At 54.9% G+C, this 285,693-nt stretch overlaps 1 protein-coding gene across 1 annotated transcript; it reads right to left on the bottom strand.

Moving 5' to 3' along the window:
• Window positions 1-34,794: 34,794 nt before the first annotated feature.
• LOC142089018 (ankyrin repeat and fibronectin type-III domain-containing protein 1-like) lies at window positions 34,795-237,369 on the bottom strand. The gene is made up of 23 exons (XM_075164898.1): window positions 237,185-237,369; window positions 216,750-216,943; window positions 209,722-209,939; window positions 110,870-110,910; window positions 76,229-76,357; window positions 51,310-51,511; window positions 50,784-50,991; window positions 50,278-50,472; window positions 49,900-50,013; window positions 49,163-49,260; window positions 47,616-47,706; window positions 45,360-45,467; window positions 45,007-45,106; window positions 44,258-44,390; window positions 42,924-43,043; window positions 42,317-42,532; window positions 41,798-41,964; window positions 41,323-41,473; window positions 40,426-40,594; window positions 40,011-40,177; window positions 39,233-39,443; window positions 38,250-38,917; window positions 34,795-36,236 (listed from the first exon to the last, which is right to left on the bottom strand). Exons 1-23 carry the CDS (start codon window positions 237,367-237,369, stop codon window positions 35,949-35,951), a joined length of 4,173 nt encoding a protein of 1,390 aa, XP_075020999.1. The 3' UTR covers window positions 34,795-35,948.
• Window positions 237,370-285,693: the final 48,324 nt, after the last annotated feature.

A 285,693-nucleotide genomic window follows, 5' to 3' on the forward strand; every position in this document is an offset into this window, starting at 1 on the left:
ATTGACCTTCTGTGCCAAAGGACGTTCCTCATTATTCAAGTCAACTTGAATTATCCAAGCCAACTTACAGTCGTGCTTCTCAGTGCCTTCAGACGTCCACAGTCCTTGTCCCATCACCTCCTGGTCACCACCAGAGCTCCTGCTGTGTTCTTGCACTCTTGACTCCTGCACAAAGCCAGAAGCAATAATCGCACAAATAAGAGACAACATAAACCTGACTCTTGCACCTGTGCCAGCAGGCGTGTAGCACTGACTGGGACCTGGCTGGAGACTGGGCATGCTGGAGCCTCGCTGGAGCCAGGCTTTGTGGACATGCTGAATCATGCTAAAATCAAGCGTCTTATCCTGTAGCTCATCACCTTGTCTATCACATTTTGTAACTCTTCAGCTTGGCTGGAAGGATTTGGACACTGGTTATCCAAGCAGTACTTTTCGCATGTTGGCATGCCCCCTTTTCTCACAAGAGATTAAAATTAGATATACTAGGTAGCAATGTTAAAAAGGAGCGTCTACATCCATGTTAATCAGTCCCTGAGGGTCCCCGTTGCTGTACTCTTCAAGGCAGCCCCACTCCAGGGCAACACGGCAGGAGATGCTCCAGGTTTCCCCCGCTACAGCTCTGCTCAGCTCTGGCGCAGGCTCCAGCACGCCCGCAGCCCTTCCGCTTCTCTTCCCGTCATCCTGCTTTGCTCCATGACCTCACTCCGATGTCATACACCCACCGACTCCTTGCCCCAAGCTTCATGCCTCCGAGCTGCCCGAGGAACCCCAGTGCCCACGAATCCCTTGAGGTCGCTCTCCTTGGCCCTGTACGGGTCTCCCCGATCCTCTCCCCGCTGCAGCAGGCTGGCGAGGAGCATCACCCAGCCCAGCCCCTCCATCCCGCTGGGCACGGGCATCCTGCTCTCTTAAACTCCCCGTGCTTTCCACCAAGGTCAGCCCTGGCTGCGTGCCTCCGAAGACTCCTCCAGCTAAAAGGACACCAGTCATGGGAGTCCCAGCATTTCGCTGACTAATTTCCACTGGAATCAGGAAGCTGAGGTTACAGGGAGAAGTTATGAATGAAACGAGCCGGCCCTGGGTTCCATGCAGACCAAAGGCATTACTATCCTACGCGATGTGTAATTAAATTGTGGACCTCATCGCCACAGGATGCCGCGCAGGCCAAAAATACACACGGCTTTGAAATGAGATTAGACAAATTCACAGAGGGCAGACTCCATGGTGGCTATTACATGGGACGGCACGCATACCGCTCCTGGCTCAGGAAGTCGCTAAAGCATCAATTGCTAGAAAATGGAAGGGTATCGCAAGGGCAGATCGCCTGCCTCTATCTGCCTGCAATTTGTCATCGTCACTGGCTGGGATAGAGCTACCTCAGCTGACCCGGGACCCGCTGCAGCCCGCTCTGCTGCTCTCTGCAGCTGCATTCACAGATGCCTTGTGCCAAGGATGGCACCCTGCAGAGCGCTGGGAGTTTTGGGGACACCGGCACCCTGCCCCATCCCAGCCATGGGGCATCCTGCATCACCTCGTCCTCCGAGCAGCCTCTCCCAAACCAACGCTCTGAAACCAGGGCTCGAAACCCTCCTCATTGCACACCACCGCCCAGAGATGCTGCTGCTGTAAGGTTGCTGGCCCTCTGAGCCAGGACCCATTCACAAGCCCCTGAACCCTTTGGGCTTGTCCTTTCCTTGCACACTGAAGACCTCCTGGGATGGATGAGCACTAAGCCAAATCCCTGGCTTGCCCTCCCTGCCTGCCCAGCCAGCAGTGGTACTGCTGAGCGTCTGCTCTTCCCGACTCCCAGCAATAAAATCTCCAGCTCTGCAGGCATCTTGCCAGCAGCTCCGAGGTGCTCCTGGTGCAGAACCGATGCCTGCTGCTCTGTCAGTGCCCGGGCTGAGACCATTGCCCAGCTTGGCAGGCTCTCAGGGCAGCCGATCCAGCTGTGCCATGGAGCTAACGGCAGGGCTGCGACCATGGCAGCGGGCAGCCCACCTCGCACCGCACCGTGTGCCCCGGGTCGCCCATCTCCATCCCCGCAGGCCTCAGTCCCTACACACCCCAGGACTTTCTCCAGGCTCTCCCATCCCTCTTCTTCCCCGGCGCTCTGTCCCGTTTCCTATACCCCAGAGGTTTTTCACATCCACTGGACCACGGTGGGCTCAGTTTCAGCAGTGTCTCTGCGCCCTGGGTTCCTTTGGCTGGAGTCTCCGCTCTTGACCCCTTTTACTCTGCATCTCTACAGCATCCCCTGGCAAGGAGTCCAGAATTTAGTTCCACGCTGTGTCAGACAGTAATGCCTTGTCAGCGTATCCATCGCTCCACAGTCTGGGGCTTCTCTGATGCCTCCATCTCTCCTGCTTATCTAGTTGCCCTCTCTAGTCTGGTACTTGTTATTCTGCCTGTGGTCTGGTTTAGGATGCTGGGCAGGGAGCGTGGGAGCAGGCGGTGTGCGGACTGAACTTTGCTGCTTGTGATTACAGGGGACTGGTGCTCGTGGCTCAAACCAGCTTGCCCAGCTGCCACCCTGCTTCTGGGTTGGCCACGGTGCCGTGCGCGTGGGCAGGCTGGTGCACGGGATGGGGCAGAGCCTCCTCGCTGGGGTGTTTCCTTCGCCCTCCCTTGCATGAGCGTAAGGGTCTGCATCCCCTATGGAAGGAGAAGGAATAAAATTCTGGTAAAGACTGACTTTGGGGCTTGTTTTTGTTTTTTGATAGATCATCAGGAAAAAAGATGAGAAATGAATAAGACACTGTCTTAAGGAATAAGGCCCAAAGCTTGGAGGAGCTGATGAAGGAACTGTGGGGAGAATACCGTTTCTTTATATAAAATCCAGGAGAGGGACCATGCACACGCAGAACCCTGGTTTGTGTGCATCGTTTTTGAGACACAAAGTGTTCTCACGTTAAACAGAGGGCAGTTAGAGAAGTGTGGTTTGAGAGTATTGGTGAAAACATCCTGTACTGAAGAAACTGTGCTAGAAGACGCGAGCAATTGGATGGCCTGGATGTGCTTCCACTGCTCGCAGGCTTGTCCGCTGCTGCTGTCCCTAGGACACTGCCTGAAAACAGTCAGCCTGACCTCAGGGAGGCCTCCAGCCACTGTGTAAAGGTGTTTAAAGCAGGCAGGGTGTAAGTGGAGTAAGCAGAGGAGCAGCACTGGCCACATGCAAGGGACCGGGGGCTGGTCCTCACTCTGCAAACCTGGCTTGCGCAGAGCAGGTAGGTAGCAAATCCGTGGGGGCTGAGCTGAACACAGCTTAGCACGCTGGCCGGCACCTCCCCACCCTAGCCTGATATCACAGGCAGCACCGGCAGCCTGAGCTTTGGAAAGCTGAAATAAAGCGGGAGCACAGCTGCTGGAGCAGTCGTTGCCCATGAACATGAGCGATGTCAGAAGCCGCATGGCCATTCCTGGGAATAGTTTTCCCTGCTCTTCTCTTTTGGGCAAGGCTTGCACATGTTATTTTGAGGGGGGAGAGGTAAGTCTCCGGCACCAAAGGGCCAGGAGAGCAGTGCCAAAGCCGAAATAAGACAGCAGATGCCGAGATGGGAGCGGGGCCATGCACACACGATGCCCGTGGTGCAGGAGCGTCTCAGGCTCTGGATGTTGGTGGGTGTCGTGGTTTAACCTGGCAAAACCAGGACAGTGGGACACGTGAGGACCCCAAGTGCAGCCTCGGTCGAGTTACCAGAGCAGATGGAGATCAGGAAAAGTGGCTAACGCGTGTTTTGCTGCTCTTTTTCCCTTCCACCCTTCAGTTGCTCACTTCTGTTTTTTTTTTTTCCTTTTCAAAGGAATGACTTTTAATTTACTTCTTAAAAAAAAAAATTTTCTGTCCTCTCAGCTGCTCCACAAGCCAATGCACTTTCTGGGACTCTGCTCACCCTCTCCTGCCTCATCTCCATCCTGCCTTTCCCCATTACATGCTTGCCCCTCGTCCTCGCTCCCGTCCCTCCTCCCACCGCCTGCATCCTTCCAGCCCTGGTCCAGCTGCCCTGCCCCGCTCTGGGGCCGCGGGCTCTGCACACCCACCCCTGCCCCCTTCCCAGGCCCGGAGGTACAAATGATTAGATTTTCAGCCCAATTAAGGCAGGCTGTCTCCTGGCTGGGACAGAAAAGGTTGGCTCTGGAAGGTGGGAAACAAGCTTTGACAGGTCCTGGCGTCCCCAGCGCCCTCCGATGGCTCTGCCTGCTGGGCTCCTTTGTGCTGCTCCAGGAGCAGGGCCAGGGCTCAGCTGGGGGTGCGTGAGGGTCTCCTCTTGCCCCTCCTCTTCCCCAGCCCAGCAAAAAGAATAGCTAATTAAGAGGTCTAAACGCAGGCAAAACTAATTCCCTATTCAGAGCTCTGACGGGCAGTGGGGAGGGAGGGGGAAGGCGGCAGGCGGTGAGCTGGAGAGCGTGGCATCATCTTCTGCATGGAGCCGAGGACCTGGGGGAGCGGGTTAACCCTCTCCTCCCTGCCCTCCGGGGCAGGTTAGCCGGGTGAGACACATCACCCCGTGTGCCCCACGCACCAGGGCAAGGCCCTGGGGTCCCCCTGCAGCAGTGATGCTCAGCAACTCCTGCTGCAGCTCCCGCTCAGCAGCACTGTCCCGACCCAGGGCCGGCTCCATCTCGGCCAGGCTCTGCGAGGAGAAGCTTCTGCCACAGGTTTTCCATCCCTGTTGTCCTCCCCTACCATACACGGATAGCATCAAAAGGCCTTACTTGTACCCAGCAGCACCATGTCATCCCTGTGAGCCCCTGGACAGGGACGTCTTGTCCCAGTGCCGTGCCTGTGAGCCCACTGCTGCCTGTTCCCGGTCTGAGCCTTGAGCCATGAGCAGCCTCTCGAGGCAGCTGGGGATGGCCCCGAAGAGCTCAGCTTCCCACTTGTGCCTGGATCCTACAGCCCAGGGTCCAGCCCCATGTGATGCTGCGATACTGTGGAGGGAGCACGGCTGCCCGTCCCGTCCAGCCCTGCCCCTGCCCCGGGGAGGCTCCTGCTCGCCCTGCCCAGCACAGGAGGCCCCGAGCAGGACACGCTGCCTTTCCCTGTTTTCTGCAGCATGACCTGAGCCTGGCACAAGCACTCTTACCTGGGTCCAGGTGGTCAAGCTTTAGGGAAGTGGAAGTGAAGGGCTGAGGCTGCTGGAGGGTGAGGCTGCGCTGGAAGCGGAGCCAGGCACCTTGGCTAGCCCAAGGAGATGCTGCTGGGATGTAATTTGCTTTGCTTTAAATAAGAGGAACCTCATCTACCCAGATGATATTGAGGTGCACAGAGGTGTAGCACTCCTCAGTACCTGTGCAGGGACTTACATGAGTGTCACTGCAGGCAGGATATGGCCCTTAATTTTCTACATGCACAGATCAACCTGTCTCTGCAAAGCCAGCGCCCGGGCAGCCCACGAGCCATGACCCGTGCACAGCCCGTGCGTGCTCTGCAGCCAGCATCAGGCAAAGCTTGGGGTCTGCCCCTGAGTCCCCACGCAGAGGCACAGGGCACGGGGAAGAGCAGGATTTCCCACACTGCCTAAAAAAGTCTTCCAGAAAAGCCTGTCCCCTTGGTTTGTGCACTCAGTGGGATCTGAGCTTCCTGGAGACTGAGGTCCTCACTGGACTAAGAGTGTCCCCAGATAGGTGAGAGAGGAGATGGCAGATAGCCTGTGGGTCACAGCTACTTCTGCCTGCAGTGACATCTCTCTTCCCTCCCTCCAACTCCTGCTGGACACGCCTGGGTTCACATCCGAGTGAGGATATCCCTGTTCCAGGTACCCCTGCCCTTGGCCACTCGTCATCCTGCTCCAGAGGCTGGGTGCTCACCCAGTATGGACCAGCAAATCTTTGCTCTCTCCAGTACAGCACCAATTCACACCAAGGATCTGGTTCTCTAGTCCTAAAATCCAGCTGCTTTTCTAAAAGCCCAGTCTCCTCTGCCGTGCGCGGCACACTCAGGCAGCCTTTTTTTCTCAGCAAGAATTTAAGCAGGGCACCCCAAGGCCATCATCCCGTGCGTGGTGCATGTTGCAGCAGGGTGATGCCTCTCCTGCAGCAGGACTGCGTGCTGCCCGCCGAGCCTCTCCTTCCCAGGTAGTGCCTGAAGCCAGAGAGCGCAGACAGTGTCCTCCGTGCCCCCACTGATGCAGGACACTGATGCCATCTGCACTGGCATTGAGTCCCGCGGGCGATGGCAGGTGACGAACGTGCAGCCCCAGCCCATCCCCTCCTCCAGAGGTTATCTATAAAGGGATGAGTGAATTCAATGATAATTAGCCTCCCGGCATGAATTGCTGCCCTGTTGGGAGTGATGATCGGTGCCAAAGAGCGATCCAAAATCTTTTGGCTGCCAGAGAGCTGGGAACATTGAGGCCAAACTGTGGTTAGGAGGAGACTGGAGTCTCCAGAGCTTCCCAGCCCACTGGCGGCTGACCGGCCTCTCCCGGTCCTGCGTGGGAGCAGCCATGCTTCATTCCCCCTGTCCGGGTCTCCAGAGGAGCTGGAAGCAGCCAAGGGCTGGTGCAGGAGGGGCAAAGGGTGTCCTGGAGCCTTGTCCCCAGCGCATCTCACCACCCGAAGGGTACCCGAAGGTGGAAGCAGGACTCCGAGCAGCAGACCAGGCTGTTCCCATCCAAGCCTTTCAAGCTTCCTTGTGCTTCCCTGCACACGCTGGTGGGCACCAAACCATCGTCTTCAGAGGCTGCTGCAGGCCACAGGCTCCGAGTGCCTATTCCTGCCCAGCTTTGCTCTGCTCTAGGAAGGGTTTCTCCCATGTGTTTCCAGTAGGTTCCTGGGATTCTCTATTAAAAGAAAGCTCAACGTGCTCTTGCCCTGCCTTTAAGTGAAGCATGGATTGCAGTTTTGCCTGGCTTTTCTGAAGGACGCCCTCATTTAGTGAGTGTGGAGCAATCAGGTCTCGTAGTACTCTCAATCACAGTTTCTTGTACTATGAGTTGTATTCACCGGCACCACCCAAGATAATGTCCACGCTGGGCCACGTGCCCCACATACTCACAGGCAACAAGAGGGCCTGCTGTAAATCTCCTTCAGCCTAAAGAGACAAGACAGATAGAGGGTGGGAGGAGAAACCCAGCTCTCTATTTTTGATTAAAATGGAATTATTTTCTTTAAAAGAAACTGGGGGAAAAGCATCAAGAAAAATCTGGAGAATTTCCATGAGGTTTTACGACGTCATGGCTTTCAAAGAGATTCCACAGAAAATATTAGCAGCCAAGTGCCTTCATACTGACGGCGAGCTGGGGGAGATGGCCCTGGGTGATGTTAGGTCTTGAAATGTTTGGGTGACTTGACCTGAAGCAGGAAGGAATTCAGAAAAGAAGCAGAAATGCCATCCAACATCTCCAGCCCAGCTTTCCCCAGGCCAGCCGGGGCGTCCAGCCGGCCAAGGGGAGCTGGGTACCCCCATCCCTGGCTGAAGGGTGCATCCACCGAAGGGGAGCACACAAGCCGGGGCAGTGGGAAGGGATGCTCTGGGCCCCTCAACAGAAACAGCCCTCTTCCTGCTCGGGCTCCGTGGTGTGGCCATTTCCTTGGTCTGGGCCCCAATTAAAAGAGCCAAATGGAAAGGACCGGAGAGAAAGAGTGAAAGAAACAACATTTCCTGCCTGAGGAGATTAACTCTCCAAATTACATGTGAACAGAGGGGGAGGCGAGAGGGGAAAAGGAAACCCAGCTTCCACCCCAATAAAAGCCAGTTCATTTAATAAAGGAGGAGCGAGGAGGGGGAAGGTGGCTGAAAGAAAATGAGGCTGGGGGGTGTGGAATTAGCCTTGTCAAACAAGGGGCTTTGCTGTCCCAGAACTACTTCTTTATTGTTCCAATTTTTCATGCTTACTTAGCTCTCAATGCTGCACAAGACAACAGCTCATTATCGGGGGGGGGACGGGACGGACACGGCTGCGGCAGTGCTGAGAAGTGGAAGGGAAATAAAATTTTTAAAAAAGGAGTCCTTTCCCTGGGGCTTCGGCCTCTCCCCCCTGCGTGGAGCTGCAGACGTCGTGGCTGGGAGGAGCGGGGCATTGCCGAGCCGGGAAAAGGGTTTTCCACCAGCAGTGGGACAAAAGCAGCTGACCCTGAAATGCCATCTTATGGCCTGAGGAGGGGGAAGGGGGGCGACCGAGGGTGACATGGAGGGCTCCCCCATTTCCTTGATGCTCCCGAAGCCTGTCCCAGCGGCTGCCGAGGCAAGAGGTGCTGAAGCGGCGCCAGGGCAGCCGGGAGCGCGGGGACAAAGCCCCCTCTGCCCTGTGGCGAGGCTGCCATGTCCTTACGGATCAGGCAGCCAAGGCACATCTGTGGCATCATTGTCTACTAAACAACATCTGCTCTGACTCTGGAAAGCGACTTCCAGCCTCCTCCCGGGGCTCCTTGTTTGTTTTCTCCCCAGGATTTTCCTGATCAGATTGGCTTGGCTTACAAAGCCAAACTCACACCAGAAAGGGTATCAGGATGTTTGTGGGTAGGAAGGTTACGCTCCATATTAGTGATGCTGCCTTATAAAGCCCTGTTTGCACAGGCTCATAACTCTCCGAAAAATGCTCCCTTTTAGGATCAGACGGCGGGGACAGCTCTAAGAGCTAGCGCCATGAAGGCGATGCTTTCCACCAAGTTACGTCCCAGCCATACCCTTTGCACCGACCCACAAGGTCAGCACTAGGGGAGAGGGCAAGCTGGAGGACACACAGGGGGCTGAGGGATGGAGGAGCACCGGCGGGGGGAGAAGAGCAGCTACGGCCAGGCTGGACAGTTTTCTGTGGTCCTTGGTGGAGACCCAGGAAACGAGTGCAGACTGACCTTCCAGATAACTACCATTTGGAGATCTCAGCCACCAGCCAAGAGGTGGCAGCCATTGAGGACACAGTTAGGGACACTCCTGGATGACGATGAGCAGCGACAGCTCCAGTCAGGACTTTCCTGACACCTGCAATGGATGGAGGGGTCATTTTATGTTTTTAAATGTGTTCAGCTGCCTACTAACTATCCATAGCTTAATCAATCATGGGATGACCAAATACTCCTACACTGAAGATGTTCATGAGCACTGAGACCCAGCAGTTGCTGTTGTCCCCAGTAAAATCTGTGGAAGGCTTCCATAAATGAAGACGTTGGGCTTGGACACGACTTGTATCCGCATTCGCACGCTACAGGTTGGGTCACCATTTCTCAGTGGAAGATGGTTAACCCTTCAAAACAAAAGTCTCTGCAAAAACTCATGGATGTTCTCCAAGAATGAAATCAAAATGTTCCCCCATTCTCCCCAGTCTGCTCAAGTTTTCCAGTTACTGGATGCAGTTCCCACTTGGGAAGCTGCAAGTCCAGTGAGGTCTGTTCTGGAGGCAGGAGGAGTGAGGGTACCTCAGAACACCCTTAAACTTCAGGGGTTTTCCCGTTTACCAGGCGCAGTCCATTCAGGTGCAGGGTGCCACCAGGGAAAGAAAAGTGGCAGAAGCAGTACATCGCTTTTGGTGCCCAGGAAACCTTTGTAGCCCAAGAAGCTCCTGATGGACTGACTCCAAATCCACCCTGGCTATGGCAGAGGGTGCACCCGAGCCATGGACACCACCAGGTCCCTTTGCTCTGCGCCAAGGGCTGACCCTGGCTGCCTGGTTCAGAGTGAGCCCTGCTCTCATAGTACTGCGATATGAATCCTGGAAACTGCTCAACTATTCAGAAATAGCTCCTTTTCTCCAAAAATTCGAGGCATGCCTCACTTGGAGAGCTGCATTCCGTCCCTCCCACCATGGCAGTGACAGCGTGCGGCAACCTCATACTTGGGAAAGCCCACCTGATTTTCAAGCTCTGCGGGGAGACTGCAGCGGGTGGGTTATGGCCCCTGTGTCACTGCTCTTTCAAAAGTGTCCCAGGTCTTTTTATGTTCAAGAATACTATCCCAGCACCCTCCCAAACCGCTGCAGCTGCAAAACCTTCTTCTAAGGCAGCAGATGGAGAGTAAACTGGTCAATTAATGTCACCGTGCCATGTACAGGGGTACCTGGCTTGCTCTTTGCATTGATCCCAGCAGCAGATTTTTTGGCTTGTGACAGCAAACATGAGCAGAGCAGCTCTGGGCAGGGTAACAGCCCACAGGTAGGCAGCAAACAGTTCAGTTCAGCTGTGGAGCTTTACTGGCAGAGACTGCTCCTCTCACCCGCCTGCAGTGGGCCATGCACAGGTTGCACGAGCAGGCGCAGCAGCGATGGGGCAGGCAGGGGCTCTCGCAGGCAGAGCCAGAGCCCTGGCACCCAACACAAGACAAGGGTGTTTGCGGGCAGGTCCTCCCAGCCTGTCCCGCCTTCCCAGCCTTCGGAGGTCTCCCAGTCCCCTAACTGGAGGGCTGCAGCCGGGCTGATGCTCAGCTGCTCCCAGCGGCAGGTGCTCAGTGGGAGCAAAACGCAGCGCCATGGATGGATGCTTGGTTCGAGGCAGGACAGACAGACAGACAGACAGGCTACATCAAAAGCCTAAAAGCAGGCTGAGACCCAGCATCACTGCTCAAAACCTTGCAGGTAACCCCAACCTCTGCGTGGAAAACCGCTCCTCCGTGAGTTTTCCCATCCCCACTCAGGTGTGCTGAGCCCGGGGTGAGCTCCAGAGATGTGCTGCCACTTCCACCTGGGGCACAGCTTGGGTTTGTGCCTATCTGCCCCGGGGACTGGCACCTCCTTTTCCTCCCCCCTCTCGCCCCTCTGCACTCTCCTCCCTCAGCTTTGCCTTCAAACAGTAAGGAACAAATTCCAGGGATTTTGCCTGGGGGCCCACGGAGTGGGGATGCGAGCTGGTCTCCATCTGACTGCGACCAAGTCTCTCCCCCTCACTGGAAATTGAAAGCAGAAGCCGTGGAGCGGTGACAAAAATCTGCATTACGTTATGGCAACTGGATTTTTTTTTTTTTTTGAAGATTTTATAATACATCGTTTTGAAACTCTGCCAGTGATCATCATCAAAGTGAGAGGAGCGCCTTAGAAAGAACAATGGTGGCGGAGGGTGGGGGTGAGCAGGGTGGCTGGGTATTGATGTGTAATCCTTTTTAAAGCCAGTTCTAGAGACAGCATGAGATATGTATTTTTTTTTTTCCTGAAGCGCAGATACAATTTAGTATGGTAACGGCAGCCAGTAATACAGAGCTCTAGATAGAGGCGCTGGATTGCATTAGGGCTGCGCCGCAGTTAACCCCCCCCTCGCTGCCTGCCGCCTGCCCCCGCAGCTCCAGTCCCGGGAGGGCAGGGCGCGGGGCAGGGGGAGGAACGGGAAACGCAGAAGGGTCCAAAACAGAAGCTCAGGAGAGACCAGATGGAGAGGAGAGGAGGGGAGGAGAGGAGCGCGCTGCTGCAGGCAGGGCCAGGGCTCCGGATCCTGCTGGGAATCACAACCCGGAGACATCATCACCTCCAAGGGCAGCAGCTCGGGTGCTGCCAGCGCGGTCTCCTGGGCTCTGCCAGTGCCACGGGCCGCCCGTTTCCTCCTCCATCAAAGCCCAGCCAAGCTGGGGGAAGACTCCCACAGCCCCCAGTGCCTTGACATCAGCTCCTTGGCCCGTGCGCCTCCCTCTCTACCCAAGCAGTCATTTTTACTGCCCCTATTTCCCTCACTACAAGGGTTCCTCCTTCAAGCCAAGCAAAACACGGGGCCTTTCCCAATCCCTGTCCCGCTAACGTCCTCCCACTGCACAGAGAGAGGAATGACAGATCCCAGCACGTCCCAGGGGCAGCGAATGCTGCGAAACCCTGCTGGCATGGGAGGCCAGGGCGTCAGGATCCTGGGGGGCTGAGGTGCTCCCTGGACCCTGGCTCTGTCTTAGGTTCTGTTGGATTGAAAAAAAAGAAAAAAAAATTCCTTCAAATCAGCCATTCACTGTAATTTTGTCACAGCAACCGTGTCAGAAGCACCAACGGCTCTCGACAAACTCATGAGGATAAAGATATTTTGGCATCTTTGCAGCATCAGTAGCCATGCCAGTTGCCCGGGTGTGGTGGCACATCATGGGAGCTCTGGCTGGCCAGGTGGGAAGAGCCCATGGTCCCGTGGTATCATTTTGCATCACCTGCTGCAGCTCTGGAGTCCAGAGACCTACAGAGCACTGGCCCTGCTCATGCTGGCTGAGGCAAGCTCCTCCGGGCCTGCTAGGCTCGCGTCTGCCCTGCTCCACATTGGATCTTCAGAGTCTGTTGCTTGCTGCTGCTATGGGAAATCAGGCTGGCAGCTTTCCTACACACCTTTACCAGCAGAGTCCAACCCTAAGCTGTCTCGCTCAGGCTTCCTCTCACGTTCCTATCGCTGAAGCACGGCTTCCCACACCTTCATAACCACGTTTCCTTCTGGGATGGACATCTAACATTTCGTACCACAGTGCTTCCTTCCTCCAAGCGACTCATGAAAAGTCCCTGTTCTCAGTGAGCCCAAGGCCGAGCTCGGTTGTGCGGCATGCATGGGGACTGCTTGGCTGAGTCCCATGCACTCGTATCCGGGAGCAGACCTCATCCCACGCATGTCAGGACGGAGCAGAGCCAGGGGGAGGCAGGCAGGAGGGCAGCAGCAGACCCCAGGGCAATGGTTCAAAGCTTCTGAGCCTCTCCTGCCATGCCTTCAGAAGATGACAGCACACCTGGTCTCGCTGCTGGTCCATGCCTCAGCTGAAGTGTGCAGCATGCAAGTTGAGGCCACGAGCGTAAAACAATGTTCTCACACCCCACTCTTTTGAATGCTAGGCTGGACATGAGATGTTCATCTAAGCATGCTCTGGCTATATATCATGCACTTTATGCCTGGATCACCTTCTTCTCCGCTCTGCATGTGCAGCAGCCTCTCCAGTGCCACGTTCAGGCAGTGACTCTCTTTTTCTTGCCAGATGCAGATGACATTCCATAGCAGCAGTTGCTCAATTCCTTCACACCATGGAGAATTGCACTGCCCATCAGAAACCGTAAATCTTCCAGGTAAACTACAGCCCACCTTGTTAGAAGTGACTGATTGCATCAGCTCAGAGCTTCCCAGCTTAGGAGATAGCTTGCTAGCTAGCGATGTGCTGATAATTAAGTCCAGTCCCTTCCAAGAAGAGCTTCCCCTACCCATTAATCCCAACAGCAAATAATGTAGATTGACTTTGTCTTGGTCTGTAAATGCAGGACTGGCCATGACAGCTCTATCCCAAGAGCTCTCTGCTCTCCAGCATGGATGGGTCCCCACTGCACCCCAGGGGCTGGCTGGGTGAGGAGAAGGTGCAAAATGCCTCGGTGAGACGCAAGCTCAGCTGGGGGTCTGGCCACCCCCTCACAAGCTGGTGGGTGTGGGGACAGCCCCAGCTCGCCATGTGGGTGTGAAGTGCGAGTGCATTGTGGTGGTCCAGGAAGGCAGCCCCGGGGTGCAATGAGGAAGATCAGAGAGCCCCCAAACTGAGTCCCACTCTCCATGGGGCAGCCTGGGCTGGCTGGGGCAGCATGCATGGACGGGGAGAGACTGGCTGGAGGAGCAGTTCAGCTGCTGCCACCCTGCCCTGCTCCCTCTGCGCAAGTAGCGCTGAGCACCACTGCGCCGTGGAGGCAGAAGAGGCAAGCGACGGGCATTTTTGTGCTCATCTGCCAGGCCGGTATGTCCCAGGCAGTGCGACACGCTCGTGTTGGACTGCCAAGTCAGATCTAGATGAAAACCCTCCCTGCATGTTGGCCCCGTCCCGGAGCTGAGCTGCACAGGCTGTCACGATTGGAGACCTTGCTCTAGCTCTCCAGACCGCCCTCCCTTGGATCATGCAAGAGACTCTTTCCCTCCTAGAACCTCCCAGTGACACCAGTTCTGGGCATCATCTGCAGACCTGAAGAGTGATGCCAGCCCAGTCCCATTTGTCTTCCTCATGTTCTTCCTCCTGCCAGGCAGGGTTGCCCTGTGCCTCCAAGAGGTGGTGAGTGGCAGACTCTGAGGCCTTCCCAGCACTGCGCAAGATGCAGATGTCCAGCCTCTGCCTGGGAGAGCCGTGTCACTGCTCAGCGCAGGCATCTCACCACTGTTCCCACCGTCACACGTCAGGCAGAGCACGGCACTCTGGCTATAGGGCTGTAGGACACAGGGGAGTACAGGGGATGTGGGCACTTGGCCAGAGCTCACCTCTCCTGCCCCCGGCCCTTCTCCCTGCACGGCTCTGGAGGTAAACCGCTTCAGCAAGGGGGGGCAAACCCACACTGCTCCAAGCCACTGCAAAATGGGGCCGCTTTATGAAGCCCTCCTGGGCAGGCTGCCCACATGGCAAGACTTGCTAGATCTCCTGTTGGGATGACGTGGAAAAATTTCCAGATGACAGTGAAGAGCTTCCTACTTCTGGTGTGAGCCTGAAGAGTCCTGACATGCCTTGCACCCACCTGCTTTCAGCAGCTGCCAGTCCTTGGCGTGAGTTTCTGAGAGAGACCACGAGTGGAAGAGTGAAGTGATCTCCTCAGCTCAGGCCTTTATGCTCACAGGAGATGGCCTCAATCATTACCATTAAGCCCGTCGTTATGTTGAGAGCATCACATGTTTATGGCTAGTATCAAGGGCATCTTTGACTTGCAGACTGTCAGGGCCCAGACCCCATCTTCCTGCCCGCAGATTGGATGCTGTGGCAAGTCAGTGGCGCTCTTGGTGGGGGAAATGGGGAAGGGTACCCGCAGTGGCAGCAGCTCTTTAAGGATGGTCCCAGGTAACCGTGGCAGGAACAGGAATCCCTTTGCATTTGAGATTTCAAACCACTGTCTTTTCCTCTCCACCTTTCCATCTGCCCCCTCACGTGCACCCGTCCTATCGACAGTATACTGGGCACTTCCCCCAGACCTGACCCTGACCCACCTGCCCTGTTCCTTGCTCTGGGTGGACGGGGACATTGTCCTGCCAACACTGCTAGGGCCAAGCCCCCTGACCCCGCTACGCGTGGATGCCACCTTCTGGGGGATGCTCCCCTCCGCAGCGGAGCCCCAAAGCTAGCAGGGCCTCGGTGGGCCCAAGGGGGGCATTCAGCTCTGCCAGTCTGCCCTGTCAGTGGGGACCCTTCACCACCCGGCATCGCCTGGAGGCAGACAGCACAAGTCACTTGTGCCTGGCTCCAGCCTAAGTGACAAATGTCCTCCCCGAGACACCTTCCCACGTTGTATCAGACAGGGTGGGCACAGGGGTGTCTCCTGCTATAGGGCCAGGGATGCGCTGTGCAGAGCCCTGAGGTCCAGCACGGGGGGACCCCTGGTTTCCCTGCTGGTGTTGTCCCTCTCGCTGGGGTGGTGGCCCTGGAGATGGAGCACAGAAGAAGAGGCAAAGGGCTGTGACGGTGGAGTGGGGTCCCTGCCTGCTCAGCTGCTGCTGGCAGATAGAGCCCACCTGCCTGCCTCTGTTCCGCGTGTTTGATCTTTGCAGGGAGCCTGCTGCTAGCCGCACTGACGTGGCAGCCTGGACCCGGGTGGGAGCCCACAGGGGCACCGGGAAGCCCAGCTCCATCACCTCCTCACCCACTTTGCCCAAAACCGGGCTCCCACTGGGCGCCCTGCCCTCTGGAGGAGGATGGACCCTGCCCCAGCACGTCCCTAGGGGAAGCCAGGCACTGCACTGGGGTGTTGGCTTCTCTCCTTTCAACCAGGAGATGATGGGGCAGACTGGCCATCCCGGCCAGCTTGCCAGTGAGAGCTGTCTGTGGTGGGCAGCCAAGGCAAGGACCAGGCATCGAAACGCCGCCTTTTCTCTTTCGTGATGGCTTGCAGCCCACCCTTGGCTGTGGCCAAGGTGCATGCACCATGTCTGCATGCTCTCCTCCTGCTCGTGGGGCAGGCAGCTGCTTGCTCCTCCCTTCCAGCCAGCTTCTGAAAGAGAAAGTCCTCTTCTCCCCGCAATCCCACCCCTCCATCTGCCTCTCTGAAGGTGGAAGGCAAGGGGAACCCCCCCATCAGCTAATTTGGGGGATTTCCTCCATGGCAGGCAGGAAAGGGGTCCAGGCTGTGTGGGGAACCGCCCTTCACTGACCCTTCCACTTCTGTTACGCACAGGAAAGTTTGGGGGTCCCTGGCCACTGCCTAAGGTGGGCCACAGGTCCCCTGCCCCTATAAAGCTAAAAAAAGATCAGCTACAAAATTTTGGCCCTTGCAGAAGGAAACGGGTTCCTCAGCCTTACTCCATCCCCTGCCCAGATGGAGTCTTCCTCCTCCATCATCCAGCCTCGGGTCACCTTCTCTCTCCCAAGCTGGTCTGCTTTCTGTGGGATCCAAGCAGGACTGCCACCTCCTCCCTGCCACCCTCGGAAAACTTGGAGGCTCCCGCATCCCTGTCCCCATGTGCCTGGGGTGGCTCCCAGCCCCGACCCAGCAGCTCCCAGCAAGCAGGAGGCTGTGGGCTGCCTCCCGCCCTCCTTCTCCTCGGATGCAGAGATGGAGGGTGCTGAGGAGGAGCTGAGCACACACACACTTGCAGGCACTTGCACACCTCCGAAAGGAGCAGGCTCTCTTTAATGAAAAGCAACAGATGGGTGTAGCTGGCAAGTGCAGGCTTCCAGGGCAGGGGCGTTTAATGATGTCTTTAAACATTGTGAGCGTGTCTGTCTCTCACTCGTGTCCCTTCTGCTGTGCAGTGGGGACGCCTCTCCCCAGGCCGGTGCCTTGGAAAGAGCCCTCTCACCAGTGGGGCAGGTCAGGGAGATGAAAGCATGCCTGCGAGCCCCAGCTCCCACCTCCTAGGAGACGGACATCGCCTCCCAGCCCGGGGACAATGGCGGGGTCTGGTCCCCCCGCGTCGTCTCTAGGTGATGTCACATCGATCAGAGCAGCCGTACCGAGGGGAGGGGAACAAACACGCACGCACACAAAGGAGCTCGCTTTGAAGTCCCGCGAAGGAGCGTGCCTGCTGCCTCTGGGCTGCCCATACCTCCCAGCACTCGGGCTGCGGGTGTGTGTGAACGGGGCCGGGGCGGCACGGCACGGAGGGGTGGGTGGATGCCCGCAGCGGCTGAACTGGAGGGTTGGAGCCCATGAGCATCCGCTGCGCTCCTGGGATGTGAAGGGGATGGAGGTTTCCTACACCTGCCGCAGCCCGGTTTGCACATGAGCCCTCCCCCAGCTCATGTGCAGCCTTCCCGGGGGCTGCAAAAGCAAACTGGCCTTTCTGTGGCCAGAGGCATGTTCACGGACCCCCCGTTAACCACACGGGCCATAGCGGGTTTCAAAGAGTTGCTCCAGGTTTGCAGCCGGAGGTGCTAGCAGCGGTGATAGGGATTTGCTCGGACACCCAAACCACAGCTCCGATTACAGGAGGTAATTAAACACATTTGGTTTCCTTGCATTTCTTTCCTGATGGACCAGTTTTCTCCACAACTGGGAGGCCTGGGAGATTTTCCAGCGAAAACAGAAACCCTTGCCACATCGCATGACTCCAGGAGCTGGGGCTTCGATGGGAAAACACCGGCATGAGTGCCACGCTTGCTGGCAACACTGCTGCCCTAACTGAGCCTGACGTGCGACCAGCCTTCAGCTCCTTGTAAAGCAGAAAAGATACAGGCTTATTTAAATGCTACGGACTATATCTACCAGCAACTGGATTTGCCATCAGATTTTCTCCTTTGCTGCGCACAGCAATGGTTCCCATCCACAAAAGAAGGAGCATGAAGCACCCATCACCCTGTACCACGTCCATCTTTCTCTCGCTTCAGCCAACGTTCTTGCACTGGTGGCATTACTGGAGTTACCAGGCTCCTTCCAGCCCGCTACCGCAAGAAGTAAAACACATACAACCCCCATGGGACAGCCTGGGCCAAACCTCTCAGTGCTACAAACAAGTAAGATGAGCTGTGTTGCACAGGAAAGCTGGGCAGAAGAGTGGCGAGAAGGCACTCGTGTGTGCAAGATGAGCGCACGGAGCGGGAACAGCAACCGCTGGACTGGAAGAGCTCCCATCCTCGCACTTCAAGCGCGTGCATACTTCAGCACAAGCTGCAGCATCGCAAGCTGCATCCCCAGCCCAGTCCAGCCCTGGTGGGACTTCAGAGTTCATCTTGGAGGCTGTGCTTACTCCTCAGAGAATAACTCCCAGACTGGTATAATTTTCACTCATTTTACACACCCGCTAAATGCCAAATCGGTGCCAGCCACCCTGGTTTCCCACCTCCGCCCAGAGCATAACTTCTGGCCCCAGTCACATCACAGCTGAATGAAGCAAAAGAAACTGTTGGCTACAACTTTTAAAAGTGACTAATTGTTTTCAGCATCTTCCTTTTAATTAAAAAATTAGGGATCAAACCAAAAACACCCAAGAAGAATTCAATTTTTAGAAAGAGCAGCGCACTTGTCATCTGGAAAAATCAGACGGCAGGCAGCTAAAAATAGAGATCTCCTGAACTTCTGAAAACTGTGCCCACTCGCGCTGGTTTTCTTCCGCTCTAGCCGCACACGAAACCATCAAAACCTTTTCCTCTGCTCCTCTGTTTGGGCACCAGTTTAATCAAACAGCTCGGGGAACAGCATGCATCTGCAGCTGCCGGGGGGGCCAGCAGACAAACCCTGCTGACAAGTAGGCTCTCTGTAAACCATGGCTGCAAAGTTTGTTTACAGTGTTAAATGTCCATGAAAGTGGTGGCGATATTTAAAAATAAGGATGTTTTTTCATGTTCTGAATGGAAGCCTGGGCCTGGCCTGTGTTGTTGCAGAGAGGCAACACGACGCTGCAGTGGGCTGCTGAGGCAAGGAGGACGGATGCTCGTGCCAGGACCCTCTCCCGGCTGCCTCCGTACCCCCTGTGCCGAGCCAGCACCAGACCCACCGCGACCTGCCAGCGTCCCTGCTCTTCCAAGCCACCCTGGACAAAGAGACACCCCTCGGTACCAGCCGGGCTCTGCCTTGGGAGTACAGGTTTGCTGGTGCCTGCCGCCTGCGTGCGCAGCAGGCAGGGCATGCCCGCACTGCGATGCTTGCCGGTGGAGACATGAGTGTGCAACGCCCAGGTGTGGCTCTTGCCCTTTGGGCTCACAGTGTTTGCAGATGTACCCAAGTGCCACCAGGCACAGCGTATTTTTAAATGGTGTCTTCCAGAGCATCTCCGCCTTTAAAAGAACCACCGTGGAAGCTTGACCTGGAAATCTTCAGAGCCAACCGTACGGACAGTCCCATTTTGGGTCTGCTGCCTTGGACTTGGAGGAGACAAGGCATCCAAATACAAGAAACCAACCAACCAAAGGAAAACACCATCACCACAGTGCATGTCTCTGGCTTGGGGGATGGGAGGGAAAAGAAAAGAAATAAAAAATTAACCGAACTTCTAAGCAAAAGTTCTAGAGCATCTTAAAACGAAGGAGGTAAAAGCTTCAAGTATCATGTCCTTCTCCTGTCAGAGCCTCTTTGCTCCCAGCAGATCTCCTCTCCCTTAACAACGCAGTGCATTATTGCCCCTATACGCTAGCAAACATGCCCGCTGACCAACCCATGGAAAACGGTTGGGCTTTCATTTTCCATGGAATGGGTACATTTCTTTGGCATCTTGGATGTCAAGCATTCCTGAGGCAACACGGTGAAAACACTCTCGGCTCGCAAGCGAGGGATGTTTCGGGACTGCAGTAAACACCAGTGCTACTCCCTTTTGGGGACTTCTCCTCCCCTCTCCGTAACCCAGACTGCGCCACAAAGGAGCAGATGCCGGCGCTGCTGCAATTTATTTTAATTCCAACCCCCCATCTTTTTCTTTCCCTTTTTTTTTTTTTTTTTTGATTTTGCGTGTGTCTGGGTAAATTTAGTTCCCATAAAAGTGAAGGACTGTCAACACCAGCTTTGGAGCCAACCATACTGCCGGCAGCTGTTGTGCGGGCTGTGCACACAAAGCCCCCGCGTGCACCTCGGTCTGTCCCCCCCATCCCCCACGCAGCCCTCCGGCAGGTCCAGCTCCCGACCCCCTCAGCTCTGCCCCACGGCCCAGACCCCCAGCTCAGCCCAAATCACACAGCCCCCCGCCCCTGCTCCTCCCAGCCCTCCCGATCCCCTCAGCCTGGCCTGATCCTTCCTGATCCCCATCCATCCCCATACCCGTGCTGCTCCTCCCAAGCTCCCCGTCCTCTCCCATTTCCCACACCCTCCCAAGACGGGGGCAGCCGGGCAGAGGTACCATCCCTTCAGCCAAGGGGCTGCCCCAAGGGCAGCTGGATCCTGAGGAGGCACAGGACAGGGTCCTGCCGAGGGACCTCTCCTTCAATGGAGAATGCCAGTAAGGTAGCCCTCCTTGGATGGAGGATCCCCTGAGATAATTCTCCTTGGATGGAGGATCCCAGTAAGGTAGCTCCCCTTGCATGGGGATCTCGCACATGGCCCAAGCGGGATGGCCATGCTGGAGGGTCCTGCAGCACTCCCCACTCCCAGCCTCTCTGTCCTGTTCCTTCCCTGTGCTGCTCAGCATCCCTTGCCTCCCCTCAGGCATCAGCAGCCCCTCGGGAGGGTTTCACCCCACCGGGGTCTGTGCCAGCATGGGGTCCCTGTCCGCAACCTCCTGCAGGCAGGGGCCCAAGGAGCTCTGCAGGCAGCAGCCCTCTGCCAACTGTGCTTCCACCAGCAAAATCCAAGTATAATCCAAAGTATATTTGGGGCCTTTCCTGGAGTTTCTTGTGAAATGGTGCCCGGAGGACATGTGGGAGGAGCACGTCCCCTGAAAGCGGGGCCAGCCCCCTTCTTGCACACGGGTTCTCACCACCATGCACCTTGGGGCACAGGGGAGGGGGCAATGCTCGGGCCAGGGTGAGCAAACAGAGCTTATGCTCACCAAGCAGCACCACCTCCAGAGTCCCGTGGAAACAAACCACTCATCATTCGGGTGCTGAGGGACCCCCATCCCTACCGTAGGCAGTCCAAGGGGGACTGAAGGGCTGAGAGCCCCTCTCCATTTCCCAAAAGCCCTAAGATCACAAGGGGATCCCCTCTTCCTCCCCTAAATCACAAGACAGGTCTCAAAGCCTCGAGGAGCGCTTGTTTTTCATGGCTGCTCTTTAAACGGAGGAGTTTGAACGTGACGCTTTGATTTGTGTTTTGAGGCACCTTCGCTGGTGCCTCCCCGCTCCTTCCTGTGCAGGAGAGCTCTCAGCACAGCGCTGCTGGCCATTGCCCACACATCCCTCTGCATCCCTCTTCCCCTGGCCACCGGAACAGCCAAGTACCCCCAGCTGCCTCTCGGCCTTGCTTACCCATGGCGTCGCGTCCGCTCCTACCTCCTGCGCAGCTTCTGGGTGACTCTCCCTGCCTGGGGCCAGGTCCTGCAGAAGATCCAGCACAGGTCTGGACCACTGGGCTTCCCAGTGCTTGAAGCATTTTTCTCTGAGGCAAGGGGAAGGCAACTCCTTGTTGGTGGCTCTTCTCCAGGTGGTGGATTTAACCTCTATCAGAGAGTTGAAATTGCTTGGGGCATGGCCAGAGGAACTCCACGTCCTGCTAGGAACTTGCTCATGGCGAGAAACACAACCCTTGCTGGCAGACTTGCACCAGCAAGCACTGAGAGGCTCTCCAAAGCATCCAAACCATCTCTGCACCCCACTCCGCTTCTGAGGCTCCTAAACACCTCCAACAGGAGACCCCAAAGCCTCCAGCGGGTCTGCTGAGCTGGGTGAGGACACGTGAGGAGCCCTCGTGCAGGAGCAGGTAATGCTCAGCCTGTCCCTGGCACTGCTAGGAGGTATGTCCTGCCAGCGCACTGCAGTCCCACGAGGACGCGGTCTGCTGGCAAGCCCATCCAGCCCCTCTGAGCTGCTAGCGGGCTGTCCCTGCCAAGGACGCATCCTGCTCCTGATCCGCTGGGAAGCCAACTGCGCACACAGCCGGGCTGAGCTCCTTCACCCTCTCCTGCTCTGCTGCGCGACTGGAGCCTTCTCTGTCCAGCATCTCCGGCAACCCGCACGGCCCTCCTGAAGGCTCGCCATGACTTCGCCTGTGCCTCCAGCCTCCTCCGTCCCTCTCCCCAGGGAACAAGGGGCAATCCGTGAGCCGCAGGGCCAGGAAGGGCAGCCTGGGAGTGCAGTGAGGTGGGGCGTTTGCCAGGGGCCAGCACAACTTCACCTTGTATGGAGGAGACGGTTGGGAAGCGGTTAACACTTTGGTACTGGATTGATTTCTCCTGGAAGGAAGGAAGTGTCCTCACGCAGAAAAAATGCAGAAATAACAGGGTTGGGGTTTTTTTTGTTTTTTAAAAATAGCTATTCTTTTTTTCCAGCCATCTGTGCCATTTGCAGCTGATGGGAGGGGGGACGGTGCTGGATGGGGGGAATCATTTGGGTTTGGGACCGATATTGCATTTACAGTGTACAAAACAAGAGAGGACATCTGTCCCCAGTGGAGTATTACGCACAGATCTAGGATTTTAGTATTGCGCTCACGTCCAGTGCTATCATTACAGATGCACAGAGAGATGGTCATGCACAACCCTGCGCTCCCTCTTTCTTGCCACCTTCCTCGTCTGCAATCCGCCATGGCTCCCTTTGCCCATGGGCTGCTCTTGTTATTCCCAGATCTTTGAGTGCTTTCCAACCACAACGGTCTCCTTCTAGCCTTCCCCCATCCCTTCTCCTGCACACTGATGCTGCTGGGGAGCAGCAGCTAAGCAGCAGTCAGGAGTATGCCGCTGCCTGGGCCAAAGGCTCGTCCTTCACACCTCCGTGAAGCCAGCCATGGAGAACACCTCCCTTTGCGGACAGGGGGTCTCCACACCTCTTTCAGGAGCAGCCCTCAGAGTCTGCAGACTCATTCTTCATGCACATAAGATGCCGTTGCACGCAGCACCATCCCAAGCACTAGTTGTGTGTGCGGCACTAACCTGTGCTCACTACGGATGCCCTCCAAAAACACTCTAACCCCTCTTTAGCAAGCCCTGTCACTGGCTATGCTCCCTGTTAGCAGCAACAGGGTATTTCTGTCATCAGCCAGGCATAAAACCTGCCAGGCTTGTCTGCAGAAGAGGGTCTGCGTGCCCTTGCGAGCCCTGCCACGTGCCTGGAGCTCGCTGGGCAGGCTCTGACTGCGGGCAGCGCGTCTTTGCCAAACGCTTTTCAACAAAACCTTCAGTCTGAAGTTGGCTTTCACTTTTGGCGTGTCCCTCCCCTGCCTTTCCTGGTTATTTCCAATGGTGTGATCACCCATGCAGTATTTTCAATCCCGCCAAAAGAGCTCATGTAAGTAGTTAGTTAATATTCAAATGAAGCAAGATGCTGCTCTGTTGGCTCGAGTGAGACAGGACCCAATTGGGTGCAAAGTGTGCAAAGTGTGAGGGCTTGAATGAAGAAGGGACCTGCGGAATGTGGCTCTGCTGGAGAAGACCTAGTCCCCTGCTCCTGCCTTTGACTTTGGAAGGCAGAGGTTGGAGAGGAGAGGGGCAGGTGACAGATGAACCATAGGAAGGAAAAGAGGCAGTCGAGGGAGCAGAGCAGCCCATGTTAATTATATTATCTATACATAAACGTGAAGGTTTGCATGTGCCAAGTGGAGGTTTGCATGCCCTCCAAAGCAGGCAAAGGGGAGCAGATGTGGTCAGGAGGAGAGGCAGTGAGGACTGCCAGTGGTTGGAAGAACCTGCTCCTACAGCAGGGAAGTGAGCATGTGCCCCATGGTTCGTTACAAGCCGTTCAGTCAATTAAGCTTACTTGCCTTAGGACTTTGGAGGAGAGAAGCACCAGACTGGTGGCTACGTCCCGTGATTTACAATACATCTGATAGTTCTAGCCCATTAATAAAACATGCAGTTGGCCATGAAAGGCACATCTGCCTATTTTAAAGACTATAATAATGGATAAAGCTCTGACACATGGATTTCTGTAAGAAAACTAGCACTGTAAATAGCATTCCAAAATGATGTATTCCATCAAATTCAATGGGACAGTTATTGTATGCTAATTAAATACTACTGAACTATTCAACGGTTGGATGGTGAATAGAGACCCGATTTTAGAAAGCCACACAGTCCCTCAGAACACCCACAGACTCCCAAGGCTTTTACCGCTGTCCCGAGCCTGCAATCAGCTCTCATAACAGGCTGTGGACAGGCAGAGCACAGGCTATTCACAGGTCAAGTGACCTGGCCATCAGGAGCTCTAGGAACACGAGCATGGCTGCAATCCACTGTCTGGGTGGTTAAATGATCTCAAATGAGGATTATGCATCCCACCTCCTGGAAATCAGGCCATCCAGAGCATAACTTGTGCTGCAGTTACTCTTTTTCTCTTGGGAGAAGAGTTCCACGCACTCCTCACCGATGCCTCTTCCCCCTTCCTGGGATGACCTCCTGACTGTGCTGCTTTCCAAGACTTTCTTCGCTTTAATTCACCTGGGCCAACCTTCCTTTGTCTGTTGGAAGTACGTGTTGGGCCCTCCAACCAGTGCAGACCCATCTCCGTGCAGGGTACAAACAAGCAAACGCACGAAAAAGGGCCAACTGCAAAGACAAGTACGGTATTTGCAATGGGAGGAGAAGTGTGCTAAAAAAGACAGGTCTTGCCCCAGCGATAAACTGACCTGCTCGGGGCTTAAGATGTTCACTGGCAGGGATGGAGAGCCCCGGGGGAGCTCCCAGGAGCGGTGCCGTGCTCCATAATCCCATGGGAAACCCTTCTCCAAGCTCCTGTGCTGTTGGCAGATCAGCTCTCAGCCAACTCCAGCCTGCAGGGCTTCCTCCTCCTCGGCCCTTTTCACAAACAGCCAGACCGAAAGCTAATGAAGTGGAGACAGACAGACAGAGAGATTTCCAAATCTTCACTGGTGCCTGCTATTATAACCTAATACGTGGGATCTCGTTCCACCCAGCACCTTGGTCTGGGAGCTTTTGCACGATCTAGCCCAGGACTGCCAAGCCCTCTGTATAAGAGCAGTGTATTGATAAAGCCTGCGGACACTTTCAAGTCTGCTAAAAAGATGTTTCGAGGTGACAGATCTTAAGCAACACACAGAGCTGAGCACTGCTCTGCTCTCCACACCCTTCCCTGCTGCCAGGGGAAAGCAGCCACTATCAGTGATAGCTGGATCCAATTTATTAGGCGCTTCGAGGAGACATTCATCAGGCAAGGAGATAAATAATCTTCAGATGGAACAATTAAATTTAATTGCCTGAAGATTATTTGTCTCCTTCCCTGATGATTGTCTCTGCTGAGCGCCTTATAAATTGGATCCAGCTATCAGCAATATTAACTGCGTTTCCCCTCAAGACTGGCCCAGCTGCCCAGACCAAAACACTGGGCTCAGAATAAACTTTCACTGTTACGCATTGAAACCGAGGTTCCCTCAATGCTCGTGGGTGTCTTTTTTCTTGCAGATAGACAGGTCCACGGTCTAGGTGGCTGGGTTTTCTGGTCCCCAGTGGGAGCATCTCAAGCTCAGCAGTGCCGCTCCTGCTCCGCCGGCTCTGCGGCAGTGATGTCCTGCTTGGCAAAGGCTTGAGGAGGGACGAGGTGAGCCCTGAGATGGACCATGCAAAGCTTCAGTGAGCTGGATTTTGTTGCAGCTGGAGAAACGAGGAACCAAGGCGGTGGGGTCCATAGCATGCTACGGAGCAGGGATGGCATACGCGGGAGCGTGCTCGTGCTGGCCGTGAGAGAAATGGTGACGGAGCCACATCTCAGACTGAAGAGACCTTCAGCATGTGTGTGGGCTCGCTAATGCCTGTCCCAGTCAGTCTGCCAGCTCGACGGCCAGCAAACCGCGGGAGCGCAGCTTTTCCACGTAGAGGCAGAGAGAGGGTAGCCACCATATTCATGTTACTCCAGGCCAGGACCAAAGCTGGAACCTCTTCAACAACCCAGGAGCCATCAACTCCCTCCTCTGAATATGTCTGAAGTCTGGAAAATATCTTAAATATGGGAGAGGAAAGGGAGGGGTTTGATCCTCAGCTGGTGTAAATCAACGGAGCTCCATTGACGTTGTTGGACGATTACTGAGACTTATGTCCTCTGACCCCAAAAATTTCTAGGGAGGGAGGTAATGACTGCAGAGCATTCCAGTGTTGCAAGAGATCTTCTTCCAGCCTGGCTGCGGGGAGGCTGTAACTCCAGGGGCTGGGAAGTGCAGGGATAAGTGTCTGGGTGAAGGAAAGGGAGAAAATGCCCCAAGATTCCTGGCTCTGAGTTCCAGTTGGAAGGCACGCTGGAAACCAGAGAGGCTGGGCTGCAGGGACCATATACCACGGTCCTCCTGCACCTTTCTGAGCGTGGAGCATGGACGGCTCTGGATACGAGCACCATGATGTCCTGCTCTCAGCCCACCTCTGGGCAGCGGTGGAGTCTAACGGGTCTGCCAAGCAGGACTGAGTCCAAGTCCACCGGTGCCCACCCTGCACACTGTGCACCATGGGAGCAATCAGCTCACCCCACATCATCCACCCTGCCTGCTTTGGGAGATCTTTGGCTTGTTGGCGATCGCCAAGAGGCATGGGCAACGCAACCCTCCGCTCAAACGCTGCTGATCCTCCGACAGACGAGCTGCGTCCAGACGTCCCCGAGCGAAAGGCAGCGTTTGGTGGTGCGGGCCGGGTGCCAGCGCTGTGTGCTCTTTCCTGCGAGCAGCACAGAAAAGACCCTGGAATCAACATGTTTACTGACAGACTCCTGCTCTGTTGGCCTGGTTTTCTAAGGAAATGAAGCTTGTGCAATCACATTGTCTGGGGGTGTCTGTTCCTAATAACTTCTCAGTCCACCAGCCAATTCCAATCCAATCTGACGGAGGGGGAGAGGTCTCAAAATATTGCGTCCTCCCAAGTCTCCCGGCAGTACGCGGGGTGGCTTGCTGGGGTGCAGGTAACTTGGACCAGGCAAGGAACGGAAGCATCTTCTACACAAAGTCACGGAGAAGAGCAGCAAGGTCACAGTTGGCTGCCAGTAGGTAACCCACAGCCCCGTTGGGAAGAGGACCTCGCCAGCAGTGGCCAGAGCTGGATGTGCACCATCAGCTAGGAGAAACATGCGTGTCCGGAAGGATGCGAGCTCCAGCTACGCAGGGCCTGGCGCTGCCTGCAGTTAGCGCACGTCTGGGCAGAGGAGGACGGAGTCTGCAGCAAGCCATGGCTGCCAGAACGTGTGGAGCTGAGCGCTGAAAAGCCTCCAGCTCCCCGAAGCGCCGGGGCTGAGGGATCCTCGGCTGGAAGGCGTGGGCTCCCAGCGGGCAGAAGTCTCCCTTCCGCTGGGGACGGGCGCTTCCAGGAGCGGAGCCGCGCCATGGGCGCCTCGCCAAGCAGAGCGGGACCCGCGGCCGCCCCGCGTCGCGTCTCGTCTTGCTTCCGTCTGGACAGGATCTGGACAGCAGTGCCTTGTTTCTCCTCTCGTTGACGCTGGTTTAATTTGCTGAAGGCGTTCGATGGTGCACATGGTCTCTTTAGCTCAGCCCTGCCAGTAATATGAGCTTAACAGAGCCGGAGAGGACTTTTTTTTTAAGCGCCTATACAAACATGATTTGTTTTGTAATAACTCTTCTTCTGTTCTGTTTTGAAGGGGATGATGGCTCTGGGATCTGAGGGGCTGGGAGACAGCTCAGAGCTGCTCAAATTCCTCTCCACGTGCTATCAATTAACGTCTTCATTAAACACCCAGATCAAAGCCGCTTCTAGCCGGAGCATGACGGCGCAACAGAGCTCGGCTTCGCGAAGTCACCCCCAATTGGTGACAAATGAAAAAGGGCTTAGTTTGTCCTGTACCAGCCACACATGGAAATGGGAGATAACTGCCGATGGAGGCAGCGAGTGTCCTTCCTCAGCTCCCTGTCGCAACCTGGACCAGAAAACAAGACCCAAGCCATGGCGAGTGATGAGGGATCTACTGCACGCATGCTTGCTGGGAGAGGCACTCCCTGTGGTGGTGGATCACCACCCCTTGCCCAGCAACCTACTTCCAGGCCAAATCTCTGGTCCCACCGGTGCCAAGGGCAACTCTCCAGTTGACTTCATTGAGACCTGACCTTGAGTTAACCTAGCAAAGCAGGAGGGCTGGCAAAGTCATCTGCAAGGAAACACCACCACAAAATTGTGCAGATGGGTGTTTCCAAGAGACTCCCCAACACATCTTTTACCTCTATTTTACTTAACCTGTGGGCATCCAGGAACCCCAACCCCTGGCAGCGTCCCAGCTGCCCGTCTGCACCGCTGTGCACATCCTTGTGCGATCAGGCCTAACCAGCAAGGGGCCACAGCCTTCTGCTCGCATGGCTCCATCTCTGCTTGCCATGGCAGCACATGCCACCAGCTGACCCTGAGGCAGTCAATCTCGCATCCTAGACTTTGTACAAATATTTGTGCATCAGCATGGTGCAAAAAGGTACGTTTCCACTTACAGCCAAAACAACAAAACCTGGGATTTAAATCCCTGTGGCAGCTTGGGCGCACTGTTAATCCATGCTCAGTGCTCAGCCTAGAGCGGAGCGACTGCAGACCATATCACAGGGTCTTCCTGTTGCAGAGCCCTTCATTAGACACCAAGAAAGCTGAACCCCCCCCGGAGACCTTGCAGCACTGGGCCCCATCGTGCAGGCAGGCCGTCCGCCTCTCTCCTCCCACCCTCCTTCCCGGTCCGAGCGTGCTGGGTACCATCACCGCACCATGGTTTCTCACTCAGTGCTTGCAATGGGCAGGATGGCAGGACCAGGCAGTCCCTGTGAGAGGATGCAACCGGGCATGGCTGGTGGTGTGATCCACGCTCACGTTTTACCGACACTGACCACAGGGTGCAACAGTGGGACCCTGGTGTATTCTTCCTCCCTTGCTTCTATGCCAAAGATACGTGGTATTTGCGGCTGCTCTACCAAATGCCACCCAAGGGAAGTTTTCTTTAAAGATATATGGATCTATAATTAGTTGGTCATTTCCCACATCCTTTAAGATAAATTTAGTAGAATTTAGCACCTGGTTTCAGCTTACTGGTATCATTACAAGGTTAACTATGGGCAGAGTGAAAATCCAGCATGCACAAAAGTGTCGCCCTCATCTAAGCCGTGCTGTGGTATGAAAGTCTCCACCCCATGACCTGCTGAGCTTTGCATCGATGAAGGGCACTGTGTGGGACCGGGCTGGGTTTGTTCTTAATGTAGATCAATTAACTGAGTGTGTTGCTCATGAAGGAGCAGGAACAGCAGCGCTGGGGTCAGGAATAGCACAAAACTTAGGGAGATAACATCTCCCAGTACGTTCCCCCACCACAACACTCACCCGTGAACCACAGCACACGCTGCTAATCCTTTCTGGGACACTTTGTACCTCTCTGCCCCCTTCTCCAGGCAGCATGGTTAGGAGTCAGTGGGATGGATTTCCAGAACCTCGCTGGAAGCACTTAGTGATTTAATTTCCAGGTTTGAGGCATTGTTGGAAACTAGCTGTCTTAATGAAAAACGCTGGGAATCAGGTCAACTGATACCATCATGGTGATGGGCCCTGTACAACTGCTAGCACCAGCAGTGACATTTGTCTGCCCAGAGTGCTCTGTTGTGGTTTGGATGTGGCCGGCACCACACGGAGCTTTGGGGGAAGAGAGGAATGTGGCTGGCTCAGGAGCAGCGCTTGCAGCTATTTCTGCCACAGCAAACTGCACCTCGGCGGCGGAGCTGCTGTGACCTCCTGCAGGCTGGGCAGCCAGCTCCAGCCTGGGATTTCCTGGGGGCTGAGTCAGGTGAAAGTGGGTACCTGGCCGCTACCCCCAGCAAGGAGCTGCAGGACGTGCACAATGCCGCTCTGCTCTTAGCCAGCGGCTATAGCTCCTGCTGCCCACCACCCCTCCTTAAGCAGTGGCACGGCAAGTCTAGGAATGGGGTCCAGAAGCTCAAAAACAGTCAAAGAAGAGCAAAATCATACTCTTGTTGCTATCTTAATTTATAGATCAGATTAAATTACTTCAGGACAACCACGTTTGCATCTCCAAAGGTTCTTTGAAGTCTGAGTCGGCAAAGGGCATGCTCAGCTTTAAGCATGTGGTTTACAGTCTATTGGATTAAGCTGGAGCTTGAGGGAATAACTATACAAAAAACACATAATCTGTAGGGTTTTTCTTTTTTCTTCCCACCAAAAAATGCCATTTTAGCCGTAATATAAATGTTCATAATAGACTGTTGGTTTCAACAAATGGTATCTTCCAAAATTCTTGAGTTAGAACAAACTTGAGATATTCACTGGCCTGTTTCCGTGTTTTGGTTTTTCAAGTGAAAATTAGTTTGGTTAAGAAAAAAGTTAGTGGTTTTTTTCTTTTTTAAAGTGGAAAATATAATAAAATAAAGCACTATTGCTTCCTCATGAGTTTTTACTTTTGTATTTTCAGTTCCTGTTTTCACGGTGTTGTATTTTTCAGGTCACTTTGGGAACAGAACACTTTCCTGCGTCCTGGGAATTTTCATGGGGTGGAAAGAGCTGTTTTCTGCCTGGTCTATAGGTGGGTCTGGAGAACCTCAAGCCAAAAAATCCTAGACACACCAAAGTCAGCCGGAGCTTTCTGATGGTGCTAACGTTACCAGGACTCACAATCCAAGTGTCTTTGTGGTTGGGAAATTGCAATCTCGGTCTAAAATCTGCATTGTCCAGCCCGGTTCCACATGGGAAGTGGCTTTGCCCACAGGTACAGAGTACACCAGTGTGTGGTTTCTTGGCGAAACCTGGGCTGTCTGAGTAAAGGCTGCTTGACAGCGAGCCTCAGGCCAAGAGTGTTTTGCTCAGCGGCTGCTTGGCGAAGCTGCCTCCTCAGTGGGCATCTGTGCTGGGGAAGGAAATTGTGGGCACTCAGCAACCCCTTGATTCACCCAGCATAAATCTGATCACAGCACATTTCAATTATATGGCAACTCTATTTATAAGCTACATGGGTAAACAGTCCATGTAACTGCACAGTAATTGCACAGAGCTCCTACAGATGATAGAGCAATAATTAACTTAGTAATTGCATGTGCCGGAACAGCCCTGGAACTTCCACTGTGTTTTGGATGGCTGGCATGGCTCTTGCCATTTCTCACCTCCTGTTTGAGGGAAGAAAGGCTTCCACTGAATTCAACAGATCAGGCTTAAGAGTGCTTCTCCTCGGTGGACATTGCAACTGCTCTATAGAAAGGGTAGCTCTTCAGCTTTCCCCCGTAACCAGAACTAAGGAAAGAAATTCCAAAGCAGGAACACAAAAAAGAAGTGTCCCATGGAAAAAAAAAAAGGGGTGGGGTAGAAGAAAAAGGCAAAAAAGAAAAAAAGCCAACCAAAAACCCCCACGTCTCACCCCTCACAAAGCTGGATTCGTGTCTGATAAACTGAGAAACTCCCTTTGGGTGGGAGAAAAGAAATGCAGGTGCTTTAGAACTGATGCCAACAAGCTCCTGGTTTTGGGGAGGAAATTCAGAGTGTCACAATTCAGGTTTGTTTCTATGAATCCATAAAATGTGAGCAAAATACCACGCAGGGATGGCTCTTCTGGTGATGTAAATTAATACATTCCCATTAACCGTCATGGAAGTAAGCCAGTTTTCTCCTGCTGAGCTTCTGGACCTGGGTCTACCTCCGAGCAGAGGGAGCAGAAGACCTGGTTGCTGGACTGGACAAGCCGATGTTTGGCTTTGACTGTCGCTAACAGCAAAAACTAATACCCTGATCCGCATTTAAATGCTGTTAGTGATGGAAGTGATGTTCACAAAGAAATGAAAAAACCCTCACAAAGTACAAATTGTTCTGCACCGTCATCTTTTGGTGCTCCACGGTGCATGGAAGAGGAGGCCACAGGTCCAAGCCAGGGAGACCAGCCCCTGCCTCCCAGGCAAGGTTGGAAATGCATCCCTATGTGATGCCCGCTGCTGCCCTCAGACCCTGCATGCTGCCAGCTGGAAGGGAAACCCCAGAGCCATTTGGTTTGCTGTGGGCTTAAGGTCAGCAGGAGACGAGCAGTGTTGGCATAGCGAGCTTGCCTGTTGAGCTCACGTTGGTGGACAACGGGCTGCTCTCTATTTCTCCCAAACCTTTGCTTCTGCCCCACCTCCCAGATAAGCATTGCTCATATCTGCCCTCACCCTGATGAGATTTTTAAGGATGCCCCATCCACCACGACGCGGGGTTGTCCGGGGTGGGTAGGTGTAGAGCACCCAAGGAGGGATGGTGTGTGCGTGCGGGGCATCTGGGTGGCACGCCAGTGCGGCGGGGGTTAGTGCGCACCGGGGGTGCTCGCCTGGGCTCAGATGGGTGTATGGCATGCGGGGGGGTGCATGCGTGTACGGGCACAGTGCTGTTTGGGCCTGGATATCGGCAGTGCCTGTGGCTGGCAGTACTGCAGGGACGGTGATGTCTGTGCCCGGTGACGCAGGTCTGCATAGGCAGAGTCCCCTCCCGGGCGCCTCCTGGACTCCTGAGCCTGCTTTGCTCATTAAAATACTGGGGAAAAGGGATTGTTACAAGCAAATGATGCCTCTTCCAGCTCCACCTCCATCGCTTCCCCATGCCAGCAGACAGCAGGGCTGAGCCAGGTGCTCTGGGGATCTTCCTCCATCACCTGTGCCGTGGTGCACACGCCGGAGCGAGTGCCAGGCTGGTCCCCACTGAGAAAGCCCCCTTCACCAAACCTCTGTCACCGTGGCAGTTAGTGCAGAGCGCGAGGAGACCTGCCAGGGCAAACCCTGGTAATCCTCGTGCTGCTGGCTCCTCCTCGCCTGACAGCAACACCTCGTCACGCCGTGCCAGCTGCCTGGAGAGTGATGCTGAAGCTGGTGGGAGGTTGTCAGCCCTGTACCAGCCTTGCTCGGGCCACTTGCTGCCAGGTGCATGGCTTTGGGTTGAGGAAAGAAGGGAACAGAGAGCAACTGAGGCACAGGGGGGTGAAGAAGTGACAGAGCAAAGCTTGAGCCACCTAACCCAGAGCCTCGATGCCCCTTAGGGCCTTGAGCCACTAAGCCCCAATCTTAACTGTAACATCACCCTGCCTAAGAGCGCATGTGACATAGCCTTCAAATATTAAAAACCAACCTTCATGTAACCACCTCATGGCTCCAGGCTGGTTCAAGCAGCCACATCGGCTCCCCGCAGCCCTTAGCACTGAGATTATAGCCTTAGAGACTGCCACGTTCAGAGCCTACATGGTTTCTGCTCCTACCCCTTGGCCATGGGGAAGGGCAGGAGAGCGTCTGAAGGCTTCAAGACCTGTTTCAAAGAAAACATTGCAATGTGCCCATGAAGCCACCCAGGGAGAGGAGGAGAATGTCAAAAGAAGCAACCACCTTGCAAGTGCCATTCTTCAAGAAACATGCAGCAAAGCCTGCCCCAGAAACATCTCTTCTTCACCCAGGCCCTCTTTGCTCTGCTTTTCATGGTAGTCCCACCTTATCATGCATCATTTACCAGCGCAGGGCAGAGGTGTCTGTAAAGTCCATCTCACAGGGTTGAAGATGCGTTTGGGGGAGGAGTGAAGCTTCCCTCAGGACATCACACGTCCCAGTGCCCCTGGGTAGGGGCGTTTCCTACATGACCGCTGTGCAACTCCCACCCTTCCCACTCTGACTGCATCCAACTCTGCTTCTACCCAGGCCCCTGCTCTTTCCCTCTTCCTCCTCCAGTCAAGGGGAGGAGCTCCCATGAAACCATGTACTGCTTTTGTTCCCTGCAGCCAAATGATACATCCTGCTACGCGGCCAGAGAAACTCCTGCAGAAAAGCACTGCACGGCCAGCGAGCTCCTGCCATGGGCAGAGGCTCTGCACTGAGAACGTGGGTAACCAGATCCCAGCAGGGTCTAGCTGCAGAGCCTGCCCCATGTCCACTCTGGCCAAAGAGTCAGTGCCTGGCTTTGGGTCATGGCTCCACCTCTCTGGATGGAGCAGGGCTTCTAGGAAGGGAGAACAATTGCTTAAGAAAAGGGGAGGCCTTTTTCCCCTCTGGGGTCAAATAAAAGGGCAGCAAGAGTTGCACGGATCCGTGCTCAGGAGCATCAGGAACACAGATGTAGCTTTCTGTACGTAGCCCTGCTCTAATACTGAATTCATTCTGTGACTTCCAGAAAGCCACTTAATAGTTTTCCACCAGTTGTGCCTCTCCTCTGCCCCAGGCTCTGAGCATCAGTAGGTGACGCATGTGAACAAGCTCTTGCTAGGGAAGGGCTACCCTGCAGCTCCTGCCTCCTCAGGATGTCGATGCCCGTGGATGCCCAACAAGGACAAACTCCATGGGAACCTCTACACTCACCAACCTGCTTCTTCCTTGACCTGCGAAAGCGCGATTGGTTTTAACCTGAGGAAGGAGCCGAGCGAAGGGGAAAGGAGATGGGAGAAGTGCCTTTTTAAATGTTCCTTTGCCGCTCGCCTCCACGTCCCATGGCGGTGTCTGCGCTGACGTCAATGCGGTGCTGTTGATTTGCACCAGCTGAGGGGCTGGCACACGATCCTCCCCTTCAGAGTGGCTTTGACGTGGGGCGGCGAAGGGCTCGTGCTGGGATATATTCCTGCCCGCACCGCACAGCGTGCCGCTGGCTCTCTGCAGCAAGGCACAACGAACCTCCGAGGAGCGACGGCAGCCGGCAGGCAGACCCCGCGCGGCTGCCCGCAGAGCCCCTGCCTTCATCCCGGCACCCAGGGACGGGGCTCTGCTGCCCAATCCGAACCCCTCCATGCAGAGAGAAGGGGAGCGAGGCGGCTGCTAAAGGGCCATCAGCAACACGAGCCTCACCTTGCGAAGGACCGCCAGCCTCGCACCTTGCTTGCTGCCGCTCGCTTGGAAGTGTTTGCGCCAGCTGCAATACAGCTGTGAGCTCTCGCTGCTTTCCACGCTCTTCTCCTGGTGTTCTTCCCTCGGTGGAGGCTGCAGGACTGGATTAATGCATTTAACTGCAGATGCTCGGGCCCTACAACCATTGGGTTTCCAACACCACGTGGAGGTGACTGCCTTTGCATGCCAAAGTTTATTTTACTGCCTTACAGAGCTATGAAGCACAGAAAAACATTTTTAACTTGCACTTCGCTCCCACACATGCGATTTGCATGTTAATGTAAACCTCCACTGGGTGGAAAGCATCCCATTAAATGCTCCTGGGAAAGATGAACCCAGCCCTTGAAATCAGGGCTAATTTGGGGGATGAAGGAACACTACACATCAAGCCGCAAGAAGGAAGAGAGTGATACGCAGTCAGCAGCAGTCATCTTTACTATGGACCACAGGAGATCAGAAAAATAACCTTGTTAACAAGAGACCTAGTGGCTAACAAAATGTCATGCTATAGGACGTACAAGAGAGGCCAAGCACAATCACCAGAACAAAACGGCAACCGAGGAGGAAAGGAAATCCCGGGGTGGTGTGCAGGGTGCTGCAGTAGATGCCCTATAGCAAACCTCCGGTGGTGGCACCAACACAGCTGTGTGCGCGCGCGGGGCTGGCGGCGTGGATTCCTTTTGCCTTTAAAACAAGCCAAAGGGTCTTCACCTCTTACACAACTCCAGTGTCTCTAGCACAATTATTATTAATTTTTTTCAGGAAAAAAATAATAATATCATTTTGTTCCAAGAACTATGTGCAAGAATTGTTTCTCCAGGTACAGTGAAAGGAGGGCAGATAGGAAAACACCCTTCTCAGTGCTGTCGTTGTGACTCGTGCCCTCTCCTCATTGACACCACAACCCTGCCCAGCAATCCTATGTGGCTTTGCCTTCAGTGAATCCCAAACAAGGCTTTTCAGAAAAAGAAAGAAAAAAAAAGGTATTGCTGCTTCTTGTAATATTTTTCCTCTCTCTCCCCTCCTTTCCCCTTAAAAATGTTTACTTTCAAAAATTCCATTCCTGCAGATTCCTCCCGAGCTCTGAGGTCTCCGCACTCCACCCTCCTGTTCTGCAGTCAGAAAAACTGAGTCTCGATGTCTCTTTGGTTAAAAAAAAAAAAAAAAAAAACAAAAAACACAAACAAATAACACACAGCCCAGTATGATCCCATTCCACCGCGCGGACGCCTGATGAGAGGGTGTCTGTGGAAGAAGGAAGCATCAGAGACGAGCTGTCTGCTCTCTGGAAGCTGAGGTCCCCGCGCTGCCCGGCCAGCTCTCCTCCTCTCATACGGTGGTCGCTGGCCCATACTGGAGCACCAGAGGGGACGTCTCCTTGATCCGGACGAAGAACCGCCCTTCGGGCCGGGTAGTTTGGAGGGACAGAGGCAAGAAGTCATCGGGAAGCCACTGCTCGCTCTCATCGGAGGTGAACACCAGTCCGAAGTGTTCCAGCTGCTCCTCGCCGTAGCAGAAGGCGGCCGAGCCGCCCAGCACGCCGCGGGAGACGTCGTTCATCTCGAGCACCACCAGCTTCACCACCTCCCCGGCGGACGTCTGGCTGGTGACGTGCAGCTGCGGAAAGAGAAAGGTGGGAGAGATGGACGGTAAGGGGGAGGAACGAGGAGGAACCAGGGACCAGAGGCAGCACATGGCGTGTCCTACAGCGGTGATCATTAGGGTGGAGGAACAGCCGCCCCAAAGGTGCCCGGTGAGCAAGCAGCAGCAGCCCGGCACAGAGCCTGGGCACACCATGGCTGGGGACATGGAGGCGTGCCGGGGCCCCAACTCATGCACCGCTTTCTTGCCTCCACTGCACTCTCCGAGTCCTTACAGCTCAACGCTTGCATGTGTCACCTCCGGCTCGCCCGCTCCGCTCAGGCTGCCCCACCATCCCATTACCTGTGGCCCGACAGGGCTCAGCCCCAGCCCTGCTCCTGGCACCACCGAGGCATCTGTGTAAAGTCCCTCTCGGGAGCAGGATCCAGACCATCAGAGCAGCTGAACCACAACAGCTCTGCCAAACCAGCAGTGCTGAGCTGAAGCCTCTTTGGGAAGCGGTGCTAAATTTCGTCTCATTCACAAGCTCGGGGTTCTCCCACCAACAGCTACCCTCGCTCTCCCTCTCTGCTTTCTTGGGGACTGCCCTCTGAATCCCAAATATGGCTGAGAAAACGAGCTCATCTGGGCTCTGGCTGCTAACGACTGTCGGAGCCTGCTACTTGACTTCAAAGGCCCTAAAGTGGGACATCCATCCTCGCCCGGGCAAGGCGACGGTTTCCTTTGGCACATCCGTAAGGGCTTGCGGAGCGCCGTGAGCAGTGCCCCGGCAGGGTGGTCCGAGCCCTTGGCCCACGTGAACCCTGCCAGCTCTGAACAATCATCGCAGGGCTCAGCTGATTTACGCCAGCCGAGGAGCCTTTCCTTTGAACTCGGCTTTCTTCGAGAAGAGCATCGTAAAACGCTTTCAAGCAGGCGTGTCCAGAGCTTTGCAACTTCAAAAGCCACGTGGGCAGCCCGCCAGGAACCCGAGGGCTGCGCTTCAGTTGCATAGAAATCTATGGTAATTTCTCAAATGGAAAATAAATACTGAGAGTCAGATTCCCCTCTGCTTCTAACGTCCCCGCTGGGTGCGGAGAAACCGGCTATCAAAACTCCCCAGCAATAAAACCCATCAGCCTGTCGGCTCTGTCCTTCCTCTGCCATTTTATGGGCAGGCTGTGCGGCTCCGTCCGCCTCCGCTCTGGGCACCGGGGATGTTGGACGGGAAATTTCAACAGGGGAAGAAGCTTCGTGGCTGGGAGCAAAGGAGGTGGCAGAGCCGGATGGGGACCTGCCCCAGACGTGGGCCCTGGGGGTCCTCCTCCATGGGGGATCCCACCCGGAGCAGGTGAGGGTGATCAGAGCTGGGGGGTCAGCTCTCAGCAGCAAAGCCCTCGTGGAGAGGAACCAGGTCGCCCAGCGGCTCTGGTGGACCCCAATGCCTGCAGCAAGGAGGCAGCTTTGCCTGCTCGCCTTCACGGGCTGCAGTCAAGGGGCTCCTGCTCCCCCTTCCCCAAAGGCACGCCGGGCTGGAGGGAGGGGAGCAGAGGCCCGGGGAGGAGAGGCTGTGGGAGGGCTGGGGACAGGGCAGGGGGGTGACGGCTGGATTTCAACCAGGGGGCTGATGTGTTTGAACGCCAGGATGTGGTGAGGGAAACCCATCAATGTGACCTTTGCTCACTCCCTGCTCACCCTAGCTGGCACTGACCCACTGTCAGCCGCTGAACCACGGACTGAGAGCTGAACCACAGCTCCACTGCCTTGTCCCCCCAAAATACCCTACCCGTGGCCCTGACTCGCCCCCTCTGCAGCAGCGGCTATCACTCCCGCAGAGCCACGCGTCCCGTCCCGTGCTGCTGGGAGCCTCATCACTACTGCAGGGACAAAGGGATGTGGGGCAGGAGTGCTGCCAGTCTCCAGGGGACCTCAGCCCCGGACAGTGGAGGATGGAGAGGGCAGTGCCAGGTGAGGGGCATGTGAGCCCTCCCCATCCTTTCCATCCAGGCACGGCAGAGTCGCAACACTGCCCTTTGCAGGCTCCGGTACCTTGACACTGGTCTCTTTGGAGAGTCCGGTTTCGTACTGAGGGCAGACCCGCAAGGTGACAAAGCCCGGCTTCTTTCCTCGGTCGGCCAAGCACCCGGGCTGCTCCGGCTGCTCCTGGAAGCTCTGAGTCCACTCGGCTGAGCGCGTCCGGAAGACGGGCTCAGAGCCCTGCCCGCCCCGGCCGCACTCGGGGCTGGGCGTTGAGCCAGTCCCCAGCCTGAGCTGGCCGCAGTGGCCCGCGGTCCTGCTCTCCGTCGGGGAGCTGTCGACGGAGCCAGGGCAGGACTTCCTGGCCGCCTGGCAGAGCGGTTTGGGGAAGTCCAGGCTGCTGGTTCGAACGCAGTACGCCTGCCGCTTCTCCGTGATGCGCAGCAGCTCGATCTGTCGGCTGGGCAGGACAAAGTCACTGTCATAGAGCTCGGGGGGCGGCCGGGGCTCCTCCGGCGGTGGTGGCGGTGGCGGTGGGGTCTTGAGGTCGTGGGTCTGCAGGACGTCTGGGGCGCTGTCCCGGAGGGTGCGGGCGACTCTCCTGCTGCAGCACTCGGGCCCCGAGGAGGAGTACACCAGGTCGAGCTCCTTCGGGCTCTGCGCTCTGCTGGAGTCGTAGTCACTGTCGGTGGCCAGGAACACCTCCGAGGAGCCCTCCTCGTCCGACAACCCATGCGAGTCTGCGAGGGGCATAAGAGAAGCAAAGAGGGTCTCAGCCTTGCTATCGGCAACCCCGGCTGAGGGTTTGCACCAGATGGTGTCCAAGGAAGCCCCCGAGCGTTTACCCCCTTGCCATACATCTGTGCTGCGCTCTCCAAAGCACAGGCAGAGCAGGTCCTGCCCCAACCAAGACTGACTGCCCTGCCTGTACTCCTGATGCCGGCCCTGCCTGCACCTCCAAGGTGCAGCCAGCCAGAGCAGCCCTCCTATTCCCCCCGAGCACGGGCAGCCCCCTGAGCCCAGCAGGCAGGAGCTTTACAAAGCTGGGTCCTTACCGGAGTTGAGCTTACGGCTGGTCTCTGGCGAGGGCGCCGGGGAGGGAAGGTAGTCGAGGTGGGACGAGGTGGATTGGGTTTTCTCCTTCATCGCACCGCTGGCCTCGCTGAGGAAGCCACTGAGAGACACCCCGCAGGAGGGCTGCTTGTACCGGGCGTGTTGCAGGGCATCCATAATCCAGCGCATCTCACGCCAGATCTCCTCCATTTGCTGCCAAAATAGGAAACGAAGGACTCCTTTCAAAAAGCAAACAGCAGCAACAAAAAACCCACAGCGAAACACAGGCTCTCCCCACACACCTTTCCCAAGAGGTGAAAGCTTTGGGGGGGATCCCCGAGTCAGGAAATCCCAAGACAGTGCTCTTGGGTGGGAAGATGCTTCTTTGACCACCAGCAACTGCCTGTTGAGCAGGACCTGCCTGATGCAGGCAGGGGTGCTGGGAAAGGGGGTAGCATGGGGTGCTCTTTCGCACATCCATCCCAAAATGTACTTCCAGGACCTTTTCTAGCAAGGTGGGGACCTGCAGAGCAGGAGCCTCCAGCTCTCTAGTCTGGATTTTTTACATGATCATTGCAGTTAGAAGTTGCTAGACGAAGCCCTGCCTGCTGCTGCCCATCTGCCATCTCCGAGAAACCCCATGGGGTCACAGCCGGGAACACCAGTGAACAGCCCCGGTGGGGATGCTCCTGCAGCTCGTCCAGGGCACGACCGCCGTGGCCACATCCCATGGGCACCGTTGAGCTTGGCTCCCTTCCAGTGCGCTCCTGCTCTGTGTACCTGAATGTAGTCCTGAACCTGCTGGTGCCTCTGCTTCGCGGTGGAGAGCTCGGCATCAGAGAAGGCCTCCCTGAGGCTCTGCTGAGAGAGGAGCGACTCCAGCTCCAGGAGGGCGGACACCTGGCAGTACTGGGTGATGAACTCCCGGTCGTACGTGAAGAAGTGGACTGGGAAGGGAATGAAAAATATCAGGACCCTTGCTACGGATGCCCTACGGGCTCCTCCACACTCACCCAACGCAGGGAGGAGGCAACACTCTAGACCACCTGGAAAGCCCTCAGCATCCCCCTCCATCCTTCCTCTCCTGGGGGAGGTAAGGGAGCTCCGGCCCACCTCAGTGCCCATCCCAGCTCTCAAGAGGTTTCAGAGGACGAGGAGACCAGCAAGGTTGGGTTTTGGCATTCTCTCTCCTCACCTAGTTCGAAGATCTGCAGCGGCAGTGTGAGGAAGCCAGAGCGAGGGGTGTAGGGGTTGTTCTGGCCCGGAGCAGTGCAGACGTCGTCTGATGGAGGCAGCAGCAGCAGGAAGGAGACCTGGCCCCCAAAGTCCAGCACCTCTTGGCTGTACAGACGGAAATCTTTGGCCTGCAAGAAGACACTGCAGGTAACAGCTGCAAACATCACCTGGTGAGGCCTCCACTGAGTCCTCATCCGCAGAGGAGTCTTCAGGGACCACCCGCAGCCAGGGGACACCGCTGTTTCAGCACACAGCCAGAGGCTCCTTGCTTCTGGCATAATCTGCGCACCCCTCTTTCTCTCTTACTTCTCCTAAAAGTCTCTAAACTACTGGTCAAAGTCATTACAACAGGGTCTCAGAGAAGATGTGCCACCAGCCATGGTCTCAGCCCTGCTCAGAGAGGTGCCCTCACACTGCCCAGCCAGAAGCACATGCCTGGCACTGGGGCTGGTGGACACCTTCCCAGCACGGTGGAGGAGGGATTTCTCCCCGTGCAGTCTGGCCCAGGAGGCTGCAGCTCCATCCCATGGCTGGCCAGTGACCATCCTGCTTTGGATGGTGCTGGTCTCGTGCTGCAGGGGCTAAGCCCAGGACAAAACCACATGGCAGCCAATAACGCAAACCCAGAGTCACCGACCTTGCTTTGGAGGTACATGTGAGGGTAAGACAAACGGCTCCTGTGGACACTGTCCCTGGGCAGGCTTGTTGTCCACCACTTGCCTTCTCTTTGCACAGGACTAAAATCTGATCCATGCTTCAGAGGGACCCGGGGCTGCGGTACCGCCTGCTGCGGTGACCAGCACAGTGCTGCACGACCCCTTCTCCCCCCTCCCCAGATCTTGGCACCTGCCTGTACCTCTTGCAATGGGATGTTGACCAGGGTCATCAGCTCCTTGATGGCCACTTGGAGCTCCTGAAACAAGTGGTTCTGGGAGGTCTCAGCCTCTGGCTCCACGGGAATGGGCTCCTCCACACTGGCCATCTTCTGCAGCCATTCCCACTCCTCCCTGGAGAAGGGAGAGACAGACACGTGCAGGAGGGAGCAGCTCAGGGTGGACCTGAACGCGCAATCGCTATGAGAGCTGTGTGCGGCTGGGCTGTTCCTTCCCAGACGGTGCAGCACCCCAAGGGATGCGGGAGGTGTGGAGGTAGAGGGGGACCTTGGTTTGCTCCAGCTCCAGGCAGCCCTGCATGGCAGGCAGTGGGGCTGAGAGGGAATATGACACTGCTGCCGGGAGCCCGAGAGCAGAAGCAGGAGGTGATGGGTGCTCTTAGGCTGGATAGGACAGAGGAGCCTCGCTGCCCCGGGTGAGCTACTCTGCAAGCCCCACCTGGAGATGTTGGGGTTGGAGCGAATCTTGACGTGGCACAGGATGTTGGGGAGTCGCTCCGGCACCAGCACTCGGATCTGATCCACGGCGCTGCAGAGCTTCAAGTAGCCCAGGTAGAGGCCCGGGGAGAGGGCATGGCTGCTCTGCTGGTGGTAAGCCAGCTTGTCCTGAGGAGAAAGACACTGCTGGATTGAGCAAGTCCTCGCAGCAGGACTCTCTCCTGCCCTCATGCCGGCTGCCACAGCACAGCCAGCCCAGCCAGCCGAAGGGAAGCAGCAGTGCAGGTACAATGCGGTGCTGCCAGGATGAATCCGGCACCAGCCTGATGCCTCCCCTCGAAGCAACAGGGTTTTTGCAGGCTGGCTGGGCTCTGCTCCCCCTCTGCCTGCAGCCAGGACCAAACCCTTGGTAGCCTGGGCTCTGTCATGGCTTTTCCAGCCCGAGGGGGAGCAGGGAGCGCTGGTGGTCCTGCAAAGGAGCCCGCTGCAATCCCCTGCCGCGACGGCACCAGCACAGCACCTGGACAGAGATCAGCAGCGTGTCCAGAGCGGTGGGCTCCTCCGGGGAGGACACGGACTTGCGGCTGGTCTGCAGCTTGCAGATGGGAACCCAGCGGACGCTCTCAAAGGTCTGGTTGGTCTTCACTTCCTTCAGGGTGACGATGAGGATGTTGCCCTGTTTGTCTTTGACAGGCTCGAAGAAGACCTGCCCCAGGTCCTGGATGCCCAGCAGCCCCTGTGCGATGGCATGGGAGGGCAGGAGAAAGCAGCAGGTCAGGGGACATCCTTGAGGCACAGCGCTCTGTGGGTCTGGGCAGCCGGGATGTGACTGGGTGTCTCCCCTCTGCCTGCTGGAAACCAGCCTGCCCAGCAAAGCACCCACTGACAGCCCCCAGTCCCTCTGCACGAGATTTGCATGAAGCCTGACACCCCATCACCCCATGACCGGGGTCCTGCCAGGGAGGGCAAGGCACGGGCACCCGGTCCTGCTGCTGACTGAGCCGTGGGCAGAACTGGCAGAGCCTGGGGTTTTCCTGGCTGTGGCACAGGCGCGTGCTGCTCCCAAGGGAGCCCGGCCCACAGTGCCCCCAAAAAATGCTTGCTCCCCTGCCCAGGCCCACCCTCACCTGCATTTGCGAGATGGCCAGCAGCATCTTGAAGCGTGTCTGCAGGATGCAGGAACAGGACGACTGGGAGACGGTGACACACTGCCGCAGCCACAGGATCTCGTCCCACATGCACGACACCTGCAGCACACCAAAGGGCCGTCAACAGCAGCCGCCGCTGCCTGCAGCTGGTTCACACAAAGGTGTTTTGGGGAAATCCATTTGCCTTTCTGTTTGAGCTGGGTTAGGAATGTGCACCTGCACGTACCACCTCTCAGCAGGAGTGCCATTTCCTATGCCACAAGCACCCTGAGATGCCTCCAGAGCCTGTACCCAAGGGAGGCACCATGCTGTGTCCACTCAGGTATCTGTCTTTATCTAGGACTGAGACCTTCTAAAGTTTGAGTAGAAGATAGCCAAGAGAAGGAGGGAGAAGATAACCTTCCCCCTCAGTAGATAAGGACCATCCAGCAAAAGATGTTGGCCCTGAGCTGCCCACCTGCCCTTTCACTAAGCCCACTGACAGCGGAGGACCAGGCTGCAGCACCCTGCACGTCCTGCTCCGTACAACAGAGGCAGAGCTGCCGCGGCAGGATGCTGTGGTGAAGCAGTTAAACAGCTGAGAAGCCGCTGGCATCCCCGTGGAGAGGCAGCGCCCACCCGTCATGGCACGCAGCCTGCCCAGCGTGGCATTGGTCCATCACCCACCCATCGCGGCACGCAGCCTGCCCGGCGTGGTGCTGGTCCATCGTCCACCTTTGGGCTTCCAGGGCCCGGGGTGGAAATGCCGTTCCCTGGTGGTTTCTCGGTCCATGCCGAAGCCCGGCGAGCGGCGAGCCTGCGCTGCCAAGCCCCAGCGCCCAGGGCAGAGGGGGAGCTGCGAGCTGAAGGCAGCGGTGGTGCACGATGCCCGCATGGCTCATGGCGGCACTCCTGGGCTGCAACCGGCTCTTGGCATCGCTCTGCCCCGTGGAGTGCAGGAGGGCAGAGGCGCAGCAGAGGTTCCAGAAGCAACGACGGGAAGCCCAGGAGACACCAGATATTGTGTCGTCTGGTGCGAGAAGCTGAAGTACCTCGTGCTCACTTTGTGCACATGGGGTGTCCCCTGACGCTGCTCCCAGCCCCGGATCAGACCCAGCCTGCCCTGGCGAGAGCCCCGCAGCGCCCCACGCACGATGGGCACCGCTGCCTGTGCCGGCAGCACCGGGGAAGGTGCTGCAATGAAGGCGCTCTGCAGATCGTGGTGGCCATCATCTCAGCAGCATCTGGGGTGATGGCCAGGCAGACAGAAATGTGTCAGAGGACACACTGCTGCCATGCCCCAGCACACAGCACAGGGTCCCTGGGCCACCCACCTTGGTGAACCAGAGAAAATCCTGCATGAGCAGGCAGGAGTAGGTGTCATCAATCTCCACCACGGGGATCTGGTCTTCATGGGTCACCAGGATGTTGTCGTCCTTGTAGAAGATGGCTGTCAGGTAGAGGCCCCTGCATGGGAGGGAAAACAGACTTCAGTGTCACCCCCGGCTGCCAGCTTCATTTCCCAAAGGGTCTCTCTCCCAAGGGCAGAGGAGATGCCCTGCCCGAGGTCTCAGCTCCTCTCCAACAGCCCATGGCAGAAGAGGCACACGGCCAGTACAGGAGCAGGAACAGGAACCCAGCGCTGCCAGCAAGGCGAGCCTGGCCAATGCCACAGCTGATGCCATGGCCAATGCCCCGGCCAGCACAAGGGAGGGCGATGAGGCCAGGCCTGTGCAGGAGACGCACTGGGGTGCCTGGAGGCCAAGCGTGAAGCTGGGTGGTGGGAGGGTGGTGCAGTCTAGGGGAGGGTGGGGTGTTGGGTGATGCTCGGAGATGGTGCAGGGATCTGGGTATGGGCACAGCTTGGCCAGTCCAAATGGAAACACCAAGGAGAAACGTTTGATTTCTGGGCAATGGGACTCGTCTCCACTGACACCACCAGCTCGCTCCAGGCAAGGACCCACCTCTGAGCACCCCCAGGCCCTGGCTTGTGCACGCAGCTCCCGGCCATGCCCAGGACAGGCAGCCCTATCTCCCTGCCAGGAGACGGGCTCTCCACCACCCCCGCACGTCAGCCTCTCACCGCTTCAGTGTCTTGAGAAACTTGCTGCTGGGGTGGAAGAGGTGCTTGAGGCTCTTGGAGACTGAATGCTTCCTGCTCTGGGGCTGGTTCTTGCAGGGCTCTGGGGAGCAGAGAGCAGAGGATGCTGCAGCAGGAGATGAAGGACTGCGCCAGCAGACTGTGGCACGGCATGCCAACCCAGTGGGAAGGCTCTGTCAAGACCTCCACTGCCTGAGCTGTCTCCCTGCTATGCTCATCCACGGGACAGACCTACTCCTGGTGCCACCCCAGCCCCCCAGACCATGTCACAACCCTGGGGGGCCTGGCTGGATCCCTCACCCCAGCCTCCCCGCAGCACTGTGCCATACACTCACCATGGCAAACGCAGTGCTGGTGGACGGTCTTCACCTGGCCCAGAAGATGGTCCAGAGCTTCAGCTTGTCCCCTTCGCCGTGGAGCCCGGCCGTCATACTCCCGCCAGTCTGCGGGGGACAGACCAGCATCACCCCCAGCACCTACCCCTCAGCCTGGGAGAAAGAGGGCTTCCCGTCCCCTCCTCCCCATGGCAAGTCACCTCCTGGCACCCCACCTCTGTGTCCCACAGGCACGGCATGGCACAGCATGGCACGGCAGCAGTCATGGGTGCTGGGCACCTCTGGGTGGGCTGGGCTTTGGGAGATCCCCGGTTTTGCACCCCTCTTCCCAGGAGCACCCTGGCTCTGCACAGCACCCCATGGCCACCCGCCACCCCGCAGCACGGCAGGGACACGGCAGAGGGAAAGAACAAGGTCCCGTCTGTTGCTGCCGCACTTCACCAGCCTTAAAAAATAAAATTCTTTCCAGTGTCTTCCTCCAGGTCTTCCCCGGAGCTGCAGCTTTCTCCGGGCGAGTGCCGAGAGCTGGGCTCACCTCGGCAAACACATAAATAAGCTCTCCTGCCAGCTCCACCCGTTGCGAGACGGCAGCAGGACCAGGAGTGGGGCCGGGGACCCGCCGGCGCTTCTACGTTAGCTTTACATTAATTGCTTTAAACACCCCCTGTGTCCTGCCTGCTGCTGTTTTCCATGGAAAGTTCAGCTCTGTTAACTTTGGCTGGGGCTCGCCACTATTTTTAGGAGCTTTAAAAACACCCAGGGAGGTGCCTGACTATATTCTGCTGGGCCAGGGAGGGATCTTTACTGAAGGGAGAAATATTAATGGAGATAAAAATAAATAAAACCCACTCAAGTCTGATTCACTTCAGCCGTACTCTGTATCGGTGCCGCATGGGTCTCGGTCACAGGGAATATGACCCGTGTGGGATGGCAAAGGGGCTTTAAAGTGGGTGCAAACATGAGCAACAGCTGCTGCCAGGACAGGGTAAAGCCAGGGCAATGCAGTGCATGGGTAGGCTCGCTCCATGCATTCATACACATGCAAATGTATTTTTCCATTTTTCCATACTGGTACTACAGCGATTGTGTATCTGCAGCTAGAGCTACGCATGGTGCCTGCACATCTCTGGCCCCATCGCTGTTCATGTGCCGTCAGACCCGCATCTTGACCCGTACGCGGTGCATTCACTGCTCACATGCAGCAGCGTGCCTGGTCCCTCGCTGCCTGCAAGCGTGGTGGCAGGGGCCGCGTGCCCACCGCCCTGCTGCCTGCTCCTTGGGACGGGCTCCGCCTCCCCAGGTGCGCGTGGGGCCGCTCCTTACACGTCCAACGGCGCTGATCCCGTGGGACCACCATGCAGCGGAGACCCGTCTCAGGACCGGTGGCGAGGGGCAGAGGCCACCTTGGAGCCTGCTCAGCCCTGAGCTTCACCCTTTGGGGCTGCTCCTTCCAGTTCAGTCCTCCTGGCCTGTATCCCCCAGCACCCTGGGGTGCCTCGTGTGAAATTGGGTGGCTCTTCCCCCCACTTGCCCCAGCGTGGGGAGGCAAGTGCTGGCATGAGCTCATCTCCGGTGGGGCTCATGACCCCCATCCCAGTTTGGTGCCAGGGAACGCAGGTCCCTGGGGCTGGGCTGGATGGGTGAGAGCATGCGGTGGCAGAGGGAGGGCTCCAGGCCCACTGCCACCCAGGACCAGGACGGCTCCGAGCCCTGAGGGGCATCTCCAGAGGCTGAGCTGGGGCATCCCACCACGTCTCCCCGCAGCCCTCAGTTTTGCACAAGCTTGGCCGCTTTGGGGCAGATGTCACTGAGGCGGTGAGGACCGACCCCTCCCAAGGCTGCCCTGCGCTAAAGTACAAACCTCTGCTAAAAACCCCAGAGCTTCTTCCTTCCTATGGAAGAGATGGCTGCACTGCTTCCTTTTAACTGAGAAAGCAAAACGTCCTCTCTCCTACCTTCCTCCTTAGGATGAGCTGATCCAGGTGGCCTAAAATGGCTCAGCCTTTACCAGGCAGCCAGGAGAATTTCAGGTTGAAAAATTAATATTTGGCAAAGCTCCTATCGGCGGGAGGCGGCACCCTGGACCCCCGGGCACAGCCTCCCTGCTTGGCCCGAGCAAACGCTGCCTCTGCTCCTGGGTCCACTCTACCCCATCCCAGCAGTCGAGGGACCCCCGATAGCACAGGGAGCTGCTGCCTGCCCCCATCCATCCCGCAGCCGGTGCCGGCTCCCATGGGCGTTCCCAGTGGTACTTACTGGAAGGGATGGCGAAAGGGGGCACGGAGGCTTGCGGGGGACCCCAGCCCTTCATGTTGTAGGCGGACACCTGGACATAGTAAGCTGTGCCCTGCGAGGAGGGAAGCCACACTCAGCACTCCGGCACCTCTCCCGGCTTCGTGTGTGAGGGAAGGAGGATCCCCCCCATAGCCCAGTACACCAGTACACCACAAGGAGTACTAAACTGGGAACCCGCACCCTGGGTCACCGGCTCTGACCTCCCGCAGCTGTTCAAAGCTGCTCTTATCAGACACCAGATAAGGCTGGGTGGCTGGTTTTGGGGGATGGCAGAGGAAAGATGGGACACTGCGAATGCCCCTTGTCAGGAGATGCTCCGGCCCCAAAGACATGGGGCTTCCACAGCCTGGAGGGTCAGGGTACTGCCTCCCCACTGGGACATGCAAGGATCCGGCCCCTGGAGAGAGGGAGCTGGCCCAACGCTGTTGAGGGCTTGTGGCATGGCGACAGTGATTAAAGGCCTCTGATTAAAGCTCAGTCAAGCTGCCAGATGTTGCAAGGCCTCCAGGCAGTCATGAAGGCAGACAGGAGCCTGCGAGGCAGCTCTGAAAGCATGATTGATGGGCTCGGGCCAGCTCCTTGCAGCGGCGCTGCTCCGGGCTCTGCTCGAGCCCCGTCCTGCCGCGCACCAGGGCAGCTCTCCTGCCCCGACAGCGGCTCCAGGGCTCCGGCACCGCTGCCTTGGCTAAGCCCCTCTACTGCATCAAGGGCTTCCCCTGCTCCTCGAGCTGGTGGTCCCTGCCTGCCTGCCCCGGAGCTTCGGCGCTGCACCTCCCTGGAAAGGGCAACCCATCCATCCCAGCATCTCCCTGTGTTCCCGTCCCAAGCTCCATCCCGCCGTGGTCCCATCCCGCCGTGGTCCCATCCCGCCATGGTCCCCATCCCGCCCCGTCTCCCCCCGCCAGTGTGCCAGGGACAGGACGGCGGCCCCCGGGGAGGGGACAGCTGACAGGCAGCGTGGCCCCTGTGATTCTCAGGGAGATAAAACAGCAGGAAGCCCCAGCCCCAACCAGCCCGTGACCTTGCCGAGCTCCTGGAGATGGAGACAGGGCTGGTCCCCCTTCTCCAATGAGCGACGGGGCTGGTGCGGGGGGTCAATCTGTGCAGGTGGCAGAGGAACGAGCCACTGATTTATTGCCCAGGAGGAGCACGGGTGGGGACGGGAGCGGGGTGGGGAACAGAGGATAAATCAAGTGCTCGGTGAATGGACCCATTCTGCCTCTCACTCGAGAGTCCCCAGGCACCCTGTGCAGGGGGCTTCCCCATTGCCAGGACGGCCACGGCCGTGCAGGGACAGACAGATGCCTCTCCTGGGCCCACACTCTTAGGGCTGTGCTGAACACCACCGCAGCACAATCCTATTCCTCCTGCTCGAAATGATGCCCCATCCCCTCCCCACATCGGCTGCAGGGAACGACCCCACCGGCTGCACCGCGGCCAGCGGCTTTTCCCGGCCATGGGCTCTCCCCCCACAGCCCGGACCCCCATGGGGCACCTCGAGAGCTCACCGACACCAGCCCCCGGATGGTGAAGTGCAGGTTCTTCAGCTTGTCGATCACGGCCTCCCCCAGCGGCGGCGAGAAGGTGGGGGAGCAGCTCCACTCCACTGAAAGGAGAAAGACCTCAAGGTGCCGCGTGGCCCCGGAGCAGGGACGGGCTCCCAGGGCTGTCTGCAGCGTATCGGGGCCAGCGGCTGCAGAGGGACCACGGGCAGCACGGGAGCTGGAGGCAGCTGAGGGAAGACAGGGGAGAGGGGGAGCCGCAGCGGGGGGGACGGCACGGGGAGCTGCAGTCCTCCTCACCAAGCCACATCAGACGGGGTCAGCACCCTCAAGCAAATGGTCGGGAGTTGGGGATGGGGGAAATTCTCCCAGAAGCCAAAAAATATCTGGTTTAAGTGGGTGAGGGGTGCAGGAGCGGCAGGACAGCAAAGCCGCCCCGGGGGGTGCAGGATGAGGGGGCAGTAAACAAGTGGCACCCCAAGTTTTGCCTTGGTGCAGGACAGTGGTTTGGTCCAGCTCACACCGTTTGGGTGGTGGCCAGGCTGTCCAGCAGCGTGCAGCCCTGGCTCCGCCTGCGCTCGAGCACAAAGGTGGCTTGACAGGGGCTTGGCAGCACTGCCCACGCCCCTGGCATGCTGGCGTGGTATGAAGGGGTGAGCACCTCAGCACGTCCCGCTGGCACACTCAAGGCACCTGCCATGGCTGCATGTCCCCTCCACTGCTGTGGGGACCCCGGTCCTTACCTTTGTACTTGGTGACAACAGCCGAATTGACGCTCAGGGGCTCCCAGAAGGTCACCTGCACCGAGGAGCTGCTGGCCACGGAGAGATGGACGTTGGTGGGAGCGTCCGGGACTCCTGGGGACAGAGAGCGCAGGGACCACTACAGCGAGGACAGTCACTCCGAACCCCTCAGTGTCCCTCCTGAGCCTCCCCCTCACGGACACCCAGGGCCATGTTCCCGGCACGCTCAGCCCCGTGCACCCATACAGCGAGCCCTAGCTATAGGATGTGGGGATCCTCTGACGGGTGCTGATGCACCTGGACCACGCACAGCCCTGCTCCTTCCCCCAGCGCAGGGGCTGCCCCCCAGACCCCCCAAGCCCTCCTGCGGGCACTCACGGGCATGCTCGAACCCCGCCTTCATGCGCTTGTAAAGCCGGTATCGCCACTCCCAGGCCTTGAGCTGCTTCTCCTTCTCGGAGCAGTCGGCGTTGGGTGCCTCGTTCACCACCTGCGCCGTCAGCTCGTTGACGCGCTGCTCCGCTTCCCGCACCAGTGTGGAGAGGTGCAGTGAGCGGCTCTCCAGGCTCACGACTGTGGGGTGGATGGGCATGGCCATGGGTCCCGGGAGGGGAGCCAGGAAGGGGGAAGAGAAGGTGGTTAGGGCAAGCCTAGGCTCTGCTGGCACCAAGTCCCCACCCTGAGACCCCATCCTCCCCTCTCTGTCCTGCTCCTGGGCTCCACCTGAGTGCATGGCTCCACTTGAGCCTCTGCTACAGCCTGCACCAGTTTCCCAGAGCCCAGTGACTGCCTCCCCACCCGGACTCTGCTTCCCTGGATGCCCCACCCCATGAGGTTGGAGACCCAGGTGATGGGCACGGCATGGCTCCCCCACACCAACTCACAGTGTGGGCTCTCCTTTGCTCCCGCCTGCAGCAGGGCCCTGGCGATGGGAGCATTGTTGGTCATGATGGCGATGTCCAGGGGCAGTAGCCCCTCGCTGTTGGGAGTGTTGAGGTCCAGCTCCTCGGGGCTGTACTGCTTCAGCAGCTCCTGGACCCTGTCTAGGTCCTGCAGCTCCACGGCCTCGAAGAGGGCAGCATTGCTCTGGAACTGGGTGGAAGGAGAAATGCAGGTCGGCTGAGCATGGGGCACCCTCCTCCACCCCACCAAACACCCTAGCCCATCACCAGCACCCAAACAGGGTGGGCTGCCCTGGTCCCAGGGGCTTGGGAGCATCAGCTCTTTGCAGACACAACCAGATGATGCTGAGCAAACACCCGGACTGAGCTCCAGCTGAACTTGCTCCAGGGCAGCTTCACTTAACGCACTCTTGAGCTTCCACCCAGGTGACAGCATCACCCATACACGGACCCTCCATCCCCGTCTTCCTGGCCACAGCAGCGCTGGATGGAGCCAGCGGCCACTGACCAGGTAGGACTTGCGGAGCTTCTCCTTCTCGCCCCGTCCCGCCAGGCTGCCCTCGTCGAAGGACGTGTAGTTGACGCGGAATTTCCCCGACAGGTTTCGGTAGAGCCTCTTGGCCGCGTTCGGCGAGGAAGGGCCCGGCGGCTTCCTGGCCTGTGCCAGCTGCAGGTCCCGCATCTGCTGCGTCATCTTAGGGGAGGATGACCTGGGAAAGGACAAGGACGTGTGGGGACGTGCCAGAAAGGCAGAGGCACATCGGCAGCGTCAGGACCGAGGCACAACCCAGGAGAGTCAGAGCAGTGCCAGGGCAGCACCGCTGTGACCGGCTGCAAGGCGGGTGCCGGTGCCAGCAATGCCCTCATCCATCTGTTACCAGGTGAGGCCAGTCCGTTCCTCCTCCCCATCACTGCCGCTGGCCCTGCGGGGGTCCCGAGGGGCTTGTATGAACCCTGCGGGGGAGACATTTCCTTTCAGACCCAAGGGCCAGCCTGGCCTCACACTGCCCTTGAGCTGGGATGCCCCAAGCCACCTCAGGCTGCTCAGCTCTGCAACCGGTCCCCATCCATCACACCAGGGAAATCTCTCCTTACTCCAGTCTCCACCATCCAGCTCCTACAGAGATGGGTTGCCCCATCTGGGGCTGCCCAGACCCTCTCGGCAGTGGGGGCTGCAGGGACCAACAGCCCCCCAGCCCCGTGCTGGGTGAGTGCTGCCCACCCCGCAGTTGGCTTGGGACGGCCTCACGCATCCCCTCCACATCCATCCTTCTAGCAGGAACCCGTCTCCTGCGTTTATTGCCGTCTCTCAGCCTCTCTGGTACGTGACTTTCCTCAGGGTCTTTATTCCAGCAAAGGACACCCTCTGAAAGCGAAGCCAGAGCAGGGAATGGACAAAAGGCCATTTCTAATGGCACCGAGACAACGCCAGGTCCCGATGGGGACCAGTGACCCTCAGTCTCCTGCTCACCAGCAGACCCAGGCTCCACAGCTGCTCCTCACCTTCTCCATCCACATTGATTAAGCTACAAAATCTTTTCTCCATTCTGACTTTGATTTCTACTTTAAATAGCCATGATAAATATGTACATGTCACTAGGAAAGCTGGCATCTTTTCCTGGTTTCCCCGAGGGGAAGCTGCCCCTCTCCTTGCAGCCGTGACCCTCATGTCCTCATCCCCACCAGGCAAAGTCCCCGACTTCAGTGCGAGTGTGGCCTTGCTGCTGCGTGGGGCTTTGGCCCATGAGTCATCCCTGACAGCACCGAGGGTTTTCACTGGCGTCAAACATCTGATCCCCTTTTGCCGTAGCCCGTGGCACAGTTCCCAGACAAGGAGCATCAGGTCTAAAGAGCATTTAGCACAACTACGCTTACCACAGTTTCTCTCAGTTTTGACCTCATACCCCTGTGCATAAGGTCAGATATTTAGGGGCAAGGTCTTCCCCATATCACTTTATTGGTTAAATATCAAGCAAGGGGTAAGCGTGATAAAAAGCATGACAGTTGTCTAGAAGGTCATGCCAAAATGCTACCGCGAAGCTGTGCCTGTGATGATGATGTTTATAAAGCCATCATCAGGAGGCAGGATATTAATAACAACCTCGCTACGTGCTCTTCATCATCCTGATTTCAGATTAGGCACAGTGGGCTGCAGAAGTCCTTTAATGATTTTACCTTTTATTACTGTGATATTTAAAAGCGGAAAATGATGGGGAGGTTGGCTCCTGCCAATCACTCATCTCACTCGCTTCAGCCTACAGATTTAGAGGTCTCGAGTGTGGCCCAAGCCGCAGTGTTGAGTTGGTGCCCTGGATTCCTCCAGGGATGGGCGTTATCTGAAAGTAGGGTTTTACAGACCGGACAGACACAGTGAACACCAACCATGTGAGCTTCAGGTGGCAAGACACCCCTAAGCAATCATGCAGAGGTTGGTGAGATCTGTGCAGCAGGGTCCTGCTGGTTCTGGTGGGGAGGAAAGGGAGCAGCTCTCCACCAGGAAGGCATCACCACATGGGGAGAGACCTCCACAACACATGGAAATGCTGGAGACCCAGCCCTGGGCTCACTGGGACCCACTCGGCTCTGGACGCAGAGTCCTCAGCTTACAGCCATGCCAGCCTGAGCACATCGTGTTTGATCATGGACACGGAGCAGCTCTTGGCATGGCCAGTGCTGAAGACTCCTCATGCCAAGGGGCTCCGCACACGGCACGTACAAGTCTCTACAGATGGCAAATACAAGACTCCAGATATCAAAGAAGCAGAAAAGCATCAAGCTGTCGCTGGTAGACAGAAATTAAGAGAGAAAAGCCACACCGGCCTGTGCAGGCAGGGCACTCTGATGGGAAGAGGCAACCAGGATGGCAGGTCCTGACCCACGGACCAAGCCCAAGAAGCAAAGTGCTATCTGACATATTTAGGAAAGAGAAATAACCGACTCGAGAGACTCTCCAGCAAAACCTTGCCTTTTCTTTCATGTGTAAGAGCTCCCTGCTGCCCAAGTCCTCCTCTCTCCACCTCCAGCTGCTGCTCAGAGGTGAAGACAGCTCTTTTAGCAGGCTCGTTGATGAACTGCCCAATTCCTCTGCGGTTCCTCTTCATCCAAGGAGGCAATAATGCTCTCCCACATCAGGAAAGGAAGGGAGACTGTGAAAGTACCTCTCTGAAAGCTGGGTTAGACCCTGTTGTAACAGATCCCTGCTCCATCCATACCTGCAGAATCAAGGTTTAAAAAAGGAGTGATGCTTTGGAGCAAAAGCACTTTTTTCTGACAATTAAAATATATGGCAAATGACCCACTACAGGCAGACTGCACAATTTGGAGGAAGTTCTCTCAGAGATGGTAGAAACAGAGGCGACACAGAGAAATTTCTCACTATTTTCCCTCAACTGATTTGCTTTTAATGAGAAGTAAAGAGACGGAAATTATTCAGAGCTCAGGAGTGAACATCTATCTATATTAAACCGGCTGCCCCAAAGATAAAAGAGTTTCCTGCCCTGTGGTTATGAGTCATCTGGACTCAGTGAAATAGTCTTGATTTATCTAGAGCTAAACTTTGCGGTGGAGCAACTGATAGCTGAAAACAACACCCACAGATGTCGTGCCCTCAAGGTACGACCAGCCAACACCAGCTCGCCCCGATGGCAAAGCCCCATCCTGCGGGGAGGTGGTGGGAGGAGGTCCCACCTCCTCTGCCTTTATAGTCTCAGCGCAGCCGAACTAAATTTATCTCAACCACAATCAGTTCTTGTTGCTAATTATTTACCTACCTACTGCAAACACCGCAGCAGGGGACGGGTGCTTTGCCTGCCCCAGCACTTCAGTTTTCTGGCCGTGGGATGTATTTGCAACCGTCAGGGAGGTGGTGTGGACATCAGGTCTGCAAGGCCATAAATCCATGTACCAGCAAACTCCGTGGAAAAGGCTGAGGTTCTGCTAAAGGACGCATTGGGGCTGGCCAGACCCATCTCATAAAACCGAAGTAATGAGGATTTTTTTTTTAAAGCACATGAGGATGGATGTGCATAAGACAACTTCATTTTAGCCCTCCTGCAACGAACACAAGCAAATCCACTGGGTAGTTCATAACGTTGTGGTTTCTGCATATTCTGGGTTTTAATGTTTCCAATGCTGCAGATCTTGGCCTAGTAAACAGTGTTAATAATTGTTGTAATTATATGATTTTAAGTGCATTTTGTTTAAGGGCGTAGCCTCTCCAAGCCTCCAGCGGAGAACCAGTCCATGTCAGACAGGGCTGCTCTGTCCCGCCAGCGCAGCCCAGATCCCGGGCTGGCTGGAAGGAGCCCTGCCCGCCCCGAGCTCAGCGGGACCCAGCCGTCCTTCCCTGAGCACCCACGGTGATCGCCCGTGCTGGGCACCCGCTGCAACGGATGTGCAAACCCCAGGGGGACTTTGTCCTCCCTGCCGCCACATGCTCCCACCTCGGGTGGCTGGAGGTACCTGGACAGGCAGGCAGTGACCGTCCTGCCTGGAGGTCACAAGACGTGGCTGCTGGCGACCACAGTGGCCATCCAGCGGGAGCCTGGGCTGTGAAAAGGCTCATGGGCAAGTGACGCTGCCGCTGGTGGCAATGGCCTTCCAGCCAAAAACCGAGGCTGCCCGGTCCGCGCCCCCCCCCCACGCTGGCCATGGAAGGGATTAGCTCATGGGTGCCTGCCTGTGCTGGCAGCGAGAGGGCAGACTCCAGCCCGCGGCGGCAGACATGAGCTCAGCACCACGCTCCCATCCTCAGGGTCGGTGTGGGTGGCTGTCACTTCGGGAAGCTGCTCCCTGCCGTCTGCAGCCTGATGCAGCAGAGAGAGAAGCCGTGGGGCTCCGTGCATGAGAAAAAGGGAGCCCTAAGGACGGAGGATGAAAGGTGTTAGTGCTTTGAAAGGATGAGAAGGCTTGGGGCATGGAGGAGGAGAAGGACTGGGTCCTTGCAGAGCTCGTTGTAGCCTCGTGGCGCTGTGGATGTCAGTGGTACGTTAGCACAAGCTGCCAGAGATGCTTTTCTGAACCGCGGTCCAATTCAGTCCATAGGGTTATCCAATGAATCATAGAATCATAGAATCATTAAGGTTGGAAAAGACCTCTAAGATCATCAAGTCCAACCATCAACCCAACACCCCCATGCCCACTAAACCATGTCCCTAAGCACCTCATCTACACGTCTTTTAAATACCTCCAGGCAAAGGACAGGAGAAACCTAAAAACCAGTTATCAGGGAGAGCCAATCCAACCCAGCCAACCTCACCCCAAACTGGGAGCTTGCATCAAGAGATCAGCTGCCAAGATCAACATACAGGCTGTTTCCAAAGAAATCTGAGCGTGAGGGGTCTTTCCTTGTCGGAGCACGCTCAGCCCGACCCCACAACCAGGACCACGCTCACCCTTGGCGCACGCAGGAAATCACACGTTGTGGCCCCAAACACTCAGACACCAAATACTCCACAGCAGAATCCACGTGAGCTCCTAACACACAAAGGAGCTCCTCTCAGCTCATGGGGACACAAACCAGAAGTGCAGTGTCCAGCGTGAAGAGGAGCTGCTGATGCACTCGCATTTTCCACTCTTTCTGCCTGAGTATAAGCAATTTTTCAGGACTGGGGAAATAGCGGATCCAAAACGGAGCACGAGTAGGGGAGCCCTTCCAAAAGAGTGGGATTTCATAACCCATCAAAAGGCACACTCAAAACTAGGACGAAACACTGTGCTTAGCATCCCTGCAAGGCAGCAGGACTCACGGGAGCAGCCTGCGCACCAGCTACCCATCCTGAGGTGTGCAGACCTCAAAGGTATTTAAATATTGTGCGGTGACCTGGCCATGCAAAGATGGAGCAAAACACTCCTTACCGGTGGAAACATCTGCGTGCCTGGAAAATGCACTTGCTTATTGAAACCTGGGTCCAGGGAAAGGCACCAAACCAGATCCAGGGCTTTGTTTGTTTGTTTCCTACAGATTTTCTCTTTTTTCCCCACTTGGCAAAGCCACTGGGTTTTGTTTTGAATGGAGCCGAAACGAGCATGCCTCTTTTGTTTAGCAATAACAACTTATATAGACCCTGCTCCTGCCAGTACATTTTTGTTTGAGCTCCAGAAGCCCAACGCTATTAGCCCCATGCTCAGAGGAGCTCAGCGTGGTGCAAGGCCAGGAGCTGCTGCACAGCACCCGGGTCGGTGCAGGGTGTCCCCGAGCATCAGGCAGTGGTTTGGCAATGCTGGTATCGCTGCACGTTTCTCGGCCGTCTCCATACCAGGCACGCCATGGTGCACGTAGGTGCTTCTTGAGGAGCTCACGACACAAGGCAGCCGAGAGTGGATCCCATGGCCACGCAGCCCACCGCATCACGGCACGGCATTGGATTTAAAAGCCGACTCCCAGCAGCTCAGTACCCAAATAAGCTGGAGGAGAAGAGATCTGCACCCTGGGCGAGATCTGCAACATCCCACCAGCGTTCAGCGCCCTGCACCTCTGCAGGGGAAGAAGTGGAGGATTCCCCCGTGGGAGCAAGAGGGGGTCAGCGTCATGCCTCGCCCTCCAGACTGTTCCCCAAATCAGGAGGCTTTTGCATCTCTTGGGGGACGCTCACACTGGGAGTGCAGCAGCTACAGCGTGTGGTGGGGACCCCCTGGGACCAGCCCTCACTCGGCTGCCGGAGGGGCCATGGCAGCGGGGAAGCATGTGGGCTGGACGTGTGATGTCCCACATCGTGTGGCCGGTTGGCGAGTCAGCGGTGTCCTCCCAAGGCTTGGCCATGTCCCCTGGTGCAGCACAGCAGGGAAGAGCCTGCCCGCATGGCTCGCCCCCACCGTACCTCCCTCCTAAATCACAGGCTCCGAATCTGGGAGAGACGGAGACTTCAGGACTCCAAGAGAGGTTTGGAGCCAACCAAGTAGATCACTTGCTGACAGTCTGCGGAGGCCTCCCATAAAACACCCCGTTTCTGCAGGCCCAGCAGTACACTCGGGGGAGGAAGGGAGCAGAGACGCTCGAGCAAGTTCTGCTGAACACAATAATGTTGCTGCTTCTTTATTTTCTTTTTTTTTTTTTTTTAATTAAGCATCCCGATCACTGTTTTTAAGTGAGCCCAGAAGGAGCCTGTGGCTCAACCCCCATTAAAATACGACCAAAATCAGACTTTCAGCTCCTTGGTCCCCTGTGACAGTCTGCCATCATGGCCGGGACTGCTGTTGCGCACACGCCATAGTCACAGAACGGCACCGTCCTGGCTGTGCCCACACGCCCGTGTCCCTCCTGGGCAGCTCCTGCCCTGCCTGCACACACACCTCACGCAGCTTTGCCAGGACAGCGGGACGCTTCTCCTCAGGGACCGTGCTAAGGGACGGTGCGCAATGGCTGGCTCTCTAGCCAAGGCGGACAGTGCTGACAGTACCATCGGCCCATGAGCACCGGCCCTGAGCTGCTCTGAGGGGGGCACCGGCTGGCACAGCCTGGCTCCGGGCACCCCGAGTCATCCCTTGAGGGAGGGGAAACATCAAACCCCAGAGGCTCGCATGGGCTCCATCCGCGGACCCGGGTCAGGAAGGAGATGCTGGAGGGCAGAAGCAACATCCGTGCCAGGCTCCTGGCTCCGCACCCCAGCCCAGCTCCACTGGTTTCACTGTTTTCACGAGGATTTACCTCAACAGAGCTCCTGGCCCGCCCTGCCCGCAGGCTCGCACCTAGAACATCTGCTTTTGCGCTACCAAATTTCCGTAGGGATTGAGGTAAGCGGGTATGTGCGTTACAGACCAAGGGTGCCCCTGCCTGGAGAGGGGTTCAGCAGCCACTGCTTGGGGTGCAGCATCCCCCCTGTCACCAGCACCACTTGTCCCCGGGGCACCTCCCAGTGCCAAAAGCCCCCCATGCCTCCCCACCAGCACAGGCACTGGGGTCGGCAGATCTGCCATCGGGAGCTGTGCTCAGCCCTGGGCTCCCACCTCCCAGCCTGGGTAACCCCTCCTCGCTGCGCTCCCCACAATGCCAGCCTTTAATTGCTGCTTGACATTAAGTATCTGAGCAAGGAAGTCTTGGGTAAATGTTCTTGCTATGGGAACACACAGTGCTGAGTCTCTTTAATTACATTGTTTTTGTTTGGCTTTTTTTATTAGTTGTGCTGTGGCTTCCCCTCCCTGACAGGCCAGTGAAGCGCACGCTAAATATGGCCGGGTTTAAAGTCCGCCGTGAAACCCGAACCGCGGCACCAGACTGGCTGGACTCGGTGCAAGCCAGGGTTACGCGGGACATGCATTCCAGCTGCCGCGGTCCTGCTCCAGCCCCGCGCCCCCCCGTCCTGCTCAGACACCCGCCATCGAAGCAGCTCAGAGCACAACCACCACGCTCCAAAACACCTATGCATCTTCCTCTTCCTCACCCCACTAAATTCTGCTGGGAACACAGCCTAACCCTTTACTCCACGGACCCCAAGCTGCCCCGTCTCCATCGTACCCATCACTTCCACACTGGTCCCGTCCCACCCCGTCTCCATCACACCCATCACTTCCACACCGGTCCCCATCCCAAAGCGCCCTGCCCCACACCTGCTCAGCCCACCTCCGGGCTGCCCCTCGGGGCCGAAGAGCCCTCTTCCCACTGGCCACGCCGCTTTCATCTTCGTCTGCCCCCCTTGTTATTTTAAAGGCATTCCAGAGGATGCTGTCAGGCTTGGATGTGGTTTGGTTGGGTTGTTTGTTTTCGTACTGGAGGTTTTATGATCGCATTGGGAACGAGCCCTAATTGAGCTGCAATTCGAATTGCAGTCCGTGGGTATTTGTTTCATTTTTGGAAGGGCTTAAACAGCAGCGCAGCTTAGGCTGGAGAACGCATTTGGTTTTAACTGGAACCTGATGGAGACAGGACTGAGCAGGACGGGCTGCCCCGAGCCGTGACCAAAGCTCATGGGGAAGCCCTGCGCGGCCGCCCCGGCGCCACGTACCCACGGCAGCAATAGGCAGCGCCGGGTGCGACCACAGCCCTGTGACCACCTGAAAACCCTGCCGCTGCCGGGCAGGAGGCAGACGGAGCCAGTCCTCCAGTGCCAAGAGCCAAGCACGCAGCCCTGGGGCCTGGCTCGTTGGGGCTTGCAGCCGCCCTGCAAACCTCTGCCCCCTACAAACCTCTGCCCCCTGCAGACCCCTGCCCCTGCAAATCCCTGCCCCCTGCAGACCCCTGCCCCTGCAGACCCCTGCACCCTGCAGACCCCTGCGCCCTGCAGACCCCTGCGCCCTGCAAACCCCTGCGCCCTGCAGACCCCTGCGCCCTGCAAACCCCTGGCCCCTGCAAATATCTGCACTGCAGGATCTGTGACCTTGTGCTTGCCCAGCACCCCAGAGAGGGAGCTCAGCACCACTGCCCAGGCCACTCAGCCCCAGGGGCTGGCTGGGTGCTCCTTGCTTGAGTCGGGAGCTGCCTCCAGAGCTGAGCTGCTCGCAGGGACCGGGCAGCAGAAGTGGACAGGACCTAAAGGTCAGCGCCCAAACTGCCCTTCACAGGATCTACGTCGGTGTCAACTTCTGCTGACCGTGCCCCATGCCGACTGCCAGAACTAGCAGTTCAGTCCCAGCACCCAAAATGTGCCCGATGCTTCTGGCACATGCAATCAGCTGGACCTTTGCAGGTAGGGACGGGAGGACAGACAGATTTCTAAAGCACAGAGGGACTGGCCGAGCACCTGCTCTGCATTGCGATGGCGCTTCCTCCAGTCCTTCCAGGACCTCTCAAGCCCGGATGCTGGAGCAGGTCAACAGTGCTCTGGAAGACACCCCCGACCTGCTGGCACCATCCCGGCTAAATCAGACTTCCGCATATTAAAAGCGGATGAGCAGTGGGGACTCACTGCCCCTCTTTCAGGGAGAAATCCTATCCCAGCTTGGCCTGCCAGGAACGAGCACCGCTCTGTGCCACAGATGCATGTGTGCAAACTCTTCTCGGGGGTATCGAATGCAGAAGCTGAGTCATACGACGCCTGGTCTCAAAGATTACTGAAGGTACAAGGAGGGGAACAAAATATCTCTATGGGGTCGCAGGGCCCCAACTTGGACCCAACCGGAGCAGAAGGTGGATGCTCAGTGTGGGGACGCTTGGCTGTGCGGCCGGGGCCTGGCTGCCATGCTGGGAGGAGTGAGAAGGGATGTAAGACCACACTCATCCAAGCTTGGTCCTGTCCCCTCGCTGGGGCCCTGACACCCACTTCTTGGAAGGGAGCGGGGCAGGCTGCTGGAGAAGCTGCTGTGGCAACCCCAGCCTGCGCAGAGCCAGCGGCTGTGTCCACGAGCCGTCCCGATGGGAGAAGGTGCCATGGGGGCTGGGATGGGATTGCCCCAGCTCCTTGGAGGGCTGCAGCCATGTATTGCACCCCAGTGAAATGCCCGGGACCCCCCGGGAGCCAGGAGGAAGCACTAACTTATCTTCCCCCATGATGGCTCAAGCGTGGGCGGGAGGAATGCCCTGCATTTCAGCATGGCCTCACACCAGGGCAACATCCTGCACTGCCTCCTCCTCACCCTGCTGAGACCCACTGGGGCTCTCCCCACTGAGACCGGCTCCTCCGCACCGCCGTGCCCCGATCCTGGGACAGTGGGGCTCTGCAACCCCCGGGCACCCAGGCCCCCCGTTACGGTTCAAACGTTGCCTCAACTCCTTGCTCTGCTGGAAACAGGGCTGCCGGGAGCCGCATCCCCGCTGCCTGGCCCTGGGGCTGCAGCTCGCCCCGGCACGGGGGCACAGCCACATGCTGTGGGGGCTGAGACCTACAGACTCATCACAGCAGTGAGAGGCAATCAATTTGAACCCAGACCTGCAGGGATGACAAGCAAATCCTTTACCCTCCTGCGCCACCTGGTGCCACCAGGAAGAATACACTAGTGAGATCCGGCTTTCATGGGAAACCACCTCTTCTCCAAAACCATGAAATTGTAGAAAATTGGCCCAAGAAGGACTTCTGGAGGTCATCTGAGCTCACTCCCCCATACCTGTGGCTGGTCTCCATCCCCAGCCAGCTACAGGCCACCTGCACTTCTCAGCCCCCAAGGGACCTCCCCAGCCCTTCACTGGGATGTCCCTTCTGGTGGAAACCCACCTCCAGTCCATCATCCTACCCAAGCCATCCAGCTAGACGGGGACCAAGCTGCTCAAGCATGCCGAAGCTGCACGATGGAAACCAGCACTGCTGGCTGAAGACTTCCAGAGCTGCACCCAAAGGGGTTATAAAAGGCAGGCCACAGACATTGATCTCGGCGGGGAGGAGGAGACGACGGCCAAGACACAATGGAAGAACAGACAAACGCACACACCCGGCTCCAGAGCTGCTGCCCAGCTGGTAAATGTTACTGGAGTCAGAAAACCCCTTTCCCGCTGGAAGACAACCAGCAGGACCCAGCCGGCAGCACTGGGCACGCTGGCCGCTACCCACAGGGTGTCCCTGGCACCGCTACCAAGAACAGCCACCCCCCCGTTGGGGATCTCCTTGGACTGCCGGTGGCACGTCCCAGGCCGGCTTCCCGTTCGGCACAGCTTCACGCCAGGATTTGCTCCCGGCTCGCTCCACGACCAGCTCCCTGCGCAGCACCCACTGAGGTCTTCTCCTCTGACAGGAGGGACCAGCCCCACCACGTAGCCCTGCTGCCAGTGTCATGCCAGCACCACCCAGCGCAATGCCAGAGGAGCTCGTTCACTGCCACCCAACTACAAAAGCACTCACGTATGCCAGAGACGACCTTCCCTCCATGCATCTCCAGTGGAGTCAGGGGCCAAAGGCTGCAGTCTGAGAGGAAAAGCCAACTTTTTTTGCCATTTTGCTACAAAACATCCCACAAGGGCTCGAGCGCTCTTGTAATGACACTAGCTGGGGAGACCTCATCACCAGCCAGGCCTCCTTCCAGCCGAGGTTTGCCTGCTGCCTCCATCAGACCAGAGCTTTCCCACCTCATGTGTCACTTTATTCTCCCTCTAGCTGCAGAAAACTTTGAGATACCATCAGGTGGAGAAGCTCACGCTGAGGATAATGGAGCCTATGGAGGAATTGTCAGAGCCCCCAGGACACCAAGAAGAAAAGATTTCCACCCTAATATAAAAGGACAACGTTAAAAAATCATAGTAATCACCAGGTCAAACCTCCAACCATCAGGACATGCTCATCCATCCACACATCAATGTGACCAGTGCTGCTAAGCGAACCCATGGGAGAGGCAGGGGTGCAAATGCCCTTTCCCGAGGTCTTGCAGGACATGGCAGCAGTGGGAAACGCTCTCTCCTCTCATTGAGTGTTGCCTCAGCTTCTCCTAGTCTAGAGACAAGACACTGCCCAAGCTGACCTGAGCTCTGTTCCTTGCTCTACCACTGAGGGCGAGAGACACGTGATGCCCGCAGCCAGTGCCTCAGCTTCCATGCACGGGAAATGGAGATAAAGACAATGTTGCCTTTTGCAAAGTGCTTTGAGACTTGCTAATGAGGAGCACCAAACAACCGCTCGGGCTCCTTGCAGTCACCGCTCCTGACCTGAACTCGCATGGGCAAGGGGGTGCCTCTAGAGATGGGAATGGGAGGTGCTCGGTGTGGCTGGAGAGCAGTGGGTGCAGTGGCCAGAGTCTCTTTACAGAAGATGGAGACTTCAGCAGCTAGCCTCTGAAGAGCTCTTCCAAGCATGCACAACCATGCTTTCCAGAGGCTAACAATTTGACCAAATCTGTGTTGATTTCCACCAGGAATGCACCAACCCTGCCAAATTTCAAGTCTCTTTTCCAAAGCATGGAGGCACCAGAAATCCTCAAACAAAAAGACGGGAGAAAAAAAAAAAAAATTTGGCAAAGCTACCATTTTTCCCCAACCTTCTGCTGAAACTTGGAAAAAAAAAAAGGAGAAAGTTCAGCCTGAGGCAGAGCAAGCACGGAAAAATTCAGCCCAAACAGTTAAAGTCTGGCAAAGGTATAAGCAAACAAACTTCTGCTGGGAAGCGTTATACAGCCTTAACAACAGGCGTCTGCTGGCTCCGTCTACAATCGACGTGTCGGGCAAGAGGTGCCCTCCTCGCTCCTCTACGGCAGCAAACGAGGATGACTTCACTGCAACACAGAAGAGCCAGAGTGGCAGGGGCCAATGGCCGCAGGTGGCCCTGGAGATGGGAGGTGGCAGCACGGGGTGAGAGGAGACCACTCCGACCCCAGCACCTCAGAGATGTCTCAAAGCGCTTGGGAGATCCCTGTTCACATGGTTACACCAAGCAGGAGCTTTGAGCCAGACCTAAACCGCTTGGGCTCCTCCATCACCAAGAGACTGGGAAACATCTCACAGAACTGGTGGCCTCAACACACAGTGGGTGCTGCTCCCCCTCGCCATCCCCTGAACAGTGAGGGGCAGTGGAGACACCCTCACGCCCCTGAGACACCCTGCTCATCCCACCATGCTCCTCATGCTGCTTCTCCTGGATGTGTGCTGCAAGACAGCTTCCTTGGGACCAAGACACTCAGGGTCCTGGAAAGCCCCTCCAGGTGCCCACTGCATCCTGGCACGTGCTGGCACGGGATGCCACAGCTTGTCCCTCATGTTGACACGGGCTGGCTCAGGCTGCAATCACACCTTCCAATTTACTGTGCCAACAAGCCCTCAGCTCAGGGGGTTTCTCTTCCTCCGTTACCCCCGATTTTTCTGGTTACAGACCAAATGATGTGGTACGAACACAGATGTGGAAGCTAGCAAGCGCGATCTCCAGGTAAAACGTGGGAGCAGGACAAGGCAGGGGGATTTAACTCTTACCTCTGTCACAGACCACCTGGGTGACCTTGAGCAGGTCACTAAAGCCTTGGTGCTGCCATGGGGTGCCTACCATTGCCCCTAAGACCAGGGAGAGCAGCAGTTATAGCAGCACGGTCCCAGTGTAGCCCAGGGACAGCTCTATTCGTCTGCTGGCGTTTCTACCTGGGGTGAAGAGCAGCTGCTCAGGCAGCAGATACCTCCTCCATGGCACAGCAGGAAGATGAGGTGAGGATGCCGGTGCACGAGGAAGGCAGCTTTGGGTCCCCATGCAATACAGCATCCTGTTCCTGACCTGCCTGCGCTGTCAGGAAAGAAAACGGCCAAAGAAACTTCACAAGTTCACGTGAAGTTCACCCAAGTGGAGCTCTGCTCCATGAGCAAAACTTCTTTTCTGCTTGCCATGAGCCTTCCAGAGCTCGTGACTGGGGCAGAGCAGGGCCAGGAGAGCGCTGGGAGGATGGGACCTTTTAGCAGCATCAGCCGTCCACTTGCACAGAAAGCAGGCAAGTGCTCCACCGGCTTATCCACCTCCTCGCTCAAGGAGCTCCAAGAACATGCTCACAGCTGAGGTTCCCTCAGAAGACAACCCCTTGGACAGCCAGCAAGACAGCGGGCGTAGATAGGGAAAGCAGGCGCATTAGCTGAATGTCACGCCGGCTTATCTGTGTCCAGAAACAGACTCCTTGCTTCCCAGGATTTGGCCCTCTGCTTCGCAGGGTTTCAGTGCGCAGGGAAACCTGACACAGCTCCTAACCGCAAGCACCCGCCTGGCGCGGGGCACGGCAGGACTTGGCTCCAAGCTGCCCCCAAAGCGCGGCAGCGCTGGCGGCCCGGCTTGCAGCAGGGAGGATGGAGGGGGAGGTGGGCTGACTGCCCGCAAGGGGCACGGGGCAGTGACAAGGCGCCCCGGCAGCGCCTTGGCACGTTAGACCTCAGATGACCTGCTTCCTCACCAACAAACCCATGCCTTCACCCAGCTTCACTTCCTGACAAGGACCAGAGGCAGAGCAGTCCCTCCCAGCACCAGCAACCCAGCCAAGCCTCACCGGGCTGTCTCTGCCCTCAAGGCTGTTCCCTGGCACAAGGTAGCAGGGACTGACCCACCGATGAGTCTCTCCTTCAAGGCTTGCATCTTCTGATGGGGGCCAGGCTTGCAGAAAGGCTGAAGGCTCCATCACACAGCAGGAGCACCCTCTGGCTCCAGAGCCTGGCGCACAGTGACATTTAAAGTCAAAAGACTTTGTTTTAAGATTATACCTGCCCAGATCTCCCCAGACCTAGAAAGTCATCCGCCCACCTCCACTCTTGCCACTGCCTCCTCTTCCTCCTCCTTGCAATCCTAAACTTACAAAGCCTAACAGTAAGCTCGACCTGCCAGCTCCAAGCTCGGAGCCAGCCTACATCTTGTCCCTGGGGCTGGGGGAACGGGTTTGCCAGAAGAAGACCCCAGTTACCAAGTGTCCTAATGCAACAGCCAGCTCCTTCATCAGTAGATCTCAAAGTGCCTGAGAAAAGAGGTCAGCATTGCTGTGCTCCTTTTGAAGAGTGAGAAACTGAGGCATGAAGAGGGGCAGATCTTGCCCTCAGTTGCTCAGCAGTCCAGGGGAAGCCAGGCCCCCTATGCCCCAGGCCAGCACTTCGTTCCTGGCCCCCAGCCCAGGGCACTCTCCTCCGTGATGGGTGAAGTTCAGAAACTTCGATGAATTAGTTTGGGTTGGGAACTTCTTTCCTCATCTGGGTCACTTCTTCCCTGGCCACCTTAGTGCTTAAATGTGGAGCCTGCAGGTGGAGAGGAGAAACAAGACTGCGGGAAGAGCTGAGTAACCACGCCGCCAGATCTACCTGCAGTCCCTGCCATCTCAGAGGCTGCAACAACCACACACTCAGAAACCTGTAGGGTTTGCATGGAGAACATCAACTCAGCAAGCCATGGCATCCTGCCAAAGGTGATGATGGCTCCCCTTGGGGCAGTGGGCCAGAGTCAATCCTGATAACGCCAAGAAGAGATGGTTCCTGGAGCTCTGCTCAGCTCAGCAGCTGCTCTGGTGGCCATGCTTAACAGATGCCACCACGTAACGTCATATGTTCATTTTTCAAAGCTCAGAAACAACAGTTTTTCACAGCAGACCACCAGTATGGAGCCTGCCCTGACTTCAGGCAGGAGAGATCTACCTCCCAGCTACTAACTGGTGAGCCCTTACAGGCCCTGTTGGGACACTTCTTGGATGGAAACCAGACTGTTGGAACAGACCTGGAGGGGGCTCAGGTGAACCTTTGCACTATGGGCAGAGTGAAGACCAAGTGCAGTTTCTCATGATGACCCTGGCACTGCTGCCGGATGTCCAGTTCCACTTTGGACAAAGTAAAGCATGAACCTCCTCCACGCTGCCCAACAGCTCTTTGTGGCAGATCTTCATCCCCGTCCCACCCTCCCTGTTACCAGTGCAAATAAAGGCAACAGAGGCAAAGTGGGACGGGGAGAGGAACGCCCCTGGGGGTGAGCTACTGCAGGATGCACTGGGGTAGATGAATGAGTATTTCAATGTTGGGGAGAACAGGAGGAAATCTGGAAGTGAGGAGCAGAGGGGAACATAACTGCTTCTCCCTGACCTCCACCGGACATGAGGCTCAGCAGACGCGGAGTTCACTTGGGCTCATAAACCTCCTCTGAAAAGCAAGCAAGCCAACAGAAGAAAGTTGGGTAAGAGGGATGGGTGTGAAGCAAAGCGATGGGGAAGCGTGAGTGTGCAGGTAGCAGGAAAGACTCAAGCAAAGGTGGAGAGAGATCCCAACACACCTGAGGCCCTGGTCCTCGGTGTCCTAAGTGTCTGGGCTGACTCCTACCTCCAGTTTGGCTTCCCCGCTGACTGCTGCCCATCCTGCCAGCATCGAAGCCAGTAGGTCCAATATTGACCTGGCATCGAGAGACACTCTCCAGGAAGATAAACAGTAGGTTCCTGAAGCTCTGGCAGGCAGAAGTGTCTCAGCCAGTAGGAAACTATCTAAGAGCAGAGAAAACCTGCACAACAGGGACTACTGCTGTTTTAGGGACAAGGGAGGATTAAAAGTACTCGAATACCTTCAAAGTGCCAGCTGTCAGGACTACCTGGAAACGTTGATGCTCCTGTGCTTCTCGACCCCAGTGTCCCTGGCAGCATCAGCAGCAAGACCAGCGATCCCATCTGCTCCGCGGGCAAAGCTGTCCCCAGGGCTGGGGGAAGCGCCGCCTGGCAGCCCGGGGGCTGGGGCAGACTGCCTGCCCTGCTGGGGCTGCTCCAGACTCACGACTCTCTGCACTGCCCTTCCCCGGGTGCAAATCAGTTCACGGAGAAGCCGGGTTCAAAGCCGGCAGGTCTGAAGACCCGACCACTAGTAGGAAACCAGAACTATTATCAATATACGCACTAAAAGAAATACATTGAGATATTTTTTCTGTGCTGGCTAAGACTGGGAGAGCTAAGACTCTCCAAATCCAGCGCACTGGCACTATGGGAATACCAGCTGGTGTGGAGGATCCATGGAGCCATCAGGAAGGGTTTGACTCACACTATGATTCAGACATCCATGAGGTTTCCCCTTCACACCAAGGATTGTGGCATCTCTGCACTTTCCCCTCAGCATAACCATGGGGCTTGGGCTGCCTGCGGTAGAAATCCAGGCAACTGGCACCTTCTGGGCATGGACACATCCATGGAGAAGAACCAGTAGAGATCCTGCAGGATGAAGAGCATCTTCCACGCTCCTCAGCAGGGACCAAGGCATCCATCCTGCTTTGCAGATCCAAGCCATGGGAAATGGCAGAGAGATGATGAGAATACAACAAAACAAATCAGGCAAATGGGGACTTGGCAGTGTTAGGTTAATGGTTGGACTCGATGATCTTAAGGGTCTTTTCCAACCTAAATTATTCTATGATTCTATGATTCTAAATGGGCTATTTAAGAGAAATCAAAGTGCGCTGAGGATAATGGATATGCTACACTGAGAAATAATCTTAGTGTGGCTTGGAGGTACCAGCTGCCAGCAGAGGGAAGCGGCCAGAACAGCACATCAACACAATATTTTAAATGTCTTTTAAATAAATGATATTTGCTTCCTGTGCTCTCAGTGAGGAAGGGATCTGGCTGAGGGCTCCGGTCCCAGACAGGGAGAACCTGGAAATCAGTCTTCTCTGAACATTTTCTTTCCGCCACTTTCCCAGAGGGCTCAATTTTTCCTGCTGAAGTGACATGAAAACAAATGCAGACGGGACCGCTGGACCTGCTGGAGCCAGCGCCTATGGCACCAGGTCACAATGCTGCACACAGAGAGGATCCGGCCCTTGGTCTTCTCCCAACCTCTCCAGCCTCATCGTAATCACAAGCCGAGCTGCCTCTCCCCATGCGAGGAGGAAACCCAGGCTGATGGAGGCTTGCGGCATCAGGAGCGGAGGCACAAGTCTTGCACAGACCCTACAGATTTGGACGGCCCTGAACTCCCCCTGTGCTGCCCTCCTTTCCCACTCACACCCCCTGGCCGGGGTGCTCCCAGCTCCCTGCCAGCAGCACGGGGCAGCAGAAGTGGAGCTGCATGGACCGCGACTCCTCCGCCCCGCGACTCCTCAGCCCCCTCCGGGCTAAGGATCGGCTGCAGCAGGAGCGTCGGTATCACCGTGAACAGCAGTTACCGTTGCGCCTCCATCTGTTTGCAGATGACTCATAGGTAATGAGGATAAAAGGTGATTTTCCGCAAATAAATCATTCCTTTCAAATGCTTTCCTAAAGGTGAACCCAACTTTCAGGGAGATATTTTGAGGTCTCGCTCCTCCCCATCCCCATCAGTGAGTCCCGCACAGTCACTGGTGAATCGTTGTCCCACCAGCTCCTGGGGGGGGCAAACTCCTGCTCCCTCCATACACCCAGAGGCACTGACCGTGGCATCCTCAGGGTGCCGGGGATAAAGCCCAGCTCTTGAACCACAGGCCTAGTTCAACCCCGAAAGCTCTGGGGCTCCCTAACCGGTGTCCACCTGGGCCACGGAGGTGTGTGCTGGGAGGGCGGGGGATGGCGGCACCGGCAGCAGGCAGCCGAGCCCCCCCTCCTGCCCTGGTACAGGGGCGGCTCTGCAGACAGGGCCGTCCTTGTTCGCTGGGGCTGCAGCTCCTCTCGACCGCATTTATCGCCCGTACACCAACTTTCTAGCAGCCTGCTGATGGCAACGTCAATCTGCCACGCTGGGGGGAAGCTCAGGCTGCCCGGAGCCCCTGGGCAAGGGGCCCTGCTGCGGGCGGGCTCCCCGGGCAGCCGGGACGCCCCGGCAGACCACAGCGCGGTGTGGACGTCCAGCTCCCATACAGCTAATTCAATAAGTCACAGATACCATGACTTCATAAGGCAGGGAGGCTCCACAGCTATTAGGGGAATTGGGAGCGGGGGGAGGAGGAGCTGAAATGGAGAAGGGATGGAGACGGGGAGGGTGGAGAGGGGGAAGCTAAGACAAGCAGCAGAACAAAACATCCCATAAATCATGAGGAGCTGCTGAAATACCAGAACAAATGACCCCATAGCTTGGCCATTGTTCCCGAGCGAGGGCTTAAAGCGCTCCCAGTCGAGACAAAGCGCCTCGCGTTTCGTTTCAACGCCATGCCGGCCCATCCAGGACCTGCGCTTGGCACAACTGAGCCGGGGACGGCTGTGTTTCACCCTGGATCGATGGCCAGGACCGGTGGGATGGGGGGGGCGAAGCTTTCGGCAAGGTTGGCTGCCCCACACCACAGCCGGTGCAGACCTGGTGCCCACATCTCAGCCTGCCCAGAGCATCTCTTGGCTCCCAGATGCCCACACACCTCCCAGGCTCTGGCACTCCTCCCCTTCCACTGAAAGGTTCAGGGCCTGGTTTTCCCTCTTATTTTCCCTCGCTCAGGCTAAGAGCTTCCTCGGCTGGGAAAAGAAGCGGCTCCAAGCCTCCTCTTGGACGTGTGGTGTAAATCAGGAGTAGGGCTGTGAAACCCGGAGGAGCTCTGAGCCCTCTTTACAGTGCTGTACCTCCCCGTCTCCCAAAAAGTTGCTGACAATTCACTTTGTGCTGGCTCCCCCTGGCAAACAGACGACTGTCAAGCAAAGGGTCTTGGGGAAAGTCCTGTACGACCACAGACCACCGCGATGGAAACGGCGCAAGGCTCTCGTTGAGGTTTGCAGTAGCAGCTCCCCAGAGCGCCCGTTTGGGAACAGTCAGACGGATCAGCCGGCAGCGCAGCACCTCCCACGGGCTCTGCAGCCCCCCGGGACCACAGCACTTGGGTGCCAGAAGGCGAGGAGCGTGCTGATGGGGACAGGTCATCCGCGCTGCTTGCCCACATCAGCTGACAGCAGCTGTGGAAGGAGGCTGAACAGTGCCAGGCACCTCCATGGCACGGATTTCATACCCCAGCACAGCAATTTAGGGAGAATTTCCACACCACACGAGACCACTTAAACCCAAAGGGGAAATATTATTGCATTATAAAATTTTAAATAACTTTCATGAAAACACTTCCATTAAAAACCTTTTGCTTTATAACGAAACTTGAAACACGGGGCAGAGTACGGCAGCAGTCGCCTGTGCTGCCTTGCCAGTCCGATGGGGCCAGCGCGGTTCCTGTGCCCGGCGGCTGCAGCTCCTGCCCTCCCAGCATTGCGGTCCCATCACAGAGGGATGCCCGCTGCCCGTTACACTCAGCCCCGGTGCTGGGACATCGTGGGAAAACCACTCCGCACCTTCCCATCTGGGCGGGCACGGACTGCGCTCGGAGCTGCTGGGCAGGCAGGTCGCTGCGCATCCCCCTCTTCGGCAGAGGGGAAGCGAGGAGCTGAGATTCAGCAACGTGCCAGGGGTCAGGCAGCAAAACAAGACGCAGGCAGGACTGAGCCCGAGCCGGCTGGCTGCCTCCAACCACCAGACGACGTGCTCCTGCCAGTGATGCTTTAACAGCTCGTGGTGGGCAGCCAAGGAGCAGAACCGAGATAAGGGGATGGGGGAAGCGAGGAATGTGCTGCATTTTTCCTGAGCCACCATGGGAATAGGCTATTCTGACCACCGATCGCAGGGAGGCTGTCCGACATGAAAAACTCGAGGAGTCCAAACAGAAAAGGCAGCAAGTAGAAGTAAACAATCAAGAAGAAGAAAACAGAGAGGAAAATCAGGGTGGACGACAAGAGGTGAGTATGGGAAAAGGGGCATGGGGGAGGAAGACAAGCAGAGGAACAAGTGGAAGAAGGAAAACCAGACCGAGAGGTAGGAAAGGAAAAGGAAGAGACAAATGGATGCCAGGAGGACAAACCTGCCGGGGCTGGAACTCCTGATGAGCACCAGAGCTGGAAGGATGCGAGAGTGGGACAGAGGCTCCCAGGCTCCGCACACGCAAGAGTAAACCAGCAGACTGCAGCCCTTTTATTGGATTAAGACTCACTTAAGAGGAAAGATAAATGTGGATCATTTCTCAGGTGACAGGCACAAGAGGAGAGGAGGCTCTCTTTGCCTGGATTCACCCTAAGGGGGGAGAAAAGGGATTGCTGGCGTTTTGGGGTTGCTGTAGGGACAGCGGGAGGTCTCCACGAGAGCTGCCAGCTTTCGACTTCTTCACTCCAACAGCAGAAGGTGGTGAGCTTCAAATAAAAGAGTGCTTTTGTCTCGTGTGCCTTTGTGCTATTTAGGCTTTGGAGCTAGATTAGTATCACAGACCAGCAGAAAGCAGAGCTGTAATAAACTGGACCCAAAATCCTTCCTTGCCTCAATTGCCAGTTTTTGCCTCATTTGGAGCTCAAGCTGCCTTGGTGCCCTGCGAGCCACCGTGCACCGTCCAGCAAAGAGGAGGAGAAAGGAATCAGCAAAGCTAAATAAAACTGGACAGGAGCAGCCCCCAGCTTTCTCCCCCAAGCTTAGGAAAGCCTCACGCTGCCCCGCTCCCCGCGGTGCTTCTCTCTGGGCACCTCCCGGCAGCAAGACACCGGCTCGCAGGAGCAACGGGCTGAGGTGATACGGCACATTCACGGGCCCTAACACTGGGGACTTTGTGGTGCTGGCTTTTAAAAAAACTAGACTAAAAAAAGCCTAATAATGAAGTATTTATTTCAGTAAACAACATATGAATGAAAGAAGTGTTTTCTCAATACTTCACTTTTTCCCTGCCTTCTCTCCCTTCCCCCCAGCAATTTTTTTTTAATAAGTGGAACTAACGAGGCCTCGCTCAATGACGGCCGAGCTCAGGAGCAGGACCGCGCTCCGCTCGCCCGGTGCAGCACATAAACACGTGCCGAGCGAATAAAGCCTGCCTTGTGCCGGGGCAGAAACGCGACCCGCGAGCGCGTTCCCCCCGGCGAGCGGGGGAGATGTGCTCCGATGGATGCACGGACCACGAGCCCTGCGACGGGAGCATCCCTGCGCTTTTGGGTAGGCAGTGCGGGACATTCAGCACCTTATTTATTGTGGCAGCAAATGACTGTATCTCCTGGCCCAGAGAGCTGCCATCGCCCAGGGACCCTGCCCCGCAGGACTTTGAGGTGTCCCCAGGGACAGGGAGAAGGGCCAAGGGAAGATGAAGGGATCTCTTGTCCCCATCCTACCTGGCAGCGCTCAGTGCAAGAGACACGGTGTCAGGCAGACACTGTGACGCTGTACAGCTCCTCTTCTACTTCGGCTCCATCCAGCCCTACCTGAGCACCTGAACAACTGGGAACACTGGAGAACTGGCTCAGAACTGGGGATGAGAGGTAAGGATGCCTTCTGCTGTGGCAGAGACATGAGGGGTTGGACTGACGGTGTTTTGGTAGGAATTTCAGGCAGAAAACACTAATCCCTCCACCAAACTGACATCCAGCTTTTCAAAGCAATGGGCACTGATGATGTTGCGCTTATCATCCCTACCTCCTCCTTGGCAACAGGTAACAGCAGGTCCAGGAGCCCTCCCTTGCCTTCAAGCCTTGGGATTAAGATGGGCAGGACTCTCAGAAGCCGCTGATTTAGGAAAACACAGTCCATGACTTTTCCATCCCGCTCCCACCTGCGTGGGATGAGCTGAACCCCCAGTCATACACAGCATGGATGTTCACCCTCTGCACAGAGGCAGGTAAAATGATGCAGTGGTGACCTTGGGTTAAGCTTATAAATACATACAGATTTGATGCATGTAGATATTTGCTCTGAAAGCCAAATTAGGCATCTGTAGATTTGCAAGGGCATGAGCGATGCTCTCCATCAGCCACAGCGTCCAGCAGCCTTGCCTGCAGCCCAGGACCTCCCGAGCAAGGTGCGGGGCGAGCAGGGGCAGCGACACCCGCAGCTCCAAATGCCCTTCCCCTGTGTGCAGCACGACAGCTTGGAGCGACTAACCGAGGGTGGTGATCCCACTGCGATGCTCACAGATCCCTGAAGACGTACAGGGGATGCAGAGAAATGATGCTTCACACCAGGGAGAAGGCCAGGTGCCCTCTTTGCGGGACGCGGCTGCAGAGGAGGCTGGTGCTTGCGTGGGAAAAGCCTCTGAGTGCCTCCCCGAGGGCAAGCGTGCATGTGTGGACTGGGCACAAGCACCGCCAGCATGTGGGAAAACCTGCCTGCAGCGTGCCCGTCCTGCTGGGGAGGCAGGGCTCCGTGCTTCGTGTGCAGGTGCCCCCAGCCGCTCTTTGGAAATTTGGCTGTGCGCACGTAAAAGCCAATTAAATTCCTGCACTGCCACAACACCGCTAGCACAGGTCCTAGGTTGTCTGCTTAACCACGGCAACAAGGAGAGGGTTAACAAGCACATTGAGATGGTCGGGGAGCAGGCGGTGGGCAGGGTCCTCGCCCCGCTGCTGCCTACCCAGCTCCTCGTCACCACAACCCCCTGGGTCACCTCTCTGCTGTGTCCTGCCGCCGAGTGCCAGCGAGCCCCAGCACCCGAGTCCCAACACCACGGCTCACCCGAGCCTGGCTGCCAGGTTGGGCGGCTGACCCAGCTCAAGATGTCTCCAGCCGCGGATAAAACCCCCGGCCGCGGGGCAGTTATCCTCCCCCCGGCCAGACCAGCCGGGCCTGTGGCCCTGCAGGAGCGGTGACATCAGGTCCTTCTCTTTCAGGCCTGACGCTTTCCAGCCTCCATCTCCAACGCCATGGCATGTGGCAAACCGAAGGCAAAGGCGATTCCTCCTCACCAAGAGCTCATTTCCAAGCTGGCTTACAAAAGCCCCATAAAATAGCATCATCCGCCACTGCTGCGGGGTCGCTGCTGTACAAGGTGCTTTGCAAACTAATAGGAGACAGATGGTTTCCCCCAGGAAAATGCTACAGAGCGAGTGAAAATGCACCACAAATATACCTTGACACAGCAGGGCTAAAATGGGATCCGGGGGCTTCAAAGAGACATTTAAAGGGAGAAAAGAGATTTACTGCCTTCTCTTGCTTCTTTATTATGAATAAAGAGAAACTCTGATTGTTTTTAATGAGTTCTCTGCTTCTTTTTCTATTTGGCATATTACAAATTCACATATTTGTCTATTTGGAAGATTCATAGTAATTGCAGAACAGCTTTCCCGATGACATTGTTTCAGCAAAGGGAAGAAAGTTGTGCAACTGGAGAAGAAAGCAATCTGTCACCAAATAGCTTAAATTCTTTGTCTGGCCTCATTAATACCTAGTTAGCTTTGATGCCTAACTAACCTCACAGATAGAGGCAGCCTTTGAGGAGGACTCCACAACCTCACACTGAAGTGTTAGAACACACAATAAATGCCAGAAAGATCTCCAAAAAAAGCAGGGAAAACGAAAACCAAACTCGACATTCTTGCAATTTCTAAGCCTTTCTTTTTTTCTTTCTTTCTTTTTTTTTTTTTTTAAAGTTTTACCCTCTAAGGAAGCAGAAAGCAATGCAATTTCCAGTTCTTTTAAATATCCTTAGCAGGTCACCTCTAACGCTGGGAGGGTTCACTGTGATCTGCTTCCAAGGCTGTTGCATCAGAGCTTAGAAACCCAGGATAAATTACTCCCTGCTCGAGCAGGGACTGCAGTTTGAGACCTGTGCTCGGCACGAGGGGCCCCGCGGGCGCCGCAACAGCAGCATCGGGGAAGGAGGGAGCACTGCATCCCTCCGGCAGCAAACGGGGCTGCTCCGGAGGGTGGCTGCTGCTGGGGCAGCCCCGTCCCCTCAACACCATTCACCCCGGGCACGGCGCCAGCGGGGAGGCCCTGCGGCTCCCAGTGTCCCCATGCCGGCTGCAGCCGTCCTGCCACGGTTCTCAGCTCTGGTTTATCCAACGGAGATGCGTCGGGCAGCAAGGGGCCGCGGGATGCATCCTCCGGCAGCTCCTATAAGGAGCGCAGGGTGGGAAGGAAAGGGGAGAGGAGAGGAGCAGCCAGTGGCGGGGGCTGCTGGAGGTCGTGCGCTCACGTGCCCCAGCCCAGCAGACACGCACGTCTGCGTCCCACATGAGCCCCGAAAGACGCCCATGGCTCAGCCCCCCACGGAAGGAGCCGCCCGGGGCTCCCCGCTGGGCAGGGGCAGGGGGGATGTTTTGGCTTGATACCCTGGGGGAGCCTCTGCAGCAATGGAGGGATCTGAAGGGGTGTTGTCGCACAGGATGTTGCTTGGACAGGGACAGAGAGTGGCAGCAGTGGGGACAGGGGACAGGAAGGGGACTGGAGAGGCAGGAGCTCCTTTCCCCCAGCGCTGGCCTGCAGCTCTTACCATTCAATGCTCAGAGACCTGGGCCGGAAGGCAGACAGCTCGGCCGAGGCATACTCAGCTTTCCTTCTCTTCTCCTGCTTCTGCTTAACCGACAAGCGGTGGGCAAACCTAGAGAGGCTGCTTTCCGACCTGGGGAAGGGGAGAGGAAAGGCGTTAATGTCACTGAAGCACCCCGGCTCCCAGTGGCAGGTCCACGGCACAAAGCCAGGTGATGCTTGGAGCTGAAAGGAGGGGGCTCCCGGAGGGTGAGCGGCACCGGGACGGGGCAGCACCACCCTCGGGGGGAAGAAGCGTAGCAGTAGCAGGTTTAGCATCGCTTTGCAAAGCCAGGGCCAGCACGGGTCCATGGCGTGCTGTTAGCAAAACCGAAGCTGCGAGCATGGCAGGCTGAGTTAGCAGCGGCTCCTGCTCCCCACTGCAGCAAAATCACCTCCTAGGTCTATGCTCCTGCCCAAATGCCAACCGGTGATGGCCAATACTGGAGAAACGCCAGCTGCTTCTGTTTCTTGCAGTGCCTGCCCGAGAGGGGTGGGGAAGGCAGGGAAGCATCGGCGGAGAGAAGCAAAGCGGACCTCTGCCACGGCCACACGCTCCTTCAGAGAAGCCCCAGAGCCCCTGTGGACTCCCGGCTGGGGCTCTCAAACACCGAGACGGCTTTCCTGTTGAGGGCTGACGTTGGAAATCAGCCCACGTCGGAGATGTTTCGGAGGAGGAAACAGAAACACCTGCGAGCAAACGGGCTCAGCCGCAGGACCCGTCTGCGCTGACAAAGCCCCTTCCTGCCAGGCGGGATACTCCAGCATCACTCCCAGTTCCTGGGACCAGGGAGAAGAGCATCCCCAGGCTCTGGGGCCACGCTGCGCACCCCCCTCCACCCTGGCTCTCTCCAGAAGAGAACTCCTGTCCCAAGGCACAACTGCGCGTCTCCGAGTCCGCAGCAAGCAGAGACCCCGGTGCCCGCGGTGCCGAGGGCCGGCACCCCCAGCTTGCAGCCGAACATGGTGCCACAACCCGTCCCTGCTGCCAATTCACTGGGAAGAGAGGTGGGAGCAGGGGAGGAGCAGCCTGGGGAGCTGGGACTCCCCGACTTGGGCACACGACCAGGCTGGTGGCACTGGTGCCATCTGCCAGCCCTGCCACGCACACCGGCACGGCCTCTGCCTCTCCCCCTCCTTTGGCCCTGCGCCCACCGCTCAGCCGGCCCCGGGCTGGGCAGGGAAGGGGACAGGAGCGATTTGACAGAGGTCCCAGGGGATGAGGGACAGTCCTGGGGGGAGACTTTGAACCTACACACATTGCTAAAGCCAATCCTCCTCTGCTCTTGAGTCCTGACCGGGCTTCAACCAAACAAAATACCTCCAAAAAAAGAAAGAAAAGAAGAAGGTATTTCTCAGAAACGAGAGCTCCCCGCCTTTCCTCACAATAATTAAGCCAACCACGACCAGCTAACAGTTTTTTTCCTGATACATTTTAAACACAGACATCTTCAATTCATTAACTCTGGTTATTGATTTATTTTTCAGCTTATGAATTGCTGTTGCTGGGGACGGGGTGGAGACAGCTTTCTGGAGAAGGTTCTTGTCTCTCCAATCACCGCCGGGAAAGAGCCGCTCAGACCTTCCAGGGTCATTCTTTACATTCTTGAGAAGAAATACTACTTTGATGTAAAGGATGAGGTTTGCCTTAAAAGAAACCCAACAAGAAACCCAAACCCCAGCTTTCCCCCGCTTGCAGCCGGAGGAAGAGGCATTCGAAGAGGAGCGATCCAGGCGCCTTGTGAAAGCCCATCGAGCAGAGCCCTGCACTAACGCCATCCCCGCCACCTCGCCTTTGATCCGGTGTCAAAGCTCAGCTGTAATGAACAAGATCCCAATTTAGGGAGGCGTGGGCACTGGCTGCTGGCGTGGACGCCGGGGCGAGCAGGGCTCGGGGCTGACCCAGGGATGGGGCTGGGTGGTGGGAACGGGTGCTGCTGGCTTCCTACAGCACCCCCTCGGCAGCCTTTGACTATTCCTGCTGCGGCAGTCCTAACGCTGCCCAGCTTTCCACCTCCCCAGGAGAGGCTCCTGCTACCCTGCAGGGCTGAGGGCTCCATCCCCAGCTGCCAGGACGCTGGGGATGTTGATCTCCTCAGATTTGGGGACTGCCTGGAGAACGCTGTCCTGTTTGCTATCCTCGCCCCATCCCCACCATGCTCCCTGCACTATTACAGCCACCCCTCCCAAACTGGTCCCCAGCAGGGATGGGGGGCTGGGAAATCCCAAACCATCTGCATGGAAGGCAGCTGCCCCCCATGACAAACAAGTGCCTCCGTCGTGCCGGTACGTGCCTCTTGCGATCAACACCACCGGGACAATTACACACCCAGGACGTTTACCCAGACGCATCCACCAGCCCCAGGCAGGGAAGGAGCAGCCACTGAATAGAGCCAACAGCATCCGCCAAGAAGAGCTGGCAGGGGAAAACAGTGATGTGCCGAAGGCGCTCAACATGAAGGTGCGTTATAAGTCCCTGGGGTAGGGACAGCCCATGCAAGGTGTGCTGGCGGGGCTGGAGAAGCCACCTGGGTGCTTGGGTGTGGTGGCCTCACCCTCACCCCCGCCGGACCCAAAAGCTCCAGCAGAAGCATCATTAATTAGAAAGCCAGGAGCACATTACAGTATCATCTGGCTATTTATACAGTGCTGCTTTACATAAACTGTACTGCAGAAGAGGGGATGAATCATACCTGCTCTGCCGCGGCTGCACGCAGGCAAACGCAGCCCGACGCCGGCAGCCTGTTCTGCCCCACTCCCCTCGCCCCACCGAGGCCCTGCTTGTGGGTCTGCTTCCCTGAGCTCCTCTTGCTGGGGCTGCTCCGGTCCCCCGGGGTTGGGATGCTCCCGGGGTTGGGATGCTCCTGCAGCCGCGCCGGGCATTGTGCCGGGGGTCTGTGCTCTGCGGGTGGCAGCGGCGGTGAGCCTCTAACACGGGGAGCGGGGTGCTGCTGGGACGACGCTTTTACTTCCCAAGCGCTTTCCAAACACTAATAGATGTCCCTGTCTCTTGAGAAAGATCAACGTTAGGGATCTTAAGGTAGAGTTAGGGAAACTGAGGCACGGAGAGGCTGTGCGAGTAAGGCAGGTTCCCTATGGCTGTCCGCATCCGTCCTCTTGGGCACTTCACTGATGGGCAAGATTTTGGTGCCTTCTCCCATCAGTACCAGCACGCTCGGCACCGCAAGTGCCAGTCTGGGGAACAGGCAGCTCCAGAGAACCACTGCCGCCTTGAGCCAGCTTCATCCTAGCCACGGGACAGGGACAAGGCCAGCACCGCTCCCCCAGCCCGCTGCGTGGGAGTGCTTATGGTCCAGCCCAGGCAGGAATTGGGGTGACCTGCCCACCCCACCACAAGAAGCAGCATCTCTGCAGCAGCATCGGTGCTGCTGGGGCTTGGCAGACCCAGCCTGCCGCTCCGGCACCTGCCAAGGCTCCCCAGCGGTCCCCGCACGTCGCCGAGGAGCCGAGGGGACACGCGGGGAAAACCATCAATTGAAACATCAACCGCAGCGCTGGGAAGAATTGTCTCCTGACAACCAGAGAAGGTTGTTCAGCTACTGTGCTGTATCATAAATCACACCTCTATGACTTGCCATCTGTCAGCCAGATTACACATGTTCAGAGTCCCATGTCAGCGTTTAAGTCAGAACACAGCATCTTTTCCCCAGAAATAATTATCGGCCCTGGAGACTCTTGCAGCAATACCCATCCTCAGCCCTTCTCTCCAAGCCTCCCGGCAGAGCAGAGCTGGCAGCACCGGGGAAGCAGGAACGCCGCTGCTGGCGGGGCGCGGGGATGCAAAGCCCGCACGCGACACCTCCCCCATAAAACCACCGCTTCGCGTGCACGCGGGGGTGGCAGGACCTGGCGCGGCAAACACCCACCCTGGCATCAGCCCCAGCACCCACCCCTCGCCGCAGGTGCGGAGCAGGCAGGGGCAGCCAGAAGCAGATGCTGCTGCTGAAGGGAGATGGGGACAGTGCTGTCCCCAGCCTGGTGCGTGCTGGTGGCCACCCGGGGTGTTCAACCAGGATGAGCGGAGGGTGTCCAGAGCAGCACTCGGACCTTTGCTGCCAGCACAGCCCAGCCTGGCCAAGGGGGAAGGCTCTGGCTCAGCGCAGGGCACAGCTCCCACGCCAGCTGCGCTGCCCAGATGTGCCGTGTAACACCAGCCCGATGCCCATCCCTTCACCAGGCATGTTTTCTGGTGACCCCCAGCACGGGTGACTGCCGAAGCCCCCGCTCGCTGAGGCAGTGGGAAGGCAGGTAGAGCAGAGACACGGCGGGCTGGCAGCCCGGCCCCATCCTGCCTGTGGCTAAGCCAGCGCGCTGAGCCACCACAGGACGCAGCATCCCAGCACAAAAATCCACTCAGCTGCCCTTTCGGATGAGGACAAGGGGCTGAAGCGCCGCCCTCCACCCCCTCGCTGGCCGGGCAGGCGGATGAGCAATGACACTTCCCAAAGCTAACTTAGTACAGAAACACACAGGGACTCGATTCCTCCCTCTGGCTTCACCAGCCGACACAAATCCTGCCGGGGGTTTGCAGTGCCTCACCGCTGCATCCCCCATGCCACGCCACAACTGGAAAGCAATGACAAGCAAAATCCCCGTCCCCTCTGCTCCGCGGCCCTCCCTCTCCCCCGCGGGGGCCCTCAGAGGGACATCACGGGCTGCCTCTGCAAAAAGCAGTGCATTTCAGCGGTTTGCAGCCGTCAGAGTGAGTGTGTGCCTGCAGAAGCCCGGGTGCTCGTGCGGCGCCTCACCAGCCGCTGGCACTGCAAGACCCGGCCATGCCGTGGCCGGAGCTGCAGGGCGGACCGAGGTCCGTGCAGACACCCTGCCACGGGTGCGGGATGACCAAGGTCATGAGGCAGCGCTGGCGTGGGTACCGGCACGGGACTGGCAGCGCCGGCAACACTCCTGCTCCACCAACACACCCAGCCAAAGCCCCCACCACCGCACGGGCACGAGCCACCCATCCCGCAGAGATGGAGATATCTTAGCCCAGGCAAGAATAACTCCCACTTGTTGAATCCCTAGCCTGAGACGCAGGAGCCAGCACGTGCTTGTACGTGGTTCTGAACCAACCAGCTCCTGGCAGGCAGCTGCCAGCCTCCCGAATTAGCACAGGCAAGCAAAAGTCCCGGGACAAGCCGTGCGGTGGCTGTGGGCAGCCCAGGCACTTGGCAGCAGGCAAACAACCAGCGTCTTCAGCTCGTCCTCTCTTTGGGAATGGTCATTGCAAAACCCAACTTTCGAGTTGGGCTTATCCCCACGGGCATCCCGGCTGCAGCCTGGCCTTGGGAAGCCGGATGCTGCCTCGGGGCGAGCGCGGCTGTGAGCTAGCACAGCTCTCTGCGCTCCCTGCAGCTGCGGGGTTTGGCTCCTGTAAGCGTTTTATTTGCACAGATGCAGTTAGAATAAAATAGAGGAAAAATAATCGAAGCTGGAAAGGTGCCTCCTGAGCAGGCAGCAGCCTTTCCGGAGAGAGAGGCTTCAGAAAGGGAACATGCACGGCCGCGCACACGCAGCCAGCCTCCGGACAAGCATCGATCGCGAAGACCGCTCCGGCAAACCCTGCTCACCGGCCTGCTGCAGCGGCACGCTTCAGGCACGGCGCCCACTGACCGCGATTCCGTGTGCCTGCAGCAGCAGCCGGGGACAGGACCCCTGGTGAGCCGGGCACAGCTCGGTGTGCTGTGCTGTGCCGTGCTGTGCCGTGCCATGCTGGGGAAAGATGCCCGAGAGCCGCGCGAGCGATGCTCACTCACCTGCACAGCCTCTGCTCCCTTCCCTCTGGGCTCTGCCGATTGCCCGCTGCTGGCGGAGCAGCTCATCCGAGAGTGGCTCTTTGGGAGAGTCCCCGTCCCCTCGACGCACGCAACCACAGGCACGCTCCCATCCCGGCCGGGATCCCCTGCTCCCACCCACGCCGCCCGACCTCCTCATCCACCACCTCCGCTTCCCTCACCCATCACCTCAGGTTTCTCGCTCGCTCTGTGCTTGGCTCTTTTTTTTCTTTTCTTTTTTTTTTTTCCTCCCAATCTTGTTTCTATAGAAACGAGATTAGCAGAGGGGGAAATAAAACAGCCCCATGTGACTCAGATTCCGACACTGAAGAATCTCCTCGTTGCGCTCGCCGGGGCTTTACATAACCACGAGTCTGCGCGGGCTCGGATGGGGGGACTGGGCTCGGATGGGGGGACCGGGCTTGGCCAAGGGAGACCACGCTCGGATGAGGGGTACTGGGCTTGGCCAAGGTGGACCACGCTCGGATGAGGGGTACTGGGCTTGGCCAAGGTGGACCAGGCTCGGAAGGGGGGACCGGGCTCAGATGAGAGGGACCAGGCTCGGATGAGGGGCACCAGGCTGGGTGGTGACGGCACCGCCAGGCAGAAGGCAGCACTGCCTCGGGCTACCTCCACTGGCTTTGGGCTTTCTGTGGCACTCCTGATGCAACAATGTGCCACCAAACCCCACTGGCATCCCCAGAGGGTGCCGTGAGACCCTGCCACCCCGCACGGCCCTGCTTCGCTGCCCGTCCCTATTGAGAAGGGGAAAAAGCAGAGGTTATGATGCTGAAAACTGCCCCGACTCCCACCAAAACTTCTGGGGTCCCCAGGTGAGCTTCAGAGGAGGAAGCCCCCAGAGCTCCTCCCCCCCTGCCAGGCTGTCCTGTCCCTGCCCTCACCACTCAGGAAAGTGGTTTTGGCCACTGGTCTCCGATCTCCGTGGGCTCGTGGGTGATAACACAGGGCATCTGGTGAGCTGCAGACAGCCACATACTCCACTCTCCTTACATTCCTCCTCCTCAACCTCCTAAATCCATGAGCAATGAACTCTTCCACCACTGTTTTGGGTCATCGCGTGACAGGCAGAGGACACTGCCCACAGGGACTTCCCAAGTCCAAATGGATGCTGCACACCTTCTCTCCAGGCGAGTGGTGGGTGGGAAGCGCTGGGGACCCCCTGACCGAAACCTGCCCCCGATGTGTTCCCTTAGCTCGAGGACAGACGCTGACTGCACGTGGCCATCGCTGCCTGGCAAGGTTGCTCACCCAGCACTTCTGCTGATGAACTCCCACGCCTGTACAGGACACTGCCCTTCTGCTGCACCTCTGGGGGCTCAACCCCCACTCCCCAGGTGCTGCCCAGGGCTGGAAATGGGAAGCTTGGGTGATCTCCTGCCAGAACACAACAGTTCAACCAGCAGGGAGGTGCCTTGCCCAAGGCAGCGGCACAGGAACTCGGTTGGGCTTGCGGTCCCTGCGGCAGGGCAGCAGAGAGCATCTCAGGAGGTTTGGTTCCTCACCCGAAGGGCTGGGCATTGGCTCCGCACAGGGAGAGGAACTCATCGACAGTTTATCCAAGTCCCTGGGTTTCCTTCGGGACTTCAGCGTCCCACTTCTCCAGCTGACTCAACCATGATTAGTTTGTTAGATCCGATGCTGTTACAGCCCAACGTCTGCCTGCGGGCTATCACATTAGGAAATCTCTCCTCCCCGGAGCACGGTGGTGTTGAACAGCACATCAGTGGAACAGGCACTCATTTACCTCCGTGACGAGCTCAGGACAGATTAGACAGCGTGACAGAGCAGCTGCGGGCAGCCACAGTTTGAGCAAGTGATGAATTTGGGCGTATCCACCCAACCAAGCTTTTCCATGTCTTATCACACCAGGCTTGTGAGCTGCGTGATGTGCCGAGGTTGGGTGACACTGCAGAGAAGAAGCCAAAGGCTTTTGCACTGCTAAGGGGATCAGCTCTGCGAGTGCGCTGGCTCACCCACCTGCCGAGGCTGAGTCTTTACAAGCTAAACCAGCCAGTCTGGTGGGACCGAGCAAAGCTGCTGATGCCTGTTTTGACCCAACGAGGGGGTTGCTGCAAGGGGAGGACAGCTGGCCAGTATGCTGAGGCTTCCTGAGGCCAGAGAGAGGGACAGTGGGGATGCCGCAGATGGAGGAAGAGTGGCAGGGGTTGCATGAGATGGTAAAGAAAGAAGTTAGACATCTTGACAAGAGGGAACAGGGAAAGATGTCTGATAGCCCTGGGACACGATGCTGAAGCTCTAGACAAGTTCATCCTGAGACTCTGAACGGTTCAGAGAACCTGAACCATTCCTCCTCGTGCCACGGCACACATCGACATGAGCTGCCTCTTGTTTGGTGAGTACCCTAAAGCCATAAAGGAGAGACAGGAAGAGCTGCAAACCCCCGATAACCACAACCCGCGGCAGCCCCGTGGCGCTGGCACAGCATGCCCGGCCAGCAGTGGTGACCGGGGGCTCAGGGAAGGGGCACTGCAGCAGCAAAACTCTCGGTGGTCGCCGACATTTGCCACCTATTGGGGGGCATAAGCAGCACTTAAAGATTGTCAACGAGCGCTGCTTTGCCAGGCCTGGCTCCTCACAAGCCTGGCAGATGCAGGCACCTAGGCTGATGCTGGGCTGGCTTCCCTGGGAAGGACCAAGCTGGACTCTGCAGGACCTAACTCTGCAGCAAGGAGCCAGGCAGAGCAGACAGGATCCTCTATTTAAAGTATGATAACGGGGTCACAAAAAACTTCCGCCAGCAAAACCGCTTTGATACGTACAGCTAATTATAGTTGGCATTATCAGGCTGCATTACAATTAGCAAGTTGGTGGCTAGTCTCTATTTCGGATCTGCAACACAAGGCGGGTAGGTATACCCATGGATGAAAGGAGAAAGGAAGCAGGGGGGAAGGACGGAGATATCTCACGGGTGCGTTTAAATAAGCAGCGCAGCTGTTTCCGAGTGCTGTGGAAAAGCAGGTTTTATTTGGAGGGTGTTTATAAAGAAAGCCAAGGAAAGAAACACAACACATCCCTTCAGCGCAGCCTCCGTCAGCAATCTGGGCAGCCTCGTCACCCTGCTGCCCACTCGCTCCCACCCTGACGGCGAGGTCTGCCAGCACCCTTCAGGTGTGCTCCGAGGTCCCACCAGACCTCCCGGGTCCTGCGCCTCTGAGCAGAACCCCAGGCTGACTTTTCTGAGCTATTTAGAGGCCAGATTAAAGCAGCATCCAGGAAGAAGCCCAACCACACGTCCCACTTGCATTTCCCAAAGCCTGTTCCTGTTGGCCTGCCCAGCATTCAGTACTAGGCCAGTTGCTTCATGATGGCAGAGGCAAATGAAAGCAGCAACAATCCCTGGAAATGGATGGCTTTTTTAGAACTTCTTTCTTGTTTTCTTTGAAAACCAGAGTTTTGTCAAACTTACAGCATTTGCTGCAAAGAACTTGATGCTAATCCAAGCAGAAGGAACCATCTGATGAATCCCAAATTAAAATGTTCCTTTGTTTTGGCTTTCAAACATTGTATTTTAATAGCAATGTACACTCTGAACGGAAGGTAAATTTGCATGTCCTTCCCCTAAAAATTCTCTGCCAAAACAATGATTTTATTCATTTGCATTTTGACAATAACAACTGTCCCCCCTCTGACCAACAGCTGTCCGTGCAGGAACAGAGATGATGGGCACATGTGCCCACAGCGTGGTGAGTCACGCTGCGCCCTGCAGCCCCCCAGCATGCCTGCGCTGCTGTGGGGGCCGGGACCTGCACCGGTATCATCTCCCTCCCTGGGCATCATCACCCATGGAACCCTATTGGGAACCCATCCCCACGTGGGTACAAGCCAGGAAGCATCCCATGGCGAGCACAGCAAGGAAGGCAGTGGGACATGCTGCCAAGAGACCCCATGCCCACCGATATGAACGTGGCCCATGAATGGGGCTGCGGGACTTCGGAAGAGGTGGGATCCTGGAGACGACATAAGATGATCTGGAAGCTTCCTCTCTCTCCAGACTCTAAGCAATATTTCGGCTGGGATCTCCATGCCTGCCGGTTTGTCACATTAAGATCCTGTTATCTCCATTTGGTGCTGTAAAACAGCTTAAAAGAAGAGGAGGACTTGGGGGTACTGCTGGATGGAAAGCTGGACATGAGCCAGCAATGCGCGCTTGCAGCCCAGGAAGCCAACTGTACCCTGGGCTGCATCAGAGGAAGCGTGGCCAGCACGTGGTCAGGGGAGGTGATTCTGCCCCTCCTGGAGTACTGCGTCCAGCTCTGGAGTCCTCAGTATAGAAAAGACATGGACCTGTTGGAGCGAGTCATCAGGGGGCTGGGATGCCTCTCCTATGAGGACCCGCTGAGAGAGTTGGGGTTGTTCGGCCTGGAGAAGAGAAGGCTCTGGGGACACCTTATTGTAGCCTTTCAGTACTTAAAGGGGGCCTGTAAGAAAGATGGGGACAGACTTTTCAGAGGGCCTGTAGCGATAGGACAAGCGGGAATGGTTTTAAGCTAAAAGAGGGGAGATTTAGACTAGATACAAGGAAGGATTTTTTTACGATGAGGGTGTTGAAACACTGGAACAGGTTGCCCAGAGACAATCATAGAATCATAGAATCACTTAGGTTGGAAAAGACCTTTAAGATCGAGTCCAACCGTTACCCTAACACTGCCAAGTCCACCACTAAACCATGTCCCTAAGCATCACATCTCCCTGTCTTTTAAATGCCTCCAGGCATGGTGACTCCACCACTTCCCTGGGCAGCCTGTTCCAGTGCTTGACAATGCTTTCGGTGAAGAAATTTTTCCTGATATCCAATCTAAACCTCCCCTGGTGCAACTTGAGGCCATTTCCTCTCGTTCTATCGCTGTTACTTCGGAGAAGAGACCAACCCCCACCTCGCCACAACCTCCTTTCAGGTGGTTGTAGAGCGCGATGAGGTCTCCCCTCAGCCTCCTCTTCTCCAGACTAAACAACCTCAGTTCCCTCAGCCGCTCCTCATAGGACTTGTTCTCCAGGCCCTTCACCAGTTTCGTTGCCCTCCTCTGGACACGCTCCAGCACCTCCATGTCCTTCTTGTAGTGAGGGGCCCAAAACTGAACACAGGATTCGAGGTGCGGCCTCACCAGTGCCGAGTACAGGGGCACGATCACCTCCCTGCTCCTGCTGGCCACACTAGTTCTGATACAGGCCAGGATGCCGTTGGCCTTCTTGGCCACCTGGGCACACTGCTGGCTCATGTTCAGCTGCCTGTTGACCAGCACCCCCAGGTTCTTTCCCTCCGGGCAGCTTTCCAGCCACTCTTCCCCAAGCCTGCAGCGTTGCCTGGGGTTGTTGTGGCCGAAGTGCAGGACCCGGCACTTGGCCTTGTTGAACCTCATACATTGGCCTCGGCCCATGGATCCAGCCTGTCCAGGTCCCTCTGCAGAGCCTTCCTACCCTCGAGCAGATCAACACTCCCGCCCAGCTTGGTGTCACTGCAGACTGACCGAGGGAGCACTCGATCCCCTCGTCCAGATCGTTGATAAAGATATTGAACAGGACCGGCCCCAAAACTGAGCCCTGGGGAACACCGCTCGTGACCGGCCGCCAACTGGATTTAACTCCGTTCACCACAACTCGCTGGGCCCGGCCGTCCAGCCCGTTTTTTACCCAGCGAAGAGTACACCCATCCAAGCCATGAGCTGTTTCTCCAGGAGAATGCTGTGAGAAACGGTGTCAAAGGCTTTACTAAAACCTAGGTAGACCACATCCACAGCCTTTCCCTCATCCACTAAGCAGGTCACCTTGACATAGAAGGAGATCAGATTAGTCAGGCAGAACCTGCCTTTCATAAACCCGTGCTGGCTGGGCCTGATCACCTGGTTGTCCTGTAAGTGCCGTGTGATGGCATTCAAGATGATCGGCTCCATAACCTTCCCTGGCACTGAGGTCAGGCTGACAGGCCTGTAGTTCCCCGGATCCTCCTTCTGGCCCTTCTTCTAGATGGGTGTCACATTTGCTAACCTCCAGTCAACTGAGATCTCCCTGGTTAGCCAGAACTGCTGATAAATGATGGAAAGTAGCTTGGTGAGCACCTTCCGCCAGAGAGGTGGTCAATGCCCCATCCCTGGAAACATTCAAGGTCAGGTTGGACAGGGCTCTGAGCAACTTGATCTAGTGGAAGATGTCCCTGCTCATTGCAGGGGGTTGGACTAGATGACCTTTAAAGGTCCCTTCCAACCCAACTATTCTATGATTCTATGTAAGCAAAGATCTTTTTCTGACTCCCTACCAGAAACCATATCATTGACGAGCACCATTTCATGAATGGCATGTACCAATATGCTTCACCCTCAAAATTAGCTTAATCTACTTTAAAAACGAAGGTCCATCCATCTACAGAAAACAATTAAATAAAACCTACAAAAAAAAAAGGGCAAAAATTCCTTTCCTTCAGCAAAATCCCCATCACTTTGCTTATTTTTAAGAATTCTATCATGTCCCTTTTACTATCGTTTTTAATGAAGATATCGCTGCTTCCTGAGCAGCAGGACAGAGAGCTTGCGCTCTTCCAACTGGGCTGCGTGAGCGTGCTTGATTGTACGTCTGCCAAGGCAGAGAAACGTGCAGACTTGCTCCCGTCTTGCCAGGGGACAGGAGAACCCTGCATACAGCCCTGATAGCTAGTTTTCAGAATTTCCCCCCTAGCAATTAAAGCTTTTATCCTAATTAAAAAGATACCAGGGAAAATAAAGGAAAAAAAGAGAAAATGACAAAAGCGAACAAATCTCTTTCCTCATGTGCGATCAGCATGGATGGGTGAGGAGGTCCCTGGAGGGGCTCAGCCCTCCTGGGACCTTCATCTTCCTCCACCCACTCCGGCCGCTGCTCAGGCTGAGCCCACACATGGCGAGGCACCACCATCCATTCCAGCATCCCCGCCGCGCCGTCCTGATCTGCCCCAGCAGCTGTGACTTCAGCCCGATCCCCCTTTGCAGGGGACAAGCAGCCCCGGGGGGATGTGCCGTTGTTTAGTCTGAATGCTGCACTCATGCTGGAGCCGGCTCTTGTTTTAAATGGCCCCGCATCCGACACCGCTCGCAGGAATGGAAAAGCTTGTTATTCTGGGCTGCCAGGCGGCCAGTCTTTTCCAAGTGCATGAGAGGAGTGATGTGGTTAACACGAGCCGGCCACAGAGCCTCGATGGTTTTCCTTTCTGGGCTGGCACCCGCCTCCTCCAGCGGACCACACCGCCTGCCACCATTGCTCGCGGCCGGGACGGGCAGGCAGGTGCCAGGAGCCGTGCGTGCACGCGGGCGTGCTTGTGCACACGGGTGTGCTTCTGCGTGCAGGTGTGCTTGCGCAGGGGGCTGCAGGGAAGGGTGGGAGAAGGGCGGCAGCGAAGGAGCCCAGACCCCGGAGGCACCAGGACACCCGCCCAGAAACGGACCCCCGGCAGCATCCCGTGGCCTTGCTGCTCAGGAACGGCGCAGAGCAGGGCCAGGACGTGTCCCATGGGGACACACACAGCCTAACCCACGCCTGTGCTGCCTCCTGCAAGAGCCGGGTGGTTGGTGGTGCTGGTGGCCCCCAAAGGGCACCCAGCACCTCCGTGTTTCAGTCACAAAGCTCCTCAAACTGATAAAAGAAATACATATTAAACCCAACCCGTGGAGGATCTTGGGCTTTTTTTTTAACCAACCACAGGGCAAAAAAGGAGGAAGGCAAAATACCACGACTCTGACTATAACACTGGTGTTCACCAGCACCAAATGGGAAAAACTCATTGAAGTATTTTTACGGTCAGAAGAACAATGCCATAAAATGCCACCGAGTTACACACAGCCCTATTCTGCTCTCTGCATTTCCTCTCCTACAGAAAGTAAGAGGTTATTAAGGGCAGCTGGGTCCATGCCACGGACCCCGCTCTGCTCCCAGCATCCTCCTCCCGGTCCCAGGGTGGGCAGCAGGAAGATGCGGGGCTGTGGGGGCACCTGTGGGACTTGTGCAGAGCATGCACCATCCCCTGATGTTTCCCCTGGCCCAGGGCAGATCTGCGCTGGGGGCTGAGAGATGGGAACCCACCAGGTCGCAGTTACAACTACATCTCTCCATGTTAAAGGAAAATCTCCCTCTCTGGTTTTTCCTTAGGTCTTGTGAGCACGTCAGGATTTAAAACCCAGCCTTCCAGGCTCTCTTGCACTGGTGCATGAATCTGCATCTTTTTCTCTTCCCTTCATCCCCAGTTATTCCCAGTTCAGTGAAAACCCCTTGCCAGCCTGCCTGAAGAACTTGCCCGTTAACATCTCCCCTGCTCTGGCCAGCAATGTGCATGGGGACGCAGGACACTGCTTAACCACCCTTGGAATAACGGGGACAAGGAGAACGGGAAAGGCATCCCTACAGGCAAACCGTAGCTTGTCCAAACTTCCTCCCAGTCCAAAAGTCCCCTTGAAAAGCATGATGGGGATTTACAAAGGTCCCTCTTGCAAGAAGGGGAAAAATGCAGAAGAGAAAAGCCCTTGGCGTGCCTCCCTCGCGGCCGCCTCCAGCCACCGCGTCTGCCCCACGGCGGGGAAGCGCCACGGAGGTTTGAGGGACTTGAAGGGATTTGCGACGCAATAAAAACATTCCTGCCTGCAAAGCATGAAACCCCAAAAGTTTATGGGAAACCACTGTCTTTGGGATGTCTGCATATCTTCAGGCATCCTGGGAGCTGTAGTTCAAAGAAACCAAAAAAAAGCAAGCGGCCGATAATGATGGTTTCTGGATGGAGGTTGTGTGACTATTGGCTCCCACATGAAAGCCTGAATTTCTGGGATGCTGAGCCCATTTCTGCAGCCAAGTGAGAGGAGAGCTCCTCGGCGCCTGGGGCATGAGGGACTCCAGCAATGAGGCGAGGGAGAGCGAGAGGCGCTCGCTGCCCTCGGGGAAGAGCAAACGGCCTCGGCTCCGACGCGAGCAACCCAAAAGCCAAGTGTCGATGATTGGGAGGAGGGATGCGCTGCAGCAGGAGCCAAGTGGGACAGGCCAAAGCCATTGCCAGGGCCAGGAACCTCGCTGTGATCTGCCAGAGATGTGGTCCCTGTGGGGGGCAGGTCTCCAGCCAGCTTCCAGCTGAGGACCGGCCAAGTGGGAGACCACAGTGAGGGACTGAGCATAAGGATGGGGTCTCCCTCCAGGCCAGGCTGCGAGAGGACCCAGCACAATGGCTTTCGTCTGATACCATGAAAATCAGAGGACACCAGTCTGGGCTGCATGGCCTTACCTACGAGCTAAAGTCTCTGTGCCTCAGTTTCCCGATTAACTCTTATTATCCACCTATCCCCAAGGGCTGCAGAGACTGGCCTTTGCTATTTGAACACCCACGGGGAGCTGAGCTCCTCAGAAGCCAGCTGTCGACACCCCACCATGCCCAGCATCATTAAATCACCATCAGGCCCATTTCCTCAGACCCCATGAAGGACGGCCGTGCCAGCCAGGCCAGTGAAAGGTGTTTTCATTCCGACACAGAAGCCTCTTCATGCAGGGAGTCACCTCCCAACAGGAGAACCAGCAGCACTTGACATCCTCCATATGATGCACTGCCCATCTGCCCATCAGCAGAGCTCCCGCACCTAAAATGCCCTTCTTGCATGACCGCACTGAGGGCAGCGGTGGGGGGACAGAGATGTGAGAGGGTTGCATCTCATCCTGGACTGAGCCTGGAGTGACGCAGGAGATGAGACACTTTCATTACCAACCAGGGAATCCTGCAGCAAAGACCACAACCACTGGGCAAAGCCAACACTAGAGACATGAGCCATGGTGGGTGACCTTCTCAATATCTGCCTTTCATCGTGGGCTTGGGCTTCACACATCAGACCGTGAGACTGCTCTGTGGTTGTGTAAGGCTCTCTCTGCCATTTGACAACATCTGCCCACCAAGCACCTTGCAGATGTCCAACATCAGCAAGCATGACGCAGAAACACAATGATGTAAGACTTCGCACCAACTGACTTAAAACCCCAGCATGTTGTGCTCTGCAGTGCTGGCTGCCGGGAGCCCGAAGTCTTCAAAAGTGGTTTCAGACACTTAGAAAGCAAACAGCCAGAAATGAAAGATAAACCACAGAAGGGTTTGTCCTTGGAGAAAACCTGTAGCCCTGAAGAATCAAGAAGAGGTGAATTATTCACGCTGGCAATAGCAGCATGGATGCTTTCCAGGTGTCTCTTCTCCCCCCCCATCCTCCAGCACAGAAGATATCGCAGGTCGTTGCCGAAAATACATCTCAGTGCACAGCAAACTCTGCCTGTGGTATGGGGACACCACGGGAGGCAGGTCCCCCAGGACACAGCACCCTTCACACCTCGCTGCAACTCCATCCAGGCTGTCACAGAGCGAGTATCTTGCAACTTCTCAGAGCGAACCGACTTTTGATGTGACCAGCCAGCAGGTCTGCAGGGCGCTGCAGCCAAGAGTTGAGTTTCTGGAGGCTTTGCAGAAAGACACTTCTTTCTTGCAGAGCTGGGTCCTCTGCTCTGGAGGAGGACAGGGGTTGGAGATGTTTCTGGGCCAGTTGTGCTTTTCACAGATAGTGGAAAAGGTACCCTGAAACGGTCAAGGCCACAACAGGTAAGATGGGAGACCTTGTCTCCAAGATTTAGGGTGTCACGCTGGTGCCTCTTGCTTCCTTTTCCTTGACTGTCAAACTCACACAGCGATCCTGATCTCCCTTGCAACTAAATCCCAGATTTACTGAAACCACGCAATGGACACAGCCTTTTCCCTGCTCCGAGATGACTCAGCCCCACTTGGTACGTACCCCTTCTCCATAGGGAAGGGTCCCACCAGGCAGGTGGTCTCCTGACTCTCCTCAAACCAGCAGCAGGCTCCCTACCTCCAGTAAATACCCACGGGTCCTCGGGATGGGGCTGTGCCGCTAACGCCCACGGGTTCAGCATCTCAGATGCAATGCTGGCACTTGCTCCACACCCCCCAAGGCAGAAAGTTTGGAGCATAATCTTGCAATGGTTGTCGCCGCTCGCTTCAAACCTCAGCCTGGTGTCCTTGGTCTGTTCCTCAGCACCGATAAAACCCAACTGAGGAAGATGGTGCGGGCTTCTGAGGAGCAGAGCAGAAACCGTAACCACCTCCCATCCAACCCCAGCCAAAACACAGCTCCCCAGTACGTGCCTCCAACACCTGTGGCGCATGCAACAGCTCAGCCTTTGCTGTAGATCTCTCGCACCTTAGGTCTTCTCCCGTCATAAGGGGTTTTGTTTGCACCGTGAGCCTCAGCAACGGGTATCTCCAAAGCAGAGTCTCAGGGAGGGAAGGGAGGAGCAGGAAGCTGCTGTTACAGCCCTTTTCTGAAAGGAAAAGCAACCATCGGGGTTCAGAGCATCTCCCAGCAGCTCGGAGGAACACACGCACACTGCCACGTTTTGGTACAGGTTGGCTCAATGCTCCCCAGACACGTAACGTGGGCCTTCTGCAACCATTTCACTGAGCCCTCTCTTTGAATTAACGCCGCTTTTCAGATCAGATTGGAAATGCTGACATCTGTCTATTATACCAGGAGTCGTTCCCAAAGCTACTGTCTCTTTTTCCAAACGAGCCAAAGCAGCAAAGGGTTATTAACCAGGGAGAAAATGAGGACAGGGAGGGAACGTGCTGTTCTTTGATGGGAACTGTGCTAATGAAAGTTATAAAAATAAAGATCAGAAAAGCCTCAATGACAACTTCAACCCTAGAAAAGCTGCAGTCAGACTCCAAAGCAAAACAGAGAAGAGAGGGGAAAATCCACCGTGGCCCCAGCACCTGGGACCACATTCAAAACCTCTCACCTCCAGCACCAGCTCGCTTGATGAAAGCGGAGTCTGACATTAAGCTCATCGCGGCGGTACCCCGCGCCCCTCTGTGATTCTGGGCATGACTTCAGCCAGCCATAACCCCATCATGATAGAAAGCACCATTAGGGGATGGCTGATCGACGGCTTTGCGAGGCACGAGCCACCAAGAGCACCCCTGCAGGCACTGGTGCCTGTCTTCTCCTTCAGCATGTCCCACCACCCATTCCATGGGGATGTGTGGCCACGGTGCCTGCTCTCCTTACTCCTCCTTCCAGCTGGTTAATCCATGGAGAGGAAGAGGAGCTGCCACACCGTGATGCGCAGGCCTTGCTGCTGCAAGGGGATCTAACTCTTGTGGCCTTGCGAGTGGCTTTCAGGTTTGCTTGAATTGTTGGCTTTGGTTCCCTCAGCTGCTGAAGGGACTCTGCTTTTACAGGACCAGGTCCAATAAAACACTTAAGCATGTGCCCATCTCCCAGGGTAAGAGCGGCCCATGGAGAGCAATGCTTCAGAAAAATGCACTTTCCTGGATCGGGTCCACGGTGACGGAGCTACCACCACCAAAGCCATAGCTGAACAGGGGACCTCCCAGTGCTGTCTCTCCCCAGGAAAAACAGCAAACCTATACTGAACATCAACCTATATTTTAGGTGTTTAAAAACAAGCAAACTTACCCTCCTCTACAAAATAACAGAAAACCTGGAAAAAACAGAGCACAAACTGTACCTTCACACATCCCCCACCGAGCGCCAACCCAGGGCGAGAAGAAGGAGGCTAAGTCCAAAGAGAGTCCCATTTTCTAAGGAACACATGAGCACAGCCCTGGAGCTGGTGGTGACAGGCAAACTCGCTGCAGGGAGCCCCCGGGCTCCCAGCGCTGCGCCGTGCTCAGCGGGAGACGGGGGGCTGGACCCCGGCGGGACAGATGCTCTAAATTAGGAATGAAAACATTCCCCCCCTGCTCGGCAGAAGGGTACACTCAAAGTGAGCCCTTGTCTGGGACAGCCAGCGGGCGAAGTGAGGCGACGACGACAGCTCCGCCGGAGTCCAAAATATACTGGCAACTTGTTTTGAATTACTTTATGCAGGGCTTTAAAAAAACGCTTAAAAATTTCCATCCTACCTGGCTGCAGAGCTGCAGGAGGACCCTGGGTTTTGTCTCCACGCAGCCAGTACAGTGATGCTGATCTGAATTTTTTCCCCTGCGTAGTGAAAAGAGAGAAATCTCGGGGAGGGCAGCGCTGAGAAGAGCAAGGGGGACAACAGACACCCGGCAGGCTTTGACGGTGATTTTGAGTGATGACCGCAAGGCATCTGCACCAGCGGCTGTAGGTGGGAGCGATGCTCCCTCCCAGCACCCTGGTCTCTGCAGGGGTGGCTGCCCCAGGGCGCCCGGACACCCCGGGCCCATCAACCTTGGATAAACCCACAAAGGTAATTTGCTCCACAAGCACCGCAGTGCAGCCCCCGCTGGCGTTGAAAGCTCCTGCTTGTGGCTCAAATCAACGCGGCTACATTACAAACAAACCTGTAGGAGGGAGAGGGAACGAAAGAATCCCTCAAGGAATCTGCAAGGTCCTGGAGGAGCTAAAAATAAACACTGACAACAAGTCAATCTAGAAACAGAAAGCTAAAATCCCTAATAATAGAGGGCTGCCAGCCGGAGGAGCGAGATGCCTGGCACCCCGCGCTCCGGCTCTGCCCACCAAGGCTCCCACGGAGAGTGGGGGCACAGGGACCCCCGTGCACGTCGCTGCGGGACCGAGGGGGTATCGCTGCCTCTGAAGCAATGGTGGGCTACCTCCAACAGAGCCCAGCTCTCGGGCAGGGAAACGTGGCGCTGAGGTTCTTTGCTGCTTTTTATCTTTGTGTTTTCAAATTACGTCTCAAGATGGGCCAGCCGACTCCAAGGAACCAGGACGCTTGCACCGAACTTCCCAATCCCTCCTCCACTCCCTTCCAAGCTCCAGAAATGAAGCCAAATCTGTCCTTTCCAGTGCTGGTCACCATCTTTGCCACATCCCTCAGATGAGATCAGTCCAGTCTCAGGACTCACCTCTGTAGCTATCAGTGCTTGGCTCTGCTATTCGCCCCCTTCCAGGCCCCTCCAAGGACGTGCGCCCCGATCCAGGCTTTCCACCCCCCCGTGAACGTGTGCCATCACAGACAGAAACCTCAGAGTGGGGGCCACAGTGATCTCACAGCTGTAAGGCAACAGAAACATTCTTGGAAAGTGTATAAAAGGCTCCGGATGGCAACTCGCTCACAATGTGAAATTCAAATGTGAATTTCAGGACTTCGCAGGACCAGAAAAATGCGATCGCGGTAGATGAGAAGGGTGGAAGAGCCCTGGGTTTATCCACCAGGCACATAAGACAAATCCAAGCCCGCTGGAAGGTCCCAGTGCAAGGGCAGAAACCTGCTCTTGTCCTCCACGTCCCCAAGGCCTGCAGGGGAGAATGCATCCCCAAGGGCAATCGGGAAACCCCCCATGCTTGTGCCACCCCAACCCACCACACTGCCGGCTACAACAGGGGGGACCATCTCCGTGGCCAAGCGGAGATGTGCTGTGGGCAGCCATCCATCTCCGGGGCCAACATCCTCTGCCTGTCCCCACCCTGGCCACGGCAGCCCTGGCATAGCCCACCTTCTGGCTACGAAGGGCAGAGCTGGAGGGACACAAAGCAAGGACAGGCCACCTGGGAGCAGGGGGACAAGGACAAGCCACCTGGGAGCAGGGGGACGGAGCAGGCTGGAAGAGGTAATTTGATGACTTGCACTTGCCTCCCCCGCCCCGGCGTCAGGCTCGGGTGACTAATGCTCCAGGAAGGGGATGCTGCTCTCCTGCAACGATACACGCTGCTAATCCCGCGGGTTTATCTGTCACTTCCGCGCACGCCGGCTGCGGGAGCCAGCACCATCCTGCCCGGCTCCTCAAGCGCTCCTGCGGGAACCACATGGCCTCCGGCTCCCACCGAGCTCTGTTCCCTGCGTGCCTCCGGGCTTCCTTATCCTCCATCCCAGCTCCTCCTTTCTCCCTCTTTTTCAATAAAAGCTTTAGGAGCAAAAAAGAGCGTCGATGGGGTGTTTGTTTAAATAAAATGAGCTGGAAATGAGCGGGAGCCTCATCAGGCAGCGCTTACGTCTCTCCTGCCTAAAAGTTAATTGCCTGGGCTGGGAGAGGAGAGTAAGGCTACAGCGGGGATGGGGACTTGTACCCAGGGTCAATGCAGACACAGGGCACCCTGCTATGAGGGCAGGGAACCATGGAAGCGTGGGATTTCCTGGCTCAGGCAAAGCTCCCGGTGACTGCCAGCCCCCAGCCCTCCCGAATGCCTCCCTACCCCGCTGCTCCGTCCAGGGACCCCTGCATCCCCCACCTCCATCCGCAAGCAGGGACCAGCAGCTCGCCCTGACCTGCCCATCGCTTGCACATCCAGCACCTCACCTCCGCCTCTGAAGCAAGAGCCCCGGAGAAGCCCAAAGGGGTGTCCCCAGGGACACCAGCCCCTGGGTCCCCACGGGCAGCGCCAGCCTGCCCGGGCCAGTGCTGGCTCTTGGCCCGGGAGCCCCACCGGCAGATAACCTGCTGCCGGTGACAGCCCACGCCGTGCAAGTGCTGGGGCATGCGGCTCGGCAATAATCCAGCTCTCCAGCTCAGGAATGTCCAAATAAATACAGAAATACATAAAAAGACCATAAATAAGGTTGCCTGAGATGGCTGTTTGTCTCCCGCCTGGCCAGGACCCCCTCTCCCCTGTTGCTGTTTGCCTTGGCAGATGACAGCTGGGTAATTTGTTTCCATTGCAATGAAGTCCTAATTAACTGGAATAAACTTTTTACACTAAGTGTGTTTGTTTAACAAACTGGCTCTTTCAGAGCCTCACCGAGACCTGATTGATGCATTTGAGGGGAGTGGAAACACGCTGGGTGCTTGGACATTAAAGCTGCAGTGTCTGAGCAGGCCAGGGCTGAAAGGGCTCTCTCTGTGTTTGGGAAATCAAAAATGACACCTCTGATGTCTGGACTGGGACGGGGATTTCAGCGTGGCCTTTGTGTACAAATATTTAGGGTTTCACATTTGCTGTGGCTGACACCCCCTCCAGCATCCCCCCTGCTCAGGTGAGCGGGGTCTGGCAGCTGGGAGATCCCCCAGGACCACGCTCTGCACCGGTGGGAGAAGGTGGGACCCATCACGCTGGACTTGCTGCCGACCGCAGCGAAGCATGCCGGGATGCGTGCGGTCCCTCCTGGTGACGGCGCTGGTGGTTCCGGACAGCCAACAAAATCCCAAAGGTGGGGCTCCACAGGAGGCTCTCAATGAAGCAGGACCAATGTCTTCAGTGGCAGCCATGCTGCCTCCTCCCCTGCCTTTAGAGATTGGCTTCATCGCTTGTGAAGCCAGTAATTTGCAGCAGCAAAACCAAGACGGTTAGAAACCAGTCTGAGATGGTTAGAAGCCAGTTTCTGAGACTGGTTTCTGGTTCAAACCAGAGCTTCCAGCAATACTCGCCAGCTGTGGGGAGGTGGGGGACACAGAAGCTCAATAAAAGCCCAGAAGCAGAGTCCTCCTCATCCTCAGAGCTGGCCAGTCATCTGAAACAGCAAAGCCGAACGGCCGCATTGCAGAATAGGGATCCGGCACAACCGGGCTTGGCAACCTGGCCCCGACGCAGGCGGTCAAGACACTGTGTGCAGGCAGGGGGTCTTACTGGAAACATCTGGGAACAATGGAAACACCTGGAGAGAGCACCTCTTGTGCTGTTCCTTCTTTGGGACGATTGCTGCCGAGAGTTGAAGGATCCTCAGGACAAGCAATGCTAAGCCCACACATCTAGACGGTGGCCTCGGATTGTGGGATAAAACCTTTGATTAAAAGAGGGAGAAAGGAGGAACGCAGTGGGGAAAAGATGACGAAACTACCACCGGCACTCGTGCCCCAAGGCAGGTGCCAAGTACCATCCTGCTGGCTCCGGAGGGACTTCCCGCAGGGTGGAAAGCCGTGACACTGCACAGCTCCGCGGTAGGGCCTGGGTCATGACGAGCCCCAAGCTGGAGCTGTACTTCAGCTGTCTAATGAGATAGCAGTATGAATAATAAGCACTTCCAGAAAACAAAGCGTCTCTGACATCCGAGGGGGAGAATGAATGCAGCTGAGCTTTCCCTCCCTGGGTGCTTTTTCCTTCCTACCTCATACCGTAAAGAAAAACCTATAACAGCCCCTGCTCGAGCACTGTCAGCTCCAGAGGTTTTCTTGAGGCATTCAAGCTTTTTGAAAGGCTTGGCTTTTCTACTTTTAAATGTAAAAATGGGATTTTGTGGGCCCTAGGGTTCCTTTTGCATCCTTCTCCAGCCCGTTTCCTCAAAGCACTGCATGCGTTTCCATTTACTGTGGGGCAAGAAGGTGTTTTCTTGTGGCTGGGGGTTTAGCAGATCTCCCACAACCGCTCAGTAAAGTCTCCCCAAAGTCAACCTGCCTGTACTGTCCACAGCTTGATTCAGTCAAGTCTTTAATTAGGGATAAATACCATTATCGAGTGTTTCTTCAGTAATTATTATAGGCTCAGCCTACCTTCACCTGCATCTTTTGGACATGTTGAAAGCCTTCAGGCAAGACTGATGGCAGAGATCTGAGCTGCCTATGCAGCCCATGGAGAGAGGAGGCACTTCTGGAGGAGGAATTCATTTCCTCATGAATTAGATGGTGACGCTGGAGGTGGTGCCCTTTTACACGGTGTCCCAAGCCTGAAGAGACAACCAAGCACCCACACCCTCATCCCTTCCCACTGCACTTCTCCTGGGAGTCACCACGCTACTCTGAAACCTATCTTTGTTAATGCCAGAAACCTGCAGGAAAGCTCACAGCCTTAGATCTCACCTCTGCGCACACCGCTTTGTCAGGATGCAGAAAAGACAATGTATTTTCCCTCTTTAATGTCCTTAGACACACTGTTCCCTGAGCAAATTAGCACTATCCACATGTCTCCCCACAGTCTGCTCAGTACAGCCCAAGTAAATCAGCGTATTCAGCCTGATTATCCCTCCCAGAGCAAAGAGCCAGAGGAGAAACACCGACGCTGCAGCTCCCAGAGACCTGGCTGGTTGCTCTCGAGGTTAATACTGTCACTGCCACCACCACCGGCCATCTTTGCTTCTCAGGAGCTCGGGCGGCTCGCAGGAGGGCTGCAGAGCCACCACCCCCAGCACATGCTGGGCTTCAGACACCATCCCTGATGGAGCAAGGCAGGAGACAACCGTGCTGGAGACAACATGAAGTTGGGAAGAGCGTGGATCGGTTGGAAGGACATTGCAAGCGGCGGGTCTCTCCCAGGAGATGCTGCCTGCCAGCGGGCTCAGGAACAACAAAACGCTCTTCTACAGAACAGCATCTCTGGCAGGTGAGCACAAGGCAACCTCCGGTGCTGGCACACACCAAAGTGCTCAGGTACTAGCCAAGTTGGCCATGGTGAGGGTGGTCTTGGGCAAGGATAAGCTTCTGAAGAGAGTGCAGGCTGATGCAGCTGCTGATGGTTCTGTGGCCCAGCTGTCTATCTGGCACTGCAGGTGAAAGCATGGAGAGAAACTACCAGGACTGTGTATTTGAATAAAAAGCCAGATTAATCTGTGGTTGTTCCAGGAAAGAGTATCAGAGATCTTGCTCGGGCTGTGCTGATGGGCAAAGCAGCAAGCTCTTGAGATGATTCAAGGCAGCAAGGTTGAGAAAGGAGCGTGAGGAATGGGAAATTTTCACTCACGAGCAGAAATGTAACCACTCGACACTACTGAAACCTGCTACGATGATTTATGTGATCAGAAGTCTCTGCGTAGGAAGGGTGGCAGGGAAGGAAAAGGAGGGCACTGTATACTTACAATACACGCCATTATATTTTTTCCTTTAGAATTACAGATCTTTTAGCAGTCAGTGCTTGAAGAAATACAGATTTACCTTCTCACCAAGGACTGGGAAGAGGCACAGCACGTCGTACCTCATCCAGTACAGGACTGCAGGAGCTCAACCTTAAATATATGTTCTCAATGGATAGAAAGAAATAATGCCTTATGAAGGATCTGGGTTTGTGAGACACATGCTAGAAGTCTCACGGAGCCAGCAGTAAAATACCACATGCATTTCTAAACACTGTAGTTGGTAACTTCTCAATGCAGAAGTTAATGCACGGCAGGCGACAAAAGGTCGAGCAGTCGCTGGCTGCCCGGAGAGGCAGCCCAGGCTGGCAGCAATCCCCACGGACTGACGAGAAGATGGGGGCAGGCAGCACTGCGCACGCCCAGTACTGCAAAATGGTTATTTTCACATCCCGGGAGGGGGGGTAAAACCGACTGTCAAGAAAGACTTTGAAAAAGCAGAGTGAAAAAATAAGAGTCCTTTAAGGGGACTTCACTGAATGTCTGTGAAGTCCCAATTTCATAGTTAGGAAAATGAGCAACTCACTTAAAAATCCCGTTTGCTAAATGACGGCTCAGAATAGAAATGGGATATAGAATAAAGGGCGGTCAATACAAATGAAAAATTACAATATGTAGGAAACTGATAAAGGAAACTAAAGAAGGGGAAAATGCATGGCTGGACATGCAAAATCTACTATTGGGAGCCAAACAAATTCTAGCAATAGGCCCATGTTTAGCAGCAATAGGCCCATTTTTAAGCAGCAATACGTTCATTTTTAAGCAGCAATAGGTTCATTTTTAAGCAAAGACTGCAGGACTGCTCATAATGATGCAGAAAAAGCAAACATAATCAATAAATTCTTATTCTGTGTTTGGGGAAAAAAGGAGAGTGAAGTACTTCCTAGGAGAGATGATGCTTTCCTAAACCATCAGTCTCCTCACCTGCATCTAAGGTGGCCAAATAGCACTGAACAGCCGGCACAGACGATGTGTGCCCAAAGCTGGGGGGAGTCTTCTGGGCTCTGCTGCTTGGTTTGAGCAACTTCGGGCTGCCACGTCCAGATGGCAAACGGCTCCTTCACAGCAATATTCACACCCAGCAGTGAAGATGACCTAGTTAACTACTAAATGGTCAGCCTGATATAAGACCCAGAAGCCGGGGCTCATCTGGAATTAAATTAAGAAATAATTAAAGGATGTAAGTTATAATTAAAGTCAGTTGGCATGTCTTTGTGGATAAGAGATCTTGTCAAATGAGCCCGATGTCACTCTTTAGCAAATACAGGCTGAGCTGAAAAAGGCACCGTGTACGTTACGGCTGTGCAGGCAGAGCGCTAAGTGCTTCTTGACATTCTGATTTTGGAAGACAGTACCATACAGTATCAATAAAGCACATTAAATAGATCAAGAGCCAGCTGACAGGTCTCAAACAGAAGTCATCAATGGGGAATCGTTAGCGAGGCTCCACGGGGAGCATGCTAGTCGATATTTTCTTCGATGATCGAGAAGAAAATACAAAATCCTCACTCAAAAAAATTAGCAGATGACAGGAAGATTGATGTAATGGTAAATATTGATGAGGAGAGAGTGAAATGTGGGTTGCTTGGTAATGCTGAGCCCATTCAAACACTGTATATGTTAATGCAGCCCAGTGCAGAATGACACACCTACGGAGAAGGATTTCAGGCCGTATTTTATGAACAGGGACTGTATCCCAGACAAGAGAGAGCCTCCAGAAAGGCTCAAGGGTCACCACGGGTGACCAACCCAAGACAAGGCTCTAATGTGATGCTGTGATGAAAAGAGCTGATGCGGTTCTTGGGGGAGAGGAGAGTTACGGGTATTGCACTGCTGAGACTGCCACAGAAACGCTCCTGCAATTAAGGTGCCCACGTTTAAAAGGGGACACGAAAAAAGCAGAGAGGCTGGAGGGATGAGTCACAAAATTGATCTGAGGGCTGGAGAAAATATCCTGTTGCAAAAGATTTGAGCTATATTGAGTTTATTGACAAAAATTCTGCCACCCGCCCCCCAACCCAGAGCAGTGCCAACCACTCTTATCCAGCGAGACGTGCAGAGAGCCAGGGACTGGGGGCTGAAGCCCAACAAGTTCAGATGAGTTTCGGGTCAGGCTTAGATACCTCTCGGCGATGCTCAGAGGATTAGATACTTCTCAGAGGGCAACCACAACCTCTTCAGCTCGTGGAGGAGTGCGTGGGCAGCATTTACATCCCTACAGCACACGGGAGGGCAAATGGATCTAATAGACCCTTTCGTACCTAAATCCCCCACAAGTGAATCCCAGCGGATAACTGGAGCTCCAAGGCTAACACCTGCCACACACCACGGTGAAGATGGGTGATACAGGAGATAGCACAGGCCTTGGAGCAATGAGGAGCTGGGGAGGCACTGAGCAGCAAAGATGGGTGCTAGCTCCTCGAAGGCGAGGTTCAGAGCTGGAAGTCCTGCTAGGTGTGAGGAGTCCCCGTCAAGTCTCGTGCCAGCAGCAGAGCATGTGGGAAAGGACCTCTCACAGCTCTTGGAGAAACACCAGCAGAGAGCGGCAGCCAAGCAGCTTGGGAAACATGTGGACCCACTTCTCCCTCTTGGTACCCGGCTGTGGGACCAGTGGCTGCTGTGGGTGGAGGCATTACCTCCCATGCCAAAAGCATCTCTGTGTTGACTCACTGCAGCAAACACTTTGCTCTCTTGCTTAGGGGAGAATGCAGCCTTAGTTATTTTGTTAAAAAATGCCCATCTTCCTACGCTCGATTCCCTTTCCATGATTAATGCAGAGCGTAGCGAATGCTGAAGGGCTGCAGCTGGTGCTTAGGTGGCTTCTGTGCTGGTCTCAGCTCTGAGCTGGCAGCATCGTCCTCGCATCCCACGAGAGGGGAAGGCAGCCCCGGGTTCAGAGCAGTGGGGCAGGCAGATGCCATTTCAATGTCTCCACCAAAGGACTGGGGACCTCCAGCAACCAGGCACCAAGTGGCCGTGCCCACTCAGCTCCCTGGTTTCAGAAGGAGAACTACCCCATGGTGAGCGAGGGACACGGGCTGAGGACCAGCCCCAACCCCGGTGGGGGCTCCATGGGGACAGAAGCCCACCCAGCGCTACCGGGAAAGTGCCCAGTTCGCGGGAACACCCTTCGGTCGGGACAAAAGGAAGCACAGCATAGACACTGAGTCCTTGTGTGGCAGTGCTGCAGACGGGGAATCAGGGCCAGGCAGGTTTTTAATTGGACTGGAACTGAAATTACAGGGGGAAAAAAAAATCTAACCCTGCTTTGGTTTAAAGAAAGGGGCTGGGGGGATAGGAAAAAAAAGCCCTTCAAGTTTCTATGACAACCGGCACAGTAAGAGCCTACATTGCAACCTCACTTAACACATTAAAAGCTGCACAGAAACAACGAAAACCAAAACTTTGTTCCACCACCAGGTTCAGGAGGGCCGTTCCCAGCCGGAGAGCCAGCATGCTGCAAGGGTGGTCCGGTGGTGCCCTGGCCTGGGCACCAGAGCCGGGCAGCATGGGTTCAACCAGCCCCAACAGCTCCTCCTCCTGTCCCCTGGGCTCGAGGGACCGCTGAAACCAAGGGGCTCCTTGTCCCGACCTCCCTCAGGCCAAGATATTTAACTCTGGGTATCAGGGTCCTGGTGCCATCCAGGGCATCTCTGTCCTCATAAATCTGGGCGCAGAGCACCCCACCACAGTCCCCCAGCCCCACCAGGTGTAGGCGCCCAGGGTGAGCACTGCCACACAACAAGCAATAAAAAAGAAAATGAATAAGAGTTGTATTCGTTCACACTTTACAAAACCGGTGGTCTTCAGCAGGACCTATCAGGCACATCACCCGGTGCTGCCTGGAGAGGGGGGCAGCAGCAGGACAGCCGGACCCTTAGCACGGGGCCCCGCTCGCTTCGCTGGGCACAGATCGGCACCAGCTTTCCCAGCTTCAAAAGCAAAGAGCAATATCAGCCTGGTAGGTAGCCCAGACGCCACAGGGTGAATCAGCGGGGCTGTAGCCTCCTCGATCTCTGAGCTACCAACCGATCTCTGCCAGCCCCGCTCCCCACCAAGGCTGTGTCCCCTTCCCTCCACAGCCACAGAGCTAAGAGCCAGCGCTGCCAGCAGCACAGCAAATGTTCTTGGGCGGACAAAACCGCTCCCAAGAGGCTGGAGATGCAGACTATTCTCCTGCCCATCGCAAGGCCCTGAAGTGGCACGCTTGCACCGCTCGGGGAGCTGCCAGGGCTGGAGGGACTGCACAGCCCCAGCCTGGCACACGGCAGCACCCATCGCCCTCCAAACAGCATCAGGGCAAGGAGCAGCACCACCCCCCCAGGGCACAACCCCCCTCCCCAGAGTAGCCAAGTCTCCAGAAGCCTTTCTGGGCTTGGGGCATTACTGGGAGAGACAGGGCCACCTTAGCTTAAAAGATCAGCACACCACAGGGTGGGGGAGACCTTTTGAAGGCCAGAAGAAAAGCTGCAGAACTGTTCAGAGCCTGGAGTAGCAGCCGGTCTCCAGCACCTGCTGCAAACGCCCAAGGCAACTCTCTGCCACGCCATGAGATACCTGCCACCACTCATCCCCATTTCTGCTAACTTCCCTGGCCCAGCTCTGCTCTCCAACCTCAGACTGGCATTTGTTGAACCACGACATTTCCCCAAAGTACCTTTCCAGGAGTCCCTTCCTCTCCCAGCACTCAGAGAGGCTTAAAGCCCCTCCACCTGCCTGGAACTCAGGCTCTGAATCCACTGGCCAAACCCCAGGGGAAATATTTTTTAAGCTTGCTATAAAGTTTCAATGGCCCAGACCCGGCTGCTAGGATACCCTGACAAGCATTCTAATCTTCTTTACTTAATTACGTTGCACGTCGAGGAGTTAACTGCCCGACTCTTCAGAAAACTGGCTTAGCCAGGATTTGGGGTTGGAAGCTAGAAGCTCATGCTCATGGTTCCTTCTGGAGGGCTCTGCTCCCCTTCAGCTGCCAACCTGCACCCGTCCGAGGGGCACCCACCGCATCGCTCTGCCATCCCGCTGCCTCCAGAGATGCTGGTGATGGCACTTCATCCTTTCCTACAACCGAAGCTGGGAGAAGCATTCTCCAACCCTGTGAAGGTGGTTTTGGGGCAGTTTCTTGCAGCACTGAGTATCCCATGGCTTCAGTACAGAGAGGTGGGCTCGGCATTGCTTCTCCTACCCCACCGCTTCCCTTGCATCATCTGCACTGTCTCTCACTCCCTCCTTCCCCTGTGCGTCCTCCTCCCACTGCCTGGCACTTCGCAGGTGAACCTGAGCTACTTGAAGAGCATCCCAGCTGAATGACTCTTAGCCACCACGAAAGAAGTCAAATGTAGCGTATATGTGCGCTATTATCACCATTACTATAACAATAGTGTCTGAGTTAAGGAGGCAATGAAATGAACACCCAGCTTAGGAACACATCCAGCTTATTATGATGGCCCTTAATGCTTCCAAGATGTAAATATTGATTTCTAGCTTCTTAAAAACACCACAGTTTTACAAGATAATGATTCAGCAATGAAACACTCGCTTTCATCTAAGTGCTGGCACGGAAGGTTTTGGTCTAAGAGATGAAATGTTCTGCCTTAAGAGCAGGGTGACAACGAATTAGCTGCAGAGACATCTTGGCGTAATGAAGACTGCGAGGCAAAACAAACACGAGCTGCTGCTTTATGTAAGGTGGTTTCAAAGGTTCCTTGTGTGTTTACACGTCTGAGGCTTGAGCACAGAAGGCGGGCAGCAGTCTTTAATCTGAGATGGAGACAGAGCCACGAGGTGCCTGTAAAAAGGGCTGTTGGGATTCTGCTGGAGCAAGACGTGAGCTCTGAGACATCAGGTCTCTTCAGCATGGCCACATCGTCCCAAGGGACTGAGCGAGCGGATCAATGGAGAGCATTTTGTGTCGCTACAGCAGTGTCTCTCTTGACACCTCGAAGTGCCTGGCAAATATTAACTGCTCCCGAGTGACGACTCTCTTGACAGATGAGCGTTGCTCTCAGCAGAGGAGACAGCATGGGGAGGGAGCGCAAGGAGCCCCTGCAGCGAGTCACTGACACTTTAATTAAACCCAGGTATTTCAGTCTACATTTGCTAGGGCGTTTATGATTGTTATTGCTACCAAAAATCCTTTCTGGGTTCGAAGAAACTGAGTTCCAGTCGGTGCCTGACACTGAAGAGCAAATATATGCCACCGGGAATTAGTGAACGCAGCAGCCTTGCTCAGCTCCTGTCAAGACACTTCCAAGAGGCAAAGGCGCCGGTCCCGGGAGAGCCTATTCCCGTCTCTGAGCACGGCGTCCCTGGGTCTTCAGCCAGCAGGTCCTTGCTCAGGAAACTGCCTTGACAAAGCAGTCAAGGGCCCTCTGTCAGAAATTTGGGAGGACCTCTGGAAGCCCAGATGTACTAACAATGCTGCAGTTGTATTAGCAGCTTCCAAAACCGAGGTGACAAAGGAGCAAGCAGCTCAGGGGCTGGACTCAGCCTAGGACCGGTCCCTGTGAGCGCTGGCCAGACCCCAGCCGGAGCGGGGCTGCAGGCAGGGTTGCGATGGGGGTGGTACCTGCCCGAAATACATCAGATGAGAATTATTAGGCCAGGATATATCATTCTGACAACTGAACAACCTGCTTTGGAAACACAGCACGAGGAAGGCATCCAGGATGGCTGGAGCAGCCAGCGTAGGTGGAGAGACCTGTGCAGATACTGGCTAACTGCTGGACTCGTGGCCATTCCCCATACGCCAGGCTCCTCTCCCAGGAATTTCAGCTACGGGAGCTCTTTGCGTGCCTGTTCTTCATAAGGTGGTCTCTAGCCCATCCAGTTCTCAGGTGATGCCATTTTTTTTAAGATTAACACTTCAGCCTTCTTGACCCAAGCAGCATCCTTGCATTTAATGTGGAAAGAGGGAACGTAACCTCCCAGACACACAAAAAGCCAGGAGTCACAAGCCCTGACACGGGCCAACTCCTGTAGGAACATCCATCCATAAGTACCCTCACTGAAACCCTTGGAAGTAAAAGTGCCTCCCCCAGAGAGGGCAGCAACATCATTTCAGCTGTGGTGGCTCCATCCTGGGCACATCTGCCTTCCCGCAGTGGAAGTCCATCTTCACTACACTTTCCTGGGTGCTTGCCACATTACATTTGGGGCAACCCAGCAGGAGATCTGTACCTTAAAACCTCTTGGATGGACTGAGCAGAGGGGAAGAGCCAGTGTAAAGGCCATCAAAGGCTGGTGGGTGAAGGCAGACACCTCTCCATACCCTTGATGAGCACTGGACTATTCCAGGCGCTTAGGAAACACCCTACTGCTGGCTGAGATAGACCAATGGTAACTCTGGGGTGAGGGAACATAATGACACCATTTCCATTTCTGAAGGGAAGAGGCAACAAAGGAAGGAAAGGCGTCACTCAGGGTGACACAAGGAAACCTGGTGTCCAGGGAAGAGGAGGACACCTGATCAGAGAAAGCTTCTGAACATGACAGGAAGGGAGCAAGATTCACCCCCAGGACAAGCGGTGATAAAACCCACTGCTCAGATTTCTGGTGTCTGTGTCCTTTTTCTTTTTCTATATCCTACATCTGCTGTGAGAGCCCAAAACCACTGACCCGAGAGCAGGGATGCTCTGGCCCTGCTCCCGCAGTGCAGGGGCTTTGGTCAGCAGGGCGAACTGCTCTGAAGCGCAGAAAAGGAAAAGCAGAGGCACAGTCACGTTTGCTCTGGCGTGTGGGGGCTGGAGGGCCGGCCATCCGCTGCCAGACTTCTCTCAGATCACCAGCCTCGCCACACAGATGTGTTCATGGACCACCATGGCTCGGCTCAGCTCTGGGAACCAGCTGCTTCCCGGGCCCTGGCTGCTCGCCGTCACCTTGCCCAGGGCTTGGGGAACACGTCTGCAGAGCTGCTGCAGAAGAGCTGACCTCTCCCGAGCCCTCGGCAGGTCCACCAGACCTCCGGCAGCTGCTGGGGACCTTTCTCTGCTGAGGAAGACCATGTCCAGTCCTGCCAGAGGCTGACAGCCACCCGAAGGCGTCTGGCCCAGCCTTGCAGACGGGCTGCAGCAGCGAGAGCAGGTCTGTCTGCAACAGCAACAGCAGCCGCTGGATCAAAAAGCCAAATCGGACGGGGACAGTGGTAGCAGGCAACATCGCGGCCACAAACTCTACTGGTTGCAACCCCAAAACAGCCACTGAGGAATGTAAATAGGATGGGCATAAACTGAAGTCATAAAATTATGATTAGCCAAGTCACAGCTGATATCACAACCTGCTTGGCCAAACCATGGCAGTCTCGTAGCCTCATGGCACAGAGGAACAAGGCAGCACTGACAAGACACCCTGTATCTATGAGACCTTCTGCACCACCACCCACCACCGACGCAACAGCTCTGCACTCTCAGTGAGATGGGAACCTCGTTTCTCTGATGAGATGAGCTATAAAAGCTGCTCTATAATTGTTGCTACCTACCACCAAAACCACCGCGCAGGAAAACTGAAGAGTAAGAGCTCTTCACATATTTCCTCCAAATCTCTTACTTTAAGCGACGCAAAAACTTCAGCTGGAATAGGGACACTAGAGATGCTTCAATCTTTTTTAAGCCTGCTTGTCAAAACACACACCATGTAAGCACACCACAGCGCTGCGGTAAGAAGCACCGAAATCTTGGATGACTGTTAGTAGAGGTCACAAAAGCACGGTTGTAAGTCTTTGCCAAATATGTGTTCATTTTGTCATTGCGTCCACGATGACTCCATAACCTCCTGGGATATCCCTCTGATCTCCCAGAGAGCCATGTGGGATTAAATAGCCTGAGGAATGGCTCTGGGTGTATTTTCAGTCGTCTTTAGCCGCCAACAGTCTTGGAAAGCCTATGATCAGCACTGCCTTGGGGTGAGTGGACAGAGGAGCTGGGAAGCAGCTCTGCAGGAACGTTTTGGAAAGCAGCAAAGAAAGAGCAAGAGCAGAAGTACAGTGAGTTTGTGAGGAGAAAAGGTTTTCTCAACCCAATTCCTTCTGAATTCTCCAAAACCATGCTCCTCTGACAATCCTGCACATCAGAGCACTGTTCCACAATGTCAAAACCACCTATGGCGTTTTTTTCAGAAGAAAAAAGGTAATAACATAAAGATGTTCACTTCCCCAAACAGAGCAGGAGCAACACAAGGTCCCACATGCAATGTGCTCAGCAGCACGATGCACAGCTGCTTGGTGGTCAGCACGGCTTTTAATAGAGTTTGCCCTTAGTCAAATAATGACGGTATCAGACACATCCTTCCAGCAAAGAGACAACCTTCTTGCCTCGAAGGTGCCACGCTACGGCGAGGCTCTGCAAATGCTGGGTGCAACAACATAACTGGCCTGCGAGTGCAAGCTCTGCTTGTGTTTTAATACTGGTCTCAGAGGTTGACAGCTATAAGTGCTCCACTCTTGCTCGCTTATGGACTGTCACAGCCAGCTCAGAGCCATGGCCAAGGGCACGCGCTAAGTAACCAACTGCTTATGTTAGTGGGGTGATTTGCAGATCCTTTGTTTGTGTTCACGAATATGGTGGCTCCAGAGAGCCTCTTCCTTTCCTCTTACCCCTGCGGCTCACCGTGCTTTACAAAACACAATGGATGGAAGACGACAGGCATCAACGTCAAAGCATGGGCTGCAGAAGACATGCTTCAAGATCAGCCCGTTGTGACACAGAATGAAACCCTTCAATTCTCCAAAGCAGCTCAGTTGTGCAAATGCAGAGCAGAGGGAGCCAGAGGTGGGAAAGGTCACCCCTGCATCCCCCGCTCCCCGGCCGCCAGGTCCCGGCTCTGTCCCTCAGGCTCAGCCAAGCTGTCGTGATTCCTTCTGACCTGATTTAATGATTTGCATATGCCCTGAAGCCAAAATGATTGACATCCCTTCCACTGTTATGCTCACTTGTGTAATTGCAGCAGCTATTCTTGTACATCCAAATGTCTAATCTTAGCAAGCCACAGAGCTGCTCGGTAATCTGGACCAACCGGGAATTTCCATGCAATTACTCACCACGGCTACTGGCACTTACTTTGGCTGGTAAAAGTCCTTCTTATCCGCTGACCCCAGGCTCTGCAAGACACAAAAGACAGATGTATTTCTTTAATCCTTTGCCAAGCAAGTATCATTGATGAAGATGCGTGGTGAGCAGGAAAAGGCACGCGCCTATGCTTTTTGCTGCCCGGTGGGTATGTGTGGGTTGGCTGGACATGGCAGGCAGCTCAGGACCTCCAGCCACCAAACGTGCCATAGCCAGAGCCCACAGCAGCCAAGGATGTAAAAATAAAGAGTCAAAGCAGAGGTATGGGGATGCGTTAGGTCTGAACCCAAAGTATTCAGGCACGTCTGTGTCTCCCATCACCGGCAGAAGCGTGGCACCTTGTGTCAGGAGGGGACTCATGCCCTCTTGAGCCTATCCAGCTGCAAAGAGGACGAGGTGCAGGGCTGGCAGCGAGACCGAGCCACCATTGCCTGCAGTGAGCCTCAGGCAGGGCAGGGGACTGCGCCCGAGGCCCATAGCCACTCCCCAGGGCAGGACCACGAAATTCTTCTGCTGAGAAAAATGACGTCAGACGCCAAGCACGTGCAAGCCTGGGAAGCAGAGACAGCCCGATGCCCACTCAGGTTCCCATGTATCAGCACTTTCCCGAGCGCCACCAACTCGACCAACAGCACGGTCTAGTAAAAGTCTGACAGCACGCCAACGCGGGCTGCCGGAGCACCAGGGTCCCCTGGGAGCCCCCAGCCAGGCTGAGCCTCCCCGTGGGGAGCCCGGGGGTGATGGGCATCCCGCAGACCCCACTTTGGGTGCAAGGCAGGACGCGTGCGTGACACGCACAGAGAGCACGCATGCACTGCTGTGCCTTGCCCTGCTGTCCGATGGGGCCATATACACCCACATACGCCCAAGTCTCTCCCCCAGCATGCCTTGTCCTGGAGGCACCCGTGGCGGAGGCTGGCCCCCTACCCCGTTCCGAGGCCCCAGTTCATGGCACATCCTTGCTGAGTGCGGAAGAGCCCCCACCACCCAAGGGACGCACAGGGGCAGGCTGTGCCGGACACAGCGGGGTGCTTACGGCGGGCGGCGCCGGGGCAGACAGACAGACTGACCCACCAAACCTGGGCATCAGCAAAGCCGTCGCACCGCTGGAGCCCTCTCCTCCTCCTCCTCCTCTCCGGGATGGTCCTCACCCTTGCGCCTTGCCGGGATCGGGGACAGTGAGCAGCAGTGCGGGGTGGCCCCGCCACCCACCCCGTCCCTGTCCCCGCGCGGGCAGCAGGCGTGTGCCAGCATGCGTGCACGTTCGCAGGAAGCACGCTCGGGCTCTGGGGCTGCTGTTGTAGTTTTGCTCCGTGGTTGCCAGGCAATGGCGAGCGCCAACGCCAAAGCAGCGGGAGCAGCAGGGCCGAATGCTAATCAGGGGCACAGGAGCTCTCCCGGCGCTCCCCTCGCCAGCCAAAGCTGCCGGGTGCTCCCACTCTGGGACTGAAAAGCAAGCGGAGAGAGGAGGGCCCCAGCTTTTAAGCAGGCAGGGATCCACTGTCATCAAAACATCCCCCCAAAATGGAGCTCTGGCCAAGCCATCAAGATGGGCTGACCCTCTCCCCAGCACAGAGGTGATGGTCGGACACCAGTGCAGGGAGGCTGCAACCAAACCTGCAGCGCCGGGTACGCGGAGCTGGATGCATGCCACCCTCTTGCACGTCTCATGTGCCCATGGGGCCAGGGGACACATCTGAGCTCCAGCTTGGGGTAGAGCTTGGAGTGCACGAGGAGCAGCCCTTTGGGGAGGGAAGATCTCATCTGCCCAGGTGCCGAAGGCTGTGTCAGCGTGCAAAAGCTTGATGGGCTCTGAGCAATCCCCCCCAGGCAGAGGCAGCGGCACCCTTTGGCTCTCCCCGCTGCTTCCCCGCCTCTGACACGATAGAAGCCACAGCAAAGCCCCACGGCATTGATGGCCAGACACCAGAACGGGATGGTCAAATGCTTGCACAGGCTGCCCAGAGATCTGGTGGAGTCTCCAGTCTTGGAGACATTCAAAACCACATGGACATGGTCCTGGGCATCCAGGACAACCAGGTGTAGGTGACCCTGCCTTGAGCAAGGGGTTGGACTGAGTGATCTCCTCAACTACTCTGTGCATTCCTGAAGCAGCAGAGAAACGAGCACAGCAGTAACTGCACAGAGCGAATGCCCTGGGTGATGGGACCTGTCCTCCAAACCCACAGCACATCCGGGAACAACTCCACTCCCCCAGGCACAGCATTCCCATGAGATATTTCCTTACTTCTTTAAACTTGACACCTAAAACGCAGGGTGCCAGTTGCCAAACTATGGATCAGCTGCAATGAGGGTGATGAGCCACGACAAATTCAGCTCCATCTGATATCTGTGCTAGCAGGGATCACGGAGAACTCTTGATATTTAAGGAGAAACCACTTGTAAACAGCTTTCTCAACACCACTGAAACAACACATGGAAAATCTCCATCCCGTGCAGTCAGACCCCCCACCCAGCTGCAGCTAACGTCCGAGGGAAAAAGCTCTCATCAACCCCGCAGCCAGCTCCAGACAGTACTGGAGCAGTACTGGACCTTTCTAGAGCACTGATAACAGCAGGAAACAATGCCGACTCTCTTCTACCTTTCTAAAATGCTGGGGGGACTATCACTATCATCAATATTCCCAGCACAGGCGATGGCAAAATCTGCAGTAGCCCCTTCACACAGTCACGGGTATCAGGAGCATTAACCTCGCCTCATCTCTCGCTAGGGTAGAGGTGCAGGTCTCTGAAATCAATCCCTAATGAGTGAAAATCACGTGGAAACTTGGGGAAAAGAAAAGATCACCTCGCAACTTCAGCTCTTACAGACAAGGAGATGGAAAGCTTCAGCGAAGGCGCGTGCTCTGTGCCAGCGCCGTGCCACGGCTGCAGGTGAGCAGCACCACGGCCGCGGCAGCCTGCCCGGCCCTCCACGCGCTCCACGGCTCACGAGCCCCTGCGGTCCACAGGCTGCTGGCAGGACGAGCTAAACCAGCACGCTAAGAGAAGGGCTTATCAAGCAATTATTTTTTAGGAGTCACAGAAAACTGAGAAGGTTTTAGATATCTGGACTAAAACAATGAGGCACTAACTTTGCAGAGAGGAAAAAAAACCACCCATAACAAAGGGAGTGATTGCAGCAATGATTAGCCAAAATAGCTGATTTTAAAGTTTATTAAGAAAATAGCAAATGAGGAGGAAAAGCAGAATTTCAGCAACTTGTCCAAGCAATCAGGCCTGGAGCAAGGCCAGGAGCTGTGGATTGGCTCCTGGCTCTTCCACCACCCCAAGGTCTGACCTTGAGCCATTTCTTCCCTCTTCATGCCTCAGTTTCCCCATACTGCCCTTTGCCTCCTTACTCTCTTCCCAGAAGAGAAAGGGACCACGTCCAGCAGTCAGATGAAGTTACCCAGGTCAGTCCCACCAGGTTGCATTTCGTTTTCCCGAGCACACACACAACCAAGGTGGCCGTGGATCCAGAGGGCGCCCAGAGAGCGGCTGGAAAGCACTTGGCCACAAAAATCACCAGCGATCGGAGGAGAGCTTGCTGGAGGCTGGCGGAGGTGACGCCTGGGCAGGAGAAGGTGGTCAGGGCCAGCAGCAAGACCCAAGGCAAGGACATGTTTTTGGCCACCTCTGAGCAAGACCTTCATGAAAAAGCGGAAGGAGAAGTGAGCGCAGGCACATGTGGTGTCACAACAGGAGCCACGGACAGGGACCGTCCGCCGAGGAGGTTAATAAACCAGGTAGAGGATAAACCAAACGACACACCGCTTTGAAAACTGCAAGTAAAGCGGCGCAGAGCCATCAGCAGGAGGAAGGAGGCGAGAAGGCAGCAATGCCCTCAGAGGCCACAGGGCACCTTGGGGCTGGCCTGACTTTGTGCAGCAGTTCGCTGTAAGACGAAGCTGTATTAAAAAAAAAATGCCCAAGGCGTTTGCCAAGTGCAGGGGCATGACACCATCCTGGCACGACTGGCTGGGGGCTCTCAGAGAGCTCAGGGCAGCACTTGGAAGATCCCCCCAAGCAGGGGAGCTGGCTTTCACCGACAGCTTAAAGGTATTAATTAGAAAGCACTTAGGGAATCGGTGATGGGAGGCTGCGGACAGGACCGAGCGTGCGTGCTGCCCGCTGTAGCGCGGTGCGTGAAGGGGCAGCAGCCGAAGCATCTCTCCCGGTACCACAGTCTCAGCCGGCATCCGCAGGAGGGAAAAATTATGGAAAAGTGATCAAGGGAAGGACGGGACATAAGGAAGCAGAGCCGGGTAAAGGGAACACGCAGCCTGGATCTTAGGAAAAACATCCTGGCACTGAGCTTGAACAGAGTTTGAATGAACTCCAGTGGGAGGGATAGAACAGCGTTTCTAAGGGCTTTGAAAAAGCCGACTAGATAAACCATTGACTGGCGCGGGGTGGATAGTTCTGGCCTTACAGGGAGCTGGGGCCAGCTTTTCTTCTCCTGCCTGTGCCTGGGGACTGAAAGGGGCAGAGAGCTCCCAAAAAGGAGCAAAAGGTGATCTGGCATTTTCCCCTGCCTTCTGGGAGGAAAGATCAATTCTTCCTGAACTGATATGGGATCTGGAGGCTTTTATCTATGCAGGTACACAGCAAAAAATCGAATGCCAGCCTGCATGTATGCACTGCTGTTGGTTGATCTACGGGCTTCCAGGAGAGTTGTCTGCCGGTGGCTCCTGTGCAACAAGGCAGAGCTGGGGTCTCCAGAGAGGCACGGCTGCAGCGTGATGGCTCAGCTCCCAAAATAAAGCTGGGAGCCCCAGAGGCCTCCTGCTGCTGCTCAGGATGCTGGGGAGACCCTGGCCATCCCTGGAGGGGGGAGGGAGTGGAGCATCCCCCAGTTCAAAGAGTCCCCTGCCAGCCCCAAGCCCCCCCGCAGCGTGAGTCACCCTCCAGCGGGACCCGCTGCGCTGCTTCTTGCTTGCTCACTTCATTGATGACTCAGGGTTTAGGAAGCACATTTTAAATCCCTTAATGAAATAATGCAGAGACTCATTTTTATCGGCGTGTATTCTTAAAACAAATACTTAAGCGAGGCTTGTACCCATCTCCACCCTTTCCTCCTGAGAGACGGAGGCGAGCGACTGTGGGGACCGGCAGCGTGGGGGCATCTGGAGGGGCAGGAGCAGCCCCCATCGCCCTGGCACATGGCGCTGGGCAAGGCAGCTACCAAAAAGCTGCCAGGCTACACCCTCCATCCCTCTGGCGTTCACGCTCCTGCTGCCGGCAGGGCCGGGAGAGGAAGGTGGGTCATCAGGATGCTGTCCCCGATGACGTCCCTCAGAGCCTGGCAGTGCCCCCAACACCCCCTCCCCCCGGGCGCGTGCCTTCCGAGCGCCTGCCCTTTTGGATGCGGCTGGGCACCGTCTTTAATCTCTTTCCTCTGCAGAGGAAACAACCGCCCGAGCAGAGGCAGCAGCAGAAGGGGACGCTGACGCCAAGCCCACAGCTCCTGGGTGCCAGGATGCAGCCTGCCAAGAAATGGGGACTGCCTGCCAATACGATTAAGAAAGTGCTGTCTCAAGGTCATTACCACTGCTATCCTCTGCCCCTCCCCATATATGAACACCTGAGCCAGGCTGGCACTGCCCTAATTTTGATTAAAGGACCTCTCCGTGCGATGCTCAGAGCCCTTCTGCTCTCGCAGAAAGGCGCAACGTCAACGTTGAAAGTGCAACGTCACAGGAAACACCTTAGAAATGCTACGAGGGAAAAAGGAAGGCAACGGGACACCAACTTTCCTGGTGCTTTTACACTAAAACCAGACAAACTGAGAGCCCGAAGTAGTTTTATTTGCCCTAAAGGAATTGCCATAAGGACCCATGCCCAGGTTCTTAAAAAGCACCTTTGCAGGGGTGTAAAAATGCAGCCTCCCAAACGAGTAGAGCAACACCCAGCTGCACCTGGGCCATCGCTAAGGCTTGCCCAGTGCCATCAAAACCAGTGGACCTGAGCGCAGCCCAGGCACCCGGCTCCTCTCGTCTTCCCGCTGGCGTTCCCGGCGCTGCCCTTCCCAGCCCTCCTTACCAGGGCAGGGCGATCACACGGCCGTACGCACAACGGCTGCCTTCGGCACTGCAAAACAAGCTCCTTTTGAATGCTGGATTTTGTACAAAACGTCAAAGACATTTGTGGGCTTATCTCTTTATTTAAAACATGACCCACAATTTTTGCAAGCCTTTGCAAACCTATGAGAACCTGAGCCAACATGAAATTATTCTCTTAATTTCACATTTCAGGCACTAAGTAAACTATTTTGCAAGTTATTTAAATCATATATTTAACAAGCCCAAGTTACACAACGTATGTAAGCTACCAGGCAGGCTTCCCTAGGACAGCTCATCTCCAGAGCCAGCCTTGCTGGTCCCTGATAAGAATTAGCACAACATGCTGGAGGCTGAAAAGATGAGATCGATTTAAAGGACCGCTCTGAATTCCAAAATTCAGCCAAGCTGGGGAGATAACAGAAACGGGGTTGGAAACAAGGATGCTCATGGAGGGGCTAAGGCAGAGGTATTGTATTATTTATTTATTCACGCCAGCAGACATGAATCCTGTTGTACTTTTTCCTCTTGTAAATGTTGCCAAGCGTAATCTCAGCTCATCTTTTTCTGGGCAGTGTCCCTTGGAGAACGAAGTTATTAGAAAGGCTGAAGAAGCTTCATGCAATTATTTAGAAACTACACCAAAATAATTCCCAAAGACAAGAGGCTGCTTGCAGGTGGCAGCTTTCTAAGTCATTCCAATAAAATCTGGCTCAGTAACTCCCATCGTAATCAATGCCCACACAAACAAAAGAGATAAAAACCAAGGGATGAGTTATTTTTCCACGCTAGAAGAGGATTCTGCAAAACAAACTTGTGGGCCAATGCCGATAACAGTCCAGGCTGCAAACCTACCATCCACGCCTGGTCACTGCTGGGACCTCCGCGCCTGCCCCAGCAGCCGCAGCATCCCTGAGCCGGGTCCCCGAGCCGGGCTGGGCAGATGCCAGGGGGATGTGGGCACGGGCAGCAGGCGCTTGGCCCCCAGGGCAGGACAGGGTGGGGGGACCGAGGCTGCACAGTCCGTACCCCCCCATCCCGGCTTCTCGCCCATGGATCCTGGCTGTTCGTGCTTTCAGGCGCAGCCGTTTGTCAAGCTCTGCGTTCTGCAACATGCTGCATTTATGAGTAATCGGGAGGTGATGCCGAACTGTCGGAAGGGGAATAAAATTCAGAGCCTGGGATGCGAAAGGGTTGTTTGGAAGGAGGAGGAGGAGGTATCACCTCCCTGCCCCAGCTAGCAGCATCCCTCCGAGCAAGGGCCGACCCACCCGGAGCACCCCATGCACTCCCATGCCCCTCCACCCCCCGGCCTCTGGCACGGGCTTGGCCAGACACCGAAGGGCTGTGGGAGTGCTGCCTCCTCCCCTGCGGACACCCATCCGATGGGTGCCTGCGGACGGCTCTGGCACCCATCCCACCTGCCGTCGTGACCAGCCCCCAGCACCGCACCCCTCAAAACAGCCCTGCCCCGGCACTGCCAGGGCCCCGGGCTAATACAGCCCTGAGTCTCCCAAAAACCCAAATTTGAGGTCAGGTGAACCCTCAGTCCTAAAACCTGAATTTCAGGCTGGATGAACCAGATTGCTCAGCTGAAAATCACAGAGATAAATCCCGCTTCGATGTGGCAGTGCTGCAAACCAGCTCACGCCCGGGAGGGAGCTCTGGGCCGCCCGGCTGGGCGCAGCTTTGCACCTCCAAAGGCAAGCCTTGCTGCAGAGAGGGTCCTCCCCTGAGCGCCGGAGCACGGGGGTGATTAAGGAACGGAGAACAGGGGTGATTAAGAAAGGGTGGGTCACATGGCAGAACAAAATCTGGTGGCAGGGGAAGGGTCAGGCCGGGGCAGCAGCGCTGCCTGCCCGGATGGAGAGACGGAAGGGGCTGGCTCGAGGGAGGAAGGAAGACGTGTGCCGTTCGGAATCAGAAAAGGGCCTTGGTCTCTCAGAGGATGGCATTTCGGCAGAGCCGAAGCACCAGTGGACCATGGGGGGTGCATGAGCCGCCAGCGTTTCTGCAAGTGCCAGCCCCAGCCTCTCACCGTCCCGATCCTGCCTCCTCCTCCCTCAGCTAGAAAGGCTCCGAGGAGGGGGCGGGCGATTCCCCACAGACCCGACCCAGCCAGGGGAGGATGCCAATGGCTCTAACATGTTCATTCTTCAGCGGCTAGCTCATCCCAGCCCAGCTCTGGAGCGGGAGTCTGAACCAGCTATCGCGCTCGCCTGCAAACAGTGCTGACCCCGTGCACGCTCACAGGGCACTGACGCGCATCCAAGTTGGGCTTTGAGTCCAATGGAAGGTGAAAAATGTGCCAAAAAGTAAAGAAAAGTGGTTTTGGACCATTTTGGGGGAAGAAGGGAAACACGGCTATGCACGCGAGGTACTCCAAGGCAATCCAGGGAACAGAAACAAAGCCCTGCAGCCATCCCCCAGCAGAGCAGATCAACCCACACCTGGGAGCTGGAGGAGCTCGTGGTGTCCTCCAGGCAGCTCTCCCCACCAGAGGTGCCACGAACCCAGCCAGGAAGAGGTCCTGTGTTTCACCGGCTCCCCTGGCCGGCGCATCCTGACACCACGGCCGTGCTCGGACACCAACGTGAACCCACCACCTCGCCACGCCAGGACGGCCTCTTCCGAGCAGGTGGACACCCACGCTCCAGCGTCTCATCTTACCAGAGGCCAAATGCTCTTCTCTGGTTGCACATCCACCCCCGTGTCCAGGACCCAGGAGGGGAGACCTTGGTGTTTTCCCAGGGGCTGAAATGCAAACATCAACCTGGTTCTCTGGAAAACGGGCTTCATCTTTCACCCAACCTATATCTGGCCCCCAGGAAAGCGATGAGATGGGTTCCCCTGGAGAGCAGCCCCATTACCGACCCCTCGCTCCAGAGCATGTCTCAGCAGCTCACCTGGCCCTTCACAAGGGCCAGGCCAAGCCAGAGCCGTGCCAAACTCCCCAACATCATTAAATTCTGCTTCCTCCTCCTCCTCTTCCTCCTCAGAGCGCACCCTTGCAGGTGCGTTGCACAGAGGAGCAGAGATCTGTGCACGCGTGCGTGTCGGACCGAGGAGGAACGGAGCCAAGCCCCAGTGCCGCGAGCCGCGCCGGCACAGCCCTGGCACCCGCCAGCCCTGCCGCCCAGCAGCGCCCAGTGACCCCCCTCCTCCCTCGGTCTCCTTCTACTCGGCACCTAAACGCACGCAACTGGGTTGGCCGCAGCACGAACCCTCACAAGCGACTTTGCGTTCCTCATCAGGCGGGGTAACGAGGACAGGCTCCATCCCTGAGCCTGCCTTCCTACCAGGAGGAAAAGCAAGTCTGCTAATGAGCATCTGCCAACACCCGCCAATCAACAAGTCCATTTGCACTCATCTTTCATTCCCCTTGCCTTCCCACCCCCTCTCAGCCTTCATCCATCCCCAGCCAAGCCTCTTCCCAGGCCACGCTCCCCGTGCCAACAGGGGCTGCTCACCCGCAAACCCCTTGCAGCTCACACCACGCTAAGGCAGATCCGAACTTCAAAGCATTTCTTTACCGAGAGCTCATCCAGGAAACTTTTTTTCTCGACTTCTATTGTACTGCTACATGCCTGTAAAAATTAATTTATGCATATACACACATGCATGCACGCACAGCCTCTTTATTAAAAAGTTTCTCTTTCTGGAAGGACCTCCCCGAGCCGTGCTGAGGGCTGGCACAGCCCGAGCCGTGCACTTGCTGCTCATCGAAGCTTCTCTGGATGAAAGAACTTGTCAAATTGCTGGCAAAACCACCGGGGCTTGTAAACTCCGCCAGCTCAACAACAACATCCAGGGTGACACGCACGCACAGGCGTGGGCACCTTCCCTCCGTGTTTTCATTAATCAAAATCCTTAATTAGGCAGGTAAGGGTGCAGGAGCTGCAAGGGAGGAGCAGCAGACACCCAGGCTGTATACTCATCGATAGCCGGTACCAACACCGTGCTGCACATGTGCTATTTTCTACCTTATTTTTATTTCTCTTTCTTGATTACAGCCTGCAAACTATTACTGCAACTTTAAGCACGTCGAGAAAGAGCTGTGCTTGGGCTTAAGTGTTTGCAGAATCAGGGCCGAGATGTGTAGCTGAGTACGCTGCTATTTATAGCGTTAAGCTATAGCCTGAGCACGGCACGCGCAGGGGGTGCAGCGCGGCTGAGTTTGTGCTGCCGCTAGAACCTGGGGCTTTTTATTTTGCCTCATTTAAGGGGGTGTCAGCTGCCTGATCTTAACGTTGCGTTCATGCACTGCCTGGTATTTTCAAACATTTTTGATTTTTTTTAATCTTTGGGCATAGCAGCTCCTACATGTTTATACTGGTTTATAGGTGAAGTTATGTATTTCATCACTGAAAGGAAAAAAAAAGGGCAAGAAAAAAGGCTGGAAGCCGAGTAGTCAGCTCTCAGCTCCAAGGGCCTGCAGTTAATTACAGCCTGTCCTCCAGCATGTACTTGACATGCTGCATTGCCAGCCCCGCAGCCGGGCTGGGTGTCAGGCAGCCTGACAGCAGCTCTGCCCGCCAACCCGGCTAATTATAGTGCGGGGAGCAAACGAGCGGGCGCCCTCCCTGTTGCACGCGCCGCTCAATCAGCTGCAGCCTCCCGGGATGCGGAGGACCCAGGGCTGCAGCTCGGGCCGGGAAAGACCATTCCTCTGAGGCATCCTGGGGGACCGGTGGGCACCACGAGGATGAGGGTCCCCAGGAGAGGACTTCAGGTGGTGTCCAAAGGCCCTGACCCCCCGGGAGCACCTTGGCAGGGAGCGGGCTTGCCGCCCACCACCCCAGCCACCCTTCACCCTGCCCCACCGGAGCAGGCTGGGCATGGCTGGTCCCATCGGAAGCCTGGCTGCTGTCCGACCAGCCATCCCACCTCTCCTTGGACAGACCTCCGCACCGCCCTTGTTTTCCCCCTCTGCCTTCATCTGCCCCCCCGGTACTGGGCGTGAGCACTGGGAGGGGGGTACCCCTCCACTCAGTCTGAAAAATCGAGATGCGTGGGTACATCCCCCTCCTCTCTGGCAGCCTTGTCCCCTCGGTAGGGACAAGCCACCAGATGCAAGTGGACCACAGCGTGAGGGTCCCCACAGCAGGGTCTCCCCCCCCCAACTGCCTGAGGTTTGCTGTCCCGCGGGGGAGCCCGGGCACCGCAGACCCCTGCCCAGGCAGCACGCAGGCAGCGATGCCTTTGCTGCAGTGAGCAGGACCAGGGCCACCGCAGTGCAGCACCCTCGGGAAGGGCCCTCTGCCATCAAATCACTCCTTTGGTAACACACCTGGGAAGGGGAGAGGATCCGGCCGGAGCAGGGATCCGGCCAACCTGGCCGGTCACCCACCCACCGATGAGCTATTAATAACCTCCGCACACAAAGACCTGCAGGAACATGAACCGGGCTGTCAGCAAGGGACCAAATAACACCCAGCCCCAGCACGGGACATCATCCAACCAGAGCTCGAAACGCCATCAGAGAGCAGGTCTCTCGTTCTTTTGGCCCAGAAAGTGGCTCCCCGAGGTTATACAACGTCTGAGTCAAACGATGTAAATACATATTCTCGCTCCTGGGAACCTGGCTGCCGGCAGCCGGCTCCGTGCCTGTCAACCACGGCATGATGCAAACACGACCATGATATGCTCTTAACTGAGACCTCGGAGGAAGAGCGGAGCCGCTTGCAGAACAACAGGCCCCCTGCAAAATAATGATGCTCCTTGCAGTTGGCCTCTTCATCCTCCTCCTCCTCCTCGGCAGCCAGTAGCAAGCCCCTCAACCAGAAAACCCGCTCCTGCCTGCTCGTCCCCAGGGCGCTGATGGCTCTGGGTGGGCTGGGCGGCGCGGGAGGCTACGCCGCGCTCTTCAGTTTTGGTGAGGAAAGGGAGCAGAGGTGACCGGGGGGGGCAGAGACACTGAGTGAGAAGGTGATTTTATACAGACACTTTACAGAGCAAAACCACTGCTTAAAGAGAGCGGGCATGACTTCAGCACCCGGGGTAACACCTAAGGGTCGGTGCTGAGCACCCCTTTCCCACCGTCACTGACTCAAGATAACTCCTCCAGGCCTAAAAATTCATGTTTAGTTTCAAACCAAAAGCGGTTCTTTTAAAAACAGGGCTTGAAGCGTATCAGCCAACCCATTTTGGAGCTATAAGGCTCTCCGAAATTAATACGCTACAGGCTTTTGGGAGCAGACGCATCCGTGCTCCTCCGGTCCTTGCCGCCACGCAGCCCTCGTCCCTCTGCAGAACCCAGTGACACCGGCCCCGCTCTTCAGCCTCATCCTCCTCGTCTGCACCCCTGCGGTGGCTGGCAGCTCTGCCAGATGGCCCCTCTCACCGGGCACTGCCCCAGGGCACAAAAATGGATTCAGGAGTGCTGGGGGAAGGAACGGGGAGCACAAAGTGCCCTGGGAGAGCCCAGGTGCCCCAAGAGCCCGCAGGAGAACAACCCCGGGGCACCGAAGCCCACGCTGGAACCGCTCAGCAGAGTCAGGGGTTTTAGGCTGAATTTGCATCCCACGGCACCGCCGGAGGAAGCTGGAAAACGAGCATCTTCAGAAGGCAACACCAACCGCCACGGAGGGCAGAGCGGGGCAGAAAGCCTGGGGCTGCTTACTTGGATGCGTTTTAAGAAATGTATACACCCCAAAAAAATGCTTAAACAGAGAAAAACGTACAAAACCATTATTGATGTACGTTACAGGTGAGGCTTTAGATAGAAAAAGCCCCTTGAGCTTCGCACGCTTCTCTAGGAATATCCTTTCCTTGCCACCCCGAGGCTGAGGGAAGGAGGCACCGGTTCACTCCAGGCCACCCGCTTCTCAGCCAGACAGGACAGTAAAAAGGAGAAGGGGGACGAGGATACCCCTCCATCCCCCCAAAAGCAAGCAGCTTCCCCCATAAAGCCAACCCCAGCCGGCAGCAAGGTCCAGGTCAGCACACGTGTGGACCGTGCCATGTCCCCGAGCCCACCTGCCCGGGCGGAAAGGGACCGGTCGGCCAGACCTGCCCGCGCTGCCCAGGCTTGCCGGGAGTCCGTACTTTAGTGCGCTAAAAGTATTTACACGGGCTCCAGCCAGCCAACCACCACTAAATATTTAGGCATCAAACTCCATAAAGGAAGCGCAAGACACACTACAGAATAAATTGAGTACATTAGAAAAAGCCCGGAGGGGAAAAATAGATTTTTGGAACGTGTTCTCAATCTCATTAATTGGGAAGACAGCCTTGGAGGGGAAAAAAATGATTATATTCCTCCCCAAACCATTATCCACTCTTCAGAGTGTATCATATGAAAACAGTTATATAAAAGAATAAATTATATTTGGAATGGCAAGAACCCCAGAATAAAGCTAGAAACTCTGATGTTCCCATATAAAGATAGGAGACAGTTATCTGTTCCAAATTTTCAAGTTTTCTGCTGCGCCAATTCAAATTCACTACATACCAGCATGGCCATATAAAGGGGACTCCACCCATGTAATCTTGGAACGAGCAATAATCCCCCAAACTATCAATTTAATGTATGGGGATACAAAATGAGACAAGAATGTACTCGCAGAACGAGCAATCCATTAACGACATGGCAAAAGGCACCAGAACGTGCACACAGGAATATCTATTTAAAGTGACATTTGCACTGAAAGACCGGATCTGAAATTAAGATTTCTGCACGCAGACATTGTAGATTCTGCAAATTAAAAGGCCGTTTCTAGATCCAATGTGAATTTTATTTTTTGTTTTATTTTCTACTATTTGTTCAGTGTCACGTTTCTTGGCCGGCACTAGAAAAACAGCTCTTCATCGGGGTTTTTTAAATTAACTTTGCCTCTGATCAGCTTTCCAGCCCATCTCGCTCGGGCTCTCCTGAGCAGCAGAGGAGCGGGGACGGTTTAGAGCAGCTCTGCAGGGGTGCGAGGGCTGGAGCCAGGCAGGGTCCTCTTGGCCTGAAGCACGTGGCGATGTCCCGGCGCCAGCCCGGGGGGGTGCGGGCGCTGGCATGCAGCACCCAGCCACGCAGGTGCCAGCTTCCCCGCGCACAGGCTCCCCCTTGCCCTGCATTATATCCGAGGATAAATGGATAAAATCCTCCCTTTTCATGGATTTCTGCAGATGCGACACATCTTCAGAAACCCAGATGCTGTGAGCCCGTTACAGCCGTCTCTGCCCTGAGGGCGCGCGGGGCTGGCGCGGGGTCAGGCACTGCGGCGAGGTGCCGGCCACGCGGCACGCGGGGAAGGAGGACGCGCTCCCACGGTCTGACCGCCCGCTCCCGAGCCCCAGTGAACGCGCTGTCCCGTTTGAAACCACGCAACGAGCTAGTTCCTCACCTGAACTAAACAAACGATACACAACGTTCAGCAGGGATCCTTCCAAGTCCCCCTTCCAGTTCGGAAGTAATGGGCACGCAGAGACACGGGGAGCGCCCCAGCACCTCCACATGCCTCCCACCAGTCCTGTGGACCCCCCCGCCAACAGCGGGAGGCGAGGAGATGGGAACGAGGGCTAGAGCTCCTCTTTTATTAGAACAACCCACAGTTTTTAAACCAGCTGAGTGTCGGGGCGCAGAGCCCCCTGCCACCCGTCTGAATCAGAAACCTGAAGAAGAAATTGCTTGTTTTCTCCAGCTCTACCAGTCTAATGAAAATAATTAAAAAATAAAAAATAAAACCCAACAACCTCCCAGAAACCACCTCCACTCATAGGCTGCGACCACGACGAGTGCCAGCAGCACCACACCTGACCTTCCCCCGCACGGTCGGCACCGCGCGCGTCGCCGGCGCTGCGGCAGGCGAGCGGCACCGCAAGCGAGCGCCCTGGAAGGCAGCCAGCAGCGAGACCTGTCCAAGCCAGCGGGATGGATACACAGATAAAGCAGGTCAGCTAAGTGTTTCCATCCAAGCCAGACAGTGACTAAGAGACGGCATTAATTTGTTACTCAGCCAAAGTTAAACTTTTCAGACCCAGAAAAGCCAAATGGTTGTTCCAAGTGAAAAAATACTGCAGGATGCATTCCTTCGCCCTGTCGCAGGAACACCCGGGGATTCATGATTTCAGGATGGAGCTGACAGCTCTTTCGTATATCACAAAGAATAACAAACTAACCTTTCTGTTTTTCTTTTCATTCCCCAAATGCTATTTACTGGTCGCAAGAAGACGCACGTCATGTTCACGCAGCGCTCCGGGGAGGTGCAGGGCTGTACGAGCTCCACATGCTGTTATTGCAGCAGATCAAATGAACACAGAAAACAAAAACTTGTTTTATTGGCGTTACTGCTGTCAGCACAGAGAATAAAAGAGCACGCACGAGGGAGCATCCACCTTCCACCCCTTTCTGGATTCAACGTAACGGTACGCCTGAGACCGAGAAACCAAAACGGATGAACTCTTCGGTGCTTGGAAGCTCTTCCAAATTTCTTTGAAATTTAATATACAGCTCAAACACTGCGACTCTCGCACAGTCCCCACGCGCAGCAGGGACAGGGCAGCACCTCCGTGCCCGGGGTGCGGGGACCAGCATGCCCAGGCGATGGGGCAGCAGCCCGATGCCTTGCTGCAGAGCCCAGCAATCCCAACACCCGCGCAGAGGGTGGGTGACATCACCGGCAGCTGTCACGGCGACAGCCTTTTTATTTATTTCCTCCTTTTTGGGCCTCCAGAAAATGGCATTTTCAAGGACCAGACTCAGAGCCAGGCAGGACTCAGGTACAACACCACGTAAGGTGACACGAAATCCCAAGACGGTGACAGCGAAGGCAGGGGGAGGCATCCCCAGCCCCCTCTGGTGCCGCAGCCCTTCGGCCCCCGGGCTGAGGCTGCAGAGCCCGGGGCACTGCGGGCTCCCCTGGGCGCCCCGCACCGCTGCCGCACGGCTGCTGCCTGCAGGCAGAGGAGGCTTCACCCCGTCAACCCGGAAAAATGCCGCACGGCAGAGCTCCAAACAAACGTACTGCCACAGAGATTGCATCCGACTGCATCTGAAACACCAGCTTCAGGAAACTAAGGGCAAAACATATGTCTATGACATGATACAGCCTCGGAAAATCCTTGCAAAGAACACAGACGATATAATACCCACATCTTATTTTATAAAAATATAATGCTTTCTCGCAGTATGTCAAACCCGGGGCTCTGCAGAGCCTCTCAGCTCCAGCATCCCTCTTCTGCAAATCTTCAAAATAAGCTACGCCGAGGTGCCATGCCGCAGAGCTAGAAACCAAACTCCCCTCCGCCGCCCAGCACAGACCCAGTACACCTCGCTGTTGCCTGGCCCCTTTTGAACCCCCCCAGTCCTCTCTGCTCCATCACTCGGGACCCGTGGACCAGTCTTAATGCATAATCAAACGAGCTTAAGGAATCCCTTTGGGGCGGTGGGGTGATGTAAGTGCCCAGAGAGGCCTGAGCCCTGGTAAGGACCTTCGTGGCAGAGTGCTGTCACTTGAGGGACAGCGCGGTGACGGTCGTGGAGAGCAGGGAGAAGGGTGATGTGCTGAGTCCACCCAGTCTCCAGTAAAAAAAAACTTCAGCCAAGCCGGGCTGCCGCGCGGGAGGGCGGCCAAGCCTGCCATCCCCGCGCACGGCGACAAGCACGCGAAAAAGCGACTCTTACGTTCACGCAGGGCATCCTCCCGTGGCAGGTGATGCATATTGGAAGGACTGTGCCGAAACGCAGCGGCCGCTCAGGCGGCGGGTGACACATGCTGCGTGCAAACCGCACATCTCTAAAAGCTGCCGGGGCTTTTAGGGCTGGGCAGGGCTCCGCCGCTCCTCCTCTCGCCGCCCACGGGCCTTCCTTGTCGCACCTACTCCCTGGTCCCCACCCTGCGGCTCCTGCCCGTGTCCTCACGCTCACCCCATCCCGCTGGCTCCTGCCGGATCGGTGGGCATGGGGGAGCCTTCAAAACTAGGGTAACGAATTGGGCCGAACCAATAGCCCGCCCAGCAGCTGCTGCTCGGAGCGGGGAGCCCGGACGGCTCAGGGCCAGCTGCCGCGCTGCCCGCTGGAGCAGCATCTCCTCCGGCGCGGTCCCTCCTCCGGCGCACCCTCCATCCTCCCACACGCGGGGGTCTGGGCACCGATCACCTCCGCACCCCACAGGCCAGCAGTCCCCCAGGCTGCTCGCTGAGCCCATCTATCCTTCTGGCCTTCATCACAGCCAGATCCACAATGTCTTCATGAACCATGTGAAAAAAACAGCTGCCTTGAATTCATTTTAGCTTTTTCCCAGCAAAACTCTTTGGTACCCCCCTAATTCTGTTATTAAATCACTCACCATCTCTGTAACGCTCAGAGCTGCTTCTTCCTTATCCTCCTCCTCTTCTTCCTTCTCCTTCTCCTCCTCGTCCTTCTCCCCTCCCTCCCGGGGCGGCCAGGCTCTCCCTGCCGGGAGGGCAGCAGCCTGTCCCGAGATTCCTATCCAGCCGCCCGCAGCCTCTCCCAGCAATTACAGGCCTCCGCGGCTGTCCCAGGGTAAGCGGCAAAGACAAACCTTGAGGCAACTTCCATGGAAATGTCTCTGTTCAGAGGCAGGTTTATCCGCCCCTGCTTTCTCCTGCCTGGAGAAGAGCATCCCGCACGCACCGGCAGCGTGGCCACCTGAAACAAGCAGGCGGAGAGCAGCAAAATGACCTCAACCTGTCCCTAGAAAACAAGGGTACGGGTATTCCCCTGGGACCCCGGGTCACCCCAGCGGCCCTGGTCCCCAGCCCCACCAGCTCCCTCCCAGCAAGGGCAGGTCTGTGGGGCCAGGGCGGCCACCCCAGAAGCGGGGTAATGGTTGGGAACAGCCCAGGGCTTGTGCGAGCCCTGCGTTTGTGAAGATAAAGTGATCCTTTAATGCTACATCCAAATGGTTACTGGTGGGTTTTTCTAGCCCACAGGACAGTATTTGGCAGGCACACTCGTGTGTCTGGCTGTGGCAAGATGTGGGTGCTGGGGCACTGGGTGGGGCAGCGCAGGGTACGGCCCCGGCTGGCGGCTGCAGAAGCCTCGTACTGCTGGGGTACAGCTGCATCCCAAAGAGGCACAGTCCAGGGGGGGCTGATGGCAGTGGGGGACATGTTTGGTGCCGGTGGGGACACCAGCACTGCGGCTCTCACAAAGCACTCTCTCCACCTCTGACCTCTCGGGCTTGATCGCCACGAAAGCCCAGAAACCCCCTTCAAAGGGCAAAGCTGAGAATTCATAGCTGCAGCAGACAACAAAAACCACACTTGTGATACGAACTGCTTTTACAGCGTATAAAAGTTCACAGCTCCTCTCCCCACAAACCTCTCCATACTCCACAAGCAATAAATGACCTTTTTACCTTGTTCCCCCCGTCCCACAGGAGCAAACGAACTCACCACCCCTTCCCCTGCCTCAACCCCGCTGCGACTCCCAGCCCTGCCCAGCAGCACCAGCCGAATTAACGCTCGGTGCAAACTCGCCACGACCACCCTCCGCTCTGAAGACGGCAGCCTCTGACCTGAGGAAGGGTTTGTGCCCTAAACAGGGTCCCGTGTTTCCCAGCTCCCACAGTCCCATAAAAGCCCTCACAAACCAGCTGCCGAGCGGGGCGGCCAGTAACCCCAGTCCTGCCCACCCACCGCTTGTCCGCTCGGAGGCAGCGGCAGCACCGCTGCAGGGAGTTACCCCCTGCGTCGCTGCTGTTCTGCCCGTTTATTTTAGGGACACGAGGCAGGCAGACTCCAGGCACCTCGGGGAGGACGCAGGAGCCTCTGGTCCAGCGCGAGCTTGTGGCAAGGGAAAAGCACCCAAATATCGCTGACCACAGGTGCCCGCCAAGCACCACCCGCTGACGGAGAGAGTCACTTTGAAATCAGGATGCGCATACATCTTCGTGCAGGGTGACGAGACGAAAGCCAGAGGAAGAACTGACTGAACTGAGATAAAAAGGCTGCTGCATCCAGACCCCATTTCACCCCAGCAACAGCCAAAACCTTAACAGGAGTTTGTATTAAAGCCTCTGATCTTTGCTGCGGCTTCATCACTGGGCACCGTGTATTCACAGGTTAAGAGACAGTCACCGCCCGAAACCAATTTTAATCCAAATAACATTAAAAAGATACTCCGGGGATTAAGTGACCTGGCGAGCCACAGGCACAGCCGAGGATGGAAAACTAATAGTCTGTCTCGCAACAGCGGTGTGATCGCACGACCCTCCTGGCACTCATATCGTGTGCCTCAGTTTACCCACTCGTTACAGGCAGGTACGGCAATACCCAGCTCCTGCAGGGCAGTGGGAGGTCATATACATATACACACACAGATACTTATATATATATGTTTGTATGTTTTGTTTAAAAGCGCAGTTTCTAGGACTGCTCCCACGGGAAGCACAGCACCTTGCTGCTTTGGCCGGGGGTCGGGATGCGCGGGCAGCAGGAGGAAGGCAAGCCCTGCCTCAGCAGGCCCCAGGGAGGTCTGCCTGCAGTCAGGCAGCGTTTCAGCCGTTGCGAAGGAAGAAATTAAAGAAATAAATCGTATTTTGTTCATGCTCAGTAAACACTCGCTAGAGAGTCATGATTAAACCTTGCATATGCTCTTCCCCAAGCCTGGGCAGGAGCCAGCGGTGCTGGTTATCACAGGCTGGTCCCAGGGTGGCACGGGAGCCCTGGGCTGGCACAGGGATGTGGGTGCTCGCAGGGGGAGCGGGACGGGCGCTGCCGGGGCAGGAGGGGTGAAGACAGGGACAGCAGAGCACAAGGAGGCTTGGCTGGGGATTTGGGGACAGAGGGCTTGGCAGGGTAAAGCAGAAGATTTGTGCAAGAAAAGCTGGGCTAAGACGAGATGGCGAAGAGGAGCTGGGGGAGGAGAGGGAAGGTGCAACCTGAGCTCCGCTGCCGGCACGGAGGGGCAGCAGAAAACACCCTCCGCAGACCGGACCCTGCCCGACTGCCACCGCCTCGCACCCACGCGCACAGCCATGGTGGCACTGCTGCGGCTGGGGGTCACCCGCGCCCCTGCCCGTCCCCTGCCCGTGGGGGCATGCCGGCACCTTGGGATTCCTGGCAGCAGCAGAGGGGGCACGGCCGCCTGCTACAAAAATGAATTGGGAAAGTCAGTTTGGGGGCAAAAGGGCCCCCAAGGGAGAGGAGAGAAGAGGAAATTCAAGAAAAAAGAAATAGGGAAGAAAAAGCTGCTGTGTAAGAGATGCAGGAAGGGAAAAAAAAAGAAGTTGAAAGGAAATCCCTGGGGAATTGTGGAGGAGAAGAAAGAGCGTAGACACGCCAGGCGAGGCAGAGTGAGAGCCAGAGAGCAGGAAGCGCCTAACTAGGATGGAGACAGAGATACTACAAAATCGTGGTGACGTCATGCCGGAGTTGCAGCGGTTTCCAAAACAACTCCAAACTCCAGAGCCCGGAGAGGGAGCAAGAAGCGCGGGAGAAGTGGAAACTAGATGGGGCTCCGCGCTCGGAGGGAGCTGGAACAGAAGCTCGACGAGTCTGCGGAGCTGAGCCTGCTCCCGGCTCCCTTTTGGTTTGCATTGGCGGGACGGGCTCTGGGGAGCCGGCAGACATGGAGACAGAGGTTATTGTAGAGCCAGGCAGCATCAGAAAGGAAATTCCTGAGGGTGTTTTCCTAATTGACACGTACAATGAAGTTACAGTCCCCCAAAGCCCCTTTCTGCAAGAAGGTAAACGCTGGATGCTCCCAAGGAGCAGAGCCAAGGAGTGGGCAACAACAGAGACGGCGACCCAGAGGAAATAAATCTGCAATAAATGGAAGCCACACACAGAGACTTGTCCTGATGGCAGCGGTGTTGCTCTGCCCCAGCCTGTTCGGATTAGAGGGTTTTCTGGCTGGATTGGCCGGGGGTGGAGGACGCGTGGGGAGGCCTGCCAAGGCGGCTGGGTAGACTCAGGGCTGTTTGCGGAGGGTAGAGAACAAAACGAGAGGAAGACAGAGCGAACTCCCGCGGGGTCAGGCTGTGATGCCCCTCGCCCGGGGCTTCCGATGCAAAGCTGCCTGACGTGCCCCCAGCCCACCCTGGCAGCCAGATGCAGGCAGGGGTACGGCAGCCCCGGCACCCACCCTCCGGATGAGGGAGGGCGACTCAACAGCCAGGGTGACTCCGAACAAGGACACTTCTTGGCTGCGTGGACAACCTGGTGACCAAGCAGCTCTTCGCCCATGGAAGGGAATCGATTTGCCCTCCTTTCAGGCAGGGAGAGTCCGGCACAGACCTCTGCATCCTCCCGGGGTCTGCACAGGACCCCGACATCAAGGACAAATAGCACAACTTCTAGGAAGTCCTTTGGGAAGAGATTTCTCTGCCAGAATGGTGCCAGCCAGATGGGAGAAACCCATCTCGATGCCTTCGCTTGCATCTCCCCTTGCAATGCTGCCAAAGCTCAGGAAGATGCCAAACCCCCAGGGTCGGCATCATCAATGCTCCTCAGGAGCCACGGTTCAAATGCCCCGTAGCCTCAGGACCCCTTCGGTGAGGCTGGCCCGGGCACGTGTATTGAGGTGCCCACTCGCACCACCACAGTCCAGCTGAGACTGGGAGCTGATCGATCTCAACCCTGGTCCCACAGCCATCCCCGCAGCACCCACAACGTCCCCATCCTTCTGATGGCCCCAAAGGCAGCCAGGATGCCCGGAGTGGCGGCTCCTGGCACAACGCAGGTGGCATGGGGTTATTTTCAACACGCATCCTCCGAGATCAGAGCTAACCAGGACTTCGCAAACTGCTCTCCCACCATTCCTCTTACTGCTCTTATGCCTGCAAGTTTGGGGAAACTTTGACTTTTCCTGTCTCCCCAACCCCAGATGTTTCTAGCGACTCGCTGGGCAACCTGCTGCAGGCTGCAGGCAGCTGTGCAGCTTCTTCGTTGCCTGCCTGGTCAAAGCCAAGCCAAAGACAGCGGCCTGAGTGCTCCCCCAGCTTTTGCTCTCACAGCTTTACCTACTGCAAAGCTGGAGCCCAGCTGCTTTCATGGGCCCGTAGCTGCCGTTAATTGGCAAAGCTGTAATTGGGGTTGTCCTGGTGCTGGGGCTGTCCTGGTGCTGTGCCTGACCCTGGATCCTGCTGGGACACAAGGCTGCCCACTCTGTAACCAGTGCTGCACATGCGATGAACCTGCTTGGTCTCAGTTCTGTTCTACCGCTCCCATAGCTTCTGCCAAGCGATGAAGCATGCAGGTAACGCTGCTGAACGCGCTGGCCAAGAGGAGGATGGGTGTCAGGACACGCCTGCAGGCTGGTGGACAGGTCCGGGGTGCGGAAAGGGGCTCCCAGCCTTGTGCCACACACCAAGAGAGATGTGCAGGGCAAGCTGGCCGAATCGGCTCCCTTTGCCTCCAAACCTGTGACCGAGCAGCAGGAGAGCACGCACTGCATACAGCTGGCTGGGCCGCGAGCCCAGCTTGCAAACTTCCCCCCTGTGCCCAGGGGAATCCTCGGGAAGGCAGCGAGGCTCCCGAGCCGGTGAGAGAGGGGATCGCTAGGACCGCTGCTATGCAGGACCCGGCAGGAGATGCAAAAGGTGCCGGCACGGCGATGTCCCCTCGGCACACACTGAATGACTCAGAGCTGGCAGCACCCGGGGAGCAGGGTGGCCACCAGCAGAAGCCCCTACCTGTCAGCATCCCCGCGGCCCCCTTCCCTCCCCGTTTAAAACTCACCACGGCTGCTTTCCTGCCCGGGGGCGAGGAGAGCCTGACTCACGCACTAGAAGAAATTAATAAGCGAGCAGAGAAGACGGGCTCATCCCATCCAGCAGGCAGCATGAATCACTGCTTCTCCTGACTGCCTCATGTATTGTTCCAGCACTGAGTCAGTACCGCTGTGCGGGTTAACAAGGGGAGAAATTAAAAGTTATGGCCTATGAAACGCAGCAGCACTGAGAAATTAAAAAAGAAGTGCTACTGTAAGAAAGCTAATAGGACTACCCACAGAGTCCCAGAAAAGAAATGCTCTGTGCTCCAGCTTTCCCCTCCGCAGACGTGCCCCCCACCAGAAATCAAACCCTCAAACCTCCATCACAGGCAGGCTCGCTGCCTGCAGCACGGGCAACACGCTTTGCAGCATCAGTTTTCTTCCCGTTTAAAAGCTGCCACCTCTGTATTTATCATTTTAAACGTACCACCTTAATCGGATGACGTGGACTGGTTGTACTTCCCGCCCCAACTGGGCCATGCATGCTGCACGCATACAAGCCCATGCCTTCCCCCTGCCCCCAGATTCAGCCTTGGTCACCCCCAAATTCAGCCTTGGTCTATCGCTTCCTCCAAAAGTACAAAATGGCATTTTGAAGTCTGATGAGGAGGAAAACAGTAATTCCCTGAGCAAGTTCTGTCTCGAGGCAGGGGACCATCCCCCTTCGCAAGGGGCAAACCCTCCAGCTCCTCTCCAGCTGCCAAGCTGCCAGGTTGCTCCATCTCTCCCTGGTAAGGAGAAAGCCCTGCCTGCTCTTCCCAAGTGTGCCAGCCCCCATTTCCCACCCCAGAACAGCTCCTGCCACACAGTAATGCCTCACCAATGAGAACAGCAACTACATGCTGGGCCTTGCAAAATAAATCGTACTTCACCTCAAAAAACCTCCAAAAGACTCCTGCACTCAAACTGCTGCAAGAACCTGCTTTTTAAGGTTGGGACGGAGAGTCTTAGGCCCTTGTTCACTGACAACCTACACGCTTTGCAACCTGGAACGTGCTTAGCTGATAAACAAGACAAGGCTATAAAAACCTGGAGAAGCAGGGGCCCAGAACCTGACTTCATGGAGCAGAGAGATGAGAAAAGGCTTGGGAAATGGGGTCAGCTGCTGGTCTGTCCTTAAACATGAACATGAATTAGAAACATCTGCTGTGCCCTAAGCGACTCTTTCTGATCATATCATCCACAAACGAGTCCCATCCTCCTTTGACACCAGCTAATGAATTGACTTTGAAGATACTGCGTGGCAGCAAGTTCTGCAGGTTAATGCCTCCTGTAGAAGAAAGCATTTCCCCGCGGCAGTGCTTCATCTCCTTCCTTACAGCCCTGTGTAATGTATTTCTGCCTGAGAGAAAGACCAAGAAGCGCTCAAAGGACGCTCCGTGACTCAGGGCGTCACCCCACAAGCATCAACCCCGCCGTGCCGAGACTCCAGCGCAGCTCTGCCAGCCCTCTGCGGCCCGGATGGACGGTAGCCCTGCTCAGCCCCGAGCGCTGCCAGCAGCCCCCCTTCGTCACCCCGCGTCCTGCCGCTGGCTGACCGCGGGGGTGGTGGTGGCTCCGGGCAGGTCCCAACATGAACACGATGTGAAGCCTACTTGTCCATCATCCAAGCCAGTGTCATCCAATCTTCAACAACCCTAGAAAAAGCTAATCTCAACGAACCATCAACTCGAAACAAAACAAAAACCGCTCAAAAAACCAGCGAGCACCAGGTTACCCCCGTTTTCTCCTACAAGGATCTAATTCAGCTCTAATAGGACAGTTATTATTACATATTAAATGAATGGCAATTGATTATTAAGACTGTATTCATTGAAACTGGGTAGATGGGTAATAAGATACCTGCCTATTACATAGCTGTGAAACCACACTGAATATGCTTCTAATGACCAACTGGTATTTACTTAACATTCAATATCCATCGCTAAGAAAGGTCTCTCTAGATTTAATAAGCCTCTGTTATTTTATGTTTAATTAAATACCATCCACTATTAAAAACATATTTAACTGAGGTCGAAACCAGTAAAAACTGTATCTTATAACACAGCTGCTAAACCTCAAATATCTTCTTAATGATTAATTGGGCTTTAGCACATGATCGCTGTCCTACTGAGAGCGGATGGAAACCGGAAGCTCAACGATTCGGGGACCAAAGTGCTTTGCTTCTGCAAACAATTCTGCTGGTTAAATAGTTTGGCTAATAAAAATAGACCAGAGCAGTGGAAGCCTCAGTTCCTACGTAACCCAACTTTGGAAAATTCAGAATACGGCACAGCCGCTTCCACAACGCCTGCCGGACAGTGCCAGGCAACTTGCACGGCTCTGCAGGGGAGCCGGGGCCACCGTCCTGTGCCCAGGGATCTGGGCACCGAGGGTGCATTCCTGCAGGCCAGGACATCAGCAGGACCTCTCCAGGTCGGCTCTGCCCCAGCTTCGATGCAGAAGCTCTGGAGCGGTGGGCCGGGGGACTCCTGATGGGGCAATTCCAGTTGGGATTGCAAACGGCTTTCTGTCTGCTTGGGCTGGCCAGCTGGTGCGGTTCAGCGGTTCATCGCACCTACCAGCTTCTCCAGCAGAAACCAGCAGTGTCTGGAAGAAGCTGGAGGTGGATTTGCCATGATGGTCCAAAACCTTGATGTTAAAAACCAAGAGACATTTTCAGGCCAAGGGACCAATGAGCTCCCAAAATCAAGGAGCCTGCGAGCACAAGTCCTGCAAGAGCAGCAGACTAAGGACGGATGCTTCTGGCACTGCTCCACGCAAGCACCCTCCGTGCCCTCCACGACAGGCAAAATGGAAGCCACTCAGTCGCCCATCCCTGCACACCCACAGCCACGCGCCCAGAGCACCACGCACCACGCGTCCTCTTCATCGCTGGGCACGGGGACAGCTGGTGGGGGAAAAGGGCCTCTTGGCAAGGGGGAAATAAGCTTGAACAGGGAGCAGGGAGAAGTCCAAAGCGTGTCAGCACTTGGGAAGAAGCCATTCCACCTCAGTGAACTCCTGCAAGAGGATTTATTTTTATTGTTTTTGTTTTGAAAGCCCTTGAAAGCAAAATCTGATACTAGCAAAGTCTTAAATATAGCAGCACATACCCACACAGATTGCACAAGAAAACAATTTAAAAATAGAAACAGCAAGAATGAATATGAATGCAGAGAAAAATATCAGGAGAGGAAATCCAAGAGGGTCCTTTCCTTCTATTGTTCCCCTCCTAACCTCAAGCACGCTGGGGAAATTGGGGTTAGACAGTGGACTGCACGCTTCAGTCCTGGGAAATGAGTCAAGAGTCTGGAACGTGCGCTCAGCACCGGGCAAACCCAGTGGCAACCGTGTTATGAGCTCATCGGCTTCACTCGGAGGAAGCTTGGCGTGTCAGACCTCGGTTTTGCGGTGCTCTAATGAGATGCACTGAGGAAGCGTCACAACGGAGCTGCTCACCCCAGCTGGGCGGCTGGATGGGGTTGGAGATAACCAAAGCTCTACCCCAAAGTCATGTCCTCAGAATGAATCATCATCCTGCCATGAATGACATACCAAAGGGATAAGAAAACATTCCCAGCGACTGACAAGGCACCGTGCTATGCGTGAGGGGAGTTTCTAAATATCCAGACGGAGCAGGCAGGCATCTGCAGAGGAAAACCTCTACATTATTCAGTGTTTCTGAAAACAAGCACCTTAACAGAGGGAAGTGTTTCAAAGAATACCTGGGCGGTTGCCTCTCCGCCTTGCAGGCAGGCTACTTAGACGCTGCCTCCACAGATGCTCCAAGGAGAGGACGTGAATGAGAAGGATCTCCTTGGAGGACGCTAGTGGAATAACCACGTCACCAAAGAACATCTCTCACCTCCCAAATCTGAGCACCAGGAGGAAAGTCCAGTTGGTTTTTATTTCCTTCTCCAAGCACTGCTGTGTATGTATATGTATATACACAAATATACAAACCAACTACTTACTCTTCACAACATCCGTCCCAAGAACTAGCCACACCACAATGGTAAACAGTCCATAGGAGATACCATCTGAGTTGCTTCAAAGCCATGCAGCTGATTAAGTAAATAGTAGAGGTGTCTGTCTGAGGAATATGGTGATTAAGGATGTCTCGATCTCCAAATCAGCCTTGGAGACCTTGCTGGAATATTGACTACTGCCCCATAATGCCATGGAAGGAGCTCAACACCTGATGTGTCCTGTCTCATTCAGGAGAAGTCAGTGCATGTGAAGAATCAGCAGATGGCCTCTAGAGATGCCTCCCTGGTCCAGTGGAGGAGAGAGAGACACCTGCTCCATATACATTCATCTCTACCGCACAGTGCTGGACTTTTCTCTTTCCTCTTGTTCAGACAGAAACCTTTGATGATCTCAAAGCAAGTTCATCTCGCTTTTGATTGACTCTTCATAAGGATACAAGAGCCCTACAACTAATACTATATTTTGGTATCTACAAATGACTCCCACGGGGTATGGGAGGCCTCGGGAGCTGCTCCAGCACAAGCACGTGGGTTTGCCTGCTTCAGATCTCTTCTTTGCATCCTCACAACCCCATGGTTCCCATGAAAGACGGTTTAGGAGCACCTTTTCCACCAACAGAAATACGGTCCCATGCACATCTTCAGCTGAAGCTCCAGGCCGTGTCCTGTTGAGTTCAAGTGTTGCCAGGAGATCACCGCACAGCTGAACATGGGAAAAGGGCCCAGGCGAGCATCATGGACATGTGGGATATGAAAACAGAGATGGGCTGAAGCAGCCGCCACAGAGATCCCTTTGCAAGTTTACTTCCATAACAGCAAGTACGCTCCTTGGCCCAGAGCTGAGGTGAGGCCAGCCAAGCCCTCTGTGGAGGAAGACAACTAAAACACACACAGGGCTCACGACAGAGCCAAATTCCACTTCCATTTCTCCTGAAGAATTTTTATGTCACTTGAAAAATATCACCAGGCACAGGCTTGACATCTTCCTTTCCATGTCTGCAATGGAGGCATCTGCTCCAGTCCATAGCAAGACGGGGGTATGTCCAAAGACACCAGTCCTCTCCTCTGGTTTACAGGCCCATTCACACGAGCCAACAACACTCTGGTGATGCCCATTTCTCTCCATCATCTAACGACGGGAGTCCAGACACCCAGCCCAGACATGTACGTCTGCCGTGTTTCTATTTGTACAGACAAATCCCACCCCTCGTGTTTCCATGCCTCAGTTTCCTCCGCTGCAGAAGAAAAACAGACTGCGAATGCCATCCCAACCCAACCACAGTGACATAGTGAGGCTTAATTCATTACAGCCTGCAAACCGCTTTGAGATCCTCCACTGCTATATAAATCCAGTGCTGATATTTGTTTAACCCTGACGCGCAGACGGAGGCAGGCACCCAAAGCCACAGCACCGTTGGCTTCTTGTAGCCAGCCCCGGCCCCACAAGGGGTAGCAGATGGATCGGCTGCTGCGAAACAACAACTTCCTTCTTTCTTTTTGCTGGAGTTAACTTGGGTTTAGACTGGGATTTCGGTTACGTTTTGTGGCCAGCCTTTCTGGAGACAACCACCCGCCTGATGCTGGGGGACTACGGATGTCTAAAACCAGGGGCAGTTGGGTTTATTTGGATTCCAATCTTCCCATCGTTCAAAATCTTGGGAAAATTAATATATGTTGCTGGGGTGAAATTTTTGTTTTGGAAATAAGTTAGACTGGTGGCAACTGGTTGTCCAGCCAACCAGCCGGGAGGCTGGGCTCCCTCCTGCCCTCAGTTTGGCTCTCCTACGCTTCCCCGTCAGTTCAGTCGAGCAGGAGTTTGCAAGGACGACAGTGATGTGCGTGGCCTCTGAGATATTCGGGGGCTTGCAGGCCAAGCAAAGCACACAGGCACACACAGAGCCTGCCCTCCGCCAAAACTTGACACCACTCTGGAATGTAGAAAATTGCAAATGATACTTTAATTCCACAGTCACTCAACAGTAGCTCTGGCCATGGGAAATACTGGGAAAGGCGCATGCTTGGGAGCGCTTACACGGAGCATGTCCAGCCCCAGCCTAATCCGCCGGGCTGGAAACCATGCTATCTTTATCAAAACTTCCAGCCCCGTCAAGTCATCCCCACCTGCCTGCCCTTGAATCAGCAAGAAACGCTGCGAGGCATCAGCCAGCTCCGGAGCCGCAAGTCGGCTTACGCCACCTCTCTGCCGGTGCCGCATAAAGCAGTGCTGGCAGACGGGCAGCTGCCTGCAGTGTCATCCTGCCGCACGGCATCTCGGTGACCGCAGAGCCCTTTCCTCCAGCCTGGGCACTGCAAATCTCATCGCTGCCCTCTCCACCCAGACAACTGTTGTGCTGAACGGTTTTGTCCAGATCTCTCTTCTCTCCATAGGGAAAATCCCAAAGCACATCCCGCGGCCCCCCGGCACGGCACTCGAGGTTGAGCCCCGGCCGCAGCGAGCCCCGGCTCCCGGCGCTAAGCCCTGCCGCCTCGCTGTCTCCCCGGCCGCCTCCAGCTGCCGCCCCGTGTCTGGCGCTCTGACGGTCGGCGCTGCGGGAGGCTGCATCCCCTTGTCCCACCATGGGGACGTGCTCAGCCACAGCACCTAAGGAGCCCATAAAACCTGCAGGACCCGCACCCCGGGACCTCTGCTCCCCCCAGGAGCTCATAGCTTCTGTGCTTTTAACCTGCTTTACACCTTAAGCCACCCCCGCAGGGGGACATGCCCATCACCAACAGATCCGTGGGGTCCCTGCACTGATGAAGAGTCAGAATAGACCCAACAAAACCAAACGCGAGAGGATATGGTAAACTCAGAAGATCCGCATCAGGAGCTCGGGAACTGCCATGGCTGGATTTATTACCAGGAGGGAGGATCTGAACTTCAAAAGAGTTTGCAGTTAAGATTTAACACCACTTAGTGCTCAGCCAAAAGCATTAGGAGAGGAGAGAGAGGCTCAGCACTCGGGATGAAGGCTGGTCTCATGTTTCAGGAACTTCCTGCTCCGGTTTCAGGTCTTCCTTCCTTCCTCTCGAGCTGTCCCCTCTGAAGTCGGTGGTTTGGAGACCAAAGAATAACACAATTTGCTTCTCCATTGCTGAAAAGAGGCTTTCAGGTCCCTGCTGTCATTCTCCGAAAGCTCTCAGTGGCATCCAAGGGGCCGGAGGGGACGGGCATTCCCAGGGCAGGTGCCACATCCCACAGCTCAGGAGACCTTCCTGGATCCTGCCTGCGCTCCTGCCTCCCCCTGCCTGCTCACCCGCAACAGGGCAGCAGCAGATGAGGTCTTTTTCCTCTCTATGAGATCCTGTTCCCCTCTAGCAACGCACTGCACACTGGAAGAGCTGTCCCGCAGCGTGTCCCTGGTGTCACCTGACGTGTCACACCCCAGAGGGCCAAGCACTGTGTATGAGGAAGCCTGTACCTGCAGCACAAGATTCCCCCTCCACGTTGCAGCCTACCTGGATGGACACACGCCGTGCCTGTATGTCAGGAGAAGGATTTGGTGCTTCTCCTGCACTGGGTGGCACGGCTACTATGGCCTTATAACCCTGCCTACCCCAGGGATATGCTGTCGGTGACCTGCACTGAATTAAGATGATCACGATGGAAGAAGTCTATAGCATTCACTATAAAATCTTCCTCTACCCTTCTGCCACTGAGCCCCTCAGCTGAAGCCTCTGCACCGCGAACACGCAGGGCTCCCAACGTGCCGGTCATTCAAGCCCTGCTTCTGAGAGGTCAAGAGGAAAGATGCTCTTCAGCAACCTGAGCAGAGGAGAACCGCTCCCAGCTGCCATCACCTGGAGACCCAGGAGAGGGAAAGCTGTCCCAGGGCAGACAGCACCCTGCTGCACCCAAGTCAACAGCAGCAGGGCCTGGAGAGCGGCTTGGGGCCATGCGCTGCAGTCGCTGCCTCCTACCAGCCTGTCCCACCTCCGCCTTGGTCCAGGCTTAGACTCAGCCTGGCAAGAGAAGAAACCCATCTGCAAGGGGTGCAGCACATGGGGCCAGGAGACCCCAGCGCGGCAGGGGCTGCCTTGCAGTCCTTGCCTTGCCCCGCTGGCTGCGCGCACCGCTGCGGAGCACGCGCAGCCGAAGGGCTCGGGGGGCCAAGGGAAGCTGCTGCTCCCCCTGCCCCAGTCCACGTCATCTTTGCATTTAGGACACTAAATGCATTTAGTACGCATTTAGTACTCTAGAAAAAGTACTGGTTCTTCAGCAGAGAAGACTCAATGGGATATCTGAGGCTCTACATGAGCTTTCACTAACCCTACATAGAGCCGGTCCTCTGAGCGTTTGGTCTGGTGAGGTCCCCTGCACCATGGGGGTTAACGCACAAAGGTGAATTCCCCGTCCCCTGTGACGCCAGCGCCCACCTGCGCTATCTCCAAGGGTCCTGACTAGTACAAGGTCTGGCAATGGTCAGGGTCCCTGGCATAGGGTGCCCAAAAGCGCACCCATCAGCTCACTCCCGGAACCACCAGGGTCGTTCTTCAGGAGGTTCAGATCCCACGTGCGGCCGCTGGAGGAGAATATCTCCCTCCTGCCTGAGCGCTCCCCCCCGTAGCTCTGGTTTCCTTGGGAGGTTTCACCTACAAGCAAATCCCTCAAAACCGCAAGTCAAAACGGAGTCCTGGCCATTTTGAGGAGTGGGTCACAGCAGATAGTGGGGAGAGCACTGGTCTCCCAGTGCCACCTGTACCGGTTTCTGCTCCCAGTGAGCCCTCTGCCCCGATTGCCACCTGGAGCGAGCAGCCTCCGCCCTGCCTGCGGGCTGCCGCTTCTCAGCAGAAATCCCTCTTTCCGCAGAGCTCCTGCGGGCCAGGGCTGGGCTTTACTTTGTGCTCTGTATTAGAGGGGAGAGGAGAGAGAAGCCCCTTCTGCCGCCCAGCCGAAGCGTCACGCTGTGCGCTGGAAGAGGGTAACCCGAGCTGTGGTCTACCCGACATTCCTTGTGGCTCCAGCTCCCCAGCCAAAACAAAACCAACATTTTCCTTTTTTTTTTTTTTTTTTAATTCCCTCCTCTCCTTGAGGCCAAACAGGAGGAGGGGGTCCCCCACAGCACTTCACCGAACTCATGCTGGCTGGAAAACAGCTAAACTCAGCCGGTTCCCGACACCGTTCCCAGCTGCGTTCCCCGCAGCCCCCTCCCCACAGCAGCACCCAGGCGAGTGGGGTGCGTGGGGTGATGCCGCGGGGCGATGCCATGGGGCCAGGGCACACAGCGAGCACGTAGGAACAGGCCGTCTGCTCCCGGCTCACGTAAATCGGTGCTGCTCCAAGCAGAGCCGGAGAAGCGCCGCTGATTTACATCAGTCCCCTGAGCCGGGGCGTCCGTCTTTATAGGGCTTAGAAACTTCCCTGAGAACAGCAGGCGAGAGGAGAGACGATGCTGCGCCAGCGATAACACCAGTTGTGGTTGCGTTATCCAGCGGACACATCGGTAGCTGTGGGGCTTTCCAGGCAACATAGAAAATGACTTGGAAGCCGTCCCCAGCACGGTGTTCATGAGCACAGCAAATGGGGCCCAGGAAGAGCGGAGGAAATCGCACCTCGAGGCTGCAGAGCGAGTCCTGCTTGCATCACCCACCTGAGCACTGCTGCTGGCATCCCCGTCTACCCCCACCTACCTTCCAACATCTTCACAGCGTTTATACAAAGGCTCCTACTATCGATACCATCCCACAGCGGGGCAGGTAGCCATGGGATGGGGTGCCAGGAGGGGGGCACAGCTTCTCTGCTCTCATCGCACTCCCGAATCCACCATCCTGTGCCATCCCGCTCTGCTACAGGGCACATTGAAATGCAACTGGGCTGGAGGAACTGGAAAGCAGGCTCACTCTCCAAAACACTGGGTCAAGGGGACATGCTGAGCCCTGTCCCCGAGCACAGGAAGGTGGCAGGGAGCAGCGAGGAGCCCCAGCTGCCACAGACAGACAGGGTTGACCTTGGCTGGCTGCCCAACACCCACCAAGCTGCTCTCTCGCTCCCCCTTCTCAACAGCAGCCCCAGCGCAGGGGCCGTGTTTTACAAATCTCAAACAAATAAAAGCTGGCTTGGGAAGACGTGTGGTTTGCTAAAGCAGAGCTCAAAACCCATAAGCCCGTTTCAAAAGCCACCGTTTGAAAGCACCAGCTTGGGCAGGGCGAAGGGGACTGTGCTGAGCTGAGTTCTCTCATGCGGAGCAAGCGCTGAGCAACACGGTCAGTGGGCACGTCGGACCCATTGTGCCGAGGGGCTCTGGGGACGGCAGGAGGAGGAGGAGGGTGAGCCCGGGGCCTCGGCACGGTGCTCCCACCACGGCAGGTCTCTGTCAGAGCCACGCGTGGTGGGCACCACTACGAACCTCGACTTTCATCGCCCCAGGAGAAACGCTGCGTCAGCTGTTCTGGCACTGCTGTTCTTCAGCCCAGCACGAACCGGGTGCTCAGCACCGCTCTGTGCAGAGCCGCCCTCCAGCCTGGGTACCTGCCGCAAGTGTTAAAGCTGAAATTCTCTGCCTTAATTAGAGGAGCACAGATTTAACGATTATAATGGCCCTTTCCTCAGCATTAGTGCTTACGAATTTACAAAACAACTGCTGCTTGCTGGTATCGGCCGTTCCTCAGCGCTGCTGGAAGGCTGGCTCCATAGCGGGGAAGTCTCCATGACGGGGAAAAAATTACATTCAACACCAAGGAACTGCAAAGAGGGAACCGCTGTCCTGGTGAGCAGGAGATGATGACAAGGACAGGGTGGGAACATGCACCAGTTTGATGGGGGAAGTGGTCCCGGCTGGGTAGGTACAGACGAGAGGCAGAGGCACTTCCCAGGTGGGGAACGGACGTCCTTTCTGGAAGTCCTAAAAGCAGCTCCTCAGTCACCAGGACAGGAAAAAAAAAAAATCAGAGATGTAGAGATGTGCCAAATTTCAAAAGCAAGCAATGCCTTGTCATTTCACGTGATTGCACTGATAAACTTGTTGCTAATTCAACCGTTTTGCGAGGAAACCCTTACCTCGCACTCATCAGCCGGCCTAACCGCAGACAGGGAAGGACAAGGCGCCCGCTGTTCTCGCCCCTGCGGGGCTCCCTGCAGGGAGCAATCTTAGGATGAGGGACCCCCCCGCCCTGGGCTGGGTTTTTACCTTCCCCAGCCCTGGCCACGGGACCACAGCTGCAGCTAGGGAAAGAGTTAATGCTTCCCCCAGTTTCTTACACTGTTATTCAATACATTATTGACGTTGAAAAGTCGTCACGTTACAAGCCAGCAGTCCACGAGTATTAAGAGGAAAATAGAGGCACGCAGAGAGAGACACACACCGCAGAGACGTGGGCCCCTCCGAGCTACGGTTACGTTACCGCACAGAAACTCCTTTCCCATACTCGCTTTCCTCCCCCATTTGGTGCAAAACCGACTTGTTCGTTATTTGCATTTAATGCCACAGTGAATCCCTAAATCTAGCTCACAGAAAGGATTACTGAAGGGGGAGGGATGGCTGCACCAGGGTTTTCTTCTCAGGCTTCAACAGTTCTGATGCTCTGCGGTCAAAATGAGGACCAGGAGGGCAGCGCCGGAGGCTGGAGCCCCTGCATGGCTGCCCCAAGGATGCTCTGCCGGACCTGTGCCCCCAGCCAGGGCTGCCGCAGCCGGACCCCCCGCAGCGCCCACCCCACAAGCTCTCCCGGCGGCAGCGCCTCTCCCCAGCCGCGCTCACGTGCTCAGCCCCGGCGGCTCGGCACAGCCCGGCACTGCCGCCGAACACACCTCTCCCGGCTCTGATTGCCGTGGTTCTCGCGGAGCCGAGGATGGCAGCTGTCTGCGCCGACCCTGCCCCGCGGCAAGTCGGAACCACTCGCTACAGAGCACCAACATCAAAACCGTTCACGGGAATAGATTTATTCCCCAACCCTTCCTCCACCCTCTGCTCAGCCTCAGGACCCTAAGATGGTGCTTCTCTGGGGAGTTCAAACCCAGCAGCACGAAAAGAAAATAAAAAAAAAAAGGTGGAAAAGCAGGCACCCACGAAGGGGTCTCATCCCTGCAGCCAGCACCGAGGAGGGGAATCCCGCTGGTGTTATACAGACCTCGGTCTGCCACGAAGCGTTTGCCTCCCATCAAAGCTCCATCGAGGGCTCCAGGCTCTACCGGCCGCTCCAGCCGTGGACATCTCCACCCAGGCCAACGCCTGCAGGAGCCCCAAACCACAGCGTGTCCCCCTGCCCACCCGCGGCTGCTCAGCACGACCCCAGTGCAGGAGCAGCCCAAGCAAGCCAGGAAGGTCGCGGGCCCTTGCGATGGTGAGCAGGGGTCGGCATCCTGCCTGCGGGCAGGGGGGGCGGGAGCCCGGCAGCACCTGCCCGCCACGGGGTCCGCCATGGGCAGGGTGGAGGAGGCGCAAGGGATGAGGCTGGACTCAGCGAGGGAGCTTGCCAGGCACGCTCGCTCCCCGCTCATATTTTATTTCATCTCCTGATGGGTGAAATGTGTCCTTAATTTGTTCTAAAGGAAAAAGAGAGTGAGCTGCATTCTCACACCCATAACGAAGACAACACGCAAAGCCCTTTAAAAGCAGGCGCCACACATACTACACGCTGCCTTTTTCTAATTAAAGATGTCTTTTCTAGTTAGCCGGGGCCGCGCGCGAGCTCCAGGCGACGCTGCCTGGCGGGCGAGGGCCCTGCGGGCTGCCCGCCCCTGCCCGGCGGCAGGCAGAGCTGGCAGGGCACCGTCTCGCCCGGGGCTCAGCTGCGTCTTCGTGCTCGGAGGCCGAGGACGGGCGAAGGAGCCTGTCCAAGCCCTTCCCAGACGATCCGTCCCCAGAGGGCTGTTTCTGGCTCAGCTAGTGTTTGAGAAAGAGGGGTGCATCTGGTTTTAATCTCACCCCTCGCGGTAGCTGTCACCATGGGTTTGCTGTCAGGGTAAAAGATGCCTTCACGCAGCCCCGTGCCAAAGCACCAGACATGAAAACCTCAGGCTACAGCAAAACCCCGATGTCCTGGGCTACCCCGGCCCCGTGAGCAGGGGAAGGGGCCATGGCTCCTGCCCCATCGCTCACAGGGTAGCCAGCTGAAAGCGAGCGCAGGAGCCCAGCGACATCGCATTAGGGAGCACGTGCCTTCATTTCAGCCAGCAGCCACGGCAGCGCCGGCGAGAGGGGGTACGGCCGCCCCGGCTCCCCGGGGACCCCGGCAGCAGCACCCGCGGCGGGCAGACTGCGGGCACTGTGCCGGGACAGGCAGCACAAACCCTCCCAGTGCCGGTCGCCTGCCCCGGAGCTCGCTTGAGCCATGGATCTGTGCTCCAGTCGCCTCTTCCCTTCTCCCAAAAAACACAGGGAACCACAAGAACCACAAAAATGCATCTTCTCCGCACTGCAGAGCCTCTCTCTCTGAAGGGCACGCCGCGCTGCCGGAGGACCAGCCGCTCTGCTAACCCACGGCTCTCGCCGCCTGGAGAGCCGCCAGCTTTTAAAAGCAGCTGTCACATAAAAGCAAACATTGAAAACCATTACATTTACAGCAGTTTATCTTTAATGCCGTCTCAGTTTTTGACGTTGCTCCATTCTGATTCAGTTAAATGGTTTCCCCCTTGCAGCCGGCGCGCCCGCCCCTCCCGCGTGTTCGCGCCTGCCAGGAGGCTCCTCCTCCTCCTCCGAATTTGCAGCACTGTGACGTCATGCTGCTTTGCCACGGTGACAACAGTGAGGTCACAGGCCCACACGGAGGCTGGCAAATCTACCCCCTTCCCAAGCAAGGGAAGCAGGGGAGGAAGCGGGGAAAAGGGCAGAGGATGGTGCGGAGATGTCACCAGAGGCTGGAGCAGACCAGCACAACGGTTGTCCAAGCAGGGTCTTACCTCACCCCAACCCCAGGCCGTGCAGTCACTCCCCCGCGGGGACCTGCGAGGAAGGGGGCTGGAAGCATCCTTGGGAGCCAAATCAGCATTCCCTGGCTGCATCTGGGAATGCCAGCCATCAAGAGCACAGGAAAATCCCATCTCCTTGCCGTGTCCTGGGGTGTTCCGGCAGGCACAGCTCCTCCTGCGCCCAGCTGGCGGTGGGATGCTCCGACACCCGCCGCGGCCCCACCGACTGTGATCTGCGTCACCGTGGAAGGACCAGGTGCATCTTCCCTGCAGGGAGCTTACGGACACGCTGCCCTTGCTCCTCTGCGCCTGCTCTGTGGCACGGCGGAGGCGGGGGAAGCTGGGACAGAGGTCGAGCAACGGGCTCACAGCCCTGCACAGGGACCCACCGGGTGCAGGTCCAAGTGGCAGAGTCCCCACAGAGTCCCCAGAGAGGGCAGGATTCGCCCCAGGGGAGGTGAATCCCACCCCCCTCCTTGCCCCCCCAAGCCCTTTGGCTTTGCGGACCCCATCCCCTGCCTCCACTGCCCGGGGTGCGGCGAGAGCCTCCAGGGCCACCAAGGCAGCGTCAGCTCGGGGCCCTGCAGCACCCCCCATCCTTTCACAGGGCGCAACGTCCCTCCCCGCCCCTTCGACAGACGGGCAGCCAGGCTGGGGGAGAGAGTCCAGCTCCGAAATATCCCCAGCCCAATGGGCTGCGTCCTGCTCCACACCAGGGGTCTGCACCGGGCAAGTCCTCATCCCCGTCCCTCTGACGACCGGCCAGGGTTTCGCCCCCCGAACGGGGCAACAACCCAAGAAAGTTCACCAGCATCCCTGGAATTTCTCATAGCAAAGCTCAAACCCGAATGGGCTGAATCAGGAACCAGGACAAACAAGGCCACTAAAAGCCAACGGGCAAATACGGGGGCTGGGTCTCGTGAAAGGCTCTCGGGGATGTGCGTCCTGGTAATCACGACAAAAAGTGCAACGTGGCAGGACTAACAGCACTTCATGGGCTGGCGTCCCCCGCTCCGCCCGCAGAGTCGCTGGGGGCTGAGCCCTTCCCCCAGGCTGTCACCTCCACAGCAAGCCCGGGGACGGCTGATCGGCTGCGAAGCAGCTCCTGGCTGGTTGCAGCCTCCCAGCAAGTTTTGTAGGCAAGGGCTCCAAAGCTGCGATCTGACGTGCAAAAAAAGCCTCAGACCCGGCCAGTTCCTTTGCTTGGGCTGAGCAGCAGTTGCAGTGGGGTGGGGGGGCGGACATCCCAAAGCGGTTCCATTCATGGTTCATTCGGCTCATGACACGTTTAACACTACCCAAACTAAAAATGCACAAAATAAAGAGAAAAGCAACTCTGGGCAGCCTGACCAGCATACGCTGGTGCCATGGGCCTTATGCCATTTGGTGTTTCCCTTAAAGCTCACACTCCAGCGCTCCTCCTATGCCACAACGATCTCACATATTTTTAAAAAATTAATTTTATGCATATTTTCTAGGCCTTTGATTACAAATAATTGAAAACATGGCACAAGAGGAGAAAAAGAGCCCCGCACTATATAGATTTTCTGATGCCTGATGCTTCTACATCAACATCATCGTATCTGAGGATGGAGAAGCAAAGGCACGTGCCTGGCACACGCACACTCCGTTACCAGCTGGAGTCTCGCAGGGTGAGGAAAGGTCACACCACCCGGGTCCGCATCCCAGCCCCCAGGAGCTTTGTGCCCCAGATTTCAGTGGGCACAGGATCAAGCCCTCCCTTCTGAAGCTGAGAACGGTGCTGGCAACCCCGACGGAAAACCCGAGCCAAGGCAGCGCCTGCCCCGGGAGCTGCCACCGCGCTGTGGTAAAGCCGGCAGAGGGGAGGGAAGTGCTGGGAGGATGCTGGGTGCCACCGAAGCCGGTGCCGGGCTGCAGCCTTGCCTCCTCTGATTGCCGAAGGACTCCCGTTTCGCCCGCGGCAAGAGAAATCCCTCAGCAGGGTTTGCTGCCTTGCCCGGCAGCCAGGAGAGTTTTATTGATGTCAAAAACGAGCGGCGCAGCCCCAAAGCCTGGGAACAAGCCTCTTTGCGCTGTTGTCTTGGCCGAGCCTGCAGACACAGAGGCACGGAGGTGCCAACTGCCCCCAGCCCCGCTTATAAGGTGTTAACTCCCAGGCCTAATTGCGACCACTTAACATGTCAACACCCTTCACCTCTCTCCTGCTAAACAAGGAGAAGTTTTGAATCAGCACCGCTCAGTGTACACTTATGTGTTTGATCCTAGGCTGTGTTTTCTTTCCATCTTCCTCCCCTCCATCGCTCTGGACGGGTGTCGGAGCCCAGCTTACCCCCGTCTCCTCCGCTCTCCCTCCCTGACCAGGGAGCTTTGCCAAGCATCTCCTTTCCAACCGGCCGCGTTCCTCCCTCTCTTTCTTCACACACCCACATACACAAAGGAAACTTCACTCGCAGCACCCTAAGGTTGCACAGAAAAAAAATGAATGGCAGGAAATTAAAAAGGTTCATGTAACAACATTAACACAGCTGTAATATACAGCTAGTATATATATATAATAACGTGCCAGACGATCCCCTCACCAGAAGAGCAGGACAGCACGCTAATGCCTTTATCTAAATAGGAAGGGTTTAGCGGCTGGCAGCGCAGGCAGAAGGCAGCGCGCACACGCTTGCCACGATTACAGGTGTATTCTTCCAGTTTTCATCAGCAGATTTTTCTGAAGTGCCATTACCACGTTTTCTATCTACTCACATTGCTCCATCTTTTGCTTCTTAAGGTATTGAAGATGAAAGAACAATAAAATCAGTCTCTGTGAGTTTAGTCCTCTGCCCCATCCAACGTACACAGTTTCAGCAAATTTTTTCTGAGGCTGCTGTAATAAACGCCTCTTAACAAACCAGCAGCACAGAAACTCTCCAAAAAAGGACAATTCATGCATTTTTTTTCTTAGAAAAGGCTACTTCTTAGAGCATCCAGAGACCACTCAGACCAGTAACTCTTCCCTGTTGTACTGGGATGCGGTTCCCATCCCTGCAGAGGCAAGTGGGAGGGAGGGGATGCGCTCGCGGCTCTCAGGGCTGGATGCGTGAGAGCCAGCATCAGCACTTCCACTTGCAGAGCACCTACCCACGAAACCCCCTGAGGCTCACCCAACACCTTCAATATTCTGGTGAGCAGAAAATTCACACAAACTCCACGCTAGTCAAACCTTCCCATGGTTTTCCTTCCAAGTGCCCCGCTGCACGGCCCCAACCGATGAGCTGATTCTTCCCTGCAGATCCTGTGTAATATCGGAGACCCTTGGATTTAGGGTGATCAGGTTCATTTTGGGTGATCAGGTTTCTTCCTCACTCACCTCACTCCCTGACTTGGAATCAGGGAAATCCGAGCAGTGATATCTCCCCACCATCGCCTCCGTGCTCTCCCTGCTTGGCACTGACTTCGAAGGTCACTTCAAAGCTGGCAGAGCAAGCCACTGCTCTGGAGGGTCATCTGCGCTAGGCGTCGGCAGCAAATTCACCCCCTGAAGTTACAGGGCAGATGCCAGCGTAGCCAAGAGCTTCCATGCAGAAGCTCCCTCTCAAAGCTGGGATGACCTTGGAAAGTGATTGAACAGACTCCAGCCACTTTGCTACTAAATTAGATGCACGTTGATCTACGTGCGTTGGCTTCCCCCCTTTGGGGATGCACCTGAGCTTCCCCGAGTGCTCCCATGGAGCCGGCCTGCTGGGTGTAGGCAGGGGGGCCACCACCCCGGCTGGCAAGGAGAGCTGCGCGCTGGGACGCAGCCCAGCCTGGTGCCAGTCAGGAGCCTCTCTAGCACATGGGCACCCACCAGCCCCAGAAGAGCTCATTTTCTGCAAGTTATGGCCCTGCTGGTTCCCCTGCCCCTTTCTCGCCGGAAAAAGAGCTAGGAGCTGAGCAAGCCGAGCTCTGAAGAGTGTCCTTTGCCATCGGTGGCACAGCAGCCACATGCAGACACCCCAGAGCCTGGCAGACCCTCTCGTGGGAGAGGCTGAGATGACCTGACCCTCCAACTTATGCCCTAACAGGGCTGGTCCCATCCTTGACCTGTTACAGGCTAAATTATAAACAGATCACAGCCAAGTCTCCTTCCTCGGCTGTCCACCTTCCCTGAGGTCCTCCTGTGAGTGGAGAAAACAAAGATGAAGGGGCAGCAGGGAATTACCCTGCTCCAGCCCCTGCTTTTCTGCCTCGTGAGAAGCACGACACTGCACTGGAGCAGAGCAGGGGCACTGATGGGTGCAGTGGCTCATCACCAGCCTGGTCCACACGCCAGCAAGGGCGAGGAGCTCCCCTGCGAGCATCACAACACAGCGACGACCTCAACCAAGCTTCTACCAGCATCACAAATTAAAGCTCAACTAGAAACGAGGAAGGGGAAGGAGAACCTGCAATGCATTCAGCTCCATGGGAGAGAGGAGGGAGGGTCTGGAGAAGATCAATGAAGAGGAAGGGGGAAGGCACCGTTTGGGAAAGCAGAAGCCAGACAGCCGAGGGATTTCGCTCCACTTCGCCAGCGTCGGGAGCCATCGCCCTGAGCGCTCAATGGGGTTGTGAACAGCGAAACCCGATCGGCTGTTAACCCAGGAATGCGTGGAAATGGCAACTGCGCATAACTCCGGGGAATCCGCCACCAGTGCCCCCAGCACCCGGAATCGCACGAATAACCCGCGCGCTTCGCGCATGAGCTCATCCCGGGGATAATACCTTCGCATGAGCCCAGCCGGCAGGAATTCGCCGCACGCTCAGCGGGCCGGGGGGAGCAAGGGGGGGACACCCTTCTCCTCTGCTCCTTTCCCCTTCCCCTCCCGCCACCATCCCACATTTCCCACGGATCACGCGTTGCACCCTGGGAGCACGCGCAGGTCCCAAAAGCCCAGCGAGCCCCGTCCGCCTCCCGCTCTCCCAATGGGCAGGAGAGCCGGCAGCCTCCCTTCGCAGGGTTGAGGAGAGGTGCTGGGGAACCTGCTTGACCCCATAAAACACTATAAAGTTGGGAGGAAAGGAAAGGAGGGGAGAGGCATCTGCACTCCCGCATCCTTTAGCACTGAACCTGCTTCTTTCTGCTCCTCCAGCCTGCTGGGAAAGGGAACAGGAATGTCTTCTCTGTTTCACCCATGTCCCAGTTGCTGGCGGTGCTTCGTGCACCCAGCGCGGCACCCAGAGGGATGAGGAGGGACCGTGCTCCCGCCCTGGGAGCACCTTAGACAGCAGCAGGTGTGGTACCACTCCTCGCGGCACCGCGTCCATCTCTCCTCCCCTCTGCTTTCCCCTCTCACTGTAGTCTGCCTCGTGGAAAGAGGCTGAAATCCACAGGGGTCCCCTCTCCCTGGGAACCATCCTGCTCCCCAACACAACAGCTTCCTTCTCCCAAGCAGCCGACGACCCATAGAGGAGCCACAAATATTATTTGCTTATTCTGTTCCTCCCTCTCCTAACCGGATCAGCCCCAGACCCTGCTGTCTGCTGAAACGGATGGTAAAAATCCCACGGAGCAGGGGCGAGACTCGACCTACGGTCGGGGGATTAGCCGTGCTCCGCAGGGCAGACGTCCAGGTGGTCTGTGAAGCCAGCCTGGCTCCAGATGCCATGTTCGTCCAGCTCTCAAGCACTGACACCTCCTGCGATAGTGGCTCTGCTAGGGACCAGCTAAGACTAACAGAAGAAACTCAAATGGGACCTGTCTGCCCCTTCCACACCTCGGCGTGCCTCCTCCAGTGAGCGGCTGTCCTGCAACCATCTTCTGCTGTGAACCAAGGGGAAACAAAGCCACCACAACCAGAGGGAGAGCTCAGACCTGCAAGGCCAGAATTCAAGCTGCAGATATTGGCGACACGGGGTTGCTGGTGCTGAGAGGACTCAGCAAACCCTGCGTGCATCAGGAAGAGGGGAGATGGCAGAAGGCAGGCAGGTTGCAAGCAACAGGCGTGCCTACTTGGTTCGCTGGAGTGAAGGGGGACGGCCATGCCCAAGGCGCTTGGTTTGGGGCGATGGGGCCAGACCTGCTGTGTCCTCCTCCTCCAGCCATCACACACCCTGCTGACATGGCTGCGGTGAGACGTCATAGAGGGATGTCTTGAATTCACCGTCCCAGGAGATGAGGCAGCTTCTGCCTCCCCCCACTCTCGGCCACCTGCACGCGTGCTGCTCACGCTCCTCAGCTGGATGATGGAATGCGCGGGCTGCCCGTGCTGCCACGCAGGAGCGGGGCCTGGACCAGCCACCGGAGAAGGAGGCACGGCACCTGGCACAGGGACTGCTGCAAACCGGGTAGCTCCGAGGGCCACCATCAGCTCGGGGGGACCAAAGTCAGTTCCCCAAACAGCACCCCGGCAGGTCCCGAGAGCTTGGCTGGGTCCTGCTGGGACGAGCTCCCTCCCACAACACAGAGCCTGGTAGGGGTTGCCCTGCAGAGGGGCAGAGCATTTATGTCCAAGGTCAGATAATCTGAGTTTTGGAAGCAATGCTGGGCTTTTTGAACTGCCTCCAGAGAAGAGGGATCTTCTACCTTTGAACTGAATGATCCAATCTTTCCGCAAGTGCTCTACAACTGAATCCCTCCCCTCCAGCGGCTCAGCTCCAGAGCCTCTGATGTCGCTCACCCTGGAAATGCCAGGGCAGGAACAAAATGAGCCAGCCTGAAAATAGCTTAGCCGTGACAAAGGTGCAGGCTGGGCACGCGAGGCTGGGTCCATAACGTGTCTCGCTCCGGCTGGACAGACCCTGAAAGAGGACTGGAGGCGCAATTCAACGTGTCAGCAGAAACACAGTTCACTTTACACCTGGACAACTCTGCTTGAAGTGGTGCCACGTTGGGCTGTGGGTCTCCTGGCGACCCCCCATATCCCCCCACCCCAGAGGAGCACCCCATGGAGAGCTCCCAGCTCCTCCTCCAGCCCAGGGCTCTCCCCTCCCGTGGGGCAGCGTGACCCAGGGGCCGGCTCGGGACCCAGGGGCAGACAGAGAGCTGGCAGTGGGAGGAGAAAGGACCAGGGCTCAAACTGCAAAAGGAACAAGAAAATGAAAACTTAGGCCAAGAAAATGGAAAGCTGAGAGGTAAAGCAACTGCACGACAAAAAACCAAGGGTGAGAGAGAGCCAGCAGAAGACACAGACAGTCCATCCCGGGGGAGAGGGTTCGGAGCAGATGCAGAGTAGGGGTAGCTCCTAGTTTTGACCCCTTCCAAGCCTCCAGAGCTAGATTTCTACTTGATCACCAGAGCATGGGTCATCGAGCAACAGGAGATGCTTTCTTCTGCCCCGGGAGTTCCCAGCCCTCTGCCCCAAAAACGTTACCCACAACGCGTCACCGCCAGTAAACTTAGATTTTCCCCAAAGCCGGCCAAGAGCCCTGAGCAAACTGTCGGCATGTGAGACGGCACACGGCCCCGCGAGGAGGATGCTTTGGAGCCCAGGGTAACCGGACACCCGGCTGGATAATGAAGGGGAAGTGATTTATACCTTTCCCGGGAGAGCAGGATCAGCATGAGCCCCCCACAGGGTGGGGGGGAGCGGCACCAGGCCAGGACCCCGGGACACCCCACGAGCTCAACAGGTCCCCAAAGCTGTTTCCAACCCGCAGACTAGAGCCGTGCCAGCTCCTTCCTAACCGTGCCGGCGGCGGCGGCCCCGCGGCGTGCCAGGCGATGCGGCAGTGGCGGCTCCTCGTGACTCGCCCCGAGCCAGACGCCAGGAGACAGAGTTACCGAAGTCTCCAGAGGGCCAGGCGGGAAGTGAGGAGGAGGAGGAGGAGGCCGAGGGCTCGCAGGGGGACTCGCCGCTCCAGCGCGACACCTAAAGGACTCCGCACATGGATGCACGAGGCGGATTTTGCTGCTGCATCCCAGCTCCTGCTTGATCCCTCCGACTGTAGGCACCAGTGCTAGACACATGCGCAGGTGGCTTAAGCACTGTGGCTCCTACCCGGGCTCAGAGGAGATTTAGGTGATGCTGGGCTTAAAATACCAGAGTGACTGCACATGCCTCACCTATTTCAGCACATCTTTTTCGGCCCAGCAATCCGTCAGTGCTGCCAGGAACAGGCAGCGCCTGCGGACGGGGCGGGGGGATGCGGGGTGTGCAGGGATGCTGCCACCAGCGCTCCGAACGGCAGCTCCGGCAACTACGATGTCCCCAGAAGGGAAGCGGGTTTGGAGCTGGCACCAACATCTCATCGTCGGCTCTTTGCCCTCCCTGGGGGCTGCAGAAACAGCAGCTCTGCCCCTCGCAGACACAACCAAACCCGGCCAAAGCGTCCCAAAGCAGACGCTCAGGGATGAATTCGTAGGACGCTTTGCAAGACGAACGTGCGCGGAGCGCAAGGAGCAGGACTTGGGCTGCAGGAGCCACGGCAGGGTTTGTGTTTTATTTTATACAGACTCGTGGGCTGGTGCCATGCTCTCATTTCAGGAAGTACCTGCTGTAAAGGAACAAAACTATGTGCTGAAAAGGAAAAGAGGTGAGATGGAAAGCTGCAGTGCACACCGGCTGCCGGCACAGAGCCAAAAGCCAGCAACCCCCACGCCCCAGCACTTCTGTTTCTTCCCACCTTACTGAATGCATTGCTTCCCAGTGCTTCCCTGCCCACTGTGAAATGCCTCGTGGGAAAGTCCTGCAAGGAACTTGGCAGGTATCAAACTATTAGGCTGCTTGACAAATTATTTTGAAATCTACAGTTTATTATTCTCGAGAGTTTTCTGTGTTTCTTCTACACCAGCCTGAAATATTCTTTGGCAGGTACAAATTTCTTTAAGTAAATTCCAAACAAAGATCTATACCTAAGAGATTACAGTAATTTCTTTGAACCAACTGAGAGAGGTTACAGTGCGAGGGTCTCACCCCATCTAAATCCATTGAGACCCCAGTTTGCCCCAGTCAGACCAGGATGTTACTTCTATTAAAGGTAACAGGATTTTTGGAGCAGCCACAGGCTCCAGGAGCAGAGGTGGTCTGGCCTGGGGACCTCCACCCCGAAGCACTGCAGGTGATGAGCTGACTGTAGTCGGGACACTCACACTAGACCTCAGCCAGAAAACACCCATGGGTGCTGCTGGGGCACAGCACGCTGCCCCGAAACCCTCTCCCTCTCCTCCCCGTCCAGCCCCTCTCTGCCCCAGCCTGGCGCAGATCCACTCGTGGAGGGGGAACTAGGATGCCCCAAGTGCCTTGGAAACTGCTGCCCAAGGCAGGCAGCACGCTACCAGGGTGTCGTTTCAGCTACTGCTGGTGTCTGACTTCACCTATGGGTGCACACCCCATGGATGCTGCTCCCCCCAGCACAACACAGGCGGCTGCGGAGCAGGGCTGGCAGCCCCCGTACGCCACGGGCAGCCCCAGCGCCAACCCCGGCAGCCGAACCGTGCCGCGGCGGGAGAGGAAAGGGCTTGCTGGCTGCTGCTAAGCAAAGGTGCAGCAAGGTGAGCAGTGCAGGAGAGGAGACCGACCGCAGAACGGGGCAACCTGGATGCCCCCAGATTCTTCCTAAGACTCAGAGACCATGGCACTTTCCTGTGGGCAGAGCAGCAACAGCCTTGAAAACCACCCTTTCTGAGCAGGGGAAATCTTAATAAATGTTCCCTAGCAAGGGAATTATTCGCATATCACATCTTCTCAGGGGGAGGGAGAGAAGCAGGTTTTGTGCCTCGCTGGGAGAAGTACCGCATTCCCAGAGCTGGTCTCGGGTCCTGCAGAAGAGCTGGGCAGTGCTGACCCTGGCAATCACATCTGGGGACTGAACAAGCAGCACCCAACAAAATCTATGAACAAGCATCACCCATGTTGAGCGGGCACCCAGCTGCCTAGACGACGGCTCACACATACGTTAGTGTATGTATATCTAAATATATATGCTGACAAAAGAAAGTCCCACACTTATTAGAGGGAGAGAGAACCAAGAGTGAATCTAGCCTGTTAATTACATGGGTTAATTCACCCATTGAAGCCCAAAGCTGTCCCTCACGCGCGGTCTCGGTGGAGGCAGTGAAGGCGGCAGGGAGCCCCTCTGCAGCCGGGGGGGCCGCCTCGGGTTTCACGGCTGGGGGGAGCGGGGCAGCTCTGCCTTCCCCGCCAGCGGTCTCCCGTTTCTAAACACCTCGCTTTCGTCTGCCGGGGTTGCATCAGCTCCTGCGCTCGTATTTATAACTGGGTTTTAAAACCTGATATTCCATTTCCAGTAGCTCGGTGGGGGTGAGCTGAATTCGCAGGGCCCCCAGCCAAGCAGCTGCTGCCAGCGTGATCCCTCTTCCCTTCACATCCTGCTCAGAAAAGCTCCCCACCGTCAACCTGGTGCCACGGCTTACTGGCATGGTCTCTTTAATTAGCTGACCGAGGCACGAGGCAGGCCCTCATTAAAGGGATAGCTGATTGAGTCTGGGCGAGGGGACGGGGAGCTTGGTCGTGTTTTACACCGTGCTGGTTAACTGAATTGCCTGCACACGCAGGCACATTGCTCCCTCCCTCTCCCAGCAAGTCTTACCACCAGCCTGAGGCTTTCCAGATTAAAAAGACCCCCAAAAGCTATTTTTAAACTGATGGATGGGTGGGGAAGGGGCTGGGTGAGAGAGGGAGGGGAGTCCCTTTGGGACAGCAGGCTCCATCCCAAGCGCTGTCTCTCCCGGCACAGCCCCTCCTTGCAAGAGGAGCCGCGGGCTGGGAGGAGCTGGAGGTCCCTCTCCAGAGCTGCTCCTGCGGAGACCAAACGAGGCTGGGAGGTCCCCGCACCTGCACCAGGCTCTCCTTCGCTTTGCCCCCATGCGGGGCGAGGGGGGCCCCGCTCGAGCTGCCACGGCTCTCAGGACTCACCCTGACGCCAACTTGCAGCGGCTGGAGACGGCAGAAGGACCCGTCCCTGCCATCGGCCCAGCGCGACTCCGGGGACCTCCGCTCCCTCCAGGAGGAAACTTCCAGCTGCTTTAGGTTATAAATAAAAAATGACCTGATGAAAACAGCCAATCTCCTGGGCACCAGGATCAATCACACACCTATTAAGTGTACAAAGCAACCTCTCAAAATAACAGCAATTCATAAACCCTGACACCAGGAGCGGATCTGAAGCTTGGCTGGGACCCATCACCCAGTGTGCTTCCATGCAGCATCTATTTCCAGTTATTTTGCCTTCGCTATTGTTCGTGCAGAGCCATACATCCCAATCCAGCAGAAACAGCATAAAAAGGAGAACTCAGGACTGGGACTCTTCAATAAATCCTCTTCCAGCCTTGGCTGCACAGTGTGTGTCTGCAGAGGCCAAGTGGCTTCTCTGCACACAGGATTGCTTCTGTGGAACAGGAAAATAGCAGTTGCAAGCCTGAAAGGGGCAGTAAAAGGACAAACTGCCTATTATTTGAAACGTGATTTGGGAACTTCAGCTGAAAAGTATCTGGGAAATGCAAAATAAGCCTGAAATTCTCCAGGCCCCTGTCTGGATGCTGCAGCACTGCTCCATCCCAACCTTGAGCGCTGAGGACCAGCTCACTTTCGGATGGTTCTGCGCCTGCAGCGCAGTCAGGCAGGGAGTATTCGGGGCAGGAGTGGTGGGCACCCAGCGAGGAGCAGCACATTTCCCTGCCTTTACTTCCAAAGCAGCTGGCTGGCCCTGCCCCATCACCCCGGACATCCAACGCCACCTCCGTGGCGACAGCTCCTCGGCCACCCAGCCCTGAGCTCTGCGCTCCGGCCACCCCTTGCAGCACAGCACGGGGCCAGCGAATATCCTCCACGCAGCGACCGCCATGGCAGGCTGCTACGCGGTGGGGGCAAGACACTGCATAACCCCAATGTCGTTGCTGGGGGGACATCCCAGCCACCTAGTCCTCACTGCTGCTGCTGAGAGAGCCCCGGCCCCGCCGGCTGCAGGTGTCCCACACGGAGCGAGCAAAACCATCACCTGCTTTCATAAAGACCCAATGCTAATGAATGGAAATCACTAATTTCCTGGTCATCCAGAACAGGTTTCAAAGCACTTATTTACAGGAGGAGAGCTCCGTCTCTATTACCAGTTCTCCGTCATCCTGTCCTCCTTCATTCTGGGGCTCCCAGCAGCTGCTGCCCGAGGTGGAAGGGACTGGAACCACCAGACTTTCCGCAACAGTCGAGACAGGGATGTGATCTTGTTTTGGAGAATGTAGCTGTTATTGTCTGATAACCCTGGAGAAGAATCTGAGCAGATGCTCAGTGAAGTTGAAAAAGAAATGCAAAACCCAATCCTACTTCAGACTAGTGCATGAGGTCATTCTAAAAACCTATGGGCGAGTTTCTGATGGGAAGCTGTTTTGCAGAGAAAGCCTCTGCTGGCACCCACAGAACAGCAGAAAGTTCGGGAGTGTCTCCCAACAGTCACCACTAACTGCTCTGAGCCGAACATTCATTTGACTGCGGCAGGGAGACCGTGCTGGGCTGCCTCTGATCCACCTCCACGTAATTACCCAAACACAGCATCCCTGGCAGGGAGGCAGCCTAGGGAGGTACAAACGACTGCCTTCAAGCCTTCCCACGGCCAGTGACAGCCACCAAGCCTCAGCCCTCTCAGGGAGAAAGCAAAGCATCCTCAAGAGCCTTTTTCTGATCATCTTCACCTCTGGGCAGCGAGGATAAGCCTACGTCCAGAGCACAGCATTAATAATTCCTGCTTGAATCTGGAATTATTTTATCTGCTCTATTTGATGACTCCACTCCCCCTCTGTTACAACTGTTAAATAGTCAAGCCATACACTTGAAAAGAGGAGAGATGTCCTGCCCCCAGCCCTGCCTGTATTTGCTGAACCCCTTCAGACCCGTTGCTGCCGCCGCTCTCCCAGCCCTGCTGCAGAGGTGCCTCCTCTCGCAAGGCGGGCAAGGACTCCAGCTGCCTCATTTCTTGCTGGCTGCTTGGAGCTCCTCAGATGAAAGGCGCTACAGTGCTACAAACTATAAATGTATTTGAAGTCAGAAGGATTTAAGAAATATTCATCTTTATCAGTTTTAAAATTCACATAAGCCTTGTACCTTATAAGCTGACCTGAAGAGATACCAGTGTCTAAGGCAGGGAGGTGCTCTCTTAGATCATTATCTAGCAAGATACTTACACATTATACCACCACCAAAGTTTGTTAATTATCTTGCAGCTACCCAGTAGTCAATTTTGCTTGTGAAAAAATAATAACCAAGCAATTATTTTCATTCCCATTCGCCCCTCGTATCAGAGGCATCATCAAATGAAGGAAAGGTAGGTTGCTTACCCACGGGCAGCAAGAAGAGCACAGCAAAGCACACATTGCTTTCACATGCGAGACTTTGATTGTCTGGATAAATTTGGTTCTCCATCTTCACAGCAAGACGTTTTTGGGTACCAGCTCACATTGTGGTTAGCACTGAGCAATCCAGCAGCTGAGATCCGGATGGGAACACCAGACTGAATTAAACTCATCAATCACTCTAACCCCAAATCTTCAAGTGCTGCAGGACATGGCAGCAGGATGTGTATCATCTCCCCTCAGACATCTGCATGTCCTGCAGCTCCTTCTAACAACGAAATGCTGGTTTCTTCCCACCTAGGTGATGTGTAGGCTTTTGCCAATGCAGTCCGTGGGAGCACCCCGGGAAAGGTGTGTCCCTGGTTTCCAGCTGGTCCCGATGACCCAGATCCCAGGGAGCCTGGAGGACAAGGGACTTCCCTGCACTTTTCATTGACCAGCAAAGCTTATGACACTTTGCTTTGATTACAGGTTTCCCCTGTAATTAAGAACAAGAGCTGCTGCAACAAAAATACTGCAGTACAAATCTGCACGACTAACGAGGGCACAGGCACAGAGAGTCGTTACCACCGAGTAAGGAGGGGTGAATTGACAGCCCTCCTTTTCCGCAGGGTTCAGCACGGTGAGGGTGTCCAGGCGACGTGCTCTAAATTATAATCTGGGTCTCACTAGGCTGAACGCTAAAGAAATGTATAGAAGCGTCAACCCCAGCTACCTGAGCTACCTTATCTCAGCCATAGGCCTACGCTTCCTTTCTCAAGGCATCTTCAGGCTGGCCACCCATTCCTGCCAACGGACCACTCCTGCCCAAATGCAGTTGGCTGGTTAACAGCCAGGGTGCCCCAAGTGCCTTGGCAACTCCAGAACCGACACCGAAAAGCCCAGGGATGCAGAAAGGATGCTACGGAGCAGCCGCATCCAGAGCAGACCTCGTGACCCACTGGGAAAGAGCCACCTCAAGCACAGAGCCTGCAGCGCACGCTTGCATTCCCAAAATGCATTCCCAAAATGTACACCGATGTGGGGCAGGAGGGCACAGGGCAAAACTGCCCCCATGCTTGTCACGCACGTGAGCGAGCTGGGCAAAACAGACCCCGTTTGCAGAGACAGGCACCTGAGAATGAACTAAGGGTATGAAAACCCACCAGGGTTGAGCGGGAGGCATCTTCTGTTGGGGAAAAGCTGTCTGGTGATGCCCAGCTGGCTCTTGGCTGGGAGGAAGAAGGCAGTAAGCATTTGTGCTGTGTTGAGAAAAGATAATAGGAGCCTCCTCCAACAGAGCAGCTAAAGGCCACAGAGCCCAGCGTGAAAATGTCAGAATAACTGCAGGGCTGCGCAGCCGCCAAAGACACAAATACAGCCCTGAGCCCTGCAGGCAGGGCTGTGCAGAGCACAGGCAGCACAGGCAGGCGGCAGCGATGGCCCACCCCAGCCAGCAGCCCGCGGGCACGCTGCAGAAGGCCTGTGGTGCCCTGGCACAACCGCAGAAGGCAAGTACCAGGAGAGACCCAGGCTGCACATCCCCAGGACGAACAGACAAGCCCAGCTTTGGCTTGACCCTGGCAGTCGGTCACTTCTCCTCCTCTGTCCAAGGGAGGATACCTCTGCCTGCTGCCCCCAGCAACCTTTGAACGAGCAAAGAAGGCTTGAAATACCACCCCTCCTCAGCTGAGAGCCTCCTGGGCCTCAAAATACCCCGTAAACCCAAACCCGGCGCACGTCTCGCAATGCAGGCTGTGGAAAGCAGAACATCACTGGAGGTAAACCACTGAGGACAGCCCCGGGCTGGGTCCAAACACACCAGGAGCACAGGAGCTCCGGTGCACACCACCCACCACGGGCTTGCTGCGTCCCACGCCAACGGGGGCAGCTTGAGGAGGAAACCTTTCTTCTGAGGCTTTGGAAACCAAACCCCACAGCTTTCCAGGTCTTTGGTGAAAGCCCTGGCCCAGGAAATGCACGGGAATGTGACAGGCGCTGCCTGGCTAAAAGACAACTCATCTGCTGAACTTTCCCACAGATGAGCTGTTTCTCTTGACCGCCACCATCTTATCTCTTGCCTTAACCTAGGGCAATAGAGTACATTTTAAGGCATAACACACAGGATTTTTTTTGCATCTCCAAACACATCATCTTCCACTTCCTTGTCCTCCTACAGAGAAATTCGAACACTGTCTATGCTTTAGAAACCACAAAGATGCGACACCAAGAACCACTAAGAATCAACAGATGCGACATCCCAACAGGAATGAAGCGCTGAACAGGAGGGAAAGCCTGATCCTTGGGTTTTGCTTTGCTTAAAGACCCAAAGAACCCTATCTTAAGAAGAGACTTTCAAAAATTAAGAACTTACATTCTTTAAACCTAGAATTGAAAAAAATAAAAGAATCTTCTGGTTCTTTCTCAGTTATTGAGGAGAAGCCTGCCAAAAAAAGACAAAAAGTCATGTTTCTAGGGTAAAAAGCAAGTGCGTGCATGTATTCATGCACCGATACACTCACACTTACACCCTCTGCACCCAGATTCATGGTCTACGTGTATATTAAAATGCAGCCCCCCACCACGGTGCATGTGGAGGGGCAGCAGCACAAGGGTGTCTCTGGAGGTTTGGGGTTTATGTTGTCATGTCAGAGGCAGAAATTCATTTATTTCCTCCTACAGAGGCAGAATTACAGCAACTTATTTCTTCCCTACTCCTTGATCAGCACTCATACCATCTGAAAGACTCCCGAGGACGCCCATGAGATCTCTCCTCCCGAGGGAACCAAACCTTCCTGCTTGTCATTGCCACATTCATATTAATGAGGGGGAGGGAAAAAAGCGCTCAACTAATTTTATAGGCACATCAGTAATAAATTCCTCTCCCAAGGAGAGTATGGGAACTGAGCTCAACAAGGGTTATTTTTAAAACCGACCAGATAGCAGGCTGCCCTGGGTTTGCACGCTCAGTATTTGCTCTTTCAAGAAGTGCCAGCCGTGGAGGATGGACCAGCTCCCGCTGCCCTGGGCTCGGCAGATGGGACAGGAGCTGGATGGTTTGGTCCTTCATCCCAGTGGGGAACAAATTCTTCCTCCCCACGCACCCCAGACACCCAAAGACACTAATGTCTGTACTGGGACATCAGTGCTGGCACCCTCCCCAGGGCAACCACTGGCTGAGGGGTGCCATGCCCCAGGCAGCGTGGCACCCTGCCTGCCCCTGTGCTCCCCCGCAAGGACGCGCTCCTCTCCATAAAGCCACCATGACACTGCATATTCAGCAGCGTTTGCTTTCCTTTGGACCCCCGGCTCTTCGCTTCTTGCTCCCGAGTTCTCGGGGAGCAGCAGTGAGAGCTCAGCTGGGGTCTGCAGGTCCCAACTCCTGCCGATAGCTTGGCGGCGCTCCGACGGGATGCACTGTCAGCTGCAAAACCTTGAGCAGCCAGAAAACTCAAGGTCTGCATCCAGCAGCATCAGCCCCTGCCTCTCCAGCAGCAGTCCTGCTCCAGGATGGGGACCCCTTCCAAGGGCAGAGAGCTCAGCAGGAGCCAAGGCCAAAGGCAGCTCCTCTCTGAGGAGGACAGCAGGCATCCTCGGGCCATCCTGCTCCACGTGGCCTTTAGGTGCTCATTGTTTCTGCAGGTGGCCTGGCACTCTCCCACACCTCAAGGAGGTGGGACCACTTCTGGCATGGAGAACGCCCTGCTCCAGCTGCCCCTCTGCGCTGCTCTCCGGCCAGCTGTGACCAAGCTCCGCCACAGCAGGACCCGGCTCAGTGTCCAGAACAGCTCCAGGTGGGGGGAAAGCACCGCAGCAAACCTGCGACATCATTCTCCAGATGGGAAGACCTCACCATGACCCAGCGTGAGAACCTCCTCTCCCACAACACCGGAGGCGTCTGGAAGCGTTTTGAAGGCGATCCCTGCAAAGCTCTGTGGTTTCACAGCTTTCATGCTGTAGCAGATGCTGGGGAGGCTGCTACCAGCCCCAAGCAGCACTTCTAACTTGCTCCCAAGCCTCAGTGGGAACTGTTGGGGCCAGGAGCCAGGAGCCGCTGGGACTTCGTGGCCAGCAGGGCAGGACCATCCCTCCCCTGCAAGGAGCGGGGCAAATCTGGAGATCACGGATAAGTTCAACAGAGTTGGTGGTGATGAGGCAGGTCTGAGGTCATGCTGGGACGTCAACCCACAATCAGTGTCAGGATCAGGCCCGGTGCTCACTGGGCAGCTCCACAGGGATGAGAGCAGGGTCACTCTGGGCATCAGTCTATGATTTGGGGATGGAGCCAGAGGCTCCACAGCTGACCAAGGCAGAGCCAAAGACCAGCTCTCCTACAATGATGCCACACAGACCCATTCAGCATCATCCATGTAGACTAGGCAGCATCATCCATGCCCTCAGCCAACAAGGCAGTAGCGCGGGTTGGCTCCGTGGACATCTCAGAGACCGGTGGACATCTCAGAATAACTCTCTGTGCCACGGCACGGCTACTTTTCCTGCCAGATGCAGAGACCACAGGTCTTCTGCCGGGTGCTGCCATTCCTACACAGCCACGCTTCTCCAGGGCAACGCTGCTACGTGGCTGAGGCCACGTGTGCAACCCAGACCCCTGCCGCTGGGCGTTAGCTCTACCCAGCCAGGGATGCTGCGGTGGAAGGACCCATTCAGTGGAGCTTTTACTGAATGTAAGCAATCGCACAGCCAGATCCCAGGGCACAGTCTACTTCCAAACCTGAACAGCTTCGCTGATGGCAGGCTATGAACCGTGCTGATTTAATGATATTTGATTGCAAATGCTCAGGAACAGCCCTGAAGCAAACGTGATGCACATGCGTTTTACTGCTGCCCATCGTGTCTAGTCCAAGACAGGCAAGTTCAGGCTCAGGAGCAAAACGATTAGGTTTACAGTGCTGATCACCAATTACAGTTCTTATCTGAAATTCACTGATGCCAAAAGAAACCTTGACATTGGCTTCCACAGGCTACTGTGAAAAAGCCTCTGCCCACCTTGTCAAGGCCTTGAAAGGCGGATGACCCCTATAACTGGCAGGGCCAGCCCTCAGGACGCTTCCAGACTGAGCTGTCTAGAGGGGGAGATACTTGAAAAACCCATCATCTACGTGGTCTAACTTCTGGGTGAACCCTGCAGGAGCAGACACATCTCCTGGCTCCAGACGACATGCCAGGGGCGTCCCAGCGAGCCCCTAAGGGAAACAAGGGCCCGTCGCTTTCAAAGGCAACCCCACGCATGGCTCCTGGGTGCTCTGGAGGCCACAGCCACCTCCTCCTCCACTGAGCTCCTGCAGCAACCTCTGCCCTGACCTCAGAGCGAGACGCTTCCACAAGCAAATCCTCCTTGGCGTGCATTTGTTCTCCTCCTTGTGCTGGTCACTCACTACGAGGATGCCCGCCCGGGTGGGAGGTCTGCTGTCCGGGCAGCACTCGGGCTGCCTCCAGGCAGCTGCCCGCAAGCAAGCCACCGCCCTCCCGCTGCCCCAGGCGCACCCTGCCCTCTCCACCCCCACTCTCTGCTGTGATGGAGCCCCAGGAGATTTTAAAGTGAGGTCCCATTGGGGGTCAATGAAGGCAGGTCACAATCCCCACCACAAAGCAGCAATGCAGCAGGACCACAACTCTGACTCAAAAGATCTGCAGCTTTGGCAGCTCTCACCACCGCTGCGTGCCCACGTGGGACAGGAGCAGCAGGGCTGCCGGGGTAGTTCAAGGCACTGTGGGGAGGGGAAAGCATCCTCAAAAGTTTTGCAATATCTAAGCCTGGTCCTAATGCCGTACTAGCCTTAAAACGGTGAGAACCACTCCCGTGTTCTCTTCTGGTGGGTGTCTGGTGGAAAACAGACTTTACATGGGGCAAAGCAAGATCAGGTCAAAGACTTGCTGCAGGCAGGAGAGCCAAGTTCTAGTTTGGTTTGGATTATTACTCATGGTCCAGCATTGCTCCACCCAAGCAAAGCTTTTACACGTACACGAGGAAAGCCGGGCAGTTTGCGGAGACAGGGCTCTCCAGCACACAGAGGCCAAGCGGCTGCGTGAGGCCACCAGCAAAGCTGGGCTGAGCCGAGACTGTGTCTCCTCCAGAGCACCAGCCTGCTGCCTCCTCCCTGTGCGCACACACCCCAGGACTACGCTGCTTTCAGAGGCAGAAGTTTAGACTGCAACACCCCAGACCCCGCTGCCGGGATGTTCCCAACCCTCTGTGCTTTTCCAGGCTTGGGTGGGCAGCCACAACACGCTCAGAGGACTGCACAGGCGCGAAGCAAACCCTGGCAGAACCCCAGCTCACCCTGCAAGCACCAGCAATGGGCAAAGGGGCTCAGGAAGAGAACGCGTGTGGAGCTGTGTGTGGCCGGCACCCTGCCGCGGGGAACAGCATCGCGAATGGAGCCAGAGCCCGAGGCTTCCCCCTGCTTTGCCCACCTGCTGTTGGAGTTGCTGCGCTGGAAGCTGGTGGGAGTTCCCTCTGGATACACAGGGGTTAATCCATACCCAGCTGGAAATCAAACAGGGACATGTCCTGCCTTCAGGCAGCGCTGAGCACGGGCACAGCTACCAACACTGGTGGCTTGAGAGCGCTATTGGGGGCTTCCCCCTCCGCAACCCCAGCAGGGAAGGCAGGGGGCAAATGAAGAGCAAAAGGGCCCATTGCAGCCCCCTCACAGCAGCTCAGCAAAGGAGCTGGAGCAGCGGAGCTCAGTCCCAAATTAACTCTCCAGCCTCTGATTGAACAGGAAGGGGTGCAAGATGGTGTGCCACGGAGATCATAACCACACAGGCCAGGAGATGCAACCACCTGGAGGTTATTTCATAATAAACACATTAAGCAGCATGAACCCAAATGTCAGGGACTGGAAGTGCTTGCCCAACCAAGAACTGGTAGTAAGGGCTTTAGACAAGAAGAGACACAGTAGGGAATTGGTGTGGGACTGGGACTAGTCCTACGCATGGCAGAGAGACTAAAGAATGGCTTTGTCCGTATCCTGACACACAGAGGAACAAAACACCAACTCTTCATAACAAGAAGAAAAAATCTGATACCATTTGGTAAGGTTCAATCCCCGCAGCCCCAAGCCCTACCACAGACAAGCACTCTTCACCAGGAGAGCTGAAAACATTTTGGCCACGTCTTACCTCCTCTCCCATCCCCTCCCCCATCCACATATCCCAAGGCAACAGAAGATTTAGGGCATCTGGGTTTCCATACTTCAAGGGGTTCCACCACCTCCCGCACATGCCCAGCTCTACTGGAGGAAAAAAATACACACCCAGATGCTTTAAAAAAATGCCAGATTGGCCACACTAAGAACAGTCGTTTTGCTCAGGCGAGTACAAGAGCTGTGAGCGTATCTGTTTCCCTGTTCATTTACACATCACCCGCGTACCCGCCCTGCGATGCTGCAAACCAGACAGCATCTCCCTTCGCAGCGGGAGGTGCTCCCTGGATCCTCCCGCAGCATGGGCAGCTGACGAGGGCCACGTTTGAGGTTTTTAAGCTAATCAGCAGGTATTGTCACAAGCTGCCATCGAAAACAGGCTGGAAGCAGCAGCAAAGGGCAGCCCGCAGCCTCCCCGAGAGCAGCAGGGAAGAACAACCCTGCAGGCTCACACGCTTTTATTTTCTCAGAAAACTTTGCAGCTGAAAGGTGGTCGCCGAGGTTGGCGTGTTTAAAATAACAGCCGGGAGGAGGCTGGGGAGGCAGCTGGCAGGAGAAGGGACGCCGCTCCCGAGCGTAAATGAGAGGCTGTGTTCTGCCGTGCCGGTGGGAAGGGGGACCCCCGCGCAGGGGGCATCTCTGTGCCTCCCCCCTTCCCCTGGCCAAAACCTTCTGGGTGGGCTCTGCTGATTTCAACTGAGCCCCTGTGTTCAAGGGAAAGTTCAAGCCCACGCTGGGCGAGGGCACGGAGATCTCCACGATTTACTGAGATGCTGACAAGCACCGGGAGGGGTGACCCTGGGGTCTGCATCCCGGCGTGACCGAGCATCACGGGGAGCACCGGCGTGGGGGCAAGTGCTGGGAGGTGCAAGGCTGGCCCCCAATAAACACATCATTTTCTCTTGATGGTTCATGTACAGTAATGTCTAAATATATACTCGATGGAAAGTGTGGAGTGATTTATTTTTGTTATTGTTGGTCTAAAATTATGGAGGCTGGAGCTGCGCTGCTGAGTTATAGGGCCTCGCTGGGCACACACGAAACATTATCAAAGATATGTCATAAAGCAAATATTAGCAGGACCTGCGGTGGAGGTTACGCAAGGCCACCGCTGCCAAACGCAGCCACTGCACAGCGGGAGCCACCGCGGAGGGTGACCTAATCCTGCTCTGCCACAGGCAGGTCCTCCAGCCTGCCCGGCCACCCTCCATCAGGGTGGAGGAGGAGGAGGAGGACCACAGCATCATCTCACCTTGGGAAGACGCCAAGATGCAACAGGCTCTGATGGGCCAAGGGCTGCGTCAGACTCCTGGCCACCACGCATGAGGCAGGAGAAAAATCCACAGAAGGGGTCTGGCTTTTCCCTGCACCCTCATCTCTGGTAGCAAGATGCAATCCCCTCGAGAGATCCCATACGGGAGTTATTAGCCTTTCATCAGCAAGTGTGCAGATGAATGTTATAAAAATCGCAAAGCCACCATGTACTCTAGACACCCAACCCACCCAAACTCAGCAGCGCGTTTCTCTGGGATGTCTTTCCAGAATTTATTTTGTGCCGGAGGGAGGGGGAGGGCACTGACACTGGCGGGAACCTCCCTCCTCCCCCCTTTCTCACGAGGATGTTTCCCTGCTGCCTTTCCATGCGGTGGCCATCATTGCCATGCCGTCCTCCTCACTGCCCCATCTCTGCGCTCCCCATCTCCCCCGGGTCATGCCCGACGGCGACTGCAAAGCGCAATATCCCTTATGCCACCAGCTGAGACAGCCAACGGTCTCTGACAGGCACAGCAGCAGTGACCTAAGAGCCTCTCTGCTCCTCAGCCGCTTGCCCAGGAGAAATGCCCATTGCACGGAGAGGTTGAAAAAGAGGAGAGGAACCTCCTGCCAGAAGGACACGTTCAAGGCAGAGCTCACGCCAAGCAGCAAGGCCGCTCCGCCTGTGCAGATGAGCTGCAGTGCATGGCCGTGGATGCCTGGCAGGTCCCTGGGTGGGAGAAAGTTAAAGCTCCCCCGTCCCCCCGCCAGCCCCGGCTGCAGAGTGGGACCTGCGGTGCCCCACGGCTCCCCCGGCCCCACACAGAGAGCGCAGGGCAGCAGCTTCCTCACCAAAACGGCAGCAGCAAGTGAGGGATCAAGCCAGTAACAAACTTTGGAAAGCTTTGCCCTTCGAAATGGCAATTCCCTCTCTGCAGGCTGCTCTTCAGCTGGCGGGGGCAGAATACAGAGCAGGAATCAAGCTCAACCTCAATCAAGTTTTGGCGTACCATGCAGCAAGCTCATTTTTAAGAAGCATCACGGCATGCAAGCTCGAGCCCTGCAGATACGCAGCTTACAGATCCCCGGCTCTAGTGCACAAAACGCCTCGGGCCCCGCAGCGTGCATCCCCGGCACCGTGCAGATCCAGCGCCAACTGCAAGGCTGGAGCTCTCCTGAGCCACAGGCACCAATTTACAGTGGAGCGATGTGGACCAGCTATTTCCTCCAAATAACTAGCCACCGCTGCAACCTCCAACACAGCCGCTCCGGAGGAATGCACAGGGTAAACAGAGATGCATCTAAAGCCCAAATTAACTATGAAAGCCGCAGCCACCACAGCTTTCATCTGGCCATACGGTTTTGTTCTGACTAATGAAATCTCACTTAGCGCCGCTACCGTCTGCCACGCCGCAAACCGAGGTTACGACTGCTGCGCCAGTGACTCGAGCTTGGCAAATCGCAGGGTTTTCTGCTTTCAAGCAGGGCATGTTTACAGCCCCGGAGCCCGTCTCTGCTCCAGGCAGCCCCTTGCCTGCGGCCGCTGCCAGCAGACCCCCGAGCTGGGGAGCAGGCCAGGAAAGCACCAGGGCTTCCTCGCAGCACTTACAGCAGCTAGACACCTAAAGCTCATGGCTTTCCAACCACTTCTTGGTACAAAAAGCCCTTATTACTCTTTTGAAAACCCTACTGTACATGCCCTGCCTGGGTTAGCATCCTGAAGATCCATGAAGCTGGAGAACCGCTGGATTTCTGCAAACAGGAACAAAGACACAGATGTTGCTCTTCTCCCACTTGCAGGACTCCGCCTTTACCTGACACCAAAGTCACTGACACAAGAGACCTTGCCATGGCATCCTCCAAGCGATCTGCAGGGAATCCCCATTTAAGGAGTCCAATTTTACAGAACATTTATTTAAAACCAGCTTGTCTGTGGGTCAAGGCTTCCTTCCAGAGGGTGCCCAAGACTCCACCGCCACCTGCTCCCCCGAAACAGCCCTGGCCCTAGTAGTTTGGCTCTGGCACAAGGATTTGACCGCAGATGGGGATCGATCTCACGGTCTTCCACCTCTTCCCTCTATCCCAAGCAAACTCCTCTGCCTGTCCTACTACCACATCCTTTTATACTCACCGACAGACCACTGTAAGAAGCTCTTGACTTTGGGTAGTGAGCTTACATCCCCTCTAACCCCCAACCATCACTGCACTCACATGAGGCTGCCTGCTCCAAGCCCTCTCCTACATAAGCCCGGGCTAAACCCAAGCCTGCTGCAGCTCCTCATTGTGTTGGACCCGCACTTGAGAAGGTGAACTCAAACAAGGCTTCCCGGGTTTGTTTTTACCCAGTAACACCCCCAACCAGAAACCTTCAATTTGATATTGCAAGCAAAAAGTCTCAGGCCAGTGATCCATGAGCCACTTGTTGATGAGAAACTCCACTTTTCTTTGAGATGTTTCTTGACCAGCACAGCCTCAGCACCAGCGAGGGAAGCACCCTCTGCACGGCAGGCGCCTTCCCGGGTGTTCGCCTGCGCATCAGATGGGCCATCGGTGAACTCGCTAGCAGCGCTGGCTGAGTTTTGCAGAGCAGCAAAGCAACTCGACGCCCAGCCAAGCCCTTGAGGAGAAACCAGTCCCCACCAAGGCTTCGCACAGAGCAAAACCTCCAACTCCTCCGGTCAGGGTCGGCGGAGGCACCCAGCCCGCAGCCGAGAGGGGATGGCAACCAACCCACCGCTTCAAGCTCTGTCCTGAACTTCACCCGTCTTGATGCTCTGCCCACTCTATTCGCAACCAAGCTCAGGAGGCAGATGCCTGCAGACCTTGAGAAAAACATGCAAACTGCTTACTCAGTGATGCTAACCGTTCTAATTTCCTCTCTCCTCGGGACAGAGGGGTGCAGAGTTCAACGCTTCCCCCTCCCGCGGCCCCATCTCAGCCCCCACCCATCCGAAAGCCCATATTCTCCTATTAAACTTCACAAGCTGCCCTGGTTTTGCCTCTCTCAGCATCTCCTTCAAACACACACACGCTCACTTTATGCAAGAGACAGGAGAGCTGAACAAGCTTCATCTACAGAAGAGAAAATTAAGACAGCAAACTCTCTCCCTACAGATCATCTTTAAAGTTTTTTAAAAATTGTCCCTCTTTATTAGTCCCAGACAGAAATCTGAAACCCTCTTTTAAAAAAAACAGAGATATATAATGATTTTCAAAGCTGTGTCACATAATTAATGTCACATTTATCTCTTCAGCTGTAGAGATAAAAAGAAACCATCTATCCATGTCCTCATTATTTTTTATTCTCCTCTTAAAGCCAGTGTTTAAATCCACGGGATGGGGGTACTCTAAAGGAGGGGGAAAGTCTGACTTTCCCTTTACCCCATACAACGATGGTGATAGATGATTTCTCCCACCCCTCTCCCCCATTCGCTCCTCTCCATCGCTGCCGATCGGAGGGCAGCACAGGTTGAGTATCCCTTAGGCAAACCTCTCCCTCTCCCCCATGTAACTGCTCCTCTCCCTCCCTCCTCTGTCCCACCACCGTAAGTTCAACAGGGGACATTTCAGCAGCCGGGAGTTTTTCTCCTGTCTTCTTCGGCTGAGCAAAGGGCCTTTCAAGGTCTCCTGTGACAGACTGAGTCCCACAGTAATATTAGTTTTTAAAAGCCATGTACATTTTCCACCACTAGCACAGTTTTGATTCATCTCATATTGCGTTCTGCTTCATTTAGGGGGATGTTGTCCACATTAAAACGATATTTAACACCGTGCCGCTCCCTCGGGCCACCGGGAACACCTCTGAGCGGCAGCGCTGAATGGGACCACCAGCGCTTTTCCCCACGGCTGCTCATTCCCACCCCTTACTCCTCTGGCTCAGAGCTACCTCCTTCTGGATCAGATGAGGACGTGGCGGTCACGGCCTCATAATAACATCCCAAGGAAGTGAGAAGGTCCCTTTAAGATATCTGATGAACGCAGATAATCTGGTTTTGATCAGCTTATGACAGCTCCAAATATCGCAGTTAGAGCTCTCCAGGGCTTCCAGCACGCTTTGTGTCCCGTACATCCATGCTCAGCGTTTCACCAAGACCAGGATTGCCATCTACCCGCAGCCTCTGGTCCCACCAAGGACCTCTGTCATTAGATGTTCCCCAAAATGTGGGGGCTGAATAACAGTGAGTATGAGGTGGAGCAATCGGTGAATACTGTGGGCTAAGAGAAAGGGCTGCCGGTCTCGGGAAGCACAGGAGACCCAAGACCTCTCCCAAGGAGACCTCTCCCAGCCCCTGCTGCTGACCAGCCCATTGCAGCCCCTCCATGAGCTGATACTGAGGAGGTTTCTCGTCTCCTTGCCACAACCAAGCTACTTTTGTACTTGTTGCAATGCACAGGCTCAGCCGAGCTGTTGCAGGAGAGACCACATACTGTGTATTAGTTTAAGACAGGGGCGTGCACGCTCTGTTCGCCGACCTTCTTCAAAAGGTACCCAGAATAGCCACCGAGAGCTGAATGGCATTCAGAAAACTCCAGGAATGAAAAGCATCAGGTCCCCAGACCCCTGCATCCGACTCAGGACAGCATAAACCACTTGGCTCCTCCACATGGCTGGCACTAGCAGGCAGGCTCAGTAGCTGGTCCTTCCTGCCACGAACGGCACTGGCAGAGGAAAAAGCATCCTACCCCCCTTCTCCCCGCTGTTTGAAGAGCGTGCAAGTTTGCATCCCCTGTGTGTGCTTAGAAACGCGTTAAAAAGAGCAAGCTGACCCTCCCTGCTTGCTCTCCCAGAGCTCCAAGGAAACGTTTTTCGGTCGGTAGATAACCACAACCTCAGACAGCAGCTATTAGATACCAGGCTTTCATCCCAGCTCACCAACCAGCAGATCAGAGCCCCTTTAATCTCATGCCTTCGGTTTAACCAGGGCAGAGCCAGCTGCTACACGCCCACTCAGGCACAGTGGAGGTGGCGATGCCCATGGTCACTGTCGACCCTGGCCCAGACCTGTGCCCAGCTCGAGAAGCGCTCCTCTGCTGAGCCTAGGCAAAGTCAAACCAATTACCCATAAACCATGGATAGTTTTAATTTAGCATTTCTACCTTCACTGCATCTTTTTTCAGGCAGAAAAGTACACCCACGGAAGAAAAACAAGCCTCGAGCATCCTCCTCGGCTGGGAGCAGCCCGGGGAGATAGAGCCCAGCGCCTGCCTTTTGCCAGCCAGGGCAGGGGTGGTCCATGCCAGCCAAAACTCGCCTCATATCCAGACTCGTCACGGGGTGAAGACGGCCACCTCTGAAACAGGGCCCTGGGAGGCAGCTCAGGAAGGGACAGGCGTTAAAACAAGTGAGAGCATTGCTGTGTCGAGGCACCCGAGTACCACCAGGTCCACGGGGAAGCTCTGCAGCTCCAGCAAAGAAAGCGAGTCCATGAGCTCTTCCAAAGAGGTGCTTTTGCTCCACAACCACTTGAACGCACTGGTGGTCATCCCAACCTTCCTTCCTTCCCCTCTCTCCCAGTTGTGACCATGGCTGGTGAATCAGGAGAGAGCCAGCCCTGAGCCCGGAGAACCGTGATGTCCTGGTGGCTCCTCCTGAAGGGACTGAAGATCACCGAGTGGAAGCCAACCAGCCTGATTAACAAAAAAAAGGCTGCGTAGGACAGGGCCTGCCATGGATGGCTCTTGGCTTTGCAGGGGGAAGCTATAATACGCTGGTGGATTCAGATAGGGGATTTGGATGAGGAAAGGTGGGAAGAGAAAAGGGGAAACGACGAAGGGATGTGAGAGAGTAGAGTCCCAGTACAGGAGCAGAGAGGGGCTGGGGGCGAGCAGGAGGAGCACCCTGCATCTGGGACCCCCCTCTATGGGCTCCCATCACTTCTCTAGTGCCAGTCCCTCCAGAGAAGGGAGAAAGAAAAAGGGGCATTTTTGTTGCTGAAAGCTTCACCCACAAAAAGCGGGGGAGTCAAAGCGACTCTTCACTTGTTCACATCAAGCATGCAGAGTCTTGAAATGAAACAGTTGCTCTGGGTAAGACATCTTCAAAATGCCCTACGTGCATCTAGCTGCACAGCTCGCCCTACCTTAACGTCAGCTCTTCTCTCTACCCCAAAACAAAAACACTCAGCCAGGGAAAAGCATTTGACGGAGCAACTCCAGCCCACAGAGCTGCTGATAAATCACGGTTACAAACTGATACCGCGGCTTGTCCACAAAATTGCTTCTGAGTCAGCGAACAGCGGGAAGAAGGCTGCACCACTGATGGGAAGGTCTCGCCATGACTCCTGAGCGTGCTGCACAGCACACGCGCTCCGAGCATCTGCCACGAGATGTGCATGGAGAGGCAAGAGTGCTCCCCAGCGTACAGACAGACAGACACACAAGTCGCGAACGGGGGAGTAAACGACTCTGCAGGGAGCTTCAAGTTGCGAGAGGTCCCAGCTGTGCCCCTGTAAATGGAAGAGGGGCCGGGCTGCTGCGGCAGCCCCTCTCACTAAGCAGGGACCAAACCAGCCTGGGAGGGGATGGGGCAGTTCAGGGCTGCAAACTCCCCACACCAGAGATGTGACGACGATTGGCACTAGAGAAGTGATGGGAGCCCATACAGGGGGGGGTCCCAGATGCAGGGTGCTCCTCCTGCTCGCCCCCACCCCCTCTCTGCTCCTGTCCTCCTCCTGTCCCAGGACTCTACTCTCTCACATCCCTTCCTCGTTTCCCCTTTTCTCTTCCCACCTTTCCTCATCCAAATCCCCTATCTGAATCCACCAGCGTATTATAGCTTCCCCCTGCAAAGCCAAGAGCCATCCATGGCAGGCCCTGTCCTACGCAGCCTTTTTTTTGTTAATCAGGCTGGTTGGCTTCCACTCGGTGATCTTCAGTCCCTTCAGGAGGAGCCACCAGGACATCATGGTTCTCCGGGCTCAGGGCTGGCTCTCTCCTGATTCACCAGCCATGGTCGCAACTGGGAGCAGAGCTACCTTTGTGCCCCCAGGCAGCCCAGGCGCTGGGCTCCCCATCCAGACCTGAGCTGGGTGCTTGCTGGCAGCCCAATTCCCCGAGTCACAGCCACTGCCGCATCCCTTGAGAGCCAGGCCAGTGGGAACAGGAACAGCAAGCCCAACAAACCAGCTCCTTATCTAGCAAAGCAAAACACCAGAAGTCCTTTCTCCCGGTACAACACTATCGCACGCCTGCTCTGATCTGCCTGAGCCATCATGCCACCAGAGGCAGGGCCACCGCTGGAGCCCGATGCCGCCGTGGATAAACCCTGCAGCCGCCCTGGGCGAGGAGGGAGGCTCAACACCTGACTGCAGGCGCTGGAGGAACCCGCCTGCCCCACCATCCCTTCAAAGGCACAGCACACCCATCCCCAGATGGGCCACTTAGCCCTTTATTTGTTGAATGAGGTTATTTATACAAGAGGGTTTGCAGAAATACCAAGAGCTCATTTGCAAGGATGTCCCGTAGCAGCAATCCCTTTATCTGTTTATTTATAGAAAGATATTTATGTAGGATAACACACCCACGGAGACACAGCTACCCCGCTCACACACTCGCCTTGCTAACGCAAGCAGCTACATACACGGTTTCTACAGGAGGATGATTAATTAAACCCACTATATATTCGCAGAGGGAAGCACCCCCAGGCAGCACAGACTGGTGAGTCAAACTTGGATCCGGAGCACCTGGAGACTTTGAGTCTGGTCTCTCTGTACGTGTGGTCTCGGGCAAGATACTGAGCTCATGTACCCCGCGAGGGATGACAACATCTGGGCAGCACAGCCCAGTGCACAGAGCAGCGGAAGGAGGCTCAGGACTGGTTTTTGCCACAGGTATCCCTTGAAGAAATCCCTTCTCTATTCTCCCCCAGCTTGTGCAACTGTAACAGGGCACCCACCACCCACATGCTGGGGAAAAAACCTCAAGCAACAGGCCAGACACCAGGATCTCCACCTTTCCTTTTTGTGGTTGCACCTACAGGTTCATTTTCTCTGCCCAGAGCAAGAAGTGGCTGGCAGGAGATGCAGATGGGATGCAAAAATATTAAAACCCAAGAAGTGGTGGCGTTTGGGAAGAGAGACCCAGGGAAAGACTGCTGAGACACCACCTTGTGCAGGGACAGAGATTTTGTGGTTCAGCCCATGGAAAATTACATCCCTTCTACTTTCATAAGAGGAAATGCAGGCTCCTAATCCCAACAGGAGATTTGGGAAGGCTCTAAAGTAGGGCACTTTGTTCCTCATAGAAAATAACTCAAATTTGGTTGGACTGGGGAGAAGAGAATGGGGACGCTGCAGGCAGAAGACACCTGCAGGGTATGGTGTAGACCAGGGCTACAGCCACGCATGGTCCATGGGACTGGTGTCCTGAGCCTGACCCCCTGCCCAGCCCTCTCCTCCAAAAAGCCTCCTGGCATCAGCTTTGGAATTGGGTCCAAGTGCACACACGTATTCGGGTATCGCTTCTAGCGTGTCTCCTGGGCTTCAGGAGCCCTCCCAAGCCAAGGCTCTGCTGCTTTCTGGGTGCGGACATGTATTTAACGAAAACAGCCCTTCTGAGAATCACACGATAAAAAAAACTGCTCAACTTTTATTACAAGGCTCTATCTGTCACTATCTGGGTGCAAAATTAGTTAAGTCTGTTAGTCTTTCTGGATTTCATCTGACGAATAATATTAGCAGTGACCTACCTGGCTTGAGCAATATGAGGCTCAATTACCGTGGGCTCCTCAGCTAAAATGTACTCAGCAATGTGTCTCAGCGGACACCGGTACCCGGCTACCGCTCCCAACCAGCGCAGGGGTTGTCAAGGGCTGTTCCTCGCTTACCCAGGCAGCTTGCACGCTTCTCCGAGCGCCGAGTATTGAAGCTGGCAAGATCTGTGCTGCTACCCTCAAAGCAGAATCCAGCTTCCAAAAATCACGTCCGCTGCAAGTCCTTCACCTGCTCACGTGGGCGTACTGCCACTGGCAGAAGCAGGATGCCAACAGCCCTGCTGCAAGCCCAGGGGGCACAGGAGCCCCACAGCTGTGCTTCTGAGCCCTCTGGGTCAAGCAGGAGAGGGCCTTTTGCCACCAGCAAGTCCAACCCTTTGCCGTGATGCTCATCCCACCCCTCTGGGAAAGATGAGGTCAGTGCACCAGCGCAGGGGCATTCTGTGCTCCTTCTAAAATACCCTTCCAGTAAAACCAGCAATATCTGGGGGATGCTGATATGAGCAGCCAGATTAGAAGCCCAAGTCCAGTGTTAGCCCAGCTGATCTATACCGATGGTGGTGATTTGAACTGATCAGACCAGCTGCTGCAGGACTGCAGAAAAGAAAACAGCATTGTTCCTCCAACGCAGGCGCCTTCCTCCCAGAGTACGGACCAGCCCAGCGCCCTGAAACGGGCTGGCAGATGGAAGGTACTTTCTGGAGGGCTGAAGGATATGAAAAGAGAGAACAAGAAGAAAGAAGGACCATTTGTTGCACAGACTGGTTTAGTGGGTTAAATCTTTCCTTTTCTACCAGTGCATGCAGGAAAAGGGTAAAAGGCCACAGAAAAGCCAGCTGATGAGAACGTACCCGAGGTACGCTGTGCAGGTTGGTCCCAGCATGACTGAAGCGAAGATGGCAAGGGGAGAAATGGGTGTGACATGTCCAGAATCATGGCAGGGGCTTCCAGCAGCAAGCTGGGGCTGCCGAAATCTCTCCCCATTGCTGCAGCACAAGTAATTGGAAAAACCTCCATCAATTGCATCAATGCGGTGCCTGGTCCCAGATCTGAGCCTGCAGCCCCGAACGCTGGCTGGGAACCCTTGTTGAGCCTCACAGGCCCCTGGACTTGTTCTCTTTCCCTCAGTCCCACCGCTCCTCTACAAAGCTCCTTTGCTCCATGGCAAAGCAGGGCACAGGACATCCTCCATCTCCAGGCTCTACCCTCCGCCTAAGTGCTGTTTTGGGGAAATAACCCAGTCTCCGTTTTCCTCTCACTTCCACCCAATATATTTTGGCACAACTACTCCACAGACATGAAAAAAAATAACCATAAATTCTGCTTCTGAACACCCCCACGCTTGAAATCCTAAAATTCTAAAAGCAAAAGAAAGAGCACGGCACCTCCTGCTGACACAGGCAAAGCCCCTGGTGCGGCTCTCAGACCGGCCGAGCTAGACCGAGCCACCGCCAGATACACGCGGGGCCACCCAAAACCAACAGCTCAGTCACCATTGATACTTGCACCAGTGTACACATTGCTAAATTAGGAGTTTGGATGTTTTACATTGAGGTATATGCTGAAACATACATTATGAGTCAAATCAATTCATTTTGAATAAAGAAACCTGCTAACGTGTGCAGATCACCACCTTATCGCATCCTGCAGGTGAATATTAAAAAGCAGTTTGTCAAGAATTTTGCATCCTGGATTAGACTCATTCGTTTTAACAAACGCAGCCAGTGCTGAATCGGGGACCCTTTGCAGCTTGCCATGAAACAACAATTTATTGTCGCTTGTGCTGATACATAGGTTTGTATGTGCCCAACAACAGTGGCCTGGTTCTCAGCCATCACAGCTCAAACCCATCTGTGCCAGGCAGCTTCAGCACAGACAAGCAGCATGCCCATCCAAAGCCTTACCATTTAAAATAGAGCAAATTAAATACATCCCACGCACACAACTGAAAACATACTGGTGCATTTTTCAGGCACAGCTATCAGTGTTCGGGTTGGACCGCTTGCAGCCCCCGTGTGGGACCTCAAAACAAGATCCAGCAAGTCTTCAGCTCAGCAAGTCGCCTTCTCCCACAAGCCCGCAGCACCAGGCATCCCGCCGGTCCTGTGTAGATCGTGGCCCATCCTGCCCATGCTGCGTGCACAGCAGGGAAAGCTCATAGCTTTAACTCTCCGGTCTCTCTCTCCAAAGATTCAGCCTCTGCAGGGAAAGCCAAAGGCCTGGGCTTACTCTCAATAACAGGGATGGGCCGTTCTGCCTCAGTGCTGCTCAGCATCTCCTTCACCCCCAGAGTAAAGGGCAAAGCCCAAAAAATCCCAGTTGCTATCACCGTGACCCGGAGGAGCCTCGGCCATGCCCTGAGCGCAAAGGCACAGGAGAACGGCGACGGAAGCACCAGCTTGGGGGTGACCAGGCGCAGCGGCGACCTTGGGGCAGCACATTAAAACGGAGCAGAGCCCCTTCTCCTGTTTCTCACACCGCTGACTGCCAGACACCAAGATGATGCAGGGAGGGGAAATACCTCCCGGGAAGGCAAAAAAGCAAGACGCTGCGCCCTCCCCGTGCACCCATCCTTTAGCAATCCCGAGCACCGGGGTCCCGGCGGCCAGCGAAAGGGGCACACACCGATGCCCGTCCCCAGGGCAATCAGCAGCAAGGGCACAGGCGCTTCTAAGGGGGATGCGGCGGCGGGGACGCAATGGCATGCATACAGTGTATCCTACTGAATCTTGGAAGCAAATGCCTCCCCAGAAAGGGAGAAATCCAAAAATCCCCAGGACAAGACGAACCGCAGTGGCTAAAAGCACTGGCTATTTCACACGCAGGGTCCAGGCAGCCCTGAAGTGGGATAATCTGCCCCTGAGAAAAGTTTTTTTCTCGACTTCTGCTACTTGAATGTCAGCTCATGTCTGCGGCTCTCCCCAAAGCCTTCTTCATTTTCCCTTAAACCTTTACTACTGCAGCTTGCCTCTTCGTGGCCCTTCCCGCTGCCCGCTCCCCCCTTCACCTTACTCAACCTGCAGCCAACGGTGTGGCAAAACGTTTGTCTTGGGTTGCATCCCTAATTTTCTCGGAGATCCCAACAGTGGAAAGGCACCAGGATCCCCACCTCACGGGAGGGGAAAGCAAAACACCTGCTTTCAAGCTAGCACCGCTAATTTGTCACCGACTGCAAAGGCCATGCAAGGATGCTGCGATTCCATCTCTCCACGCCGAGAAAGGGCTGAGAACTGGGCTGTTCCATCAGCGGTTTGGAGACTGACATTTGCTGTTTTTCCAGGGCCCCTGAGTTGGGACTAGACTGCTGTCCTACCCCAGACAAAGACACGCCACCTCCTGCTAACCAGGACTGCATGACCACCAACCTTTCCTGGACCAGGCACCGGCAGCTGAGAGAGGGGAGTGGAGCGAGCACCCCCAAAACCGCAGTGTTTCAGCTGGGGGGTTGCTCAAACCCTGAGCACATCCTGAGCACCCCCCAGCATCACACCCAGCCGAGCCTGGCAGTGTCCCGATGGTCCTGGAGAAGACCACAGGAAAATTAAAAGAAAAAGTGGGAAGAAGGGATACACGACCTCCGCCTCTGCAGCCCTCCCCAGCCCCCATGGCCATGCCCCAGCGGGGGGCTGGCAGAGCCGGGGGCTGCGAGGGGAGCCCCATGCACGGTACCTGTGTGTGGCCTGGCTACGGTGTCACAGCATCAGCCAGGTTGCAAGAGAGGAAGAACGAGGACTAATTGCAGCTGTAAAACATTTTTGTCTTAAACAGGAATCTACCTGACTCCCATCAGCCAGACTTCTGCATTTCTCCAGTCATCAGGCACATCGCCTCGTACTTTTTAGGGCACGACAAGATAGAGATGTAAAGTCTGCCACCCCCCATCAGACTAAGTGTCCGGGCAGCCCAGCAGCCTGGCTCCGCACTGGTGCAGGGCTCGGGTGCAGAGTGAGCCCCCCCAGCCCACACCATGCCCTAACGGGGGGAACCGCTTGGTCAGCAAAGCAGCAGGGAGGTAAGACAGCCCTTCAAGCTCATGGAGGGTGGCTGGGACAAGCCCTTGTTCTCCCCGGTTCCAGGAAAGCCACGCACAAAGTAATCCAGATACTCCATATGAGGAGCATTAATCACTGTGGACAAAGCTCCGGATCCTCTTCTCTTAAAATACGAAGCCCCGACGCACGCAGAAAGCCCTGGCCACAGGAGACAGGAGGTCCTCTCCATGGCCAGCACCACACATCAGGTAGCACAGAGAAGGGACGAGGAAGGGTCAAGCATGCCCAGCACAGCCTGGGAGACTGGCGATATGGGTCAGGCTTCACCCCACGCCCTGCAGCTGCATTAAATGATTGAGAAACTCCCCAGGGAAGCAGGAGAGAGAGAGGGCAGCGAGCGGAAGGACACAGAGCATGGGGTACTGAAACTGCTGCTGGGGAGGCTGGCACCAGGAGCCCTGGGACACTGGGATGGGAAGGGACTGGGACACTTGACTTGCTTGTTTGCACCCCTCCATCATGCGCGCACACCTGCGGTGGGGGCTTTTGTTTTGCCTCTCCTGAAGCCCTCGCAAGGTGCCCCCCTGGTCACCACTCTCTTCTGCAGTTTTTCCCTAATCACGACCAAAACCCACCCTTCCCTGTAACACAGAGAACGTCCCGTCTGCAGGGACCTGGCTACTCAGCTCAGCAGGTCCTTTGCCACTTCAGAGAGTTTGCCTTTTGGTAAAAGAAGATGAAAACCCAACCACCAACTTCACTTCAGGCTGCTGGCATCGCTGCAAATCCCAGAGAAGCGGGGGACGAAGGGAGGGAGCTGCTGCTTCCCCAGCCTGCAGTACAAGCACTCCACCACGGCTGCTAACAGAGTGAAAACATTTTTCTTTCAGACTAACATCCAGCTTACACTATTCCGTTTTAGCCTAGAAGATAAAATTGTAAGAGGGTATCTCAAATATGAAGTGTGAAGTACCTGGTGTGGACACTGCAGTGATGACAACAGAGAGCCCCAGGAAGTGGAGACAGGGCAGAGAGATGTCCATCGAGTGGTTGATGAAGAACTGACTTTAGAGTTTACATGTACGGCTGCTACCATTCTTTAATATTACCTGGAATGGCAGAATTTTCTTTAATTTGATCAAGTATGGGTTCCTCACGTCTTTTTTCATCCACAAAAGGGGGTAGAGTTGGCACGTCTCTGTTAAACTGTTGAGAAACAGACAGAGAAAACGCACACAGTTGCTGTTGACCAAGCAACCGATGGTGACTCATCTTCTCGCATGCAAAAACACTCCCTGCACGAAGCCACCAGCCGGGTTTTGCTCTGTGAGACCAGTCTGGTGGAACTGGTGAGACAGCTCGCTGTGTTTTTCTTGGAGGGGAAGCAGTGGTATATGTGGACGTTGCTGAATAAAAATCATTGCTCCACATTAACAACGAGCCAGTCATCCAACAGCAAAACATTTCTCAAAAAAAAGAAGATAACTCTTTACACACTTCTGTGCTGTGTGGCTCTTCGAAGCCCATGTACATCAGTTCTGCCCCAGCCTCCCGTTCCCATCAGGGCCAACATAGGATCCTTGTACTGCACAGCTTGGTCTTGGATGACAAAATCCTTCCAAGCACCAGAAGATATCATCAACACTGCAAACTAACGGACGCCTTCAAAATCCCACTGGAAAAGGCAAGCACTTTTCCTGCCAAGCCCACCAAGAAGGGATGAAAGGGGAGCCCTGATGTCTGTAATTTGTACCAAGCAGCATAAATGGAGGGCTGGGTGTTACCAGTCCTCATCTGAGACACGTCTGCATGGACGGGGCTGACCTCGAAGCCGTACCTGCCGATCACGCGCGTATAGATGTGCCAACAGTGGATTCCTGGTGGTGGACGAGCCAGGCCCAGGCAGCACAAAGCTCCGTGGTCCCCAGCCACGCAGGGCCCACACAGCCCCATCGTCCCTGCCCTTCCGTGCTAACCACCCCAACCGGAGGAGGAACACCCTGTCCACATTCCCCAGGATGCCAGCCCAGCAAGAGCTCTGCTCCCCCTGGACCTTGACAGGGCTCTGAACCACACGGGGGGACCACACCAAGCAGCTATCTGCTCCAGGCACTCAGAGACAAGCACCGACGCCTTTAAGAAAAAAGAATAAATAAAAATAAAACACACGATGTTCTTCTAACAGTCTGCTGGTTCGCTCCTGCCCTGCCATTTCTGTGCTGGGCTGCGCAATACATCTTCCAGCTTGGCGCCCGGGTTTCCCTCAGAAATGCAAGTCTTTAACCAGGAATTCATAGCAGGAGAAATCAAGAAGAGAAAGGAGAGGGGTGGAAAAAAACACTTTTCCTATTTTATCCAGTACCAAAGCCTTTTGCAGGTCTACTTCCCTTTGGCTCACTCGCTCTTCTGGGTCTACCAGCATATTTTAGGTAATGAAATGCACATTTGCTGGTCAGCTCTAATATATCCAGAGGGACTGGTTTTCGCGTGTGTTTGTTTTAAACTTCAGGGTGTTGTAAAGTTGTTCCAACGGCCCAGGGATGGGATGATAAGACATGGCAGGCAGCGCCTGTTTAGTGGGTGGTTGTGGTATTAATATTTATCCCATAATTGAAGGAAGACGTGACAACATGAGAAAAGCAAACCACCACCACGCTTCCTTACGAGGCACACACTGAACCCTCTGCAGAGACCACCAGATATAAGGCATTTCATACAATCCTTGTTTATTGCAAAGAGAGAAAATCCTTTTACAAGCCAAGTTCGTAAAAAAAAGAAAAAAAAAGAAAAGGCTCAAAGTCAGAATCAGGCCTGCTGGCCCCAGTGCTCCCAGTGTCTTTACAGCCAGCTCCTTCAGCTCCCTCACCTCCCTTGGCCGGTGCCCAAGTCCCAGCTGCCCGCTGGACCGTCCGCCGGAGCAGAGCATCCTGACCCAGCCCTGCCTGCCACGGAGGATGCGGCTCCATCACAGTGCCCTGCACTGCCAAACCGCATTCATACAAGTCCGCTTCCACCTCCTGGCAGTTTTCAGACCACCGATCGAGATCAGGCTCACAAAACTAAAGGGAAAAATTTATGGAAAAATTGATTTTGTGCTTGCTTGGCAGAGAAGAAAACTAAAGATATCTTATTCACCTTGAAAAGCAAAATAGCCATTCTTCTTGGAGGAGTTTTGCAGAAGCTACAGATAAAGCAAGCAAACAGGGGAACGGTGTCAGAGCTGGTGGGAAGCCTTAAACGGGCTATCGCTGCCAAGCGGGGAGCTGCGCCCTGGGTGGGCGGCGGGTGCAAGAGGGACAGACCCATCCACGCAAACCCCCTCTCGCAGAAATGACAACGTGATGTAAAATTACTGCCCCAGTTTGGGGACATCAGGGCCTGAAGCTCCAGCTTTCCCTTACTTTTGGTTGCTTGAAAAGTCGAGGAGAGGAAGAAAAAGGTTTCCTGAGGCACTAAGCACGTGCATAAAGAAAAGTTAGCTGAAGTGGTGTAGAGAGACCTGGAGAGCACACACCTGCATTAGAGGACTGGGAACACAACTGGAAATTAAGTCCATCTCCATGACTTACGCACCCGCTCTGCATTTGGGTAACTACTCAAACGCTGAGCTCCACGACAGGGGAAACAGCATAGCTCCCATGCTGGCCTCCCCCCTTTTCTGCTCTCTACTGTTCCACACAGCCTGACAGCAAGAGATGGAAAGGAACACAATTCCCCATAAAATTCTCCAGCTGTGGGCAAGAATCAATGCAATTAATTATACTTAATGCTCGTTGGGATATGAAACATGGATGAGGAAGGCGAGAGCTTACGTTGCCAGGCTGCTGCAGAGCCCAGAGGTCCCACCTGGACTTTGCTGTGCTGGCGGAGAGCGAGGAGGGAGCTGGGATGTCAGGGCACAGACCCATCCCAAAGCCACCTCTCTGTACAACCCACCCCCCCCAAACGCTGCTTGGGCTGACGGAGGGCTAAGGGAGGGCAAAACTAGCTACTGTTGGGTGGGAAGAAACTGCCTCTTCCATTTGCACGGTTGCCCCTGACCACAGTTAGTGTGGGCAAAGGAGGCAGGTTATTTACTTACCTTTTTAACCAACTTTGGCAAGGGCTGAGGGTGCAGCCAGGATGGGGCAGCGCTGCCCATCCCAGCGCCCTGCGCATCTCTCCTCACCTGGCTGCTCCCAGGGCAGCACAGCGAGCGGACGGACGCAGGATCCATCCCCGCAGCAACAGAGGGACCCTCGGGCGCCCGTACTGCTTTCCCAGGAGCTGGTGGGACCCGCGCCCAGGGGACACCGGGGGCTGGACAGACCACGCGGTGCTCGGCATCGCTCTGCTTCCTGCAGAAAGCCCAGGCAGCTCCGTCCTTCCCCTCGCACGCTTCCTGGGCTTTCTGGTCATAACTGGACACACCATACGGGTGTTATACAAAAAAGAATTAACTTGCATTTTTAGGCCTTTGGAAGAGGCTACCTACAAAGAAAGATGCGCTTTAAAGTTAGTGGAGATGCTGTTTATGAACACGAGGTTTTGGTATTTTCTGTGGTAACTTAAGTTAACTGCGAAGCAGCTTCTTTTATCTTTTACCTGCCTAAACCCCAAAGCAGCCTGCTTTTACCTCAAGATTTCTGAGACCATTTAGTAGATAAAATCTATACAAAGTCTTAATATCTAGGTAGTACTTTTCTAAAAGTAATGGGGGACTTGGGATTTCTCCCACAGACATGCACATTATTCATCTCCTATTTGTTAAGGTCAGTGGTTTTCCAACTTTCACTCTCAGATCTCTTACAAATCGTGCAACACAGGCCCAGGTCCCTGTGCGGAGAATCCAGGCTTGTTCATTACTTCTGCGCTCCCTGGACACAGAAGATGACACTCACTTCAGGGTCCTCCCCGTAATGATGCTCACCTTCCCTCCAACCTCCTCTCCTTTCTTCTCAGGACATACAGCACTTTATTTTCGGTATTATTCAGTCGCTGACAGGAAGATGTGTGCACGTACGGACAATCAGAAACCCTGAAGTCAACGGCTTGGGTACATAAATTCAGTTTATCCCAATTTTAAGCTCACAAACACCAGAAGATGCCCCAGCCTTGTACTGCACAAGGTGCTCTGCAGCGGGTTCCTCAGCTGATCTCCCTCATCTTCTTCTCTCTCTCTCATTTGGAAGTAAGTTAGGAGGTGACTGAAAACCGTTCTTCTCCCTGCGCACAGGGTGCAGTTTCAGGGCTCATTTATGGAGAGCTTCTGGGAAGAGGCATCAGCTTGCAAATAAATGGCTTAAATCAAAATATTTTCAGTCAACAGCACAAGCCCAACTGATCCAACACCACACACTTGTCCACGGCAGACAATATCCTTGCCCAATAAACCCTTTAAAGGTTCACTGATCACAGCTAGATGTGTCATGAGTTTCCCCGAATAGTTTATTATCCCCATAAATCTCTATAAAACTATTTTATCTCATCTGGATTGGCAATTAAGCAAACTTTGCTCTGTTTATGGCTTACCGAGCCAGCCTCTAACGACAACACACGTGCTTCTTAAAAAAGGGAATGAAGAGACTCACCACTGCCCAGCCCACATCAACACGTCAGCCCTCCCAACCACGCGTCTTTCCAACATGTACGCAACACCCCAGGCACAGCAAACAACCACGTGTCCTCCATGTGTTTCCCCTGCCAGAAGCAGACCTACTATCAAATAATGTTTCTTCTACTTTCTTATCTTCCAAACGTGCTATTTAAAGGGGAAAAAAAAAATTAGCCTGGAGGCTTACTCAGCCTGCTTTTGCCAAAATGCATGCCCTGCATTTAATTCAAAGAGTGTTTTTGCTTCTGGGATCTTAGCAGCTACTTTGTCAACAGTTTTTTATTGGGAAATATTGATGTTTTATGGCTTCATTTAAATCAGGTGGATGAATGCACAACCATCATCTGTTCGTCTTTTCAATTACAAGACACACAAATAAACCCACTTTCCTGGTTGTCCTACCTACTACACGACTTCCAGCTTTTCCATACAGCCCAGTCCATTCTTCCTTTAAAATCAGATCAGGCAAATGGAGGTTTTTTCCCATAGGAAATGAATCACGGGAGCCACTGACCTGTTTCTTGAGATGCAGCATTACTTACGACGCGCTGCCTCCCATTCTGTCCCGCGCAAGGCAGCTGCGAGCAGAGCCGGCCCCAGAAAGCCGGCAGGCAAAGCTGAGGCTGGTGGCACAATTTGGCATCAGCGTACATCCCACCCAACAGCCTGCTGCCATGGTTTGCTAGACCAAGGCCTGGACGACCAGAGAGTTTTCTGAGACATGCCAAATATCAGAAGACATTTAAGACTTAGCAGCATGGGTTGAAGCCTTCGATCGGTACATCCAAATATTGCGTTTAATACGAAATGCCATCTGATGCGCAGCTGGCTGGTGGTGGGGCACCCTCAGCTCACCCAGAGCTGAGCAGCCACCTTCAAACGTGTGATGATTCATGTAATGGAAGCGGGTTTTGAACAACACAGTTAAAGTGTCTGAGGAGTAAGCACTTCTCTCGCACTCCAGTGAGCATGCAGCATTTTTAATTTTAACCCATTAGCCTCCTCTGCCTTTGGTGCCTCCCCAGTGCTGCAGGAGCAGCTTTGGTGCTCTGTGTGCCACCGAGCAGCTCCTCTAGCAAGACCATGATTCACTGGATCTCCTTCCACTCAGCCCTGGTGCCCAAGGACACGGCTGCACCACACATCTGTCACCTGCCAGTGCCATGCCAGTGCCCCTTGTGTGTCGTTTACAGAAGAGCTGCCCTTGCCCAGAAACCTGGCCTCTGGGCTGGACCACCAACCTCCTGCAAGACGTGCCCAAGAGCTCCCTGCCACCACCATGCATCACAGGAGGGTCACATGTCATCCTGAAGAGCTCCCTGGACACTGTGATCCCTAAAGAGCAGGACCCGCAGAAATCCCACCACCACCCATCAAGCCTTCCTCTCACGATGAAGTTACATGGAGGTCCAAAGCTCCTTGGTGGAGCTTATGAAAAACATCCAACAAGGTCACTGCAACCAACCAATCTTCAGGGGATCCGATGGCAGCCTGTCTGCCCTCAGCCACATCACAAGGATTAATGTTTGCAGTTGGAAAAGACAGTTCCTCCTCCTCTCTGCGGAGACACCCCTCCATCCTTCCTGAGGACACACAGCTGCTGCTCACCACGGTCCTCGTCACAGCCTGATCCCAAATTAGCACATGCCTGTATTCTGGACAGAGGATAGCCATCGCCCCGTAAGCCTCAGCTCGAGGGAATGCCTAGTTTAAATACTTCCAGCTTTGCTTGTTGCCTCTTTTACGTTAAACGGGAGCCCATCTCAGCCCTGCTCCTGTGCTCCCAAGGCTGCCTGCATCCCTCCTTAGCCAGGTAGGTCCCACATGGGGACATGGTTTTCACACAACCTTGGGCCATGGCCCATCCTGAGCTATGCCTACCCTCTGCCACCACTCCCGCCGATGTCCTCCTTGCCATGCTGAGCAGCCATTCCCATCACTGTCCTCAGGAAGGGACCAGGAGCCAGCACAGCACCCAGGGGAGAGGTCCCAGGCATCTCTGGAGAGTTTGATGGGCAAATATCTCACACTGGACTCTTTGGCTCCTGGAAGGCGAGGAGCAAAAGTTGCAGTCACTTCAGGAAGATTTACAATGAGTTGTGGGATCATTTACCAAAAGAATCGCACGCTAGGGCAATGGTAGCATGGATGTAGGGTACAATGACCAGGAACACAGGCTGGAAGGACGCTTGGTCATGGAAGCCAGGCCCCAGCAGCCAGAGAGAGACCTTCAGGTCACTGACCCCCCACACTCCCATCTGCAGCACAGGCCACCACCACTTCTCACAACTGATAAACTTCAGACACGCAATAAAAAGTCAAAGCCACAACTATAACATGGGATACAGGGAGACTGCTGATGCCACTCGTGTCCCAGACCCCTGCTGCTGCAGGGCATGTGCTGACCTCCAGCCACCACGGTGCCGACCACCGACCCAGCAGGAACGGTGCCACCTCCCCAGCTGGGTCACTACCAGCGGCTCCAACTCCAGCTCTTCACACCAGGCAGAGGTGAAGTGCCTGACCAGCCAGATGGCAATTTCCATGGCAACGCAGGGATGCCATCAGCAGAGGATTAAGCTCCAGGAGGGAGGGGAAGTGGGACCAGGAGGAGGGAGGTTGATCAACAAGCACTGCGACAGGGACGCTGCAGAGGAACGGAGGCCCACAACATCAATTTTCACGCCCATCTTCCCCTTTCAATTCTTCTCTAGCATGAAAGTCCCAATTTAAATGGCAGACTTTGACACTATTAAAAACTATCAGAGCATTTAACACACTGCCCCTTCCTCCCACGTCATGACACCCACATCTGCCACAGAAATAAAGAGGACTGCAAAATCCAGACATCTCCCCACAGTCCCGGCATGAAAGTGCAGCAAATCTGCGTCACACAGAGAACCTTTGAAAGAGGATGAATGCTAAGTGCAGGGAAAAATGATTACTTTATTTGTAAAGACCATGTCTCTTGTCATTCTAATTCATTTCAAATCCTCCAGGCACTGGACAGCTGTGGGTTTAATCATGAATATACAAATCAGCAACAAATGAACAACAAAAGGAGTCTCCAAATGCAATATGGGGAAACCCAGAATTCAGGCTGGTTTGGCTGCTGCTCTCCCTCCTTTGCACTGAAAGGAAGGAGGGAATGGTTAAAGCCAGGACCTGCCACCTCCTCCTGCCACCACGCATCCAGGCAGCCCAGCGGCGCCTCTCCCATTTACTCCCAGACATGGGAACGCCAGCCGACACATCTCCCTCCTCCGGCAAAGCCTCCCCACCGCCGAGCGGGAAGCAGCAGCTGCACAGAGGACAGCAAAGGCGAGAAGAGAGGGAGGGCAGAGGCAAGGGCCAGTGGAAATGAGAGGCTGGGGGATGGAGAGCAGCTGGAGCAGCACATTCAACTCGAGTAGGTAGCCAGGAAGGAAAAACACGGGGTTTAATTATGCAAAACAAATGCACCAAGTGATGGGAAACTGCTCACGTCTGTCTGAGCCTTGGCCAGGGCAGAGCACAGGGCTAACACCGGTACCCGGAGGTTCACAGAGCGGGGATGCACACCCAAGTGAAGGGGTGCAAGTTCCCACGCGGGCACTAACGCCCTTACACTTAAAGTCAAACATCAAACCTACTGCAGAGCCTGCTGCTGCCGCCGAGGAGGCTTAGGACCCCTTCCCAAGCATCCAACACCTGCCTTCTGCTGCGTTTCATGTGTTTTCTGCACATTAAGATGCTATGAAGCTGGTGTGCAATTGAACACGGGGCAGGCAGCAATCAATACCCATCAGTGCAAAATACTGCATGCCACTTGGAAGAGAGAGCTGGGAGAGGAAACAGGAGCTACCCAGTGCTTGCCAGAGGGTTGCTTTGCAGAACAGATTATTTCGTTTCTCCTATGAAAAGGGGAGGGACCGAGCGCGAGGCAGGGCTGAGCATCAGCCCAGCCACAAACTATCTCTCTCCTGCTGTTGGGAGCAGCTGCGCTGCTCCTCACCTTCCAGGCCTGCTTGCCTAAACTCAGCACACGACACAGGAGGAATTTGGTTTCCAAGGGCCTGAGACCCTGCAGAGCATCCATCACAGCAGACACCTGACCACCCAGTGATGGCCAAGGACCAAGCTCAAGTTTTGAGTTTCTTCCTACAGTGACCAGACGCCACGAGCCCATGCACAGGACCCAGCTGCGGCTGCAAAGAGGCAAAGGGTGTTTGCTTTTGCAGGAGAGAAAGGAGTCATGAGGAGTCACCCCTGGGAGGCATGACTCGGCCCTGTCCCCTGTACATCTCCTCTGTTTGGCCATCGGGGTGGTGGGCAGGGGATGGTCGGTCCCTGGCAGCCTGGGAGACTAATTTCTGTGCAAGCCATGGCTCCAGCAGTCAGTCCCAGCGACACCTTCCTGTGTTGTAACAAACTTCTCCATATCAGGCTTCAAAGCCAAAACTATCCTCATGCAGAGGGAGAATCTCATCCCATTTCCCTGCCCACTGCAGTGCTGGCCCTGGACCCCAAACACGGCATCTACATCCATCCTGCTCCAGAAGGGAGGGTCCCAGCGCTCCAGCTGCCCCACGCTGGGAAGGGATCCGTCCTCTCCTCTTGCACAGGGTGAGTCGGTTCGATATTTTACTCTGCTTGGAAAAAGATGCCTGGGTTGTGGAGTTAATGAAAATGAACCTTCCCCTGCAGTCCTCCCCACTAAGAGAAGCAAGGTTTCCCTGGCTGTCCTGACAAAGCAGATCTGGAGAGAAAGGTAAGGGGATGAGCGGGGGGACCCTGCAGAGGCTGCAAGAAATGATGTGCAAGACAGTTTCGCACGTCCTCACCAAGATGTTTCCCAGTGCAAAACCCTGCCCTTGCCAGGCTGAGGCTTTGTGCTTTAGCGTAGCCCAGGATTTCTCGCCTCCTCTTGCGCAGAGACCTCAGTGGAGGAGGGAAGCCACCCCACCGATCGCCATCGCTGGTGGGACCGTCAGAACAGCATCAGGCGCACGTCCTGCTCCCTGGCTCTGCCCCAAGTCGCAGCTGATGCAAAAGCTCCTCGCACCAGGGAGGGAGGGAGTCGGCACACCCGTGGGGTGACCCTGCCATTTCCCCGCTGTCTTCCTGTGCCCAACCAGGCTTGCACGTGGAAGAAGAGAGGTGTTTCAAGGGGTTCAGCTGAGCCCTCAAACTTGCAAACTTTCTGCATCACCTTCCTTCCTTTCCGCAGACTCCCTCATAAAACATGCCATGAGGAAGAGGGACCGCAGGGGATATTTGAGTTTTGAGACCCAGCAGAGTGACATACTGGTGGTGACCCTCTCCCCAGCCCAGCTCTGGGAAGCAGCGCTCACATCCTGGGTCCAGCTCACCACTGATACCCCGTCACCTCACCTCCATCTCCACCCTAAGACCATCAGACAAGGCTCTCTCCAAACATTAGCTCAGGCTCCCAGGTCAGTCCTGGGATGACCAAACAACACTAAACGCAGAACACTAACAATAAAAATCAGTGTACATAAGAAAAAAGTCCAGTTCCCGATTCTGCGAGGAGACAGACAGGCATAACATCTCCCCACCAGCTCTGAAGCCTCCAGGATTTTATAAGTGCATCAGCCCTGGTCCTCTGGGCAGAAGCACCTTATGGAAATGCCAGGACACCCCTCTTGGCTGTGAACCCCTCCCCAGCAAGCCCCGCACCTGCGGCCGACAACTAGCCAGGCAAGCAATAGCAGCCTGCTGCGAGACGGGAATTAACAGTGTGAAGACCTTGTGTTGACAAATTCAATGTCAAAATAAATGGCACTGCAGATACTGCACCAGCCAATCTCATTTGTACTTAAAATTCTGGGGTTTAATCTAAGCAAAGCAATTGCACCGCAGAGCAAAGGGTCAGGAGCCCAAGCCCAGCTGGCTCTGACACCTGGGACAGCTGTGGCATTACCAGCATGGGATGGAGATCCCAGAACACCCACATCCCTACAGCCACCAGCAAAACCCATCCAATGGTGCAACTGGTAAATCCAAAGCCCAATGACCAGGAAAACAAAAACATCAATGCTTGGGTGAAGGTGGGACAAACCCACCTTCAAGCCTGCAGGCAAACCTGAGCCCTTCAAACCCACAGCCTTTACGCCACGGGACTGTCCAAGCTCTGATGAGGGGGGCTGCCTCCCGCCCCAGCCCGGAGCCCAGCCACACAACCGGGGCTCCCCGGCCAGCTGTGCACATCTGTGGGAACTGTAACCTCAGCCATAAAACTGCAGCTTGGGGCTGGGACAGGGTGTCAGAGCAGCGCTCGAAGTACTCGCCACTGGGAAACGCAGATGCAAAACCACAACCCCCCGTGCCAGCTGTGGCGGCATTAGCGGGTTTTCCCAGACGGCCTCAAAGCCTCGCCCTCACCGGCAAAACCTCTTCCGACCGGCACGGGATGGGACGCAGCCCCACCGCGGCCCTCCTCTCCACTGGTGCTGCACCAGCTGGGCTGAGCAGGAGGTGGGACGGGGACCCGAGGCCCCGGGACAGGCGCTGAGCTGGCGGGGAGCAGCACCCTGAGCACCCGCTGAGACATGCGGTGGATTTTACTCTCCGCTACAGACATGGGCTGGACTTCATGTCTCCTCCACAGGCTTCGACAAGGAGAGATGGGAAAACACGCGCATCCCATGCACGAAGCCCGACTCACTCTGGGAACAGCAATGGTGACAAACCCACTGCCCTGCCCGCCTCTGTGCGCCACAACTCATCTCCTCTCCCCGCAGCAAGAGAGAAAGGGCACCCCCCTCAAAAACTGCCTTTCTTTGGGGAAAAAAAAAAAAATTCCTTGAACAAATGGCAGCAAATCCCAATGCGGAGCTGCACAATGGACACTTCAGTCTGCCCAGGGAGGGAGAGACAGGACCTTCAATGCCTAAATAAATTCAATTTGCTTGTTAAGAGGGGGCTGGGGAAGGTTAGGCGGAGGGTAGCAGTGGTTATTCACTTCCCCCAATTAACATTCCAGGAGCACTGCTCTGCTTTCTAGGAACAATAACTTTTTTGGGAGGGGGAGTGATGCTCATGGGGACATTGGATGGTCCTGGAGAAAGGAGACACGTCCATGCCTTAACAGGGTTCGAGTTTATGTATGATGGGAACCGCTAAACAAAACCAAGAATAAATAAAGATCTAGCCTACGCAAAAAGAACCTGCAAAATAAAACCCCTCACGTCCCTAGACCAAGATTATTTGCCTTTGCTGCCGATCTAAATATTTTTTGCACAGGCCTTGGCAACAGAAAAAGAGGCGGCTTGTCACTGGTTTGTTTATAAAAGGTCTCTCAATGCAGGGTAATTAAAAATATTTAGACCAGGCTTTGAGCTGCACCATCCCCACAGCCTCCCGTGGCCCCCACGCCGACTCGCAGCGGCTGAAGACCTCGACCGCCCGTGTTTTAAAATAAACCAGAACCTCATCCCCTCCACCCTCTGCCGGGCTCTCCGTCACCACCAGGTGAGGGGGTTACTTCATCGCTGCACCAGCTGGGGAGCAAGGAGCCACTTCCCAGCTTACCACTCTGCAGGCCGGGTCTCCTGCGGGATGAACAGGGCTGGATGCCACCCTCTCCTCCCTGCAGGGCTTCCTTCTGCCCCAGGAAACTCCCGGGCCCCTTTACTGAGCTCTGCCCATCACTCTGTGACAGTAACTTACTCATTTATTTTCTTCCCAGGAAGAAAAATCTGCCTTTTCTTAGCTCGGTCATTAATTTCTCCAAAAAGTGTTTGCAGCACACCTGGAGCTCCGGCTTGCTCTTGCGGCTTCCCTGATGCTCTTGCAAGGGAGGCTGCTGTGCTTCAGACCTCCTCAGACACACGAGCCTCGTGACGGTGCACACACACAGAAAACAAGGAGCACGAACCAAACCCAGCTCCAGCGGGAAGGAAAGGCACCGGAGGGGCTCTGTGCACACCAAACACTGCCCACCCCGACCGGCACCACTCGCCAGCAGAACCCAGGACTGCTCCCGCGAGGGGAGCACGCTGCAGGAGCGGGGGCTCCTGGGGCGCGGGATGAAGCCTGACACCAGACGAAGCCGTGCCTATCACTGTCTCAAGTGCTGCGGGCCTGAAAAAAGCAGGCTTGCTCTTGTAAAACTGAAAGCAACCACCGAAAATGAACAGGTCCATCAATACCCCACGGGCATATGTGCCGGGGCGTATCTATTTCACCACTTTACAGTTTTGAAGGATTCCCATGAAAATCTAGCCCAAATAGAGAGATGGCCGGAGCTCAGCATTCCCAGTCACCACATATAAGCAATAAAAGGGTACCCGAAAGCAGACCCCGGCACACACGCGTGGCTGGACAGACATCTCCATGGAGGGAGGTCAGGCACCGCTGCCGATTAGGCTCAGTTATATCATCTATGGATGCCTACGGCCACGTGTAGGAAAGAAAAACATTTTGACCTGCTGTACGTGTCAGGAACTAAAAACAGTTCATTTTACCCTGCAGGTGTTAAATCAGTGTATAAGCCCCAGGAGAACATGCTCGACTAACAAAGCTGCCATCAGTGTGGTGCTCAGCTGCAGCCAGCTTCAGCTCGGCTACGTCCTATCAAGGTGTGAGGCAACTTGAAGCAGGCAATGTCCAAAGATGCTCCAGTTATTTAATTCACTCATCAGCAACTGATGTTGAAGACTTGCAGTGTCCCACTTGGCTTCTCAGATGACAAATCAGCTTGCTGATTTACCAGGCAATGCATAATCACGTCAAATGGCTCTTTGGTGCCAATGCCATCTCTCAGGAAGAAGATGGAAGGATGGTAGAAAGGCCTGCACCTACCTGAGAAGGTACCTCCTTGCGGGCTCGATGCAGAAAGGTTGGGAACGCTGTATCAGACAACCAATATTGTCACCCTGAGGCACTTGACAACAGCACACCAGAACCAAACATCCCCCACAGAAGACCAGCCAGAGGTCTGGGGGAAAGGCTGGATTCACCCGAAGCCCCGCTAGAAGTCTTCAGCGCACCTTTTGCTTCCTGTCCTAAATGCTCCCATGTGTGAGAACAGGGTCAACAACAGAAAGTCTGCCAGGGAAGTTGTGTGGCTTTACTTGTTCCTCCTGGAGCATCACGAGGCTTAATCCTAGTGCAGAGGAGGTGGTGCCTTTTTACCCCAAGCAAAGGTCTGCAAGCCAAAACAAATCCCCTCTCAGCATCAGACACTAGGACTCTATTTTCCCTACTTTTTGGGCAGTCAATGCTCTGTCCTACCACTCAAGCAGCCACTGCACGACCTATTGCTCCAGAGCCGATGCCACAGATGCTCATCAGAGGTACCTTAAATGGCCACAAGGAACAGTAAATGATCGTTTGAACAAAAACCTGGATGAAACAGCAGAGCTATGGGCTGGATTTGCTGTTGGCTTTCAAGCCTGAAAGAGGAACCCACCCATAAAAAGGTAGAGGCCAACTATTGAAAGGGAAAGATCCCCCCAGAGGGCAAGCAGCACGAACCAAAATCAGACTCAGCATGTGCTCCCCTCCAGCCCTGGTGTACCACAGACCACGCACGTGTCTCCTCCTCACGTGCACGTGTCTCCTCAATAATGCAGTTATTGCCATAGTTGAATGCAGGAGGAGTTGAACAAGGACTCAGGTCCCGCATGGCCCTATCAATGTCCCTAGGAGCCTCCCTACGTGAAAGCCCCGTACCTTGTCTCCTCCAGCAATCACTTTCTTCCCTCTCCTCCCCAGGAGATAATAGGGGTTCAGGCAAGAGTATCGAGACCCCACCACCCCACAGGGAAATTGGGTGCACACAGGGTCTTTCTAGGACAGCAGCTTTCATGCTGCTTTCCTCAAAGTGTCCAGAAGCACTGAAACTTTTCACGAGGCAGGACATTTCTGCTGTCAGGAAGATCCAGAAGTTGATGCTGGTCACTGGGCATCTCAGAAAAGCTATTCTCTCTACCTTGGAAAGCCACTCTGTAACAGCCAAAGAAAACAAAGAGAAGATGTCACACCCGCAAAAGCGTAACTCTGCCTTTCTACTCCACTGCCCATCGGCCCTAGGTCCCAGTTCAACCTTCTCCTGGGCTGCTTGGAGGCTTCAGCAAGGAGAGATTCAGCAAGCTGGCAGCAAGCACGCCCCTTGCCATGGGACAAGGCGTCAACAGCTCCACAGCCAAAGCATCCATCCCACCCCTCTTCAACCCAGCCCTCCCTCCCCTAGCCCTCCTCCTCCAGGGCGAGGATCAGCAAGGCTGAAGGTCTCTCAGTTGTGGGCCATACAGCCACCCCATCATCACCCCTCTGCAGCTATTCTTAGTCCTCTGGTGTGATCAGGCTCTGACTGGAGATGCGACTGCAGCAGCAGCAGGGAGGAAAAACAGCTTTCTACATGTGACAGGAAAAGACCTCTAAATAGTCAGTGCAGAAATATATAAATCTCCTTTTCTTTCCAGGAGATCAAGACCCAACTATGCAAGTGGAGCAGCCTCCAAAGGCACCTTACTCCCTGTTGAAGCCTGGGCTATTTCTGCCTCTGCAAATGCTCCCTTGTAGAGATAAGGCTCAGCTTTATGAAGCTCGTAAACTAGTCATTAAAAAAAATAAAACACAAGAAGTGAGATGAACAAAATGCTAATAGGAACCCCCAGGTCAAACCGCCTCCCCTGTCACCAGGGCCCTCCTCTTGCCAGCACATTCCTGCCGCTAATGAGGCCCCACCGCTTCCTCCTCCCTCCTCAAGTTGCTCCTGGTGATGCAAATCCACTGTCTTTGTTTCTATTCTTGGAGTAAAAACAGAACCAAAGTAAATAGCAAAACAGCTCTTAGGTTTCAGGATCCTTTCTTTTTCCATCCTTCCCAACAGTGGCAAGGCTGCTGTTGCCGTCAAAGTGAGGTGACACCCGACCCCAGACATGGTCTTTTTCCCACCGGAAATGCTCCGCTTAATCTTCAGCTTCTGACGTCCCCTTTGAGATCACTGCCAGCTCCTTCTCTGAACCTCCGCTTCGCTGTGCTCCTTGGGAGGCTTCAGACGTCACCGCAAGTCTCTCGGCAAGCGAGAGCGCCCACGGAGAGCCTGCCAAGGACTCTGGTGATGGCAGAGAGCTCTCCCCAGTCCCAGCCCCTCCGCGTGAGGCTGGAGACACGTCCCCACCAGACCTTCTGCTGTCACCTTTGCCCAGGGAGCTGAACCAGCTCCAGTCTGCGCCCAGAGAGACTTTGTGGTGCCCAGCGTGGCAGGGTGGGCACCGATGCACATGCACAGAGCGGGGAAAGGAGATGCATGGCAACACAAGTTACACACATCACCTCTCCCCCATATGTGCCAGCGTCCCGTGAAGCAGGGTGATGGCCATCCTGCCACATCACACTGCCCGGGAAGCTGCTCCCGCAGGGAAGGGCCAGGGCTGAAGATCAGCTCTGCACTGCCGAGCTCCCATAGAAGCTGCAGACACAGGAGGGGCAGGTAAGGCAGTCTTTGTGCGAGAAAAAGCTCTATTGAGATACGGTTTCTGGTCTGTAACAACATCCCCCAAAGTCACTTCCTCCTTAGCTGAGGTCCAGCAAAGCCAAGCAGCAGCAAATCCTACATTAGGTGCTGGGACCCTGAGCACCTGCAGCAGGACAAGCACGCTCCGGGTGGCACCAGGGTCACGTCCCAGCACTCTCCCCACCGTCACAGCTCACGCTGGAAAGCAGACGGCAGCAAAGAGCCAAGCCTCGGCTCCAGGTGCAAATGCAGGGGCGAGCGCAGAGCCCTGACAGCGCTCACTGATAATGAACAGTCAGATGTGACCACTGTGTTCGGACACGGTGACCCCCCAATGCTTTGGGGAGCTCTAGCAGTTTTCCACAGGCTCCCAGGTGCAAGGAGGAGTGGGGAGATCGTGAGGATTTGGAGGCTGAGGAGAACTCAGACCTCTCCAGTGAGGGCAGGGATAGGTAAAACGAAGCCCTTCTTCCAGAGATGGGGGAAGAAAAGTCCAAGCCGCCTGAGGAGCTGCTGCCCTGCAGCGGGTACCGGTGCGGCGAAGCGCAGTGCTGCAGAGACCTCTTGCAGCACACAACTGCTACTGCACCCACGCCCCGACACCACGGAGCATCTCTTGGAGTCGCGTGGTTTCCAACAGAAAAAGCACTTTACAGCACACTGGAGATTTATCCTGTGCATCCCCAGGCAGGCTGCACCTGGTGAGGCTTTGCAGCATCCAGTTGATGACATCCAGCACGCACAAAGTGCCACCTACAGACAGCCACTATGCTAAATTGCTCCCAATTCTGCAGCTGAATCCACTTGCCAGATCCTTGAGTCTGTATGAAGCCACAACGATGTCCAAAAGGGCTTATTCAGGCACAAGCACCTCCTTGCATGAATTTGCTTGCAGGGAAAGTACTCTGAAGCATTTAAAACTCAGGCTGTCAAAGTACCTTCTGCGTTGGCACTCTCCAATACCTAATGAAAGGCCTTTTGGGGATTGCATTTGCAAAGAGCTGCACCATTTGCTCATGAACCTGGGGCACCTGCCTTCCTCAGCTTGAGAAGACCCAAAGACCTGCAGACTGTGAGCTCCGAGTTGTAAAAGGACAGCAACCAGATTTGCTGTCTGATATCTGGGAAAGCAACAGCAAGAGGGCTTGAGAGGAAGAGCAGAGGAGCAGATCTACCAAAGGAAACACAAAAAAGGTCTGTAGGTGGACAAAGAGGCCCTATGGTCAGCAGAGGATGTGATCTACTACTCCTGGTCTGAGCAGCGACCCGGCTGGGATCCAGGGACCCACAATCACGAAGCCATTCTTGCCGGCCAACAACAGAGCCCAGAAGTGAGAAGAAAAAGAAATCAGGATGACAAAAACCACCAGACTGTGCGCTTTGGGATTAACAGGAACCACCCCAGCAGCTGGGACCACTCTGGCTGGATGCAGAGGCCAGGAAGGACCTGGTCAGCAGATGTATAGCCACTGTCACCATCACACCCAGCTGCTGGGAGGGGACAGCCAGCCAAAGGCAGGCAGAGAAGCTGTGCTGGGGAGAGGCACCTCCTCACCCCAACCAGAAACTGGTCTGGGCCCTGCCAGCACAAGCCTCCCTGTGCTCAGTGAAATCAAGCTATCCAAAAGCGTTTGCTTTTCCACACAGCTGGACCATCGCTGGCTGCAGCCCAAAGCATCCCCAGCCCACCCCACGTCGCTGAGACCCCAGCCCGGGCTGCAGCACCAACTGGAAAACTCGTTCAAGTTTCACGTTTGTGAAGCACCAGTCCTGCCGCAGAGGAGGAATACTCCAGCTCACGAAATAGTATCTTTCTTATTTTAAATCACTGTAGTTGTTTTCTTCTTTCACACAATTTCAAATACCAAAGGACACAGTGCACATTTTTAGCGAGTCTAGCTTGGAGAAGCAGAGTAAAATTGGAAGTTGGCAGAGGACTCTGCTTTCCTCCTCCTCAGCCCCGCTGCTTTCTGTGCATTTGATGCTCCTTGCCCAGAAGCAAAATGCTAACGCATCAGAAGCTGGAAAGTCGCTGCTTTTCTCTCTGTCAGCTTGTCGGATGCTCCCTCCACCACCTCCCAAGCCAGCCTTGCTCTCCACCAGCATCCCCGTCCCCGTGCGGGCTGCGCACGGCTGAACCCAGGCTGCTTCTTCCCAAAGCAAAGCCAGCAGAGGGAGTAAACGCTGCGGGTTTGCAGGGAAACTGTGGTGAGTTTTAATTGTGGTTATTATATTTTGAATCTAGAGGCTATTTCCTAGTAGTTTGCATAAGTTATTTGGACAGGCCAAAGACAGGACCAAAGCCAATCTGCACCCTTTCTTATAAGAGCCCTGGGAAAATGACATATAGTTCACGCTAGTCCAACCTGCGAAATGGCAGTATTCACATCAAAACCAAAGTCTGTCCCTCGGCAATAAACACCTTACAGATTCAAGCACAGGGGTCCACAGCTACCGTCTATTTATTTTAAGGCACTGTCAGAGACGGTACTCTCAAACCTCTGAAAGACTGCCCATCAGCAGGTCTCAAATCGCTTAGAAAAAACAGCAGAGGCTTCCTACAGCTGATTTACAAATGCAGTGTGGTTTGCCCAGTATTAAACATTAAATAAATATCAACGAAAAGGTTTAAGAGACAAATTGCTGAGTAATTTCCCTTCACAGAACTGGAAATATCTCTCTAACACCAGAATTCCTGCTCCTTCCATCTGAGAGAGGGGGACACGCTCCGGTTCTGCCTGCAGGTCCCCACGACCAGGAAAGGTTTGCTGGTGGAGGCTGGTGTACCCCACCGGGCTGTAAACGCTTTACAGAACCGGCTGGCATCCACACACCCACCCCACAGATGCACTGAGCTTTTAAGCTGTGGGTGGAGGAAGGCTGCCGTGGGGCCGGGGAGCGAGGGTTTGCAGAGCAGAAGAGGGAAGAGTGTGCGCAAGCTTTCGGGACCCTGCTGCATGTCATGTGTCAGCACTGACCAAACGCCACACACGATGGAGATGAGCAATTAAGGTGCCATCAGCTGCCCCTCTGCAAAGCCATTAAACCTCTGCTGATGGCGTGCTGCACAGTTGCCTGCTGCTCTCACCCGGGATCTTCTCTGCTATTGCCAGCGTTGTTGGAGCTTGTAACCTTTTCACGCTAACACACTGGCTTTGGCCACAAACACACCCGGGCTGCGGGCACAGGCTTCTTCAGCCATCCCAGGAGGCCAGCACGGGCACCACCAAGACAACTGAGAGCACCAGAAAGATGCCCTAATAGCCGAAACGTGACACAGGCAGTTCCCAGGCTGTGCCCTGCTCACCTAACCTCCACAATGGGAGGAGAATTTATGGCTGAGCCAGTATTTTCTGAAAGGAAAAATGCTGTCTCTCGCTGCTCGCAGCTTGCTGTGAAACATCACAGTGGCTCGCAGCAGCTCTCCTGCGGGGCTGTAAATTGTCCCAGCGTGCCGGGTGTCACAAGTGCTTTCTTCACCCTGTACGCCTGTAAACCTCTGCCCGTCCCTGTTGCAGAGGCGGGTGGGTGATTAAACACACACAGACTCACCCTCGCGTGGAGCTGAGGGCAGAGCAGAGCTGCAAACCCCACAGCCCCATCCCCGCCGCGGGTATGCACCCGGCAGCGGCAGCGTGCTGGGAAATGCAGCCACAAATGTACAGTCCCCAAAGGGAACCAGAGGAAACCACGCAAAGCCGGGCAGGGTCAGGAGCTACACAAGTTCATGGAGCTCCGGGGAATCCCCTCTACAAGCACCACAGCCCAGCGCTGTCCCGGCAGGTTGTCAGTGTTTCCGGCCATCTGGCTTTGTGGGACGCTTGGATTTAATTTTCTTTTTCCTATTCTCACAGACAAGTTCTCCACTGACCGTGGAAAGGACGGGAAGGTTAGGAAGGTAAGCACAAAGTAGCAGCCGAGCACGGTTCGGAAATATCAGAAATATTAGTCTGATGTTCATACAGATAGGCATCACTCCACAAAAACAAGACTTCGAACGACCTGCATTTCGGACATTTAAAATAGACAAAATACACCTTTATACATCTCACCAAAACCCACCTCCAGATTCCCCCATAAGCAGACAACCAACACGGCACATTGGCAAAACCCCCACCCACCCACCAGAGCCACCTCTGCAGGAGCAGGGGACCAAAAGCCCTTGGGGCGGCAGGGCACCTCCGCACCCACCGCTGCATCTTCAGAGATGTTTAGCGTACAGTAAAGCATCCTGATGTGCCCAGACCTATCCTTTCACGCACAGGGCAGTGCCAAGGAAGGAGATTTGGGGTGAATGCTGAGTGAGGCTGCATCCCTCCATCCCCTCCCCACACAGCCATCCTCCCGGTGCGCTGTAGCAACACCTCCCAGATGCCCAACCCTCGCGCAGATTTGGATGACGCTGCCCAACATGCACAGAAAGCCCTGGGGAAGGCTGGGGGTGGGAGGGGATGAACAGAATAAACCTCCGTCCATCAGGAAAGCATGCGAAAAACATTTCTGCACAAAGAGGGAAGATCCAGCTCCCAAGCGGTCCGTGTGCTGTAGGCAGGCTGGCAAGGAATGGCTGGCAGAGCCCAGGCAGGTTTCACTGTGCGGAGAGCCAGCACGTGCTGCAGAAGCAGCAGAGGCAGGAAAAAAGATAATTATTTGCCCATCTTGCACCTGTCTCAGCCAAGCTCTCCAAGGCATTTGCATTCATAAACATCAGAGTAACCAAAATTTTGTATTAAATGCCCAAGGCACAGAATAAATTCCTAGACTGCACTGGGGGATTTTTCCCCCATCCTAATGGCAGAAATGCAGCCAAGTGCGAAACAGCCCATGGTGGAGGTGAACAGGAGGAGTATAACCCTCCAGTCTAATCCAGATTCTGAGAAAAATAACCACTGCTGCTCCGGGATCCCACTGCCCTGCCCGTGCCTCGTGGCTCAGAGACCTGCTGGGTCAATGGGAGAGGGGTGCCAGAGACGCCTGGCTCCAACAGCTCCAGCAGGGAGGGGAGCCAGCATGGTTGGCCAAAACCCAAACTTAGTTGAGCAAGGCTCATCCTCAGAAGATGCCCTCGCACCTGATGAGCCCCTCCACTCCCACCAAGCACAGCAGCAGCATCTCCCTACGGAGAACGGCACATAAGATCATTTCTGCCAGCACTGAGCTCGCACAGCATCTCGGGGCCACTTCAATCTGTACCGTGAGTGCGAAGCATTGGCTGCACGTCCTCCATCCCAAAGAGCAGCCGTAGGCACATCCACCCCAGCTTGCTCAGTTCACACTGGTTATCATAGATACCTGTTCCCAGTTTGGCTTTGAAAACGTGGGATGTATCGCACTGTCCACACACCACCAGGAACGCCCTCTCTACCAGCCTGGCTTTGAGTGGTCCCCACAGGAGACATTTCCCTCTGTGGGGGGATGCTGAGAGCAGACCCACAGGACACTCGCCTCTTCCCAAGCCATCGCTGCTTTTACTACAGGCACCGCAAAGCATTTGCTGGGACGCTACAAGCTGCCGTTGCAAATAAAACCACATACACTAAAGAAATGAGCCGGGTACGTTTTGGTTTCGAGCGTTACTACTCCTGCACTAATTTGCAAAGCTGAGTGATTCACAGGCGGCCTCTCCCACTCGGTGCCTGCTCCCAGGGACTGCTCTGCTGCCTGCTCTCCAGTGAATAAGCTACTATCCAGCTCAAGTGTCACATTATTTATCAGGCTGTTTTTTTTTTTAACTACTCATCAATGAGCAATAGTCAGCAAGTGAGCAATTTGCCAAGCTGGGGTTGGGCACAATTGTATGATACAGTGTGCATCCTTCACCTACCTTTGCCTTTACCTCCTTAAGCCAGTCACTGCAATTGTGCTTTGCAAAACTGAGGGCAGCATTTGCGTAGATCCAGCACAACACTCGTCAGTACTCCACCTCTTCATGAAACACAGTTGACCTGCCTCTTGTACAGCTCCAGCCTCTAATTTTTCTTTTTTTTTTCTTTTTTTTTTTTGTTATACTGAACTACAGGGCACAAACAAGCATCGACTGGCTGTTTGCTAACATTTTCTGAAATCAGGTATGAGAGAGAGCGCGGTTTTGTAGCAATGTCAGAATACAACCAAATAAAATAAAGCAAGCAGGAGAGTGTTACCACTGGGGTGATTTCACTGGCATCGGTGGGATTACAGCAAAGCTGAGCCTGATTTTGCTGTCACCAGAGCCTCCGGCACTGGCTGCACACAGGAGACAACGGACTGCACCCAACAGACTCGGTAAGTCCCTGCACACTTAGGAACAAGACCAAACCGTCGGGATAACGCAGGGATGGGTCCCACTAAGCCGAAACCGTTCTGCTCCAGGCTCTGCCCAGCACGCCTGGCATCAACAACCCAGGCTGGGATATTCACATCCCATGGACTGGTACTGCTCTGGGGCGAGGCGGCTTCTGCACAGACCCGTGCGCTCCACCTCCCCAACATCACTGCAGTGTCCATCAGGAACAGGAGTTTCTGGACTGATACCCAGAATCCATAGGAATAAGAAAACCCGGATGGGTACATGTCAGCCGGTGCCTGCCTCCTTCTACAGCCCAGGCACTGTTAGTAACTTCACTGAGCACCAGATTTGATCACGTTTCTGCCACAAAGCAAGTTTGTCTCCTCACTGCCTCCTTTTCCCAGGCTCTGCCATTCCGGTTAGCCTTTTCTCCTTCATTACGGGTTTGTAAGGCCTCTGCTCAACTCATCTGTAGACCTCCCAAGACAAACAGGGCTCTAAGTCTTTCCTGGAGGGCACAGACATTTCATAACAGAATGACTGCCTGCAAAAAATACCATACAAAAAATAATAATAATTAAAAAATAAAATAAATCAGCGCATGAGAACACAGCCAGGTAAGCAACACAACTTTGAGTCTCTCCTACTTGAAACACGCACGAATTAAAGCAAGCAGAAGTGTCAAGCCAGTTGTGGCAGCACCAGGGACGGCAGAGCTGGACCAGCTGCTGTGGCAGGGCGATGCCAACCACCGCTCTCCTCCATCTCATCTGCGCAAACTGGCTAACTCTTCTGTGATGCGCAAAAAACAGCATTTCGTTTCAGAGGAGCAGAGGGGTCAGGATAGAGACCTGCTGCAAATTAAGCTAATGACCCATTGGCCAGCATGCCAGGACCCCGGGCACTGCTGGCTCTTCCTCTTTGGGGAGCCGCGGGATCTGTGCTGTCAGTTTAATAGGTTTCTTTATAACACCACAAGATCAGTGGGCAACACCAGAACAACTGGCCTAGATACAGAGTACTTCAAAATCCCACGGGGAAAAAGAGAGTACAAATTCACTCAGAGCCCTGCTGTAATCTGCACTGACTGTCCTAGCAGTCATCACAGACAGTGACTCAGTCCTGGGTGACCTCCTTTAATGCTCCATAAGGCTAATTCTGAGTTTAATAGGGTTAATTCTGCCTTTAATGATCAGGGCTCCTGAAGACAAGAAGTTTCACCACAGCCTGTAATGCAGCCATCATTGCTCTCCTCCTCCCCCCAGGCAAGGGACACTGCAGAAGGTCCCATCCCTGCCCGTCTCGGAGGCAGCACAGATCTAGCTGGGCACGAAACCTGGAACAGTCCCTCGCCCATCACTGAGCGAGACTCAGAACAACACGCGCAAGGTCTCAGAGCCCAGCCCCGGCCGTGGCCACCGCCTCCGTCACACCATGGACACACTGGGCCCACTGGGGCAAGGCAGGGGATCCGCATGAGAGACGGATGTCAAAAGCGATCAAACACTCCTCTTTCTCAAAGGCGGAAACGTCGCCAACATTACAAGCCTTAGAGGACTAAAGGAAAAGCTTATTAGAAAGAAAACTCGTTCTGACAATCACAAAAATTTGAATTCATTTAAAATTCAAATTATGCAAATTCCAGTAATCTGTACATGCAGATCCATCACATGCCAGCAGTGGGACCGCAGACACATGCCACCAGCTACGTGGCTGGGGGAAATCCGCCCTGCACGGCGCTCTCGGAGGAGGGCAGGCGTGCTTGCCTCCGGCAGACATGGGAAAGGCAGCCGCTCCTGGGAAACGGAGCCGGAGCAGGATTTGCAGGTGCTCCCTCCACACCGGCAGGGAAGCAGAAAGATGCCTTGGCAACCCCAGCAGCGCTCCAGCATGCCATACCCCAGGGGTGCGGGGAGGCGAGCCTCAAATGTTTTCAGATGAGCTACAATAAATTCTCCCTTGGAGAAGCTTAGATGCCCATGACCACAAAGCCTGCATTAGGCAGAGAGCCTAATCAAATGGATGTGGGAGCGCTGCACAGCACAGGATGCACGCGGGCAATAGCTCTGCCCCATCTCCATCCACCCTGCCAGGTTAGGGTCCCGGCTGCCCCCCCAAAAGCCCTGCATCTCCCCTCACTCCCAGCAATTCCCGAAATAGAAAGCCGAGCAGGTGCATCGCAAGGCAAAGGCAGCTCAGACTGTCAGCGCAGGAAGAGCAAAGCCAGAAATCTAACGTTACGAGCTGGGTAAGCGCAACAGCCCGGAAAAATGAATCAAGCTTTAAATATGGACTCTCCTAAAAGGTCCCAGATGAGCCACTGCAGAAAAGGCAAATCATATTCTCTCCTGCAAATGCTCTGCCATGCACGGGGAGAGCAGCTCTCACTGGCACCAGTTCCTCCACCAGCCACACTCAGAGGCCCGGGGCTGGGCAGAGCAGGCATCGCGCAGCAGCCCAGGGCACAGCGTGAACCCAGGGGAAACTGCAACGCCTCCAACACGGAGATGGAAAGTAATTACCAAACCTTGGGAAGACATGGAGCCCGGCACTAGCTACCTGTTCTTGGCAATAACCTCCCCAGGTTGGCAGGACCTTTAATTTGAACTTAAAAACCAGGCTCTCTAGCTGTGTGAGGAATACGGTCCCGTACTGGCCCAAGCCTCAGCTAACGAGCTGCCGGCTCAATTTCCTGCACGCTCGCTGCCCCGAGCCTCCATTGAAGGGCCCTGCTGACGCCCTTTCCAGGTAGGATGAGTCTGCTTTTCTCAGTAGGTCTCACAAGATCACAGCCGGTGGCCGAGCCTATGGCAGCAACATCTTTTGGCTGTTAAAACAAACCAGAAACGATATAGGCAAGGAAAAAAACAACAACAACAACCGAAAAAAAAAAATCACCCTACAAAAATCCCGCTCTGTTCCTTGACAGACATAAGTCAGCTTCACGGGTACACCAAGGAAGGGTAAAGGTCCCCAAAACCTCATGAAGTCAAAGGCCAAAGCAAACCAGCTGCAGACAGCACAGAGAGCTACTGGCATGGTGCTGAGCAGGCAGCGGGCTGGCGGCACAGGTTGCCCCATGGGGACAGAGAGATCCCACCTCTCCGGAGGCACCAGAACACTGGTTGGGCTGAGAGCCCAAGTCCTTCCATGCCTTTTGTGCCCGTCTCTGCTGCAGAAGGGAGGCTGTGGGTGGCAGGTCCCACAGCAATACTGAAAGACCATCTCCGAAAGAGGAATGGTCCCCCACATCTCAGCGACCTCCCTGCCTTCCTGCTCTCCTGGGCACAGCTGGGGGCTGCAGTTTCAGGCTGAAAGACAGATAAAGCGAGTATCCATGCCTTACCCCACAGCAGGACCGCCTCATCTTAAACACCTCCAATGTCTTTCAGCCGCTCGTCGGATGCCCAATCCCACTTCTGCTCGTCTCCATCCCTGAGGCTTTCACCTACTTCCTGATCCTGAGGCAGCAGCTCCCACAGAGACGGTTCACGGGTGTTGCTGAGAGCACCAGGGTCGTGACCAGCTCCCCCAGACTCACCCTCAGGGGCATCCACTGCCGCTGCACATGGAAAAGCATCGACACGCTGCCGAGGTCAGAACCCTCCGCTCAGGGAGAAAAGGAGCAGCTACGTTCAACCGTCCGTCCATGCACAAGCAGAGAGGGCGAGCCCCCAAAAGCACGCCGTACAGCAGTGACGCACCCAGGGGACACGAGAAGCTGCACCAGTCTGTGCGACCTGGCAGGGGGATCAGCTAGATCCCTAGCCTCCGGGCTAGAGGAAAGTTAGCGACTTCAGGGGCAGGGGGTCTCAAAAGATGCGTCTGTCCGAAGCCTACGGGCAGGGTGAGCACCCTGCTGCTCTTGGCAGCACTTTGGGTTGCATGGGCACCCCTGCCCCCCTCCGCTCCCATTGTACTGGTGCTCTCACCCATTTCCAACCAACACCGAGTGCTTTTCAGCACAGGGACACCCGAGCCCTCATTACAACCCCAAGGCCGGTAACGAGGCAGGAGGAAGGCCATACAAACCCCTATATCAGGTGTCTCTGGGAAAGAGAAGAGGCAAAGCCCATTAAACATTGATCAGAGTCCCCCGCAGCTGCGGCGCAGCCCTGACGGGTCCCTGCCATCCCACCACCAGGATGCTCTGAAGGGCCAGAAGGGGCTGAGCTGCCCCAGGGTCTCAGCGCTGGCTTGTTGCTCGCCCCAGCCCCTCGCTGCGCCCATCTGCAAACCCTCAAAAAGACCCAGTTGCTTATGCTGGTGAGGCAGAGGACAGGAAAACTCATGTCCTACTTTCAACCTTGTTTCATACTTGGACGGCAGCGCCCAGAGACAAGGCACTCGCCCCACACATCAGCCGGCTGAGCAACAGCCGCCTCCGAGCCAGCAACAGCCCGGTGGGAAGCGGGGAGCCAGAAACCCTGCCAGGCGAGGCAGGCAGGGGCTCCGCCATGATGTGGGCAAACTCGAGCTGCTGCTGCCATCTGCTCCACCAGGCTGGAGCGGCCTCTTTTTCTGTTGTTTTGGTAATGCTGTGTATAAAAATAGCTCTCCGACACGTCGGTGGTTTTGGGAAGCCGCGCACATGTGAACGCTGCAGGACCAGACGCCCCGATACTCACGAACTGCCGCCGCAGCTTGGTCTTGACGCGCTCGGCCTTCGTCTCCGCCGGGTGGACGGCATAGCCGAGGGACCCCAGGTGGTTGTCGACCGACAGGCTCTTCCTCATGTAGAAGGAGCGGGTGCGGAAGTAGCTGAAGGGAGCGTCCTCCACCGCCGTGCCGAGCTGGGGGTCCCTGGGGGGGTCCGTGCAGTCGTCCTCCAGCCGCCAGGCCTCCCCTGGGGAGCAGAAGGACACGTCACCCCATCAGAGCCATGTCCTATCCCGCCAGCCCACTGGTAGGGATGCCCAGTGGAGAGCCCGGACCCCCTCTGCCCATCCCGCACCCACTGGCATGCCATGGGGTACGGGTGCTGCAGAACTCACTGCCCGGAGGGGGTCAGAGGGCACGTCCCTGCCACAAGCCCCTGCGTACCCCCTGCCCACCGCAGGCAACAGCCCCTGCTCCCACCCTGTCCAGCCTCATGTACCCACAGCCCCCAACCTCCTCCTGGCTGGAATTGGTCAAATGCAGTTGAGCACAACGAAGACTTGGCCAGAGTCAGGGCCTCCAGGCACTACTGCAGTATAAATATTATCACTCAGAATAACCAGCAGACCAAAATTCTAATATTTAAACTTCCTGCTATTTAACTCTAATAGGTTTATCCCATTTAAAAGGGTCATTTATAAAGAAATAAAAAATTTCACTCATTCTTCATCACCCCAAGTCTAATAAGACATTCCACATTAAAAGAAAGTGTTTTGGGTTGTTTTTTTTTTTAAAGGAATAAAAATCCTACAATCAGAACCACACACAGTTCTTGCTGCTAGCATTAATGCTACACGCCTGTATCAAACCTCTCTCCTGCAGGTATTCACATGCTCTGTACTTGGTAACGATAATAAATCTTGCTTTGTGAATGGGAAAACTGAGACACCATAAATGTTGCAAATTGCAAAAGGATTTACTGCCATCTCCTCCTCCAGAAAACTCTTTATGGCACGGCCAAGAGCAAATCAACAGCCAAACCGAGGACAGAAACCAGACCTCCGGTCTCCTCGAGCTCCGCGCAGCCCATCGCCAGCAGCACCATCTGATGCAGCACTGCGGGGCTGGAGCGCCTGGAGACAAAAAAAAGAAAGCAGCGGCGGCAGAGGACAGTCAGCATCACGCAGAGCTGGCGCTCCCGGGGTAGGACTGACTATATTTCATTGCAACAAAAGGGAAAATAACAAACCACACTTTTCCGAGGGGCTTGGATGCCGCATGCTTTTTGTTGCCAATCTCATCTTTACATCTGGAGTCTGCCCTGCCTCCCACCCCCCCAGCCAAAATCACTTCTCAATAGCCACAACAAATAAACAATAAAACCCTCTTGCTCAATTCTTGTAAAAAATGATCAATTATTAGCCATTGCAGCCCAAAAGGGCATCTTACATGATTGTCTTCAGAAACTCTCCCCCTCCTGCAGGCAGCATCTTCCCAAGGCAAGATCATTTGTCTCTGGTTTCTGCGGCATCTTCGAGCACGAATGACCATGACCCTGCTACGCCAGGGCTGAGGAGCAAAATACTTCCAGAGTTTAAAGCAGATAAAGGCCCTAAGGTAAAAGCCAGCCACAATTCAGTGAGTGAAGTCTAGTTTACCCAGCAAGGCTGTGGGTTTTACATTGAATGTGACGAGAGACAGGCTGGACTACAAGCCACTGCAGCCTCACAGCAGCCAGCGGCCGCTCCATCTTCTGCGTCTCAACAAACAGGTCTCTTCCCCAAGCTCCCCGAGGTTTTTAAGGTGTAAAGACAGTTCACTGCGTGCAAAGTCCTGCTAGTGGATCTGAAGGCACCGAATCGAAACCAGCAGAAGCGAGAGGACAAGAGGGAAGAAGAGAAAGGCAGAGAACTTAAAAATGCGAACAAAGAGGCAACCCAGAGCACAGCACTACCTAGCATCACATCTTCCTTTCTTTCCTCCCCTACTTTCAATTTAATAAGCTGCTGCTGCTTCTCTCCAAATGTCAACTCATACAACACAGGAACTGCTGTTTGAAAGCTGTGATTATTCAAGGCACAAACACGTCAATCGGAGCCCAGATCCAGACTGCCACTGCAGGATAGCATCGTTCTGGGGACGCAGCAGGAAACGCCGTGACACAGGCACCGAGCCCGGGAGAAGACCCACCCACCACGCAGGAAAATTGCACACGGAAGGAGGAACCGGTCCCGGTGCCCCCTGCTCGTCTGCAGTGCCTCAGCCCCACCTACACCATGCTCTGTCCCCACAGCCACCCCTTCCCAGCCCCACAGCATGCCCAGACACGGCCACCACTGCTCTGCTGCCCCGGGCGAGGGAGGGCCAAGGCTGCGGGCCGAACGTAGCCCAGCTGCCAGGGTTCAAGGGAAGGGACAGCCACCCGCCATGCCCACTCCTCCACGAGGGACACCTCGCCTGAGGATGAAGGAGTTGGTGTTGAAGCCCCACAAACCAACAAAGTCACATCTGGCCTCACTGATCCCAGTTTCCCACTGATTTTGGTGTTCTCAGTCTCTCCTCTCTCCAAGGGGCTAACAGGCAGCCGCATCCTCCAGCGCAGCCCTGCAGCAGGACCAGCAGCGGAGCTGCTCCCCTCCAAACCTCTCCCCCGCTCGGGCAGAAGGCCTACGGTCCCTCCTCCCTGGGAATGGGGAGCCAGGACCTTGCCTACCCCAAAAAGCTTTTCTAGGTGCTGAAGGAGCTTGTTCCTGATTTTTACCAAACAAGTAAATCAATGATCAAGCCCAGAGCCTGGACGGGTCAGAGGGGAAAGATCAAGAAGTGTCTGGAGAGGAAATACCAGGGACAGGAGCAAGCCCACAGGCTGGAGTCCAACCATCTTTATGCTCTTCTGCCTTGAAGCTGGTCTCCTCTCTGCCTTCCAGAGCTATGTCTGGCAACATCAGCACCTCTAAAAAGATTAAGCATCTTCTTGGGCTTAGCAATAACGATTGCTGCAAAATCTTTCTTCTTTCTGAATTTGAAGTGTTGGGAAGGACGTGCACCGAAGGATGGAGGGGCAGCAAGGACAGAGACCCACTGCCTCTCCAATAGTTCGTCCCTCAGCACGGACAGGCTGATCCCTCAGCCGCTGCGAGCGACACAAAAGGTTTTCCACAGCACCGACGCCAAGGCACGGGTTGGTGTAAAAAGGCCCTTCTGTTCCTCTCTCGCACAGGGGGTGGCACATTGCCCAGGTACCGGGCTGAAGTCTCAGAGCCAGGAGTCTTCTCCTCATCCAACAGCACGTCACCGCGGAAAAGAGCGCAGGAACCAGCACCGCTACCCAGCTGAAAGCACAAGGTGGGCATCTCCACAAGCAAAGCTGTTTCAGGAGGAGACCGTATGCCCACACTAAGTTCAACAGAGATGCAAGATTGACACTCATCCAGACGTTGTGGAAGGCCATCCAAAACAGTCCTGTGAGAATTAGAAAAATTAATTCCAGAGTCCTGGTCTAAGCTCAAACCAGCCATTTCCTTTCGGCTTCTTTCTTTTCCTCCCATGGGCATAATTCCTAACAAGCTCACACCAACTGTGCTACCAGTTAGCTTCTTCCCAGCTTCACAGTGGGGCATGGAGCCAGTTTCTCAGAGCTCAGCATGTTGCACGACAGACAAGGGAGAGAGGAGGAATGAAGAGCTCCAGCATGGTCTGCTCCTTCCAGGTGCAAGGCAGAGGGAACTGCAAATAATCAGGCACGCAAAACACATGCGGCGACCTCCCTGCGCAGGCTGGCAGGTAGGAGCTGCAGGCAACCAAAGGTTGAGAAGGACCCCCTACCTGCTGCAGATGAGAAGAGTGCAACAAAAGGTGTTTCTCAGTCCCACCCCTAAAACTTCACAGGAGCACAGAAGAAGGAAGGACAAGTGAAAGGCAGCTCATTTCTCTGTGCTGCCAGCATGTGTGAAGCCCCTTGGCACACTGCAAAACATGACACCAAACGTATAATGATTTGGACAAGGCAGGAGCTGCCCCTGTCCCTGTTTGGCCAAGCCCTGTTTGCTCTTGTCTCCCCCTCGCTATATCTCGGGCTCACAGCCATCAGGAGTTTTGGGTTAACCCAGGAGAGCTGCTCCAGGCACGGGGGTGAAGGATGGAGAGCTCGGATCCTGTCCCAGCTGACCACACCACCACTTATTGCAGGTTACCTGGCGGGAAACAATAAAACCAGACCAACAGGAAACCCACTTCACCGTCCCTCAGCTCTCCTGGCCATCCTTGGGGTCCCGGTTCCCCATCAGACACCTTGGTGCCTGCACAAGGACCTGCGCAGGAGCCGTGGTGCCACAGCAGGACAAACTCCTGTAACCTCCCACAGAGTGACAGGGCGCTCCCCTCCCCCGGCGCTGCCACACTGGAACCGCGGGACACAAAGCAAAAGGCTAGGGAACACGTCCCGGGGGTCAGATGAGGATGTCGCATCTCATCCATGCAGGAGGAGACAGCTTCTCCCACCTCACTTGGTGACTCCTCTGCTTGCGGCCCCAAGGAGAGCAGTGAGCCAGAGCCCGGTTTCTTCCCTACAGAGCAGTGAACTCTCCCCGAAGATGCGCTTACCACCTCTCCCATGAACCTCTCCCTGCTCCTGCCCAAGCCTTGCACCCCTGTGGACAAGCCTCTTCCCGAGGTGGCTTTGGCCATGTGTCCCCTGTCTTGAATGGGGAGCAGCGGCACCTGCTCAAAGCAAATTCACGAGTTCTTTAAGGAAAGGATCTTCTCTCCCTCCCGAAACCCTGCAGCCCAGCTCTCATTCATAAGCACTTGTGGGAATCCTGCTTTCCTCATCAGCATCTTCATCAGGCTCGTTAGCCTCCGGTGCCACACGCTGCTCCGCTCTTGTCCTGCTGTCCAGATGTCATGCCCTGCTAGCAGAGCGATCCCTGCAGCTTGAGGGTTGCTGCATCCCTGCAAGTGAGGCCAGATCTTCTGCACTGATCGAGGCCACCGCTTGCTGTCCCAGGGCTCAAACCTAGTGCTGTGCATTGCAGGTAAATACTGCCAAACCCATGATCCGGGCTGCGAGAGACCGATACAATAACCAGGCAATGTTGAGAAAAGCATCTTTTTTTTTCCCCTCCATGATAGCATGCTGATAGCCTTAATGAGTAGCTAATTAGCAGTTCCTAACTGAGTATCAAGGAGCCAGGAAAAGAACCTGGAGGATCTGGACAGAAAACAGCTCCTTGTTCATTCATCCAAGGCTGTGGCTGTGGAGGGAGCCTTCCAACCCATGAGGGTTTTCATACTCCTCCCTCTTCCTGGCATCCTAAGCACCTTCCAGCCATGAATAAAGCAACACCCTAAACACTTGTTACGTGCAATCGGGGCTCTTCCTTACCCCCGCTGTGCAGGGAGGGCTGCGCACAGGGTTTGCTCTAGGGTGGCAGTTCCACGGTGCACAGGCACGTCTGCACTCACAGGAGAGGAGGCGTCTGCAGCAGAAGGTGATGAGGTTTGCAGTGGGTCTGACTCACGCTGGGACTTCATCCCACAGTCTTACACCAGCCTCCCACTCCCTCCCTCCATCTCCAGCACAGCTCCCTGGAAGCACCAGCACACCGACCAGGGACCTGCCAGGCGCTGAAGGGCGCTCTGGATGCCATGCCCTCCACAGGGGACGTTCTCTCAGGCACCAGTTCTGCAAAGCACTTTGTTTTGCCCTCTGCCAGGAGGCAGACCTCCACCGCTTATTCAGGTCTGTCCTTGCAAACCATGACCCAGGAAATCCTGAGGGCCCACAGAACCTCACAAGCCATCTTCAATTCCAAGCAATGGAGTTGCCTGCAATTACCTACCCACTCCTAAGTGTCCCACTCCCTCATGTCCCCAGGAGTCAGCTACACAAGCTTTCCCATGGGTCCTCTCCCCACACCAAGACCCGCTCTAACAATGTGATGGGCTGAAAGGAAAACCACGGGTCCTGCACGCAGCAGCGAGCAGTCGCTCGAGTGCTGCAGCACACCCAGGAGCACCACTGCGACAAGCGCAGCAGGACAGGCTCTGCGACGTGCCAAGATCCTCTCTGTGCACGGCTTTTAGGAGAATTAGTAGCACCAGGAAATGAAACGCAGCCTGCAGAGCATTAAAATTAATCCAAGGTTTGGACAGCTGCTCTGCTGGGTAGCTCACAGCGATCTGACTGTGAGCAGGTTAGATTTAAAAAAAAAAAAAATAAAAAAATCCAAGGGTGCTATTTGAAGGGAGCTGTTTTATAAGGATTTTATTTAGCCCTGGGTTGTCAGCCCTGGCTTGCAGGCCTTATCTTAGTTTCAGTGCTAATAATCCCTTTCCTAATCATTTTTATGGCACCAGAGCGATTCCACTGGCACCAAAAGCACTGAAACACTTTGGCCATCAACGGTTTTGCCAATAAACTTGTTCAGAGCAGCTGGCCCAAGCCTATTAGTATTTCATCAGGATCAGCACAAGAGTAGAAGAACATGGTAAGAACCCTCCGTTGACCTGAAGGCCAACACACGCTACCAGGCTGGGGAGTATTTGCTACAGCAAATTCCCACCCCAGGCCAGGACTGTGGGAAGAGCACAGCGGTGCTGCGCTCTGCCGCTGCTCCCCATGGAGACCAGCAACAAGTACCCTGAAGCCACTTCACGCCATAGAAAAGAGGCGTTGCAGAGGCCAGAGAGCCACTGAGGCAGCAGCTCATCCCAGCATGGGCGCGCAGGAGATGCAGCTCACCCAGAGGCAGAAGGCTCTGAGCATCAGCTCCCTGCATCGGGTGGCTTTCACGAGCCAACTCCGCTTCTTCATCAGCGTAATATGAAAGGTGGGGAGGTTTAAGTAACAGGCTCACAGAAAGACTCAGAGAGGCGCAAAAAAAACCCCAAACCTCATAAGGAAGGGCTGGTTTTGGAGCAGGATAAATCCCACACAGACTGGGGTTGGATTTGTTTTGTTATTTGTGCCCCTGAAGAAGCAGGAAAGGTTTGCTAGGATTTTGCAGGCGCCCTGGCAGAATGGGGTGGAAGCTCGCCCCAGCGCTGCAGCACTCACCAGTAGAAGGGACTGTGCAGCCTTTCTGGCTGTCGGAGGCCAAGTGCTTCTTGTAGGGCTTCTGCTCTGGCATCTCCTCCCTGTACGCCGTGGAGTCGAGGAGGGGAAGCCTGCTCAGGACCGGGGACTGCGGGATGCTGGGCAGCGTCCGGGACTTCCCCAGCAGCGGTCGCTGCAGCTTTCTGTCCAGAGACCTTGAGGGGAGAAAACACAGCGCATACCCCCTTCAGTAGGTGAGATGGTTTCTTCAAGCCAGGACCTTCCCATAACACACAATGCCGTCATGGGACTGAGAGCATACAGTCCTTCCCAAAACCAAATTGCACCCTTTGTTTGCAAAGCTGCTGCTATTTCAGTAAGGCCTTCTCCCTTCGCCAGTGTATTTTAATTAGGATTTGCATCTTGAGCTGCAAGCCACAATCAGCATAAGCAGCACATGAAGCATTCTAGCACCCACCCCACCTCAAAACTCACAGATAATCAGAATTAAGCAAAGAAGCAAACCAGAGGGTTCAAGACTGAAACGATACAAATTCCCTTTAAGAGAGTTTAAAAATCCCACTTAGTACTGAGCATCATCTGAGACAGCAGAATGCTTTTTGTGGTGCAAACCAGGCCCCTCAGGGGTCCCAGGAACATGCGCTATAGGGAATGTCCAGACTACAGCGAGACAGACTCACACAGCAGGCACTACAGAGGTCACGAAGGTGTCATGCAACATATAGAAACACAAGTTCAAGGTCTCTCTGGGGTCAAAACTCAACCAAGTCTGATGATAGGGCTCTAAAGCTGCAGGGGTGACCGAGACACACACCAATGGGCTAGCAGCGTGACCACAAGCCTCCTTCTCCTCCCAAAACCCCAGAGTATGCCAAGCCTCGCAGTGGGGCATGGGGTCACGTCCCCTTTCTCCTGCTTCACCCAGAAATGTCCCTCAAGGGATGGTCCTCAGGTGCCATCCTCGGGGATGACACTGGCCCAGGCCATGCTGCAAAGATCCCAGAAATGTGACAAAAAGGAACAGATGCCCAGCATTGCCGCGGTGTGAGGAGGCATGGGGGGATCACCCTGTGCTGAGGGCTGCAGGCTGGGATCGCCCCAAGGCTGTCCAGCCCCATCCCCCACTGTCACAGAGCCCACGCCTGAGCCCGACCGAGCTCCCCAGCGCACCCCGAGGGGGCTTGGCAAAGGGCCCCTCCTCACACAAGGCTGTTCCCAAATCTCATACTGAATGGTACGAAACCCTCAAATTTCCATCCAAAATTCAATTCTTAGCTGGTTTATGCTCATTTGTTCTTGTGCCAATATTAACCTTTAGCTTAAATAATTATTCCCGCTCTCTGGTGTTTGCTCCCATGATTAATCTCCCTTATATCGCAGTCACAGCCCCTTTCAGCCTGCATTTTTCTAGGCTGATTAAGGCAAGTTCTTTCAGCCTCCTCTCACAAAATGAGCTTTCATTCCCCACGGTTGTTTCCACACCCCTCGCTTGCCTTCCCTCTAGCTCAGATCCGGCATCTTCCACCCATCCCGGAGCATCACGCAGAGCCGAGCTCCCGGTGCGGACGGCAGGGCAAGTGCTCTGCCTCCCTGCACCTTACAGCACTAAATTTTATCTTATTTCCACTAAGCCGGTCCTCAAGGTCACACAGGGAGAGTCTATCATGCAAAAGCTCCTGACCCTGGGCGGCTGCCTGTCACCGCCACGTTTATTATGATCGTTTTTCACTCCCCTTACAAATGTGACAGCAGCTCCCGACTGGCGTCGGCATCTGATGTAATTCAGAGGCGAGCAGCGACACAGGGGCCAGGGCAGAGCTACGGCACCGCGCAGGGCTCCTGCGGGACGGTAACGCATCGGGCGCGCAGCAGCGGACGGGCAGCTCGGGCAGAGGGCAGGAGCCCCAGCCGCCGGGAGCCGGGCAGCCCCTGCGCTCACCACCGGGGCCTCTTACCCAGATCCTAAAAGATGCGTCCATCAGAGCAGGGATGGGGACCACGTTTCGACATTTAGGTTCAGAAATTTATTCACGTCTGCAATAATTGCTTTTGCCTTTGATTCCCAGGCAATGCCACTCCACAGAGTGTCACTGAGCGCTCTGGGGACGGGGAGGGCTGCAGGGACAGCACTGCCCTGGCCCTGAAGAGACACCACTGCAGCTGCACCGGGCGCACAGCACCATCCTGCCCACTCCAAGCCCCATGCTTCACTTGCATCGACATGAAAACAAGCTACACCAGGAGATACAAAGCCAGAATTAGCATCCTGAGTTGTTTCTATTTCAGTAGAACGTATGTACCTCTCATTGTAACACATTTCACTGGCACAAGACAACAGGGATGTAACTTAACACATCGCTGTGCTGCATAAATGAGTCCGGGCCTCTGCCAGAGTTCAAAACATTCCTTTTTTCTTGCATGTAAATCTCAGTGCTTTTAAATGCACCTGCATATAGCTCCATCCCCTGCAGAATGGCATTAGCATTGTAAGTGCTAACATCCCTTTGTGCCTACAGTGCCACTCACACAAATCACATGGGGGTAAAAAGGGAAGAATTCACACCCTTCAAGGAGCAATTTTTAAGTTGCATAGCTGCAGATGATGATTTATACAGAAAGACCAAAGCAACTAGAAACATGTTTAGATCTGAAATCTGAACTCAAATTCCCGGCTCCATGGATCTACCATCCCGTGCACAACTCCAGAGGCCTCAGCAGCAACTGTCTGCCGGGACCTGACGCCAGCGGAACGTCATGTTGCATCCACGTCTGCTTCCCAAGTAGGCTCCGCAGCTAGGCATTATCAAGGATGCCACATCCCATTAGTAAAGATCCCTGATGGAGTGTAAAGCTCAATTAGAAAAGCCATAATCAACACTCTTACAGCCTATATTTAGCTGCTCTTCGGCATTTTGATAAAATGGAGAGCACATAATCAAGTCTGGACAAGGGCGGAAAAATCCTTCTGACTGCATGCGAGAGCTCAGGCAGGAGCCCAGTGACAGCTCCATCACTCCCAGTCCGCGGACAGATGGGGAAATGTGAGAACAGTCGCCAGGGCCAGGTTCCCTGCCACCAGCCCTGGGGACAGCCGCAGGGCACAAGCTGGTTGTGCCAGGCAGGGTGCAAGCCCAGCTGACTGCTTCAGCATCTCCCACCCGAGCCACAGCCCATGACACTCAGGGGACAGGGGTGCTGCTTCCCCAGGCTTTTATTGAAAGCAAACAGGCTAACAAAAAAAGCCACTGTGACAAAAAAAGGCTAAAGAGGGAGAGGGGCAGCAGAGCGGGGCGTCAGCTGCTCCATACCTTGCTTGCCTGCTCCAGAGCTGTGGCTTGGTGGCAGCCATACATCCTGATATGTGAGGCCATTTCCAAGCTCCGAGGGGGACAACCCATGTCCCAAAGAGCTCACAGCCCCAAAAGGCAAATAAGGATTCAAAAAAAGAAGATGGAGAAGCCAAACAGCTGCTCCTCCTCCTGCAGGACCACATGGCATTTTGCAGGTAATTGTGGGTGGCTCTTCTACACCTTCAGTCAATTAGTTCACTAAATCTGCCGAGCAGAGGAAGCAGAGAAAGCTGAAGTTTGGGGAAGAACAGCTAAATGAGGTACTGAGATTAGCCCGGGACTGATGGAGGATGGCAGGGACACGGGCCAGGAGAGCCCAGTTATTGCAAAGGGACACCACTCCCAGATTTTCCCAGCCGGCGGCTGCTCCTGCCTGTAACACGCTGCTCAGCCTGCTCCTCCAAGGAGGTGTAACTTAGCAACCTGACCTTAAAAACTCAGCAAAGGTTTCAGCTGGATTCAGGAAAATGAGAGATGCTACAAGCCAGGAGGAGCAATTAGCCACCACAACCCTGTCTTGGACTGGGGCAAGGGCAGACGCGCCTCTGCTTGGGGAGGAGGGTGAAGGCAGCGTGTACCTCCTCTGCAGCCTGAACCACACAGCCTCTTTCCACAAGCAATGGCTGCAAAATTGAAAAAAATAAACGGAACACCCACATCCATTCCCTGAAACAGCTTGCAGAGACCCAGCTCAGTGTAAGGTGACAGGCACAGGGGGACAACATGTATCCTGAAGAGCTCACAGCCCCAAAAGGCAAGCAAGGATTTTTAAAAAAAAAAAGGTGGAGAAGCCAGGGCAGGAGGAGGTTTCCCAGCGGTGCTCAGCTCCATGGTGCAGGGTTCATCTTTTACAGCCATCCCCATGGTGCCTCACCCCACTTTCTGTCCATGCCCAGGGGAGAGGCGGAGCCCGCTCCTGCGGGAAGCAGCTGGGAGCAGAGCTGGATCACGGACACCCCACCAGCCCGGGCTGCGGGCTCTGGCCAGCCCAGCTCTCAGAGCCCAAAGCAAGGCACGGCTGTGCCTCCGGCACCCCAGGAGTACCGGGCGCGAGCTCTACTGCAGGGAGGCTGCGTGCCATGGGGAAGAGGAGGTGAGCAGCGATGTGTGCGATGTTCTTGTTCATCTCCGTCTGGACTGCAGCAGGAGACAAGACAACATCTACCTGCAGCTGGTTTCTGCAGAGGGGCTTCACAGGAAAAGGAAGCAGCAGGAGGAGAGGTGAAGCAGAGGAAGCTGTTTCTGGACAGAATCGCAAGGAGACAGCGGCAGCATCCTCCAGGACACAAGTCAGTGTGGCCCAAAGCAGCGGCAGGGCCCCGGGAAGGCAGGGAGTGAAGTCTAAGGGGATGGCACAGTGGTGGGGAAGCCTAGAGAAGGAGTCTGAGAGGAAGCAATACAACTGGGTAAAATACAGGGTGGCCTTGAAAACCAAAGCCCAAGAATTTAGGAAGAGCATAGCCTTCACAGGGCATCTGCACGTGTTCAAATCCCCATAGTTTGCTCTGGAAACCTTATCAACTGTTAGCAAACCCGTGAGTCACCGGTACTTTTCCAGTGACCCTGTGAATTGCAACACCAGAGAAAATCACTGAGAAATCTTCCCTTCACATTCAGAAAAACACCCAAACAGAAAATCTTCTTTTCTTGCTGCCCAGTATACATATATACTATCCAGCAGCCAACGCAGAAGCCGCAGACCCGCACCAGTTCTCATCTCACGGGCAGTGAGCGGTGACAATCTGCCACTTCAGTGCAGCAGGATCCCCCCATTGCGCAGAGCCCTGTTTTTAGCAGGAGAGAGGAGCAGCCAACACCACCGAGGGAGGCAACCATTTTAACAGAGACGCCTGAGCATCGCTGCACGGGACAGCGGAGCCCGGTGCACGGTCCTCCCCACACCCTGCACAGCCGCCAGGCAGCTCCTCTCCATCACCTACTGCTGCCATGTCCTCCCCTGTTCCCAAGAGCATCCCTGGAGCACAAGAAGCTCGGACAGTCCTAGTCCTGCACTGGGGACCACACAACCACACTCGGTTACTTTTTAACCACTTGGGACCAGAGAGGAGGCAGCAGCAACCCCTGCTGCTGCCTGCACAGAGCACAGCCGGTATCCCCCGAGCAGGAGCAGTTCAGCCATGCAACATCTCTCTCTTCGCAATTCAAGACAAGCCTGCACAAAACTGTCTTCATGCTGTTAAAAGGTAACAGGGGCTGAAGAGCAGAGGATGATAGCTGAAAACAGAGCACCTTTTATCTGGCTGTGAAACAGTTTCAAAGCAAAACAAAAACCAAAACAGCATTCAGCTTGCAAGTTCAGAAAAGAGGGAAAAAAAAAACCCCAAACCATGTGAAGCTATAAAAATACCTTGCCAAGCTCAGCTGTGAGCTGGTAAATACCATGATTTCCACCAGCTGGTTTGCAAAAGCTTCCTCTCCTGCTATCTCTCCGGCTTGAAGTGCATCTCTCCAGCAGGGGCCATTGCCCAAGCACCGAACAGAACACCGCCTGGGATCCGGGGAATAATTGCTCCTGTCCCTGCAAAACTGCATTTCAATTAGGACGGATGAGACAGGCTTCAGGGGCCGCCGGGAGGTGCAGGAGAGGAGCTCACACACCCCACGTGCTGGGAAACACGGGGAGGGCTTCAGCAAAACATTTCAGAAGAGCTACTTGGGGGAGAAGCATTCAACACCCATTCCCCCTACAAGTCCAGCCGGGCGTCAAGACCCAGCCCTGCTCCCAGCCCCCATCCTGCTGGGCTAGGGGCCAGTTACCAAATTTCCCAGAAAAAGGCCAGCAGCTGCCGGCTGAGCCCTGAGCACTCCAGTGTGCGACAGCCAGCGTCACACCCAGTGACTGCCAACCCTACCGACAGCCTCTCGCCCACCGGGCATTTACTCAGTGCTAAAGACCTACTGCCGCTCTGCGGCACTCAGCCCCGGCACCACCGACACCATCCCGTCAGTCCAAGCCGGTCAACAGGCAGAGCCAGCCCCGGCCAGCAGCCTCACACACTGCTTCGGGAAACAGGTAAAAAAATACTAACATTTCACATCAACAGTTCTGAACCCAAGCACCGTGGCTGTGTTTTATAGCAACGCTTCCATTTCAACATTTACTTAAATGTAATTGTTAAAAAGGGAAAAGGAAATACTTTGGGGCCAGACACTGCTGTTCACTTATTCAAAGTACGTTGGTTTCTTCATTAAAAGAACCTTTTTTCTGGCTCCACTGCAGGCAGCGAACCAAATCCCCAGCTAGCGGGGAGCTCTCCCCAGTGCCCCCCAGGGCGCTCGCCAGCAGTCACCTACCCCAGCGCACAGACACACTCTGTCCCTACGATGCCACAAGACCACCCCCTCCACGTCCCGCAGGGGAGAGGAACCCCAGGCACCCTCTTGCCCACCTGCTACGCCGACCCGCACACCATTAACAGGGGCGAAGCTGGCACTGGGCGCTCGGGAGGGTTCTGGCGGAGATGCCCAGACCTGCTGGAGTTGCGCCTCCTCAACAAAAACAAAGTCCAAAGACAGAAAGTCCCCGCGGCAGTGAAAGAAGCAGAAACATTTATGGAGTGTGAACATTTATCCTGCTCACAGAGTTCTCTCTGATAAATGGGGAAAGAGGGCAGACGAAGGTGAATGCGTGAATCCCGGCAGGACTGCGGAGCAGGCGAGCATCCTCCCGGTAGCTCCAGAGCGTGATCTGCATCCTCAAAGACCAGTGTCACGAACGCCCCAGGGTCTCCATGCCCGTAGCCAGGCTCTGCCGTCCAGGCACCTGCGAAGCCGAGAGGATGGCCTCAAGGCATTTGGGATGCTCCGCAGGGAACACAAAAGGTTCATGGACCACACTCCAAAAGAAAGAGGGTTGAGGCTGCACTTCCCACCTTATTAAGAAGGGTATTTTAGGTGAATTAGGAAGCTCACCTAAAGATCTTGCACACTGAAACTCAGCTCAAGCAGGATGCAACCCCCGGGGACACACCAGTGACTCACAAACGTGGCCAGCCCCGAGGCAGGTGAGGGACAGCAAAGTGTGTTTGGGACACAGCCCCTGTGCAACGGGCACATTAAGTCAGAGGACAAACCGGCCCAGAGAAGAACAATGCAGTTCCTTGCTTTAAATGACAAACCTTCCAGTTCCACACCGTTATTAACCATATACTGATGCTTAAAGGTGGGGGAAGGCAGAAGTGAGAAGGGGTTACGTGACCTGCCAAAGGTTGGGACAGAGTAAAAACCTCCCACTTCCCAAGTTCACAAGACACTGAACCAGAGACGTTGTGCCCTGGCTCACGCTTTTCTTTTGCGATGATTACTCATCTCCTGTTTGCCCTTGAAAAATTTCAGACACAAAAGCTAATGAAGTGCAAGTAACACGGAAGACAAGCATCCTGGCTCAAATTTTAAAAGGTTGGCTAACTTGCAAGATAAATACGTAACTGCCTCCTTTACATTTGCAAACATGTTTCAGAGAGAACACAAAGGGCGTCCAGCGTGATGTCCAGCACCGCAGCCACCTCCAGCACCCACTGCCCTCCTCTCGCCGACCCTGCACCGGCACAAAATCACTAAGGCAGGGACCGGAGCCACGATGCTCATCCACTGCTGCCCCCCCAGCACAGCACAGCCCCTCCCAGGGATGCCCACCGGCTGCACGGCCAAACTCCTGATCCTGTTCCCAGTCTCATGATGCAGGGCTGGTCTCCCCTGTTGCTTCAAAATCCGAGTCACACGACGGAGGAGACAAAAAGCTGCTGAAATCATCTTGGAAAGGACACTGCTGCTCCTGACAAACACAGGGAGATGCTTCAGGCATGAACTCTACGTGCTCCAGCACAGAAAGCAAAAAGACACTCGAGACATCTGTCGGGGCTGCTGGGTTTGTTTTAAATCCTGTAATTTCTGCAGCATGACCAAGTTTGCCAGCACTTGAGGCTAACAATGGCAAAGCTGCCTTATCTCTGACTACTAACCCTTGGCAAAAATAATTGTTTCATACGTTTCGGTCAAAAAATATATTTATAATCATAGGCTTGGACACCATATTGTTTTAAACCCTCCTGGGCACCACCTTTCATCCCAAGCCTTAGGCTGGTTTTCATTTTCCTCTGAAGCACCGGAACATCAGTAGCACGAGAGGCAGGTCACCACCACGGCCAGATGGACAACAAGCCCGTTCAACAAGACAGATTTTTATGCTTCCAATGTGTCACAGTAACATCCCTAAAAGAAAAATGGCTTTCGATGAAGGAGTAATCGATGCTGCAAGGAGCTGGGAGCAGGGCTTTCAGCAAGGGCAGGATCCCCCGCAACAGCTGCTCGCAGCGGGCGCCCGCCTCTGCCCTCCCAGGCTGGGGGGGGGTTAATGGGTTTTATCCGTCTTGTGAGGGAAAGAGCGAGGAGCAAACAGCCCCAAAATACCAGAAAGGAAGCCCATCCCCTGGTCTTCGCAGCAGGGCGTTGATCAGCTGGCAGGCTCAGAAGAGCAGCCCCGGCTGTGGGAGCGCGGAGGCCAGGCAGGAGCAGGCAGGTACGGGTTTCCTTCGCGGCAGGCTCAGGTCTCGGTCCCAGCCAGCCCCAGGACCTCGCTGCACAACGTCACCAGCACGGAGGGCAAGAAGCTGCCCCGCAGGGCTGGGCTGCAGGTCCGTCCCGTGGGATGCAAGGGAAACAAAGGCCAAAAGCATCCTGTTTCTAAGCAAGAGCGCAGGCACAGCTTTAGCTGCCAGGCTGTCTGTGAGCAATTTCAGCTCAGCACCCGCAGAGGAGGGCAGGGACTGATTCTGCCAGAGGAAGCCCATACGCTGCCCCTCAGGAGAAGAAACAGCCCCTAAAATCCTCAGTTTGAATAAGCTCCTGCTTTCCCTACCTCTCTCTGGAAAAGATGAACATTAAAAGCCAGCACAGCTGCTTGCTTCAGGGTCTCACAACGCACATGCACCGGGGGGATGAATCAACACACACCGGCTGAAACCCACTTCTCCAGTGCCTCTTCTCCCTGCAGCGATCAGCCCTGCAGCCCCGCGCCGGGGCTCCGCTCCCCTTTCCTCCCCTGCACAGCCACCGGTACCTAATCAAACAGCACCACAAGGGGTTAATACCACTGTTAGTGTGAATGGCTTTTATGCTTCAGTCACAGGATGTATTTTCTCCATGCGTTCCCCGATAATATTCTGCTACCAGCTGCCAGGCAGCCTGTGCAGGAGCAGGCTGCAGCCATCCGCACCAGAGAGCGCGGGAGGATGAAATCCCAAGCAGTCCGGCCCAGCCAACAACAGACTGGGAATTTCCTCAGCAGCAAGCCTTCCTGAGATAAAAACGGCCTTTGTTCCTCGTGAATATAAATGTGATACAGTTTTTATGCCTCTGGAAAGTCATCAAGGTGGTAGGAATAAATAATCCATGAGTTTCTATTGCTCCAAGTGGCCACCCCTTGCAACCTCGGGGATGCCAGCTGTGGGTGTATCTCTGGAGACTTCTATAACATGCACCAGGACAAAGTCTTTCCATTATCTAAATTTTAGCTATTTGTTCTTTAAAGCAACAGAAAAATGCACTGAAGCTTCCCAGTTTTTCACAAACATGGATTTGCCACCAAAGGAGGATGTTACAGAGGTGGTCACCTGAGTTCTGTGCACAAGGCAGGCAGCAGCGGGCCCGGAGCAGCCGGTCGGCACAAATGCCAGCTCCGGTGGCTTCCAAGCACCAAACACCCATGGAAGCACATGGGTGCTTCGGGCAGCGCTGCTCGCACCCAGGAGGTTGCCTCAGGTGGGGGGCGAGGGTCAGGGCTCTGCTCTGCTCCCCCCACGCCAAAGTGGCTGCCATAGCCAGCTAACCAGAAGGAGCTGCTTATTCCTGCCTGCATTCTTTCCCATGAAAAAATGCAAACTAAAAATATCTCGCATAAATTTGTATAATTGCCAACTATTCCTACAGGAGAAAACACAGAATTTTGAAAAAAAATTAACTTTTTAATTATTAAAGAAAGTATTCTGGTCTTCCCATTTGAAATGTTCTAAACAGAAGTCTCCTTTTTTCCTTTCCTCTTTGAAATGGTTTCTTCCTGGGTCCAGAAAAAGTCTCTTTTGTCAACCCAACGCCCCTCTCCTTCCTCTCCAGCTCTTTTGTAGCCCCATCTCAGCTCCCCTCCTGCAGGAGCAGCCCTCTCCTCCTGGGTGGCTGTTCCCACAGCAAGGGGTCTGGAGGAGATAACCCACTCAAACTTCCCCGGAGGAGGGTGCCGGGCTGGGCACATCGCTGGTCTGACTCCCATTTCCCACCCTCACATGGGGGCCAGGTCAGGGCTGGTCACTTCTAGGAGGTCCTTCAACATCCAAGGACAGGGGCTGTTTGCAGGACAGGTCCTCCCCTGCTCAGCCTCCTGCACCAGAGTGCTGAGCATGCCAGTGGGGCGATGGATAGATGATACTCTGTGCCCAGACCCCTCCAAATCACAATGGCATCTCCTCCCTGCTCCCCAGGGCTCTGCCCACTGCCCCCACAGGCACCCACGGGCTCCGACACCGCCATCCTCACAGGCTCCCCACCTGCCATTCAGCTCAACATCTCCTCGAGGCACGCAAGTGCACAAAGCCCCTTCCCTTCACCTCCAAGGCAAGCGACGCCGGTGCAGTCAGGTATCTTGACAGCTGTTAGCAGGCAGCCAACACCCCCATAGCTCCCCTGCGCCTCGCAGGGCCCCCCTCAAAACCCACTCCCAGCTGGAGAGCAGCATTTGCTCCATAGGCGGAGCAAGAAAAGCCCCCTGCACCACACAAGCCAGGAGCTGGGCTGCTTCGCGTTCCCCACGCACCCCGGGGGCTGCCCTGCACAGGCAGGAGCAGCCTGAGAAGGGCAAACAGGGACAACCTCCATTCAGAAATCTTCCCCTTGCCAGCCACCACTTTTATTAGAAGCTGTTAAAATTCACATCCGCTGTCTGAAATCACTTCCTTCCCCTTCTCCGTGCGCAAGTCCCGGTGTGTATTGCCGGTGCTTCTGTTTCCTACCTGCACACCCACCCAGCTGTGACTCAGTGCCAAAACAGTGGGTGAATTAGGAATCAAACAGTCTTTCTAGCAACCGTGACTCACAGGCCACGGCTTTCTGCTGAGGGAGAAGTTTTCTGTAGTCATGCTACATATGTAATTCCCCTTAATACCAGTATAACTTCCCCTTCCTCCTACTACCCCATCCAACTACCATTCCAAAATAAAGGATGACTATCTATTTTTTTTCTGCCTAATCCAGGCAGAGATTAGCTTCAGCTTGTGCAGAAAATAGTCAGCTCCCAACCTCATCTCGTGTCCCAAAGATTAGCTTTAAAAGGAGGCCAAAAGCTAGGCATGAAGGCAGAATACCGGGTGCAAGCCACATCACTTGGCTTTAGATACAACATGGCCCCAAAACCCAAAAAGGTGACACCAAGAGCTCAGGCATGCTTTTCCAGCCTGTCAGATCCAGAAAGCTTGAATTTCCCAGCCAGCTCCAAGGCCCACATGTGCCCGTGCTTTCATGGGAGAGATCTTAAACACTACTCTACCTACAGCCACAAGAGCAGGCTTTTGAGGAGCAGCAAGAGGCAGCGCGGACCAGAGAAGCAAGGCACACCTGGCTCCGTCCACGCCGCTTCCCCCTGTTAACGTGCTGGTGCCCAGCACCACGACAGTGCGAGAGAGGAGGGAGCCAGCAGCCCACTCTGAAACCAGGAGCGCTGTGGAGCTGTGGCCAGGTTACTGGGTGCTGGAACTGGAAAGGCACCCCGGCATCCCCCAGTGCACAGAAACCTCCATGGAGAACCAGGATGTGTCAGGTTCTGGTGGAGAGGTCCCTTGCAAGGACAGGTTTGATAGGAAGAGAGATTTCTTGTCCATGCTGCTCCCCAGCCCCTTCCTGCTAGATCACAACCACAGTGATGGGAGAGCAAAGCTAAAAAGCCTCTTTAGGTTTAATATGCAAAGCCCAGGCAGCTCAATCAAGCAACAAAAGCTAAATGCCATTTCCTCCCATGACAGTGCCACTCTGCTCACAAAACAGAACCGTTTACGTCTGACTGCTTGTCATCTTTGTGAGACACCAGGGATACAGCACTCGCACAGCCTGGGGAAAAGCTGACACAGAGGAGAGGGGAGGAAGATGTGGTCCTTGAACCTCGCTGCGCACCACCAGCACGGAGGGTGAAGTAGGCAGCTGCAAAATGCAAGAGCTGGAAGGCATCGGTCACCCCAACAGCCACAACCACGCAGGGCCACGATGCCAGACGAGGTGGGAAAGAGCAGTGGCAGCACTCCCGATTTTAAACAAGCTTCACTCAACCACACACAAGCTGCACTTGAGGACAGCCATCCATCCAGATATGCAATGCGAGAGCACCCTGTGACCCGCCATCGAGCTCCCCAACCAAGCACCTCTCCATCCGAAAAAGGCTGAAGTTTTCAGCTCCAACTCCTAAAGCTTTCTCCTGTTCTTGCACAGCCATGCAAACAGCAAAGTTGTAAAGATGCTGAGTGTTTGCTGCCTGCTACAGTTAACAGGATTAATGGGTGCTCAGCACTTCTGCAAAGCAGGACACGGTCTGAGTCACTAACACTGGATTTAGGACTCTATTTCCAGCTCAGCCTGGTTAGGCACCGGCACAGAGCACTTCCACGCAGTAGTCATGGACATAATTTTTTTTTTTTTTTTATTAGGTTACAATAACCTGTTGCAGCAAAAATGCGAATCCATGCACCCACACACATTTTCCTGCTGGCCTCCCAGCACGCAAGGAAAGTGTCAGAGCTGGGAAGTTTGAAATACAAGTGCCACCAACACCTTATTGACTAATTTCAGGTGGAAACTCCTCACTTAACCCAAAACACTTCCAAGATCCTTACTTATTTTCTTTTAAAATGCAGGTATCTTTTCATATCGACGTGTCATTCGGAAACAGAAAGGTTTTGTTCAAAAGATGTCAAAAACAAAGGGGAAAAAGTCAGTCCAACTATCAGCCATGTATGGGAGATCCTCAGTGCCCCCTAGAGATGCCTCTTTGGGGGAGTTTTACCATGTGTTAAAAGCCTCTCACCCAGCTCACGCTGCAGGATACAGCACTTGGGAAAAATGGTCCACGCACATTTGCAAGACCAAATGCTGCAGGTGGGTGCACAAGACACGCCCGAGCATCCATCGAGGCTGGCAGACAGGCAGAGGCTCCCCTGGAGCTCCAGGCACTGCCCCGCCGCTCTGCACACCCCAACTGGCTGCTTGCTATGTCCTACCAGCTCTCACTCCTACATGCGTTTAAAACAGCCAGCATGGACTAAAAACTCCCGGATTGGGACTCGGAAGGAGTGGGCTCAATCCCCAGCACCATGTCCCGTGCAATATTGGGCAACCAGTCCCTCCCACTGTAAGAGAAGATCAGGTTCGTGACCACCTGCGGAACCTGAACATCTACAAGTCTATGCAACCTGATGAGATGCATCCCAGAGTAGCTGCCAAGCCACTCTCCACCATATTTGAAAAGTCATGGCGGTCAGGTGAAGTCCCTGGTGACTGGAAAAAGGGAAACATTGCACCCATTTTTAAAAAGGGTGGAAAGGAGGACCCTGGGAACCAACCTGTCAGCCTCACCTCTGTGCCTGGGAAGATCACGGAACAGATCCTCCTAGAAGGCAAATGGAGGACAGGGAGGTGATTCGAGACAGCCAGCATGGCTTCACTAAGGGCAAGTCTTGCCTGACCAACCTAATGGCCTTCTATGATGGAGTGACTACATCAGTGGACAAGGGAAGAGTTACAGATGTCGTCTATCTGGACTTCTGTAAGGCCTTTGGCACAGTCCCCCACAACATTCTTCTCTCTAAACTGGAGAGAAATGGATTTGATGAGTGGACTGTCCAGTGGATGAGGAATTGGTTGGATTGTCACATCCAGAGGGTGGTGGTCAATGGCTCAATGTCCAGATGGAGACTGGTGATGAGTGGTGTCCCTCAGGGGTCTGTATTGGGACCAGTACTGTTTAATATTTTCATCAATAACATGGACAGTGGGATTGAGTGCACCCTTGGCGAGTTTGCAGATGACACCAAGCTGAGTGGTGCAGTCGACACGCCTGAGGGACGGGATGCCATCCAAGGGACCTGGACAAGCTCAAGAAGTGGGCCCACGTGAACCTCATGAGATTCAACAAGGCCAAGTGCAAGGTCCTGCATCTGGGTCGGGGCAACCCCCGGTATCAGCACAGGCTGGGGGATGAAGGGATGGAGAGCAGCCCTGCCGAGGATTTGGGGGTACTGGTGGACGAAAAGGTGGACATGAGCCGGCAATGTGCGCTCACAGCCCAGGCGGCCAACCACATCCTGGGATGGAACACCTCTCCTATGAAGAAAGGTTGAGAGAGTTGGGGTTCTTCAGCCTGGAGAAGAGAAGGCTTCAGGGAGACCTTACTGCAGCCCTTCAGTACTTAAAGGGGGCTTCGAAGAAAGATGGGGCCAGACTTTTTAGCAGGGCCTGTTGCGACAGGACAAGGCGTGATGGTTTTAAACTAAAAGAGGGGACATTCAGACTAGATTTAAGGAAGAAATTTGTTACGATGAGGGTGGTGAAACCCTGGCACAGGTTGCCCAGAGAGGTGGTCGATGCCCCATCCCTGGGAACATTCCAGGTCAGGTCGGACGGGGCTCTGAGCAACCTGATCTGGTTGAAGATGTCCCTGCCCACGGCAGGGGCTTGGACGAGATGAGCTTTAAAGGTCCCTTCCCACCCAAAGCATTCTATGATTCTAACACAGTGCCACTGCAATACACCCCAGGATGATGCACAAGGCAGTCATGCTCCAGTGGTGGGGACCCTTGCAAGGCTGTGCTGTAAGCCAGAGGCAGAAGACCTGCTGCCATTTTTCTCTCTCTCATGCTGTGTGCAGCTAACACAGGACTTGTTCCTTCAGTGCAGTTTTCCAGTTCCTCCTCTTCCCCATCACAACCGCGTGCTTGAACATAGATGCGCTGCCAGAGCTGAAGAGATATTTTTACACACCCAAAAACAACTAAGCACAATCCTGCCAGGAAAACACTGCCCACTACCCCTCCCCACTCACCCACCTCAAAGCCCATCAAACTACAAAGCACGGAACATGGATCAGGATATCAGTGTGGAAAACACCCCCAAAGCAGAGGAGGTAACAGCTCCCTGGGCAGCTCCTCGGTCCAGCCTCCCAAGAGGCCCAGGATGGGCTCCGACCCCATCGGAGCAGCAGGAACACCCGGACCCACCTCTGCTCCCCCTGCAAGTGCAAAGGTGGAGCATCACCCGAAGCACCATTCCTTCAGCTGGAGATTATTTAATGACATGGGCAAAACAGGCTGGGCAAGTTAGAATTTCTATGCAATTTAATTCTTAAATAATTTAATTCATTGCTAATTAACACCAACTTCCAGTCACTGATTCAGGTATTGAGAAAAAAGGCACGGAAACCCTAAAGCAAACACCCTGCCTGTCCACTCCCCAGTTCAGCACAAGCCAAGCACCTCTCCTCCCCATTTCCCAAGCTCAGCTTCCCTGGGTTTCGCCACGGATCACACCAGTGCCCCCCACCTCGCCCCAAGCCAGGGGAAAGCTCCTCTCCTGGAGCCCACCGAGGACGTAGGCTCTTCATCCCTTCAGTTTTCAGGGGTCTTCAGTTCTTTCAGTTCTGCTGCCTCCAAGGCCTAAGGTCCCCCTGAGAGGGGGACACGAGATCTAAAACCAGGCACAAATCTCTCCTCCCTCTTCCCCCATCCTGAAGATCTTTTCCAGAACCAGGTCAGCTATCTCCAGGTAAGCATGTCAAAGCCCCTCTGCAGGGACCACAGAGGAGGTGAGAGGTGACAGCTATCAAAGAGGGAATGTGTCGTCAGCCTCCTGAAGCCAGGTGAGCAGATCTAGCCAAAAAACAGTACTGGGCCAAGAGACAAAGCCACTAAATCAAACAGCCTCCAAGTTTGTGCCTAGAGGACAAAATGCTTCCCGAAAGCCACCCCTGGAAAGTATTTGGGATTTTTAATGAAATGCCATTTGTTACTGCTGCAAGTCACAGCTCCCACAAAAAAACTGGCATTCTTGAGGGGTTTCTGCTTGCCAGCATTGCATTCAGGCCAAGATCAACTCCAAGAGTCTCCTTGAGAAATTCTCCAAAAACAGTTAACTCCATCAGATGATGCCGGATCCTCGTCCTCCCAGAACAAGCACCCAGGACCTCAGTCCAGGACTCTGCCAAGCTAGCTCGCTGCTAAGCAGCCTTGGCTGAAACCAGCAGCCTGGAAAGGTGCCAGCCTGCTTCCGAAAACTTCAGCTTGCCCTGGAGCCTCCCCCGGCACACACAGCGGAGCAAGGCCATTTTCTCAGCCCAGTTACAAGATAATAACCTTCTCCATTTTCTGATCCACTTTCAAAAGCTGCAGGGACCCAAAGTTAGTTGTCCAGCCCTTTCAGTTTAAAAATAGCTGACTAAATAGATGAGCTATTTTGTGTAACCTGTCTTTTCCTTTCATTACTCCTCTGTGCCAGAAGCAGACCCTCTCTACCCATCCTGCCAACACACAGAGAGCTGGGCACGAGCACCTCAAGGCTGGCACCATAAGATAACACGAAGGACAAAACCCCCGAACCTCAGCAAGCACCCCCAGCCCCTCCTGTCTTCTGCCCATAGGCACCTGCATCCAGTGCTGCAGCCTCCGAGCTGCAAAGAAATCAACCCTGCGATGATCCAGGCCTTCATCATCCTGCACAAAGCGGTACAGCTCCAAAACCAGTCAAGTTGAGCGTTTGGTTCATCCATCAATGCTTCTACTAGATTGAAAAAAGTTACTGCAAATAAATCACTTACGCACTTCCCTGAGATCAGCTCTGGCTGGTATGTTTATGCTCAATCACTACACCAGTACAAGCTCCATGCTGGTGACACTCTGATCTCCAGCTTGTCACACCTGGAGCCTCTCAACCCCCAGCAATCTGACTGTCCAATCGATTTAATAACACAGGGCAACCACACCACAGCAGGGCATCTGTCCTCCTGCTGAGCACAGCTGGCAAGCGTCAGGTCGGAAAAGCCTCCAGCTCCCACAACAGTGAAGGTGTAAAAGACAATATAGCTGCGTGCCACAGGTCACGGCAGAGCAGGAGGGCATGGGGCACATCAGAGGCTGAAGAGCTCCTGCAAGCATCGTGTTTGGCCAATAGCACCTGAACATGGGGAGAGATAATGCTATTGCTGGGCTCCTCTTCCGTGCACAAGTTTGAGCCCACAAATTCCCAAATCCAGCAGATTTACTCAACCCACCTCGTACGCACTGCTTTATCTGGAGGCGTAGTTTAAAAATGCAGGCGTATTACTTAAGACCATAACTACACACCTGCTAATATCTGTTAGGTCCTATGAGAATGCGTGGGACCACTATATTTAGAATTTAATAACTCCAGTTAGTGCATCCTCTTTACTGCAGACCTGCCCATGTTTGTTTGCTGTGGTCCCAGGGGACTACACGGCTTTGGCAAGCGCAGTGTGAGCCCGGCTGCCCTGAGCCATGCAAAGGCCAGGGCAGGGCTCCAGTGGGCTCCGTTAGACATCACACTGCTGAGCCTGGGATGCAGGATCTCTGGCACCTCCTTGCACATGGAAATGTGGGGTCTGAGCATCTTATTTCCTCGTTTAATTTGCCCACGTTAGCACAAAGAAATGAAATAAAAGTTGTTCATCAGGGCTAGAAAAAGCACTGTCTAGAGAAAGGACAGGGTCAGACAGGGCAGCAGATGCCTTTCGTTTGCTTTCGGATCCCAGCCATGAAGCGTTCAGCTTTCTGGATGCCAACAGCCAGTTCAGCTTGGGTCAGGGGTCTCAACTGGGGTTTCTCAATGTACAGACACTGGAGGGGAAAAAACAGGCAAAATCTCAAGTAGCTTGGGTGAAAAGCGACACTGATTTGAAAAGCATCCCATGCTTCAATCAACACTTATTTTTACTTCCATAATCAACTGCGTGCAATCAAGGGAATGGGCTCAGCGTCTGCAGGTGCACTCGAGCCCTGCCGCTGGGCGAGTCGGGGGCACCAGGAACACTGTCTGCATGGTCAGAGCCAGCCCAGAGGAGCTGCCCTGGAGTAGCTGCATGGCACAGGGGGCAAAACACGTCAAGGAGCAGGGAGAGCATGGCTCCCGGCATCTTGAGCTGGAAGACACTGGACCATCCGGGCACATGGAGAAACTTCTGCTTGGGGGAACCATATCCACCAGCCCCACACAGAGCAGAGCTTTGACAAGGCAGCAGCCCTGACGGCCGTGACTGACGCACGGCGAGCCACACTCCTGCGCGAGGGAAGCACTCAAACATGTCCATACCCAGCATTCCCCCAGAAAATTTGGCACATGAGCTACACACCAGAAATGCCACTTTGTAGCTAATGCCCCAGAGTTAGGAAGGCACCATGATATTTCCCCTTACATGGGAAACCACCCACCTACCCGCAAAACACAAGGTCCAAGACTGTAGCACCCTCTGCACGAGGGATCAATAGGGTGCAGAGCCCCGGGAGCACCTTCTCGTCTCCCTGATGCCAGGGAGAGGCTGAGACATGGCATACGCTCGCTCTCCACACCAGTGGCACCCAGCTGCACACCAGTAAACCCCAAGGATGTGCCGCGCTCTGCAGCAGCCAAAGAACCCACCTTCCTCACACCCAGCTCCGGTGGGTGTGCACCAGCACAGCAAAAAATACCAAGAAAGAGCAGAACAAAGCTCAGCCACAAATGTTTCTGTGTTTCTGGAGAAACCGTGCCGTGCTTTGAGCGAGCAGGGAAAAGGCGACCATCTCCTGTAACCACAGTGAAGAGGGGAGACAGCAACACCACGTTCACATCTCACCATCTCAGCAGCAACGCAGAGAGCAGCAGGAGGGACCCAAGCAACAGACCTCCAACTTCTTTTTGATCCGCACAGATACTTTAATAACCTTTACAGAGTACGAGATGCTCAACAACCAGGGAAGAAGCTGAGTGGATATCTTGGTGCTATTTTTCCCCCTGTGTGTCCCCACATAGAGCCACCACCTCCAGAGGCGGGGAGGCACCGTGTGCAGGTCAGTGGGAGGATTTGTGGACACACACTGCTCAGGCTGGTAACCCTCCCCCTCACCATGAGCCCTCACAGAGGGGAAAAGCCCAGAGCAGCATCAAGTGCTGCCATGTCCTACAAGCTGCTCGTAATATCCAAGGAGAGATAAGCCACCCAGACACAGAGCAATTTTCTTAATTGCAATAACTGCCTTTACATTGCAAAACAAGGATGCATGCACCCTACAGCTGGGGCTGCCCTTGCTGCCTCCCGCCGACGGGCGCACCCCAATGGCAGCATGCTCCCAGGGCGCTTCCAGTCAGCCCAATGCCACCCCTCCCGTCCCCAGCACGTTCCCCTTATCAATCCACACCCCAAAAGATGACGAACCGTGTGTCCGTCTGCCCAGAGGAGCCCCCTCGCCGTTGCATCCTGTCCCCAAGCACAACTGAGACACACAGCTCCTCCCTTCCCCGGCTGCTGCGTACCAGGAGGCTCCATCAGCACCACGTACACACGGGCTTTCAACTCCACCTGTGAAGCCACTTCTTGCTGCCTGTGCAGTCGGGGATTTTGCACGCGGCAGCGCCAGGGGCAGAGGGAGAGAAGGGCAGCTGTGGTACAACCACCTCACTACCATAACAAGGAGACAGCGCAGGGGCACAACACAGAAAGCAGAAGACAGAGGCAAGCAGGTACACGTGCACCCAGTCACCCAGCAGACGTCCGAGATGCACTGCCGACACCTGGGACGTGCCCTGGGCAGGGAGACAGACGCCGGGGTGCGGAGCCTGCCGGAGATGTCCCACAGCAATGAGCCGCTCCTCTCAGGAGCCCCAGACAGGACGGAGGTGATGCTTCCAGAGCTCTTGGCTTGCTCCCAGCTCCCTCCCCAGCCCCAGGAGAGGTAAAGGGAAAGCAAAGCACCAAGGACTGCATCTCCCACCCCGCAGCCCCCTGGGCACACACGGAGGCACCAGGACAGAAGGGCCACTGCCACCCCGTACCTGCACTCCGTGACACTACAGCAACAGCTCCCACTCCGCCGGCCCCGCCGCCCGGAGCGCAGCTCCGTCCTCGACTTCCTCAGGCTGAAGTACTCCGTCAGCTTCCCGAACGAAGCCATGGCCCCCGCAGCGTCTGAGCGCGAGCCCGCCTGCGTCCCTGGGCGCCGGTCCCACCGCACGCTCATGCATGCTACACCCTGGCTGCGCTCGCTACCCCGCGCGCTCCGTCAGCTCACGGGACCGGGAAGGGAGCGCTGCGAGTCAGAGAGAGAAAGACAGCACAAGACAGGAGGAGTTTAGCCAGGAATTACTTGTTGGACAGTCCACCGCACGGTCCATGGCGATCCCTCAAATTTCGAGGGTAGGAAGCTGTGCCTCCCCGAGCCAACTGCAGGCGCCAGGCTGCACAAGAGCAGCTGGCATCTGCATGCTTATTTAGTGCGATGCTGCAGAGCCGAATTAAGGGGGGGGAGGGGGAAATAATAATGCCCGCTGGAAAGGATCCCTCAGTAGTGATGGAAAAGGTCTGTGAGCCCCCACGGCGAGTGGCCACCTGGCAGGTGAGGGAGCTGGCCCAGGATGGCTGTGGTGGCCCTCGGCCGGGCAAAGGGATGCTGTCTGGATCAGAAGGTGACGAGAAACCCCAAGAAATCAGCTGTTTGGATGAATTTCCAAAGGGTCTGTTCTTACGGCATACGGAGACCAGCACAATAGGTGGAGAGGATACACACTTGCTCTTCTCGTGGCTATTCAGAGTTCACCAGTTTTCCTCCCTCCCTGTTTTCCAAAGCAGAAGGCACTCCTGAGCTTCCAGCAGCACCTACCTAACACGATTTTCCAGCCTGTCACCAAACACCTGAGCGCAAGGAGAGGGACAGACATTTAAAGCAAGCAAGTCTGATCCAGTTAGAGGTCACCTGCGGGCTCTGCTCCCCAAGCTCCAGCACAAAGTCTTTCTACAGCAGGCAGCAGATAAAGGGATGCTGTGAACCTGAAGGGAAATCCTACCGCCAAACCTCCCCTAGCCAGGAGCACTTGTCTCTGCATCTTCAGTGCGTGACGCCAGCTAGGCAGAGGAAAAACAAGGGCTTCGAAAAAAAAAAAGCCAAATTAAGTCAGTGAAGCGCGTCCAGGGGAAGGGGTGTCTGACAGCAACTCACAGCCATGCCAAGAGACCCTCAAGGAAACAGCAAAGAAAACCGGCGTTAACTCAACTGCCAGACCAGCAAGCTACCTTCCCATCCTCTTGATCCCTCCGTTATGGATGCCATGTTAAAAAATAAACAAAAACCCATTCATTGCTATTTCCCTGCTTACAGCCATCCACTGCAAGCAGCCTGCTCGCAACGAGGGACGACTATCCGCTGCCGAAAACCTGCTGTGTGCCTTGCCGAGCCCCGCTTCCCTCCTCCCTTATTTTCTTCCTTTTTCTCTAGGCTCTGGTTCAGCTTCCCGCTCCGAATTAAACGCCTGAAGCAGCCGGGTACGCCCCGCAGAGCACAAGCCCAACAGCCCACGGTCACCCGGGGGCCACCCGCCCCCGCCGGCTGCTTGTGACTCTCAGAGCGACCGTCACCGTCCCTGCCCGCCGTTCTTTGGGGGGGCTTTTAATCTGTTTGAACCGTCTCTGCTCCCTGCCTCCCCACTCCGGGCGCTGACATTCATCCCAGCAAAACAGAGCGAACCAGCGCAAACCTGCACACAAAGCGGTGGGCTGGCGATGCGCCGGGGGGGCCCCGTGACCGTGGGGGACCCTGCCAGCCCCTCCGCCGGGCAGGGACACGGTCCCCCAGCACATTCTCCCTCCCGTTCACTCATCGGGAGGGGAGAGCTTGGGCTTGCTTTCCCTTGCCAGGGAAAATAAAGCTGTCTACCCACTGCTCCACACAGCCGCCCCCCTTCATCTCCCACCTTCTCCCTCCGATGGGCTCCACCGCTGCCGGGGAGGGGTCCAGGGCGCTTCCTAAAATCGATTCGTTTGCAGAGAGAGGGCTGAGGCAGAGCATCCGCTCGCTGGCTCTTTCAGGCACGGCGTGAGCCGGTAACACTGTCACCCCTCTTATCTCTCATCAGCTCCCCGTTACCAGTCGCAGTGAAATGCAACACGTCAAAGGAGGTCAGAGGAGCCGGAGGAGAGTGGAGGGGGCTGTCTGGAGGCAGCAGAAAAGCAGCCGAGGGGGAGACCAGACAAGCGGGAGACAGAAGGGGACAACTCCTGTTTCCCTGCTATAGAGGAAAGGTGTAAAGCCGGCTCTTTCAGAGGCAGGTGGGTTAAGGCACACACGTGCCTCTGGAGGAGGATAGTAGCGGTTACCTGGCAGAGATGATGTTATCTGCTCCTGAGCTATGCAAAGGCAACAGGAGAGGGGCTGGGCTGGGCAGCAGGAGTGGAGAGGATGAGGAGGTTAATTTGAATCCCTCTCTTCTCCTCTTCCTCCGCACCACCTGATGGGAGGGCAGAGGAGCAGCAATGCTGCCCCGGGGTCCTCCTTTGGCATTTGCAAAGCAGCATTGTTTGGGGACAAAAGGGCAATTTGGAAGACTGTAGAAAAAGCAGCAGGAGGATTAGACAGACAGACTGACAGACACACAATCCAAGGAGCAAGCCAGTCTTCCCCAGCACCCCAAGCTGTGTGGGGGACACCCCTACGGCCAGGGACATCCCACATTTCTGCAATCCCATCCCGGGCAGGTAGGTAGGAGCCACAGCTCTTTGCAAGAGTCAGGCTTCCCGCAAGGCTGCCAAGCTTACTTTGTGAGCCCAAGTGCCAGCACTTGGAAAACAAGCAGGAGGAACCTCTGCCTTCATGAAACCCCATGTCTAGGTATCTGAGGGTGGTGGGATTCAAGGTACCAATGCCTGAAAGCTCAGACAACTCCATGAACACCTCCATCTATGATGAAAAAGTGATACTCCAGAGGGGATTGCTGCCCCACAGCCCCCCCAGTGCATCCCAGTCCCCTGCACCAGGTTCACCCATCTGGCTGGAAGCACAACCAGCACTGGGGCAGAAGCAGCACAAGCTCCCACGTCTCTCCCCTGTGTTTTAGTCTCTGGTTTTCTTCTGGTGACCTGGGGCAAGAGAAAGGTTGTCTCCTTCCCTCCAAGGCAAAGGAACAGCCCTCAGGCCCTTCCCTGCTCAAGGAATGTCGTGGTCAGTCCTTCAAGAGTCTGTCTCCCAGAGGAGCTCCATGCCTTTTATTAAGCGGCAGAGACAGTCTGCTGAGATATTGCTGAAATATCTCTAATTTCACATTAACAATCTGCTGTGCTGGGGTTTGCAGCCACGTACGCAGTGATGCGAAAGTCAGCTTCCCATTTTCACTTAATAGTAGAATGAAACACTTGATAAGTGAAACAGTAGTTTAATTTGCAGGAAACAAACTGATTTTTTAAGAGGAGCTATGGAGGAGACTGTTAAAGCAGAAATCAAAATCCGTACAGCACTGGGACTTTCTGTGTTGGGGTAATGCAGAGCACTGCCATACGCATCGCCACCCCCGTGCAGCCGCCACACAGACGTTTGTACAAGCATCTCACACCTTTGTCTGCAGACATTTTGGAGGAAAAAAAAACAAGCCATAAACACAACGGTGTGGTTGTCTGGGTGCATCTCACACGTTCCTGTACATATGTTTGTTCAGGCCATAGACACCAGCATTTCCCATTTCAAAACTCTCCAAACACAGTGAAGCCATCGCAGTCATGGGAACCGGCACCAGTCCCAGCTTGCAAACAACCGTGACACTTTTTCAGGCAGAAGTCATAACAGCTACCTCACAGCAACCTCAAACACAAGTCCTAGGGCTGCCCAAGAGCAGCGAACTGGAAAGCATCTCTGCCAGGTCCCCTGCCCAGCCAGCACAGCAAGACAAGCTGGACAGCACTGGAAGGTGGCCCTTGCACCATCACCGGGGGACTCCTCACAGCCCCCGGTCACTGTACTCCTGAGCCCTGGGTGAGCAAACCATATCTTGTTGCATCTTTGTGACTCCCCCAGGCAGCTTTTATTCTGATTACACTTCTCAAGCATGGCTAGGCAGAAGCAGGGAAGGAGGAAAAGGGCGTTCTTCAAACACAGCTGACAGCTCCTTCCTCTGCTCCTACACTGCCAGAGGACTCCAGCCCTGTTTCTCCAGAGCTTTGCTTTCACTCCTCCACACCAGACCAGCTGACACAAGTTACAAACACACACTCTCCCGTCCCCTGGCTCCTCTGGGGAGCTGCATCCCTAAGCCACTCATCAGCTTGACGACAGCTGATGCAGACCTCCACTGCTTTCAGCAGCTCATCCCTCCCTCCAGGACAGCATAGGTGATGCTCACAAGTACCCAGTGTCCCAGTGTCTAGCGGGAAGTAGGTAAGACAAAGAGTTAAGCCATACTGGGAGTAGCCACCCCATTTCTACAAGCAAAGCCTCGGCTGTTTTAAGGCTCCCTTTCCATGTGGCCCTTTCTCAGTCTGGCTGATACCTGGAGAGCAGCAACTGCTACCTCTTTTGAGGTCCTCCAGCAATGCAGAGGATGGAGTCCAGCAGGATGCATAAGTGGAGTCCCAGACAGCAGATTTGAAATTAAAGCAGTGACAATGGCAGAACAGTCTAGAAAAACAGCAAGCCTGGCCAAAAGAGTAGCCAAAGCCTGAGCAGCTGATCAGGGATGGAGCCTGGAGCAGGAGGCACTTCTGCCTGCTCATCCTGAGATGTCCCATGGCCAAAGGGTGAGCTTTCCCAGAGCAATTGCTCGAGGGGAAAAAAAGGTGGGTCCTGGTACTCCAGTTCCTATCTGTTGTGGTCAGAGTTCCTCTCCCCCAGAGGAAAAAACATCTGCTGAGATGCCTTAAACTGAGTGAGGGGAAGCTTCCTAATCCCCCAGGGAACAGCTGTGCCTTCGGGTCAGGTTGGACAGGATTTCTCATGAGCCTTCTTTTAGCGCCAGCTGGGGAGGAACCAGCTTCTCCAAGTTACCTGGGAAGTCAGTTGAAAGCACCATGGGACTTCAAAAGTTTTTTGGGCAGGAATTTTCCAAACTGCTGAAAATTGGCCACTGAGGTCAGGCATCAGCTCCCTATCAAGCCTCACATGAATGAATGAAGTCAATAATGAAGAATTTTGATAATCACCATTTTTTGGGGAGGGCAAGGTAAGTTCTGAGCACTGACCCTTGGGTTTTAGGAAATAAAATTCTTCCACCCTGTCTTTAAATACACCCACAGTGACTGAACCCCCATTTTTCACAACCAGTTAACCCAGTGTACCAGAGTGCCATCAAATGTTGCAGGATAGTTATAAAAATAAAATTGGAATACATTATTTCACAGGATGAACAAAACCAATTATCACCATGTGCACACAAAGAAACATGTTAAATGCAAATATGAACTGATTTAACAAATAGATGCACAAGAGACTACTAACAACTTTTAAAGGTCCCAAAAAGCCAAAAAAGCACACACACACCTCTATTAAAACATTACATTGCAAAGTTATACAAGACCTCCAAGCTCCCAAGTCATTTAGGTCTTTAGGAGGTTAAAATAATTCTGTAAGCATCCTATTTGTAATTCTGTAAGCATCCTATTTGTAATTCTGTAAGCATCCTATTTGTAGCTGGGCCAGAGACAGTATCGGTGTGACATGGTGCATCATGCAGAGATCATGCAAAATGAGAATATAAAACCACACCAGTGACCCCTTCTTCAAGGGATAGAGGCACAGAAACAGTCACGCAAGACCACTATCAGCACGCTGTTGTGCAAGGCATTCCCTACCCAAAAGCCTCCATTTAAGAAACACGCAGCGGGAACGAGGGGTGTCAGGCCACCGCTGCCTCGGATCCAGCCCAAAGCAGCCGCCGTAGCACCCAGGTACAGGCTGGCCACAGGCAGCACAGGCAGGACGCTTCCCCCACTCCAGCTGCTTCCTCCATCCCCTCCTGAGGCACCCCCAGAGCTCAGCCCCCCTCCTCTGCTCCCAGCCCCTCGGAGCACCCCGCACCTCCAGCCGTCAGGGGGGACACTCAAAGATGCAGCAAAAGAGCTGCTATACCTACTGAAAACAAACTTCAGCCTGAAGTCACCTCCCGAGACGCTTGCCAAGCATCGCTACAAGCATTTTGGTGAAGCCGTGCGGTGCTGAGCGCAGCCACCCTCCTGGAAGCAGCCACAGGAGCGGCAGCACTGAACGCGCCCACGTGCTACAGTCCCTCTCTGGGCACTGGCAGCGTTTGACAAAAGCAGGTTGTGGCAGCTCAGGTGGCACTGTGCTCCCTTCCTCGCGCTACACGCCGGCTGTACAGCACTTGCGCTTGGCTTCTTGGGTGCTGGTGAAGCCTCAAACCGACCACAGCTAAGTAAGGGGTGCCGCAGGAGAGGCTGCTGGTCTGCCTCCCTGCAGGAGAGCCGATAAGCCCACTCCTCTTCTGCCTGCAGGGACCCTGGCCAGGGCTCGCCGTGAGTCCCTCCTCAGCTCCCCCTGAGCTCAGCTCTTGGAGCATCCTCACAGCCGATCTCAGTGCGCACCCACAGCAACACCAACCAGCCTTGGGGAAAGGAGGGAACAGAAGAGCATAGAACAGAAAAGACACAAACACTCACCTCTGCTAAAACTAGTTTTGGGTCAGAGAACTTTTCAAGATGACTAATAGTTGCAAATATAAGATTTTTTTGCTTTTGCACCATCCCTGAAGCATAAGTCAAATGAATATACCTGCACTACGTGCAAATGCAAGCCCGCAGTGGCACAACAAGCTGCAGGTCCTTGCTGTTGACCACAGCCCTGGAGAAACACAGCCTGAGACTTCTGGAGGCCAACTCCTCAAAACGGTGCAGCCCTGGGACTAACACAGGCTTGTTGGCAGAGCTGTGAAGCCCTACGGAAGTGCTACATTTTAATACAGCTGTAATAAAAAGCAGAGTATACAAGAGGCTCTATAATTTCAGTTTAACTAGGCACTTTGCTTTAATTGTCAGTTATATTGCATTACATACAAATTTCAGTGCCAATACCTAGCATAAACCAGTCGCATCAATTTACTAATTTGCCTGGCACATCGCTGCATTAGAACTCATTTAGCACAATTACTCTAATTCCAGCAGCAAATCCAGATGTGCTGCCCAAGTTACAGTTAAAATATCCTCATTCTTGGCAACAGCATTGAATTACATAGGGAGGGACATTCTTCTTGTAATTTGGGCCACCCTCCAGTGCACAAAGAGAAGGGCAGGCATTAGCCACATTAAAGAGTTAAGATGCACTGTAGTATCTGACATCTAAATGCAGCCCTGGACACTGGGGCCCAAAATCTCTCCCTTTGCTCTGAAAAAGCAGGGACCTCAGCACCCAACTCCTCACCCCGCAGGGTGAAGCGCACGGGGGCCAAAGCACTCTGGTGCAAGGGAATATTCACTTGAGTTTGGCTCTAGATTCGCCTTCAACAGAGAAGCACCAGGGAAGCAGAGGTGTAAGAGCCACCAAGAGCCAGTCAGTTCGGCAGCATGGAGGTAGCCACAGCCCCCACCACAGACGCCGGTGCTGACCCGGTCACCCGCCTGCAGCGACTCATCAGCGTCTGTGTCTTTTCAGAGCAGCATGGGATGTGCGTGCTCATGAAATCCAATTCCTTTTTTAACCCCCCAGATCGATGGGAATTGCCAAGTTATTTCATCCCACTTAAAAAGATTCTCCCTGCATGCAACACAGTGCCGTTAAATCACTGGGACACAGGGACAATTATGTCCCAAAGCAGGGACATCCCCGGTGCCTGCTCCTTGATGGTGGCATGGAAACCTGGCTCAGGCTTGCAGGGGAAAGATAAAGGCAGGAAAAAGCAGGCAGCAGCACAGCCAGCTGAAGGAGTCACAGGGCTTTTATATACTTGCTAAGAGAAAAAAAAGAGAAAATTGGCTGGTCCCTCCTAAAAAACAGTTTGTTGAATTCGAAAGGACTGAAGAAAGTGTAAAACATCAACAGTGATGTGGTAGGAGGAAACACAGCAAAAGGAGAAGCAAAGGCAGAATAATTTGAGGACATTTGCAGCTGGCAGGGCTATCTTCGAAGTGAGAGGTGCTGTCTCTGCCACACCGTGCCCATACATGGGCACCTGGGCTCTGCCCCCCATCACTGCTGGAGATCCACCCAAAACTCGCTTGATTCTTTCACACAAACCCCCCAGACTCTGCCCAAGTGGGGCAAATAGGGCATGTGCCATCCCTGCATCCTCAGCCAGCCTGGGAACAGACACAGCTCAGCACTCGCCGGTTGTTCTTTTTCCCCTAAAAACCCTGGCAAAACTCTAAACAAAAATTGGAAAACTCATTAACATGATCAAGAATTTCGGAAAATGGAAAGGAGAATAATTCTTGCAATTACAGCCCAGCAAACTTCGTCAGTCTTTAGAAAAAATAATAATCAATACAGAGCGAGCAGTCTCCAGGCTGGGAGAGTCACAGGACCACAATCAATACGGCTGCCTGCGTTCATAAACAGCTACTTGTGCCTACCTGGATCTCTGGTGAGGAGCAGCCCCCTCCTACGCCCGGCTCCCCACAAGCAGCCTCTCTCCCCACCATCAGACCCATGGGTATTGTTACAAGGGTTTCCTTAGCAGCACACAACCCCTAAGGAACCCCAGGCTTCTCATGGAGATCTCCTTCCCCCTTCCCAAAAGGCACCAGGACTCACAATGGTCTGGTCGGAGAAAGAGAGAGAGCAGAAGAGGCAGAAAAGGGATGGAAAGATTGTGCCCAGCTGCCAACCTGGGGTGCAAAGACATCCCAGCTGCGCTGTTTTCACTTCATGTTGTGCTCTCCCCATTCCTCCTGATCCTGTACACACCACGGTGGCTGCTCACCGTGCCTCTGCTGCTTCTTTTGCCCTGCCCGCTTTGCTTGCAGCTTCCTAAGAAGTCTGTGACTGATGGAATCTGCTCGAGCCGAAGCCGAGCCTCCGACCTGCTCCCTTCAAGCACTCTGCGTGGCCTGCTTTGAAGTGAATTACGGATAAATGCAACAACACCTCTGGGAAATTACTCATCTGTGACCTCGAGCTTCCCTCCCACTTGTATGAAGTCCTTCCACTGATCCTAGAGACGCAGCAGCACAGTCCAGAGCAGCTCCCCTTCCCAGGGCCTCATGACCCAAACTGGTCCGGACCTTTGTGAACCAGCCGCAGACCCAGCCCAGCACCCGGGGCTCTGTGCGGTGGGAAGGCTGCTCAACACCGGCGCTGCCTAGGAGGACACGGTGTTCAGATCCCACGGGAATTGGCATCTTCTCCACTCCCCAAATAAGCGCTGCACCCCTCAGGGGAGCACGGGGCCACCCGGAGCCAGGCGTGTGTCCCAGAGGGGCACAGTCATCCTCAGCAGCTGCAGCCCAAGGGTCCAACGACATGTATCAGGGAAGGACATTTCCATTTCCAACCTTTTTCTTCTCTCCTCTCACCCAGTAATTATGCTGTTTCTGCATCAAAATAGAGTCTATTAAAATCTCAGCTTCTTTCCCAAACAATAGATTAACGTAATCCTCTTACGACACAGAGCTGGCCATGCCTGTTGCAGTCAATGATTGCAAACTTTCAAGCCTGGAGTCAAATTTTAACTTTTCATGTCAAAACTCTGAACAGCACAATCATCAGATAGACAGGGATGTTGGATTTACTTAGCATAAGGCTTTCCGTTAAAATTAAGCCAAAAGATTTCCCCCAGGTTATAGCAATTTAATTAAAACAAAGTAAAAACAAACCTCTAAAACTTCCAAAATGCTAGTTGTAAAATTAAAACTTCTAGGACTGCCAAACAGAGTACAGAACCCAAATAACACCCAAGGGAAAACAAATACTTCAACTTATTTCAGTAAAATAAAAAGACTGACAAACCAGATCACGTCGTATCCTTCACAATATAAGCAAAAATATTTAAAGCCCCCATCAAGCAGAACAAAGACAATTACATAGATAGTCAATGCCACCAAAATGAGAAGTTGCATACCGAGACTCCTCACCTGAGATGATCTCCACTGCCGTACCCCTCCGAGCCATCGCTTTCCCTGCTCAGATCCACCATATAGTTAGTAGTGAAAGACCTCTAATCAAAGGGCTGCCGAGGGGACAGACATCAGCTTTTCAAGCCCTGGGACCTCAGTGATACCTGCAGTCCCTGGCAGAGCAGGGAAGTTGGTGGGATTATTTGCAGCCTCACGGGGCAGCCGCACACCGGGCTCCTGGGAAGTCCCCCATCCTCCAGCACGAGCCGCTGCACTGCAGGTCAGTCTGCACGAGGAACCTCACTGCTTCCACACCTCTCTTCCACACGCTCATGCTGTGAACACATGGTCCAAGCCCAACAGTGCAACCTTGAATGGTGTGACCAAGGTTTCTACTGCTGGGGAAAATGAGGAAAAGGGGGAGGGACACCCTGCCGGCATCCCGTGGGCTCTGCCCACATCAGCTCTTCCCAGATGATGCCCTATGCATACCTTTACCTTGCTGCTGCTGCCATCCATGGATGCTGCCATGCTACTGGCAGAGAGGAAGGAAACCCTGGGGAGGTGCCTGGGCAGTTGCTCACCTGGGAAGGGAAACTGTAACCTTTGGAACAGAAAATTCAAAACACCATCAGCAGAAACGTGCCATGCGGCCCTGGGATGAGTCAGCTGAGCTGGTCTGGCGCGAACCAAAAAACAACCTAGTCCACCCACACTTCCTCAGCACTCAGTAATGGAGTGAGCTGACTCATCCCGGGGCCACCCAACCTGACACGACGGCGGCGGAGGGAGGTGGCTCAGTCCTGGAGCGTGGGGGTCCGAACCTTTCCCCAGCACCCACCAGACGATGCGCAATGTGAAGCTGTACCCTAAAGAGCTGTGGGGGGACACCATGCCAGTCCTTGCAAAGCATCCTAGGATCCTTCCAGAGCCTGGACCACACAAGGAAAGGCAGCATAACTACTGCATATCCAGGACAGCTGGATAATGAAGCATGTTAAAAACCCCAAACATTTAAGTGCTAATTGGCCACAGGGTTCAGCCAAGAGCATTTCTGCCAAACAGTCAGGGTCAAGGATCCAGTGAACCATAATTCAACACCCTCCCGCAAAGAGACTGTAGAGCAACACCTTTTACAAACATCCCCACTGGGGTCTGTCAAGCTGTGCTTCAACACAGGGGTAGCACAGGAGGAAGCCAGTCAGCAGAGCACGTTGCCTGCAGCGGGCAGGAAGGAGGTCCAGTACCGCAGCCACACTTCACAGCCGCAAACATGGTAAGAAAACATGGTAAGAAAACACCAACATGGTAAGAAAAATAACTCACAGCAAGTGCCCTGCACAGCCACTGCTGGGAAACAAGCAACAGGCGGGAAATGCATCTTTCGCTTAAAAGATAGAGCAATTTGGAAATTGAAACTTCTTCACCAGTTACCAGCCACCATATGGGAGAGGAGATGGTGAGGCACAAGGCACTGAGGTCAACAGTTCTTCATGTCAAATACCTGAAAACCAGCATCATAAGGATGTCCGACGGAACAGGCTACTTAATGTATCTCCCGAGTATATTACTGCCGCGCATCAATATATGCACACACACAGGTTGTCTCAAGCTAAAACGCCAAGCAGCCCTCAAAGCAGCGCATCCCTTAACACCCCAAAGAGGGCAAAAAAGCTTGAAATACAGCACGGAGAGGTTTGTTCATCACATTTCTGTGAACCTTATCTCCGCCACGATGCGCGCCTCTGCACGAGCAGAGACGCCACCAGCACCGTCACACCTCAGCCACGTTTCTCAGTGCATGGGGCAGGACACAGCAGCACATTACCTGCGGGGTTGAGCCGCTTGACTTTCCCGTCCAGCAACTGGCAGTGGCCGGGAAGCCTCTGCCGGCACCTCCGGCAGGCCCGCGAGCTGCATCACAGCCTCCCAAACACCGACGAGCCCCCACCGACATGTCTGCTTCATCCTGGGCAGGACCGCAGGATCTCTCATCGCCTGATGCTTGCGAAAGCAATAGGTGGGAGTCACAGGGAACATCATGACAGCACGACAGCCAACCCGAGCTCCCTGCTTCCTTCTCAGGTCCAAGTCCCCAGACCTCAGACGTCGCAGAACTGCGGATGAACTAACTGGGGCAGAGATCAGTCCCTTCAGCCGTGGGCCCGGGGGAATTGCCTCGGACGTCATCATCGCCGGGCTGCCGGAGGCAGACAGACCTCAGTGGTGCAGCTCAGCATTGTGCAATCCTCAAATGATTAAATTGGGATATGCCCCCTCCCACAGGCCTGGAGGCAAAACTCAGGGTGCTGCTTTCCCTCCCAGGTGGGGCTCAAGAAGGTCTCTTGGGCTACTTCTCTGCTGCACGGTTATCCCAGGCCCCAGCAGCTCCCCTCACAAAGGGCTGCTCCCCAGCTGTGTGTCAGGCTGCCCCTGCTTTGGGGGCACAGGAGAGGTTTCCCCAGCTGTGACACCTCACCAGGAAAAGAGGGAAAACAAGAAAAAGAAGGAAAAAAGGAAGATTGCATCTTACCCCATGCTGTTCCTGTGCTGGATGCCTCTGCTTTGGTCCCCAGCTCGCTGGCAACAGCTCTCTACACTCTGAACCAACCCTTTTGTCACACCATGGTCGCATCCCGCTGTCAGACCCTCAAACCCACCTCAGCCTCCACTTCCAGTGGAAGGAGCAAACACCTCTGTGAGCCCCCAACCTGCTATCCACAAACGTGCCAGCTGGTGCCTGGGGCACGCAGGGAAAACCCTTCACTCCCAAAATCCCCAAAACAAATTCTGGAAAAAGAAGTCACGACTCCACCAAAACCAGGAGCCCTCATCATTCTCTTCAGAGTCTTCCTAAAGCACCTGGAGTCTGACCAGGGCAGCCCTTCGCCAACACATAAAAAGCAAAAACTGAACCTGGCTAGACACAGTTTAAAAGCTAAAGTTATTGGGTTTCCCTACTGCAGCATGGCCTCACGTGGCTCTTCTCCACTGGTCCCACGACAGCTCTGCCCTCAGCTCGGGTCCAAGCAGCATCCCCATGGAACACCTGGCACAGCAGTTTCGGGATGCTCAGCAAATCCCTGAGGTTTCTTTGCATCAACTGCTGCAGAGCACAGACAGAGCAGGGCCACGCAGCGCAGGTGACCAGCACCCGTGGTGGCCATGGGTTGCCCTGTGTTGTTCTGCAGCATTCAAGCTGCAAGAAACAATCTGGAACTTTTTCACTCTAATAGCCCCAGGCTCTGCCCAAGCTGGGAGATGTTTCCAACTCAGCTGTGTCTTTCCAGCCATTCATTTTCCAAACAAAGCCAAGTTTTTCCTCCATCTGCAGTGAAACACGTGCTCCCCTCTGCTACAGGGGCCATGGCAGGACCAGGCACCGCAGCAGTATGCGGTAAGCCATGTCCTGGGCCTCCTTGCTGGCTCTGCCAAGAGATTTGGCCACAAACAGAGTGGGATGGGGCTGGAGAGGTCAAGGGTTGGTTTTTTATTTGGTGCTTGCAGCAGGGTGTCCCACCAGTTGCTGCTGTGAAAGATCTCCCTGCCTGGCTGGGCAGGTTTTGGCATTGCTGCACTCAGCCCATGGGGTGACCAGGCAGGATTGCCGCTGAGCAGGGCCATCCTCCCGGTCCCCGCACCAGGAGGTTAAAGCAGGAATGATGCACATGGAAGGATCCTCTCGCCCTGCAGGAGGGACAGTCACCGAGCCAGCGTGACCCACATCCTCCCCGGCGCGCTGCAGACGGCTTGGGATCAACCCTGCCACCCCCAGGGATGCAAAGCAGGCACTCCACATATGCTTTTGAGAAGAAAAAAAATTTTTAAAAATCAGGTAACATCCGTAAACACATCCAGGAAAACACATTTTAAAAGATCACTCTGCATCTAGTGCATGGAGCAGAAAAAATTTAAAACAAGCAGTGAAGGTGGGAATTAGCAGAGGACAAATAGGCCACGTTTTCACTGCACACGTCTGCTGGCAGGCCAATATTGGCCAAGATACACGGAGACGTGAGCTGCGGTCAGAGCAGCCAGACCTGTGAAAGCCTCATGGATGAATGCACTTGTAACAGCACAAGAAGCCCCACAGGGCTCAGGAACAAGATTAACTCATAATAAGGCAGCTCTGGCAATTTGAGCAGCTTTCATGTTACAGTCACTTCATCAGCCCAGAGGACTGGAGTGTCAATGTCTGTACCAAGCATCACCAGTGGGGCTGATCTGCCGCATCGGGTACCACCGCTTGGGAGATTTGGTCACGAACCAAATCTCTCCGAATCACCTCGAAAAGTGGGCAGTGAGTTCAGCCCTGGAGCAGGATAAGAGACGGGGCTCTTCTGGCCCTGGACTAGGTCCTGGCATCCCAAGAGCCCAGCCACACGAGCACACATTAATGCTGAGAACTAAGACCTTTTCAAGGCACCAAGATGCAAATAAAAGGAGATAACATGAAAATAAAAAAGTTAAAAATAAATGAAACAAAGATGCAAACCATCTTCTTCATCAACAGACAGGCCTCATGCAGAACTACAGCTACAGGAACTAAGCTCTGCAAGTGCAGGCTTAATATACCTTCTTCCAGCCTCCCAAGTCTGAAGATGTCGCAGGCACCCTCAGCCCCCTCTTCTCAGGTAAGCTGCATCCCATGGCTGAACTCTGTCTGATTTGCAGATGTGTCTTTGTTATCTGCCTACTATTTGCAGAGGAACAGAAAGGAGATTATACCATATTAAGGTACACCCCAGGCACTAGCTTCAAGTCTTTGATTTACTCTTTTACAGGTCACTGTCTCTGTAAATGTATATCAAAGGCAATTGCCTGCACAATCAACAGCTGCACTGGTGGTTGAGCATGAAAAATGAACGAGGCTTTCCTCCCAGATTACTCCTGCCTTGCAGAATGCTGTAAGGACAGAAAGCAGGGGCGAGGAAGGAAAAAAGGGTCAAAGCAAGCAAGGGCACACAGCAGAAAGCAACATAAAAGTCAATTCAGCAAAAGTAGGATGGCGCAGTGTGAGTTGGACCAGCAGAGCCCTCTCCCTCCCCTGCCCCAGCACAGCTGGGCTCTGCCCAGGGAGCTGTGCAGGCAGCATCAGGCTCAGCAATGCACCAGCTGATTTTCAAAAGGCCTTTTATAAAAAAAGCTATCCAAAATGACAGTCAGCAACCCTGAAACTCTTAAGAAAATGGGGCAAGCAGGGATTTTTGAGGATGGGAAGCAAAGAAATCAAAGGCAGAAGTGACCAGCTGGAACAGGGTTGTTGGTAGCAGTCCTGCAACACCACATTTCAATTCCTACGCAGTTTATTTCACACTGCACAGACCCCAACTGATGTGACCTGACCACACACAGCGCGGAGAGGAACCTGCCTTCCCTGGCACACAATGGATGTGGCATTACAGCAAAGTTCAGGGAGAAAGCAGAGGAGCAACGCAGCCCTTTGCCACCCCGGCTCTCCTCCAAAGGCTCTGACTGCGCCAGCTCCAGCCACTCCAAAGGGTAAAGCCTCTGGGGTAGCATTAGGGTTGTGTAAGAGATCAATAGCAAATGCACAGAGTCCGATCGTGCTCCCTTAGCAGCTTGCTGGATTAAAGATTTAATGCAATGTGTCCCTCTGGAAGAAATTACACAGGCTATTAAGAAAGATGCACCTCTCATCTGATGAAATCCAGCAATCATTGCAGCAATACGTGCAAACTAAATAGGCTCTGTAGAGCAAAGGGAAAGCTGCAGTTGCTCTCGTGAGCCCTTTCTGGCTAGAGGAACCAATGGGTAAAGCAGCAGCTCTATTAGCAGTAAAGCAAATGTGCAGACACAGCCGTACCGTGCCTGCAGAGAGCGAGACAGTCTCTGCTTCCAAGGGAAGAAGTAAAGCAACGCTCGGCAGCAGTCACTTGCTGTTTCCCGCTGGCATCCAGGGCTCATGAGGCTGCCGGAGCAGGGCAAACAGCCCCGGGCCGGGAGCAGCAGGGGACCTTCGACATCTCACAGAGTCTTGATTTCCAGAAAAGAGCGAGGGACACGCCACCCCGAGGTGGCAGCACCTTGGTACTTTGGGAATCCAAAGTATTAGCTAGTGCTTCTCCTGATACACAAGCAGGAATTAACCCTGGCTCCTTACCCAGGGCCAACAGGACCAGAGTAGCACAGGCTGTCACAGCAACAGGAACACCATATGCTAAGCATCTTATTACTTTTGGGGGATAATCACAGTTTAATACAGCATTGTTCAGGATGTAGCAAGCGCCTCTTTCTAAGCAGCAGTGTTGTGCTGCAGACAGCAGCACTAACTACATCAAATTCAGCTCCAACATCCCCCGAGAGTGTTCAGCAGCTTCACAACGGAGCCTGATCAGTAAAACATGAGACTTGACCAAAGGAAACAGATGCAGAGAAAGAGCTTGCGTAGCAGAGCTTGGATTAGTATCCGCAGAGCCCTTTTGTACAGCAAAACCATCCACGCAGCAAGATGCACCTGGAGATAATATTCCCAGGGAACCTGAGCTGAGACCCCTGAACTTGTTCAGCGTGGATCACAGATCACGGGGAGGTCCTGAGTGCGACCCACAGTGTTAGCCACGAAAGGGCAGCCACTGCACACCTGGCACTGCTGTGCAGCTCTCTGGACTCACAGCTCCCAGTTCCCACTCCTTTCCAAGGGAACCCGTTGCTTCGGACGCTGTGCCAGGCTCCACGCCACAGAGACCCAGGCGCCTTCACAAACACACAGGATAGGCAGCTGGCATGTCTCCACAGAGCTCTCCCATCCTCCCCCCGGCAAGGGAAGACACACATGGGATAACACCCCGCTGCAGTGAACCTCTTTGGTGGGGTTTGCTTCCCACGTGCTGCATGCACCTTGAAGAAAGCTGCTTGAAGCAACTCCCCCCCAACACCTTCACTGCCGTGGTGCTTTGTTCCCTGGAAAGGTCATTCAGCAGTCTCAGCGTGGCTCTGGGAACATCCCGTGCAGCCAAGCACTACTCTGCAGTATCGGTCCCCATGGTCTGCTATGGGGCTGAGCTCAATTCCATAAACACATAAATCACAAAAGTTTCCATGACAGTCTGGCGTGCTGACCTGCCACAGAGGTGTTGCACCAAGCAGGGCCCTGCTTCATGGACCGTCCTTCACTCATTTTCCCCCCACTGTCCCACTCCAGATCTTCCCAGCTTCCCATTGCACTGTGAAGCTGAGCCCCTCACATACTGTCCCAACCCTTCCTCACCCCCTTTTAAAGCCCTCATGGCTCAGGAGCTTGTGTAGAAGCTCCTGCAGGACCCAGCTGAAGGTGGACTTACAAAAGGAAATAAAAGCTAAAATTCATAGTTGCTCTGATCAAACCAAGGATGCCCACAGATTTCCAAACTCCAATGGCGAGGAAAATTGGACAAGTTGGAAAACAGAGATGCCTGTGGACGACTTGGTTTGAAACGCCAACTCTTGCAGTCCGTGCAGGAGACACGGGCAGACTACGTGGCACTGCACTTGAGCTGGACCTTTGGGGGAGCAGGGTGACAGCAGTTGCTTACCAACATCCCCTGGTTTCCCCGCCCAGCACCTGCAAAGCTCACAGGGGGCTGCTGCAGACAGAGCACTCCTTAGCTCCCATGTTTTTCTGCTACGAGCACCAGCCATGGTTCCAGCAGAGAAACACTCTCTCCAAAGCCACAGTGCCTGCCCCACCATGCAGCGCTCTGCCCACGCACCCTGTGAAAACAGCCGATTTTGGGGGTGAATTTCAGCAGCCAGGTCACTGGTTCTGCTCTGCCCACGGTATTTATTAGCTAAACGTGTCAGCTTTGAACGCTGGTGCTTTCTGGCAGCAGTCTTCAGTCTAGGAGTGAGTGCACAGACAGATCCCACGGCTCAGCTGGTGAGCAGTTATTTGCAGGTTATTAATGAAATCATTTACTGTTTATTGCTATCATTCTGCCAAAACACAAGCAAAAAGCATTACGGTTGCTACCAGCAAACCTGCCAGTTCACAACAAGTCAGGGAAACAAAAGTTTTGGGTATTGCCTTCTAAAAAGTGGGTTTACAGGACCCCGTCGGTGGCCCAGGCTCCTCCTGGCACAGCTGCGCCTGTCACGGGTACGACGGCGTCCAGGACAAATGCTGCCTCCTGCCAAAACCCCTATGCAGAGGAACATAGAGCAGCAAAACTACTCTGCATAAGCACTCTCCTGAGGAACACGCGATCACTCTAGGCGCTTTATGGCGGAGCTGCAGCCGGTCCAGCAAGGCTGTGTGTTGCACCCCCACCTTCCCACAACTGCAGCGAGGGGCCAAGCATCCAAGTAAACCCGCAGTGATGCAGCCTGGGTCCAAAAGCACCAACTGCGCTGTCTGACATACCTGCGCCACTGCTGCTGCCGCTGACAGCCTCTTAACCGTGTTTCCTCGCAAAACACCATAGGGAAAGCAGAGGAGCACGTAAAGGAAAGAAACTGCCAACCTGCCCTTATTTTGCTGTTAAACAGGGAATCTGCTTTCACCAGCACATCAAGAGCCTGTGGAGATCAAGGAAATATATTCCTTTATACACTCTCCAGGGCATGTAGCTATTTGCAACCTGAAAAATAGTTGCTGTCACTGCACATCTGAGGAATTATCCTGAGCACAACAGCATGGCTTTAAAGGAACAAGTGCTACCAAAACTGCAGCTTGTTGCACGCTCCCTCCAAAGTGGCCCTGGATGGGCCAGCGAGCGGGATGCAGGCACGGCTGCAGGGAGGGCCAGCAGCATCCCACCCACAGGGACAGAGGATCCCCTAAGCCCCAGCACTATCACCAGATCTCTGCAGATCTACTGCTGACAGCCCTTCTCCAGGGGACTCCGGAGACCTCTGCGGCCAAGGCCCTCTGTGCAAGCCCTGACCAAGGCGGAGGTGCCCACCCCGAACAGGGAGGCTGAGCAATGGTGCAGCTGACGCAGGGCCTCGGGGACATCGGTCACAGGGACTTCCAGGGAGGAAGAACAGCAGCACAAGCTGAAAACATGTCACTGAAGACCACAAGACCCTAATTTGGTTTCCTGCTTAAACAGAGTGAAAACAAGTAAAGGACCAGAGCAGCTCATAGAAATGCATCATGATGTGCTCCCCGAGAGGCACCTGCGCAGATGTGCCCAGTGCAGGGTGAGCGCTGCAGCAGGGGCTCCCTGGGGAAGGGCCAGCACTCGTCCCCCAGCCGGGCACCCCGGGCCAGCACACACCCGGCTTGCCTGCAGAGTTGGGAGCAGACATTACCCTCCCTCCCCATACTCACCAAATAATTAATCCTCCAGAAATAAGTCAAGTCTTTAACTAAGCCAGCTCAGCAAATGGAGTGAGGAATTTCTAGGTCAGAACTACAAGGAGGGCTGGGGGGGGGCGAAAAGGAAAGAAAAAAGAGCCTTAGGGCTCTGTCTCCTGTTCATTTCCAAGGGATTAGCACCCTGCTCTGCCTTGCCTAGCCAGGGCCAAAGCAAGAGCTTGAATAAGAATCACACCTTGCTGTGGTGTCAGCCCTTGTCAGGATGACACCACAGCTGCCTTCTGACATCGCCAAAGAACCAATTTTTGTGCAAAGCATCTCTCGCTATCTCACACAGTTCATTTTCCAAAGCAGAGAGGAAAGCACCTTATGACAATTATATTTGTTTCGTCCCTCCTGCTTCAATGCCTTTGATGTCTTAACCGCCATCTTCTGCAGAGGGTTTTTTTCCCCTCTTCCCAAAGCTGTAACCCAGGGATGAAGCACGCAGGAAAAGCCCCAGGAGCATCACATTTCACAGCACCTGCAAGACCAGCCCTCCATGAAGCCCCTCTCAGCCCACTCATGCGGTACCGTCTATCGTCATGCCCAACAGTGCAAGGGGCAGGCAGGTTTCCAGCCGCGGTGCCTCGCCAAGAGACAGCAGCAGCTACCGCCAGGCGCTGGGTGACAGATGCTCCCTTTGGCAAAAGCTGTATCTGATGCTCGAAAAGCACTAGGTCTGTGCTCCCCGGGAGACAACCCTTGTAAAAATGAATAAATAATTGTTTAAGAAGATGGATCCTCTCTGAGATGGATATAGGTATTTGGCCACGCAAAAAGATCTGGAGCTGTGGGAAGAATACACAGAGCTGGGGTGCAAGGAGGGTACCGGGGATCAGGACAGAGAGGGAGGGTGGAGCAGCGCAGGTGAGGGGGTACCAGCGGCGCACCCCGCTGCTGCGGGTGCCGGAGCCCTGCAGAGCCGGGCGAGCGGCGGTGCCGCACTGCCCTCTCGCGTCCCCCGCCCCACACACCGCGGGGACCCGGCCCGGACCCGCAGGGACCCACCCCGCAGCAGCCCGCGTCTCCCGCTCTGCTCTTGCCCGCCGTGCTGGCCTCCTCTCCTCCCACCCCTATCTGGGAAGCAGGGGGGCTGCGTGGGGGATCAGAGGCAGGGTCAGCGCTTGCAGTTTCCCACCTCTCGGTGAAAGCGTTCAGCCAGAAATTCCAGTGTGATAACATGGAAGAGGGGCAGAGGACTCTAGTGACGGCTGCCAGATCCCCCCATCCGGGATGTGCAGGAAGGAAACACAGAGGGACCAGACTCCTGCCAAGCGCCTGGGGTGGAGGGACCCCGTAGGAACCTGTTCTCCCCTTCGCTCACATGTTAAAACAACCCTGACCACCATTACTGCAACCCTCTGGGCAACAGGTCCAGCCCCGAGGTGTTCACAAGCAGACCCAAAGAGGAAGGGTGGCAGGAACCAGGCACAGGAAACTGCCCATGCTGCACCCACCTCCTACTCCATTGCTTTGTGCAACCTCTTCTTGCACCAGTAACAAAGACCACATCCTCCGCTGGCAGCCTGCTCAGAAGCTCTCCCTAACATCACACCATCTTATTTCTTCCTTCAGTTTAACCTGCTAGGCACCCTGCAGTCCATACTTGCATTTGGAGAACGGACTGCACGCAGTTACCACATCCACCAGCTCTGGCACCTCCAGCTCATCCCTTCACCACTCATAGGTTGTTTTTTTCCAATCTCTTCTTCTGCACTTTAAGACAGACATGGACAAACGGAGCCCAGAGGAGGGCAGGGAGTTAGAGAGCGTCAGTGCCGAGGATTGGTCCTTCAACCTGGTGGGTTACACACCCCTTGAGGGGCTCCATCCCTCTGTCCCATGGCAAGAGCACCAAAGCCTTGCTGGAGTGGAGATATCCAGCACCCCTTTCTCTCACCCACACGGCTGAAGCGCCCATGGCAAAGGCTGAGGTTAGTGCATTTCCATCTGACCAGGACCACGTGCCCTTTGGATGAATCCTCCTCCCCACTCTGAGAAGGTGGACGCACAGGAGACAGCTCCCTGGGGGAGCAAGGGGACCATCGGGGCAGACAGGCAGCAGAACTGGACCCGACACACCAGCTCTGTGCCAGCACTGCCTAGCTCCTGGGGGTGCTGGGGATCCGGAGCAGCCCGAGGCAGCAGCAAGGCGGCGGGGGGGCACGGCAAGCACACCCTGCCTGTCCCCACACACAAGGTGGGGGCGGCCGCAAACAATCCCAGCATTGAGAGGCCGCTCGCCCCAGCCCATCTGCGGCTCCGTGAGCCTGTGGCGGACAAAGACAACGTTAGCCGATGGTGAGCCCTGCCAAGGCGGGGGAGACAAACCGGCCTTTGTATCTGCAAAGGCAAAGTTAGCTTTGGGGAAAAGACTAGATAGCTCAATGACTGGAGTCTATGCTTTGGCTGCTTTTCACTTGGAAGTTTCTAATCCACGTGCAGATGACAGCAGAAGTCTCCAACATTCCCCTTCTCTTGCCTGCCTCACACATGAGATGAGCTGGGGGTCCCACCGCAGATGCCCCCTTGTGCAAGGACCTTCAGCACGCAGCACCGGTCCACAGACGCACACTCATAGCAACAGGAAGACCGAGCCAAGAGGAGTTTGACCCATCCCAGCTTAAATCCATTCATCACCCATGTTTTTCTTTTGCCCCCAGACCAGCAAAGAGCTGGGGGCTCAAAAGCGTCCCTCCCCAGGGTAAGCCAAGCAGGGTCTGCACTTCTGCCCTCAGATCTGGCCCATCCTCTCCCTTCCCAGCACTTGAACTTCATGTCTGTGCCGGCAATGATTTCCATATGCAGAAAAACAAACCCCCAAGGACAACAGGTTTTCTCCCATTTCCTCCCTTCCCCAGCTTCAGGATGAAAGCAGCCCTTCTGCCTGCAGCGAGCCAGCCGGCGCCTATCCCTGCTCGTGCCCGCAGCACAGACCAGCACGTGTGCTGTGCTTACCTCCACAGCCGCGTGATCACTCTCAGGTGATCTCAGCACAGATCTTAAAGGTGGGAAGCATTTAACGGTGGCCACTAACGGCTTTTGCGCAGCCAGGACAGCCCAGCCCAGGACACGCTTCCCAGGGGAACCTCTCTGAAAAGGCAAATCCTCCCCACAACTTAATGGGAAAAACAAGACCAGATATAAAGGGAATCAGGAAGAATTTTTTTCTTTACACAGCACTCACTCTGGAAAGCTGACATAATGGACTGAGATTAAATATATGCATTTAACCACTGCTGCAGTGAAACCGTCAGGTTTGACAGTACGTACCAGGTTTTCACTACTGGTACAAGCCCTGTCACTCACACCTTCTTTAGTCACAGCTAGTTCACGTTGCATTACTTCAATTAAAAAATAAAACACTTGCCCAGCACTCCCCACAGCTCCCACCACTACATGTGAGTACTGCACCCGGCTGTGGTACCAGTAGGTATTTGTCAGGCTGTATGAAAATGGTGAAAGGTGGGGAAAGGCCGCAAGCCCTCAGTCGTGGCATTTACTGCTCACCCATGCAGTGAGGCATAGCCTGTCCCTGTGGGCAGAGGTTTGCTTTGCAATATGAAAAGGAAACAAAGGTATCATGCACGCCAAATGCTTACGTTGGAGGGCCAGGCATCAGCTCGGCTTCCCCAAACACCAGCTCGGCTTCCCCAAACACCAGCACACCTCTTCCCCTACCAACCATTAGCGAGTGAAAGACCAGGAGCGTGGCACAGCCCCGACTCACCCTTTGACAAGGTCCATCCCGCCCCTCGCCTCAGGGTCCGCAGCAGCTCCTCCCGGGGTTCCCGGCAGCCAAGGCCAAGAGATCGTGCACCGCGATGCAGACCTCCACGCTCCACCATCGCTAGCCACCCTGCACCGCTGGAAGGGAGAGAGAGATGGAGACCCTGCCCGTTAGTGAGACGGACGGAGCCCAGCACGTCGTCAGCACATAACCAAGAGGTGAGCGACACCCTGCGCCCTGCAGAAGAGGACAACCTCGTGCCCAGAGGAGACGCACTTCCCACCCAAACGGGGCCAAGAACCACCGAGTGATCTGGTCCGGCACAGTCCCACCCAGTGGCTTTGGCTCATCCCATCTCTCAGGCGTGAGCCATGAGCTCAGTTTAAGGGATCTCAGCAGCCATGAGCCTGGGCACACTGGTGTAAAAGCACACTCTCGGTGAGGATGCAAACCTTCCTTCATTTGCTTGGTATCTCTGACATTAAACCAGGATGTGCTGTCCTCTTTCTAGATGATTATCAGTCACTGGATTGATAATGGATTACATTAGCTAATGGATTACATTAGTTTCTTATTTGGCAGTAAAAAGTAGATGTGTGAGCAAGAACTATGGGCTTTTACTTTCACATATCCTCCCTCCCCTCTATTTGGCACTAGCAGCCAAAATATATTAGTGCTTCCTACTGACCTCAGTAAATATGCGTGGCTTGGCAAGAATACCCAATGCATTTACTCGCTGCCATGCTGACGTTCATTTATTATTACATGGATATATTCTCATTAGCCTGCAACCTGGTATGGTAAGAGAGATGAGATGCTCCACTCAGAAGCCAAGGCAGAAGTAAGAACTACTGGGGAAAAAGAAACCCTCCACCAGGAGCGGGGAACTGGTGTGGATCAGTGACCCTATGAGAGAAAAAAAACCACCAGCACATATATAGGCTCTCCTGGCTCTGGGCTGGCCTGCCACTGTAGAGAAGAACATGGAAATGGGAAGGAAAAGGAATAAATGAGGTAAGACCATCAGCAGACGCTATCGTTGGGTGAAGCCTTTGCTATCCAAGGGGAACAGCTAACGCACCGGGACCCACGGCACACGCGAGCCTCAGAGGAGCCACGATCCCTTCCCGCAGCACAGCCCTCAGCCCCTCTTGTGGCACGGCACAGGCTACGATCCCAGTGCCCACCGGGCCTGGGAGGATGCTCGTGGCTGCTGTCCACAGCCATATTGATAGCAAAAACCAGGGAGGACAGGGAAGTGCAAAAAGCTATCAGGGGAGAGAGCTTTAGCATAAAGTCTTCCCTCATCGGGGATAATAGAGGAAAAACTCCCCCACTAAAAAGAGGCATCTCAGTGCTTTTTCTGCCGTATCACAACATTGCTCCATTTTCATCTGTTTCAGCTCAGAGCGCCTTTGCTTTTAGCCTTCAAATACTAATATGCATATCACTAAGCTGCCTGTTGAAGATTTACCCTGTGATAGACAGAAAAAGGTGGCTGCCAGTCTTCAGCATCACTGAAATTCAGACAAATATCTGCTTGGATTCAGTCTCCACTGTGTAACTGCTTCAGCATTTATATTCAAGGCAAATTTGTTGGGGGGAAAACACACAAAAACATTATTTGCAAATCATTATTTTTGCTTCACTAGAGCTGGACACTGATGCAAAAGAAATATTTGAACCGCATCCTTAGTCACACCTGTTAATCAGAAAACCTGCTCTCACCGAGCCAGGACTGTGCCCCTGAATTTGTATTAATGCTCACAACCAAGTGAACTGCTTTTCCTTGCTCCTGTTCCAGCTGTGGCTGCTAAAGCAGCAGAAAGCAAAAATTATTTACCCTCAGAAAACCTTGCAAAATCCAGGACTGTCAGGTGGAAGCCTGGAAACCCCAGTTTCAGCTGGAAATATTTTTCTGCTTGTAAATTGGAGACTGCAATCTCAGCCAAGTAGTTAAAGCTCTAATCACTGTGTCTGACATGGAGAAAGATGCCAGGGAAATTTTATTTATGACATAGCTAATGGGGTTTACCCTTAAGCGCTGGACAAAATCTTCCAGCTCATTACCCAACGTTAAGAATCACTTGGACAAATTAGGTATTGAGAAGTCAAGCCTGCAGAGCAGCTCTTTGATTTACCTTAAAATGACCTACAAAAGAAAATGTCACACATGCCCCTCCTGGTCATCCTCACAACACAGCAGCCCTATGGTTAACATCCAGAACACAGGACAGGGTTAGGCATTTAATCAAAAAACTGTGATTTTCTAAACTAATACCCCTCAGCCAAGTGATGCTCTTCCCTGGTTTGCCTGGAAAGCTAAAGCAAAGCTGAGGCATCCTTGGGCTCACGAGGTACAGGGGAAACAGCAAATTTTTGACAAAGAAGAAAGTCTGGAAGAAAACTTCTGCATGCTCAAGTAAAGCAGATTGCAAAGAGAATCTAAAAGGGAAAATGTAGGCAAAAAGAGTGCGGCAAATGGGATGAGACTACACATGTAACTCCCAGTGCCATTAAGGGCATCCTGACCAGAACCAAAGAGAAGATTGTTCATCACTTCTCTCCCATCTGCTCTGCTCTTCCAACTGTGCTGCTCTTACAGCCGGGGAGGGAGGGTTGTTGTAGGCAGAGGACAACACTGAAGGGAACTGGGCACCCCGTGACAGTCCCTTCCCTTGCCAGGCTCCTTCAGACAGCGCTTCGTCCAGCCACCAGCTCACCACAAAGAGGAAGGTTTCCCATCACATCACCACCTCTGCCCCATGCACCAGCTACAGCAGACACACGGGACCTGGGCTGCTGAGCTGTTACAGCCCCATTTCATCTCCTTCCCACCTCAGGCAACAAATCAGGAGCAAAAGGCAAGGAAGAGCTGATGCAGCTGGAGATGTTCCTTGAACGGTGGCAGCCAAAGGAACCAGCTTCATGTGGTGTTTCAGGAATGAAGATCACAGTATGGCTGAGGGTGGCAGGGACCTCTGGAGATCAGTTCAACCCCCTGCTCAAGCAGGGCCAGCTACAGCAAGCTGCCCAGGATGGTGTCTACTGAGTTTTGAGTATCTCCAAGGCTGGAGACTCCACAGCCTCTCTGGGCAGCCTACTCCAGTAAAAGAACATTTTTAGTGTTTAAGTGCGATTGCCTGTGTCTCGTTTGTGTTTGTTACCTCTGCCCTGTCACTGGCACCTCGAGAAGAGCCCATCTGAGGGCAAACCCCTTCTTGCTGCCAACACACAGTAACACAGTCATACAGGGCTCACTGCTGGTGCCAGCAGCTGACACCGTACCTACGTATTAGGCTTCTGTGGGTGCTGAACGCTTCAAAACCCATGTGCGGCTGCGGATAGGGAACGGGGTGCTGTAGTGCCCAGGGGCTGGAAGGGGAGGTTCCCGGCCCTCCTCCCCAGTCCATGCAAAGGCAGATACCGTAGCAACATATCTCCTCCACCACCAGGACAATGCAACTGAAATTCTCACTGAATGGAAAGAAAATGCTCTTTTGCCCTTTATGGCCAGACCCAGAAGGAGCTTGTGGTGGGATGCTGCTTCTTGTTTTGCTAAGAGCGTGCTTCAGCACCTCTGGCTGTGGGTTTGCTCTCAGGAACTCGTCCAGGCACAGCAGCCACGGTCCCCAGGGCCAAGAGATAACCCTCCTCTTCCTCCTCAAGCTGGAGAAGGGTGCATCCAGGGAGCTATGAGCCCTCACACTTCTGACTCCTGAGCACCTCTGGCTTTTCCTCTCTGCAGTGAGGGTGCCTGAGCACAAACAGACCTTGGAAAAGGCTCCCTGTTGCTGCCAGTGCACGGCCACTGCAGGAAGGAGCCAAACAGCAGTGAAACTTCAGTGTGACAAAACCTGGATTACCCTTCCCACTTTCCCAATGCTCCCACAGGACCCAGGGAATCATTCGGTCAGACAAGGTAAAACACTCCAGTTGCGCACAGGACCAAAAGGATGCTTGTGGCAGGTTTGGTCCCATGGTCTTGCAGCAGGTGCTTCCCAGAAGGGGATTTATTTCATACACCAGGACATTAGCACCAATGGCCAGAGATGCAAACCCACCCAGCAGCCCACACAGAACCCCTTACAGAAACATTCACACTTGTCTTCTCTCAAAAGAGAGTTTAGCTCATACAGTTTCAAGTCATTACATTTTTAGCCAAATCTTGTGCAATATTTGCAGAGTGAGGATCATTGGCCTGGCAACCACTGAATTTACATTAATGATTTTGACTTCTTTGCATAAAATGGTCACAGCCAAGAAGAGTGCAGAAATAAACAGCTTCAGGAGGTTCTTTCAAAGAAAAGGGAAGAAAATCCCCTTTTGCCAAGAACAAATACAGACCATTCAGGAATTCCTGGGAGCTTCGGTTGGTTTTGTTTGTCTGCACTTGCTTTTAATTCATAGTCACCGAAAGAGTTTTGTGCCTTTAACTATTGAATTTGCCACCAAATCAGCACCTTAATGAGAAGGAAACAAGAATTACACATTCACTGCTGGGACATTTGCACGCCGACGCACAAACAGGAGGAGGAAGAAACAGCCATGCCAACCTCTGCAGTCAGTCTGCCCCAGACCAGCTGGCAGGAGCTGGCAGAGGACAGGACTTTCCACCCCCAGCAGTACGCTGGCCAATCTCTCCCCACTGCCCCCTCAGCCGCCCCTCTGCTGGTGCAAGCACATGGATGCCATGTAAGAAGGGAAAGCTTGACACCACATCAGGCACGAGGGGAAACCCCATCCACCGTGCTAACAGAGCCAGGGGAGCAGCCCCATGTCCCCAGGCAGGGACAGCGCTGATGTCCTTGAAGGGGCTGCCCAAGCTGCCACATCCCCTCACCCTTTCCAATAGCAGGCAGCTAGGAAAGACAAGGATGAAAGCAATAAACTCTTACTATAGCCACAGGCCAGCTCAAGCTGGGGATCTGGCAGATGAGGACTGCTGCCAGTTATAGTCTCCCCAGCTCAGAGAGGGAGCAGAGATGCACTTGTCCATAGGGAGGGACACAGACAACTACTCACGGGACCGTACAACATAACATCCCCCTTCATACCCAGAGCAGAAAGGTAAGACATCAGCGAAACAGCGATGCACATGCACCCTTTAAAGCGCTTTTTCCCCCTAGGCTGGGCTTTGCTCCCCAGGGTAAGATCAAAGGGTGCTTTGGTTTGAGAAAGCTGCTGCTCTGCTATGGGTTACACTCCCCAAGAACAAAGCGGGCAGCACCAGACCCAGCAGTACCTGCTGTGCCAGCACAGGGGATCCCAACCAGACTCCAAGAAGAGGAATTAACCCCACGTCCCTCAGAGGCAAAGGCATTTGGGAGAGCTCAGAGACGGGAGCCAATAGCCAGGGTCTGCAGCAGGCACAGGCTGCCTGCCGCCCTCCAGCCCTGCTGTGGGGAGGACACAGCCCTGCTCTTCTCCAGTCTCCCCTCCACGCTGTTGCCCAGCAGGTGCTGGGCTTGCCACAAAGTCCATGCAAAACGCTCGCTCTATTAGGATTGGCAAGCACTCAGGAACAAGCTACTCCCTTCCCTGCCAACTCGATGGGATGGGAGGAAACTCATTAGAGCAAGATACAGTCGCTCCCCGCACAGGGCAGGGAAGGAACGGGCCATCCCAGGCACCCAGCAGCCTGTTAGGATGGGGAGCTCTGCTGCCGGCCGCACCCTGGGCAGATGCAGGGAGGCTGGGCTGTACCACCGCCTCCTCAAAATAGCAGCAGCTCTTCCATTTCGTTCCCTGCCAGCAATTATGCCCACCTCCCTCTCACAAAGGCAGACAGCCCTCTGCTTTTGACGCTGGCTCCAGAGGCTGCAGACCTCAGCTGGAGGTCTACAGGGGGACCGGACCATGGAAGAGCAGGGACCGTGCCACGCTACGACAGTCACGGACTGTATGAAAGAGCTTTTGCATGCTGTTTCGTGCACAAACATGAATTCTCTCTGTCCACTTCCCAGCCAGGGCCCTGGCAACAGTCCCGTCCCCAGCACCACAGTACGACACGGCCCCTGTGCTGGGTCAGAGCTGCCGCAAGGGGCATCTGCCCATTGTTACGGCATCTGGCACTGCAGACCTGCCCACAGACCTGCCCACATCCTGAGGTTTACTTCAAATCAGGTTCCTTTCCCACAGAAACAGAAGAGACACCACAGACATGGAGATAACTACAACCTCAAGGAAAGCAAGCACCGTAACTCACACAGCCCCGAATGAGGTACCCAGGAAGCCGTGTGTCCCAGGGCAGAGCACGGCTCACCAACGGAGCACGTGGTCCTGGCAGAGCCGGCTGGGCTATCTGCCCAACAAGCACAAACCTGGTTCCAACCACATCCCCGTTCACCAGCACGACCAGGAGAAGAACACGCCTTGGTTTTCAGTTTGGTCTCTTTTTGGTGAAAAGGGGCAGGCAGTGATTTCTGGCCAGAGCAGGCACAAACGAGCCACACACAAATACCCATCGCCACAACACACTGCGGCAGAGCCCTGCGGCTCACCAGGGACACCCCGGCACCCCAAGGGGCACATGGCAAAGGAGCAAAAGAAACAGGGCTACGTACTCATTCTGCACCGGGGAACTCGCAGGCCACCGAGCCAGGCTGCGGCAGAGCCAGGAAGCACAAGCTCCGTCCAAGTCGGTCGCACAGAGGAAGGATGGCACGATGGAGGGACCCACAAGCCACCTCAGCCCCCCGTTCTCATCACCACCAGCACCACGTCAGTGAGGATTTAATTCCCCGATTCAAGAAAGCAGAAAAATCGGGAAGCTCTCCCCCCACCCAAGGCAACTGGCTGCTAACAGAAGCAGCCTGGCACAGCTGTGCTCCCCCACCACACAGAGCACGGCTCCGTGCAAGACTCCAGCATGTCAGCAAGCAAATCCTCTTTGCCTATGGGCAAGAGAACTGTAGGGAGGAGAAAAAAAGCATCAAGAAACTCTTTGTCTACAAACATCCCAGCCAGGCGCACGTGCAGCATGCGCTTCCTGACGAGGGCGGAGGGGGAGCCTGAACTTCAGAGACACCATTTCCGCCTGCAGCTCGATCCGCTCACTTATTGTCTTCTAAAAATAAAAGTAAACACTGAAGAAGAGCTCTTTGTTTTTATTTCTGCTGTGTCAGAGAAATTTCTCTGGTAGGAACAAGTTGTGGGACCTCTTTGCAAACCTCTGGGAACTTCCCCTTACACTAGAGCAATCCCAAAGAAGCGGTGGGTGTCCCGGTGACCGGCAGGCAAGGAGGGCTGCCCTCTCTTCCCTCCACCCCGCGGCTGCTGATGGTGCCAATGGTGGGGATCACCTGCCCTGGGTTCCCACCTGTGCCAGGCTAACGTTCTTTCCCCTCTACTGCAGGTCAGAGAAGAGGACCATTGCCCAAAGGGCAGGAAACCTCAGCCTAAGCCACATCACTCCCCTTAACAAAGCACAAGGAAAGCCAGGGCAGTGGCCTTTTTAGCACATAAAATGCATATTAAAAAAGTAAGACTGAGATACACACATGTATCTCCCTCACTTTTTTTGCTTCTAAATCTTGCTTCCTGACAAGCCCAGCAGCAGGCAGCGTTAGCTGGCCGACAAGGCCAAGCTTGAGCCCTGACTGGCCCCACACAGCCAACATCACTGATTAAAAGCAAGCACAAACTTCCTCACCAGGCAGCTGCCGTAATCTAAGCATCTTACTGCTTTGCCAGTTGTTTGTTCAGGCTCTTCCTTTACTATGGAGCTGCTGTACAAAACTGCAGGGTAATGAGACACAAACACAATTATCTTTTTTTTGACCTGTGCTAAGAGTAAATCCAGCCCAAATAGCCCAAAGCTTCAGGTGTCCTCCCTGATTTTATGAAGTTGCTTATCTAAGCAAAACCCTGCAGGGACCAGCCTCACTACCCAGAGCAAAACTCTTCCCCCACACCCTCATTAACAGTGTTTCTTTAATCTGCCAGCTCCAGAAACCAGACTGGAAAAAAAAGGAAAAAAAAAAAAAGACATTTGTTTTCCCCATTTGAGTGCTCTAACTCACTTCCCAGGGAAAGCACCATGGGAGATTTCATCAGGCTGCTAAGGACACCTCACAAGGAGCAGCCGGGCTCCTGGGAGACAAAGTTATCCATCCCAAAGGCAAGGGGCAGCTCAGAGGGACACGAGGAGACACAAGTGGAACCCCGGCTGCCAGCCTCCTTCGGCAACTGAGATCTCCCACAGCTATGTGCTCTGCGGCACGCCAGCGTGCTGAACAGGCCCCTGTCTCCACCTTGCCTAGGGACGAATGCATTAAAAGATAACGGGCTTGACAGAGCCCCAGCTTGATTACAGCAGCTCCAAGAGAAGAAAAAAAAAAAGAATTAAAAAAAGCAAAGGAAAAGGGCTCGTCATTGCGAACATCCTCCCCAGGGCCCAATTATCCCCAGAGAGTAACGAACTGCAATAACCAGGACTGGACAAGTAAATCAACACAGCCCTGTGCAATAAGCCAGCCTGTGAACGCACACAGCAAAGCCTGCTGATAAAAATGCCATTAACTCCCAAACCATTCACTTCCTGGCTACCAAGTTACACACAATGTGTTCGCTTGGGTTTTTTTTTTTCCCCTCCAGAGCAATGACAGTGACCTGAGACTGGATGCAGTCTTCGGAGCAGACAGGGCACTGCACAATGCTCCCGGGGCTCAGCACAGCTGGGGGAAGGGGAGTCTTCCCTCTCCAAACACAACTCAGCCCCCCAAAAGCCCAGCAGGACTCTACAACTGCAGACGTACCAGATAATGAGGACTGGAGTATGAAAAAAATAATTGTTAAACAACATTGTGTATGTGCATGTGTGCGTGCATGCGTCAGGCCGTGACTTCGGGGGCTCCACAGGGAGTGAGCTGCTGCCTCCCCCAGCCCAGGCTAGCACTGTCCTCCATGGCTCTCCCTGCTCCGGGGCTGCAGCCGGGCTCTCCGTCACCACCCCTGCTGCTTCAGACAACGCGCTCTATCATGGAGAGAGGACTCAGCAGTGTGCAACCTCCCCCCAGTCTCTTTCAGCATTTTTCTGCCCTAGCAGCTGGGTCTAACACAGGACGGCTCATTTTCCTCAGCCATCCAACCACTCTCTCTTTCAGCAGCTCTCGGAGGCTGCACACCAGCTCTGGTGACCTGTCACCAATTCACACCGCACAAAAAACCCACAATCAAATCCACGAAGCAACTCTACACATACCAAGAAAAGGGAGAAAACAGCTTTGCTGCTCGTTAGTTCACCTATGAGCCAGAAAGCCAAGCCACACCATTAAAATTTGTGGGCAAGACAGGCAGCAGGCTGTTTGACTAACAAGCATCCAGCACCCTCCCCTGCAGCAGGGAGAGCTCCAGGACCCCGCCAGGGCTGAGCCAAGGGTGAAACCCAGGCAAGCCCCAAGCCCTGCGTGCCCGGACAGCCAGCTTTCACCTTTGCTCACCCCCGGCACAGCACACACGCTCGCTACAGAAATCCCAGAGCCCGAGAAGCAATGCCGGGCGCAGAGCCGGGGCCAAACCAAACAGCAGCTGTGGCACAGGGGACCGACACAGGGACGTGACCTGGCCGTGCCTGTGCTGCTGGGAGCCCTGCCAGCCTGGATGGGACATGCTGGCAGCCATGGCCAGGCTAAGAGCTGGCAGGAGCAGAGATGTTGTTAACCAGGAGCTTTAAAGCAGACTGTAACCTTTGCTAAAGAAAACCCACAATTTTTAGCATCCCAGTTAAAAACTGACCAGCAGTGGTGTGAAAGAACAACACTGTTTTTACAGGAGGACCCGTTTATTACAGCTGTAAACTTTTACGACGCTTATCTCGCAGTTGTACCAGGACAAGTTGCATTGCTAAGTTGTGCAATTATAATTTTACAGGTGTATGGATTGATTTACTCAAGGCATATCCTCTGGGAACCCAGGGGATGCTTGTCAGCGCCCATCTCAGTCCATCTCACAGCCTGGAGCCGACCGAGGCACAGAGGGACACTTCACACCTTAAGCACTCCAGTGGGAGGGACTCCAGCAGGAGCCATGGAAAGGCTTTGGCTTTCCTCCAGCCATCATCTTAATTTATTTCAGTGTGCTTCCTGATGTTAGCATTAGAGGCAAAATCAACAGCGTAAACTTGCCAAAGCTATCAGCACCACCACGGCTCCTAGGAGCTGCCAGAAGCCGTGGGCAGGCAGGGGGAGCACCCCGGGGCAGGGCCGGGTTCCAGCAGTGCTGCCAAGGCAGGTCGCATCCCACCAGCCCAACATCCTCCCGCAGCCTCCAGCGCTGCAGCCTGCGCCTTCTCCCTAGAAAGGTCCAACCTCCAAAAACCCCCAGGCACAGGCAGGCTCTGCTCCACTTCTGGGCGCACACACACGTCTGGAGCGGGAAAGCTTCACAACCATGCCACACAAGGCTGTGTCCTCCCCTTAGCTGCCCTCCCACCCCTCTGCTCCTCATCCAGCTCCCCAGGATGAGCCAAGAGAGCGGGAACAGCCAGCGTTCCCACGGGACGTCCATCACCCTGCGGCAGACGTCCCCTCCGAGAACACTGGCTGCTCTCTGTAGACCGGGAAGGAGAGCAGAGCGGCTGCTTCGCGAACCACCGTACCCAAAGGCAGTGCACAGCCACTGCCAGGACACACTCAGCGTTCCCTGGGAAACACAGAGGAGGGCAAAACCCAGCCCTCACCCCTCCTGCCCCCCGATTAAGGTATGTGTCAGCAGTGCAATAGCACCCAGGAGGGGTAATTACTAGGATACCTGCCCTAGTTAATTATTACCTGGCCAGCTATCTACATTTCCGTACAGGGACAGCCTTGTGCAAATTCAGAGAAGGCGGCAAAAGTGGTACTTCTGCACTTGCTGACCCACAAGCAGCCTGCCCAGCAGACCAGCTCATCCCTGGCCCCTCTCCACACACACCGAGGGCAGGGCAGGTCTCCCATCTGGGTGGAAGCAGGGCACAGAGGGGTGGCGTGATCTGCCCAGCCAAGCAGGGTCACGCTGCCTCTCCCAAGTGCCCTATCCATTAAGGCTCACCAGCTCTAGCCATACTGTGGAGGGGCTGGACCACTGAAAAGCAGGACAGCTTTGCTGGTTTTGAGCCCTAGCACTTCCAGCCATTCTTTGTCTGCCACCAACAGCTCATTTCTACCAGCACAGCACCTTCTCTGAAGCATGCTCACCTGCTCCCCATCTCTTTCAAGTCCACATCCACATGTTGCAGAGCCAAGCTGCATAAGAGCTTGTGCTGGGCACCAAGGTTGATGCCCAGCTCAGCAGGGAGGACACGCTGCCCGACAATGTGCCAGCATTAGGGCAGACTGCTCCAGGAGCAGAGACCTCGCTGGTGCTTGGAGAGTGGAGGAAGAGCCCAGCAAGCCAGGCATGGAGAGGGCTGGGCTGGCTTTGATGTCCCAGGTTGTGCCAAACCTAACAGCACGCCCCTCTAGAAGAGTAGGCTTCAGCTTGCAGATCAAAGGCCCTTCAAATCTAAAAGCTATTTTTAAGGGATGTACAAGGCACAACACCACAACTCCATACACATTACAGAATGACCCACCTATCTAAGAAGTTCCTACTGGATTTTGCACCTCCACTGAAGCATACCTAGAAAGCCAATAGTCAAAAGAAGTTAAAAACCTTTTTTGCATCATCATTAAAGGGAGGAAAAGAAGATAAGGAAGCCAAGATAAGATCAAGTGTGTGTTCTGTAAGCCTCAAGCCAACCTCAAAATTAAGTTCTGAGGTAAGAAGAGCAAATTAATTATTTTACCTCTCTGAAAAGCTTTTCCTTTACTTATGACAAGAGCATTCGTGTTCAGGACTGGGTGCGTTCAAAGGAAATGCTCTTTAATGCAGTTGGTGTGGTACCAAGGTGGGGAAAAAGGAAAAGAAAAAAAAAAAAAAAGAGGCAAGCTCACTGCAAACCTTTCCTCCACAGCGTCATGTTTCTGCATGGATGCTCATAGTTTAACATGCGGCGTTTCTCCAGGACAGAGCGGGTTCACACGTGCCTTTCTTTCCAAGAGCTACAGTCCCTGGGACCCTACTGAATACGGGCTCCCAGGCAGCCTGCCAGTACCCAAGCAAGGGCGTAAGCATCACCGCTTAGTGAAGAGGCATTTATGCAAGTTGTATCATAAATGCAGCCAGGAATCTCTCTGCCTGGAGGGTAAATACAGTCCGGTGACCTTACTGAGTCACCTGCCTGCTGACTCATTGACTGGCAACTTGGGCAGCAGTTGGCTGAGTTGTAGGCAAGGAGATGTCATGGTGACACGGACTCACAATGGCTCTCCCCTAACACAGGAGTCTTGCAAGATCTCCAGGACAACAGGGGCTTTTTGTTTGTAACAGCCATCACTCTCCTCTGCTCTTCTGCACCCTCTCCCACCTCCTCACGCCACGCATTCGCTGCCGGGGGCCATCACCACACGGGGAGACCACTTCATCTGCTCTTGTGACAAGACAGCTCCCAGCAGAAGCAGGTAAAGCCGTTCACCGTTCAACATAGCAAGAAATCAAGTGGAGAGGAGCAAAAGGCCACAATGCCACACAAAGCAGTGAACCCAGAGCCGAAACAGCAGCCAGCCCCCAGGCACCACCCCTCTGACCCCGCTGCGCAGCAGCCCTGGCTCCAGCTGCCGTGGAAACCCCGTCTACAACCACTTGCCGGGCGCACATGTACCTGCACTGGGCTCTCCCTGCCAGAAAGTCAGCCTTCTGCAATCACTGCCTTGTCCCCGGGGAGAGAAGGGAAGAGGGATATAACGCTCTGCCAGCACCGCTGTCCCACCCCCCCACACACCCCCCTCGCAAACACAAAGATCTCTTCACAGGAACCACGTGAAAGGGTTGGTGTCAGTGCTTGCTTTGGGAGCAACACAGAGGGTTAAAGCTCTAATATTAGGGCAAAGATGATGACGGGGAAGAAGGGAAGGAACCAGAAGAGAACCACATAAATAGCAGCATTGTCCTTACTCAGTTTCACAGGGCATCAGAAGTCAAGTAAGATCTTTCACTCAAGAACTGAAGCCTCTAATTGATTCCCATCTGACAGTTTCTTATCCAGCAGTTGTTATCCGTCCAAACAAGCTGAGTAAATACGCTTTGCTCTACCATTAAAGCTGGCAACGAATCATTGGCTTGCAACAAAACCAGTGTAAACAGCATCATTCCTCCTGGGCCAGAAGATCTCCTCCTGTTCCCCCCTCTGTCGCACTTCAATGCTCCACCAACCCTTGGTCCTGGCATGCGGTAAAGAGCTACACGGTGGGGGGCTTCCTGCACAGGCCCCCTTGGCTTTGGGAGGAGAAGTCACAGTCTCTGGGGGGTTTGGGCTCTCAAAGCACCTTTGCAGCCCAGTACATTCGTTTAATAAGCAAAGACATTCAATCTACAGCCTACAACCAAGAATCCTTACATGAGGCAAAACCTAGTCTGAGCAGAGAAAGTTTAGCCTGGCAGTGCCCACAGACACATCTTGCGGTTGGGCAGAGTTTGAGGAAGACTGTGCAAGTTCTTGCCCTGGGCACATTTGTCCTGACCTTTGGGGTGTCCCCTAGCAGGCTTCAGCACCCCACGCAGACCATCAGAAACGCCTGGCTTCTCTGCTGTTCTGCCCCGACCTTCTCCAAAGAGGCTGTTTAGGGAGAGCACAGGAGCCTAGGCACCCTGTGGTCCATTCCCTTGGACTCTCCCAGCATTCACAACTGTGGGATGAGGTATGTCAGCAGGTATATCCTGGACAAGTCCTTTCTGGATCCCTCTGTAGACCTGCTGGCCAAGAATCTGCCCAGTGCCTTTCAAACGAGCCATCTGCCCCCACAACCTCCTGTGGCACCAAGCTCCAGGCATTTGCTACCTGCTCGGTGAAGCGACGCCTTCTTTCATCTTCTTTCAATTTACTACCCACTAGTTTCACTGCCATCTTCTAGGTTTAGTATTGAGAGATGTGGTGAGCAACAGCTCCACCTTCATCTGACCCACCACCTTCATGATTTTGTAAGCCTAGATCAGGTCACTGTTCATTCCTGTTTTCAGATTGCTAGTGGAGCCCCCAAACCAGTCCTTAGGTGGCCCCACCACTGACTTCTCCACCTTTAACAGTCCAAAGGTGACCATGCAGCCTACCCTTTGCCTTCCATCACGCAACCCCCTTTCCAATACCTAAAAGACCCTTCTTCCAGTGCCTGAGCGCCATCAATAAGAAACAGTAGAGTTGAACCCCGCAGGGGCACCAAGCACACAGGACCAAGGGTGCTGCTCTCTCAAGAGCACTGCACCACCAGCAGGTGTGAGCATCTCTCCAGGTGCATCCCACCACCCAGCCAACACCCAGATCCATCAGCACACACCAGACTCCACAGGAGAGCCAACTGGTGAAGCTCGAGGGAGCGATGCACACACCTGTACCCCCTGTGTGTCCGTCTGCTGGCCAGATCAGGCTCGGAGGCTCTCAATTCTTCTGTGCAGAGTGCGCAGCGTCCTTCAGTGCAAAGCTCCCAGTTCACACTTCTGCTGCTGTGACCGACAGCACAGCCGCAGCTCGGGCAAACAGCCGTTACCCACCCGAACACGAGATCAGTGCAGCGAACGAGAACAAACACTCCTGCCACAGATTATGCTGGAGTATCACTGCGGCAGCGGCTTCACCAGAAGGCTTTGCTTAAACACTCTGTGATCCCAGTGTAAGCTATGGCTTTGCTTCTCGACATTGGCAAAACCCCAAAGCACTCAGCTCGGAAGAAATCCAAAGCAAAAAGAAAAAAAAAGAAAAAAATAACTGACATTTTTCAAAGATGATTGTTGAGAGCTAGTGAGACTTTGCAGTTTTACAGAGATCCCACTCAAAGCATACACTGCTTTTTAAACCCAGAAGAGAACAACTGCCGAAATGGCAGTCTTATATAGGTTTCAGCACAATGATCAGCACCCTCCAGTGAGGAGGAGGGTGTGGATATAAATATAGTATGGATATTAGCTGTAAGGACCAAAGGTCCTAGCTTAACATATGCCTGTTGAGGGACATGTCTGAAAACATACTGAGGAGCACAAGTATAAACTTCTACCTGAACCCTATTTTAGGAAGTTTCATAAATGCTGACTTTAGCGATGACATTTGAAATCTTCCTTAGCAGAGCTGAAATCACTCATGCCTCACACAACGCCTGAGGCTGCGGAAGCAGCGCAGAGGAGCCCCCAGCACAAGCCCGATGGGTAGGGATGGCTCTAACCAAACAGGATGAGCGGGATCCTTGGAGATGCACACAGAAGATCCGTCTTCTTCCCAAATCCACTGGCAGATGCTGTCATAACCCTGCCCAGGGCACCCCCAGATGGTGCCAGACCCATAACCTCAGCAAAGCCTCATGAAGCAGGGCCACAGCCACCACTCTGAAGGTGGCCACCAGAGTCACCCTGCAGGGATGACACCCGGTCCCCAGCTTTGGAGGACTGCAGTGCTTTGTCAGTTGAAAATGTTGTCATTGTTTCAAGGGAAATAGAGGAATAATATAATTACATATTTCTGATATCTCTGTTTACAACTGAATTTCCAAATCCTTCCAGAAAACATTTCTTGGGAACATCTCTGTAAGCATAGCTTTGCTGGAAAACCTTGTTACACTTGGGCTCTGACTTGGAGGTTACGGCAAATCCATCTCACATTGCTTAGGGTGAACTGGGAACAAGGGATAGCTCAGGGCTCAGCTGAAAGGTCAAACAGGCAGCTCAAACAGGAGAAGAAGGGAAGGGAAAGTGGGAACATCCTCAGATACACACTCAGCTGATCACAGACTACTGTTTAGCACATCCTGAGCTCGTCTCTGCACACACGTGGTACATACTCCCACTCTACTCACAAAACCCATCTAAGTCTATGGCAAGACATCCCCTCCCAGCTTTGCTGTCACTGGATTTGGGCCCAGGTAATCCTTCTGATCATGCCAAGCCAAGTTACTCACACTTAAGCCCTTTCCCCAGGATCAGACCTGTTGCAATTGTCACTTCTGCAGGATTTCTACTTGTGCTTGAATTTTAACGCCCCAATAAAAAGGAGAGTTTATGATCCTTTAAAGCTGTAATCTTCTCTGCACTGGGTATGAAGGATACGCTTTGTGTTTGCGTTATGGGTGGAGGTAAGATTCATGATGTCCTTAAACTGTACACTTCCCTGCTTTTAAGCGTCTGGGTTTTATAAATGATGCAGCACGCAACGGCACCCCACACCGCCATCCCTCAGCAACCCTCACAGCTTGTCTCAGCTGTTGGAAATTTCCCATCTCGCCCCATCTCCTTGGTGTAGATGCACAGAAAAACTTCTTCCAAGTTTCAAAGAAGTGGAATGGAAAGACTACTGAATTCAAAGCAGCAGACACATCAGTCAACGAACAGTGGCTGAAACCCAATATTCTTGGGTTTCAACTTGTGGTGCTCCAAGGGGGGTGGAAGCAGCAGCCTCACACCCACCACATACCAGCACCTCACCCTCCCCTCCAGCCAACAGACTGCTGTCGGGCACAGGGCTTTCTCCTTTCTCTAACGCTCTCCATGAACGAGAAGCAAACTTGGCTTCCAAATACCTTACACCATTCCCGCCCTTGAGAAAGGCATACTCCTCCACCTCGTCACGCCACCTCTTTACATGCAGACCATGCTTAACTCCTCAGTATTTCTATACTCCATTTCTGTATATACCCCTACCAGGTGTTCTGTCCCAAGGGATGGTCCAGAAGGACAGGAGTCCCTGCACCAGGTCCCAAAGCTCTCGGCCAGGCTGCCAGGATTTTACTAGACTCCACACATGGCTGCAGCATCAGTCCCCTGAACCAGGGTTTAGAGCCCATCACATGCAGCCGCCTGCCAGCATCTGCCTGCATCACGGGCAGATACCAGCATCATGCAGACTGCAAGACGGTCACAAACGTGGGGCACAGGACTGGTGGAGGTGACAAAACCTTTCAATTCCCTGGTGAAAGGCCAACCTTGTCTTTCTGCCAAGCACTTCAAGATCCCAACCTGAAAAGCAGAGCAAGAAGGACCACACGTAACACGAAACCTCATGTTTCACAGAGCTCTTATCTCAGGGAACTACAAATATTTGTAGTGTTTTATCCAATATGCCTCCGTATTTGCCCAATGCCTAAAGATAGATGAATAGGTCACGTACACTTAAGATATAAAGATTTCATAAGATTTCAGCTAAAACACCAGTGAGGTACTGTTGCCACACTGAAACAATGCAGCATCAGCAGGCACACGGGGACCCAGGCCGCTGGTGCCACGGCAGGCTCCCATGCCCATTTGGTGGCCGTCCCCTTGCCAGCCCCAGGGATGGATGCTCAGATCACATGCACCAGTTTGTCCATGTCAATGACCACTGTCCCCATAGCCCACTGGAAGCCACCCCAGAGGGCGGAGCCAGCGCGGGCAAGGCAATTGCTGGAGGTGAGTGCTAGCGCTTTCAGGAGGTGAGGTTTGCAGCAAGCACCTCCGCAGCCTCCTCCAGAGCCTCCCCAAATGCCAGACCACGGGACGTTCCCGAGCCCTTTGCACTGAATGGTGACACAACAAGTTGTGACCCTCATGTTAACTTTGTACAGTAGCACCCCAGAGCCAGGTCTGTATCTCCACGCAGTCAGGCAATCCATCACCAACAACAAAATCTACTCCCTCTACATGCTCTTTTTCTCGAAGAAATGCTCCCGACTGATCCCAGTAGCTCAATTACAGAGCTCTGGCTCCCTCTTCCCTACAGCCTGTTTTCAATCATGTGTTAAAAGGGCAAGTAATGCAGAAACAAATCTTCACTAAAGGTCAGGTAGCTTCCCCCACCCTGCAAGGCCGAAGGAAAGCCCCTCTGGCTTGCTGGAGAGGGCTCGGCACAGCAGAGTCCCTTCTCCAGCCCCAGCCACCTTGCCCTCCTGCACTGATAGCCACCTGCCTCAGCCCCAAAACAGGCAGGCGAGGCCAGCGCCAGCTGATCCATGGCCAGGAACCACGTGCCACCACCCCATGGGGTAGCCCACGCTGGGACATGGCCATTGCTCCAAAGCATCATTATTACAGAGTTTCGAACTGCCTCTCTGTTCTCCTGGACACGCTGGGGCCCCCAAAATTGCCCAACAGCATCACACCAGCACCAGAATTGAGCAACGTGCCCAGTCCACCTAGGGCACTCTGCTGAAGACTGCCATGGCAGCCCTGTTCAGCATCTTTTCCCCCCTCCTGCAAGATCTCCCCTGCCACACAAGCAGCAGCCATGACTGCCAACCAGAGATACTAACTGACCACAAAAATAAAGAGCAAGACTACTGCTAGGAATCGCTGCCCACCCTTTTGCGTCCTCCTCCAAATTCCACTCACTTGGTTTGAGAAAATAACGAGCTCACCCTTAAGGCCTGTTCTTCCCCTCCAATAAACTTGTTCTTCCCAAATAGAAACCCACCACTCCGGGCAACCCAACTGCCAGATATGTGCAGAAAACAGAGCAACCTCAAGACAAAGCAAATAGCAGCAGCAAGAAAAATAGCACAGGACTCATCTTCGAAGTCGAAAGTTTAAGCACAGGGACCCTGATATGCTGAGTTTCGGGAAAAGCGATTTCTTCCCTGAGCTGGAGGTGCCACAGCCAGCATTCAAGGACAAGCCCTGAGGAGCTGCAAACCGGAGCAGGCACATAGAAGGGCTTGAGTGGGGAACAGAAAAGCCAGACCTCACTCCTGCTCCTCCAGAAACACCAGTCTGCTGGATGGCGACCGCCGTGTAGCCCCAGCCAGTCCCTGCACTGCGAGATAAGGAGCTGGGAACAGCACGTCCAAAGCTTCCCACCAGAGGCAGAGCAGGGGGCTGCTGGGAGCAGGGCCGTCGACACAGACCCAGGAGGGCAGGCTTGGATCTGGATCCAGAGACACCCGTGGGTCCCCACGGCTTGGGAGCACGCAGGAATACAGCCATTCTCGGAAGATTTGGCTTCAGCTGAAGCCAGCCTCACAAGGTCAACGCTCTGGCAGGGACTGGGAAACTTCTGAGATGATGTCTGCTATTTTAATTTTAAAACGTGGCTGGAATGGCTCAAATGGCTAGTCCAATGCTATCCCCAGCAGAAGAGTGAGTTAGCATGCTGCACCCCAAATCAATCCTAAACCAGACCCTCGCTCCCCTGACTTTGGCACACAAGCGGCAGAAGCTTGCTGCGAGTGGAAATGCAAGCTTTCGTGCAGAAGTCACATTGGATTTTCCCCAAGGAGTTTCCGTCCTCTCTGGCTTGGTAAACCAAACAGGAGCATGACCTGCTTGTGCTCACCTCGGTATTGCAACAAGGAAAGTTACCCAGCAAAAGATGACTGTCCAGAAAAGATGAAGCTATGTTCAAAACACATGACTGAGAACCCAAATTACCACTTCCAAAAGAAAGCAAAAAGCCACAAGATGGGTTTTACCCCCAAAACTGACACCAAGTTGATATAACGTGCTGTCTTCCCCTAAACCTCTGGGTCCTGCTGCAGCGCTCCCCTTGGAGGGGCCACCAGCAGCAGCAGACATAGCCCCACACCACCAAGCTTTACCACGGGTGTGGTTCAGGGTATATTTAGCACATTTTTATCATATTATGTATTTTTGTCCAATTCATTTCACTACAAAGGGAGAAGAGTTGGAAAGATATACTTAAGCTGCACGAGTAGTTAAAAAAAGAAAAGATCAAAGGTCCGTCATTTAAAATTAATTAATTCAAACCTGAACTACTAACAAATTAAAAATTCAAACCACATACAGGGCTACATTTCCTTCCAAGTAATTTTCAAGAACCTCTAGTGCTGCAAGATAAGTTAATCGCACATTCCATTAATTTGCAGCACGCACAGTGGAGGTTAACCTCCACTTAATTAGAACTAATTTTAAGTTTGCTGGAATAGGGTAAGCACACTTTATAAGAAATCCTCTTGATATTACACCTCACATGGACAGAATAGTAGCTCTTTATGCTGCCTCTTCCCCTCTCCCTATACACACACCATCACCCTGCTGCCCCTCTTGCAGCCCCTCTTGCAGTCCCAGCTGGAAGAGCAGAGGTATTTCACAGGGGACCACAGCTGCCGAGGAAGCGGTGGCAACAGAAAGAAGAAAGCGTACGATTTCACTTCCGCAGCATTCCTGCTAAGGGGAACGGAGGGGCACACAGACACCTAACAAACGCCAGAACTGCCGGAGAAAGGGTCACACAGAGCTGATGCACCAGACACACATTGCACCCCGGTTTGCCTGCAAAGTAATGCAGGAAAACCAGTGCTGAACCGCGCTGGAGTTGTGCCACACGTGCAAGATGTGACAGCTAGAGAGGAGGCGATGTGGAAAGGATCAGCCTTGGGACAGCCCTTCCCAAGCAGCCTGCGGAGCGGGGTGAAATCTTGCTGCCCTCCTCCCTCCCATCCGACAAGGCTTCGAGCCAAACCTGCATCCGCTGGAGCTCCCGCGGCTCTGAGGGTGGCCAGGTCCGGTCACAGCATGACTCCTCGGCTATTTACACACATGTCCTTCCAGGCCAGCCATTCACCCTTTCAGCAGCTCGATGCTACCAGAGCACCTGGCTGTCTGGTCCCTGTTAAATCCCTGCCACACCAGCTTCACCGCTGAGTCCTCACCCACCAAACCAGCCCCAAACAGGAGCCAAGGACTCGAGTCAGAGCCCGGGAAGGCTCCCAGCACCTTTGTGCACCGCCAGCTTTGCCACCAGGTGTGCTCCGAGCCTTCCCCTGCGTCCTGCCTTCAGCTCTGCCTCTGCCCCAGCCTGGCCCAGTTTCCAAAACAGTTTCATGCACACTTTTGGTTTAACCTATGCAAAAAAAAAAACATGCTACAGGGTGGCCTCCAGCTCAATCAACCCAAACTGATGCAAACCATAATTCAAAGCGAGTTAAAGACATCCACCCTAAAATTTTTAAAATTTGCCTAAACCAGTTCAAAGACTTAAATCCCCATTCTGTCCAGGGCTCCTCTGCAAGAGGAAAGTTTTCCTGCACACACAGGGGACTGCACTTCCACTGCCCTGGACCAATGCCACTCCCTGGAGCCCCCCGGTCCAGCAAAGCAAGCGTCCCTGGGAGCTGCAGGGGCACCCACGCCTGTCTTCCCCAGGGATTAATGCCAGCCCCGCTGCACTTGCCTGAAATCATCCCCAAATTGCTAGCTCAGCCTGCGTTCACAGGGCACAGTCAAGGTTTCGCTCACACTCAGCAGAGGATAAGGACCGGCTCTCAGAGACACAGAGATCCTTCTCTGGTGTGAGCTGTGTTAAACACTGACCGCCTCATGTGCAGGACAGCTCGGCCGCCACACGCAGGCTGCTAGCAGGGGGACAATGCCCTGCACACACAAGACAGAAGTGCTTGTTTGCCTTCTCACCACCTTTAATCTGAACTTCTCGTCCCATCCCCGCCAGCACCACTAACACACCTCCTGCCACCACCAAGCCAAGTAAACTGGTGACTTCATCGCGGCTTCCTTCACCTAAATTGTCTCGGGAGACCCCGCTGCTGCTTTTCAGCGGGCGCAGCATCCTCCAAGCACAGCTGCGCGGCCCCCGCTTCCTTCCTCTCTGCAGACCTCTGGTTTGCATCCACCGCTCCAGGCCCCGCGCAGTTTTAACCTCAACCTCTTCGCCACTGATATTGGCTCCACAGCGATGCCTGCGTGCTTCGGGACAAGCAAAACCAGAAAGCAACCAGTACCCTTCCCTGGGGTCCTCCTCTCCAGTGCTTCCACACACAGCAAGAAGCTTCCAGGGGCTCTTCAGGGTCGGGTGGGACTGATCAAGACCAGAGCTGAGCGGTCCTGGGGAGAACAGGCAGGGCAGGAACCATCAGCAGCCCAGGCTCAAGCCCAGGGACAGGCAGCAGCAGCGTCACCACTCTCTGCTCCAGGATCAGAAACTTCCCAGAGCATCAGGCAGAGGTACATTTGCACCCAAGCTCCCTTATCCGCAGCACCCAACAAACATGGGACGGCATCAGTACACCGGGGTGGCAAAGCATGGCCTGCCAGGGAGGGAAAACACCTGCGACATCTGCAAAAACCCTGGAATATTTTGGCAAGAGGTACTCTGAATCCTTCCACTATATTTTTCCGCAAGGCATAGCAAAAATGTGCTTGAAATAATTTTATTTCAAGCTTTTTGAAGGACCAGATTACCCAGTCCGCTCCAGTAGAAGTTTCTAGGCAGAGAGACACTCCCCAGCACCACCCCCGGCAAGCAGGCTGGTAGCACATTCCTGAGGCTTCCTCTGACCCTGGCCAGGGCTCAGCAAGGACAATTAAAGCAAATATATTTTGAAGGAAAGTAGCCCTTCGCTTTCAGGCTCATCTGGTAGCTTTTACCAGGCCTGCTTTCCCCGCCCAGAGCTAATCCATCAATGAAAGCATCACCATTGATTTTGAGGGACTTTGGCTCAGCACACGAATTTTAACATACATCTGCCTCCTCGCACAGGCCAGCACTGCAGGCCAAAATCGTTCTTCAGACCATGCTTTTATCCTCAAAACACTCCCCAAGTTTCAGGCAGGCTGCTCTCTTTGAGCCGGCCCATTTCACTCTCAAGAAGATGCATTCCCATCTACCCGTCGTTTAATCGTGCTTTGCTGCTGTTGCTTTGGGAGCCGTATGCACGGGTGCACGGGGCGGCTGCATCGCGCAGACCGACAGGCAGGGCTGAGCGCGCCGAGAGCCGCATGCTCCACAGGAACAGCAGGGTTATCGACATGCATTTGGGATGGTCCTTCAGAGTGGAAGGAGGACAGTTTCAATCAGTCCAATACAAGATGGGGAGACTGCAGACCACAGCATCGTGCACAGCGTTTGTTGCTTTTTTTTAATTTTTAGGTTTTATAAGCTTTAACAGGTCTATTTTCCCCTTAATTGGTGCAATTGTTTTTAACCCTGCTCCTGGAGCCACGTTTCTATGGTTACCCTGCACAAGCCTCAACGAGTGAGGTGTATTTTTAGAATTGCCAAAATACACGTCTCTAACAGAGCTTTTCTGTACAGAGCTCTCCTTGTTCCGTGACATAGGAATTAAGGGCATTCAATGGAATTAAAATGTGGGAAATTCAAAACCGATTAAAGGAGAGGCCCACGGTGCAGCCGGAGCATGGCTCCCCCCACGGTCCAGGATGCTGGGGGGGGATGTGGCTTTCCCCCACTGCCTGGAGGCAGGTCCAGGGCACGGCTGAGGCTACGGCCTCACCAGGACCACAGGACATGGTGGGACAGCTGAGGTGACCAAGTGCTGGATGGATGGACATGGGCTCTGTGGGACAGTGAGGAAGAGGAGTTGCCTGGAGTGCATGGGGCTGTGCCTTAGGACAGCCGATAAGCCAGTCGAGAGCTTAAGGCTCAGGGCTGGGGGAGAGAACAACACAGGTGACATTGTGGTGCGTGTCTACAACAGACCACCTGATCAGGACAAAGTAGATGAGACCTTCAGACAACTGGAAGGAGCCTTCTGTTTGCAAATCCCGGTCCTTACGGGGGACTTGAACCACCCCAATATCTGCTGGAGGAACAGCGCAGCAGGGCTCAAGCAAGCTAGGTGGTTTCTGGAGAGCACTGGTGACAGCTTCCTGGCACAGGAGAGCGAGGGGCCAACGAGAGGAGGCACTCTGCTGGGCCTAGTACTTACAAATGAGGAAGAACTGGTCAGGGATGTGAAGGTCATAAGCAGCCTTGGCTGCAGTGGCCATGAGATGGTGGAGTTCAGGATCCCAAGAGGAATGAACAGGACAACTAGCCTGCAGACCACAGCCCTGAACTCCAGGAGAGCAGACACTGGACTGTTCAGTGACTGGCTTGGAGGAATCCCATGGGACACAGTCTTGGGGAGAACAGGAATCCAGGAGACCCGGTTGACTGTCATGGATCATGTCCTCCAAGCTCAAGAACAGTCCATCTACACCTCCTGGCAACCAAGCAGTGGTGGCAGGGGGCCTGCACGGATCAGCAAGGAGCTCCTCGCTTACCTCAAACATTAAAAAGAAGTACTCAAAGGGTGGGAGCAAGGGCAGGTGACCCAGGAGGAATATCAAGTCATGGAGTCTGTCCCAGAGGGCTGTGCTGCCATTCAGAAGAATCTTGACAATCTGGAGAAATGGGCCAACAGGAACCTCACAAAGTTCATCAAGGAGAAACACAGAGTCCTGCAGCTGTCCCTTCCCTGCACCCACACCGCACCAAAAAGTCACCTTACAACACCAGTGCGTAGCTTTTTGTCAGCTCAGCTCCCTGAATCGAGTCACCATAGGAGGAAAACCAGAGCGAAGGTATGGGAAGGAGCAGGAGGGCCACCGCAGACAGCAGCTCAGCTATTGCAGCCTCAGTCTGTCAGGAGCTTTCACAACACAGACAAACAGCAGCAGAGGAGCTCTCAGAGGTCCACGCAGCAGGCAAAGCTCTGAAGCTAGATTTGCATCCTACAGACACGGCATCAGCTGCACAAATTCATATTCAAGCATTTCTTCCCACTGGTTCTTATTTAGGGAAGAGCCCATTAGATCGTCACCTCCAACACCTCATGCAGGTGGTGCCGGGAGCACACCCAGCAAGCCTCATGTGTACTCTGGAAAGTGATGCTTTACTGGTTATGACCAGTTAGACAGGCGAACCCTAAGGTGCAGAGATCGCAGCCCGCAAACTGCCTCCATTCCAATAACCCTGGCACTCCTCCAAGAGAGAGACACAACCCAACATCAGTTCCCTCAATTTCAAGGGAAAAAATACATCTGCACCAAGCCAGAAGAAAACACTAGGAAGGAAAGGGAAAGAACAGCAAGAATTAGCAATAATTTAGCTAAAGTCAACAGGTGGATTAGGGGGAGGAAAAGCTGGGGGCTCCAGCATGAACTCGTCCTTTTGCAAAAAATCTCTCGCAGAAAAGGACAACGTCAGTATAAGCTGCTGAGCTGCGTGCACTCAAAGAGCCCAACCCAGGTTCCTGTGAGGACCCATCAAGGAGAAGGGAGAGCACAAGGGAATGGAGGCCACAGTGCCAGTTCCCCGCACTAACTCCACAGTGCTGCAGCTCTGCTCTCCCTCTATCCCACTCCCGGGGAGCAGACGATGGAGAAGAACCACTCGCCTCCAGCACGTGTGGGATGATCAGGTTCAGCCTGACTTTTGATCAGAAGCTACACTCTGACTCAGTTTACAGGTACAGATCTACTGAGAGAGACCGAGGGCACGGTGGGTCCTGTGGTCTCGCAGCCCACCCTGCATTCCCCTGAGCGAGGCACAGGAGAAGGTGCCAGCTGCTGCCCATCACCACAGCTCTTCTCTTCCTGTGCAGCAGCTGGATATGCAGAAGGCATGTGCACGACCATCACACCTGTAAGGAAATGCATGGCCCGCTGACAATCATTTCTCCTGACCCAAGTCACCACCACAGCAGTGGCTTTCAGTACCCTGTCCTCTCGAGCTACATTCAGCCCTGCCCATCCATCCTGGCTGCCAC

The sequence above is a fragment of the Calonectris borealis genome, chromosome 16 (genome assembly GCF_964195595.1).
Source record: "Calonectris borealis chromosome 16, bCalBor7.hap1.2, whole genome shotgun sequence".
Lineage (NCBI taxonomy): Eukaryota > Metazoa > Chordata > Aves > Procellariiformes > Procellariidae > Calonectris > Calonectris borealis.

Bases quoted from the DNA above. Each gene is read 5' to 3' on its own strand.
- LOC142089018 (XM_075164898.1), bottom strand. From the start codon at position 237,369: ATGAGCGTGCGGTGGGACCGGCGCCCAGGGACGCAGGCGGGCTCGCGC. The intron at 76,358-110,869 runs GTAAGTGCCAGT...CCCCTTCCCCAG, and splicing joins AAGGACTTTTACCAGCCAAA to GTCGGAAAGCAGCCTCTCTA. The intron at 45,107-45,359 runs GTGAGTGTATGG...TCTGCTCCCCAG, and splicing joins CCAGCACTGCGTTTGCCATG to AGCCCTGCAAGAACCAGCCC.